Source organism: Mus caroli, unplaced genomic scaffold (genome assembly GCF_978045245.1).
Source record: "Mus caroli unplaced genomic scaffold, Mus_caroli_1 scaffold_9, whole genome shotgun sequence".
NCBI classification, from domain to species: domain Eukaryota; kingdom Metazoa; phylum Chordata; class Mammalia; order Rodentia; family Muridae; genus Mus; species Mus caroli.
This window is the reverse complement of record NW_028227264.1, coordinates 110,744,788-111,018,059: the sequence shown is the minus strand read 5'-3', so window position 1 is coordinate 111,018,059 and position 273,272 is coordinate 110,744,788. Positions and strand designations below refer to the sequence as shown.

The 273,272-nt window shown below is 42.4% G+C and overlaps 2 protein-coding genes, 1 non-coding gene and 2 pseudogenes across 9 annotated transcripts; 1 reads left to right on the top strand and 4 right to left on the bottom strand.

Moving 5' to 3' along the window:
• Nucleotides 1–76,310: 76,310 nt before the first annotated feature.
• Bbs10 (Bardet-Biedl syndrome 10) lies at nucleotides 76,311–80,203 on the bottom strand. Its single transcript, XM_021174690.3, has 2 exons — nucleotides 79,106–80,203; nucleotides 76,311–78,800 (listed from the first exon to the last, which is right to left on the bottom strand). Exons 1-2 carry the CDS (start codon nucleotides 79,288–79,290, stop codon nucleotides 76,877–76,879), a joined length of 2,109 nt encoding a protein of 702 aa, XP_021030349.1. The 5' UTR covers nucleotides 79,291–80,203; the 3' UTR covers nucleotides 76,311–76,876.
• Nucleotides 80,204–80,975: 772 nt separating this feature from the next.
• Nucleotides 80,976–217,843, bottom strand: Osbpl8 (oxysterol binding protein like 8). 7 transcript variants are annotated; one of them, XM_021173759.3, is made up of 24 exons: nucleotides 217,449–217,843; nucleotides 181,056–181,161; nucleotides 162,422–162,458; nucleotides 154,903–155,040; nucleotides 123,937–124,007; nucleotides 116,653–116,730; nucleotides 114,416–114,517; nucleotides 111,861–112,064; nucleotides 110,205–110,289; nucleotides 108,989–109,160; nucleotides 107,347–107,584; nucleotides 106,470–106,654; nucleotides 103,852–103,933; nucleotides 102,360–102,458; nucleotides 101,583–101,679; nucleotides 98,767–98,865; nucleotides 96,560–96,657; nucleotides 94,213–94,302; nucleotides 92,442–92,578; nucleotides 90,341–90,526; nucleotides 89,562–89,649; nucleotides 88,439–88,544; nucleotides 86,735–86,837; nucleotides 80,976–85,204 (listed from the first exon to the last, which is right to left on the bottom strand). In XM_021173759.3, the coding sequence occupies exons 2-24, from the start codon at nucleotides 181,095–181,097 to the stop codon at nucleotides 85,072–85,074; spliced, it is 2,670 nt and encodes an 889-aa protein (XP_021029418.1). In that variant the 5' UTR covers nucleotides 181,098–181,161; nucleotides 217,449–217,843; the 3' UTR covers nucleotides 80,976–85,071. The 7 variants fall into 7 exon arrangements, with proteins under 7 accessions (XP_021029418.1, XP_029338403.1, XP_029338407.1 ...); XM_029482543.2 differs by having other exon boundaries at nucleotides 154,903–155,031; XM_029482547.2 differs by lacking the exon at nucleotides 217,449–217,843 and adding an exon at nucleotides 158,946–159,120 and having other exon boundaries at nucleotides 181,056–181,109.
• On the bottom strand, nucleotides 203,575–217,435 carry LOC147002758 (G1/S-specific cyclin-D3 pseudogene; annotated as a pseudogene).
• Nucleotides 217,844–225,033: 7,190 nt separating the features above from the next.
• On the bottom strand, nucleotides 225,034–226,253 carry LOC110304057 (protein Spindly pseudogene; annotated as a pseudogene).
• A 26,213-nt stretch (nucleotides 226,254–252,466) lies between these two features.
• On the top strand, nucleotides 252,467–252,570 carry LOC115032187 (U6 spliceosomal RNA). The gene has a single exon (XR_003837846.1). It is a non-coding gene; the product is annotated as a U6 spliceosomal RNA (small nuclear RNA).
• Nucleotides 252,571–273,272: the final 20,702 nt, after the last annotated feature.

The following is a 273,272-nucleotide window of genomic DNA, read 5'->3' as shown; positions in this document are numbered from 1 at the left end:
CACTGTTGCTCACGATATGGAGCAACTTGGATGAGGCCACTGCCAGATCCACACAGTTACTTTCTTCCTAAACATGATTATCCATGAAGTTAGTAGCTTTAAACAAAACCACTGTGCCAAGAACAATGTCGTGTGTTTAGTATAATCCCAGCATCCAGCAGCTGAGGCAGGAGGATGGATCATCATTCCTAGGACAGCCTGGGATGCACAGCAAGACCCTGTCTAAACAACAACAAAAGCCCTAGTTCCCATTACTTAAGCTCACAGTCCATTGTTTCACAATTGAGTGGGGCTCAGCCTCAGTTCTTGGAGGGTTTCTTGGGCTCACTACAAAGTGTCCTTGGCTCCCATCCTGGCTAAGTGGTGGCTCATGAGGGAGTAGACTTGTATGAATACATTACCCTGGGAGATGCCATGATGTGTCACTTTGTCACATTATCTTAACAGCTTACCTACTTGCTCTGGTCCCCTCTACTAGATCTTAGTTATTTCTCTCACTCACCCCAAGGCGTCCACAGTACCTCCAGCCATAGCTCTCCCTCTCCATTGACCTTTATAGTGAATTTCTTATAATTTTATAAATGTCTTCCTCCCTCCCTCCCTCCCTCCCTCCCTCCCTCCCTCCCTCCCTCCCTCCCTTCCTCCCTCCCTCTCTCCTTCTCTCCCTCCCTGCTTCCTTCCTTCACCCTTTCTAAGATCTGCTATCCACACTGTTAGCCCCCAGAACATACCCAAACTGTCCTGGTCAAGATTACCAATTGCTTTTGTATTGCTAAATCCACAAATCAATTTCTAGTCCTCACCTTCCCTAACATCTGAACATGTGACACAGGTCACTGTCCCTTTCATAAAGCACCTCCCTTACCTGGCTTCTCCCTGTCCTCTAGGTATTTAAGGGCACCTTCTCTCTTAAGGTCAAAGTCTCCCAGAATTGACCTTTTCGTTGTTTTCTGTCTTCTCCCCTCCCCAGCTCTCTTCCCTTTTTATCGGCTTTTTTGGCATTGTCATCAGGCATTTAGTTTTAAGTTGTATCATATAGTAATAATTCACAAGTTTATACCTAGCCTGGACCTCTATCCCAAATCCAAACCCACTTCTTTGGCAGCCTACCAGAGATTTCATGTGACTCTTTGGTCTGTCTAATGCTGATGCAGCAAATTGTTGCAGAAAAAAAAAAAAAATTCCTTCCTTCCTACCTCCCTCCCTGCTGCTTTAAAAAATGGCTTAAAACAAGGCAAGTTTATGCCGGGCAGTGGTGGCACATGCCTTTAATCCCAGCACTTGGGAGGCAGAGGCAGGTGGATTTCTGAGTTCGAGGCCAGCCTGGTCTACAGAGTGAATTCCAGGACAGCCAGGGCTATACAGAGAACCCTGTCTCAAAAAACCAAACCAAAAAACAAAACAAAACAAAACAAAAACAAAAACAAAAACAAAAACAAGGCAAGTTTATTATCCTGTGGCTCTGGAGCTCAAAAATCCAAATGATATCACTGGGATGATCCAATTGAGGTGTGAGCAGGGCTGTATTCCTTTCTGAAAGTTCTCGGAGAACATTTTGTTTTGTTTTCTTGTTTTTCTTCATCTGGCTTGTGGAGGCAGTTTCTATTTGTTCAAATGTGATTCTCTCCATCCTCAAAGCCAGAACTGGCTGGCTGAGTCTTGCACCACCAGCTCCTCTCTATCTTTATCCTCCATGTAAAAGCTTGTGACTCCACAGGGAAATATCTAAATTTCAAGTTAAGCTAATTAGCCACCTTGTTTTCCCTTTGCCAGGTGACTAAATAGACATATAGGTTCCAAGGACTGAGCATTGGGAAAGTTCCTTCCAGGATCTAATGAAAGACCCACAACATGAAGACTCCTCCACTCCTCCACATTCCGACTCAGGAGAGGTGACACCTCAAATCACTCTCGAGAAACTGTCTTGATGCAAACCGCAAGAGGACTTTTATTCCAGGGCCCACACTCATACACCATGCAGGGGTAGAGGACCGTGGTGCCCCGAGTAGCTGGTTAAGGGGGTATTTAAAGGAAAAAACCCACAACTCAAGGGGATGGGGAGGGCATTGTTGGGAAATACCAAAAATACCAGTTAGAGTCACGAGGAAGTGCAAAGTCACAGGAGTCACAAGGAATACCTGGTAATTGTGCAGGTTATTTCTCAAGACAGTTTCTATGAGCCCCTAACAATAGCACATTTGCATAGCAGGTTCCAGGAGCAGTCAGGGTGACTTTCTTTGAATGAACACTCTCTGAACCCAGGAAGTGGGTGGGTGGAAGAATGTTGCTATCTCTTTTATGATTAGCATGCCTTGGAGCACTGAGTCACAAAGGTCACATTCTCCAGCCTGGGCCTAAAGGCCTAGTTTTTTACACTTTTTCACTAACAGATGTCCTGCTTATGTTAAACACAAAGTATTAGAACTAGATCTCAGAGCTAACTGAGCCCACCTGCACTCCTCCCTGAGTCTATGCTAACCTCAGTAATGCTGCCCTCACCCTTCTGTCTGCTTAGTCCACCACCCTTATTCCCCACTTCCTACCACACATCTAGTTGACCAGAAAGTCCCGTGGACCTTTCAGGGTGCCATTAGGCTCTGGTATATCCCATCTATTTGAGTGCAGCTGTCATGGTTCTAGCTTCCCTACTACCCTCTCAGGTTATTAGCAGCCACTTCCTAACCCCTCTCTGGTTTCTGCTATAGCCCAACAGGAATGAGAGGAATGAGTAGAGAGAGCCTGGCAGAATTGCAGGGAAGTAGACTGCCCCCTGCATGATACTCTAGTATCGGTTGTGTGTCTTGATTGTCAAGGTTCAGTGCTTTGGCAAGATTTTTATTTTTATTTTTTATTTTTATTTTATTTTTTCATTTTTTTATTTTTTTGAGACAAGGTTTCTCCTTGTAGCCCTGGCAGTTCTGGAGCTCACTCTGTAGACCAGACTGGCCTTGAACTCATAGAGATCCACCTGCCTCTGCCTCAGGAGTGCTGGGACTAAAGGTGAGTACCACCAACGGCCAGCATGATAAGCAGACAAATGGCTCTGAATGAGAATCTCCTGAACCTTGCTTTGTCTTTCCCTCATTCAGGGAGGAGCTCTCTCTCGAGTTCCCTTTCCTGACTAAAGAAACTTCTAGCAAAAGAGTTTCCTTAAAGCCCCCTTCTAGAAATACATCGAATAACTAAAAGAGATTAGCCATCAAAACCACCACCATATCCTGACAGACTTTATATCTGTTCATCAGAGGGTAGCTCAGAGAGATGACCCAGGCAGCATGAAACAAGCTTCGCATACAGCGACATTCATGGTGCCGTTCTCTGTCTTTGAGCTTACACGAGAAGCCATTTACTACTAATTTCTAAGGCTCCAATGTGCCCTAGAAGTCGCTGTGCAGCCCGGGGTGGTTTCAGAGCCATGGCAACCCTTTTGCCTTAACTTCTGGGATGCTGGGATTACAGATGTGAGTCAACAATATCACAACAGCCCCTTCTTCCTGAGACATCTCAGCTCCATAAAAGCCAGCTTTTGCCAAGTCCACCATCCCTACCAGTCCTCCCTCATCCTGGCTTCTTTTCCTGTATCACCTTCCACACTGGTCTTACTCCATCCACATGGCCTTCCTACTTTCTCTAGAGCATACCAGGAACCCCCTGAGCTGAGACTCTTGGCTGTGTACTTTCATTTGCCAGGCATTTGCTTGGCTTTGCGGCTTTCCCTGTCAATCATCCTTCTAGATTCACACACAAGCACTCCCTTGGAACCACCCACTCCCTGAGCTCCCTCCACTTCATCTTCGACAACTGTGTCATTTACATATTTTGATTGTTTATTTTTTTGTCTCTGGGAAATCAGAATACGCTAGCCCCAAAATATTCCACGTTGGCATATGGACGATTTTGAGAAACTGAAGACACAGGATTCTGAAAGCAGAGCAGAGCTTTTCATTTCGTATGAGAGATTTACATCTAGGAAGGAAACCTCCATTTAAGAAGTTGTCTCTGCAGCAAGAAGGAAAAAAAAAATGCCTGCTAGTCACGGGGGCTCCTTGTCAATGGGGAAATTGTATTAAGAGAAACCACAGCTGGGTTATTTATAAAGAGATGTAGCCTTCGTTCCCAGTTTTGGAGGCTGGGAAGTCTGTACGAACACAGGGTCTAACCAGGGTCTCCTAACACGTGGCAGAGGGCATCAGTTGAAGGGATGATTCCTCCAGCTTGAAGACATTCCATCCTGGAGAAGGTTCCCAACACTCAGAAAGTCTGCAACCCTTAGAAGACTGTGGAAGTTCACAGAAGAGACAAGGTCTATGGAGCTCTCTCCCTGGGATTATATAAACAGTCAATAATTGCTGGAAAGAGGAAAGCTCGTCGGTAGAGCTCCATGCAAGATGCAAGGGAACACCAGTGACAGCTTTTGTTGAGTCCTCAGCCATGCTGGGGGCTGGGGGGCCGGGAGTGTTTTCAACGATGCTACCTACTGCCAGAGTCTCTCGTGCTTCTGTAAGTAGCTCTGCTTAGCCATATTCCTGTAACTGCGATAAGCCCATTGGTTCATGTCTTAGTCAGGGTCTTTATAAAAACCCTATGATAAATCACTATGACCAAAAGCCAAGATGGGGAGGAAAGGGTTTATTTAGCTTATACTTCCAGGTCATAATCCATCATTGGAGGACGTCAGGACAGAAGGTCAAACATGGATGGAACCTGCTAGAGGCAGGAGCTGATGCAGAGGCCATGGAGGGGTGCTGCTTGCTCCCCATGGCTTGGTCATCATGACTTGCTCAGCCAGCTTTCTTGTGGAACCCAGGACTACCGCCCAGGTATGGTATAACCCACAACGTTCTGGACCCTTCCCCACTGATCACTAGATGAGAAAATGCCTTACAGCTGGATCTCATGGAGGCATTTCCTCACCTGAGGCTCTTTCCTCTCTGATGACTCTAGCTTGTGTCAAGTTGGCACAAAAGCAGCCAGTGCAGTTCACTAAGCTAGATGTGTGGGATTGTGTCTTTGGTGTGTTGTCAATGACCCATTTGGGGGTGAAAGGACATTTGTTCATGACTCCCTAGGAAAAGTCACACAACAACATCACAGGATAAAACACCAAGCTTGCTAGCTCTAGCATCTGTTCCTCTTTTTATACCGCCACTGATGTCACCACAGGGGCTCCATCCTCATGACCCATCTGTGCAGGGTCTCTAACTTCACTCTTCTTAACTCTTCCACCAAAAGACTTACAAGCTCGGGTGATGCTAGTTGTATGGACAAAGAAGGTGCGGTCGAGTTGTTAAGAGCTAAGTTGTGTCCCCTCGAAACTCATGTGTTTAAATCGTCATCACCCACAGCTCAGAATGGGATCATATTTAAAGAAAGGATCTTTAACCCCTGCAAAGCACTAACTGCATTTTTAATAGTCGTCTCTCAAAGCACACTGCCTGCTCTTCCTGTAAGGTCAATGAGACGAGAGAAGGAAAGACAGACAAGAGAATGAGCATCATAAGAGCACAGGCTCTATTTGGTGTCCTGACTGGTTTAATATCAACTCGACATAAGCTACAGTCATCAGAGAGGAAGGAGCATCAATTGAGAAAATGCCTCCATAAGACCCAGGCTGTGAGCAAGTCTGTCGGGCATCTTCTTAATTTGTTGTTGATGGGGAGGGCCTAGCCCTTTGTGGGTGGTACCACCCCTGGGCTGGTGGTTCTGGGTTCTATAAGAAAGCAGTCTGAGCAAGCCATGGGGAGCAAACCAGTAAACAGCACCCCTCCATGGCCTCTGCATCAGCTCCTGCCTCTGGGTTTCTAACCCTGTTGAGCTTCTGTCCTGACTTCTTTGAGGATAAACTTTTTCTCCCCACGTTGCTTTTGATCGCAGTGATTCATACAACAGTAGTAACCCTGAGACATTTCGGAAAGACCTGTGAAGGGGACAGTTCCAGTGTAAGACCCGAGCTCAGAGGTCTCTTACAGGAAGACTCCGGGTGTTCCTCCTGGGGATGTATTAGTCGTCTGCTGTCACTCCTTAAAGCTTATAGAAAACAGAATCTCAGAAATTCCAGGAGATATAGGTCCATTTGTACCATCGATGACAAAAGAGAATGAGAATTAACCTCAGTCGAAGCAGACGTCTGACGTACACAGTAGAAATGGCAGCGTCTTCTCCAAAGACAGGAGAAATGCATCTCTCTGTGGCTGTGTGGTCAGCCTTGCTTCCTCTCTAAGGTATGGAAAGCATCCAGGAAGTTTTGTAATGAACAGGGTCAAAGGGGAGTGCTGGCTACTGATTAAAAAAATCCAGTCACTTCAGAAAGAATTCTAGCACACCAGACTCTTCCCAGTCATAGGGGGAAGGGAGCAGGAGAGTAGGAGCTGAATAGTTCTTTTTATTCTGGCCTACAGTAGGCTATGGCTAGGGGTAGCTATGGAAATGACCTGACTGGTGGATTAAAGGAAGTCAGATGATCGCAGGATTGATAGATGGAGTGAGAATCTACAAATCACAATTGCTTTACTTCCAGGAACTGTTTAACCCCACTGGAGGGGTTGCACAGGGAGTGCCCACGGCTAACATCTCCTGGCTAACACACTGGGAACAGTGTGTTAGGAAACCCAAAATACAAGTAACGAATGAGATTGAGAAATACAAAGCTAGATAAAATGTTACGCATTGAGGATATACTGGTCTAGCAATGAAAACATGCAGATCTTTGCATCTTTATACCTGCATTAAAAATCATACACTGTTTACCACTGGGCTCCCAGAATATGCGGAAGTCCAGAATACTAGAATGTGTTTCCCTTCGTTATGCTTGTATGCACTGATTTTTTTTCCTCTGCTTTTCTTTCTATGGGGCTGAAGATTGAACCCTGGGTCTCACGCAAGCACTCTACCTCTGAGTAATGTTCTTACCCCCACCCCCACCCCCACCCCCTGCCCCCAAGCCCCCGGATGCACAGATCTTATCCTTGAGGCAGCAACCCAGCAGGCTCTTGTCTGCTCGGAACTAGCACAAAGGGCAGAAGAGATTAGCTAAATCCTCCTGGCTGCCTTGTTTCCACACAGCTTTGTCAATTAGTCCTGGGATTGGAGCAGGGACTGCTGAGTCCAGAGATGCTCTATTCTTTACCAGTTCAAATACTGGCACAAGCAGACCTGACTGATCCTGTTTCAAAATGTCAAGTTCCAATGTTCGGAGCGTTTGAAGCTGTACAAACACTCTGCCCAAGCAGAGGAAAACTCCGGGTGTTCCTCCTGGGGGGTGTATTAGTCGTCTGCTGTCACCCCTTAAAGCTTATAGCAAACAGAATCCCAGAAATTGCATAGGTCCATTTTCACCAGCCAGGACAAGAGAGAATAAGAATTGTTATCTGGAAGCTTAGTCTTAGTGGGGGCACTCTATTGAGCGAAGCCTTCTTGCTTATCCTCTCAGAATTTGCTATCTTGTGGCTGCTGTGACTTAAAAGAAATAGGAAGGGAGAGCGAGCAGTTGACAGTACAGTGACAGAGCAGGAGGGCAGCCACTCTTAATCCGTGGGGACAGAAACCCTGGCTCTGCAGAGAACTTCAAGCTATTCTCCCCCGCAAAGGCCAGTCTTCCAATTAGAGACAGGGTCAGACTGCGAGCGAGCTGTTCAGCAGGATTGAGAAAGAATGTCTATCAGCTAGCTGGTGTGTGGACAGCTTTGGTTTGTACGTGCATTTGATTTTCAAACCGCAGCAAGTTTTTAAAAAAGTGGTCTCTGTGTGTTCAGTCGCCCTGTGGGGGCAGGGTGTGCAACAAAATGAGAATAAAATGAGGGGGAGGACTCATGTTTACCTCAAACACGTCACAGCCTTCTCCATCTGTGCATGCGCAGACACACACACACTTAGCATTGCTCTTAGCGACATTAGTGGATGTCACCTGCAGAGGGCTTCTTGAGTTTGGAAGGAAGAATTGAGCAGAGATAACCATCTGAGACCACTGATTAAGACAAGGTGTAGTTCCCAGTGAGAGTGGGCCGCTAAAGGAGAGGGAAGCTTGGCGTCCAATGTGCGCAGCTTTTATGCTATGCGCCTGCCTGCCCGCAGGTTCTCTGGGACATTTCCGTAGGTAGGCTTTTCTGCGCATGCTCTATCTGTCACATGGTTTCATGCATTGGCAGACATTAGCACCTCACTATTCTCTTGAGTCTTCACAATGTGGTTTTTAGTATTACCTACATTTTGGGGATTCCTCTGGGCCTGGACCAGTGGCCAGGTTCAGTTGTCCTAGGGATGAGGTGGGAGCCAGCCTTCATCTGTGACAACTTGTTCTTTTCAAACGATGTTTTTCAGATTTTACACAATCTCTGCCACAGCCTCTTGCCTGATTAATAATAGTGATCATATTAGTGTGCTTGATACTGATTGCTAAATAATATACTTATTATACAGTTGATTGTCGCCTCCAAACAGAGAGTCATATAGGTACTATGGAAATCCTGGAACAAGGATTTTCTGCAGTAATATAAATATTATATTTCTAGACCAATAAGGTAAAACCTAGCACATTGAAACCAAGCTACTGTAACCTAGAAGCTAAATTTTGTTTTGTTTTGTTTTTGTTTTTGTTTTGTTTTTCGAGACAGGGTTTCTCTGTATAGCCCTGGCTGTCTTGGAACTCACTCTGTAGACCAGGCTGGCCTGGAACTCAGAAATCCGCCTGCCTCTGCCTCCCAAGTGCTGGGATTAAAAGCGTGCGCCACCACGCCCGGCTTGAAGCTAATTTTTAAAGTGTTACTTAATACTAATTTATTTCTATTCAGTGTTAACTAACATGCCAACATTTATATCTAAATAGCTGATAGCTACTTGATCTGCTCTTACATACAGTTCTCGAAGCTCCTCTTCTTTTACAAGAATACAAACTCCAGAGACGGTATCATACAAAGGCGCCCCATCGCACACTAGGAGAGCAATCACAAACTGGCATACAGCTTAAGCCACACCAAGTACACCCACATGTTGCCCTCTGTCATCTAGTAGACAACCTGAATGATAAGTTATCACTGAAAGGAACATGTCATAATTGGAGCTGGCTGACAGTTCAGAGCGGTTTAGTTCTTCATCATCATCATTGTGGGAAGTGTGGTGGTGTGCAGGCAGATGTGATGCTGGCCAGGTAGCTGAGTTCTACACCTGGATCAGCAGCCAGGAGCAAGAGAGAGTGATTCTGGGCCTGGCTCGAGCATCTGAAAACCTCAAAGTCCACCCCAAGTGACACACTTTCCGCTAATAAGGCCACGCCCACTCCAACGAGGCCATGCCTATTCTAGCAAGGCCCCACCTCCTAATAGCGCTACTCTCTATGGATGGATGGGGGCTATTTTCATTCGAAGCGCCACAGAAGGGTGGTGGAGAAAATGGAGTTTCAGGATGGTTGCTGGAGGAGGGAGAAGCTGAGAGACGAAGAAGGAAAGGACTGAGGGGCTCAAAGATACAGATCAATGGGAGCAGTTGGTCAGAGAGGCAGCTGGCTTGTGCTCCACCTGGTGAAAGGCTGGGATGCAAGGGAAGCAAATATGGATTCTTAGCCCTGATTGGTAACATGAGATGTCACTCATGAATAATGTGGCCACTGGGAGGGATGGTGAGCTAAACAGAAGAAAATAGACCAAAGGAGAAGGATTCTGCAAAAATGTCAAGTGCCGGGACCAGGCCCGAATGAGGGCCTTTTGTAACTTTGTTCATTTCCTTAAACATGCTTCTACATAATTGGAGATCAGCCGGCTAGCTTGTTGTTTTGTGGGCCTGTTCGCATCATTGGTAAAAGGTTAGGGCAATAGTTAAAATACACACTGCCATTTAATATTGAAAGTAGCCCTGTCACCACTGATACTTTATTTGCTGCTGTGATTTTCTGCTTCCTCCCTCTTTATCTCACACACACACACACACACACACACACACACACACACACACACCCCATTTCTGTCAAACTCCATTTTTAGGACACTGCTTCTGAAATTACCGGAGGTAAAGCACTTTCTTCTTCTAATCTGTCATGAACACATGTTTCATAAAATTCAACAAAAGTGTGATTCTAGAAAAATGAAAAGAAATGAAAGATTTGGGCCAGGTTCTCTATTCTTAGATTCACTACAAAGCAACGTGGTCATGCTGCTTTAAAGCCTTCTGCATCTTAGGCTCCAGTTTTGTTTCCATGTATACTGGTGTCTGTCTGTCTGTCTGTCTCTCTTTCTGTATATGTGTGTGTGTGCTTCACTCTCTATCTCTCTGTGTATGTCTCTCTATGTGTATTTTCCTCTCTTTGTCTCTCCTCCTCTCCCCTCCCCCTCCATCCCTTGCCTCCTTCCCTCCCATCCCCTCCCTTTCTGTCCTCTCCTGAGGGTTGACTCCTAGGCCTCAGCAGGCATGCTGGGTAAGTGTACCACCACTGAGCACCACACAGCATTATTTGTTGGGCGTTGAGTAGCATTGCTTAGATGCTGACGTGTCTGTCAACTGGTGTATTCCATGTGTGTAGAAATATATGTTTTGGGGGCTGGAGAGGTGGCTCAGCGGTTAAAAGCACTGACAGCTCTTCCGAAGGTCCTGAGTTCAATTCTCAGCAACCACATGGTGGCTCACAACCATCTGTAATGGCATCGTATGCCTTCCTCTGGTGAACATGAAGATAGTATACTCATACACGTAAAATAAATAAATATTTTAAAAAAAGAAATATATGTCTTATTTGATCTTTTTCTGTCTACTCACATATAGCTTTAAAATAAACCTAGTCACTTTGCATTAATGATCTCTAAGGAAATGAGATTTTGTTTGGAAAGGCATTCGATGTTTTCTTATAAATACTCATGTGTAAAGGAGACCCCCCCCCAACACCATGAAAATGTAACAGCATTAATCGCTCATACCTAATACGTACACTTAAGGGGTCCCAGCCAGAGAAGGGCACCCTCAGGAGAACAGTCACACACTGTGGCATACAGCTTAAATTGCACCACACATCTACATGCTCCCATCACCCAGTAAGCCATCTGAATAGTAAGATGTCGCTGTAAGGAAGGCTTGCTGAGAAAACAGAGTTTCAGGATGGTTACCAGAGGCAGGAGCAGAGCGACATGAAGGGGGAGCAGACTATTGATGGGTTTCCTATTAAGAACATTCTGTTTGCTCTTGAAATGAAATCCTCTAAGACAGGTGCAAGCCCGGCTTACAGTACAGCTTGTTGTCATGCCAAATGCCGAGCTGTTAATAAGTGACCAATCTCCTTCACAAACACTCATGTTCACTGATACATGAAGACACTGAAAATCACACTTGGCCAAGAGAGAGGTGAGAAGATCAGTCTTTAACACTGGGCGGATCTATAACCGTGTAAAAGTTTAGACTGTCCCCATTAAAAGCTCACAAAGGCGATCTCCTTAAAGCTTTACTTACTTCAAACTTTTCCTTACTTGAAATTCCCCTTCTTGCGGTAAAATTTAGGAGAGAGGTAAAATCGTAGCAGATGCTTACAGGGGGAAAGGCAGATGCGTGCCATTTCGGAGCAGCTTAGGGAATGCTGGGAACCAAAGCTGGGAGGCTGGTGGCATTCACTCTCTCCTCATCTCCCTAGGACTCAGAGGAAATTGCATTTGATTGGGTGGAATGCCTTCCTGGTTTAACATTTCCATCTCATACCACAAAAAAAATCAGAGTTGATCTTCAAAATATTTGAGACAATGGCTTTTTTTTTTCTTTTCTTTTTTTTAAAATATTTTTTATTACGTATTTTCCTCAATTACATTTCCAATGCTATCCCAAAAGTCCCCCATACCCTCCCCCTTTTCTTTTTTTTCTTTCTAACTTTTTATTAGTTCTTTGTGAGTTTTTCTTTTTTTAAAAGATTTATTTATTTATTTATTATATGTAAGTATATTGTACCTGTCACTCCAGAAGAAGAGGGAGTCAGATCTCAGTACAGATGGTCGTGAGCTGCCATGTGGTAGCTGGAATTGAACTCAGGACCTCTGGAAAAGCAGCCAGTGCTCTTAACTGCTGAGCCTTCTCACCAGCCCGTGAATTTTGTATCATGAACCCCAATCCCACTCATCTCCCCCTCCTCTTGTACCCACCCCTCACCCTTGCAACCTCAGGGTGCACATCATGGAAGCTGTAGTGTGTCACAGTGTGTCCCACAGTATACCCTTTTGTCCACACTTCTTTCCTCACAGATAGTCATTGCAGTGACTCTGGTCTGACCTCTGTCTTCTGTTACACCATCAATACTGGATCCTCACTGGGACTCCTCACAGATATCCTGTTGTTGCCCTGTGTCTTGGAGATCCTTTAGTTTTGGATCTGCAGGACTAGCCCCTTTATGCACTTCAGCAGTTCATTGATGGGGTAGATGTTGGGTAGACAAATTCAAAGCCCTGGATTTAGCCTTGAGAGGTGTCTGAGCTGCTCAGCACCCCTGGCTCTCCTGCTCTCACATCTGTCACAGATGTCAAGGTGCTACATCCACTCCAGTAGTGACAAGTTCGACAGGCCCTGAAAACCTGGGCGCCGTCCCGAGACGAAAAGTTCATGGAAACTTAGTCTCCTGGAACCGTGGCATCCTGTATAAAGAATGCTCCAATGTCCTTGCTTTGGTTGGTAAATGGATCTGTGTGCTTTCCCCTAATATTGCTTTATTACAAGTGCTCCTAAGGATTGATATTTTGACATATAGCTAAGTTAGATTCTAGGCAGTCCTTGATCCGACCTTGGGCATGGATAGCTAAATCACTGCCCTACACAGAAATTTACCATTATCTAGGAAGAAGGAAGTTTGTGACCTAAAGAGGAACCAGAGTAGATACTTAGAACTATAGATAGCTGAGTTACACCCATATACAAATATTTACAATGGCCTAGGGAGAAGGTGGACTGTACAATAGACTAGAGTAGGAACTATGGCGCCAGGGCACGAAGCCCTTGCCCCTGGCTTCTAAGATTAAGTGGACCTTAGGTGGAGCTGTTTTTGATCCCAGTTGTTAACATTGAATTTTATCCCCATTGGTTCCTGTCAGTTCTTTCGTGTTTGCATTCATCTGTTTTGTGTAAGAATCCAGTAACCTCTTTGTACCTTGATGGTGTGTCACCCAACTTCCCTATTTTCTTCTGTATAAAGAGTTTGATGCTGGATTTGACAAATTACATTCAGATCCACACTCCCTTGTGTCGAGTCTGTCCGTCAATTCCCACCCACTCCTTGCTCACCTGCACTAGAGACTCGTTCCACGCAGACAAGGGTCCAAGAGGGTCTGCAGCATCAAGGGATAGGGGAGGAGAGGAGGACGTCTCTCCCTTGTCTGTACCAGGACAAAAAGGGACAACAGGCAAATAAAAGCCAGGACCTGCACTCCCACCAGCAACCCCCAGGTCTGGCATTTCTTTTTTTTTTTTTTTTTTTTTTTAAAGATTTATTTATTTATTATATGTAAGTACACTGTAGCTGTCTTCAGACACTCCAGAAGAGGGCGCCAGATCTCGTTACGGATGGTTGTGAGCCACCATGTGGTTGCTGGGATTTGAACTCTGGACCTTTGGAAGGGCAGTCGGGTGCTCTTACCTACTGAGCCATCTCTCCAGCCCAAGGTTTGGCATTTCTAAGGCAATGGGGAAACTTTGAACATGACTTGTATGTTAGATTACTTTATTTTGTCACATGAAACTTCTTTGGGGGTGAAAATGGTTTTATAACAGGATGTCCTTGTTTTTAGGAAATGATTCATATGATACTTGTCAGGGGCAGTCACACGGGTCTGCCACATATTTTTAAATGGCTCAGCCTTTAAAAGGTGCACATTGACAGAAAGTCACTGTGAAAACTGTTGACAATTGGTGTACCTAAAAACCGGTTACTTTTAACCTGAGCGGGGGGCCTGGGACAAAAGTGCAGGCGGAGGTACATATACTATAATCTAATATTTTAAGTTACAAGTTGTACTGGCTGGTTTTGTGTGTCAACTTGACACAAGCTGGAGTTATCACAGAGAAAGGAGCCTCTCTTGAGGAAATGCCTCCATGAGATCCAGCTGTGGGGCATTTTCTCAATTAGTGATCAAGAAGGGAGGGCCCATTGTGGGTGGTGCCATCCCTGGGCTGGTAGTCCTGGGTTCTATAAGAAAGCAAGCTGAACAAGGCAGGGGAAGCAAGCCAGTAAGAAACATCCCTCCATGGCCTCTGCATCAGCTCCTGCTTCCTTCCTGCTTGATTTCCAGTCCTGACTTCCTTGGTGATGAACAGCAGTGTGGAAGTGTAAGCTGAATAAACCCTTTCCTCCCCAACTTGTTTCTTGGGCATGATGTTTGTGCAGGAATAGAAACCCTAAGACTCAACTCAACCTTGAAAATAGCAGGATAACCTTACACCTTTTGTTTTAACGATATATCTTTGTAACAATCTACAGGCTGAATTCACATTTATCATTTACACAATCCTGCGAGTCTTGCACTAAATAGGGCAATGCAGGACAGCCGGCCCCCTCATCTGGCCAGCTCTCAGCTCCTTCCACTTTCCACCCCTGTATCTATTGCAATATATGAGAGCACCCAGCATCCAACATCACTCATACATCTCCCATTCTCACATCTGACCCTTGGCTACACCGGGATCTGGGTGGTCTACCCTCAGGAACAGACTCCAGAATATGAAAGCAGCAGTCATTTAATCATGAGATTCCTGAAACTTGTAATACAAATAAAGGACTAAGAATGGAAGATGGGAACCAGCAAAATATAGCTCAGTGGATGAAAGTGCTCGCCACCAAGCCTGGAGACCTCAGTTAGATGCCCAGAATTCACATAGACAAAGGACAGAATCAATTTTTTGTGAGTTGTCCTTTCACATTCATACATGCCTTATCACAGGTACATGCCCATACATAATATCATGCATACACACACACATGTACATACATGGACATGTGCACACATATATAAATAAATATAAAAGAATACACATAAATAATAAATTAAAATATTTTTAAAGAGTAGAAGGTACATCCAAGATGGGCATATGTCTTGGCTCATAATTCTCTTCATTCTTTTGTGGGAGGCAAGGTAGAGAAGAGATCGAAGGAAGAAAGGCCAGTGGGGGAGGGGTATGGACAGTATATACAGGAATAGAAATCTTCTAATGAAACCATTATTTTTATATGCTAACAACAACAAAAAAAGTAAGACTAGGGCTGGTGAGATGGCTCAGTGGGTAAGAGCACCCGACTGCTCTTCCGAAGGTCCAGAGTTCAAATCCCAGCAACCACATGGTGGCTCACAACCATCCGTAACAAGATCTGGCACCCTCTTCTGGAGTGTCTGAAGACAGCTACAGTGTACTTACATATAATAAATAAATAAATCTTTAAAAAAAAAAAAAGTAAGACTAGAGGAAAGCAACCAGACTTCCTTAAAGTATGACGTAGGCAAAGAGATCAGTTATTTTCATTGCGCTTAACTCTTTCAAAAAGCAAACTATATTTTGAAAATTCCTTAGCCAGGTCTGGTGATACAATCTTGTCGTCCCAGTACTCAAGAGTGAGGGAAGGGACTGACATAAGTCTCTGTTCACCCAGGCAACATAGCAAAATCACTGTAACCAAACAAGAAAATGGGCTTACAGAGATGACCCAGCAGGCAGGTGTGCTGGCAAGCACAAGGTCCTGAGTTCAAATCCCTAGCAACTACATAAAAAATCTGTGTGTGGCCAGACACGCCTATAACTCCAATGTTGTGGGAGGCAGAGCCAGCACATTTACTGGGGCTGCTGGATGGCAGCCGGGCTCCAGGTTCAGTGAGAGACCCTGCTTCAAAGGGGTAAGACAGAGAGGAATAGAACATGGCCCTAACTAACATCCTCTTCTGACCTCCACAAGTCTGCAAAGGCACACACCCCTATCACACATACATGCACAGACACCACCCGTATACACCTTCCCCCCCCACACACACACACAGAGGGAGAATAAAAATACGAAATTTTACATTACACCAAAACTCATGCTGCACTTAGGCCATTTTACACATATTAGCACTCATTGCTTACCACGTGATTAAAAACTATCTACAGATATTATTTTTAATATTTACAGTCCCTAATCTAATCATTGTCTCGACACACTGTTTCCAAATTCTGTCAAGGTGTTGCTTTTAATTTTTGCATCAATTATTAATATCATAATGTCTGTATTTGCATTATTACTTCAAGGGGTTCCGTCTTTAAAATGGAAACATGGCTCATGCCATAGATGACAAAGTACTTTATAGCAATTTGTGTGTGTATGTGTGTGTTTGTGTGTATGTGTATGGCTTGTCTGTTCAAATACGAAACAGTATTGTTTGCTTAGCCTTTTCAAACACACAGTAGGATATTGGCTGTCATCTTTCCTCCCCCTCAATAAAGCTTGCTTGCTTGTTCTCTCTCTCTTTCTTTTTTCTTTCTTCCTCTTTCTTTCTTTCTCCCCTCCCCTCCCCTCCCCTCCCCTCCCCTCCCCTCCCCTCCCCTCCCCTCCCCTCCCCTCCCCTCCCCTCCCCTCCCCTCCCCTCCCCTCCCCTCCCCTCCTCCTTCCTTCCTTCCTTTCTTTTTGGTAGTTCTGGGAGTATCCATGGTTGGTATACATACTTTTACCACAGTTGATATCAGGCTACTAAAGGCACACTGAGCATTGCCTGGGGATTGGAGCCTAACCCTTGGCTTCTGACCTCTACATGTGCTCTGTGGCTCTTGCATGAGAGCACGCATTCGTACGTGTGCGCACACACACACACACACACAAACACACACACACATGTGAGTACACACATGCATGCACAAAAGCACACACACATAAATAAGTAAATAAATAAGTAAATAAACATATAAATAATGAAAGTAGTTCTGGAAGGATATGGAGAAAGGAATCCTTCCTGGTAGAAATGTAATTCAGTATACCCATATGGAAAACAGTACAGAGGGCCCTCAAAAATTTTAAGGTAGATTTGCCATATGATCTAGCAATTCTACTATTGCTATACACTATATATGTGTATATATATTTATACTACTGCTATATACTACATATATTCATACTATTGCTATATATTATATATATGTATACACACACAAACACACACTAACACACACATACTCATTGGAACATCTCATAGTGCCCTGTTGATATTGATAATGTCCATTTTTAAAAAGACTTCTTTTATTTATATGAGTACACTATAGCTGTCTTCAGACACACCAGAAGAGGGTATCAGATCCCATTACAAATGGTGGTAAGCCACCATGTGGTTGCTGGGAATTGAACTCAGGACCTCTGGAAGAGCAGTCAGCACTCTTATCTGCTGAGTCATCTCTCCAACCCTGTCCATTTTTATATATCAGTTAAAAACAGAGTTTTAAAAGGTGGCACTGAAGCCCAAATTGAGAGTACCCTAGAGCGGTAGATACTTTCTACAAAGCTCCTCATCTATCTCAAAGTCTCTCCATCATGAAGCCTGTCTTTGGATATCAACAGAGAACACTGGAAAGATTAAGATTAACTCCAGCACCAAGGAAAACTGGGTTGGGGGCCATTGCTCCCCTCCATTCTTTTCCTGTATAATGAGAGAACATAAACTTCTAAGTCTCCCAGCCCATTGATCCCTCACTTACCTTCTTGTGATGTTTTCCCTGCTGATATAGATTTGTTTTTCTCCTGCTAATCTGTCTGCTTGTCCGATTCTTTCATTAGGTTAGGTCACCAGACCTTCAGACCTTTTACCCCGTACCAGACGATAGAAAGCAGTTTCCAGCAATCTAAATGAAGAGGGGAAGATGATATCCTATAGACAGTCCATAGCTTTCTACTCTTGGTTATTCACTTGCCTTTCAGCCAAGGCCTTCAGGGGAAATGGAGTTGCTCCAATTTTACTGAGAGAACATCTGAAGAGGCCACTGAAAATGAGCCTGGTAAGATAGCCGTCTTGGGCACTTACCATCTCAGACAGGGATTTAGTCCACTGTGGTCCCAAGTACTTGCTGGGAGCTGATTGTTATACTCAGTCATGCTATGGTTATCCGGCAACTCTGGTTCCTGAAGCTACAAGAAATACTCAGCCTAGCCTCAGCTGCCAGACCATGACAGGAAGAAGAAGAAGAAGAAGAAGAAGAAGAAGAAGAAGAAGAAGAAGAAGAAGAAGAAGAAGAGGAAGAGGAAGAGGAAGAGGAAGAGGAAGAGGAAGAGGAAGAGGAAGAGGAAGAGGAAGAGGAAGAAGAGGAGGAGGAGGAGGAGGAGGAGGAGGAGGAAGAGGAGGAAGAGGAGGAAGAGGAGGAAGAGGAGGAAGAGGAGGAAGAGGAGGAAGAGGAGGAAGAGGAGGAAGAGGAGGAAGAGGAGGAAGAGGAGGAAGAGGAGGAAGAGGAGGAAGAGGAAGGAGAGTAGGAGTAGGAGTCGGCACAGACTGACTTCCTGTTCAAGAATTAGAGTTATCAAGGTGGTAAGCCCAGGGCATTGTGGGTCATGGTCAGGACTCAGACTTTATTTGTTGGGCTATATCCGTGATACAAGGTAATGGGGCAGAATCCTTGGAATTTGAAGTTACCTTAAATGTTGCAGGAATGACAGACAGACTTTGGGCCAAGTGTACTGCATGATACAGATGTGTGGCCTAAAGGGTTTTTTTCTTTTTAATTTTTGTAGTTTTAAGTGTGATTTGGAGCACACACCATTAATTCCAATACTCAGGGGAGGCAGAAGCAGGTGTATCTCTGAGTTCAAGGCCATCATAAGGTCTACAGAGTGGGTTCCAGGCCAGTCCCGTGGTGCTTTGGATGAGAACGTCCGTCCTGGGTTCATGCATTTGTATACTTGGTCCCCAGTTGGTGGTGATTACTTGGGGAGGTTTAGTAGGTGTGGCTTTACTGGAGACAATGTGTCACTTGGAGATTTAAAGACTGGCGCCATTTCCAACGCGCTCTCTGCTTTGTGGCTTCAGCTCAGAATGTGAGCTCTCAGCTTCCAGGTCCAGCCACCATGTCTTGCTCCCAGCCACCATGACACTTATCCCTCTGAATTGCTAAACCCCAAAAAACCCCTTCCTTCTATACGTTGTCTTGGTCATGTATTTCATCACAGCAACAGTGGATTTGGAATAAGAGGATTTTGTTTTTGTTTTTGTTTTTCGAGACAGGGTTTCTCTGTATAGCCCTGGCTGGCCTCGAACTCAAAAATCCGCCTGCCTCTGCCTCCTGTGTGCTGGGATCAAAGGCGTGCACCACCACGCCTGACAAGGATTTTTTGATATTTACATAACTCTCAGCTCCACTTTAAGGAAGGAGAGGAGGGAAGCCTCTTTCACTTGCCTGCTAGTCCATACCAAATACCCTAGTAAAGACATGAAAACTCCAAGCTCTGTCACGCTGCAGAGCAAAGCCAGGCAAATGAACTTCTTGGAGCCACAGGAGACACCAAAGCAGGCCAGGAACCACAGCTACAAACCATGTTCAAGGCTGTTGGCCACAGTATCTGCCTGCACAGCCCCAGTCTGGGGACTCCTGCGCTGCTGTGCTCAGTGCATGGCTAGAGCAACATCTCACAGGAGCATAGCCCGACACAGAGGCAGGGTGGATCGCGATCTATGTCACTCTTCCTTGTTCCATATTTCCACCCTGGATAGCTCATGAAAAGTAAATTTCAGCCGGGCGTGGTGGCGCACGCCTTTAATCCCAGCACTTGGGAGGCAGAGGCAGGCGGATTTCTGAGTTCGAGGCCTGCCTGGTCTACAAAGTGAGTGCCAGGACAGCCAGGGCTACACAGAGAAACCCTGTCTCGAAAAACCAAAAAAAAAAAAAAAAAAAAAAGAAAAGTAAATTTCATAAAATTTAAAATTCAAGGTCACAGATGAATCTAGTCCTGGTTAGTTCATTCTGACTATCTTGTATGGGTAAACTAACTAAGCTTCTTATATAAAGTGAGAAGTTTTCCCAGCCCAGAACTTTTTTGTCATATTTATGATTTCAGGCATTGAGACTGAATTATGAGTAATATACATAAAGTGAAATCAACCCTTAACCACCTTGAAACAAACATATAGAACTATAACAGGAAACACCTGCAGTGAAGTGTGACTGTGTCCCCCTCAAATTGCCTCCAGGATCCTATGTCCAGCTTAGTGCTGTGCCTGATGGGGAATTTTTTTCTTTTTCTTTTTTTTGAGACAGGGTTTCTCTGTGTATCCCTGGCTGTCCTGGAGCTCAGAAATCCTCCTGCCTCTGCCTCCCAAGTGGTGGGTTTAAAGGTGTGCGCCACCACGCCCAGCTCTGATGGGAAATTTTAAATTACTGTTTTCTTCATTCTGTCCTTTTTCTTTTTTTTCTTTTTTTTTTTTTTTTTTTTTTTGGTTTTTCGAGACAGGGTTTCTCTGTGTAGCCCCGGCTGTCCTGGAACTCACTTTGTAGACCAGGCTGGCCTCGAACTCAGAAATCCACCTGCCTCTGCCTCCCGAGTGCTGGGATTAAAGGCGTGCGCCACCACACCCGGCTAGTCCTTTTTCAAATAGAATTTAATTTAACAGAATAGTACACACTCCCATACTATACAGTGTGAAAGGAACAGAACATGGCTGGTCTTTACCTGACTGGCTGACCTTGTTACAGAGAAGCAGCAGCATTTATAAATGGACTTACAGAGATATCTTTTCAAGGCATTACTTTTAGTAAGCTTTTTATTATGTCTGTGTGTTTCCACAATCAATAGAGAGTCTTCATTTTGTATTTCTTATGTTTTATGTAACAGATACCTCCAACCTAAGTATTCTTTTTCCTCTTCAAATCTAGTCTATTAATTTAATGCTGGTCTTCTATATGTGACAGCGTTGTGGATTATTGATTGATCCTCATATTAGAAAGCATGATCTCCCCTTGAAAATAACTGGAGATTTACTAAGGCCTGTCTGCACACGGAGACGTGATAGGATAGGGAATGAGGTGTGCCTAGCAGAATGTGTGTAACTGTTAGGAGGAGTGGGGGAGGGGCACTCACTCAGGAAGATGCATGAGATAATGTACTAAGCATATCAAAGAACCTTGATTTTGTTTAGATATGGATACTTACATGCATGTACTAGCTATGCACAGGAGACACCAGACACAAAGCAAACACAGCCGGTAAACCCAACAGAAGCCAATAAACTAAACGCTGGTTGGCATGGCAGCAGGACTGGATAGGATCGGAAAGCTGCAGATTTTTAGTTTTATGTCTCTGTGGGATTTGATTGAGAATTGCTGTTCTAACATAAAATAGCAATAATTACAAAACACTAAACTGAGAAAAACAAGATGACACTCTTTTTTGCTTCAGACTTGCCTTTCTTGATGCTAAGTGATAAAATAACACCTTCCAAACACCCCCTCTCTCTCCTCTCCCTCAATGTGCCCTGGAGCCTCAAGTGCCAAGCTAATTCCTCACTCCTGTGCCAAATGATGAGCCAATTCACACTGCCATGTGAATAGCTGCTGTCATCTTAGCCTTGATTCTTCCCAGAGAGGTTAGAGCATCTCGAAGGGCTGTGGGCTAGATGCTAGCACTAGGTGCCTCTGCTTCCTTTCTGGTTAGACACGCAGATGGCCCAGGAGCAGCCCTGGGGATAGAAGGGTCTCTGGCGGCCATCACTTCCAGAAGCTTGGCCTTAGTGTCCCATACAAGCACATATGTACAAGACAGAGGCAGGGAAACTAGCCTCAACCCATTCACCCACCTGCCCACTCACTCCCACCCCAAGCCCTTCCAAAGTCACGTGGGTCCTTTCACTCTCCATCAACTACAAGAGGGGATGGGAAAGGGTGTCCTGGAGTTCAGAGGTCACGTAGCTCACATCTGCCCACAACTCCAGCTGCAAGGAAGCTGCCTCCCACCTCTGGCTTCCTCAGGTACCTAAGCATTCATACACATCCCACATACGCCCAGTACACATTACACACTTGAAAATAAAATCAAACTAATAGTATTTTGTTTCTGCATTCTCCCTGCCTGCTATACAAACTTCCTGGCTCTGCCTAGAAATCTGTGGTTACTAACAAATCTTTCCCCGTGTGAGCTGACTGCCAGGATCTATTCTGCAGAGATAGAAGGATCTAGACTAGTCTGCCCTGTTAATAAACTCAAGGCTGTTTATTAACTTGCTTATTAATGTTTTCAATACTGCTTGGCTGATAACTTGTCATGTCACTTCCCTCGAAGCCTCTGAACTCCTGGTCCCTGCTTCTGACACCAACAACAATCACCAGCCTGTGGTAGCGCATCCACATTCCCAACAACCCCAGAAACTCCGCATCCCTCATTACCATCATCATTGGAGTCCTATCTTGGGGAATTTTAGATGCGAACAAAGTGTGAAAAGATTCCATCGGCATTTTTTGAAGAAAAATACCTAAAACATTTCCTTTTCCTGAGATGTTCCAAGATGTTCTACATGTGTGAACTTAGAATCTACAGGCTGCCTGAGGAAAGGTCCTCATATAAAGAGCAATCTAGGTTCCCAGGAAATGTCATTGGCACACCCTCTGAAAATTAACTCTGCAGTAATCAATAGCACATATCAGTTTTGTTGTGTTTTCGAGACAGGGTTTCTCTGTGTAGCCTTGACTATCCTGGAACTCACTCTATAGACCAGGCTGGCCTCGAACTCAGAGATCAGCCTCCCTTTGCCTCCAGAGCACTGGGATTAAAGATGTGTGTCAATACCTGGTTCATTTCAATTTATTTTATTTTATTTTTCCTTTTGCTTTTTATTTGTTTCTTTTTACCTGACAAGGTCTTACCCTGTGTTCCTGACTGGCCTTGAACTCATGAGTTCAAACCTAAGCCTTTTGATGCCTGAACAAACCACACCTCACAGACATCTAGATACGTTCATCTGCTCCCTGTGCATAGGAGGACAAAGAGAATCTCCACATCTTTACTTAATACCCCGGCTGTTCTTTGGTGGCAACACAATGTGTGGAGAGCTTGAGAGAAAGTTCCAGAGGCATTTTCCAGGGAAACGAACCTGTGCTGCAGCTCTGCTTCTGAGAAGAGACTCAGCTCCTCAGAATGCTGCCATGACTGTCTGTGGCCCTACCAGCTGTGACCCTGGCCAGCTCCAGCCTCCTCAGAGTTGGGTGTCCTGGGCAAACTGTTCTTTGTTTTCGGCGAATGCAGAGAATGTTCCCACAATTCATTTCTCGCTGCCCTTTTCTGGACCTCATTGGGTTGAGATTCCCAGCTCCTGCTGATGTGGACAGCTGACTGTGCAGCATGAATCACTGACTTGGGGCAGGAGACATGGCTAGGCATTTAGGAGGGCTTGCTACTCTTCAGGAAACCCTGGGTTTGAATCCCAGCACACATATCAGGTGATGAGCCAACATCTGTGCTTCCAGCTCCGGGAATCTGATGACCACAAGGGCCTCAGGGAGTTCTCCATTGCTCCTCTGACAGCATCTGTAACACAGAATGGAAGGCAGTTGTAGCTGCCTGTCGCTTGAACTGTTGCTGTACACATCTGTGCAGTAAGAAGCAATAAAAGGGACGCCCAGTGTTCTAGGTGTATAATAGATGACAATTCTTTATCCCCACCCCAAGAAAAGCTGCTCTCAAGGTATTTATCCTTAGCCCTCATCGAAACACAACAAAGACTGCCCTGGAACTAGCCATGGTAGTGCAAGTCTATGATCCAAGCCTCAGAAGCTGAGGCAGGAAGGTCTCTAGTTCAAGTCCAGTGGGCGACATGGCTCAGAAGTAGAATGCTTGTCTGACTCACCCACCCAGGAACACAAGAAACTAAACATGAAGAGCAAGGGCTGCACTGAGAGCCCACCTTGCAGTCAGAATGGTTATCATCAAGTAAGCAAAGACCAAAATGCAGATGCGGACATTTGGAAAGAGGAAGCCTAATTTCCCAGTGGTCACCACCAGGTAAACAAAGGGCCACAAATACTGATAAGGACTTGTGGAAAGAGGGACCTTAGTTTACTGCTGGGGTGGGGAATTTTATCCCAGGGCAGCTACTGTGGAAATCAGTGCGAAAGTTCAGGAAAAACAAACAAATAAAAAAACCAAACCTAGCTAAAAATAACTCCCTCACGGTCTAGCTCCACCTCTCCTGGGTATGTGCCTAGAGTAGAGGAATCTGAGTCAGGGGCTACCCACATCCATGATCATCATTGTTATTCACAGTAGCCAAGATATGGAACCAACCCCGAATATTTATCAACAGATGGAAAGGTGAAGATAACATGACACCTATATGATTTATTATAAATGTATGCATTTTAAATAGAATCTTACTCAGTCACAAGAAGAGTGAATTATATTGTTTACAGGAAAAAGGGTAGAATCAACTAAAGTTAAAGAAGTCAAACCCAGAAGTACAAAGAGCACATTTTATCTTCTGTGAGGGGTTTAGAGTGAAGTGTTCATACATTGATGCATACAAGACATGAAAACAGAAGGCAGATGTGAATTGGGGAGGAAAGATGGAAAGGATGGAAGGGTGGGGAACCAGAGAAGGTATTGGGCAATAAAGTCAAAATATCACACATTTTCTCTCGCATGCAAAATGCACACACACACACACACACACACACACACACTTCATGTGACATACAGGCAGAAGGAAGGGATCCAGTGGGGTGGAGAGGCAATATGAGAAAGTAAAGTGGGGCTGAAAATGACCATGGTTACAGTGATGCACATGTGTAAAAGCTGTATGGTGAAGCCCATCATCTTGTAGGCTGTCTCAGCCAATCAGTAGAAAAGCAAGGACACCCTGGGAGGAGGAAGGGGAGAGGAGGTGACACTGCAATTTCCTGGACCTCGTGAAGGTACCATTTCTGGAGAGCTCACAGCAGATAACCACAAATTAGGTGTATTAGCAGCATTCAAGAAACTCACGCCTTTAATCCCAGCATGCTTGAGGACAGAGGCTGGCAGATCTCTGGGTTCGAGACTAGCCTGGTCTAACAAATGGAGTTCCAGGACAGTCAGGGCTACATAGAGAAATGCCTTCTCAAAAAAACAGACAAAGAAAGAAAGAAAGAAAGAAAGAGAGAGAGAGAGAGAGAGAGAGAGAGAGAGAGGAAGAGAGAGAGGAAGAAGGAGGAGGAGGAGGAAGAGGAGGAGGAGGAGGAGGAGAAGGAGAAGAAGAAGGAGAAGAAGAAGAAGAAGAAGAAGAAGAAGAAGAAGAAGAAGAAGAAGAAGAAGAAGAAGAAGAAGAAGAAGAAGAAGAAGAAGAAGAAGAAGAAGAAGAAGAAGAAGAAGAAGGAAGGAAGAGGAAGAAGGAGAAGGAGAAAGAGAAGAGAAGAGAAGAGAAGAGAAGAGAAGAGAAGAGAAGAGAAGAGAAGAGAAGAGAAGAGAAGAGAAGAGAAGAGAAGAGAAGAGAGGAATGTGTGGTACCAGAGAGAAGAGCACATTTTTTCTCTCTCAAGCAGAGGTGGCATAGTCGCAATCACACGATCACGGGACTCTGGGGCTTATGTAGTTCATTTAGATTCAGAAAAATAATGAAAGGGCATGGGAAAGGGTTGGGTGGCTAGGCACATGTGTTGGGGTAGATGGTGGAGACTAATGTCATAATGAGCGGGGTGGCTGCAGTTGGTGACTAAGTTGTGTAGCATCCCATCCACAAAGACCAGTGCTCCATTGGCCACTGTAGGAATGTTGGCTTTTGTGAGTTGCTTGAGCCAGAACAAGGACATTAGACTGTAAAACAAGTAACGGACAGCATTGGGTTGCTCCAGGTTACCTCCTTGTACAAACAGAAGCAAAAGGCACTTTCTTCTGCTGTCTTAGACTGATGGGGTCTCTCTTAGGGTCTCTTGGGGTCTCTGCTAGGTGTCTTCTGTTTGTGAGAAAACTGGATGTGAGGATTAATTTTGATGGTTAGTAGGGCAGAATTTGGAGTCATTGAGGAGATAAATCTCTGGGTGTATAGTAAGGGATGTAGGAAGATTCATCCTAAATGTAGTGGTACTGTACCAAGGGATCCCAGGCAGCATAAAAGGAGAAAGGAGACTGAACACCAGCAGCCATCTGACTGTTGATGTAATGTGACCAGCAGCTAGCTCATGTCCCTGTAATGTCCCACCATGATATACTGTACCTTCAGAGTTTTTAGATCAAGCAAATCCTTCCTTCCTTAAATTGCTGTTCAATTTTGGGGTTTGTTGCTGTGAGAAATGCCAGCCAAAAGCAGCTTGGGGAGAGAATGGTTTCTTTGGCTTATACCACTATGTCCCTGTCCATCACAGAGGGAAGTGGGCAGGAGCTCTGGCATGGTCTGAAGCAGGGATTGGCACTACTTCCTTGTCTCCATCCCTGTCTCTCTCTTGTCTGTGAAGATACAAAGAGAAAGCAGCCATCTATAAGCCTGGAGGAATCTTCTCCAGAAACAGTTGGTGGCCACGCTGATCTGGTACGTCAGAGCCACGAGGAACACATGCTTGTCATTTTCACCACCTGGTCTGTGGCATTTTGCTACGGCATCCCGAGCCAACAAACTCACGAGTCAAACGTGTTAATACTTTTGCAGTGAGATAATGTTTAAACTAAGTGCACTAAAGACAATAAACACTATTCTTATTTATAATAGGTCGCTAAGAGAAGTAGTTAAATACCCTAGTGTGTTTTATTCTAGTCTACATGCTAAGATTGAAACCAAGTTAAAGGATCTCCTCAGCTGTTATACATGCAGATAAACTGTACCAATTTCCTTGTAGAGTAGGATTTGTCTGTTATGTCAATTATCCATCACAGATGGACAGCCAGTGATGCACCAGGGGAAGAGACACTTAGGTCCCTGACAGTTTCTTATCCTCAAAGCCAGTAACAGAGAATCCACCTAACACGTCACATCTCCTTTCCTAGACAGATAGCCTCCTTCTCATGTGCTCATATGACAACATCAGGTGACCAGAAATGATTTCTTTTTCTTAGAGAGATGTGCACCACAGGCTGCATGCGTAATTCCAGGAGTGCGTGGCTCATTACGTACCCAGTTCGTGCCTCAGTGAGGGCATGTACAGAGATCAACACCAGGAATGTGACGTGTTGACAAGATAAATAGTCCCACCACTAATGTTTACCTAAGACAATGCCTAATGAACGTAGCAGAATCCGAGTGGCTTCACCATTAGCAGGAACGATTACACAATATACTTCGTGATGACTGTAAATTCAGTGGGTAGCTGTGATAGGTTAAATGTTATATGATTTGTTATGTAGTGGCTACTTGCTTGGTCAAACTCTCCCCGGCGTTGTGACATTATCTTGTAAATGTGATTGGCACTCTACAAGCATCTGACTTTAAGTAAAGGAGATTAGCTTGTCAATGTGCTATGCAATGATTATCTATATACACATCAAAAATATCCTATTGATTTTTGTTTTTATGAGAAAAATCCAACCTAGCATGTTGTGCTGGCTGGTCTTCTGTCTGCTTGACACACAAACTTGAGTCATCGAAGAGGAGGGAATCTCAATTGAGAAGATGCTTCCGTGAGATCCAGCTATAAGGCATTTCCCCAATTAGTGATCAATGGGAGAGGCACCCAGACCTTGGTGGGTGGCGCCATCTCTGAGCTGGTGATGCTGGATTCTACAAGAAAGCAGGTTGAGCAAGCCAGGGATAGCAAGCCAGTAAATAGCACTCCTCCATGGCCTCTGCACCAGCTCCTGTCTCCAGGTCCCTGTCCTGACTTCCTTCAATGTTGAACAGCAAGGTGGAAGGGTAAGCCAACTAAATCCTTTCTTCCACAGCTTGCTCTTTGATCATGGTGAGTCATTACAACAATAGAACCCTTAACTAAGACACACACTAATTTTCTGAATGTTCAAACTGCTCTTACTTTTTGGATTTAATTTATTTTATAAGTTGCTTCTGACCAGTGATTGGTGGCATTTTTCACTTCAAGACTGCTTTTACCATGACAGCTCTGTCCTCGCCATAACAAAAGGCTCCTGCTTTTGGAGCCTTGGGGATTTTGTAATTGCTGGGAATGGATTGCGGACCTATACGTGCCTCCTGATGAAGTGTCACATGTTTTGAGATGTGCTTGTCCTTGTTTGAATAAGTACTAAGACAGAGTGTTCTCTGCAGGGAGAGTTCTTCCTGCCCCCCACTTTGTTGCATGTGGGGACATTAATAAGATGACAATGATCTCATCCCCCTGGCTTGACTTCCTTGGCTGAGGCTCCACAGAAGTGGCAGCTAGAGACTCCAGATGCATTAGGCAGAGCTGGCCGGTGAGCTTGCCCAGGCCCTCAGACCTACACGTTCAGAAGGAATCTGTCACACTCTACAAGAGCTTTCTTCTCTCTCTGCCCTCCAGGTTTGGGCTCTCACTTCTTTCTTTCCTCCTCCTCCTCCTCCTCCTCCTCCTCCTCCTCCTCCTCCTCCTCCTCCTCCTCCTCCTCCTCCTCCTTCCTTCCTTTCTTTCTTCTTCTTCTTCTTCTTCTTCTTCTTCTTCTTCTTCTTCTTCTTCTTCTTCTTCTTCTTCTTCTTCTTCTTCTTCTTCTTCTTCTTCTTCTTCTTCTTCCCCTTCCCCTTCTTCCTCTTCTTTCCCCTCCTCCTCCTCCTCCTCCTCCTCCTCCTCCTCCTCCTCCTCCTCCTCCTTCTCTTCTTGCTCCAGCCCCACTCATTCTGGCCAAAAGATTTGTTTGTTTGTTTGTTTGCTTGTTTATTATATGTAAGTGCACTGTAGCTGTCTTCAGATGCACCAGAAGAGGGCATAAGATCTCATTACGGGTGGTTGTGAGCCACCATGTAGTTGCTGGAATTTGAGCTCAGGACCTCCGGAAGAGCAGCCAGTGCTCTTAACCGCTGAGCCATCTCTTCAGCCCCAGCCCCCAGCTCTTGCTTCTGTTAATTACCTTTCTCGTTCTTGTGAGCAAAGACTCAACGTAAATACATGAAGTTGGAAAGGCTTATTTGGTCTCAGGGTTCCAGAGTTCTAGTCCTCCGTGGTCTACTGATGCTGAGCCTGTTGTGAAGGGGACTAAAAGGCAGTAGGTGTGATCAGCAGAGGAGGATGCTCACCGCATGGCTGGCAGGAAGCAGACAGCAGCAGAAAGGGTCTGGGGTAAGATACAAATCCAGGATTCATCTTTAGTGACTTATTTCTTCCATCCAGGTCCTACCTCCTAAAGTAGCTTTTACTAGCTTGGAGCAAGCATTCAGCTATGGGAAGGCAATAACCCTGGTGAATATGCTTTCTTAATCTTCTGAATATTTCATCTGTCAAAAAGACTGGACAGACTGACGGCCAAGAGACTCCAAATACCTAAGTCCTGTTCTGAAACAAAACATGCACAAAAAACCACTCCCAAGTCCCCAAAGAAGCAAGTCCCCTTTAGATGGGTTTTGATAGAACCATCAGTAGGTCACATAGACTTGCATGTATTTTGTCCAGATTAGACTCGGCTCATAGGTTGTCTTAGTGATGGTTTTACTGCTGTGAAGAGACACCATGACCAAGGCAACTCTTATAAAGGATAACATTTAATTGGGGCTGGCTTACAGGGTCAGAGGTTCAGTCTAGTATCAAGGCAGGAACATGGCAGCATCCAGCCAGGATTGGTGCAGGAAGAGCTGAGAGTTCTACTTCTTCATCTGAAGTCTGCTAGCAGAATACTGGCTTCCAGGCAGCTAAGATGAGGGTTTTAAGCCCATGCCCATGTGGCACACCTCCTCCAACAAGGCCACACCTCCTCCAACAAGGCCACGCCTCCTCCAACAAGGCCACACCTCCTCCAACAAGGCCACGCCTCCTCCAACAAGGCCACACCTCCTAATAGTGCTAAGGCCAAGCAAACACAAACCATCACATAGGTCTTCATCCCTAGCTCTGGCTCCACACCCGGAAGCCTATAGCTCAGCCATAGGAGATGTGGAAGGAAGAAGCTGGGGCTGTCTCCTTGCCGATAGCATCTCTTGAGTTTTCTCCTACTTACTATCCAGCCCTATTATGCAATGGGTTTCACATCCATCCCCATCTAATCTGACTTTGAGGGGGATAAAAAGTACCCGAAGACTCAGCCTCGGCAGAGTCTCCCCACCAGCTATTAATCATGGAGAGCCGTCCACAGGAGCAGGCTCTCCAGAAACCTGCCTGAGGGAGAAAGGCAAATCATGCAGGAGGGTGGAACTCTGAGCCGCTCGTGGCTGACCCAGTGGATGCCGTATGAAGTACTGTATGAAGACAGAGTACAGGAAAACAACCCACTTCTAACCAGGGGCATCCCCTCTCAGAGAATATAGTATAAAGAAAAGTGCTCAAGGGACCGGGGACAGAGCTTCCTGGTAGAACTCCTGCTTAGCATGGGCAAAACTCTGGCTATGATCCCTAGCATTGTTAAAAACCATACCCAAGCAGGATCGACTGCAAACATAGTTGCATACATAGTCTTTTACCTTCTGCCTCAGAGGAGGTAAATATTTTCAGCTTGGGAAGCAAATTAAAGACAGTGGTGGCATGGCGACAACATAGGAATCCGCAGACCTCAGCAGGCCCTCTGTAGTAGAGGTCACTCCCAACACCGAAGCACAGCCCGCAACGAGCTTTCCTCATCCTGTCTTCTTAATTAGAATCTTGGCCTGATGCTCTCGTCTGTTTGTGTTTCTTCCAGGAGTGTCTAGACCTTAGATCTAACTGCCCTGCGTGTTAGAATACCCGCACTAATGGCATTCCACCAGGCCCTGTCATCTCTGACAAGCAGCATCCTTTGGCCCAGATCTGTCACCATCATTTCACTTGTGCCTGGATCTGTCTGGGAGAAAGGTCGTTTTGCTATCTGGTGAGATCTGGGCTTACTCTCAAGTCTCACCGGAAACTTACTGCTAGCATAAAAAAAAAAGTCATTTGTTAATTAACTGGACTTCTATCTCTGATGAGCTAGTGGCACTCTCTTATTAATTATCATATGCTAAGTAGTCTGAAACACCACCCCCAGTGTAGTTAATACAGGAGCCACTTTGGGTACTAATGTAAGTAAAGGCTTAATAAACTTGTCCCATAAATGACAAGTTCAAGAAGGAACAATTTAATTTAGCCTCTATCTAGAAGCCAAGAAACTGCTAAGACCATGTTCAAGCCTGGTTTGATGTCATTAATTTGAGGAGACCAAGGCATGAAGAGATGCATGCGATACAATGCTCCGGATTACGTAATTAATAAAGCTAGCTTTTGAACTTCAGAGAAGTTGCTGAGAGACACTGTATACAGCTGTGCCTCAACAGAGCTCCACTTTACCGAGGCCATGAGGACTTCTGGGACTAAGCTGCTCATACCTTAGAGGGGTCATTCTTGGTCAGGATTACTCTACTCTAGCCAAACAAGTCTCCCTTGCTAATCCTTCAAGGATCTCAGCATACCATACTTTCTTTAGGGCACCTGAAACCCTTGTCCCCACAAACCTCTGACTCTAAATAGCCTCAAAGTTTCCCCCTAATACTTCTTTTGGAATCTAGTCAAATATCACCTCAGCTCAACATAGTAGCCTTTTCCTTTCTCTACGTATCATGGCCCTCCTCGCCGTCAGTCTTTTCGTCTGAATCATATCTCCTCATGGCACATACTAAATATTCCATTGTCACCAATATATTTGTGTTTCATACAGATGAAGTGGACTGCCATGTTCACCACTTTAACCAGCTCCTAGAACAGGCCCAGCCCATGGTAAACACTCAACAAATTTACAGAAAGCAAGGAAGCAAGGCAAGAGGTTGATGGAGTCAATGAGATTGTGATGTTGGCTGTCTGATCAGTAAGCCACCATCTTGTGTGATTTTCACAATATTCTTACCTGTAACTTCCAAGATTTGCTGTGTCATTTCTGGAATTGGCTAAGAATCCTACCTCTAGCATTCTCGGTGCCTGACAATTGCTTATGTATCTATTACGGCACTTATTAAGCCTAGTATGTATAAATCGCTTAACAGGGCCAGCTTGAGAGTGGTGTGGATCAGATCTGTACTGCCAGCACACAGGAGACTTACACACACACACACAGGGGAGAGAGAGAGAGAGAGAGAGAGAGAGAGAGAGAGAGAGAGAGAGAGAGAGAGAGAGAGAGAGAGAGAGAGGACAACAACAAAAAAACCAAAACAAGTCAATAGCCAGGCTATGAGCTACCTGCTTCCTGTGGTTTATCTCATTAGAGCGCTACAATGTTCTTTAAGAGAAAGTGTGTACAGTGTTTATGTGTTGTGAGCCTTGGGGGTTAGCCAGCCACAATTAAACGTCTTCCTTCATAAGAATTGTCATGTTCATGGTGTCTCTTTGCAGCAATAGAGCACTGGCTAAGATACCCCTTAGACTTGGAAACATGTTCTGCCTGGGGCCCCCAGTGGCCACACCTGGCAGAGACTCAGAAGTATTACCAGGAAGCCACAGCCACCACACACTCCTACGATCTACAGAGGACAACAGAAACTGAGGGACAGAATTCCATCCAACAAAGACAAAGCCAGGTAACAACACCTAGAATCACAATCATCCCAAATCCAGATGCCTAGACACCAGCGCAAAAACATAATCACTAACCCTGAAGAAAATATACCTCCACTAGGCCGGGCGTGGGGGCCCATGCCTTTAATCCCAGCACTCGGGAGGAAGAAGCAGGTGGATTTCTGAGTTCGAGGCCAGCCTGGTCTGCAAAGTGAGTTCCAGGACAGCCAGGGTTATACAGAGAAACCCTGTCTCAAAAAACAAAAGCAAAAACAAAAAATAACCCAACAATAATATTCTGCTGTACTCACAGGTCCCTTTGACACTTCCTGACCAGTCGTCATTGGACAAAGCTTACTACTGCAGGAGATGGGAATAGATTCAGAAATCCTCAACTGGACAGTGAGCAGAAGATCAGTCCTTGGAACACTCAGCCCTAGAAGGACGTCTTCAGCAAATCTCTTCCCTCAGGGCTCGCATAACTGTAGAAGAAGAGGCAGAAAGATTGTAAGAACTACTGTGTGTGTGTGTGTGTGTGTGTGTGTGTGTGTGTGTATGTGTGTGTGTGTGTGTATGTGTGTGTGTGTGTATGTGTGTGTGTGTGTGTATGTGTGTGTGTGTGTATGTGTGTGTGTGTGTGTGTATGTGTGTGTGTGTGTGTGTGTATGTGTGTGTGTGTGTGTGTGTGTATGTGTGTGTGTGTGTGTGTGTGTGTATGTGTGTGTGTGTGTGTGTATGTGTGTGTGTGTGTGTGTGTGTATGTGTGTGTGTGTGTGTGTGTGTGTGTGTGTGTATGTGTGTGTGTGTGTGTGTGTGTGTGTGTGTATGTGTGTGTGTGTGTGTATGTGTGTGTGTGTGTGTGTGTGCGCGCGCGCGCATGCATCAAATGTGTTCCTGTGCTTTTTCTTTGGCTTTTTTGTTTGTTTGTTTTTTGAGACTTTTTTTTTCTGTTTGTTTTCTCCAACTCCATTTGTTGTCCTTGCTGTTGCTGAGAAAGAAGAGGGGTGTGGATTTAGGTGAGCAGGGAAGTTGGGGGCGGGGGAGACCCAGAAGAAGTTGGGAGAGGGGAAACAGTGATCAGAATACACTATACCAAAAAACAGCTACTTTCAATGAGAATCAAAATTGTTAAAACAACAACAAAAACCCAAAAAGTCAACAAAAGACACAGACATGAATTTCACTAGAGGTCATCAAAATGGCCAATGAAATTTGCATATATTTAAATCCGGAAAATGTGAAGAGCTCTCAATTAACACCTCAAGGTTAGGAAGTCCAGAAGAGTCACGCCATCACGATAAAGCATATGCTAGACAGAAGTCATCTATCCAAGAACCGTCCTGCTGAAATACCTGACTTAGTCAAGCTCCTGCTCACTAACGTGGGGCTAAGGTCTGAAGCACGCAGCGCTCACATAGCTTGAGTCTTCATAAAAGGAACAAGAAAGCTTGGAAGAGGTTGGGGCTGAACTGTGTCCTGGGGGGTGAGCACGCGTGGCCAGAGGCAGCTTCTCCTTAGCAGCTGGGCTGCTGGCTTTCTTGATGGTAGGCAGGACAGAGATCAATAGGGGGAACTCTCAGCAAGTCTCCCAAAGTGACTCCTTCTTAATGACAGGTAAGACACTGGCAGTAAAAAAAAGCTCAAGGTTGTACTTCAAAGAAAATCGATCAAAAGGAAACGCCTCTGTGGGTCATCGCCCCACCCCCCCACACACACCCGCGTGGAACAGCCCCACTCCTGCCCCGGGCTTGTGCAATGAGAATCATTCCAACTTCCAGGCAGGCCTTTTCTTTCCGGCCACTGAAATCGAGTCTTCTCTCCAGCCTGTACAGCTCCCAATGCATTCTCTGCAGGGCTGGGGCGGAGTTCGCGCCACTACAACTCTTTGCGTTTCCTTTGGTCGTCTGTGAACTCACTCCTAGGAGTCTCTGATCTGTAGAAACTTCTGGATACACTTTTTTTTCCTCATTTGTGTGAGACCCAGAGCTGCTCTTTGAAACAGCTTCAGCGCTGGGTTTCACAGGAAGAACGAAGGCTCCGTCTGAGGACGAGATGGCTGACTTCCAGCGCTCCCCTTCAACTCCTCAGCGAGGGCACCCAGGGTCAGAGTCCTTTGATGTCAGTCATTCTAATACAGTGGCTCTCAACCTTCCTACTGCTGCGACTCTTGATACAGTTCCTTGTGTCGTGATGATTCCCAACCATAAAATTATTTTCGCTGCTACCTCATAAGTTTATTTTGTCAATGTTATGAATTTTTGGAAACAGAGGGTTTCAAGGGTCGCGACCCACAGGTTGAGAACTTCTATTTAGTACTAAGCACAAAAGCATCGATCACTTTTGTCTTCAAAACTGTGAGCCTCTTGGTGTTGTTTAGTAAAGAGATTTAAAAAGCAAAACAGCAACACTCCCCACTACAAAGAGCGCTTTCCAGAGAAAATAATTTCCAAGTGATTTTCTGTTGTAGAGAGGGTCTCACTATGCAGCTCAAGAAAGCCTCAAACTCCCAGAGACCTGTCTGCCTCTGCTGCTTCCAAAGTGCTGGGGTTAAAGGCATGTATCCTTATTCCCGGTTCCAAGTGAATTTTTTTAAGGTGTTTTAAAATTGATACATATCCATTGTACAGTGATAAGTTTTGTAAAGACATTTTTGTGTCTCTATGGTCATGTGTTTTTAATCATACCATCATGACTTCTATTGCTCCAGATAATCTCTGATGTCATAGATGTACATATATATATATATATATATATATATATATGTATATGTATATGTATATACATACAATGTTATATGTACAATCTAGAATTAATAATGAGAAAAATGTGATATTTGTTTCTCTCTCTGTGTCTTTCTCTGTCTCTCTCTGTCTCTGTCTCTCTCTCTTTCTGTCAAATCACAGTAGTATATTAGTCAGAGTTCTTCAGTATGGCAGAACCATAGACTGAATATAAATGTGTGTTTGTGTGTATGTATATGTATTTATATATGTATATGATGTGTATGTATATGATATATGTGTGTGTATGGTATGTATGTATATTATGTATATGATATATATGTGTGTATATGGTATATATATATGGTGTATATGTATATGATATATATGTATGAAACAAAGGGATTATTAGATTGGCTTACGCAATAAGGGTGAGTTAGTTCTACAATCATTGTCCGTATACTGAAGAGGCAGAGACTCTAGCAGCTATTCACTCCACAGGCTAGGTATCTTGGCAGTTCAATCTGGTGCTTAAAACCTGAAGGAATATTAGAAAGTTGCTGGTGTTCATTCCACACTGGAAGAGCAACTACACAACTCCCGTGTCAGTGAATGAGGAGAACAGCAGCAGCAGCAGAGTGGATGCATGTACCAGCTAGGAGTTAAGAGGGGCAGGCAATAGCAGCATGGCTTCTCCCTTAGGCCTCTTTATATGTGAGATTCTTGGGGACAAGGTGCTGCCTACCCTGGGGCAGGGTCTTCCCCACCTCAGTTAAGTCTTCCAGGAAACACCCTCTCAGACCTGCCCAGGGGCATGCCTCTTGAACTCACTTCCAACCAAGCTGAGATAAGCAATCTGGCATGGCAGCTTCCTTCCTTAACATTCTGCTAAGGCAAGGCAGTGGTTCTCAACCTTACAAATGCTGTGACTCCTTTAATACAGTGCCTCATCTTGTGGTGATTCCCCCAACCATAAAATAATTTTCTTTGCTACTTCCTAACTGTAATTTTGCTACTGTCATGAGTCATCTGTAAATATCTGTCATGCAGATGATCATAGGTGACCCTGTTAAAGGACTGTTTGACACCTCTTCCCCAAAGGTGTCTTCGATGATTTGCATATGTTTGGCCCAGGGAGTGGCACTATTAGGAGGTGTGGCCTTGTTGGAGTAGGTGTGTCACTGTGGGTGTGTGCTTTAAAACCCCCACCTTAGCTGCTTGGAAGTCAGTATTCTGCTAGCAGCCTTCAGATGAAGATGTAGAACTCTCAGTTCCTTCTGCACCATGCCTACCTGGATGTTGCCCGCCCTGCTCCCACCTTGATGATATTGGACTGGACCTCTGAACCTGTAGGTCAGCCCCAATTAAATGTTGTCCTTTATAAGACTTACATTGGTCATGGTGTCTGTTCACAGCAGTGAAACTCTAAGACAGTGTCATAACCTACTTGTTGAGAACTGCTGTCTTAGGATCTTGTGGAGGATTGTGGGAAGTCAGGAGGAAACTAACAAAGATTCTTGAATTAAAAAAGAAGTTCTTAACAGTTGGATAGGGTTTTCAACAAACTTTCAAGACAGGCCCACTGATAAATGTCTTCTGCTGACCTTCATATGATGATGGTATAAATACTCTCCCTGTGGCTCTTCGGCCATTGAGATGAGGAATGGACACTTCCTGAATGAACAGCAACATTTTCCATCAAAGCCCACAGACTCTCTCCTTTCCACCCTGGAGGTGGTAGCCGACTATAAAAGCACTGACATTCTAGGAGTGCAGCAATTATGGCCCAAAGAGTGTAAGAAATGGCATAGTTGAAGCACGTATTATTTCACATCAGGAACTGGCATGGCTAGAACACGTGTTATTTTTACATTTGTGGCATAAGAATATGGATCATAAATTTCATATGAGGCTAAATTACGACTCCCATTTCCCTAAGTGCACTGGGTCAGACTTGTATTCCTGTTCAACATTAATAAAGTATGATGGTGGTCTCCAAGAGCATCTCTGGCTGATGGTAGTCCCAGGTCACGAGCAAGGATGAAGGAAGTCCCATGAAGGAGCTAGAAGCAGAAACCCCTCTCTTATTCCCATTCCGGTAATTTGTAAAGCATCCTAACAGTGTGAGCACTAACCCTTTCTTCTTGGAGTAAGACATAGGAATTATCCAGAAGCAACATTTAACAGCCGAGAACATGACGGCATACCTCACAGACCTGAAACTCAGTAACTCTACCTGCTTTCTGAGTCTTTACCAAGCAACCATCTTTCATAGGGCCATAAATATTTTTCATTCATTCATTCACTCACTCATTCATTCATTTAGTTGGCTAGCTGACCAGTTTTTGTTTGTTTTGACAGTTTCATTATGTAGCCAGAATGGCCTCAAATTCATGACCCTACCTGGCAAGTGCTGGGATCGGAGGCCTTGTACTGGCCCATGCATTCTATAATAGATTTTAAATCAAGTTGTTTGTATATGTGGCCTCTCCCAGTTTGCCCCCATGGGCTGAGACACCCCAGAAGCAGCTAAGACTTCTGTAACAATATCCTAATCAGTCTCGGCTTTTTCCTCTCTTCATTTTTTTTAGTACATCACCCAAGTTGTCAAGTGTAGGGCATGTGGGACCTGTGCTACCAGACAGGCATGAGAACTGGTAAGGCTGAGTGAGGCCAGACCCTGGGAATCTCAGAGATTTGAGAACGGCAGGGGTTGAGCCACTTTCTACCATGGGCACTCAGTCACGTATGTAACTCAGCACCTGGAGTCCTTCCCCATGCCAATAGAGCACCAATAACATCTCAAACATCAGCCAATGGAAAACATCTACCCCCTAAATCCTATCCCACTCCCCAAGATTTACAAAGCCCCATCTGAGTGGAATAAAGCACACAGTGACTTCACCAAGGACTATCTGACAGTGGCTGTCTTTACCGAGCTGTAACACGTGGGGAAGAATTCTCCCCCTCACCCAAAGCATTCACCCCTGGATCTTGGACCCACCTGGCTGACTAGGCTCATGCCACCACCTCTGCCTCTGGCGTTGGCACTGCCACTGTAGCTGACCGGAACCCAGCTGCCTGTCCCTCACAGGCTGTCTAAGCCTCTTTGCTTCTCTCCTAAGATCTGTAACACTCCTGGCATTCCTAGCCTGACTGGAGCCCCATGGCACCTGCTTCTCAGTCTTCTCTCTGGCATACAGAGGCTTCTAATTCCTCAGAGGGGAGAGGGCAGACAAAGCAGAAGACAGTCAAGGTGTAAATCTGATTAAGATTGTCCTTCTTAAAGATCCTCCAGTACGTAGGAAAGCAAATACCAGTTCCTTGGCTTGGTATATCATTTGTGATCTGGCTACGTCTTGCTTATTTTAACCTCCCCCTTTAGAACACCCAACTCTGTGTTGAAACCACACTATTAGAAATTTCAAAATCCTCAGTGCTCCCAGTACTCCTCCCACTCTTGCTGTGTCAGATGGCTTTCTATGACTTTAAAAAATAACTTAGAAATAGAACTCACCCTGTGCCCTCCCCTTCCCACCTTGCTAGTCTCTTGCATTGTTCCAGGTCTCTTGAATGTCATGTATGATACATGTGGTCTTATGTATGTATGTATAATCTATGATCCCATAAATGAGGACAACACATGATACCTGTCTCTTTCTCTTTAAAGCTAGTATAAATCACAATGTATTCATCACAGTTCAAAATTGGTGGAGGTTTCAGTCCAGGACAAGTTGGCTTTACTGTTCTGGGCAACATTCAGGCTGTAATGTATGGTGCGATAAAACCGGTCCTCTCATGGCCTAGGTGGTTAGAGGAAAGATTGAGAGGGTGGGGGAGGCAGACAGACACAGCCTGGGTCCACTCTCCCCATCAAGTCCACAGTCTCAATAATCTGTAAGCTCCCAACTTGGCCCACCTCCCAAAGGATTTACCACCTCCCAGTAGTCACCTGGGGAGCAAGTATTCACCATACTGTCCTTTGGGGGTTACTGCAATTCCTATAGCATCAGTTGGCTCTGTCAATGACTGTAATCCTGACACTTCTAATCTTATATAGTCTCTTTCCAACGCTAACCTAACACTCGGCCTCTTTGTTCCCTGAGATAACGAGTCTGAGACTGAATTATGAATAATTAGGCCATAAACTAGGCTTGTTGTCTGACTGGCTCCTAACTCAGTAAACCAGTTTATTCTATTCTATGAGTGCCATCGTCTCAGTTTTTATGGGACCATCTTCCTCAGAGTTCCAGGACCCATCTCCTACACCAACTTTCTCCCAGAATCCCCCCACTCTCTCTAGGAACGTCTATCTCCCTATTTCCTGCCTAAGCTCATAGGTCAACAGCCTTTTATTGACAGGTGAAACTTCCACACGCTGCACAGGAGATTCTATCTACAAGTGACCCTGGATGTCTAGCAAGGCTTACTCAATTCCCCACCATGGCATCCAAATTCGCTCCACTCTCCCAGACAGAGGCAAAGGAAGAAGGCTCAGTATAGCTTGAAAGCAGGGGGGTAGGTAATAGTTGAGGTCAGGCGATATCGGGTACCTAGAAGACCTCAGGGTGTTTTGTTCCAAAAGCATTAGGAAGTCATTGGATGAAACCTCCATCAATTATGGTCCCCAAGTCCCCGAGCTGTCTGTCTCTATGACAGTGTTCTAGCTATGTGTCACAGGAGGTACAGCAGCTTCTGCTTCTGCTCTCTGAACATTCCCAAGTAATGTGTAGGACATTCAGCTACCCAGTGAAAGAGGCCATGGGAGGGGGGGCAGTTCCAGAGAGAGACTCCACAAGACCATATGGTCATAGGAAGAGATCAGGTCAACATCTGTCCTTGGCATGGGGCCAGGCATGTGGAGGAACTATTTTGGTAGTTCCCACCCCATCCATAGCTGCATGGGCGTTGTATCAGAATTCTACCCAACAGATTGGAGACGTGACTCCGTGAAGTGCATACTGCTCTTACAGAGACCCTGTAAGTTCTCAGCATCACATCAGATGGCTCACAGCCATCTGTAATTCCAGCTCCAGGAGGATCTGACACCTCTGCCATCTGAGGGCACCTATACTTATGTACATATAACCAGACACAGACACATAACTTAAAAAATAATAAATAAAGGAGAGAAAGAATCTACCTGAGCCCAGTGAACCCATGGAATCATGAGAAAGGATGTTTTTGCCAAGCTAGTAAGTGAACTGGTAAGCAAACCCAAAGCCCACAGATGATAATGAGCCTTAGACTCAGGCTTCTATGAGAGTGTGTCAGGTAGTTGATATGCAGCAACTATTAATGAGATTCACGTCTGGTGTCATAAAGCAGGATTCAGAGAAGACAGGTGGGCAGAGGGTGAAATTTCACATCCAGCAAGGTGTCACATGCACACTTTTTGACCTAGACAAACCTTGTTCCCTCTCATCCAATCGAGAGCCGTAACAATGCACAACTTCAGTGTGACCTCTATCCAAAGCTGGGACAGGCGGGAAGGGAAGGCAGCCATCCAGCTGGCAAGAACGGAGGATGACAGGAAGCCAATATCTGATGAGATGCTGCAGCAGAAACGGGTGGAGCTGATTACCAGCTAGCCCTCTGAACTTCTGGTCAAGGGCACAGATTCATCCCAGCTCATTTGGCCTTATTCCACAGCCACGGACCAAACCTTTAACCCTAGCCAGCTGTCCAAATTGGATGTCCTCCGCTAGCCTTGAAAAAGCTAGAACAAGACACAATGTCCAATTCACAGCTTCCCTGCATACCCCCCCCCCCGCCCCAGGAAAATGCTCCATTGAGTGAGCCCATCTGTAGCAGCATCAGCATCTGAACAATAGCATCCACCTGTCTCCTTGCTCTCTCTTTTATAGCATCCTGAATTTGGTCCTCTACTTCAACTCCCTAGTTTTGTTAATAAGACCAGTTGTTTCTCCCCATTCCCTGGGTTTCATCTTTTCAACTATGTTTCTTAGATCCATCTTAAAACCTTCTTCAAGCCTTGATTTTTATCTAGTATGTTTGAGACAGAATCCCACTATATAAGCCAGGCTGCTCTCAGACCCACAATCCTCCTGTGTCAGCCTCCTTAGGGTCAGGAGTATGGGTGTGTTTCACCAGATGCATCTTCAGCTTCTCTTTTAAACTGCTATTCATGTTTTGAATCAGCATATAGAATATTCACTTGCATCATGAGGACTTCAGACATATGTATCACTGTCCCTTGATTCTATCCACCCCTAATCTTCACTAATGGAACTCGTTTCTTGGTGTGTCCCCAGATTCCTGTTTCTATAGCTCTAGCTTGGGAATGCATAGCTCCTGTAGAGTTCCAGTGCTTCTTAATGGTTAGTGCAGCTTTCACGTTGTTTGTTTATTTTGCTCTCCTACAGTCTGAGCTTCATCTCCCTGCAAGAATAATTTTTGGGGGAACAAAAAATATGTCCTGATAATGTTCATTTCCAGCTCACAATCTGCGCGAATTTCTCTTATACCTGCAAGAGGCCTGCAGTCTCAAGACTGTAATGTGGGAAAACTGGGGATCTCGTGGCTCCCCTGGTGAACTGAGAGCTTGAATCCTGCTTAGGGCATTTACTACTGTCCTAACCACATCATAAACTCCACAAAGCTAGAGCCAGTCTTCAGTTCCAAAGCATTCTAAGCTTTCCCTGACAATGTCCAAGAGCTTCCAGTGTCACTGTGTAGCAAGCATGATGTGTGCGCTGGTGCCTAGACTCTCCTACCCCTAGTCAAGGACGCAGCATCATGATTCACAGCTGTTTTTTCCTGTTGGGCTCAGTACACCCTCAGGACCATCCTCATCTCAGCCCTCCAGAGAGCAACTATAGACTGTGTAAGTTTAACATATTCACAAACACCAGTTTGTCCCCATGTGCAGGCTTATAACATGAGGAAGGCCAGCACTGTACTGGCTTGCCCTACAGACCAAAGTCTTCTGAATAAACTCCCAGATCACGTCCTCCTCTGGTACTCAATCAGCCGACCCACCAGCTCCAGGGTCAGTCGTGTCTTTCTCTATACCACGGATTCTCATCCTGGTAGGTTGCTCAAGAGATGCCTGGATGAGAGTCCATCTCAGCTAAAGCACAATCCACGGACAATCTCCATGGTGGTTTGCCTGAGCACTCTCTTCGGTACGTCACGGATTTTAACCCTTGTTTCCCGGTCCGAGGTGCTGTTTGGGTAGGGTTTGTTTAGGTCTTGTTGGAGGAAGCACATTGCCGCTGTAGGCTTTGCGATTGTACAGCCTTGCTCTACCTCCAGGCCATCCTCTCTGCTCTGCGTTTTCATTTGCATAATCTCTTGGCTTCCCACTCCATCCACCATGCCTGATAGTGATAGGGATAAAAGACTATCCATAATAGAACCATAAGCTAGAGCAAACTCTTGCTTCCATAAGTCACTTTGGGTCGTGGTGCCTTGCACATGCTATTTATAGCAATAGAAAGTAATAGTACAATCCCCTCTCCCCACACCCCAAGAACGGGTCGGTCTGGAGTGTAGGGCCAAATGCTGGCTCCTGATCCCAGTGCCCCTCCCCCTACTCCTGAGGCTTTAGGTTACCTCATGTGCAGTCTCCCTAGTCCCCAGCATCCTGGATGTTGTGGGTCACTTGCCAGTATCTATTAACTAGGTCAGCTCCCCAGAATCACCCAATTGGCTCAGCAGTATGAGAAGTGTGTGGGAGATGTAGCTATGCTACCATGGCGGCAACAGACACAGTGGGTGGTAAGATTTCTCCCGTGAGGACTCATTCCACTTTGCAGACAATGACTTGGGATTCGCTTCACTTTTTCTCACTGAGTCCAAAGACATCAGTTTTCCTCGTTGTTTGGCAAAAATCAACTGGCTTTATTTATTTTTTATCCTATAGGAGATGATAAGACAGATGTTAACTGTATTTCAGGCACTAACTCAGAACCTTGAGGGTAAAGATGAAGAAAGAGTCACATATTTTATGAGTTATTTAGTGATGTCAGCTTGTCATCATTTTTGATCCCCTGAGGGGTCTTCAGCCTGGTGCCTTCAGCAGTGGCCATCACACCTGCTGATGTGGACATGATATCCTAATGGAGGCTTGACTGTGACAAAGTAGGGCTGCCTGGTACATTATTCTAAGTGCTGCCCTGGTTTTATATCCAGGTTAGCATGCTTCATGCAAACCTGTAGAGTGATGGGGTTACTAGGCAACCATAGCTAGAGATGCAACAGGTATGAGAGACCACAGCATGATGTTCTGCATGGATGTGATAGAGCTGGGAGCCCAGAACTCACAGATACCCTAGGCTTCAACCACCGAGCATCATTTGTGAGGTAATAATTCCTAGTATTGGGGGCCAGTGAGGAGGACTAGAGGCACTTGCTGCCTAAGTCGATGCCCTGAGGTTTGATCCATGGGACCTCACGGCAGAGGAGGACCAGCTGCTGAAAGTTTTCCTCTGACCTCATGTGTGCCCACGTGACTCCCAATAATGATGATAATAAATAAATTAAAAGGAATCCCTCTTATTTGTTTTGTTATATGTATTTGTCTTTGTTCAGGGGTAAATTCTGCTAAAGACTACATATATGTGTCCCTGTCATGATTTGTTATATCAGGCAAATGAGAGCAAGCTCCCAAAGAATTAGCTACACATTAGGACATGGATTGAGATGAGATCCATGCCCAGGACCATTTCCAAAGGCTATAGTCTCTTCTCTTTTCTCTTCTCTTCTCTTCTCTTCTCTTCTCTTCTCTTTTCTCTTCTCTTCTCTCTTCTCTTCTCTTCTCTTCTCTTCTCTTCTCTTCTCTTCTCTTCTCTTCTCTTCTCTTCTCTTCTCTTCTCTTCTCTTCTCTTCTCTTCTCTTCTCTTCTCTTCTCTTCTCTTCTCTTCTCTTCTCTTTCTCCTCTCCTCTCCTCTCCTCTCCTCTCCTCTCCTCTCCTCTCCTCTCCTCTCCTCTCCTCTCCTCTCCTCTCCTCTCCTCTCCTCCTCTCCTCCCCTCCCCTCCCCTCCCCTCCCCTCTCCTCTCCTCCCCTCCCCTCCCCTCCCCTCCCCTCCCCTCCCCTCCCCTCCCCTCCCCTCCCCTCCCCTCCCTTTCTTTTCTTTTCTTTTCTTTTCATGTGTGTGTGTGGTCTAGTTTTTTTTTCTTACATTCCAAATATTATCTCCTTTCCCAGTTTCCCATCCAGAAACACCCTCTCCCATTCCCCTCCTCCTGCTTCTATGAGGATACCCTCCCTTCCACCCATGCCCTCCCACCTCACCACCCTAGCATTTGCCTACACTGGGGAATCGAGTCCAAAGGTTCTTGTCTAGAGAAAGTGGTTGCTGTCATCTACACAGAAGGCCAAACTCATACAATTACCTCCCAACAAAAAAAGAATGTGTTTGTGTCTGCTTCTGTCTTTACTAATGACAGAGATACTGATATGAATGCTGGCAAATGGGGGTGGAGGGGCTTTGTGCAAAAGGCAGAACCTGGTGGAAAAGAACCCCTAGAACCACCTATAATTCAACTGTGCGTGTTCATTATCGACAATTCTCAACTGTGACTGTAGCATTGCCCTGCCCTTGGCTCCAGGCCTGTATGCACCCTCCCCACCTCCTGATATCTTAGATTGGATGTCTAAGAGATATTCAACAAATCTGCCTAGAGATAACCTTCTAAACCTCAAGGATGACCAAACACATGGAGCTGTCTTTGATGAAAAGATCCCCTTTCGAGAAGAAGACTACTTCATGCCAGCACCCACCGCGACGCCACCATTAAGTCTTTGTTTCATTAACCAGAGGGTAACCCTGTTCCTGAGAATCCACGTTGCTGGGCCACACCTGAGAGTAGCCTTCCAGCTGAGAGACCTGTAGGCTACAGAAGAAAGCAGTGTCTGGATAAGAGTGACAGAGTCATGGGATTCTGAAGGTCTGCAAATGATGACCTACAGCAGTGGTTCTCAACCTGTGGGCCATGACTCCCCGCCATGGAAACCCCAGATACTTACATTATGATACACACACACCAGAAACGCTCATACACATAAAGCAAGTCTTTTAAATCAGTGGTTTTCAAACTGTGAATCACGATCCCTTTGCGGGTTGAGGGACCTTTCACAGGGAGCGCCTATCATATATCCTGTAGATGAAGTATTTATATTATGATTCCTAACAGTAGCACAATTACAGTTATAAAGTAGCAATGAAAATAATCTTGTGGTCGGGAGTCACTACAATGGGAGAAACTGTATTGAAGGGTCACAGCATTAGGAAAGTTGAGAACCACTGCTCTAGAGAATGTGTTGGAAAACTGACAAAATTATCTCTCTCCCAATGGTTGTAGGGATGTTAGCTTCTGTGTTGTTAAGGTGTCAGGAAGATGGGGATGATCTCAGAGGAGTTGTGGGGAGAGGAAATAATAGGATCAAAATATGTTGTATAAAAAAAGATCACAAAAAAACCAACCAACCCCCACAAAGAATAGATCTTATTAAGAAATACAATAACCAGTAAAAGCTTTTTTTTAATCACAAAATGTCATAAAGAAATCATTAGAAAAAAAATTCCAGAAAGTGGTCACCTTTGCCATTAAGGTGTTTATTGCAAGACATCAGTAGTCAATCTCTACACAATCATTGGGTTTCTTCGCAAGGCATTAGTAGTCGATCTCTTGCTACCTCTTGGGTGCTCTTGGGTGGGTGAGTTCACTGGCCCCAAGGACCAAGGCCAGGGAAGTCACCATGGGGAAGACAGGATGGGGGAGGGAGGAAGAGGGAGAGAGGGAGAGAGAAAGGGGCACTTGTGCAGAGAAAAGAGGAGAAGCACCTCTAATTTTCTTAAAGTCACCCTTTCTGTTACTCATCACTTAGTTTATTTCTCAGCAGACACTTAGGGGTTTTTTTCCTGGTGTATATGAAGTTATAATAAATCTTCCATGACCCATCTTTGTCCTCTCTCTGCTAAAGATTGCTGTAAATGGCATGCCAGGCTACAGGCTATGTGACACTCTCTGAGTTATTTTGAATTTGGGGCTGTAAATAAATCATAAATGTTCCACATGGTTCATGAATTATTCATTTTGCTTGTGCTTTGTATAGAACACCGTGAATCAAAATCAGATCCACTCCACCATTACCCTGGAGGGGTGGATGGGTTCAGATCACTCCAATAACTGGCTATTGAGCCCTAGAAAGGGAATTTTTGTTTTTTGGTTTTTCCCCCCATGTCTACATAAAGGTTAGTACCTGGAAGAAGTAGCTGACTTTCCTATACCAACCAATGGCTCAGAGAATACCAGGATCTAATGATACATGTCGCAATGCCGTTGGGGTGTTCCAACAGAAACAGAGAACAATGCTTTTCCATCACGTGTTTACCCCGTCTTCAGCACACTGTATCCCAATTCCTCACTGTCTCATAGGGTTTAGTGTCTTCCATAAACAAAGTCAAGGCTGTATCCAACTTACTAGATGCCTCAAGTCGCCAAAGTTTCATTCAGAACTTGGTTGTTTGGAACAGATCTGAGGGAATAGGTAAGTAATTCCATTCCCATTCACAGACTTCTAACTCACAAAGTACCCTAAATAGGGCCAAATGACAATCTGGGACATGGCCAGATAGTGACACACATTTCCCAGGAACTCTCAGGTGGGGTTCAGTGTGGAGCAGGACGAGCGCCACACTGGGTTTCCCTCTGTGCTCGGTCTTCCTCCCTTACTACCCAGCTTCTCGCCAACTGTTCCAGAGGAGTGGGAACCAAGGAGAGGGCCAGGGTAGGATGTGTGCCCATGTGGGGAGGTTGGTCATTTATTCCAGAGGTCTGTGGATTCATACTCCTGTTTTATGTGTGCTTTCTGTACACTTGCTTTGAAGCAAGGCAGTCTATTCAATTCTTTAAAATGCTGGTTCTCAACCTTCCTAATGCTGTGACCCCTCGCCTCCCTTCACACAGGTCCTTGTATTGTGGTGGTCCCCAGGCATAAACTTATTTTCATTGCTACTTCATGACTGTAATTTTGCTACTGTTATGGATGAATAGTAATGTAAACATCCGATAAGCAGAATATCTGACATGTGAGCCCTGTAAAAGGGCACCCAACTCTCAAGGGACCCTGATTTACAGGTTGAAAACCACTGATTTAAAAAGTCTTAGACTTATATGAGTGTTTCCTGCGTGCGTGCATGTGTGCCATACACATACCTGGTGTCTCTGGAGGCTGGAGAGGGTGTTGGATTCCCTGAAACTGGTGTTACAGAGAATTTTAAACCACCATTGGGTGCTGGGAATCGAACCAGGTCCTTTGGAGAAGCAGTAAAATTTCTTAAACACAGGCCACCTCTCCAGTCCTCCATTAGATTCCTTTAGGGCCTCAGACACCCAGACCGGAATCCCCACACCATCATTTTGCCCTCCTGGGAAGTCCCCTGAGACATTTGGAACGGATGAAGGTTCCACAGTTAAGGGCTCTGGCAAGATCAGGTTTTTAAATCAAAGTTCATCTCCTTTGTTGCCCTGGAAATAGAAGACCTGCTCTAGAGGCAGTTTCTAATACTTCTTCTGCCTGAGAAGAAAGGAACGCTGGCTCAGGATTACAGATCTCTCCCTTTCTCTCTCTCTGCTATGGAGACAATTTCTTTTCTCACGGATATGGTAAGAGGACAATGCGGAAAATGCCTCCCAGTCAATCCCAGTCAAGTGATAGGTATGGAAAGGAGACTGTAGGGCAAGAATACTGAGAACCACTTGAGGTTGTGTGAGAGCAGAGAGAGAAAGAACTGTACCTACCCAGGTCAGATACCACGGCGTGACAGAAACTGCCAGATTCACACAGGAAAGGAAAGGGACAGAACTGCTAGAATAGCTGCCATTAGTATACACACACACAAGCGCACACTTGCGCACATACACACACAGGTATACGATTAAGGACTTTGAGATGCACGCCCTTGTCTCTTTTGAAAACATGATGAGAACACACACCTAGCCTCCTGGATACTGACCTCGGGATGCTCCAAGGTTTGCTGTGTCTTCCTTGAACATATCTGTGTCCCTCTGGTGACCGACCAGCAAGGAGTGACACTTGGAAAAGTCCAGCAGGAAAGGAATTATTGAGGCAAAGGGACCACATGTAATAGAGAATATCATAGAACTTCTTCAGTGGGGAGCAAAAGGAGTTCTTGAGTTTTGTAGTGAAAATACCTGAGTTTAGAGAGTACAAAAGTCCCATGTATCCGGAGTTTCTCTTTCCAGTTTCAGTTTCCCATGGTCAACCATAATCCAAAAATATTAAATGCAAAGTTTAGAAACACAAATGTGTGAGTTTAAAATTGTATATATTCTGAGTAGTGAAAGCAAAATCTCACACTGCCCTGCTCTGTCCATCCAGACATGAATCATTTCTTTGTCTGCAAATCCAAGTGACATAAGCTATGTTGTCCTCCTCCCTTTCCCCCACCCCCCAGACTTTGGTAGCCATCTTGCTTGTCAATCTCATGATGCCTGTGTTCAAGAAACCCTGATTTTATATAGCAATAGCCTCAAAGTGCAATCATATTGACACTGGCAATTTAGACACAAGGGGCTGGAGGTGCTTCCTTTAAGCAAAATAAAGAAAAGGTATTAAAAAAGAAAAAAGATCTTTCATGGGATAGTTCTAAACTTCACTGTAAAAACAAATCTGTGTTTGAAATTGTGGGAAAAAAAAATCTGTGATTGTTTTTCTGTGTGTACTTCAAACTACAAAAGCGACCGTCGCAATATGTGAAAACTGTTAGAATGGAAGAGAAATGAAATTTGTGTGCACATTGTGTTAGCTTGCTGTGCTGACATAACTAAAGACAGGAAAGACTTATTTTGCTCTAGATTCGAACATTTCAGTCCTTCATGGTGAAGAGAGTACCACAGAGTCACCATTAGGCAGACAGGAAGTACAGTGGTACAGTAACAGGAAGTGCTGGTGCAGGAACAGGAAGCTGTGGTACAAAAGCAGGAAGGGCAGTGGAGGAAGTACTGGCACAGGGACAGGAAGTACTGGTGAAGGGACAGGAAGTACTGGTGCAGGAACAGAAAACAGCCAGTAAGGCAGGATAGACAGAGAGAGAAGGTTAGTGGGACATCACGTTATTTATTCTAGCATGTATAATGATATTTGCTATAATGGTTGCAGATATAGAGATAATATTCCTTTTATACCCAGATGTCGGAATAAGAACATTAACACAACAGTGAATCATGTTTAATGCCTAAGTATGGTGGTCTTTCTACTTTCTCACCTGTAAACCTACAGTTTTCCTAGGAATCTCACCAGAACCCCTGTTTACAGTAAAGGTCGTGTCTTACCTGCCTTGTATAACATGTGACTCAAGAGTGTCATCTTCTCAGTTTATCGTCCTGAGGATCCTTATTAGCCACTTTCTACTCTCAAGAGGAAACAAGGGGGAAATGGTTCCTAGCAACCCACTGAGATGTAACCAGACAGCCAAGACCATACCTAGGCCTATCAGTGAGCTACTTACAGGCAGTTGTCCTTGGAGAAGCCCACTTTTTCTTTGAGAGCATCTCTTGTTACTGAAACTGCACTTAAATCTATGCTAAAAACTTCCTTTTAAGAAACCCAGCTCTACTTCATACTAGCTTGTTCTGAAATTCTCTTCTGTAGCACAATTAAGGACAGTTGCTGGTGGCATTTCTGGGCAACGTTTTGCTATACCACTAACACCATGACAAAATATTCTCTAAGGATGTGGATCTTGTGGCTTCCTCCAGTCAGGCCTCACTTTTCACAGTTTTATACCTCTTCAGTTTTTTTAAAAAAACTAAGTCCATCAATGGGTCAAACCATTTATCATGTCAGAGTCCTTATGACCCAATTCCATCTAGAAACTTCCTTACAGAAACATTCAGAATGTGCTTTGATAACTTTCTAGGCATTCTTGATCCAATCAAGATTAACCTGGTGTGTGTGTGTGTGTAGAATCCCTATACACATAGCTCAGAGGTCTCCACAGTTGGAGTTCTCAGCATGCATTGCTTGTGAATCAGGAGAATTAATTCTGGCCAGAGAATGACTGATCTGGAGATAGACTCGAGAGATGAATTGCAAGGATCTCCTGAAAGTGAAAATTTAAGTTTTTTTGGTTGACTGAGCAAAGCCATGGTCTCAATAAATAGAAAGTGGAAATACTCTACCTATGCATGACTTATGTCATAGAACACAGTGAAGGGGTCTGCAAGGGGACAGGAACATGTCCTCCAGATAGTCCACAAACATTCCTCATGAGAAAAATTGGGCCAGTTTTTGGTCTTTTTCCCATGAGAGAAGATGTTCCACACCCAAGAGAGATGTCGAAACAGAACTGGCCGAATAACATTCTCTTCAAGTCCTACCACCCCTTTCCCTCTACCCTTTGCTCCAAATGTGCAGGAATCAGTGGAATTCTGGGAGGCAGAAACAGAGAAGGCGGGAGAGCAGGCTGGCCCCCACTTCCCAAACATAGGTTCTGAGCAGAGAAGAGAAGACATTTTTAATTAAGGGACTGAAAGTTTGATCTTAAATCTGTCTGGATTTCCCAATAACTATAAATAAAATTGTTTTGTTATCTGAAGTGATGGGTGAAGCAGGGGATCTGGCGGAGCTGCAATTGGAAGATAAGAGGGAAGAGAAGCAAGAGAGGTTGAAACAGTGGAGGAAGAAAACCAAAGGATCCTCTTCAGGGCCGCCATCTTTAAGGCAGTGAGTGACCTTGGCAGTCTGCACACACTGCAAGGGGTGGGGACACCAGTAAGGGCTGTCCTGAGATAACTGAGACAAGACTGGGGCTCAGAGAAAGGCACCCTCATGCTGTACGTTAGACGTCTGCATCTCCACCCTACTACATTTACATCGTGCTCACTGGCTCCTGTCGCACCATTTCCCCAAGCTTGCTCTCCTCCATTTCTAGGTAGTTTTAAAAATTTATTTTTGCTTTCTTAGATTCTGCAGGTAACTAAGTGGAAGGCATTACCGGGTGTGGGCTTCTCCTCAACCCTCTTCTTCTCCAGAGAAACAAATCAGCCAAGAGGCACAAGTAAAGCTGAAATTAATTTAACCAAAGTGACAGGACATTACAGAGACAAGTAGGAGTGGGCTGACCTGAAATGGGGCAGGTGGAGTAGAGTCTCTTTGGGCTCTGAATGGTTTCTTATTAAAGTTTATTAATATTTATGAAATACATGGCATATTTGTGGAGGTAAGGTGGTCTTTCCTCCTCCTGCTGCTCCAGATCATGATGGAGCCAATCTCCCTTTTAAGATACTTCCTCCCGTGATCCTTTTCAAAACACGGAAAGGTAGGTACAGAGGTGGGGTGGGGTGGGTGGGTCAAAAATCACAGTGGAGATGACATTGTAACAGCTCCAGGAACTCTTGGGGGTACAGACCCTTTGCTAGTGCGAATGTGATAGCTGAGAAAAACTCTGAGGTCTGGGATTCACACATAGCAGTAAAATCCTAAAGGCAGATTCAACAGTGTTTAACCGCAAGGGGAATTCTTAGCATCAGGAGACAGAGCTACCGGGACACAGCTGCGGTTTCCATGGTTACCTGTTATGTAACGGCTTACTTAACAGGCCCCAAGGTGGTGCAGTATCTCTCTTAGCAAAATGCCTTCCACTTTGAACTTAGTTGTCAAAAATAGCAAGATTGTTTTCTCGTTAATGACTGAATGGTATTCAGTTGTGTATACACAGAACAATTTCTCGGTCGACTTACCTGTCAACTGCACGCAGATGCCGTGAATAGCACCAAGCGTGGATACACTTAGGTGTTATTTCATTTCCTTCAGTCACATACCCAGAGCAGGAGTGCTGGGCCCCCTGCTGATATACTTTTAGTTTTGTGGGAACCACCCACGCTATTTTTTTTGTCCAGAATGGGTGCATTAATTTCCTAATTTCTAAGTGTACAGATGCAGGGAGGCTCCTTTCTGTTTAATTCTGGCAGTCCAGTCTTGCCATGAAAGCCAGGCTTACTTCATCTTAAAACCCTTTCACCCTTAGCCTCTTTCGTGTCCCAGGCGTTTGGGGAACTTGACCACAGGCTCCCTTTCCTCCTCGTCTTCACCAGTCCTTCCTGAACTTATGAAACACTATGACCAGAAGCAAACTGGGGAGGAAGGGACTGATCTGGCTTACATTTCCACAGCACTGTTCATTGTTGAAGGAATTCAGGACCGACCGGAACTCATACAGGGCAGGAACTTGGAGGCAGGAGCTGATGCAGAAGCCATGGAGGGATGCTGCTTACTGGCTTGCTCCCCATGGCTTGCTCAGTCTGCTTTCTTATAGAATCCAGGGACACCAGCCTAGGGATGGCACCACCCATAATGGGCTGGGCCCTCCCATATCAATCACTAATTAAAGAAATTCCCTACAGGCTTACCTACAGCCCAATCTTATGGAGGTGTTTCCTTAATTGGGGTTTCCTCCTCTCAGATGATTTTAGCTTGTGTCAACTTGATATAAAAATGAGCCAGCACGTGTGTCCCTTATTGTCATGTTCATGGCCACTCTGCCAGGTGACAACTGTGGTTCTGATTTGCAATTTCTAGATGTTATGACCAAGGAAAGTTCTACTTTTTCCTTCATGTCTTCTATCTATCTTCTGAAAATTAGAATTTTAACCAATCGTCTGTTAAGAAATAAAATTCATCATCTATAACCACGGGTGTTCCTAACTTGCACTGATAGAGTCTAAGGCAGTTTGCATACATTTAATATAAGGCAATATGCTATATATAGTATACATTTATAATATGCTATATATTTAAGGGTATTCAATTAAGGAAAATACTGTGTGGGTTCTATTATCAAAATAACCCCCACGGACTCTTAAAGTCTAGATTGGGTCCACCGAGAAGCTGGTCTACAAGATCCTTGCTGACACAGTGGGTCCATAAGTAGTCTAGAGTTTCTATTATGTACCTTTTAAGGATTTGATCATTTGTTCTGAAGTTTAATGTAGTGGGGAAGATAAATCTAAGAAGGAGGTAGTTAGAGACCTATTAAGCACTGGTCCATATCCCCACAGCTGTGTGAAATCAGAAGAGGTTTGTGCCGGGTGTGGTGGCACACGCCTTTAATCCCAGCACTCCGGAGGCAGAGGCAGGCAGATTTCTGAGTTCGAGGCCAGCCTGGTCTACAAAGTGAGTTCCAGGACAGCTAGGACTACACAGAGAAACCCTCTCTTGAAAAACCAAAAAAAAAAGAAGGGGAAGGGGAAGGGGAAGGGGAAGGGGAAGGGGAAGGGGAAGGGGAAGGGGAAGGGGAAGGGGAAGGGGAAGGGGAAGGGGAAGGGGAAGGGGAAGGGGAAGGGGAAGGGGAAGGGGAAGGGGAAGGGGAAGGGGAAGGGGAAGAGGAAGAAGAAGAAGAAGAAGAAGAAGAAGAAGAAGAAGAAGAAGAAGAAGAAGAAGAAGAAGAAGAAGAAGAAGAAGAAGAAGAAGAAGAAGAAGAAGAAAAAGAAGAAGAGGAAGAAGAGGAAGAAGAGGAAGAAGAGGAAGAAGAGGAAGAAGAGGAAGAAGAGGAAGAAGAGGAAGAAGAGGAAGAAGAGGAAGAAGAGGAAGAAGAGGAAGAAGAGGAAGAAGAGGAAGAAGAGGAAGAGGCTTGTGCTACAGGTACAGTCAGGCTTGACTGACGTTTACAGGGGTGGAGTTTTCTGTGGATCTTAGCAACCCAAAGGAAGAGCGTAGGCCTTCAAGGTTAAATAAAAATGAATGCATCCAAAATAGGAGGAAAGGAGGCAACAAGGAGAGCAGACCCTTGCTTGCATTGCCCCAGTTCCTTTTCTGTAAAAAATACAAGTATCTACATCTGAGCCTTTAATTATAGACTTAGAGGATAAAATCCAAAATGTCGTGTGATTTAAGCATTTTTTTTCTTCTCCAGCTTCGTTTCTAGCCACCCCCAAACTCTACACTGTATATTACCAGGGCTACCAAGGGAAGAACGTTTCTCAGATGTTGCTCCATCCACCAAGTTTCTTGAGACCAAACCCTAAAAATTATCTTGGTTCCACCCTGGTTTGTCTTTCAAAGAGACCCAGACACTCCAAGTCTAGAATTTCCACATTATCTTTATAAATGCAAATCAGATTGTCATTCCTCTGCTTAAATTGTAGGCAGATATATATATATCTCCTCCCTTTTCGTTTTGCAAGAAATCCCTATCATTTCCTTCTTTGGGTCTCAGTATAGAATGAAAACCAACCGCTCTCTAGCAATCCTCTGAACTCCAGAACTAGATTGGAACTTCTTAGACACCAGTTTTGTGACTTAACAACAATAGGATTCTTACCCTTCCTGTTGGAAGACAGGCATTGTTGATTATCCAGTCCATAGCCTATAAGCCAAGCTAATAAACCCATATGTGTGTGCTCTATCAGTTCTGTTCTTTTAAAGAACCTTACTAATACTTGAGTTTGATTCCTAGCCTCACACATACATGAAAAATCAGTTCTAATTCCTTTCTGAACACTGGATCAATGATTATGTGAATTCAGGGTATCAGATATCAAGATGTGTCTTTAAGGCAGGGGACTCTGAAATACCTGAGACACTTTTTGAAAACAAACCCGTCTCTGAGGGGTCATTTACTGTTTGCCTCTAAGTCTGTAACACAGAATTTATGTTACATTCTGGGAGCACAGGGCTTGAGCAATATGTAAGAACATTCTTGGAATTCCAGCCACAGGAGAGAATTCAGATGGGTTTCATAACCAACTCTGGCAAGCACATGGCAAATTTCAGTGAAAAAGGAAGATGATGTAACAGCAGGAGAGAAGAGAAACTCACCCCTATTCCCGGGGCTGGAAAGTAGGAGAAGCAGATTGCTAATGAGTCCACCAGCCAAGCATATAAGGGAGCTCTCTCTGTACACAGTGGCCATCTAGCATCTCACAATAGCATGGAAAACGGTGTCCATGATAGTGGCTGATAGAGATCTAAGCCGAAGGCCACTCATCTACCAGTGTGTTCGAGATGGGTGTCCAGAGATGGCATCGTGTGGCTTTAGCAGTATGGGCTCCCTCTGGAGAAATGGTGACTTTATTTCCCACACATGCATTCTTCCCCTCTGATGTCCAGCAGTGTGGTCCGTTCTACAGCTCACAGGTTTTCAGAAGTTCTGAGAAAGGAGATCAAGTCACTTGCAGCCATGGTCCAGGGATTGAAGGCTGGGAGTCCATGAAAGCAGTGCCCAGGAACAAGAGCCACATCTCAGTGTCTCTCCTCTCAGATTCCATCCTCCAGGGGTCCCCCAGAGTCTTGCTCCACAGGGCTCAGCATCCCTGCTTTGGCTCTTCTGGGAGTCACTTTGTTAAGTGATCCAGGCATGCCAGGCTCAAGGCCGTCTCTGAATTCTCCACTCGGACCCCTCCACCAATGTTCTTTTCTGCCCTGCATCCACAGCTCCCAATAGCATGGTGCAGTAGCGTGGCATAGTGGAGAATGCCCACATCCACATTTTAATTCATCTATTCTCTAACTCACTCATTTAACAAACACTGCTACATTGTGGGGGTTAGAGATAAATGTGACATCACTTCTGTCACTATGGAGCTCACTAGGACAGAATGCCACAGCAGCAGGGCAGATGACCTTGCCAGAAGGCAAGCAGGCAAAGAGCAAAGGCTTCCTTCTTCCACCTTCTTTCATGTGGGCTGCTACCAGGAGGCGTGGCCCAGATTTAGGGTTGGTCTTCTCACCTCAAAGGCTTTAATCAAGAGAATCCCTTTTCAGGCTTTTGCCCAGTTGCTTGGGTTTTAAGAGATTCCAGATGTAAAGTCGACAACCAAGATCAACCATTATGCTAGGCAACTGCTGGTCCTCTTGAACATTTTTGAGAAGGACTTGCAAAACTGATGTGTGCTTGATATACAGGTAGTGGCTAAATTTTACCATAATTCCCCAGAGATTGGTCCTTCAAGGGAGTGGATTATAAAGAGAGTGCTCCCTGAGCACAACTCTAGGTCCCCTCACACTTCCTGAGGTACCTCTTGACCTCCAACATGCTGCCAACTAAAGGCTAGGTCCCACTTTTAGGAGACACTTCAGAACTTAGTGACAGCTTCTCTGTGTTGAATCTGTCAAGTTCCTGTCACACCCAGCGGCAGGTTTTTGAAGGATGCCCTTGTAGCTGAGGTGTTTCGGGGTAAAGGTTCTGGCAGCAGTGTAATAAGGGGTTGGAACAGATAGACCCTCGAGTCAAGGAGTTCAGCAAGGCTGATGGATGCCCTTAGCCAGAAGGTCATGCTCTAAGTTAGCTTTCCATCCTATAACAAAACATCTGACAACATCCTACGTGTATGAAGAGAAAACTGGCTTGACGCTCAGCCTTGGAGATTGTAGTCTAGGACTGGATGTAGATCTATAATGAGGCAGCCAATCATGGCAGAAGTATACATAGGAGTGGAACTGCTTACCACATTCCTGGGAAGAAAAGGCAGGAAAGAGGTCATGGTCAGGTCACTTGCTAGAGGATCTCCTGTGTATGCCTCCTGGTTAACGATTTCCCCACCTCTCAAAAATGCCTCTGATACGCAGGTCATGGAAAATGTTTAAGACCTAAGCTATAGCACTAGACACTGTGTTGGAGGAGAGAGAGCTGATCTGAGTGGCCTCTCAACCCAAGCGGAACAAAGGCCCTTTCGAAGTATGTATGTTAAAGGCCAGGTCTCAGGGAGCAAGGTCAAAACTCAGTCCTTTTCCCAGGTTAGCAAGGTCAGAACTGGACCACCAGCCACACCAGTCTATTATATCTATGACTGTATCCGAGAAAGATTTAGACTAGGAAACGTGGCAAGTCCCTTGTTCCATCCAGTGTGCCTCAACAGAGCTAGAGAGATGTCTGAGCAATGCTCAACACCTCAGAGTTAAGGATGCAGAAACAAGGTGCTGGGCTGAGGAAGTGCGCGGTTACCAGACAAACCAGCGAAGCATGTAATCAATACAGGTGAAGATGGAGAACACACCCAACCTCTGCGACTTCAAGCGACATCATGTGAGGTTAAGATGGGAGTGAAGAAGAAAACGGAAGGAAAATGCAGCATGAACTACTGAATCTCCGATTACCAGACCTCACCATGAAGAAGTGCAGAAGTATCAGAAGCCTACAGTGGTTATGTGATCCATAAATGAAACTCAGGGAGAATGCACACTAAGTTGTTTTTTGTTTTTTTCGTTTTTTTTGGGGGGGGGGGAGGGGGGTTGGTTTTTTTTGGTTTTTTGAGACAGGGTTTCTCTGTATAGCCCTGGCTGTCCTAGAATTCACTTTGTAGACCAGGCTGGCCTCGAACTCAGAAATCTGCCTGCCTCTGCCTCCCGAGTGCTGGGATTAAAGGTGTGCACCACCACGCCCGGCTTAAGTTGTTGTTTTATAAAAACAAAAATCCCAATCATACCATGAAGACTCCAGAGCTGGGGTGAAAACCTACCTCAGAGAGGCAGAGAAACCACCCAGTTGACCTTCCTACTCCACCAATGTCCCAGAAGGAAAAAGCCTATTGTTCTTCATGATGTCTTAGATACCCTTCAACTTACTGACCCTCCTTATGCTCATTCCCTGTTGCTGGTTGCTTGCTCTGCCTCTTGACTTAAGGTTGACTTTATTTAGTTCTTGGATGAAAGGTGTGTGCTAGGGCTAAGTCATGCTACAAGGTTTTTGCCCGTTTATAGTCTTGGGATTCACAAAGCAATCAAATATCCTGCCACACTAAGTGGCTTGGTGCTTATGTCCTTCTTGATCATCTTTTTGAGTTGAATACTGACAGCTGGAAGGAGGGGAGAACGTTCTTGTTTTTGTTTCAGATAACATTACATATGGAGCAGGAGAAGTACTTCGGCTGGACAGAAAGCAGCAGTAAGGCTGAATTCAGCATGTGTGCTAGACTCTTATGGAATAAGAGGGCACATGGAAAATCTTGGACCATTAAGCAGATGTGCGGTCATGCTAGGTGTGAGCGGCAGGAGTTAGCCACGGGGTCACAATCCCACGTCCTCTCAGAGGAGCCATGAATGTGCGAAGTGATTATATGAGACCTTATTACATTCCTAAAAATTTTAGGTACATGCTTTCTAACTCTATCTTCATGACTCCTGGCTTTTAGATTTCATCCATGCCTTCACTTCCAATGACCGTGGCTTCCATTCCCTCACAAGTGTAAGTTTTACTAGGAGGACCTGTGCAATCCTGGTCACATTGGTGGAGAGGAGGGAGGAAGACCTTAAGGGAGGAGGGGCCGTAGAACATGGGTGATAGGAACAGGGGAAAAGGAAGAATAGGCGAGAAGACATGGCAGGGTAGAGCAGAGGATAGCAGAGACGGGGATAGCTTACACTGAGGACTAAAGCCATATAGAAGTCTACTAATACATGTTTGTATGTGTGTGTATATATATAATGTTTATAATATATAATCACATAAGAGCAAAAGAGAGAGGGGACTTAATTGGCATTACCCTACACAGGTGATAATGCTCCTCCATTATCAAGAAGCCATTGATTGCCAACTTAAAGCCCAGTGCCAGGTGTGAGATACCTCCTTATGATTTGTTGGTCAGGGATATCACAGAGACCCCGCCCCCCCCGAACCAACACAGGATATTGTCGTTGCTCTTGCTTGTCTAGCAGAGCTTTATGATAAGGCCCTATTGCTGAAACACCACATATTTTGGTCACAGGACTTGGAGAGATCCAGTTGTCACCAAACAGGAAGCTTTCCCCCCCCCAGGCTAGCTTTCATAATGCTGGAAGATGCTCTGTGACAAAGTCATCATCAGTGCTCCTCACCTGTGACCCTGTGACCTACAGTGATGACCACTGTAGTAACGTGTGCCCATGTTGGACCATAACTGCCTCAGAGGTAACCAAACTCTTTCTATTGGGTTTAAGATCCACTAGGCAAGAGGAACAATATGCCTGATACTATAAATCTTGCTGAGGACCCAGGGAAGACCCGTATAAAGATCAAGCCAGCCAGTATCCTGTCATGGAGGAGGCGGGGCCTACAAGTCCCACCCCTTACTGAAAACATATTGACAGTTGAAGAGGGAGAGAGTCGCCTTTCTTTACAGGCGACTGGTAAGCTAACCCATGCACAAGTAGATGAGTATATTTGGTCAGCATAAATGTAACTCAGTGAGTTATTACAAAAGAAAGTTGGGAGAGGCTGGGGAGGTGGGGTTGGATCTGGGAGACATTAGGGTGAAGAGCTGTGGGTAACTGTGATGGAATGATTTGTGTAAGACATAAATGGTCACACTATTCTTCTGCCTCGACCCTACAGTGATCGGTCACCTTCCTGAGAATCAGATTCAAGCACTTGGCCATGGCGGCGCGGACACATTTCTGATTCTTTCTGGCACCCCTCGCCTTCGACTTCCCAGTTCTCTGACTCCTGTCACTGTCGGGGCGGGGTTGACCATTGCTGGTCCTGCACCTCAGACATTCTTCCTCAGAATTCTCTTCAAGTCTCTGCTAGAACCTTATTTCTCAGAAATGTTTTCTCTCTTCCCAGTAGTCAACACGGTGGCCTTGTCCCAGGGAGGAAGGCCACGGGCCCTGCAGAAGGAGATAGACAGTAGTAGCGTGGTACCCAAGCCATTCTCATTTAGGAACTTCATCTGGCTGGGCCTTTCAATACCTAGCTAGCAGCTGTGTTTCCTGGTCAAGTGTGACCAAGTGACCATAGCAGTGTAAGCCCGTGACTTAGGGACTGAGCTTCCTTTTTTTTTTTTTTTTTTTTTTTTTTTTTTTTGGTTTTTCGAGACAGGGTTTCTCTGTGTAGCCCTGGCTGTCCTGGAACTCACTCTGTAGACCAGGCTGGCCTCGAACTCAGAAATCCGCCTGCCTCTGCCTCCCAAGTGCTGGGATTAAAGGCGTGCGCCACCACCGCCCGGCTCTGAGCTTCCTTTTGGAGGAGGTTGGAAGGAGATTTCTCTCTGTCTACCGTGCCATTTTGGGCTTTGAATTATTTGAATATGGCTGACCCAGAAACAAAATAAAACTTTAAAGCACAGACCCTGTCACACACAGAGAGAAAGCTCTTGAAATAGTAATAAGGGCCTTGATTTAAGAAATGCAAACGGCGTGTCGGAGTGGCAAATCAGCAGGATGGGGACGGTACAAAGGGATGAGGCTACGAAAGAGAATTCTCTATTAGTTCTACCTTCCTGGAAAGTTTTTTTTCCCTCCATCTGTGGAAATGTAAGCAGCTTTGCGGGGCAGGCTACAGAGAAAAGAGAGCGAGGGGAGGGGCAGTGTCTGTTTCCTTGGGAAATTTCACAGCCTTGTGCCTGGCTCCTCCTGGGCAGACTACTCTCTAACACATTTTGCCATCCTACTGGATGACCCTCAAGGGAGCTACTGGAACCAAGCTGTGGATGTGGCCAATTTATCACAAAAACTGTCCCAGGAACTAGACTGTTCCAAACCTAGATGGCCAGCTTTTCCTTTACTGGTGAGATGTAGGGGAGGATCCTCGCTTATGAGGATCTGTATGGAGAGTCAGTATGCTTTGTCGGGAAGCATGGGAACAGACCAGGAGGAATCAATGCACTCCACTTCTTTCCGGGCTGTTCACGCTCCAGTTACCCAAGAACAGACCACCTCCTATCTGACCATACCTAGTCCTAGGAGGTCTTGTTTTGCTCCGTAGTTTAGACATCATGGGTTCCAAGTTTTACAATTTTAGCTCAGACTTATTTTCTGAATGTACAACATATGCATCTAGATCTACCGAGTGCACAGAGGGTGCTCCTGGAACCCTGACCAAAAAAAAAAAAAAAAAAAAAAAAAGGTCCAAATGACGTGTGGTGGAAGAGCAGACTGCAGTCCCCTGGGAAATAAGTCCTTTCTTCCCCAACTTGCTTTTGCCTGGATATCTTCTTATAGCAATAGAAAAGTAACTAAGACACCCACAGAAAGCTGCAAAGGTACAGTGAACTGAGATGTTGCCTTAGCATTAACCCATTTTATTTACATATGTACAGGCAAACACAAACACATATATTGGTGAACCACCTCCAAGCAAGCTGTAGACACATTTTCCCCCCTAACTGCAATGAGTGTGTCTCATAAGGATCCTCCCCTACATCGCTAGGTGCTTCTCAGGAAATGCAAATCAAATTATGTAATTCCTTAGCTAAAAATTCTCCAAAGGTTTCCCTCCACACAGAATTAAGGAAGAGAGGGATTAAACAGGTGTTAGGTTTGTGGGAGTGCCTGCAAAGGAGAAGGTACTGAAGAAGTCACGTGGCAGGAGCAGCCCCCCCCCCCCCCCCCCGCAGGGCGCAAACGCAAGAACACAGGCGGTGCTACCCCTCTATTTCCAGCAAAGCATGCTGGGTTCACTCACAGGAAAGCAGCAGCTGGCAGGACAGAGAGAAAGGCCATGAAGGAAGTTTGGGGAGTCATGATTTTTTTGTTTGTTTGTTTCTTGATTATGGTGGTTATAAAACGGGATGTACTTGTTTAAACTTAGAGCACTATATAACAAAGGAGTTGTGCTTCGTTATTATGTAAATTATTTGTAAAGTATGTTTCAGTAAGTTGGACATTTAAAAATATCTTTGCCAGCTTGTCTTGGTTTTCTTTCTGTTTCTGTGATTAAAAAAAAAAATACCCTGACAAGGAGCAATATAATGGAAGAAAGGGGTTGTTTGGCTTACAGTTCTAGGTTACTGCCCATCGTTTTGGGGAAATTGAGGCAGGAACTCAACAGCTGGTCACATCATATTCACACTCTAGATCAGAGAGAAATGAATACCCTCACATTACCTGCTTCCCGATCATCGAGTTTTCCACTGTCCCACATAATTCGGGACCTTCAGCCTAGGGAATGGTGCTGCCCACAATGGGCTGTTCTTCCTACATTAGTGAACAATAAAAATAGCCACCTACAGACAGCCCCACAAACCTACCTGATAATAAAAATGTACTCTATGGAGACTCTCTTCCCACATGATTCTGAGTTAACATTTAAAGCCATCACATCAGCTTTCTGTTAGTGTACCAGAATACCTGAGATAATCAGCTTTAAAAGCAGGGAATGTTCATTTTGCTCATAGTGTTGGAGGTTTTGTCTGAGGTCAGGAGGCCTCATTACTCCTGAGTCTGTGGCATGTTGACCCATCACATACAGAATATGAAGCAGAGGAAGCTGAATGCCTTGTGTAGCTGGGAAGCTAACAGAAGAGAACAAAGGCTCTAGAGTTTGCTCTCACTCTGCCTTTTGAGGAGATGACCCCAATGACATAAGAACTCCCACCTAGACCCCACTTAAAAGTTCCACAAACTCCCCATAGCATCAGGTTGGGGACTAATTGTAATTTGAACATTAGCATTTTTCATACAGAATTTTTAGTGCCAATGCACTGTAATACTACTGAATTTTTCTTTTCTTTTTCAGTCCAAACAGTATTGATTCCTAATGTATCAAAAAGAGTACAGTAATGATATTTAACTCATATAGTGATTTATCTATAGTTAGGCCTTAAGTCAGTGATGCTGTACTGGTGAAGATACCATCTGCAGTCAAGAGCTAGTCCATCAAGCTTTTACTATTTCAAGAATAATGTTAGTAAAGAATAGAGTTTCTCTGCATAGCCCTGGCCGTCCTGAAACTCCCTCTGTAGATTAGACTGGCCTCAAACTCAGAGATTCACCTGCCTCTGGCTCCTTAGGGCTAGATTTAAAGATGTGTGCCACCACTGCCTGGCAGCACTGGACTTAATTTTCAACAGTTAATCTCTTCAGAATGTCAAGATCAGATGCTTACATAATGAAAGATGGAGGGAGCCTATCGAGGTAGCTTAGTGAGTAAAGGCACCCTGCATCGAAACCTGAGGACCTGAGTTCGATTCCCCAGTACCCTCATGGTAAATTGCCCTTTGACGGCCACCAGTGCTGAGATACATGAGTACACGCAGGTGTGCACTCACACACAATAAATAAATAAATGAGATGCAACAAGGACTTACAAAGAAGATGAATTTGACAGAACCACTGAGTAGTCATTCCACAGTCCATCGATTCCTTACAAAGCAATGGGGATGAACAGCAGACAACAGCAGATGCACACAACACGTGGAATGACTCTCACAAACAGAAAGTTCCAGATGCAGAAGAGCGCGATTTCACCTATCAGGTGTGTAAAACCTGGAAAAACGACTTCATGTTACAAGGGTGTCCGTTTCAGAGGACCTGGGAGCTGGCAGCTGAAGGGAGCCATGACAGGATTCCCTGATGTGGGTGGTGTGTTTTGATGCAGACAGTGGTTGCACAAATGCAGCCTGTGTTAACTTGTTGAGTGAGGAGAGTTGGCACCGGTATGTTTTAGCTGGTCTACAGAAGAAACTCAAGCATACAGCCCCTCCCTTTGCCATGCCCTCTTGACTAAGGTGCAGCCTTTAAATTTAGCATCAAGGTGTCCGGGGCTGAGAGTGGCTTAAAAGATCTTGGAACTGCAACCGAGAAATATGCCACAGAATGACATCTTCCAACATCACCAGTTTTCTTTTTAGATTTCTATCTGGGCCCTTGTGTGTACGGGTGTGTTTCTGTGTGTGGGTGTACATATGTGGGTATGTATGTGGAGACCAGAGAGTGAAGTCAGATGATGTTCCTCAGGGGCCACCTGTCTTATTTTTTAGACAGGATCTCTTCTCAGTGGGATCCGGGGCTCACTGATTAGCTGTGGCTGCGTGGCCAGCAAGCCCCAGGATCTGGCTGTCCCTGCCTCCCCAGTGCTGGGGTCACAAGCACTCCCAGCTATGCCCAGCTTTTACATGGGCTCTGGGGATTAAACTTGTGTCTTCTTGCCTGTGTGACAAACTCTTTACCAACTGAGTCGTTTCCCCTTTGGGTTCCTTCAGGTTTCTTTGGTTGTTAAAACCACAATGTTGGGGCTCGTCTAAACTGTAAAAACAGCAGGTTTTCAGCTCAGGACATTCAAAATGGCTGACAGGGTGTATATCCTCCCAAGATCCCTTCAAATGCTGGAAATAACTTAATTACTCAGAACCACTGGGGGCCCAATAGAGATTAGAAAAAAGCTTCAAGAAGTTGAAGATGTTGAAGAACTGGTAAAGAGGAGGGTTGGGTTAGCTGAGAGAGCCCAGAAGCATAAGGCCTGAGTTTTTAATTGGCTCCACTGTTTCTTGTTGAGCTTCATATTCCTTGTATATTTTTGGTAGAAGTCTTTTATGAAACATCTTCTTTGTATATATTTTGTCTAAGTCTGTTACTTACCTTTGATTCTGCAGTGTTTAAGTCAATCTTAAGTCTAATGTATCAGTTGTTTTACATGGATTTTGCCATGGTTTCTCTGAGAAGTTTTATAGCATTATATAGTATTGCATGTCATATTTATGTCTATGATTGAGTTCAAATAATCCTTGGGATATCTACTAATATTTTTTTCAAAGACTTTAAAGCCTTTTACATTCTGTGTTTGGGTGTGTCTGTGTATGAGTTATATGCACATGAATCCTGGTGTCTGTGAAGGCCAGAGGCCTCGGATCTATGTGGAACTGGAGTGGCAGGTGATTGGTGAGCCACCCAGCATCAATGTTGAGAACTGAACTCAGACCCTCTCTGCAAGAGCAGCACATGCGCTAACTCCTGAGCTACTCTCTGTATGTAAGGAAGAGAGAGCAGGTGGAGAGGCAGTGAGTTTCTGCCCTCCAGGCCTAGTGTGAGCAGCTGGACATAAATCCTCAGGAATTATAATGCGCTATATATTTCATAAGCTCTCTCCTAAGTTAATTATCCAATTAATCTCTAAGGACAATGATCCAAATGACTTCTTTTGAAAACTATCATTATTTATTAACATTAGAAAGCTGATGGAGAGATCCTGCCTGGGTCTCTGTAGGGAAATTAGAGTTCTTTGGAAACCAAATTCCAGGTCCCTCAAGATCTCCTTACTGAAAAGCTAAGAACCCAAACTCACCGCAGCAGGTGGAACCCACAGAGGCGACAGACACACTCTCAGTCACACTCAGATACACCCACAGAGTTTGTGTGTCTCCCTGTGTGAGGAACAACAGCCTTGTGAAATTCTTCTGTGAACCACAACACTAGAGTTCTGCCTCTGCTGGCTCGCTTATTTACGTGTATACTCATGTACCACGGTACACATGTGGAGGTCAGAGGGCTTGCCTTCCACCACATAGGTTCTGGGGATTGGACTTAGGCCATCAACCATTGTGGCAAGGACCTTTGTCCACAGAGCCATCTCACTGGCCCTGATATACAATCACTACTTCCTTGTTAAGCTGACAAAATACTGAGGTCTTGATTGGGATGAAAATGACCTGTTGAAATATTGATTAAATTGCATAGTAAGTTAATTTGGAACTAATTGTGATTAAGCAATGACACCTCTAAATTATGGAGCCCTAACGTGCTATCTATTACATCCCTGGCTGTATTAGTAGTAGGCTTGGGGGCAGGACATATGTCAGACTGCAGATTGCTTGGCACAATGAGGCTTTGGAAAGATTACCCATGCCCCCAGTCTCCTTCTCATAAGGTGGGCATCATGAGCGTCAAGGTGGGGTAACTCTTTTGTTTTTAAGATTTTATTTTAAAAATGTATGTGAAAAGAGAGATGTTCTCTCTCTCTCTCTCTCTCTCTCTCTCTCTCTCTCTCTCTCTCTCTCTCTGTGTATGTGTGTGTGTGTATGTGTGTGTGTGTGAGAGAGAGAAAGAGAGAGAGAGAGAGAGAGTACATATCTGAGTGTGAGTGCCCTCAGAGGCCAGGAGCTCCAGGACATGGAGGTACAGGCTGTTTTGAGCCACTGAAGGTAGGTGCTGGGAACTGTGTTCTGCTCCTTTATAAGAACTGCAAGTGCTTTTAACCACCGTGCCATCTCTCCAGCCCAAGGTCAGGAGATTCTGAAGGTTGAATGAGTTAACACATTGAAAAGGACTTAACCTGGTCCTGAGCCCATGATAAATGCCCAGTGTCTTAGTCAGGGTTCTATCACTGTGAAGAGACGCCGTGACTGAAGCAACTCTTCTAAAGGACAACATTTAATTGGGGCTGGCTTACAGTTTCAGAGCTCAGTCCATTACCATTATGGCAGGAGGTAGAGAGGACATGCAGGCAGACGTGGTGCTCGAGAAGAAGCTGAAAGTTCTACATCTGGATCCACAGGCAGCAGGAAGTGAATGCCACACTAGGCCTGGCTTAAGCATCTGAAACCTCACAGCTCGCCCCCACACTGACACACTTCCTCCAACAAGGCCACACCTCCTAATGGTGCCATTTTATAGACCAAGAATTCAGGCACATGAGTCTATGGGGGGCCATGCCTATTGAAACCACCACACCCAGTAAGTTACACATATGATCCATAAAGGACTTAGGTATTTTATTAGGATGAAAAAAAGAACATGATCTCCAATTACTGTTCTTGTTTCCTTCTTTTTGCTATTCTCTGTCTCAATGTCTTTGTTACCCTCCTTCCCTTCCTCTCTCTCTCTCCCTTCCTTCCTATCTCTTCCACACTTTTATTGCCAACTCCTTGGTTCTTTCCTCATCGTGTACAACAGTGACAGAGCCCATGATTGGCTTGCTTGTCTTATGGAGCAGATGAAGACCATTGCAGAGAACCACAACTGCTCAAAATGGTGAGAACCCCTAACCATGAGGTGCCTGGCCTCAATCGAGACAGTCAACAACACAGATACTCCTAAGGCTCAGGAAGCAGCACAGGGGGCAGAAAGGCTGTAAGAGCCAGGGACAGGACATATCGTATGGGATGCTTTCTTCTGAGAGAGAGAGAGAGAGAGAGAGAGAGAGAAAAGAGGGAGGAGGGAAGGTGGAGAAAGAGGGAGAGGTTGTAGGTCAGAGACAAGGGGGAGGATTTGAGAAGAGCTGTGAGGATGAGTCGGGGGAGTGTGATCAAGACCGAATGAAATTCTCAAAGAATTAATAAAAAATATTGTATATTCACACATATGTGTGTGTGTGTGTATGAGGAGAGGCAGAGAGAAAGATTACCACCTGTGAGGTAATGAGTCACTTTTTATTCCCAAATTTCATTTAAAAAAATGAGGAGGGTCTATAAAAAGCTACATACTCTATGTATTTTTACATCATTTTATGTTTATTAGTCACTTTCATAATTACTACCTCAAACAAAATCAACCCCTGGAACTTGGGTTTTAGTACAAGCCTGACACTTCAGATGCACAATCTCTAAAGTTTGAGATGTGTGTCTGTCATTTTCCAAACGAGACCCAGGCTATTGAGGTTAAGTGCCTGCCCAAGCTCAGACAACGTGTGGCAGGCCAAGATTCAAAATTCCCGAACTGTGATTCTGTAGTCCACGATTGTAACCTATTGCTCTTTTGGTAAAATAGGATGCTTTCTTTCCCTAAATCTTCATTTTCTTTCTTTCTTTCTTTCTTTCTTTCTTTCTTTCTTTTCTTTCCTTTCTTTCTTTCTTTCTTTCTTTCTTTCTTTCTTTCTTTCTTTCTTTCTTTCTTTTTCTTTTTTTCTTTTTCTTTCTTTCTCTCTTTCTCTCTTTCTTTCTTTCTTTCTTTCTTTCTTTCTTTCTTTCTTTCTTTCTTTCTTTCTTTCTTTCTTCTCTCTCTCTCTCTCTCTCTCTCTCTCTCTCTCTCTCTCTCTCTCTCTCTCTTTCTTTTGGCAGGGGCCGGTGTTGGTGGTAAAGGGAATTGTAGGCTTTAGATAGAAGTGAGTTTGCTGTCCAAAATGCACAAGGAGAAAGATGAAGGAAAAGGCTTGAAGCACTGCCCAAATTCGGAGTAGACCAAATTTCTTTTGGTCTTTTGACCGGTTCTGAAGACCACAAAACAGTAGCTGCTAGGGGGAGCGCCCTGCTGTCACCCTGCTTGGGTCCTTGGGAGTCCTCGGGCTGGTGCTTTCCTGCGTGGCTGTAGCCACCCACTGCAGGAACGTGTGGATACCCTCTATCATGCTCGCACAGACCAGGCTGGCTCCTTCCTCCATCACAGGCCCCTGCTCGCCTCCACTGCTTCCCTCCTCAGGCACCGGCTCCTTCTGTGTCCACACTACCTCCTTGGCTCCTGGGAGAGGTCAGCAGCATGTGTTCCACCTTTACACGCACCACAGCAAATCCCTCTGGCCTGATGCTGACAGCACAGGACAAAAGATCTGAGGTTTTCCTTGCTGCCCTTCTCATCCTCCTCACTGCGGCACCCTCATTACGCCCCCCACATCCCTTGGTTAGAACCCCAGTTGTCCAATGACAGCAGTAAATTTCCCCCTTTTCTGTGAACCGTCTTTGACCAGATATTCTTGAAACTGGCTGAGCTTCTGAGCCCCCACCTCCTGAAGCCCTATAACCCACCATTCCTCCATCTCCCCGACGTCACGCAAACGCTCCTCCCTCACAGCGCTGAAGCCAGCTTCTTTTAAAGCTGGGCTAATTGTGCTTTTTGGTTTTTTGTTTATTCCTTTCAGAAATACGAATAAAAAGATGCGGCAACCCTAGCAGCAGGCCCACAGGCTGTGCAGAAGCCGCCAGCTCAGGAGACCAGGGTGCGAGAGGGAGGCAGCCGATGGTATCTGATTTTTCCACCCTGATTCGCTAAGGCCAGCCAGCGAAACATCTGTTTCCCTGGTTTTCCCCGCTGTGGTTATGTAAGTGAACTAGTTAAAAATGAAGGCAAAAAAAGGAGAAAAACCCAAACAAATCAAAACAACCCCAAAGAGCAGTCCCCACCCTCGACTGTGCAAATGCATAAGAACTCTGATCTAGAACTTCTAATGCACCCCATCTGGAACCTCGAATGCATCCAATCTAGAACCTCTTTTGTTTTTTTCGAGACAGGGTTTCTCTGTGTAGCCCTGGCTGTCCTGGAACTCACTCTGTAGACCAGGCTGGCCTCGAACTCAGAAATCCGCCTGCTTCTGCCTCCCGAGTGCTGGGATTAAAGGCGTGCGCAAGCCCGGCTCAATCGAGAATCTCGAATGCATCTCATCTAGAGCCTCTAATGTACCCAGCAAGGGTGGCAAACGTCATGATCTTGCATTTTGAAACAACTCTTAACTCAGTTTCTCCTGAATAAGTGACCACTTCAAAACTCTGGGTTCCCCCTTCACTCATCCACCGTTTCTTTTGGAATTGGACTAAGCTGACAGAGAATGAGGCTATTAAAGGGCAATCTAAAAAACAAACAAACACACAACAACAAAACCTACACAACTCTAAAAGGAAGTGTGTGGAGGTTGTTGCTTCCTCCCTGTGCAGATCCAGAGAGACTTCAAAGGAAAGTCATCCTTCAGGAAGGCTAATCTGACCTCTGCCATTAGGGCTTGAGTGGGAAATGTCGCTCCCAAAGCCCATGAGTTGGTTTCGCCTTCCATGATGCTGCAGTGTTAACAGGCAGGGCATTTGTGAAAGGACTGGGGCTTGAGGCCTTTGAACTACAAGGAAGTGGTAGGAACTTCAGGACTTGGCATAGTTGGGGCAGTCCCTGGAAGGGCATATTTTGTCTCCATTATTTTGATTCTCCATCCCTCCCTTCCTCCCCGCTCCCTCCTCTCTCCCTCTAAATCCCTTCCTACCTCCATGATGTGAGCAGCTTTGCCCCATGATGCTCTCCCCTCCCCCCAGCCTGTGATGTGCCACACCACAGGCCCGGAATTGATGGTGCCAGTTACCGTGGAAACATAAACCAAAATAAACCTTTCCTGGTTTTAGGACAATTTTACCTGGTATTTTATTACCGTCCCAGGAAGTAAGCACACAGGCAATGCAGAGCTAGCTTCTTTCAAGAGTGGGAGTGTCCTACCTTCACGGGACAGCATTCATCTGTATTTAAAAACGAGAATCAATATCAGCTCTCTACAAGATAACTTTGCTTCCTACAAGTCTTAAGTCAAGGATCATGAAAGACAACGATGTCTATAGAAGCCGTTAACACTAGAAGAATACTTCCTCCAGAGTCTTTGCCACGTATCCATTTTGTAATGCTTAATCTCCTTCGTAGGAACCAAAGACTGGCCTCAGTGGGTGGGAGAGTTGAATGACTGAATTTGAGAACCTGTCTTCCAAATATGAAATTATAAGTTGAGTGTCATTGTGCTTTGACTCAAAGCGCCTCCCCCACAAATCTCATGTGCTGAACACTAGGTTCACAGTTGATGTTAGAAGGGAGTGGAAACTTTAGGAGGTGGGGCTGAATTGGAAGATTTTTGTGCTGAACACTTAAAAAGGGTGTACTGGGACTCTGGCCCTTCAGTGGCTGCTATGAGACAAGCAGGTTTGCTCCCACCATGATGTTGAGTCTTGCCACTGGCAAAAACCAAACCAAGCAACCAAATACCTATCAGATGACTATAGACTAACTGCAAAGCATTGCAGGATAAGTCTTTTCCCATTTTAAGTTAATTATATTAGGTATTTGGTCACTGTGGTGCAAAGCTGACTGGACTACCACAGCTTTACAACTACAAATATTCTTCCATAAAGCCTTCTGGTCTAATCCACGAGCATTCTGACAGCACAATAACCATGCATATTTCTAGCTATCTTCCTAAGATTAGCTGTCAGGTCAACCAGGCATTGTGGGGGGACCCCGTCACAAGCCTGTGGAACTCCCTTAAGACACGTGTGGGGATGCAGAGCTATCTCAGGATCACTGTCTCTGTGGGAGGGGACAAGGTTTACAACCAGGCGCTGTGGAGTATCTGGATAAAGTCTTGGAGCCAAAATAGGTCATGACAATCAATATGCATGCACAGCACTTCAGGTCTCTGGCAGTGCTGGCCTCTCGGACAGTCCATGCTTTTACTTACACACTCCCTGGTGACTTTCTGCATCAAGAAGCTCGATGCACACTGGTTCCTAGGGAAGGGTTCGAGAAATAAAGACATGGCCCACGGTGGATTTCCTCCTTCAAAGGAAAACAAACGGAAGGTGTCAGGAGCACATGGAGGACGGCATCCCCATTTGGGGTTGAATAGGAGAGAGAAGCTGAGGGCAAGGCAGTGGTCTGAATTAGGGCTGAATGGGCAAATTATACATCAAAGGGATATGGAGCACGGGTCACAGCTGTGCTCGTTTAGTTTTGCTTAGTCTGAGACAGTCCATTGGTTTATTATTAAGTTGGTAGAGTGTTCAGTGTGATAGCGCTGAGTTTATGCTTTCATCTCTCCTTTCATGTAAAACCAAAATGCACTGGGTGGTGTTTTGATCCCAGTGACTCAAGGCCTTTGTTGTTTTGTTATTTTGAGACAATGTCTATGGAGCTCAGGGCCTATAATCTCATGTTGCTATTTTTATATTTAAATTTGAAAAAAATGACTTGAATTCCATGGCATGTACTATGTAGCATTCCTCTCAATCAGATGTCCCATCACCCTCTCAGTCTATTCTTTTCTTCCTTCTTTTCTCTCCATCTATTGGCAATTCCCGTGCCTATTATCCCCCAGGGTACTGTCCTTGACTGTAGTCAAACCTCAGCTACAGACAAGCCCACATTCCCATTCACAGGTAAGATGGAGTGGAAACCCTATTTTTTCCCTATGTCAGCTAACGGAAGTGCACGTGTCCCTTTTTGGAGAGAATGAGCAGTTCCGGATCGGGCTTACATTGCATTCATCCATCCCGTTGTTTTCGGCTTGAAACGTGAATCCTGCGACATTTCTTTCCTGTATAGCATGAGTAAATATAGATAGTTCTTTGGACAGAAGATGTTAAAATGGGGAAAATGGCATCATTTTCCTCAGACAATTCCCTACCAATTCATGAAATTCAGCTCAAAACATTTGAAATAACTAATGCCACACACCCCAGAAGATAGTTTAAAATAATGCGTCCTTCTTCTTAAGAAAGTCCTGGGGAAGTTCAGGCTGGATGCTCAGTGGATGCTGCCTCTAAAGAGAACAATTACTGCTCTCACAACTATTTAGAGGTCCATGGTGCATGGGTAGGCAGCATACAGTAACAATAGCTGTGGAGACCCACTGGTGCAGTTACCAAACCAAGAATTTCAGATAAAGCATTTTAGTCCGTACGGGTCAGTTAGGAGGTACAGGCAACTGGGAAAGTGAAAGACTGTTTCTAGTGAGAGCTGCTTCCTCACCAATGGACAACCTTCCTAAGCCACACTCTGATCACAATCAAAAGCCCCCGAAGATCTCCATGTTGGAAAAAGGGTACAAGGAAGATGCTTGGATTAGAAAAAAAACCACATATCTCTCAGTACCATAGGCATGTCTGTCCCTTCAGGGACTAGAAAACTCAAAAGTGGTTAAACACTAAGAAGCCAGCCAGTCCAGGGGTTAAAGGGATTAAAGCAGTAAATGGCACTTGCACAGGATCTGAGTTCAAATTCAGTTTCCAGATTCATGTTAATCACTGTCACTGTGTGATGACAGTCATCCATCGCCTACAACCCACCTCTATCCCCAGGGGAATCTGATTGATGCCTTTGGTTTCCACAGGAATGAAAACACACACACACACACACACACACACACACACACACAGAGAGAGAGAGAGAGAGAGAGAGAGAGAGAGAGAGAGAGAGAGAGAGAGAGAGAGACAACCCCATCTCTATCCCCAGGGAATCTGACTGATGCCTTTGGTTTCCATGGGAACCAACACACACACAAACACACACACACTACACATATAGCTAATTAAAAATAAAAAATAATAATTTTAAATATAACCAACCATGAGACTTTCAGTAGAGGAGAATATGTTGCTGGTGCAGGCAAGCCATTTGTACTTGAATTGTTTTCATTAAATATATTTCACAGCCCCACCCCCAAGTGCCCCAAAGCAAAAGCATCTTGGAAAAAAATAAGTATTGAAAAAAGTTGATCAAGTCTAAAGCTAGATGGCTAATGGTTTTGCTACTTCAAAAATGTAGTTTTTCATACAGACACAGCAGAGATCTTTTGCTGGAATAAAGGCAGACCCGCCATAACAAAGTGGCCCCAGAAGGCAGAGGTATGACAGTCCATTTCCCCCTCCCACAGGTCTTGAGTGTATATAGTCCAGGGGGTTGGAATGACCCTGCTTGATCATCTAAGCTCCACCCCGCATTCCTGTGCCTATTATCCCCCAGGGTACTGTCCTTGACTGTAGTCAAACCTCAGCTACAGACAAGCCCACATTCCCATTCACAGGTAAGATGGAGTGGAAACCCTATTTTTTCCCTATGTCAGCTAACAGAAGAGCACGTGTCCCTTTTGGAGAGAATGAACAGTTCCAGATCGTGCTTACATTGCATTCATCCATCCCGTTGTTTTCGGCTTGAAACGTGAATCCCGAGACATTTCTTTCCTGTATAGCATGAGTAAATATAAATAGCTCTTTGGGCGGAAGATGTTCAATTATTTAGTGCCTAGTGGTTTGAAGATAAAAATGGCTCACGCAGGCTCAAGAAGACATAAGGTTGATAAAGGTTCCTGGAGGAGGTGTGCTTGTGGGAGGTAGGTTTACATGAGAGGTCACAAAGGGTCAGTGGAGGTGGCACATTAGCCTCCTTTTTCTTCCTGTGGCACAACACACTGTATTTCCAAGCAGCTAGCTGCCTCCAGGTATCCAGTCCACAGACACTAACAATGTGACACCGACACTCTCGCCATTGAGCAGTGAGGCTGCTGAGTTCTCTTCCCTCGCACTTCAGCTCACCCTGTGACCCTGCACAGAGAAGTCCAAGTAAGCTCCACCAGCCAGAGACCCAAGAGGAGTAAGACACTTTACTAAGTACCCAGATTATTTCTCATGCAGCACTAGAAAACAAGAAAACGATCTTGACTTTAAATTTGCCTCAACATCCCCGTAGAAAGTAGACAAGTGTAGAAAGTGCACAAGAGCATATCAGACTCACTGTGCAGCCTAGTATTTGCAGTTAAGAATTTATTTATTGAATGAATAAACTAGGAGCATGTACTTAGGGACATGGGTTGAGATAACACTGTTACTTAACAAGCACATTTAAACACTGGTGTAAACAAAACATTATTTTGGGTGTTACAATTACTAAAAGGAGAAGACCCTGTCCTTATTTATGTCCCACATTCTTTATTTCAGACCCATCCTGTAACTTAGTTCTTACTACAGATCCCCTCAAATCCCTTGTGAAATTTAATTTAATTACAGCTAAAAAATTATGCTGGGAAGTGATAGCGTTTGACTTTAATCCCAGCACTCGGGAGGCAGAGGCAGGCAGATCTCTGTGAACTCAAGGCCAGCCTGGTCTACAGAGTGAGTTCCAGGACAGCAGTCACACAAAGAAACCCTATGTTGAAAATCTCCAGGGAAAAAAAGAACCTATTTAAGCCAAGGATGTAAACACCCCAGTTTAACTCTGTAACGATCACTGATTTAACAATATCAATGAGGGATAAAACTTTAATTTTAGTATTATTTTAGAGAGCAGTTCTACATCTTTCTGTTTTCTATCCCCCCCTCCACATGCGGGATTTCCTTCTCAGTTGGTCTCACTTTGCCCAGACTGGCCTTGAACTACTGACCCTTTAGCCTCCACACTTCCAGTGCTAGGGTTACAGGCACATGCCGTCACACGTAAGTGCTTTGTTCTACACTTTCTGTCCTACCGAGATTTTTTGTCCTTGGAAATTTTTAAGAAAATTATTACCCCATGAAGTTCGGTACGAGCACCATGTGGCTAATTTATTCACCAAATATGCCCTGAGCATACTCTTACGGTAAAGTCACTATGCAAACTGGAACACCAGGTGCCAAACTTTCAAAGACAACTCAGTTTACCGAAGTCTGACTACTGCAAGACTGAAGAATATTCGAAGCAATAAAATAGAAAATGAAGCAAAAATAACCTGACAGCCAATTAAAAATTAACAGAGAAGTCGTACTGTGATTTAATGTAGATTCATTCATCTATGAATTGAGATCATCTTCCCTATTTCAACAAAATTGAAATAATGCATCATATGGCATAAACTTTTAAGGCACTGCTATATGTAACATAAGATCTGGGTTCTGTATGAAGATACTGTGGGGCATGACACACGTTTGTACACATGTGTGAGTGTGGTATTCAACTGCAAATGCACATATGGAGGGGGGAGGGAGCTGACTTTGGATGTATTTCCTCTATTGCTCTCCAGTTACTTTGAAAGAGTGGGGTCTCACTGAACCTGGAGCAATCAGTTGGCTAGCCTGGCTGGCAGGCACGCTCCAGGGATCTGCCTGTCACCACCCTGACCGCCATGCCCAGCGGCAGGGTCAGAGGCATGCTCCTAAGCCTGGCTTCTGGGTAGATACTGGAGACCCAGACCCAGGGTCCTCAAGCCTCTGCAGCAGACCCCTTTCTCAGAGCTACCCCTGGCCACTACAATCTACAAACAGTATTAGTGGAAGGCTTTCAAATATAAAGATGTTTTTGTTTTACTTTTCCTAAATCCGGTCAGAAGCCAAAGTCATCAACCTACCTAGTAACTTTGTAGAAAGTGCACAAGAGCATATCAGACTCACTGTGCAGCCTAGTATTTGCAGTTAAGAATTTATTTATTGAATGAATAAACTAGGAGCATGTACTTAGGGACATGGGCTGAGATAACACTGTTACTTAACAAGCACATTTAAACACTGGTGTAAACAAAACATTATTTTGGGTGTTACAATTACTAAAAGGAGAAGACCCTGTCCTTATTTATGACTACATACACAATAAAGTGACAGGGAAGCACTTGTGATCTACACTAGAGATAACTGTCAAATTATTTGTTGCTACTTAAAATGGCAAGCACTGAAACAAAGAACTAGCAACTGCATGGAATCCTTACAAGACTTAGGAGCCAGGAGGAAACGAAAGGAACGAATTCCCCATCTTTTCTGGCACTAACTTCTCATTATAAAAGGTGAATTCACAATGAATAGTCCTATTTTTGAACAGGTATTCAAAGGTACAGATTTTGGAGTTATTTTCTGGGGTGTGTGTGTGCAGTGCCACAGTGTATGTGTGGAGCTTTGTGGAACTGGTTCTTTCTTTCCAATTCAGGTTGCCTGGCTTGGGTGGCAAATGGTCCTACTTGCTGAACCATCTCCCCAGCCCCCAACCAATTGTTTTCAATAACTAGAAATAAACCAAATGACAACCACAAGGAAAATTAATTTATATGCTTCTTACAAAGAAAATTTGACTTTTATTTACTGCTTTACAGAAGAGATAACATTTTTATTCATGTTCACAAACAATGTAAGATGGCCTGTGAAGACCTTGTTCAAGTTGGGAGATTACATGACTCTATGACATACAGAAAGTTCAAGGAAATGAAGTGGAAAAAGGTACAGAAGAGGGAGATATAGAGGCAAGCTCCCTTAGACACAGACTAGCGCAGACCAGAGACACGGAGACAGATTTAGCCACTTTTTGTTCCATAGAGCTGATACCTGTTGTCTGAATGTCCACCAGACTCAATGGACTTAAGGACTGGATTGACTTCAGAAGCCTGTTTTAATATTTAGCTTGAGCTGAATACATTTTTTTCCTAACGTTTAGTGTTTGTCTGCGAACGTGTATGTAGAACAGAGGACATGTCTCAGGACTTCACCCTCTCCTTCCACCCTGGGTGTTGACCACAGGCAGTCAGGTTTGCCATTAGGGTTAGGGTTAGGGTTAGGGTTGCCCACTGAGCCATTTCCCTGGCCCCAGACTGAAAGTTCGAGCAACAGAAAACTGAGTGTTAAAATTCGTCTTCTGATTCTTGGTCAGCAGCTTTCTGAGGTTGCCTCTTGATGTTGATTATTAAATCAATGGTTAATATTTTCATCAAACACTGAAGAACTGAAGTTAGTAATTGGTACTTACCAGCTACTGACTCGAACCCTGATTGACCACTTACCATGGGTTGACTGGCTTGCAGTGCATGAAGAGACCGCATGTATATGTGTGGGAAACTGTCCTTTCCCTTCTTAGGCTTATAAAGGATTTTAGGGATGCCTAGAAGAGCATCAGCTATTAACATACTGATGACAGTTTCATCTGACTGTTGGCATTGTTTGGCATAGCTGAGAAGGTAGTAACTCATCAAAATCTCAAAACTTCCACCTACTGGCAGCACACAGCCTGCCGGCACAGCGGATGAACAATAACCCTGACAAGTACAGGTATCTAGTGACTTGCGCATCACTGGCGACGTGTAACCCTTTCCGGCATTATCTGAGACCTGTAAATATTCGAAAGAAATTTCTGTTCTCGTGTCTTCTGCTGTAGGACTTCCAGTGGAATGATTCTCAATTGACAGGTCACAGTTATCAATTATCCCGCTTCTTTCTGGAGGCAAGCACTTCAGCATTTCATCTGTTTGGGATGGAGCTATTGGTGTCTTCTTGTGTGCTGACCACGGCTTACCTGCTATCAATTCTGTATCTGAAGCCCCCAAACCTGAACATACTTCTAAATGTGTTTGAGCTTCCAATTTATCAGTTTCTGGTGAGTGATTACGCTCTCTGCTATTGTCATAAGCAAGAGGACTTGGGTTACATTGCTGTTTGGTTTGTATGATGTAATTTAGATCAAGGTCAGTAAATAGCTGCCGAAGCATCTTAAATGCTCCGTGAAAAGCTCTCTCATGCTGTTCAACAAGACCCAGAACCGGTCCACAAAGGACCATGCAGTGAGGTATAAATGCACATGTGCTAATCAAGCCAATATGAACATACCTCTTGGATCTAAGGAGGAGGGGCTTGCAAAACTTCACCAAAGTACTATCAGAAATTTCACACTGTGAAGTGACCTCTGGTAGGACACAAGGAGAAAGACCAGTGATTCTCTGGACAAGGGAAACTTCTTCAGCTGATAAACACTCCACCACTGATATGCTATTAAGTCTCGCACAGTAAATAACCAGGTCTGGTTGCTTCACACTGGTCAGGAGCAGTTTTACATTCTGACTACGCAAGTAGTTCATTACTGTTTTTGTCCTGTCCATGATCCAGCACTGAGATGCCTGAAACTGTGTTTCTGAGTTGAGAACAAACTCCGAGCCAGCCGATGAAAACAGAGGCTGGAGGATTTCTGTTACTATCACCATCCTAATGTCACCATCTGCTGGGCAGTACACAGAAAAGTCTCTGGGAAGCACAAGGCCACCTATGATTCTAGAATCTGAAACAGGAAGGCCTGTCACGCCAACATTCAACTCTGCAAAACAGTGGTCCAACAACTCAAATACTTCAAGCCCACTTTCACAAGCCATACACTTGAAAACGTAGTCACACATCAACTGTGAAATGAATCTGTGATTGTTTCTTCCCACTCTTCCACAAAAGTATGCTTCCAGGAGCAACTCTAGCGAGTGCCTGCACAGTTTTCTTCCCTCAGCGGATGAAGAAAAGACAGACAGGTAGTGCCTGCTTAAACTCTGGTCTACAATACAACCTAGGGTTTGTGTCTGAAACGTTTGCAGAGCCTGGGAAATAGATTTCCACTGACCACAGTTTTTCCAATGCCTTTCATGGCTCTGAATATTTTCAGAAGTGAATGAATCTTTTCCTTTTTCCCCGACTGCATGAAGTCCTCTGAGTAAATGGCAAAGAAAAATAATAAATGTCTTAGCACCATCTCCTGTTTTTTTAAGGTGACTGGAAACACACGCCACTATCATCCTGTATAGAAAGGGAAAAAAATAACTCAGATTTTCTGTGTTAAATCCACATTTGTATAGCTACAAGGCACACAGATTGTCCTTTTGACCTATAGCCTTCGCTTTACCTTTCCTTTAACTACTTCATTCAGGGATGGGAAAAGAGTAAGATGTGTTCTGTGCAGGTGATGAGGTTTGGGGCTCGGGACTAGTAGTTTGGGCAGCTCTCTGAGGTCTACACTGGTTTTATCCAGGTCCAAGGCCTCAGGACAGGATGGGAGGTTGAGGGAGATGCGCGCCTAGCGGAGGGCAGGAGAAGTGAGGTACCTGGCTAAGGGATGTTCTAAGTGCAGCGCCTCCAGGAGGCAGCCTCCATCCCTGCTAAGCAGCACTTCGCCGGTGGGCTTCGTACACAACACTTGGCCGCCCTCGGGCCCCACGCAGCGGTTCGCGATGCTCTCCAGCACCTCGGCCACCCGCAAAGCCGCCGTCACCGACCCCTGGGACGCCATGGGTAAGGAACCGCGGGTAACGCTTCCGTTAGGTCAGGCCCGCAGAAGGGCGGAAACGGAAGAGGCGGGGAAAATGGCGGAAGAGCCCAGTGCCCCTCGGTGGGGTGGAGCCCGCCAGTGGTGGGCGGAGACTCGAGTGGTCCTGGGACGGTCCTTAATTTCCTGGTTCATAGCCCGCCGGCCTCTCTGGCCACTGCACCGGTAGGTCTCTGTAGGGAAGGGCTCCGGTGAGGGGGCGTGATTACCGCCCCACCTCGAGCTTACTTCTGTAGTGCCCCTGTCGTGTCATTTGCTCTCCTTGCCTTCAAGCAAACGGTTTTAGGATGCAGGACAGACGGAGAGAGCTTGGGTATAGCCATTTCTAGGCTCATGGCTTCCGCTGGGGTGTGCTACCTTGTCTGTGTTCAGGTATGGACGAAACCCCATCTAGTTAAACCACTTGAACAGAAGTAGATGTTTGCCTTTTATTCACATCGATGATCAATCGTACTACTGTAAGATTCAACACACTAACCTCGTGTACTGTATACCATCCCAAAGCAGAAATGTTTCACCCAGTAAAACACAGAGGCTTCAGGGAGCGCACGAGCGCTGGATTCATAGCTAAAGGGCTCCTTTCAACCATCCCTTGCATCCAGAGACCATCTGTGGTCCCTGCTTTCCTCATTTAAAACAAGTTGGAGTAACATACACTAAAACAAAACAAAACAAACAAAAAATCTTTTAAAGTTCCGAGGTGGATAAGTTAGTTTTTTTGTACCGTTTCTAACCCGAAGTACAGCCAAGTATTTGTCATTTACTCACAAAATTCTCATGGTGGATCATTACTTGGGCTGTTATACCCACAAGAAATGAATGCAGAACAAAGCTGTCAATGTTAGCAGGAAAGTGATCTTGTAGATATTCAATGACGTTTTTTTTTTTTTAAAGATTTATTTATTTATTTATTTTATGTATATGATTACACTGTAGCTGTCTTCAGACACACCAGAAAAGGGCATCAGATCCCATTACAGATGGTTGTGAGCCACCATGTGGTTGCTGGGAATTGAACTCAGGATCTCTGGAAGAGCAGCCAGTGTTCTTAACCACTGAGCCATCTCTCCAGGCCCTCAATGACGTTTAACACCGACAGCAGTGTCCTTACCCCACATGGGCAAGAGGATTCTGAGGGACAAGTTAGAATGAGCCGAAAGGAAGACAAATTCAAGAGTAAAGCCTTCCTGAGGTTTACTCAATAACTCAGTAATAAATGACTGGGAGGAGAACAGCATTTCAGTGTCTAATGATACTGCTTCAGTGTTTTTTCTTGGTTGCATTCATCACTGGGCATTATCTTTAGACTGAAATAGTGGGATATTTCAAACATTTAAATAGTACAATCAAGTGCACTGTGTAGTCGTGATTCAGGAGGCTTTTACCTGAGAAAGACAGACGGCCTTTATTCTTACTGTGTAGTTTTTGGGGTCATTTAGATATGCTGAACCTCATCTTTAATGTATGAAATATGTATAATCTTCACTTACTTTAATATAAAGTATCAAGTAAAACATATATTAGAGATTGTCAAAATTCCTGTCAAGCCTGTACCCATCTTTTTCACACACACACAATAAAAAAATTAAGAGGATTAATTTAGTACATTATGCATTAATACATTATATCAAGAGTCACTGGATCACAGATTGCTCTTTTAAAAAAGTTTATTTAGAATACCTACTTGTAGAAGTTAACATAATTTTACAGATCATTAGAAAAATTCTTTTCTCTCTGCAAACATGACAGGTTAGGAATAATAGATTAGAAATGTATACATTACAAAACCGCCTGTGACTATCTATACATTTACTATGCACCTTAAGAGAATTCTACAGTGTGCTGTATTTACACTGCAGGTGAAAACACACTTATATCCTATCATACAAAACTGACCAGTGCTAGTGCTTGACTTTATAAACCCATTAAGTGAAGTATTTAAAATTAAATGTGTATTTAACCCAAAGCCAAAAGTGGGAATAAATCCAACTGAGGGGCTGTGGCTCATCATTCAAATGGCTCATGACAGTTTTTCAGATAAAGAATATCAATATTAGCCGGGCGTGGTGGCGCACACCTTTAATCTCAGCACTCGGGAGGCAGAGGCAGGCGGATTTCTGAGTTCAAGGCCAGCCTGGTCTACAGAGTGAATTCCAGAATAGCCAGGGCTATACAGAGAAACCCTGTCTCGAAAAAAACCAAAAAAAAAAAAAAAAAAAAAAAAAAAACCCCAAAAAAAAGAACATCAATATTATGATATTAAAATAATTTTATGATAAATAAAGAGGCTGATTTTTCTAAATACCATAAAGTATAGTCACATTCATTTTTGTCAAGGTTTTCCTGTGGCTCTCACTAAATATGTTAATTTTATTAATAAGACACTGGTCCTGTACAATGTTAACAGTCCATCTTCAATTAAAAACTGTAACAAAATAGTCCTTTAATTGTAACAAAAATTGGATATACTAAACCCACACAATACATAACAAAATGAAACCAAATTATGCAGTGGTGGCAGGTTATACATTTTAAAGAATCTCTTTTTATATGTAGTCAAATATGAAAGACATTGAAATGTAAACTTATTGAATTGTGAAAAGTCTCTCCCACTGGATCAAATCAGAAAATCTGTATAAACATGAACATGTTCTTTATTTATATTTAATGTAATAGGCTACAGTCTCGGGTAGGGCTCATCGCGTATGTATGCCATCATACCTGAAATAAGACAAAAACAAAAGCAAAACCAGACTATTTACTGCTGACTAGAAATGCTAAACACTGAAAAAAGATGAAGTTTTATACATTTGTTTTTTAAAATTTTGATGATGATATTCTTCAAAAAGTTAAAACTGCCTTCCACAAAATTCTGTGAATATGGCACAAGTTGACACCCGAAAACAGTGTGAATTCCATCAAAAAGGCACTGTCTACAATACTCAGAGCAATCTGACAAGTTTACTTCATTGATGTCTGAGTATGAATATATTTGAAATAGCTACACAAACCCTTATAAAAGTACGGCATTACTGTTTACATATTCTTCAGCTAGATAAAAGGAAACACAGTGACCCAGACAAATGACCCTTTTATGACAAATAAGCTACAAACACTTTGAACACATTATGGTTCTGTAACAAAAAAATAACAAAAATATTTCCTTAAAGGCACAAAAGCATGAAATATTAAATGAGGATTGTATTTCACAAGGCCAACTTTTTAAGGGAATGCAGCTGTCAACTGAGCTGTGAAAAAGATGACCACTGCCGCTTTCCAAGTCATACTAGAGACAGAAGTGGTAGGAATTACAAGTTAAATCGATTGCTGCAGCACACTAACATCACACATGCCTGTTATCGTCTTGTCTTAGCCAGCAATATCTCACTAAATGGCAGAAAACTAAAGACATTTAACAACTGTGTCAATAATTGAGGTTATCTAAATTTTTATGTGAGAAAATGAAGTTTTGGATAGATGAAAAAAAACTGGTCATAGTCAGAAACCCTAGAAAGCACAATGAGTTTTCACCAAGTTTGGAACAGTTTGTCACATATACATTATGAATCCATTTATGAAGAAAGTTAACCCTTAGATCAGATTGTTCGAGGTCAGTCACACACTGGCTAAACGCAAGTTCAATTATATGTTGTTTAAAGGACTTACATTATGAATCCTCCAATTCCTGAGTTTTGTGTTCGGTTCACAGAAGGAAACTCATACAACTAAAAGCATCAGAAAAGCGTTTGACTGAACATAAGCTTTCAGTGTATAAGAAACAGTCACCCTGCTCATTAGCTTCTGACTCCTTGATTGAACATAAGTTTTCAGTGTATAAGAAACAGTCACCCTGCTCATTAGCTTCTGACTCCTTGGGTAAGGATCCATTAACACAAGCTCTAAAGTGAAATTAAAAAAACCCAACAATTACCTTTCCAGTTGTGGATATCAACACAAATAAAGCACTGTTCAGGTCACAAACAACACAAAGGATTAAGAAAGAGCTCTAAGGCATGTCACCAACAATTTTACATTTCAGGGTTTAACAATGAAAAGACTTTTCGTGATCAACCAATCAAGTTATATATAATATAAATTAATAGTAATTTAAAATCATATAAAGATCAAATTGTACAATATTTACAAAATATCACATCAATGAATAGGCAGTTGAGCATAATATTGGTAGTAGAATATGAATACAAACAATATATTGACAAATATGAAATATAACCCAAAACTCCATAATGAAATACTGGATACAGGTACATCTTGCTTATGCTGTTAAAAGTTTAAAATATTTTCATATGAAATACAGCATTGTTTTGCTAACACCACATTGTAAAAGGCTGTTCATAGGAACATAAGGATACCTATATTCATCAGAAAGAGGCTTTCAGGGTGAGCACTGTAGCTGTCCTCTCACAGCAGAGTTAGCTTTTCTTGTATCTCAATCCCTTCTCAGCTGAAGGCCGATGTAGCCAGACAGCAGCTCTTTCTTAGTTGTCACTCAACAAACCCTTCTAAAACCTGTAGTTTGAACAATCTACATTTTATGATGTTTCAAAACTTAACTACCTTTTAAAGAAGTGTTTTTGATAATAATAAATATTTATGTAAAAACACAATTATTAAACTAAATAAATAGGCAAAACCTCTTAGGAACAAAATTTGCCTGAGCCAGAACAGAAAGACTTGTACAGAACTGTGGCTTGCCACAGGACGATGGAAGGAGATGATAAACTTCGTAACTTGATATTCTCCAATGCTCAACTTATTGTACATTTAAGCAAAATTATTTTAATGTCTTAAAGGCCACTGCAGTCTGTTCTTACCACCTTTTTTGACTTTTGAAGTAAGATATTACATTTTCTCTTCTATTTACTCCTTGAGCACTCTTGTGTCTAAATGAAAGCTAAAAAGTTTTTCATGAAGAAAACACCAAATCATCAGGATTTCACATAACCTACTTAAACACCTCTGACCGTTCCTTTTCAGCAAGTGCTTAAGTTGGGATTGTAACATATAGATCCATGTAGCTGCTTACCAGTCTTTAATATGATATATATGTATATATATATATATACATAACTATGTATTCACCTATATCTGTAACATTAAATGCTAGGGGTTAGAAAATCTTGTGTAAACTCTTAAAAAATTTCTACTTGTCCCTTACAATATATTAATTCTGATCACCCACATATTTTTTCTTGGTGTATCTAAGACGACTAACTGAACTAGGTAACTTGGAGATGGTTTTAACAGTATAATGTATTGAATTACTCATAATATGTCTATTATCTATCATTTTCCCACTGTAATTCCCTAATGAAACTTATATGCCGGTCTTCTGAAGACAATAGTTGACCCTAGATGTATTTATAGGAGTGACGGCATCTTTGTTATGAACACTGGTATCAGAATTCTTCACAGCACACTGTAGAACACAGGAACTGCTGTCAGGGAAGAGCTCTTTATACACACGTGGGTCCACTATACTCACGTGTAGGCACAGTCTCATACAAGTGTTCTGGCACTTAACACACAGCCGAATTGTAGTAACCAAACACAGTAGCTCTTGTTTTGGGTTAAGGATAAAAGATGTGAAAAGTAGGTAGACATTTCTACGTTTATCTCCTAATTTTGTTTGTTGTGATGCTTTAATAAAGAGCAAGCCAATTTGAACAATGGTCCCAGATCACATCTAATCTTTCTAGTTCATGGATTCAATGTTGAGAACTTCTACTTAAATATAAAGTTTATTACGACTTGAAGCAAAATCAGAAGGAAAATGACGAAGTAGTCTTTCTGTTGCAGAAAATAATCCGTAGCAGGTGTACTAGAAAGTAAATGATTTCGAAGAGCCATAATATTTCTGCAAAATAAGCAACAATACATTTTATAATATTTTTAGAAACATTACCATAAAACATCACTATTATAATGTTATTTTACTGTCACAAGGTATCTAATTATATTACCTAAAGTAACCAGCTCAATCAACTACAGCCCCGAGACTGAGAGTCCAGGCTTCAGGCCAGGATGCTGTAAGTACACTAACTCAAGCTTATTACTTTATGATACCATATCAAACATAGTCATCAGAGTTTAATGACCCAGAAATATTTCTTCTATTTTTAATATAGTGTATAAATATAATTTTATATAACAGAAATTATATAAATATAAATAATATATAATAAAATATAATACACATTTATCTTTTCTATTACAAGAGTGGTTTTAAGAAGAGCATTTGCTCTTTAGTTGGTTAAGTTTCTTTTATCTTTAATTGTGAGATAAGAGCGGAGTAAAAATTCCAAATTCTTAAAGAAAAAGTAATGGAACAGTTTTTTTTTTTTAACACTGTCAAACTGAAGAATATTCAAGAGCCTTTTTTATGCTACAAATTGTGAATTTAGTAATAAAATATACTTATAGAGTCATCAAAAGGAGCTGACGAGTGAATTAACATGACTTTTTTTTTTTTTGGAAATGTGCTATGAAGAAAAGAGGGCAAAAGCAACCAAGTAGGTTTATACAGATACTTAAACTGTATAATGTGAACACTGTTTCAAGGCCTGGCACTACTCAGGGTGCACAGGCCATCCTGCCAGCTCTGAAGAAGTGAGCAGTCCGGCGGGACCAAGAGCACATACAGGAGCAACTCAGGGGGCTAGGAAGGAAGGTCGATGAAGTTAGGCAAGCTCACGTGCAGGGCAGGCTAAATCATCAGAGTGTTACAGAAAAGGTGACAGTGGAAAGTAATCTAATGGATAGGCCGGGTGTTTTGAGACAGTGCCCCACCCCCATCCCCCACAACCCCCTGAAATGCTCTACACAGACCAGGCAGACATCTGCCTGCCTGTCCTCCTGAGCACTGTGAGGGGAGGCCTGCAGGCCTAAGATTACACATGTAAACGCTCACACAGCTAGTCTCCATAATGGACAGGAATGGGCAGGAACTTCTTTCCTCTGGGCCCACGGTTAAGTGTTAGTAACTGTTAGGTGCTAGATTATGGAATGGCTGGGTCTCAGGGCAGTGACTGTTCTGCTATGCATGTATTTCAGTGAAGAAATGGCATAGTACAATCGCATATTAGCCATACACAGAGGGGATGGCAGGAGCAAGTTAGTCTGTCGGCTTTCTCAGAAACAACTCTTCCTGCACATCTACCCCAGCCACGTCCCCAGCATGCCATTAGCAGTAGAGCACTCTACCCTCAGGGAGAGAAAACCCTCATGACTCCATCCTTTGGTATGGAAGTAGTTCAGTATGGGAGGAATCTTCAAGTTTGAGAATTCAGGCAACAGAGGTGGAGTTATGAAACAGAGTGCATGATTTCCTGTAACAAGGTCTGACTCCTCTGGACTCTTATGACTAGCCGCTGTCAGAAGACCTTACCTTTTAATCTCTTCCTGTGTTTGCTTTATAGACTCAATGGAACTCTGAATGTCTCCCAGGTCTATCCCCTTCTTCCTTCGTGTACTTGGTTTTACAGATTGAGCTAAAAGACATTTAGAATCAAGTTGTAGGCACAATCTATAGTTAAATTTAATGACTTGCGTAATAACAATCTTTCTAGGCATTGGTTTGTTTGGATGGCCCACAGACTAATAAAATAAATATAAATTTCTGCAGTTTTAAGTATTAAACATACCATATATCAAAACTAGAACACCGAACAGAGTAGTTAGGAAATTAATTTGTGTAATCAGTTTTATTTTTTTAATTTACTAAAACAAGCAAAAAATAATCCACTTAACATCTGTATTAACAGGGCTGGGGAGGTGGCTCAGTGGCTAAAGCACTGGCTGCTGTTCATTTCCCAGCACCTACATGGCAGCTCGCAGCTGTCTGTAACTTCATTTCCAGGGGCTCAAAAAGCCTCACACAGACATACATGCAAGCAAAACACCAATGCATAGGAAAAAAAAAATAAACACATCTGAATTCCTTTGGGAAGATACTGCTGTCTTCCCTGGCCCGCTGGGCCGGATCTGGAGAGGGCGCAGCTCTGAGCTCCCTTCCCCTCTAGCACTCTTGTTCCTTTCAGTTCCTTCCCACCTCTGTGTGCATCTGATTCTCAAGGTTTCCTGTTCTAAACTAAGGATCATGGGATTGCCCCCATCCACTGCTGTAAGGCATCAAGTGGGCAATAGATATTAGCAGGCACATTACAGGTAATACAGTGGTAGGCACCGAGAAGAGAGGCAGTTAGAGTTAGAAATATCTCTACATTCCAGAGGTGCACATCCCACACACCTGACCTCCAGGCTCCCTGACCTTACAGGGCTAACTCATTCCGAGGGCAAGCTGGCCTCAGTCTCCTGTGTTGTACAGTGACACTCAGTCTCTTTCTGCCATCACCCACCCCATGCCCCAAGCCTAGGGTCACAGGCCACAGAGAGTTAGAAACTCATCCATCCCTCTCCCCCGGACTCATCTCCCTTTCTGGTAACGCCCTCTTCACGGATCATCTAATGGCCTCACTTACTACTTAGCCCTCTAGTGTCACCACTGCACGTAAATCAGGCTCCCAGCTTCCTGTAAACTCAAGACACTGTGTTGAAAGTAGATTGAAGACATTTTTTTTCTTTTCAGTTTCCTACAATGTCAAAGGTGTTACCTTAATCCCTTCTTAACTGTATCCAATATAGTTGAAGTCAGTTCATACTATATCTGACTGGGTCAAGACACTATTTAATCTAGTTGTCCATGACTTTTCCATATTTATATTCTCATTTGTCAGTGACTTCCAAATACTACTAGCTTACTTAGGAATGAGAAACTCTTTTGAAACATGAAGTGACTCAACACTTAGAATCTATGTCTTGAACTCAGTCATCAACACCTGACCGCCATACAGAGGGGCTGCTCCTGCAGTGTACGGCTGTCTCATGTGCAGCTTCCATTCTCCACCTCCCGTGTCTTTTCTTCAGTGACTATAAGCTGATTGATTGCCCATCCATAATCCAATCAGTATTCATGCCTACTTCCTGTTTCCACAGAAACTCGTACATCCTCGAGTTACATATACCCAACACCAGAGTAAAAGATTTACTTAAAAATGCCTCCCAGTGACCAGTCTTTGATTCATATCTTTACCTTCACTTCCAGATGAATCCTGGATGTCAGGTTCTGGGGAAGAATAGCCTTTTACCACTTTCTTCTGTTGCCTTGTTGGTTTATGTTTCATTTTTGGAACACTAACCTGGAAAAAACGTATTTATTATGTGAATTTTCACTACAACCTGGAATTATACCATGTGCACTTGCACATACAGCTGGCAAACCATCGATGGGGGCAATGCTTGGGAATGAAAGTGCAGACAGTCTCGTGACATTTAACAAGATACGCTGCATTCAGCAAGCAAACCTCCTAGCTGAGTTTACAAGAGTACTAAGACTAAAAATGGAGAAATCTATGAAGTAACTTCCCTCCCATTCCTGACCTATATACGCAGAATTTCTCCTTCCTTCACTGCTGCATGTGGCCAGTGTGTATGCTCTTCACCTTTATGTCTATACAGACACAAATACATCCACACAACTTGTGTTCTGTCCCAGAGCATCGCCAGTGTTTTATACAGCAGTGTTTAAAACACATTCTTATGTTGTTCTCTACGTTGAACATACCCACTGGATGATGTTAGGTTACTTGGGTAAAGCAAAAGGAGTTTATGGCAAACTGTCTTGTACCTACTTAAATCTATTGGTAGTTTCCTTTAGCAAGTTCCCCATTATAGTACTTTTCAGCTCTTCTATTCTGTTTGATTCCTTTGTATAACATCTTATTACTGACAGTCTCAGGAATGAGTGCTTCTATCTACATGTGCCTTCTAGGTAGCAAGTGTCCTGATGGGCATGTGTGTGTGCACACATGCTGTCTACTTTGCCCTTTCTGGACTCAGGGACTTATGCTGGAGCAGAGCCCTCACAGACTGTGGTTGTGCTCAGGCATAGGTGAGCAGGCACTCGACAGTGCTTTGAAGCCTTTTCTTGGTCCTTTATTCCCTTGGTTGCTCAAACGTTTCAATATTTGGAGAGTTCTGGTAGTTTTTGCTTTTTTTCTTTTTTTTTTTTTAAATGTCTCTTTGGGGTGTTAAGAGCTGCCTGTTATGCCATTTTACTTACCTAAAATTTTAAAATTGAAACCTAACTGCCAAGGATACTAAAGATTTAGCAAATTGATAAGCCTATAGGATCTAGCTACGTTTATGTTACATACCATCGGAGTGCGATGTTTCACTTTGGTCTGGATAACTCCATCTTTTTCGAATTGTATCATATCATTAAGTGGGTCCCATGGTCGAGTACTAAATTAAAAAAAAAAGAAATTAAATAGCTATAGAACTTAGTTTCTTATTAGATTCCATTAAGTAATTACAAATGCTGTTTTAATTTTAAGATTTTCTGTATCAAATCTTCTGATTCTTAGCTTATTTGGAAGAGTACTATCCTAGAGCGTAAATGAATACTAGAACATCAAGTTTAAAACCTCACACCACGAAGCAAGGTGTATGATACACCTCTTTAACCTCAGCACTGGGAAGACGTAGGTGGATCTCTGAGCTCAAGTCCAGCCTGGTCTATATATCAAGTTCCAGACAGCCAGAGTTATCTCAAAAAACAAAACAAAACAAAACCAAAACCAAGATGAATGAATAAACAAAAATAAAAATAAAATTTCACTTTATGGGCTGGAGAGGTAACTTAGCAGTTAAGGCAATTACTGCTCTGGCAGAGAACCCAAGTTCGGTTCCCAGCATCCAGATAGTGGCTCACAACCATCTTCAAGTCCAGCTCTGGGACTTACCACTCTTCTGACAGTCATGGTCTCCTGTACGTACCTGCTACACACCAACTCACAAGGTTCATACAATACACATGAAAATTTACATCTATAAAAATAACATTTCACACTAATTCATAGGTTGATAATAAATATACTAGAAATTTAAAGGCACTAAGTTATGTATTTTTTAAATAAATGTTTAACTTACTTACTCTGAAAACTTATAGTGCCATTCTCCAGTGAGCGGGTCAAGTTCAAATAACTTACAAACCCATTCTTCACTTTTTGTTTTTCGATCTCTGGCAGCTTGTCTTTGAGCTTCTTCCAAAACATACTTTTCTTGAGTAGCTTCTGTTTGGTCTTTGGCATTTATAGCTTTTGTCACTCGTTGCCAGAGTCTAATATACATGTAAAAATAATAGTTTTAAAAATCATCCAGAAAATGAAATATAGATTTTCATTTTTTGTTGCGAGTAAATACTGCTTGTGTGGCTTTTGACAATGTTTCTGCTCATACATAAGCTTAGAACAAAACCCAGTGCCTTAAAGCAGAAACACTACGAAGCTCTTCTTGCAAGAGAAACAATTACATGCATTCCCAAACACACAGTGAAAACTGTTGTCCGAGGCTGACAGGAATAGAGAGAAGGAACTCCCCAAAGTCCTTCACATTTTTAAGAAGCTCCATAGACGATTCTGACACACACTCTTTAGGAGTCCTAGACATTAGGATGATCCACCAAAAAAATCTTGGGTGAAGGAATTATCAGAGAACTTTTAAATTCAGTTTCTAGGACCAGGCCAAAGATAGACTTTTTAAATGCTTTCTAGATTACATACAGCAATGCTGTTGAGAACCACTAATTTAACCAAAAACTGTGTGAGAAAATGATTTCCCTTATTAAAGTTTACCTTCTTCCAGCAGTGACGTGGGAGCATAACCCCACCTTTGTCTCATCTGTTTGAGGGGCCATGTCACAACTGGAAGAGGCTTTGAAATTTGTTGCACATTCTACTTAGCTGGTAAAAAAGGTTTCCTTTCCTAAGTCTTACTACCTCATGCTTAAAACATGTAAGCTGGCCTGGGATCAAACATGTAAGCTGGCCTGGGGTCAAACATGTAAGCTGGCCCGGGATCAAACATGTAAGCTGGCCTGGGATCAAACATGTAAGCTGGCCTGGGATCAAACATGTAAGCTGGCCCGGGATCAAACATGTAAGCTGGCCCGGGATCAAACATGTAAGCTGGCCCGGGGTCAAACATGTAAGCTGGCCCGGGGTCAAACATGTAAGCTGGCCCGGGATCAAACATGTAAGCTGGCCTGGGATCAAACATGTAAGCTGGCCTGGGATCAAACATGTAAGCTGGCCCGGGATCGTCCCAGTACTGGGAAGTAGAGACAGGAAGATCAGTAATAAGAGTTCATGGTCAATCTCAGCTATATAGACAATTTAAGGCCACTTTGCTCTGGATAAAACTCTGTATTAAAAAATAAAAACTATTGAATGACACATGCATATCAGAATGGATGTGTGTGTTGATTACATGTCCTCGGGACAGAGAGCAGCATGTAACGTTTACAGCAGAAACAGAGTTTAGAAATGGATGCATACACATTCTCCAATGCTGACAACCTCGACTGTCTGTAGAAAGTAAAGCACATGCAGACCTGAGCATGGAAGCAGGACGGCAGAGTAAGGACTCACAGGGGTCACGGGTACTAACTGAGCATGGAAGCAGGACGGCAGAGTAAGGACTCACAGGGGTCACGTGTACTAACGCAGCACTGCCACAGAACTCTTAATGAGGAGTTACAAACTGCAACTTTATCCAAGGCTGAGAGTTCTAGAAAGAATTTCCTGACTTAATAACATAATCTATAGTGGTGCCAATTAATTTAAATCCTTTAGAAGCCAGGACATCACGTGGCATTACTTGTTTCAGAGGACAGAAAATGCAGGCTTTGTACTCGTCCCTTCCTTCACCTTTGCAGCCTAAGCCAGATTAGAAAGCACACGCCAGGCGGATGCTGAGAGCCACTGAGAGCTCCTGTCATTTTATCAAACAAAAATTAAAGCACTGGAGTAGAAGAGAAACAGGAGGACATTTTAGCTCTGTGCTACAGAGAACCAAGGTGATCTGTGAAGTTTCATGTGTCACATACACCAACCTAGAATGCTTCCAATCCCACAAATGACAAACTCTCTTGCAGAGTTAACAATACAGCAGACAGAACATAGTGTGACTACACTATTATGCAACTCAAAATACTCCTTAATTTCCATGGAGTTAGCTAAAGACGGTGTACTTACTTCTCTGATTCGAAATCATCCTGTTCTTCAAACTTTACAGTGTGCCTTATTAATCTCCACTGTTTAATGTCAGGAGTCGGATTCCAGAAAATCTCTGAGTTATCAGTCTTTTTGTCATTAATAAAAACTTCACTATCCTATATTTAAAGGAATTAAACATTAATAAAGTTTATTTTTATTTAGGAGAGGATCACACAGTATAGTAATACACTAACAAATTCTTCCTGCTGATGAATTCTATTAAAAAATATCCTAAAACAAATGTTAACTATTACATTTCTCAAAATCCCAAATTCTTTCCATTTGTATAAAAAATAGACTGGCAGCAAAGAAAGTTCATGAGATTTTTTAAAGTTTTACTTAACAAATTTCAAATATTACAGGCAAAGCTCAAGATGTCCACCTGAACTGTCAAAGAGCGCACAGCATTTGCAGTCCATGCGACGCGGTACACAATGGAGGACATCAAATTACTGAAAAGCATGGCAGGCTTTCTCAGCATTGAAAATTGAACACAGTCTTAGACACTTTATGTTTTTAGAACAACTATTTGTCGAGCTGTGGTGGCACATGCCTTTAATCCCAGTGCCCAGGAGGCAAGGCAGGCAGATCTCCTGAGTTTCATACCAGCCAGGGCTGCAGAGTGAGACCTTGTCAAAATAAAAATAAAGTGACAAGATGGCTTTACCAATATTCCAAATAATATTCAGATAGGAAGTCAATTAAAACATTTTGCAGGGACCAGAGAGATGGTTCTATGGGTAAAGGCATTTGCCACCAAGCCCGATGACTTATTCCTGACACCCATGTGGTAAAAGGAAAGAACTGACTATGCGGGCATGCGCGCGCGCGCGCACACACACACACACACACACACACACACACACACACACACACAGAGGCAGAATTTAAAAGGCCATTTTGCAGAAGCTATGTAGCCACTGGGTGAGTCCTTAAATCTAGCTCCATTTTTCACTTTTTCTTTTTCTTTTTTTTGCTTATTATAATACAGAATAGCATATACTAAGTGAAAATACATCTAAAAACATACCACAATCCATTTCAGTCACTTAAGCGCCTTGCAAGAAATTATATAAATGTGAATCTAGGTTGGCAGAGAAGTAAATCAAAGCTATTATTGTTAAACACTTTCCCATCCCCTACAAAAGAAAAACCTCTCAACCGGGGCAGTGCTGTCCAGCCAGAGCCCCAGGGCACAGGTCTCAGCTCCCTGATTTCTTTATGCTATGGATTCCATGCTCTGGGCTTTCCTTTCCTCCCTTTTCAAGTAGAGACATCTTAGATCTGCGTCAGAAAGGTGGTCAGCTGCTGAGGTACCTGCCACCAACCCTCATGGCCTGAGCCTGACCCCTGGAACCCTATTGTAGAATGAGAGTGCTGGCTTGTGTTGTTGTCCTCTGACTTCCACGTATGTGTCATGGCATATGTACAGATACATAGACACACACACTCTACATAGATGAAGAATATGAATGCGTATCTTTGTACCCACTTCATGAAGTATGGATAAACAAGAGTTACATTCCTAACAATGAACATAGTAAGCAAGTGTCATAACTGACAGCTACTTCTATCCATTTAAACGTTTTAGGAACAAAACATTATACAAAACAAAGTGCTACTGGCAACAGAACAATACCAAAACACCAGCTTGTAAGATAAAGTTTATTTAATTGCGTTACAATATGACTGCCCGTTTTCTCTATCAGATAAAATTATTTTTATAATGCTAACATATAACAATACTTACCCAATGGCCTTCCAAAGTAGCTAGGACTTCTTTTCCCAATTTAAGTTTCCCTGATATTTGATTAACATAGTCACTACTCCCTAGAAATGGCTTTAAAAAAAGAAAGTATTGAGCATTTTAGTTTATATTTACATACATTGTAGATAACCACATCTCAAAAAATTATAGTTACCATACTCTTGAAAGTAAAAACAGTGAATTCCTGACTCAAATTTCAGTTAGAGACTTTTAAGGAAGATAAATTTTAATTATGACTGTGTAAAATACAGCTAAAAACAGACTATGAAATCTAACTAAGTTAGAAAGATGGCGCAGGTATAAAGACCACAGCCTGGGTCTGGAGTACTATGTCCAGGACTGTGTCCTGTCCAGACGGCAACATATTGTTGAGAGAAACCCCTCAGAAAACTCAGGGAATTAAAAAATTAAAAAAAAAAAAATCTGGGCGGTGGCGCACGCCTTTAATCCCAGCACTTGGGAGGCAGAGGCAGGCGGATTTCTGAGTTCAAGGCCAGCCTGGTCTACAGAGTGAGTTCCAGGACAGCCAGGGCTACACAGAGAAACCCTGTCTCAAAAAACCAAACCCCCCCCCCCAAAAAAAAAAAAATCTTTCCAAAAAGTAAAATTAGAAGAAAAATACAATATTGCCTAAAGTGTTTCCTCAGAGAGAAAGTTTTGAAGCTTTGATGCTTCCTGACATTAGAATTGTCCAAGAGCACTTGTGATGTTCCAGCTAGTATCACCACATGTGTAAGAACAGGCAAGGCAAGGGAGACTGTATCACATAATCCTTGGGAGTTCCTTTTCAATAGAGAAGAGATTCCAGTCACTGAAATACCAACATGGAAGCAGTTAACAACTACCATTATAGCCCCTGGTTTATTTGAACACAGTGTACCAGGTAATAACTGACATTGTGAAAAGGATTCAACATTCCCTTTTGTTGACAGAAGTTTCTAAAGGTGGCTTCAACAGTGCCTACTCATTTCCTCCCCCGCCCCACACCCTTCTTCCGTGAGATCTTGCCACCTCCTGAGAAGTACAGTAAATATCCCCTCTTCCCCTAGGCTTGGGTGGGTGGGTAAGTCTTCAATAGACTCTAGCAGAAATTTGCAAATTTGGCTTCTAAGTCTAGTGATGGAAGGCAGCTGAGTTCTCACCTTGCTACCATGACACTCGTATTTGGAAACCTTTGCTGCTAAGGAAGACCTTCAGCTGCCATATAGCGGCCATGCTCTCAGGAAGCTACGTCCCATGGAAAGGCCACAGGAAAGGGTGCTCAGTGTGGCCTTTCAGGCGGCAGACTCATAAGGGGACCAAGTCTTTAGAAGGTTCTGGTCTCAACTAATCACTCATATTTTCCAAGACTTCCTGGTGCTCAACACTTTCTAAGAGACAAGCCATCTCTAATATGCCCCATACAAACTTTTGGCATATAAATATGATGAGCACACGGTTATCCATAAGCATGGAAGTTCAAAGTAATTTTTTACACAGAAATAATAACTAATCTAAAGTTGTCTTACTGTACACAACCCGAGTCTCATTCATTTCTACCTTCTGGGGTTTTGTGAAGCAGTGTTTTAATTCACAGAGATACTTCAGTCACTTAAGTACTATTTCCTCAATAGCACCAGGTTTTACCATTAAAGTTAACAAAAGCAATGGTGGCGTTAATGTTAATTTATCTCAGGTTGTGCCGTGATACTCACAGAGAATGCCCTCAGATGGACTTCTCTTTGACCTGACATAATTCATGCTTTTTACTTAGTTCTTATTTCACAACTAAACTTTTTCCCTTCAGTATTTACAGCACAGCTTCCCTTAGTTAGGAAATACCACTGACAGAAAGAGGACCAGCTGAGGGCTCCCAAGTTCTCAGCACAAAGGAGACTTGTTTTCCCCAGAGGGACAGAGGGCAGGGATAAGGGACAAAGATAGGAGACAGAGGAAGAGGGAGAAGGGGCAAGGGAACACGGAGAAGGGGTTGGGGTATCTGTTTGAAAATGGGACAAAGAACTGCCTCTGGACAGAGAGAAGACAGATGTGGCACACAGGAAAATGGCAGTTTGTGAAGATATAGTGGAAACCCCCTGTTAGGATGAGGTATTTAATGATAATTGGGCTTATTAATTAGATGACCCAAAGGGGGCCTTTTGATAGCTGGGACCTTGATAGGCAGCCTCAGGAGGAGGTACTGACCCAAATATGGGAACAGACCTTGGTGGCTGGCTTTAGGAATGCAATGTAGCGGTTTTTAACAAGACAGAGGAAATGGAGAGATGGGCAAGGCCTGCAGGGCCACATGTCCAGTGGGCTAGTGTTCCTTCAACCTCCTTTTACCAACCTTTAGTTTAAATTCAAGTATCGCACTGTATCCAGTCTTCTGACAGGTAATATTGACAGTCCCACCAAGCTCCAGGGTCATTGTGCCATAAAGAATTCCTAAAGAAAAAAAATGACAAAAGTGGAGGACAGAGACACTGATGTACAACAGGCAGCGTTAGGTAACTTTATCCTTCTAGCAGAAACCTGCCATCTAAGGGCACTATGTCTCACTCAGTAAAAAGCTGGGGCTGGAGAGATGGCTCAGAGGGTAAGAGCACTACTGACTGCTCTTCCAGAGGTCCTGATTTCAAACCCTAGCAACCACATGGTGGCTCACACCATCAGTAATGAGATCTGACGCCCTCTTCTGGTGTGTCTGAAGACAGCTACAGTGTACTTACATATAATAAATAAATAAATCTTTAAAAAAAATTTAAAAACTGCAACAGATATAAAGCCTGTTTTAGAACATTAGAAATAGAAAGTGTATTCATACTATGTTTAGCAATTTTACAGACTCTTTATTTAAAGTGCAGAGGTTGGCCCATGGGATGGCATGTAAAAGCACCTGCTGCCAAACCTTAGGCTCTGAGTTCTATCGCTGGACCCCCAAGGTAGAAGGAAGGATTGTATTCCTAAAGGTTACACTCCAACCTCCACATATACACAGGAAGTATACTAAACATTTCTAACAACACGGGCAATCCTCAAATCAGTACCCTCAGAGCTTTGTGGTAATTCATGGACATGCTTGGCAGTGAGCTGCCAACTGAGGTAGAACTGGGCCCACTGTGCTGTTTTGATGCCCATACTGTAAAAAAAAAAAGTCCTTCTGCAAAATATTTTCGTCATGTGTTTTACACTTTTGTGCTTTTTTTGTTGATGATTTTGCGTTGAAAACTGATTCAGTGCAATGCTGAGATACTGGGTATAGTGTTCTGGAGTACAAGGTCATGATGACCCTTACAGAGGAATATTTGCTAATGCTTCATTCAGTTGAGTTAAAGTGTTAGTCACGCACACATCAGTAATGGAAGGAACATTGAATAAAATGCCCCTAAATACAAGCACACATAATACAAGATTATGTGCTTGTTAGTAGATGGAAATACTGTGATAAGAGACTCCAAACAATGCAAACTTATTACTTTCTCTAGAAACAATGGTTCTGTATGTGTTGAGCCCATGTTTGCTGTTACTTATAGAATATAATTGCTGCAAATAACAAGAACCAATTTTAGATAAGTTAAGCAAACAAACACAACCATAAAATAAGTTTTGTATTCTAAACCATTCTAAGTTACAGAAAGTTAAACAGGTTTGTTCAAGTGCATGTTTTATAGAACTAGGTAGCTGAGGTGGCCTTTGATAGCAAATAGACAATATTAACTTCTGAGAGGAAACAGACAATGGAATGTTGTTTCTCATACTTATTTGGTCATGGAACTACCCTTCTTAAAAAAATTAACGAAACTTGGCAACACAGAAAATACAAATGTTATCTTCTTTTATGAATCATTCTATCCCCATGCTCTAATCTTATTTTTCTCTAAGCAAGACACTACTTTGGGAGAAAAAAAAAATCCTCATTGCTTGTTGGGCATTGATGTAATAAATGATATAAAATTTTAAAATTCTTATTCATTTGAAATTGTAGTTATTTTATTTCACTCCTATTTTAAGAACTGTAAGCAAAGCTCTGAGCATTATCTGGCCTCCTGCCAATGTAAACTAGGCATTGCAGCCCCCACTAGTGATCTCAACAAGAGCGAGTCTGACGCAGAAGGATCCTGACTTTAAGGGCAGCCTGAGCTACACAGTAAGGCTATGACTCAGAAACTGTCAAATAGAGTGAAGAAAATAAATTAAAGGACTTGCTACACTGAAAACTAGCAGATTAAACTTTATAAGGGTATTAGTGCAAGAGTGAATAAAATAACTTTTAAGGACTGTGAAATAGGTAGTTCCACTTAATTTCAAAACTTTCACAGGAGATAAATGCAAGGAAAGTCCATTATTATAAATCAGTTTCTTAAGGATTGCATCACAAAAAAGGTAAGTGTGTGAAATGACTTCACCATTGAAGTAGCCAGCAAACAGCAATATGCTCATATAACTATGAGCCAAAGTTTTCAAATAGGTATTTTTCAGTTCAAATGTAGCAAATTCCAGTCACAAAAATTTCCTTACAAAAATGCTGTAAGAAACACGTGCTATAGGAATTACCTTTACAGTGAGCATATGGCATTGTCATGACGTAATCTTCGCCTCTGTTCAAGAAAGTTAACCGGGCTTCTCCCTCCAATATGGCAGACAACGAGTTTCCTACAAAAAAAAAAAAAGTATTAAATCTCACAAAATGAGTGCAACCAATTCAAAACAAAGCATACTTGGGACATCTACATTCCTGCAGTAGAACTATTTAAAATATCTTAATCTCATTACATGTGTCAAAGCACATATTCAGTATCTTATCACTAAATCATTACTTGATTCATAGCCTCAATCTTATAAGATTTGGGTTTTTTTGTTGTTTTTTTGTTTGTTGTTTGTTTTTTTGAGACAGGGATTCTCTGTGTAACCCTGGTTGTCCTAGAACTGACTTTGTAGACAAGGCTGGCCTCAAACTCAGAGATCCACCTCTGCCTCCCAAGTGCAGGTATTAAAGCCATTTATGCATTTAGCCAGGATGTGCCCCCATCGCCTAGACAAAATGAGTATTTCCAAAAGGCATACTTAACTATTTGTCTAGTTAAATCAAATGAAAAAAAAATCCCATCATGACTAAGTCACAATATAGGTAACTCTAAAGTTGTAACTATTTATAATTGATTCAATAATTATTTAAATGCTTTAAAAATATGCAATATTCAAGTGATAAAATGCCATAGTGATTTCTTCTAGCTTGGGTCTCATGTTTCTTTCCTTAACATCTGAATCTTTAATGGGGCATAATTAATGTACAATGAACCGCCTATTTTAAGCATTAAGTATGATAGTATGTGGTACTGCATAGAGGAGTCTGGCTTGGTAGCACATACCTGTATCAACATTTGGGAGGTAGACACAGGAGGATTGGGGCTCTAGCATCAGCCTGAACCACAGAGAAAGGTCTTAAATGGCTATTTCAAATGACTAGGGGCTGGAAATGTCCTTATCTACCATGTTCAAGGCTAGGGTTTGATCCCCTGTTTACTTGTCTGTCGATTGGCGTGATTATGTATGCACTTCCCCACCTATCTACCTACACGCCTAACCTATTATCCTAAAACATCCCTATTATCTCTGGGCAAACACTGATCTGTTCCTACCATTCTATTATTACCAATTCTAGCAAGCATTATAAAATATATAATTTCTATTTGGCTTATTTTACCTAGCTCATTTTTCAGATGTCTATGCTACTGTCTCAAGCATTCATTTTTTAAAATAGAAACTCAGTATTCTACAGCTATGAAAGGTCTACAGGAGCTGGTGTTGGATGTATGTACAGTCATGACCTTCCCCTGGTTCCCAACCAGCCCAGCCCTAATAGCTATCATTTCTACTGTCTCTTGATCAACTTTTCTAGGGTCCAACATCTGAGCTGCCATGTGCTATTTGCATAATAGGCTACTGCATAAGTTATATATACACAGTCTCCTCAGATGTCTGCACTCAAAGGAAAAAAATGAGAATTAAAAAAAAAAAAAAAAAAAAAAAAGAGTCGGGCAGTGGTGGCACACGCCTTTAATGCCAGCACTTGGGAGGCAGAGGCAGTCGGATTTCTGAGTTCAAGGCCAGCCTGGTCTACAAAGTGAGTTCCAGGACAGCCAAGGCTACACAGTGAAACCCTGTCTCGGGAAAAAAAAACAAAAAACAAAAGTACCCTTGTGAAGTCTGGATTCTTTCAAATTATAAAGAGCCAGCCCTGGGACATGTAAGTTGTATTAACACATAAGAAAAAGAAAGCACAATGCAGAAACAATACCAGAATATAAACCATGCACCTGGTCCTCAGTAAGGGATGTTCACAGGGAGGAACAAGGACTCATTAAAGCCACTGACAGTGTAGCTGGGGTGGGTAAGGGGACTGAAGCTTGATAGGAGTAATCTCAATATAAAATATGTGGAACTTTGGGAGAAAAAAAACCCCAAAAAGCAAAATTGGTGTGTGTGTGGGGGGTGTTGAAGCTGTAATACTGTAGGGTTCCTGTCACAGACCCATTTCTGACTGTGACTACTCACATCATTAAAATTTAAATTTCTGTTTACATATTTTAGCTTTTCTATTTTGCACTTATGTTTGTTTTCTTAGGTTTAAAATCCTTAAATTTAATTCTCTGAGTTTTTAAGTATCTCTAAAATTAGAAAGCCAAATAATAGCATTTAAAGATAATATTCTACCACTATATAATTTTGTACCTCTGTCTTCTGTGAATTGTAAAGATATTGTATTAAGGCTTCCTACCATATTTTTCTATAATCCTCTCTCTACTTACAAACATTTTCAATAGTATGTCATTAGCCCAAGGTTAAACTCCATTGCTCAATGACCCAGGGTCAAAGTGGTTTCTCTCTAAATTCAAAGACTAGAAATGAAAGAGCAATTCCCTCAGGTACACTGAAACAAAACCAAACAAACTGGTGAGATAAAGGCAAAACAAACTCACAATGCATGAGCACTCACTGTATCCTTCCTTAAGCGATGCTTTATATGTGGTGCTGAAGTTTGATAAATGTGCCTTTATAAGAACTAAAACAGGCTCAGTTAAAGATGGTGCCTAAATGACATGAACTCCTTGCCAAAAATGACAAATAAAATCCACTTATTGCTGGGCATGCCAGCACTCGGGAGGCAGAGGCAGGTGGATTTCTGAGTTCAAGGCCAGCCTGGTCTACAAAGTGAGTTCCAGGACAGCCAGGGCTATACAGAGAAACCCTGTCTTGCAAAAACAAAACAAGCAAATAAACAAACAAAAATTCCACTTATTTACAAATGAAAACGTACCAGAAAACACTACATTTTGGAGAAGCACAGTTTAGGATAAGGGAACACTCACCATAAAACTTGGATTTAGCCAGGATGCTACCACTAAGGCAAAACCCATCTTTTCGGTTACTGACATAAAAGGCAGATATTGGTGGGTGATGGGACACCTAGTGAACACAGGAAAAGTCAAAGTCACGACATTTAACAAAACAAGCTTGCAACTGTGCTACTATCAAACGTTCAGAAGTCAGCCTGAGTAAGAGAGCAGCTGGTAAGCGACAGGATGAGTATTAATCACTACGGTAACCAGTTTCTGTCTTGAAGGAAATGGACGCCCTGGCAATCATACCACAAGACAAAAAAAAAAGTTCGATTTTGGGTGGAAATGATAATACACCATTTCTAACTTGAGATTATAATACAGCTTTCAGAGAGGAGGGTTTTAGGAGCCCCTCCAGCCCTGCCCCCAACCCCAACAGCAGGTGCACAAAGCTCTCAAAACGCAGTTTTTGGGCTGTTAACAATGTAGGGAAGCACTACCGGCCAAGGAACTAATGAATTCTTTCCTCAAAAGCCATGAGATGACCATGGAAAGCAATCATCTAGCCCGGCCAAATGCAAGGAGAATTATAAACTGGGGGCAGCCTGCCTGGAGCCACGCAAGAGCCAAGCAACGACAGCCATGCTCAGCAGCGTGGTATTCAGTAGTGTCCTGTTCTAGAATGTTCAATGCTTATCAAACCTTACCTAACAATAACCTAAGTAACAGTGATTTACCAAGTAAGAATTTCTCAGAAAATGTCCCAGCACCTACAGATTCTCTTGGTAACACACACTTTTCTCATACCTGTTCAGCAATATAGAAAGTTTTGCTGTTTGTTCTGGGATGAATCCATAAACATCGGAAAGTCTCACCAAGTATAGGATTATATGGTTTCTTTAGTCCCTGGTTTTAAACAAAACAAAACAAAAATCACTTTTAAAATTTACAAATACAGGTTTAAAGTTAAATTGTCTTGTCTAAAAGACCATCTTATAAAGTTTCACAGTAAATAAAATTTACATGAAATAAAAATATAACTTCAATCAGGACTCAGTCTAAAGACAAACTTTGCAATTTCATGGTAACTGCTGGTAAACAACCTTAACATTATACATAAAAACTTAAAAAGAGAGAGAAAACTCAAGAATATACAGAGATGAAAGAGGGCAATGGGCATAGAAAATGGCCAAACTGTAAAATTACACATGTGTGAAAATGTCAACCAATAATAAATAGGATGTAAAAGTAAGACAACAACTCTAAGAGGCAGGCATTCTTCTGAGATGCCTCAGGAGAGCAGTGGTGGCCTAACCCAGCTGCACACTGACTGATCCAGCATTTGCCCATCCACCTGCTGCAGGCCGAGGCTAGCCTATACTGTGGTTACTGCAGAGAGTGCTGCAGTGAACATGGAGGGCCAACTATCTTTTGAATATAAAACTGCCATTTTTAGTATTTACCCAGTATTGGAAATGCCAGATAATACAGTATTTGTATGTCAACATCTCCATCTTTTGAATCTTTTCAGATAGACCTAAAATTTGATTTGTCCAGGTTCACACATATAGTTCATAATATTCTTAGAAATAAAAATTTTTATTGGATATTTTCTTTATTTATTCTTAAAAACTGAATTTATGAATTCCTGTTTTGGTGTTCTTCCCATGAAACTCTACTGTGTTCAGTTCTCAGTGCTTGACCAGTGCAATGCAAATGTATACACTCTCCTAACTGAAGGAATGTGAACTCTACTTTATTAAAACCACACTTCTCTGTGGATACGGTGATGTCACATCATTGGGTTAGTGGTGGCACCTGTCCTCGGATGGCCGCTTCACCTTTCCAGTTAAAGCATTTTATTCGAGCCTCATAGTCTTTCCCACCACTGTACCTTCAAACATATTCCTTACTCTTGCTTTCTCATTGTAGTCCTTGGAATAGAAAAGACAGAGAAACTAGAACAGGAAGGTGGCTCTAGCTCTAGCTACCACAATGCCACTTATCAGTCTATCATAACGGTTAGGACAACGAATGATCACAAACATGAACTGCCCTCAGATGCTTTTGGGAGTCAGTTGTGCCTTCTGTGTGCTTTAGCAGCCCCACAGTGGGTCAGTGAGGCGCCTCAGCAGAGAGAGGCACTTGCCTCCAATTCTGCTGACTTTTTTTATCTGCAAGACTTACATGCTGTGAAAACACTGACCCCACGTGTACACCATGGTACCTGAATGCCCACACAATATATACATGGAAATTCTCTTAAAGGGAGGAAAAAGAAGCAAAATATAAACGTTACCTTTGGCTTCTTATAAAATCCTGACAAATACCATTTCACGACTTTCTTCAAACGGAAATACGGATTTTCTTCCAGAGCAGCTCTAAAAAACAAAAATGGTAAATATAGTCTTGGGGGCTGCAGGGAGGTTTTCAGTATCTGCAGAGGAGACGCTGAGCTCTGACTGCCCCTCAGCACAGGGAACTGTGTTTTGCAGAATGAGGGGATTTCATTATAGGACACTTATTTCTGTAACTTAGACTCTCCAAATTATATATAGCATTAATTTTAGGCATGTATTTCTTTTTTGAATTTAGTGACTCACTTTGACTACCAGTGTAGGCATTTTGTGTTACATATGTGTACTTTTGCAAACACATTGGAGAATTAATGTTTTCATTTCCAATTTTAGTTACAAATCCTGTTTGCATCTTTGAATGTCATTTTATGCAATCACAAATTCTTTCATACTTTCTATGACTATGTTCAAATAAACAGGAAAGCAACCATATAAATTTGCTTCTAGAATACTTCTCCTTGGTGCTACCGAGATAGCTCAGAGCTTAAACTGCTTACTCCTCTAGAAGGCTCAGGTCCATCCCTAGCATCCTTGTCCAATGGCTCCCAACTGCCCGTAACTTCAACTCCAAAACATCCAAGCCCTCTCCGGCCTCTGTAGGCACGCACGCACCTCCCCCTACCCCTCCTACCTGCTACAACAAATATACACGTAATTTAAAAAAAATAAATCTTAGCCGGGCGTGGTGGCGCACGCCTTTAATCCCAGCACTCGGGAGGCAGAGGCAGGCGGATTTCTGAGTTCAAGGCCAGCCTGGTCTACAAAGTGAGTTCCAGGACAGCCAGGGCTATACATACAGAGAAACCCTGTCTCGAAAAAAACCAAAAAATAAATAAATAAATAAATAAATAAATAAATCTTTTTAAAAATATCTGTGTACCTTATCCCAGTTTTTTCTGATTATGATGAACTACTCAGGGCACTACTAAAATATTTTTGGAAATTCCAAACCAAAGTTTCCAAAATGAGGTTCTGTAGAACCCAGGATTAACTAGGACTTCTGTAGTTAAGTGTGATTAAAAAATAAACACATTCTGCTTTTCCAATGGGCTGGAGATGTAATCTCTCAGCTCCCTGTTCAGGCCATCTACTGCCATGCCTCCACAAGATTAGGATTCTCTCAGGAACCATAAACCCAAAACAAAAACCATCCCACACAACCCTTTTTCTTTCATTGAAACAAACAAATACAGCCTTTTGAGATTTGTGCATCCTGTGGTGCTTGGAAGCCCAGTCAAAGGACTGATTAGGGAAGGCTCTTCCATCACTGCTCACTTGGTTGCATGCAGTCTGACTGTTGGTGTTTAAGAATTAACAGAGCAGAGGCTGGTGGGAGCCTCTCAGACCCAAGACTGTGATTCTGCTATAAAGCTCATGTTTCCATGTGACAAGAGTTAAGATCACTTCAATCACCAGTTTCCTCAATCATCATCCTGCAGGCTTCCTGTGTATGTCACCAGCCTGATTTTCCTCTTGAACAAACTACCCGTGTAACATCTACTCTATAGAGAGGAAGTCTGGAGGAACCATGATTCTGCTCCCCTCTCCAGTGACCAACTGACCATTGTAGCTCCTACAAAGGAGTGGGTGTGACTGTTCAAAGTGACGGTTACAGACAAGTTCTTTTCACTTTTGCTGCTAATGTACCCAATCATTAGGCCCTCATTTATGAAAACATACTCTCCTTCACAAGTGTATCCCACAGTAGAATCTGATTTTTGAAGATACACTACAAGATGACAGAGCCTAGATCTAGGTTTGCTGACAAACAAAATCATTGAGTATTTCTTTAGTAACAAAACACTGGTAGTTCTCCTGGTTTCAAAATTCTTATTAGGAAGTTTTATTTAAAACCTTACATTTACATAGTTCAAGAGCTAAAGCACTAAAGAGGCCTGTTTATTGGCAGCACAGGCAACTCAAGTCTCAAGTGCACACTGCATTATTCTGTTTGCTTTCTTCACAGTAAACCTACTTACTCTTGTGGATCCTTTTGTAGTGGTTTAAGTAAGCCAGGAATTCTTTTTATTGGGGATGGGGGATAAATCAGTCCTGCTATGCAACCCTGCCTGGCTTCAGGCTCACAGCAATTGACTCTTAAGAGCTAGATGTGTACCACAAATGTGTTCCACCATAACGGGTACTGAGAGCTCTTTTTATTTCAGGATAACTAATACTTTTAGGTATGATATACTACGCAAAGTTTTCCAGTAACAAACCAATAATCTCTTCTGATGATAAAGTTTATGATGTCTTTGATATTTACTAATGTAATGAATCCCTAAATACAACTGAAAACATACTGACAACACACACAGTCCACAGTGCCATGAGGCTATGAAGTCTGGATGGCTGAGCATGGAATGAGCTAAGGGGCCATTCTTCTCAGGTGCTCTCTCCCTGGGCTATTGAGGCAGAGTCTCTCACTGGCCTTGCTGAGCCCAGGAATCCACCTTTCCCACCTCCCCACTGCTGACAGTGCAACTGCAGGCCACTAGGCCTGGCTTTGCTTACTTTCTCGAGATACAGGGATTTTCTATTTCCAGAAGACTCTACTTACTCAGACAGGAAATCTGCATGGTAGTAGTAATCTGAAAGCTTATCCAGGAAAGAACGGGGCTCCAAAATAAACGTAGGAAGAACCACCCTGGATAGATCCATGCCGGGACGGACTTGCTTGAGCAGCGTCCAGATAAGACTTTTGTTTTCTTCAGACACAGTTTCCGTTTGAGAAGCCTCACCTGCCTGTAACAATCAACAGAGCACATTGAAATATTCTATTCCTTAGACACAGACAACACAGACAAGACAGTGAATGTCAGAAGCATGGCTCTCCAGGATCACTCCAGGCATTATGGAATGTGCAAAAGCCGTTAGGTAATAGAATATAGTCTATAAAAGTAAACGCAGGGATGCAAGAAATATCAAAGTAACAGTGGATATGAAAGAACTAAAGTATTATTGTATTTGTTCAGTTAAATCTATTTTTCTATTGAAACAAGGTCTTGCTGTGTAGCCCAGGCTGCCTTGAAACCTGCAGACTTCATCCTCAAGTGCTGAGATTACAGGACTGTGCTGTGCCACCATGCCCAGCTTTGTAGTTCACTGTTTTACATACAGTGAATTCTATGCACTGGTAATAACAAGCAAGTTTTAAATTTATGCTTGTTTGCAATTTACTTTATAGCTGGCAATGACATCAAGCAATATCCTATTTCAAAAACAAACTTGAAGATGTAAACCATAAGAGCACACTGGCATCTGGGTATTTTTTGTTGTTGTTGCTGATAAATGCAACTGAATTTCAAAATATACCTTTGAAAAGACATGTGACACAGAATATTCTTTGGGGAAAACAATAGGCCAAGCAAATAACATCTCTCGTTTTGTGTAGGAATTTTCTTGAGCTAGTGAGTCTGACACTACAGTGCACTCACCTCTCCCAGTTCTTCGTGGCTCTGCTCCATGTAGGTGGTCTCCTTTAAGGGCTCCACAGGCTCAGGGTCGATGTACGAGTCGTCTTGCCTTTCCGACGTATCTGTGTCGCTCTCTTCGCTCTTCCCCAGCACCTCGTTGTCAGACTCATCATGCTCCGGGTCATTCTCCTTGTCAGATTTATCAGAGTACAAGTCTTGGTCCTTAAAGTGCTGTCTTTCGATCTCACTGTCATTCAACCTTAGTGATAAGTACAAGGAAGAACAAAGGAGGCGAAGAAGACAAGTTCATAACTGGGAATAACGTGGCACTTACTGGAAACTGACTATGTGCTATGCACAGCTCTAATAGCTTTAGTTTATGTAACCTTTGGAATTCCCATGCTAGGGAACATCCTTCTACTTCCCTTACAGATCAGTGGACAGAGGCACAGAGACATGAGCAGAGCCTGTAATGGTGAGCAAGCGATGACTAACCAAGCTCTTCCCTCTCTCCTCTTGGGGCCAGAATATTCCCAGTGAAATGCAGACTACGCTTGCTACCCCTGCCCACCTCATGCCTCACAACCACAGTCCTGGAAGCAGGGCCACTGCCACGTTTGGTCTGAAGAAAAACACTAAGTCAGGACTATCAGGTTCTCAGTGAATTCTGGCTTTTCACTGTGAAGAGCTCCAAAGAAACCCAAACTAATTGCTAAGAGCAGGATGGAAACATGCTCTGAGCTATATTTAACATCTATCTGATAGGCTTCATCAGCAGGGGTAAACTTCCAGGGAACAAGGCAAATAACACTTTCTGCTTAAGGGAATAAATCTGTGGCCCCAAAAGGAAGCTTTAAATGATAAGAGGAGGGAAGGGATTGTTTTCTGTAAAGCAACAAAGAGAGGCCAGCACCTGAAAAAGATCTGTGTGCTGCACCACAGTTTTGCCAGAGAAATATTGTTAGTATTAGATACAGTGACTACTTCAAGAGGTAAAACCACAAGCCAGATAAAGTTACCACTCAAAATGCTTCCATAGGACCTAGAGAGGCTCAGTGGTTAAGAGAACTGGCCAATCTTCCAGAGGACCCAGGTTCAATTCCCAGCACCCAAATCATATGCAACTCCTGTTGCAGGGGCCCGTCACCCTCTGCTAGCCTCTGAAGGCACTGTGGGAATATGGCGCACAGACATGCATGCAAACAGGCAAACCACACCCATACACACTAAAAAAAAATATATAAAAATGCTTCACAAATGGCAGACAAAGCCCAGTGCCATTACAAAGCAGCTAAGAGCAGGATAGCAGAAGGGAAGAGCGAGCTCAGTATTTTGATGCAAGACGGCTTCACATGGGGTACAGGGTTCAAACTGATCTTGAAATGGGATTCTAACAGAAGCAGAAATCATTCTTAATGGAAGGCCCATCATGCACACAAACAAAGGAGACACTCAGCTCACTTGTACCTGGGAAAAAGAACAATGACACAGGCTAGAATAAACACAATAAAGCCCTGTGCCTGATTTATAGCAAATAAACTAATAATACGGCACGCAGATTTCAATACTAAACACATCACTAACGTAGTAGAAATGATAACCAACTTAATGAGCAGGATGGTTTCTAAAAATTATTATCAAATCAGCAGCAAGAACGACTTACTGGAAGTTGTCACCACTGTGGAGATTGTTAGCGCGCAGTAAGCCATACAGTGTCACGTGTGTGCTGTCCGAGGAGATGCTCAGGTCATGCTCCTTCCCCTCCCTCATCATGGTCCGCTTAAGGAGACTGGAACACTTCAAAGCCAGCTCCAAAGCATCCATCCAGCACCTTCCTAAAGACAGATGGGAAGCATGACCATGAAGGAGGCCAGCACTCATTCATTTAACCTCTCACCTTTAAACATACTGTTTCTTTGACAAGCAAGCACTGGAAACAATTTAAATGTAAGTCTGCCAGGATTTTAATGCAATCTTTTGATTTTTATGTGAATGCTTTTTGAATAACGAGCATTTTAAAATCACAATAAACAGGAGAGAACATGTATTATGTAAGCATATCCAATCTAAAATAAATTTTATCTCTGAAACCTTAGAACATTAACATGCAGTTTTAAAGTATCATACAAGGTACATAAAACAAGAGAACATGTTTCTACTGGCTGAAATACTGTCTCATTGTTGACTGCATGTCTGACCCCTCCCTCCATGTAGGAGATCGTGTTGTCAGCTTGCACTGCTCAGTCACAGGCCCTCTTGGGACAGCCATGGATGCTCTTATGCAGTCAGCCCACACTGGAACACTGGAGGATTCCTTACAACAAGCTAATCTAGGCCATACAGTGTGACAGTAAGGAACAGATCCACTATCAATTAGAAAGCTTTGCCCTTATGTTGCATATGTGTGTGGTGTGTTTTGTTCTTTCTGTATTATTTGCCAAATGAATTATGTATATAGCTAAAGGTGTGTGTGTGATGTGATGTGTAAGTTGTCTGTATTTTGCTTTCTTACATAAAATAAGATCATTGTTGTTTGTTCCACAAATGTTAACTTAAAAGTATGACAGCTTATAGGTTGCATATCTCTCTTAAAATGATAATGTATAATGAATTACTACAAAGAATTACTACTAAGTCCCCAAAGCATTAATATGTCAGTGGAGAGTGAAAGAAAACCTGCGCTGTTAACACTGCCCAGTCACATGTATCCTTCTATCCAAGTTCTTGCCTGCAAAGCTAGTAATGTGTTCAATGTTCTACATAGTTTATGATTACAGGATTTTGCTTCAACTGTCTATGAACACACGATTTCTTCCAAGGTTAACACAAAGTAATATGCAAAATAATCATTTAAAGGCAATCCATTAAAAAGTATTTACCATCTGACTCTGAAGTAGCTCTGATAATCAAGTGGCTGCTAGGTAGAGGCTGAGTTATGGAGCCTACGGCTTCACCTTTAGGACCCTTCAAAGACAACCAGTGAACAGGTAAGTACTGTGATAGACCAACGATAAAATAGCCAGTATTATTCTTGTCAGATATGGATTCATCAGGCACAAATAATAATTTAAAACAACCAAGTTTTAATTACATCCCTAAGAATGCTGTTTATTAAAGTCTTTCCCAACAAATATTCCTTCTTAATAGAAAATTGAACAAATAATAGCATTTATCACTTAAATATTATCTTTACATATTGCTCATATACTAAAGAACACCTAATATCTAACATACTGACACAATTTTAACAAAATGTCTATCTTACAGGTTTTATTACATGAGAAATACTGTATTCTTAAAAGTTTTTAAAAAGTCACTGTAAATATATCTAAAATTCACTAGATAAGAAGAAATCAATTATATATAATTTATAATTAATTACTATTTATTTTAAATACTGATCACAAAAACCTTGACTTTTTACAAGCCAAGACAGAAAATTGCTTCATAACTGTGGTTATTTGAAAACACACACACACACACAAACACACACACACACACACACACACACACACACAGAGAGAGAAAACACTGGTAAGTGATCAGTGCCGTACCAAGGCTAAATTCAAGTGTGGGCAGGCCCTGGATCTAAGGTACATTAGGACCTAGAATCAGACTGCCTAGATTAAATCTCATCACTTACTAGAAAAGCTACTAAAGTAACCACTTTAGGATTCAATCTTTTAAGTGTGTCAGGAGAACTCTGTATTCTTTGCACATGTATGTGGATGAGCAGACTCCACTCAAACCTCTCTGCTTCTTCCACATATGTTGCTCATCCAGTAAGAAAATCTAAAATTTACCATACTAATACAATTTTAATGTTAGCAAGAATTTTCATCCTATAGGTCTTACGAGGTAAGAAATACTATGCTTCTAGAAGTATAAATTAGGTGGCTGGACATTTAGTTATAACTCGCTAATAAAAGAAATTGAATTCTGTAATCCTAAATTTATTTCTCAATGAATCTAGACTACTGTGACTAAAAAGCCCACATCTTTTCCTAGACACATCAATATTGTCTGGTATATAGTTAGTCCTTTATTCAAGGTGAACGAATTAGCCATCCTAGCCTAAAGCAGTGATCCCGTCATGAAAGCTTAAGGCTTGGTGACCTGGTTAATGTAAACAGCACTGTCTGCGGTTTGGAGTTAGAATTCAAACTCAGAAACCCGCCTGCCTCTGCCTCTGCCTCCCAAGTGCTGGGATTAAAGGTGTGAGCTACCACTGCCCAGCAACATTACACAATGTTACAAAGAAGAATGAGGAACCACAATTAATAAAAATATAAATTTAATCTTCAATGACAAAAGAGAAAAATAACATGTAATATATTGAGGAAATTTTTCAGAAAAATTGTCTTAGGTCTTAAAGGCAAGAGAAAGGCTTTTTAGTACACATTCAATCATAGATAAAGACAAAAGGGAAAAATAAGGAAGACAGAAACAATGTTCTGAGTCCTGGCCGAGTCAGAAGGCCTTTGACTGACTGACGCTACTTCCCCTCACTGTCACATCAACAAGTGCTCACATACCTTCACTGCCCAAATAGACTGCTCCAAAGGATGGAAAAGCTTGAAACAAAAGCCATCCTTTTTTGATGGACGTTCAATGATCTCACAAGCATTCAGAAGGACTGTTCCAACCCACTGACCGTTTTTTTGTGTTTTATAGATCAGAAGCACCCCAGGTTTCAACACACACCACAGCTTGGTCCAGCTCTTCAGGGTACCACGGATCTGCAGAAAGATAAACTTATTTTAAGATCTGTTTCTCTTTCTAGACTACAGAATAGTCGACTGAATAAAGGCTACCAAGATGTTTTACTCTAAAGTTATATTGCATATATATTTACACTGAATATGCCAGGAACATTTTTGAGATAGGGGCCTCCTGGTACTACCCCAGAATGTTCCAATAGATCAAGTACATTGCCAAAATATAGGACACGACCCCTTGGTTATGTAAAGCCCCTTGGCAGAACACCTTGGTGACGTAAAACTTGTACTTTTCCCCTGGCTATTTCCTATAAAAGCCTGTGAAAAGTTTGGGCCAATTGGCGAATCTCCTCTGCACCTTGCTGGCTGCATGAGTTTCGACCCCAGATATCTGGTATATGTGCTTTTTATGTGCTTTCTTGTCATTGCTGTATTAAATCTTACTCTCTATACATCTTAAGTTCGGTCTCAGTGTCTTCTTGGGTGCGCGGCTGACCCGAGGCTTGAGTGAGTGTCTCCCTTTGGGAGTTTTGGAGTCTTTCAAATACATCTTGAGTCAAAGGCTACGTCATGGCAATGCACTGCAGATAAACGTTGAGTCCACATGGCTCCTGATTCTAAGAAACTCTGGGTTTTGTGGGACAGTAGGCCAAAGTTTCAAATACATTAAGTAGAATCCCTAACTTCCTCCATCATTCAAGGGTCACTAAAATAAACTTCCATAGTACTGGAATGATTCTGTGGTAGCAGTTACAGCTGTTAATTTTTGTGAATAAATGATTATTCTGTCTTTTTTAACTTTGCTTTTCTGAATGCTTTTAGCACTTCCAGGGCTTCTCCTAAACATTTGATAAACGGTAAGAGGAAGAAAGAACCCCTACCTAGTCCCCTAAATGTACCCTTCTTAGATAACTGTTCCCAGTCATTACCTAAGGTATGCTATATAAATGTCTAGGAGGAAGTCTTTAAGTGTAGGCACATCATTTATTTTTATGAAATATTCCTCACCTCAAGCTCCAATGCCACCAATCAACTTTTTCTATCACTTCATACATCTGTACTCATTAAAAGTTGTTGCTAGGCAATTCACTCGCTTAACAATGCTGAAGAGGTTGCCACTATTGTATTCAAATTACACTAGGAACTTCCTTCACATTTACTCATTGGATGTACATGAATATAGGGTGAATGAATGTACAACTCCTTAAGGAGTTAAGTGGGCAGAACCCTAGTAATCTAAGATACAGAGAGCAAGGGAGACTCTGAAGCCAGGAATAAAAAGACAAAAATCATCAAGAAAAGGTGTGTGTGTGTACATCTCTCTATATAAATGAGATGGTAAATCAAGAGAATCAAAAAAAAGATAGTTACTCTGATGTAATATTCTTGTTCTTGGAGATGTAACAATAAAAAAGAGGGTCAGCTGTCAGGAACGAAGGTATGGTTTAAAGGCAGCCATGGCGTCAGATTTGAGATGCTGAGGCTAGAGGCCATGTGTTCAAGGCTGGTCAGGGCTGCACAGCAATGCCTTGTTTCAAAAGAACAGAGTGGGCTGGGGAAAGGAGGCATGGTCCATCCATCCTGAGGCTGTCTGGGGACTTGTAGAGGATAAGTTTGACTCTGGAAATGAAGACAAGTAGGATCCCGGGCTAATTTGCTCTCAAGAAGAGAGAAAGCAAGCTGGAATTTATTTTCAGCACAAAACTGAAGAAGACCCTTGCAGTATTTGAACCGTGTGCAACCATGATGAACAGTCTCATTGTAAAGGGAGACTTGTTTGTAATGTCTCTTGGAACCATTCAGTAGCAGTTCTGCTAACTCATTTACTTTCAAAGTCGGGAGTAAAGATGTCTGCAGCTGTCTGTCAGGTGAGAATGGGAGAGAAGACTGAGTGACCAGGGTAAGAGGAGGAGGGCAGAGATCAGTGAGCACCTGCACTCACGGCACAGCGCTTTTCAAGCAAAACCTTATTTATTTATTTATTTATTTTTCAAGACAGGGTTTCTCATTCTGTAGACAGGGCTGGCTTTGAACTCAGAGATTCCCCTGCTTTTGCTGAGATTAAAGGCTTGCACCACCACTGCCTGGCTCAGGTACAACTTTTATGTCAACTTGTCCAAATTCCAATCTGCAATAATACCAAATGATAAATGGAGCAATAAAATATTTTTATAATGAGTTATATTAAACAACATGGCTTCACACTAGTCAAAATGCCTTAACAGAGCTGCTGTTCTGGGGCTACTGGAGTCCCCTCTTGAGAAGACTGGCACACAGGACACAAACGAAGCTCCGAGCATCTACTGTTTTGTCTCACACTTCCTCATCCCCACAAGTAAGCGCTCTGTGAGAGCTCAGACCCAAGCCCTGACCTTCAGCCAGTCGGCCATGACAATGACCGAGGGGTCTGTGATGGTGCTGAGTAACTCCTTTGTGGCTCTCTTCTTCTCTTCACGGTAGTTTTTCTTTTGTACCTAACATAAGCAGAAACAAAAGACTCAGCAGGAGAAACAATTTCTTATGGTTCTGGCATTTTCAGATAACAAATGAGACAGGAGTTTTTGACAAGCAGGTTAGAATCTGGTTTCCATGATCACTACATCCTAAGTCACTACTGTGCTTTCACATGCACATAATCTATAGAAACACACACACAAAGTATCCCTTTTGATTTTTTAAAAAAGAGTTCCTATGCCTATCATCTTCTTTTAACTGTGCCACAAGATTCCTGGCATAAATAATAGCAGACAGTGTTAGCATTGAGTGCATTGGTGAACTGATATTATTCTAAACTCATATCGATAACGTTCCTCCATTTAATCACTACAATAAGCCTTTCAGGTAGAATATTATCAGCTTTATTTTACGTGCAAGAACACTGAGGCTGAGACAGTAATGTGCCCCGAATCACACAGCTAGCAAAGTGTGAAACAGGATCCTGATGCAGACTGGTTTCCACAGCTGCTCGAATCGAATCACAAGGCTGTTGTTCCCAATGCATCTCTTCCTGGTAGAAATCTTCTTAGCTACTAGCTTTTGATTATTATGAGCAATGCTGCAATTTCTCCCAAATGGAAGTTGTGCCTCCTTTTTTTTTTTTTTTTTTCTTTTTAACTAAACTCCAAGATAGGATACTAAGAAACTATGAGATGAACTTGTTAATCTATTAAATGCTTTATTTTCTTAGGTAAATTACTTCTTTGAAATAACCCATGAAAGCAAAAGTGAACTAATAGTTCTATTGTTGTTTTTTTATTTGGATGGGGAAAGAGTAATAACCTATTAGTGTTTACATTTTTTCATAAATAAGACAAAATCTAATGAAGTTAAATTTAGTTGAAATTATATAACATAATAAAGTTTAACTATTAATTGCCTCTAATACCTGAAACTTATGGTCATTTTATTTTAGGAGGTTTTTATTTATTTTTATTTTGAGTGTGGGTGTTTTCCCACTAACACGTATGTCTGTGCATCCCATACACGCAGTGTCCATGGAAGCAGGAGAGGCCAGCAGATCTTCTGGAGCTGGCACTACAGAGGGTTGCTAGCTGCCATGTGGGTACTGGGCCTGCACTCAGGTCCTCTGGAGAGCAGCCAGTGCTACTGAGCAGCTTTACTATGAGATGGCTGATGCAGATGCACACAGGACCAGCCATGGAACACAGACGGATGTGATGGGTTCTGAGACCTAGTAGAGAGCATGTGTTCTTTAAGCTTCGAGATCTATGGCCACTCAGGAAGGCAGCCTCCATACTACACATTTCTTAAGAAACAAGTTAGGAATCTGGACTTTCATTGTCTCAAAATTTAAAACATGATACAGATCAAGCAAAATATATATTCCTATGGGCCTGGAAATTAGCAAACTAACTTAAGTGGATGCCAGGAATGTCCTCTGGAAGTCCCACATCAATGAGGTACCCTCTTCGTTCTCTAAAGCCTACTCCAGAGCCTGTGCTATGGCGAGCTGAGGTCTAAGCCTGCTCTGGAACAGGCATCAAAACATCTTATGAGCTGACCGCACGGCAGCGTAAAACTCAGACACTTTGCATGTGTGCTTGCCCTTCCATCTGTTCCCTTTAGGAGGACACATATCAATGTTTTGTGTTAGCCCATATTTAAAAGCACACGCAAATACAATGTGAGAAGATCATCAACTTTGCTGTAAGACTGGCTCCTAGGAATACCAGAAGCTATATCCACAAAGTCTCACCAACATGACCACCCAATGAGCTGAACAAGGACACCACCAATGGGCAGGCCAAAGGAAAATCCCCACGAGGCCTCAACCCCACACAAAGAACTATATGCAACTGAGGAAATCTGGGGTGAGGAGAAGTGGCCTTCCTCAGAGAAGAACACACCAACTGGCTATTCAGTGCCAATGGTCAGCCTTGAAAACATACAAACAAGTAACATTATACGGACGGAGTAGGTTATATTTAGGACTATACATACATGCATGCAGTAACAATTAACAAAAGAAGAGGCCATGAATTTTACGGAGAGCAGGGAGGGGGATTTGGGAGGGTTTATAGGGGAGAAAGAGAAGGGAGAAACGCAATTATAATATACAAAAACATTAAAAATAACCATAGAAACTAACCTTGAGAGACTCTTTCTTCGTGAGCTTACTTGAAGTTGAACTGTCCTTTTCTGAGCCATTATATAGTTTAGATTCAGACTGAGATGAAAATAAGAAGATAATTAAAACCTACTTTTTTTTTACATACCACATAAAACTTAACATTATCTTTCTTACACTCTTCCCACTTGCTATGATTTAAGCAAACGAGGATTTTAATACAAAGTTTTCCCCACATGGTATTTGTGTTTTCACATGCTTGTATGCATACTCAAAAACTAATCTGCAATGTGAATTTAATATTCCTAAATCTTATACTGCATTTCTCACGATACTTCTTTGAAAATATACAATTGTTTAGTTATTCTTAGTATAAAAATTGCTAAAGCAGTGTTAAAATATGCTATAAAACGAGACCATGTAAGTTTCATCAAATTGACACACAGACTACCCACTACCTCAATTCCTCCATCTTCAAAAATTCAGGCAAAGCCACTTCAATTGTGGAGTTCAACACAGTACTCCTAGGATCTGTTTCTTCCCACTTCTCCACTGTAGTAAAATTGTGATTAATGGCAAAACTTGTTTTTGTTTTTGAGTTTATAGTTAAGTGTCTTCATGGGGGGTGGGGGGGAGTCTTCATAAAACCTGAAAACTTGAACAACACATGTTTCTGTATTCACTTTACATGTCAAAAAGAGGCTCAGAGAGGCTGACTTCTCAGACACAATCGTTAATATAGGAGTGACTGAAACCCAGCTCTCCTGATGCATTGCCCGCAGTCTCGCATTAGGGTACAAAAGCATACATTTGAGAGCTATCTCTGTAAAGCTTAGAACACTGTCAGCCTACTCCCTCAATGTCCTACACATCTTCATTTCTACCACTGTCAGACACAGGGCAGCACACTAGCATTCTTAGTAATCTTCTGGGTATATGTCGAACTTGATCCAAACGGTAGCTCCAAATGTTGAACAGCTACACCTACGTATCAGTAGCTTTAACCAAGGATCCTTCACTCAAGTTCATGACCCACGGTGGCAGCACCATGGTTATTCCCTGGTGAGAAGACAGCCAGTGCACCAGCTGAAGAAAAGGAATGAACCAAACATTTTTGATCAACCAACGAAATGAAAATGTCATTGAAGCTCATTTATCTTGTTTATGTTAAAAATACCTCTGGTGGTTGGCATGAAATACCTTTACAGAAACGGGGCATAGATGAGGAGAAAAGGAATGAGCCAAACATTTTTGATCAACCAATGAAATGAAAATGTCACTGAAGCTTGCTTATCTTGTTTATGCTAAAAATACCCCTGGTGGTTGGCATGAAATACCTTTACATAAACGGGCATACATGGGGTTATGATGATGGTAGTTAATTGACAGGAAACGAGCTGTATTATTTTCAATGCAGAAAATAGAGCTCAACCCCCTTAAACTTTTAAGTCACTGGCCTAAGCAGTTTGAAATACCACACTGCTTGTTCTCATGATGACGGCATAAACTGTGATACCAAAACAATTTTTCATAATTACTCCTGCTACACAGTTATCTGTTTCCCCCAAACAGACAGCGCTGAGGACTTAGCCCCAAAAGATGACCCAGCTGCTGTCAGAGGAACGCAGTGCATTACAACCGTCACAGAACTCTGCTTCCTACAATAGGAAGAGCACACATTAGCTCCTGCTGTCTAACGAGGAAGAGCACTCATGTTGATGACATTCGTGGGTGCACACTACTTACAAAGGACTCTGTTAAGCATTGCATATGTACCACCTCACTTAATGCTTAAAGCAATGCTGAGATAGCAGCAGCGCCCCCTTTACTCGTAGACCCAATCGTTAACATAGAAGTGAGTGAAACAGAGTAGACGGCGTCCCTAAATCATACAGACAGCAAACAGATAAACAGAATGTTGTACCTTGGCCTAATACTGAGCTTAGTAGTTTTGGTGGTCTCACTTTACTGGTTTATTGCTTTTGAAAGTTCTTCATATGGTGTAGCAACCAGCATCAAATGTAAAATGTTTTCTCTATAAATAAGAAACTGATTCCCCAACAAAGTCAAGTGACAATATCTGGTTTGGCTACTCCAGGATTCCATTGTCCTATGAATAATTATCAGGCAAGAAGCATGTCATGTGAAACTGGTGTATCAGAACACAGATGCCTTTAGCAGTCTGACAATCCTGTGCAGTCTAGTGTGACAAAACAGCCAAGTGAGTAACCAAGTTTTATGACCCAAACAGCACTGCCTCAGCTTTCTGAGCCAGCACATTCTTTTCCTTAAACTTTGGTAATGGGTTGAACATATGGCCTCTTGCATGTCAAAAAACACTCTCACTGTAACAATGCTCTACCACTTAGCTATCCCTAAAGCCCTCTTTTTTCCTTTTTACATTTTAAGAAAGGTGCCCAAGTTGTCTTTGAACTTACAATCCTCCTGCCTCAGTCTCCTAAGTAGCTAAAATTCCAGGCATGACCCAGAAGGCCTGACTCTGAATTAACATTTTATTTTTTTCCTTTTCGAGACAGGCTTTCTCTGTGTAGCCCTGGCTGTCCTGGAACTCACTCTGTAGACCAGGCTGGCCTCAAACTCAGAAATCCGCCTGCCTCTGTGCCCGGCTGAATTAACATATTTTTAACAGAACAAAACACATGAACCATCTTTGTTTCTTTGTTGACAATATTTCATTACAGTAAGCTTTTTTTTTTTCCTTCATAAACATGACTGGTTACCATCTTAATACTGTCAAGGCTTTTAATATAAAGGGCGTCTTGAAGCCACTGTTAAGTGGCTTTAGAATGCTTAGCCCCCACCCCGGTCCCAGATACACACTTAACTATTATGACCTTTCAGGCAACATGACTTTAAAGTTATTTCTCTCTTAAAATATCCTAATTTTCTACTAACTCCCAGGGTTGTTTTGGGGGTTAATTGAGGTAACACACATAAAGTATTTAACATTATACTTGGTATATGCTGTGATTCAGGTTTCTAATTATATTCTTGATTGCAAATGTAGTCAAAATCCGCCTTTCAGAATAAGGCATTATGCATCAAATCTCTTCTGATTTCCTTTAGAAACTATAAAACACTACATTTACTTAAAAAAAAAAAACCCAGCAATTAAGTTACTGTGATTACAAAGATACTTTGGGCTGGAAAGGAACTTATTCAGGTAAGCATACTAGTTTTTAAAAACAAGAACTAATAACTTACAAACTTAGAGGTACATACACAGAAGTTGGAGAATTAAGTTACAGGATCTATGCTACACAAAGCCTTTATCCTAGCAATAGGATTTTATTTATCTTACTACAAATTACTCAGACTGGCCATTCTTGTCATGAAAAAAATTAAAACTTCATTTAAAAAATTTTTTTGGTGGATGGAGAAATGGATGGTGGATGGGCCTTTGTGAGCACTAAGTGTTCTTCCAAAGAACCGGAGCTCAATCCCAGCACCCACATGGCGGCTCACAACTGTCTGTAACTCTACTTCAATCCCAGCACCCACAGGGCGGCTCACAACTGTCTGTAACTCTACTTCCTGGGATCCAAAGCCCTCTCACTGCTCCTTCGGGTGCCATATCTGTGGTGTACAGGTATACCTGCAGGCAATACACCTATATACATATAAATAAAATGAATTTTAAATTTTAAATTTGTCCTCCTAAATTACTTAAATAAGAGTGAGCAAGTTATACATTAAAATATTTAGGAACAAACTAGTTACTATTTCTCTTGAAAAATGGCAGAATGAGTGTAATATTATTAATACCAAAAGGTTATCATGTTAAGAGTTATTAACTATATAGTTTTTGTTTGTTCGTTCAGGACACGGTCACAAGCAGTCCAGACTGCCCTCCATTTCACTACATTTGAGTTGTCTGACACAGGAGCCACCAGCCATATATAGTTACTTAGCAGCTGAGGTGTACCTAGTAGAATGAGTATCCTTTTAATTTTTAAAATCTACACACAAAATAAATCTTGTATATAAGAATCATAGTTGTAACAAGGCCCATTTCTGTATGAGTTATTAGTGTCCATCAAGTCTGCAGAGTTCAGCCTCCTTGCCATTTCCCTCTCTCTCAAGGTAGAGATGACAGTAGCTTTATGTTTATAGTCATAAAGGCTTCTGCATAGCAATATTTTTAAACCACATTTTCCACAATTCTGGTACTAAGTGCTTAGAAACAAGCCTTAAAAATAATTCTACTGTATTTCTAGCTATGGTTAAGATACATTTTTTTCTTTGATTTTTAAAAGTTACAGGTTCTATACAATAACCAACAGAGCTCAGCACACACTGCTCGAAAAATGCAGCATCTCAGCAAACTACTTATTTTAAGACGAAGGAAGCCAAGAGAAAAGTGCAGAAGGAAGAAGCCATTCTGACTGCACCTTATCTGTCTCCCTGGAACAGGCCACAAATGAATATGTAATTTTAGGCTGAAAGGGTCCAATGACACACAGACACCAAGAAGAATCTCAACAAATAGTCTTGACTTCTGCCCTTCCTTATCCTCAATCTGTGCTGCTTCGTTTTTATCAACTCATCACAAACTAGAGTCATCCGAGAAAGACTCTCAACTGAAGAATTACCTCCCTCAGATTGGCCTGTGGGCATTTTCTTGACTAATGATTGATGTGGGAGGGCCCAGCCTGCTGTTGGTAATGCTACACCTGGATTGGTGGTCCAGAGTGGTATAATAAAGCAAGCAGACTAAGCAAGCCGGTAAGCAGCATTTTTTGTTTTTCACGGTCTCTTCTTCAGTTCTTGCTTCTGGGTTCTTAATTAAGTTCCTGCCCTGACTTCCCTCAGTGATGGACTGTGACATGAAGTCTAAGCTCTACTCCCAGAGTTTGGTCACTATATTATCACAGCAATAGAAAGCAAACCAGAGCATCGTCTTAATGTTTTTTTTTTAATATTTATTTATTATATGTAAGTACACTGTAGCTGTCTTCAGACACACCAGAAGAGGGCATCAGATCCCATTACAGATGGTTGTGAGCCACCATGTGGTTGCTGGGACTTGAACTTAGGGCCTTCAGAAGAGCAGTCAGTGCTCTTAACTGCTGAGGCATCTCTCCAGCCCCCTCTTAATGTTTTTAAAGAGCTAAATCACTGGATGAAGAGCATATCGCTGGATGAGATCTCCAGCCCTTTGTTACCCTTTTTGCTCAGTCAAACTTATACTCTTCATCAAACTAAAACATAAAAATATACAAGTTTACCCATTTGCTTCTTGGGGGGCGGGGGGGCATGTATTCATTTCTAAAGGCTCCAACGTTATGTGACATTACATTAAATAAATGTGTATATCTTAGTCTTGTTGATATGTCTTTTATTATAGGGGAATCAGCTATGAACCTTGCAATGAATTAAAAAAAGAAAAGAAATATATTTTCCCACCTACATGACTAAACACTTCCGCATTATAGAAATACAATGTACTGGAGTTGGAAGATGACTCACTTGGGAAGCATGAGGTCCTGAGTTAGATTCCCAGAACCCACGCAAAAAGGGTGTGTGTGTGGCCATGTGTGATTGTAATTCTAATGCTGAAGAGTGGGGAAGTAAGAGGAGCTAGTCTCACCTGCTTGGTGAATTTCAGGCTAATGAGAGACCCAGTATGTTAGAGAAAAGATGGGTAGTGCCAAAGGAAAATCAATAAAGGTTGTCCTCTGTCCCCCACAAGCCTACATGCACACATGTACTTGCACACATATGCCCAATAAATAAATGTCCTGTGAAACTTTCATCCTAAACATACACCTTGACGTTACAAATATTCATAAAGTTAACTATATATAGTATGGACACAGCAGGAATTAAAACACGCTATGTAATCCTTTTCACTATTCCTAAGAGCAGGAGCAAAAATATACAGTAGGAAGAACAAGGCCTACTGCTATGGACAGCAGAGTTCACTGGGTTAAGAAATAGGTTTCTGGGATTGGAGAGATGACTCAGTGGTTAATAGCACTGACTGCTCTCACAGAGGTCCTGAGTTCAATTCCCAGCAACCACATGGTGGCTCACAATCATCTGTAATGGGATCTGATGGAGTGTCTGAAGACAGCTACAGTGAACTCATACACAAAATAAGTAAATAAATCTTTTTTAAAAAGCAAGAAAGAAATAGGATGTCTTTCAACCATTAAGTTGATTCAAAAAACTTTTAAGAAGCTCTCACCACTGCTACTAAATCTTATCAAAAAAAGTTGGAAGTCAAATCCCTGGACAAATTTTGAAAATTCATTTAACTTTTATCAATCTATAGAGTGCTACTACTTCACTATACTGGTGTTTTAAAAAATACTAACATAGAATAACCATGTCCTATTTTAATTATAGGAGAGTATTGCAAAGATCTTTGTTCTTTATCTGTTTAATGTATATGACGTGGAAGTTTTTGGTAGTTTCATGCAATGCAGACTCCTGTGGTGTTTTGCTGAGGCAAAACCCATGGGAGGACACACGATGTTTGGAGAGTATACATAGGACTTAATGGGCAGTGATGGGGCTCTTGCAAAGCTAGCTATACAACAGTTCATTGGTCTCTCATCTTTGCTATCTTTGCTTAGTTGAAAGAGGCACACAGGGAGCTCCTGGCATCCCAGCTTTTCTGGTTGCTCCCTCTGACCTATGCAGATTGGGTAGAGGCTGGCTGGTTTTGCTGGATCATGTCACCACTGCTGACTCATGGTTGGTATTCTGATACTACTGAACTGGACTGCTGGTATCTAACAAAGGGAGATTAGAACTGCCCCCAGAGAACGCCTTCTAAACAGGCCCACATCCCTTGTCCTGTTTACCATCTTTCCTCCCCTACCTTTGGATGGCGGGCTAGGAGTGAGGGTAGGGAGAGTCAAAATGTTTCAGAACCCTTATTAAAAGTAGGCTTTAAAAAAATCTAAGCCTACATGTATATATCTTGATGGTCATATAAATAAATTTAAAATAATTAAAAATGTCTTGTTAAAAACATTAAGCCTGAAACATTTCTGAGTGGAGCTATCAGATTTTGGGTTGAGAAGTTCTGCTGCAGCCCACGTACCACAGTCAGTATTGCTCTGATGAGAGCAATGGTTGCCAGTCAGTACATCCCAAGGACTCCACAGCACCTCAGTCAGTCCAAGTAGAGACCTTTATACTTTTCATATATACACGTGGTTTAAAAATACCAACAAAAATTTTCTATCAACACTTAGAGAATTTCAGTTCAGTGCCTTCATTTTAAATGTCAAAAAATGCCCTATCACATACTGAGAACAACAATACGCCTACCTTGCTCTTTGACATTGAAAGTGAAGAGTCATCTTTATTTTGAGAAATGTCTTCTTTTCCTCTTTCAAAACCTTTGGGGGAAATGGCAATATTCAATTATTACAACTTTGAATATACAGTCATCAATGTTAACGAGCAAACACGAGCCACTCAATTTAGATATGCTTGCTATTTATTTGTACTCAGAGTTCAAACTACTATGGCTTACGTTCATCTCACTGCATTTCATTCAAATTAAGGTGGAGCCTTAGAACGCTCAGCCCAAGCATCACTGTCTCCTGAGAGGCTTCATCCAACAGCTGATGCAAGCAGATGCAGACACCCACAGTCAAACACAAGGCAGAGTTCCAGGAGTCTGTGGGTGAGTGGGGGGATGAATTGAGGGAGCCAGAGGGATCAAGGACACCACAAGAAGACCTACAGAGTCAACAACCCTGGGCCCATTGGGACTCTCAGAGACTAAACCACTAACCAAAGAGCATTCAGGGGCTGGACCTAGGCCCCTTACACATATGTAGCATATGTGCAGTGTGGTCTCCATGTGGGTCCCTTAACAATTGGAGCAGGGGCTGACTCTGACTCTGTTGCCTGCCTTTGGATCCCTTTCCCCTAGCTGGGCTGCCCTGTCTAGGCCTCAGTGGGAGAAGATGGGCCTTAGTCCTGTTGTGACTTGATATGCCAGGGTGGGTTGGTAACCATGAGAGGTTTCCCCTTCTCTGAGGAGAATTGGAATAGTTTATGCAGAAAGAGGGGCTAAAATCAGGATATAAAGTGAATAAATTAATGAAAAAAACTAAGGTGGAGCCAAACTAGATTCTGTAGGTTTTTGTTTTTACTTGGAGGGATGGCTCAAGGGTTACGAACACTTGCCATTCTTCCCAAGGGCCTAAGAACTCTCATCAGGCAATTCAGGGACCTGTCACCTCCCTTCTGGCCTCACACTTAACATATACACGGTATTCATCAACACAATCAATCACACGTATATATTAAGAAAAAGAAAATTTAAAAGGACAAAGTTATGAAGGGGGTAGGTGGAGGAAGAAGGGGGTGGATCTGGGCAACGTTACGGGGAGGATGGAGGGTGGGCATGCTCATATGACAGAACTAGGTTGTATGCATTGAGACATTCTTAAGTAACAAAGAGAATGGCAATGAAGAGTTCCCAAGTCCACCAGTGCCAACCTGAATATTACTTTCTGTGCTACTGGAACAATTCACATGATATCATCCTCTTAGACCTTTTAGCCTAGCAAGCTTTTTTTTTTTTTTTTTTTTTTTTTTTTTTTTTTTTTTTTTTTTAGATAGGCCCTGGTGTAGCCAAGGCTAGCCTTGAAATCAATATAGAGCCAAGAAATACCTTGAACTTCTGATTCCCACTGCCTCCACTTTCGGAGTGATGGGCTTACATTACACAGGCTTGCACCGATCCACCCAGTGTACACAGTTATGGGGAACACAATCACTGCCATGCACAAGTTAGAAATGTCTTCTGCAAATCAAGATAAATCCCCAGAATGCTAGTGAGCTGATTTCTGAACTGAAAAAAACCATCCAAGTAAGCTTTTCACTCTTACTGTCAACTAGAAAGATATTTCATATGGTGATAAAGAAGGGTGGGAAAATAAATCTTCAATAAGAATACATCAAAGGGAGGGGAGATGGTACAGGAGAGGACATGGCAGGGGAGGAGGGAAAAGAGAGAAGGAAAGGTGAAGAGAAAGAAGAAAAGGGAGAGAAGAAAAGGAAGGGAAAGAAGAGGCAAGAGAATACAATCAACCAACCAGCCTGGGTGTAGGGCACGTGCCTGCAGTACGAGGTATCTGGGAGGCAGGGGCAGGAAGAATAGTTGAATCTAGCAGCTTGAAACCAGGTTAGGTAATACAGTGAGATGCCATCTTAAAAGGGAAAGTAAATATCTAATAATGTATTTATTATAAGAATTAGATGAACATGTATATAATGTTGGCTCTTACTTCTAAACAGTCTGTGAATCTAGAATTCACAAACAGGGCTGGAAAGACTGTGGTTATGAGCATTGTTCTTGTAAAAGCCTGGGTTCAGTTCCTGGTACCCACATAGTGGGGTTCCTAATCATCTGTAATTTCAGTTCCAGGAGATTCAACTCCTTCTTCAATCTCTAGGGACATCAGGCACACACAAAGAGCATATATATATACGTATATATATATATATGTATCTATATATATATACGTATATATATATGTGTGTGTGTGTGTATGTATATGTATATATGTATGTATGTATGTGTATATATGTGTATATATATGTATATGTATAGGTATATATGTATATGTATGTATGTATACACACACACACACAACAACAACAAAAGACAGACATAAAAATAAGTAAGTCTAAAAATACTGATGCTCCTTTTACTTGTAGGGCAGAGAGTGTTAGCTCTTCCCATACATCACAAAGATGAATCAACAACAGAACCAATGCCCAAAGCATTTCAAAATGATTTCTAATTTATTGTTTGGGGTTTATAATTTTTCATTCTATTCCATCTTATTAATTCTAATATTTTTACTAAATTAAATCTCTAGCATGAAAATATTTCTCTCGCTAGAAAAAGTAAAGATTACTCAGTTTGAATATGGGGGTGGGGAGATTTTCATAACTGCAACATGGATTTTCAGATGAAAACTTACAGGAATTTGAAACTTAAATATAAAGCGAACTAGAAGTTACAAAATTGAGCTTGAAATTTAAAAAAAAAGTACTCAAAGCAATAAATACACCCATAAAGAATTCTCAATACTAATGACTGACACAACGTCAAGACTGCCTAAATATATACATGGAAGAACACATTTTATAAGACTTCAGATTTCCCAGTGTTGTTTTAGCCTCGGCTCAATCTGTATCAACCCGCTTACTAGGTTAAAAAAAAAAAAAATGTCCAGCTCACTGTGTCTACATCCAAGTATTATTTCTAAAATAGAACAATAATGAAAAGAAAGCTATAAATTAAACTTTGTGTGTATGTATACTCTTTCTTGTGCTTGTGTGTATGTGTGACTAAGATTCCTGTCTGTGTGTCCCATGATTGGGGTCAGTGTCTTTTCAATTACTTTACACTTTATTTTCTGAGATGAGGTCTTGCTCTGAACCTTGTCCATCTGGCTAGTTAGCCAGAAACCCCCAGCAAGTCTCCTGTCTTCACCTTCCCGGCACTGGACCACAAGTATGCTCTGCTATACCTAAACTGTGCGTTGGTGCTGGGGATCTGAGTGCAGGCCCTCAGGTTTTCACAGAGCACCTTGCCAGCTGAGCCGTGCCCAGCACTACAGCAAACAACCAACAATGTCCAAACTGTTAGAAAACTGTATTCATCAATTTGCTAGACGCACTTTGCCCCTTCTTAAAATTGGGAACAAAACACCCATGGAAGGAGTTACAGAGACAGAGTTTGGAGCTGTGACGAAAGGATGGACCATCTAGAGACTGCCATATCTGGGGATCCATCCCATAATCAGCTTCCAAACACTGACACCATTGCACACACTAGCAAGATTTTGCTGAAAGGACCCAGATATAGCTCTCTCTTGTGAGACTATGCTGGGGCCTAGCAAACACAGAAGTGGATGCTCACAGTCAGCTATTGGATAGATCACAGGGCCCCCAATGGAGGAGCTAGAGAAAGTACCCAAGGAGCTAAAGGGGTCTGCAACCCTATAGGTGGAACAACAATATGAACTAACCAGTACCCTGGAGCTCTTGACTCTAGCTGCATATGTATCAAAAGATGGCCTAGTCGGCCATCACTGCAAAGAGAGGCCCATTGGACTTGCAAACTTTATATGCCCCAGTACAGGGGAATGCCAGGGCCAAAAAATGGGAGTGGGTGGGTAGGGGAGTGGGGAGGAGGTTATGGGGGACTTTTGGGATAGCATTGTAAATGTAAATGAAGAAAATACCTAATAAAAATATTAAAAAAAAGAAAGAAAACGGTATTCATGAACCTACATTATATATGACTTCTCAAACTAAATAAATGAATTCCATTTTAACAGTGTCATATTTTGAACTTGCAAATCATATAATTTGCTTCATAGTGTATGATTAACTTCAAATTATTTTTAATTTTATCTATAAATGAGTGAAGTTAAATGCTTTTTATAATATGCAAATCTGGCCAAATTCCTTAAATGTTAACTAAAATTTTTAAAAAGCAGATGGTCAACATAAAATATACAGAACATATAAAAAAACCACCCCTCTAAAATAAAAAATTTCCAAACTGCATACTGGGTTTCCATGGGAAATTCAACACAGTAATGTAAAAAAATTGTTGCTAGTGTTGATGCTAGATCTTTTCATGAGACTGGATAGATCTGAATTCCTAAAAAGGTACAAAATGATCTATCCTTTAAAACATTCCTGCCATAAAAGTTGAATAGTCAGGACCTTTGCTTTAAGTCTTACGCCATGAAGTGTATTTATTAGAGCGCTCAGCAGCAGGCAAGTTTGCTGGTGCTCACCCTTCTTCCCAGCACTCGGGGAACACAAGCTGGTGGATCTCTGAGTTGAGGACAGCCTGGTCTACAGAGCAAGCTGTAGGCCAGCCACTGCAGGCCAGCCTAGTGAGAGCCTGTCCAGGCCACTACTTCCTACCATGTGATAGAAAAGGCTGCTGTCTAGAGGGGAGGCAAGGACTCCAACAGAGACGGGTGACAGTCCCACTGCTGTCACAAAGAAGGCACGTAACAGCTGAGAACACACAGTTCTTGTCCGGGATCCGAACTGTAGAGCTTGGACAAGCAATTGAAGCCAGGGCTGCCACAGGGGAGGACGCTGGAAGGGAGTGCCACAGTACTCTCTAAAACCAGAATAACTGAGGCCTCTCCAAAGCAGTCTCATCAAAGCTACGACAGGAGAATTCCCTAATGACAGAATCAGTAACAGGTAACTTGGACACCTACAGTAGCCTTTGTTCTAATGTTTCCATATTTGGAATAGGCTCACAATAAATCTACTGAAGAGAACGCTCTGTCAGGTAATTTTAAGTCCATGTCAAGTTTTGTTTACTTCTAGTGACTTCAGTTTCTTGACTAGATAAATTTTTAAATTAGATAATTTTTTAGCACACAGAGTTTACTTCTACTAAAACAGGACACTGGTTCTGAGTAAATGAGCTTTCTAAAGAATACAAATGCTCTTCCGGCCGGACCAGCACCGGGGTAGCTAGAGCGCAGGGTCGGCTAACACCCGCCAGCTACCCACGACCCCCTCCACAGGATTTTGAGACTGCTGGTGAGTGGAACACAGCTTCTGCTCCAGTCCAATCACGCAGGACCTGAGACTGCATTAGTTAGGGAAGCAGAAAACCGGCCTGAGTAGGACCACAGGCCTCCTCCGGCCGGACCAGCACCGGGGTAGCTAGAGCACAGGGTCGGCTGACACCCGCCAGCTACCCACGACCCCAGCCACAGGATTTTGAGATTGCTGGTGAGTGGAACACAGCTTCTGCTCCAATCTTTAAACAGTGACAACGACAACAACTAACCCCAGAGATTACCAGATGGCGAAAGGTAAACGTAATAATCTTACTAACAGAAACCAAGACCACTCACCATCATCAGAACCCAGCACTCCCACTTCGCCCAGTCCAGGGCACCCCAACACACCAGAAAAAATAGACATGGATCTAAAACCATATCTCATGATGATGGTAGAGGACTTCAAGAAGGACTTTAATAACACACTTAAAGAAATACAAAGGAACACTGGTAAACAGGTAGAAGACAGTAAAGAGGAAGCACAAAAATCCCTTAAAGAATTGCAGGAGAACACTGCTAAAGAGTTACAAATCCTTAAAGAAAAACAGGATAACATAATCAAACAGGTAGAAGTCCTTAATGAAAAACAGGAAAACACATCCAAACAGATGATGGAAATGAACAAAACCATACTAGACCTAAAAAGGGAAGTAGACACAATAAAGAAAACCAAAAATGAGGCAACACTGGAGATAGAAACCCTAGGAAAGAAATCTGGAACCATAGATACCAGCATCAGCAACAGAATACAAGAGATGGAAGAGAGAATCTCAGGTGCAGAAGATACTATAGAGAACATCGGCACAACAATCAAGGAAAATGTAAAATGCAAAAAGATCCTAACTCAAAACATCCAAGAAATACAGGACACAATGAGAAGACCAAACCTACGGATAATAGGAGTGGATGAGAATGAAGATTTTCAACTCAAAGGACCAGCAAACATCTTCAACAAAATTATAGAAGAAAACTTCCTAAATCTAAAGAAAGAGATGCCCATGAACATACAAGAAGCCTACAGAACTCCAAATAGACTGGACCAGAAAAGAAATACCTCCCAACACATAATAATCAGAACAACAAATGCTCTAAATAAAGATAGAATACTAAAAGCAGTAAGAGAAAAAGGCCAAGTAACATATAAAGGCAAGCCTATCAGAATTACACCAGATTTCTCACCAGAGACTATGAAAGCCAGAAGATCCTGGACGGATGTTATACAGACACTAAAAGAACACAAACTCCAGCCCAGGCTACTATACCCAGCCAAACTCTCAATTAACATAGATGGAGAAACCAAAGTATTCCACGACAAAACCAAATTCACACATTATCTCTCCACGATTCCAGCCCTTCAAAGGATAATAACAGAAAAAAACCAATACAAGGACAGGAACCACGCCCTAGAAACAACAAGAAGGTAATCCCTCAACAAACCTAAAAGAAGACAGCCACAAGAACAGAATGCCAACTTTAACAACAAAAATAACAGGAAACAACAATTACTTTTCCTTAATATCTCTTAATATCAATGGACTCAACTCCCCGATAAAAAGACATAGACTAACCAACTGGCTACACAAACAAGACCCAACATTTTGCTGCTTACAGGAAACTCATCTCAGAGAAAAAGATAGACACTACCTCAGAATGAAAGGCTGGAAAACAATTTTCCAAGCAAATGGTATGAAGAAACAAGCTGGAGTAGCCATTCTAATATCTGATAAGATTGACTTCCAACCCAAAGTCATTAAAAAAGACAGGGAGGGACACTTCATACTCATCAAAGGTAAAATCCTCCAAGAGGAACTATCAATCCTGAATATCTATGCTCCAAATACAAAGGCAGCCACATTCATTAAAGAAACTTTAGTAAATCTCAAAGCACACATTGCACCTCATACAATAATAGCGGGAGACTTCAACACACCACTTTCACCAATGGACAGATCATGGAAACAGAAACTAAACAGGGACACAGTGAAACTAACAGAAATTATGAATCAAATGGATCTGGCAGATATCTACAGAACATTCTATCCTAAAACAAAAGGATATACCTTCTTTTCAGCACCTCATGGTACCTTCTCCAAAATTGACCACATAATTCGTCACAAAACAGGCCTCAACAGATACAAAAATATTGAAATTGTTCCATGCATCCTATCAGATCACAATGGACTAAGGCTGATCTTCAATAACAAAATAAAAAATAGAAAGCCAACCTTCACGTGGAAACTGAACAACACTCTTCTCAATGATACCTTGGTCAAGGAAGGAATAAAGAAAGAAATTAAGGACTTTTTAGAGTTCAATGAAAATGAAGCCACAACATACCCAAACTTATGGGACGCAATGAAAGCATTTCTAAGAGGAAAGCTCATAGCTCTGAGTGCCTCCAAAAGGAAACTAGAGAGAGCACACATTAGCAGCTTGACAAACATACCTAAAAGCACTAGAACAAAAGGAAGCAAATTCACCCAAGAGGAGTAGACAGCAGGAAATAATCAAACTCAGGGGCGAAATCAACCAGGTGGAAACAAGAAGAACTATTCAAAGAATCAACCAATCAAGGAGCTGGTTCTTTGAGAAAATCAACAAGATAGATAAACCCTTAGCCAGACTCACTAGAGGGCACAGGGAAAGCATCCTAATTAACAAAATCAGAAATGAAAAAGGAGACATAACAACAGATCCTTAAGACATCCAAAACACCATCAGATCCTTCTACCGAAGGCTATACTCAACAAAACTGGAAAACCTGGATGAAATGGAGAAGTTCCTAGACAGATACCAGGTACCAAAGTTGAATCAAGATCAGGTTAATGATCTAAACAGCCCTATATCCCCCAAAGAAATAGAAGCAGTCATTAATAGTCTCCCAACTAAAAAAAGCCCAGGACCAGATGGGTTTAGTGCAGAGTTCTATCAGACCTTCAAAGAAGATCTAATCCCAGTTCTTCACAAACTATTCCACAAAATAGAAACAGAAGGTACTCTACCCAACTCATTCTATGAAGCCACAATTACTCTGATACCTAAACCACAAAAAGACCCAACAAAGATAGAAAACTTCAGACCAATATCCCTTATGAATATTGATGCAAAAATCCTCAATAAAGTTCTTGCTAACCGAATCCGAATCCAAGAACACATCAAAACAATCATCCATCCTGACCAAGTAGGTTTCATCCCAGGGATGCAGGGATGGTTCAATATACGGAAATCCATCAACGTAATCCAGTATATAAACAAACTCAAAGACAAAAACCACATGGTCATCTCGTTAGATGCGGAAAAAGCATTTGACAAGATCCAACACCCATTCATGATAAAAGTCTTGGAAAGATCAGGAATTCAAGGCCCATACCTAAACATGATAAAAGCAATCTACAGCAAACCAGTAGCCAACATCAAAGTAAATGGAAAGAAGCTTGAAGCAATCCCTCTAAAATCAAGGACTAGACAAGGCTGTCCACTTTCTCCATACCTATTCAACATTGTACTTGAAGTCCTAGCCAGAGCAATTCGACAACAAAAGGAGATCAAAGGGATACAAATTGGAAAAGATGAAGTCAAAATATCACTCTTTGCAGATGATATGATAGTATATATAAGTGACCCTAAAAATTCCACCAGAGAACTCCTAAGCCTGATAAACAGCTTCGGTGAAGTAGCTGGATATAAAATTAACTCAAACAAATCAATGGCCTTTCTCTACACAAAGAATAAACAGGCTGAGAAAGAAATTAGGGAAACAACACCCTTCTCAATAGTCACAAATAATATAAAATATCTTGGCGTGACTCTAACTAAGGAAGTGAAAGATCTGTATAATAAAAACTTCAAGTCTCTGAAGAAAGAAATTATAGAAGATCTCAGAAGATGGAAAGATCTCCCATGCTCATGGATTGGCAGGATCAACATTGTAAAAATGGCTATTTTCCCAAAAGCAATCTACAGATTCAATGCAATCCCCATCAAAATTCCAAATCAATTCTTCAACGAATTAGAAAGTGCAATCTGCAAATTCATCTGGAATAACAAAAAAACCTAGGATAGCAAAAACTCTTCTCAAGGATAAAAGAACCTCTGGTGGAATCACCATGCCAGACCTAAAGCTTTACTACAGAGCAATTGTGATAAAAACTGCGTGGTACTGGTATAGTGACAGACAAATAGACCAATGGAATAGAATTGAAGACCCAGAAATGAAACCACACACCTACGGTCACTTGATCTTCAACAAGGGAGCTAAAAACATCCAGTGGAAGAAAGACAGCATTTTCAACAAATGGTGCTGGCACAACTGGTTGTTAACATGTAGAAGAATGCGAATCGATCCATTCCTATCTCCTTGTACTAAGGTCAAGTCTAAGTGGATCAAGGAACTTCACATAAAACCAGAGACACTGAAACTTATAGAGGAGAAAGTGGGGAAAAGCCTTGAAGATATGGGCACAGGGGAAAAATTCCTGAATAGAACAGTAATGGCTTGTGCTGTAAGATCGAGAATTGACAAGTGGGACCTCATGAAACTGCAAAGCTTCTGCAAGGCTAAAGACACCATCAATAAGACAAAAAAAAACCACCAACAGATTGGGAAAGGATCTTCACCTATCCTAAATCAGATAAGGGACTAATATCCAATATATATAAGGAACTCAAGAAGGTGGACTCCAGAAAGTCAAATAACCCCATTAAAAAATGGGGCTCAGAACTGAACAAAGAATTCTCACCTGAGGAATACCGAATGGCAGAGAAGCACCTGAAAAAATGTTCAACATCCTTAATCATCAGGGAAATGCAAATCAAAACAACCCTGAGATTCCACCTCACACCAGTCAGAATGGCTAAGATCAAAAATTCAGGTGACAGCAGATGCTGGCGAGGATGTGGAGAAAGAGGAACACTCCTCCATTGTTGGTGGGATTGCAAGCTTGTACAACCACTCTGGAAATCAGTCTGGCGGTTCCTCAGAAAATTGGACATAGTACTACCGGAGGATCCAGCAATACCTCTCCTGGGCATATATCCAGAAGATGTCCCAACCGGTAAAAAGGACACATGCTCCACTATGTTCATAGCAGCCCTATTTATAATAGCCAGAAGCTGGAAAGAACCCAGATGTCCCTCAACAGAGGAATGGATACAGAAATTATGGTACATTTACACAATGGAGTACTACTCAGCTATTAAAAAGAATGAATTTATGAAATTCCTAGCCAAATGGATGGACCTGGAGGGCATCATCTTGAGTGAAGTAACACAATCACAAAAGAACTCACACAATATGTATTCACTGATAAGTGGATATTAGCCCAAAACTTAGGATACCCAAGATATAAGATACAATTTGCTAAACGCATGAAACTCAAGAAGAATGAAGACCAAAGTGTGGACACTGTGCCCCTTCTTAGAATTGGGAACAAAACTCCCAGGGAAGGAGTTACAAAGTTCGTAGCTGTGATGAAAGGATGGACCATTTAGAGACTGCCGTATCCAGGGATCCATCCCATAAGCAGCTTCTAAACGCTGACACCATTGCATACACTAGCAAGATTTTGCTGAAAGGACCCAAATATAGCTGTCTCTTGTGAGACGATGCCGGGGCCTAGCAAACACAGGAGTGGATGTTCACAGTCAGCTATTGGATGTATCACAGGGCTCCCAATGGAGAAGCTAGAGAAAGTACCCAAGGAGCTAAAGGGATCTGCAACCCTATTGTTGGAACAACATGATGTACTAACCAGAACCCCGGAGCTCTTGTCTCTAGCTGCATATGTATCGAAAGATGGCCTAGTCGGCCATCACTGGAAAGAGAGGCCCATTGGACTTGCAAACTTTATATGCCCCAATATAGGGGAATGCCAGGGCCAAAAGAATGGGAATGGGTGGGTAGGGAAGTGGGGGGCGCTATGGGGGACTTTTGTGATAGCATTGGAAATGTAACTGAGGAAAATATGTAATAAAAATATTAAAAAATTAAAAAAAAAAGAATACAAATGCTAGCATCATTGACAAGCTGCGTCACAGGAGCAAACTCGGCTTGCTAATCATTGCTGTTTAGATATAACAGGAAACAGTTTATGCTGCTTTGGTCTTTTTAAAAAAAACTGCTTATACTTCTACCAAAGCAGGTTTAACTAACAGCCATATGCTGAAGACCCAAGAACTATAAAACGTATGGAAACAAAGGCTGAGGGTCCGGAAGGTGGGTGAGCAGGTACCAGAGCTTGCCAGCCACTCACCATGACAACCTGGGTACAATCTTCAGGACCCACATAGTGGAAAGAACCAAATCCTGCAAGGTGCTCTCTGACCTCAACATGAGCCCACAGCATGCTCACACACACACACACACACACACACACACACACACACACACACACACACACACTAAATAACTGTAACATTAAAGATGTTTACTATTTATCTGTGGATATTTTGCTTGAATTTATGTATGTGTAGCACATGCAAACCTGGTACTCATCGAGTCCAGAAGAAGGTGTCCGAACATCTGAAACTGGAGTTATAGGCGCTGTTAGCCACCAGGTGGGTACTGGTTATGGAACCTGTGTTCTTTGAAGGAGCACCCAGTGCTCTTAACCACTGAACCATCTCTCTGGGCCTGAATAATTGTAATTTTTTAAAATTTAAGAAAATTTAAAATTTAAGAAGTAAAACACTATTTTTAAAAGCCTGAAGTAAAGTCTTTTATAGGTGATTTCTTTGCTAAGGATTTCCCACAATTCTTAGGTAGTGTTCTAGAAACAAGCACAAAAGCTGTAAATAAGATCTGAGATTTAGAGTTATAATTAGATCCTAACTAAGCAAAGCATACTGCATCACAATGGTATAATGAGCACACAGGCAAGGGCGGAGCTCTAGAATACAGCTCATTATCAACAAAATAATGCAGTTATTGGTAGAAGGGTGTGGGAGAGAAAGATATAGAAGCAGAAACAGATAAAATTTCCTATAAAAATGAAAATTGAAAAAAATAACTGATGTATAAGATAAAGTTATCTTCAAATATCACTGTGGTAGAATTAATTCTCCTTTAATGCTACTATATGAAAGCAAATGCATCTAAAATAATCTTTCAGAACAATAAAATATCTCAAAAGGCATCAGATGTCTATTTCTTTTTACCTTTAACTTCAACAAAAAGCCCTTTCTCTGGGGTACCTCACTCTACTGCATGACTGATAGAGCTGATACTCCAAAGAGCTTTCTCACAGAACACACAAGAATCCCTACAGGACCTCTCTGCTGGAAGAACTGAGAGACACAGCACATCATTTACTCCTCTGACAAAATAAACTCACAACACTGGCTTCAATTTTCTTACTTTGAAATTTTATACCTAACTTTCACACAGTCAGGTTCCTATTGCTTACCAAGGTCACTGATTATTCCTTAATACTAAGCAGATCTTGGTGTGAAGGTCAACAAATAGCATGCGCTACTATACCTAGCAACGGCGCAAAAACAGTCAGGAAGATAAACACAAGACAGGAACGAGTCTCATGCAAAACACAGGCTGCACATACAGTATTACAAGCTACCCTGTATTTTAAAGTCACTTCTGAATAAGGACACACTAAAGTTTACACTGCTTAAGGACATAAACGACCATGATCGGAACCACACTATGTTAAGGAGACAATACAGATTAAATACTATTCAAAGCTTATGCTACTTAGCTATAGCTTAGAACCATGGGCTTTTATTTTATTTTATTTTTTTGAAAACATTGTTAGAAAAGAATCTGAAATTAGTGAATTTATAATTTATTTAATGTTTAGGTATCTCAAAACAATGCTTTATTGTCATTATGGTTATTCACAAAGACCCAAAAAGGTTAGGGGTAAAACAAAAACTCTACTTCAAATTCAAAAAATGTAAATGTCAATATATATATTTATTTATTTTAGTTAATATTAAAATGAATAACCAAATATTTGTCACAATAGTTTTCAAATAAAAGCTCAAGTTGTGTACATCTTATTGACCATTTAATGCCTAAATAATAGCTTTAAAGTATCTAATTTCATTTAATAAATATTATACTGTATATAACATATAATTTTCTTAGCAAAAATTAACTCCACATGAATAAGTCTAGCAAAAATATATATACCTAGAAAACTTTACTATCATCAAGAATTAAAAGGTTGTAAGAAAAGCACATATGATAAACATTAATTATAATGGCCCCTTTACAGAAATGGCTAATCATGTTAAATGTCTGGCTTTCATCTGCTAATACCTCTGTCAATACCATTTCTTTACAGGAATATATATGTATTATATATCAAATTCGGAAATGTTTTAACTGTCATCAAGGGTCATATATTTACTGCTACATTAAATCAAAATGCACATGATAAAAAAACATCAAGATTCATATTTTACTGACTCGTAGCTCTCAAGTTTCAGCTGAAGAGACTATTACAAGAAAATGAGGGAAAGCCCAGCTACAGTTAGGCAGCTACTGAAAGCTAAGCTTTCACAACACACTTGTTTAAATGAAACATAATGTTAAGATTTTAAAAATCCCCGTGTTATTTTCATTAAGAAAATGTAAGAAATTAAGGCAAGAACACAAGATGAAACAAACCAACCTTGTAAGGAAGGAGAAAGTTCATTGTATCCTCCAAACGAAGCATTCCGGACAAGCTTTCGGCCATCAATTCGTGGAGGGAATAAAACAGACGAAACCCCAGTACATGAAGAAAATCTACGATGCTGTGAACTCTCTTCTTTCATGGTTCAGAAGGTCTATTTAATATATATGCTCACCCAGAAGGCTAATTAGCCCAATATGGCAAAGACAGGCTTTTCTCTCACATCCAAATGTAGCAAACCAGCACAAACAAAGGACACACACACTTAACAGCAAAGGAGGACCAGAGACTGTCAAATCAGCAATAAACAGATAGAGAGACTGACGGCAAAGGCACTGAGCCAGACAACTGGTTCTTCTTTAAAAAACAAGTTGATTAAAGGGCTATTCCACTAATGCTTTACGATTGTATCAAAGAAACGATGCCCTGCACTGAGCCGCTCAGTGCTCTAGAAAAACAAAGCAAGATCAATACTTAGACATTCTCGATGAATAGGGTTCTTTCTTCTCTCAAGACGACAAGCCTGTCATTACATCTATTACATTTCTGTAGTATCTGGCCACATCTCCCTCTTCTCCCGACTCTTCTCTTTCCAGCTTTTGGTTACTTCAAAAACAGATCCCAACATTATACTGTTTATCTTTACTGAGGCTTCTGGATTTATATCTAATCTGCTGCTTGTCTTGGCCATGATTAAAACTTCACAAGGAAAGATATTTTTTCAAGTACAATTTTGGTGGATCACACTGCTACAGCAGAGAATTAACGTGTAAGTTTTACTTCTAAGAGGAATACAGGAGTCTTAAGGCACCGTGAATGTGAGCCAATCAACACAGAAGATTAAACGACACCATAAAGATGCCGCACACTCTTGAAGCATTCTTAATGCCCTTGAAGCATTAGCTGCTTCAGTTCCTCTCCCCTGTGTTTAAAATACATAATCTACCAATGACTTCTGTCCATATAAAACCAAATAATTTGCTATTTCAAAAGTAATAACCTATACCATCTCTTTATGCCTAACTTTTAAAATTCCCAAGAACTCTTCTCATTTTATTAAATTACTTTTGCCTTACCCTATCTTACTCCATTCAAGCTAAACTTGGTGGTTTATTCTTACAAGAACTTTGCCCTAAGATTCAGTTTCTTTCTTACCATGCACACACTTTAAATCTGAGTTTGGTTCATATAAAATATCATTCCATATAACCTTAAGAGTATTTCTTCTTAAGGAAAAAAAAAAAAAAGCATTTAAAAACTCAGTTTCCAATAGTGTGGGTGGTACATGCCTTTAACCCCAGCACTCAAGGGGCAAAAGCAGGGGGTCTACATAGTGCGTCCCAGGGCTGCAGATAAAACAATCAAGCTTCCTATACAATGCTATTCCTGCCCGCTGTGGGCAAAGGCATTTCAAAAATCATTGCTAAGTTTATGGAGCTGTGGTGTTGTCATCCGAGGGCCTCTGTTTTTGCCTTGTTTCATTCTTCTACATACCATAAAGTGGAAATTAATAATCATAGACAATCAGAAAATTATAATTAATTCATACAGTTAGTGCTTGCCTTTAAAGGAATAAAGAAGGTATCACAAAAGGCATTATCCTCTTACAGTTAAGTAGGGTTTAAATTTAATAGGGTCTCCATTTCCTTATCTATAAAATACTAAGAGTAGCATCTATATTATAAGATTATTGTGTAAAGTCTACAAAGGTTCCGGGTAAAAACATTAGAATAATGAGTTCTCTCTTAAAGTTCAAGGAACATCAGAGGAAAGAAGTTGTTTTTGTTTTTAATGACCATAAACAAGGATGGGAATACAACTGCAACACAAATTTGACAGTGAACCTAAGATGCACAAATATAGGCTCAAAGAGGCACAAAAGCCATGTCACATGTCAGTCTTTATATCAAAAAGTCCTTTTGTATACAATTCACAGCAGCAAATTACACTGGATTGCATGTCAAATGGATGAATTAATAATTTAAAATATTCAAGTGAGACACACAAGCAATGTCTTCAATATCTCAAAGAGAATGATGTCCCATTTAGAATTTTTTGTTTGTTTGTTTGCTTGTTTGTTTGTTTTTCGAGACAGGGTTTTTCTGTGTAGCCCTGGCTGTCCTGGAACTCACTTTGTAGACCAGGCTGGCCTCGAACTCAAAAATCCGCCTGCCTCTGCCTCCCAAGTGCTGGGATTAAAGGTGTGTGCTGCTGCCACCACCACCACCCAGCCCCATTTAGAAATCTTAACCCTGCCAAACTCTCAATTATGCACATTAGAATATATTAACAATATTTAAGATACTATAGGTTTCAAAATCCTACTTTTCATTCATGTTTTATTTACTTTTGCATGCTTTTAAAGAATCATCAAGCGCACCTCTTGTCACTTCTGGTTCTAAAACAGAGTCAAATTTGATGCACAAAGGATGCAGTGTTCAGAGGAGTTCTCTCTCCCCAAGCCTCTGTATCATCTCCAACCAGATGCTATGTGACTCTCTCCCCAAGCCGCTCTTCTCTGTCTGGTAGAACTGAGAAAATTCTCATGTAAATAATTTCCTCTAGAGCTTACTTCTAGCCAGTACACTTAGAAAAGACTGTACCAGCATATATACTGTACAGCATATATACTGTACCAAAAAGGGGGGGGGACAGTAAATCAGCACTATTTAGGATATAAAAGATCACCAAGTCAAATAGCTACTTTCACCAAAAAGTCCCCTACCAGGGTACCATCTTTCTTGGGTGACCTTCACCCAGGTTCTTCTCTGGCCTGTAGCGTTTCCTAGTGTCTATTAGAATTGTCTCTTTCCCTAGACTCACAGTTGAGTTAACTGACAATACCTCTAGTACAAGAAGGTGTCCTACTTTTCATCTGATAGGCCACACAGTACAGACTACTTCTGCCGTCTTCCTGCTGTAGCAACAGCCCAGAACCACACCACAGGCAATGCTGAGCACCCACAATGACTACAACTAGTCCTTTCACATGGAGCATTGTGTGACTGTTGCAAAATAACTGACAGACAACATTTCAAAGGAAAAAAAGAAGGGTTTAGGCCCATGGTCCCGGATGTTTTAGTCCATGTTTGCTTTGGCTTGCCCTACTGTTAGGCATGCAGTGAGACAGAACATCTTAGCAACAGCAGCATGTGACAAAACCTGCTTACTTTACAGCAGCCAGGAGGCCAAGGAGACACCAGGACCAAGATTTACCTTCTACTAGACTATTCAGAAGCTAGGCTTTATTAAAGGCTTCTTCCACTCATGAAGTTAGAGCCCCAAAGAACAGCCCCAACACCAGGGGACCAAGCCCAAAACGCATGAGCCTTTGGGTTCATTGATATCCAAACCATAACATGATTCTTAGTAGATTCTCAAAGAAATCAAGGCCATGCTACAACCCAGAGTTTTTTGGCTTATCCTTCTCCAGCAATACTGCCCTTTACACAAGGACTTGCTGAATAGGCTGAAGATATTTGGACAGAGGCTCTCTCTGTAATTTGAATTCCTATAGAATGAACTACAAAACAACTTGCTTATAAATGAATGTGAACTTAACTTGGTCTAATTTTGGAACAGAAAGTCAGATGTCTGCCAAGACCATAAAGCCACTGAGCTTCAGCCAATTACTGGCCACGCTCAAACGAGGCCAGAAGCTCATCTTGCACTCCACTTGTGAGTTCTGTCTGTCAATATTCACCGCCCCATACTGCAGAGCAGAACTCTTGGAACCTCTGTCCGGTACAAAATGCTGCCCAATACATGAATTACTCTTGTTCAAATAAACTATCAAGTTTATCTAGTTTTTCTTTGAACACTTACTTAGTCCTTCCAAAGAAACATTTTAGATATGCACATATGATAGTACCATTACTATAAATACAAGGCAAGAGAAAGCCACAGGTGACACGGGGCCAGCAGGCGTGACACTACAAGCTGATTAGGAGCTGCCTCTGAGGACTTCTGAGCACTAGCAATGATCCCTTCTCATTATGCATTTTCATGGAATAGTCTATTGTACACTTACAGATAGTCCTTTCCTTTTAACAAAAGCTGTTCAATTGTTGCCTAATGCACAGAAAACACAAATAGAAGCCACTGTGATGAACAGAATTTATAAGTATCAATTTATACTCATTTGTTTGTTTGTTTGTTTGTTTGTGTGGGCATGCAGAGGAGGAGCATCAGCCCATGGCGCACTTAGAGGTCAGAGGGTAATTTGCAGGGGCTGGTTTTTTTCTTCCAAACCATTTGGGTCTCGGAGATCAGACACAACTCTGACTGTCTGGCATATTATAACAGTAATTTTGTTATAATTTTTAAAAATACACTGGAAATCTGGCTCTACATTCCTCAAAGAACTGAAAATGACAGCAGCCAATGGAACTGAAGCCCTGTTATTACTTTGTAAAGAGGACAGTAGACTCTCCCAGTTTCCAAACAAAGGAGATTAAATCCCAACAGCAAGAACTAACTAGTAGAGGTAATATCTGATCACCCTTAAAGAATCTTAAGTTAAAAATATACTAAAAACATTTCTTTTCCAAGAAAAAAATGTCCCTTGTTACTCTTATATTCCTCTTTCTACTCTGATTAGAACAAACAAAAAAAGCAACTCAAAAGGCCTGGCAATGCTAAGCCAGACCTCCCTGTAATCTCTGCAAAGATGCTTAAAACAAAGCTGGATTAGTCATTCTTAATTTTCAATAAACGCTTTCAAGTTATTTTAGTTTCTTTTGGAGACATAGTGTTAAATATAGATATTATAACATTGGCAAGAGGAATTTTAAAATATTCTATTCTTATCTTCTTAATTTGCAAAATGTTGATTTTCATTATGTTATAAAGCAACTTCCTAAACACAAGGGATTTCAAACCAGAAAATAACCATATTAAAAGAAGTCTTTGTAACTTCAGAATGGAAGCATTAAGACCTCTAAACCTCAGAAGGTGACACAGCCTGTAATTTAGACTATTTCAAACAAAACTATGGCTGGAAGGCAGCAACAGGACTCAGAGGGTGGAGTTAAAGATGAGGGAACGGGAAAATCAAAGTGCTCTTCCGACAACACCGTTCTCATGAGATATAAACACACATTCAAGAACATATCTATGTGTTTATGACCAATACAGGTTCAGAGCATGTTCAAATGTCTTACCGAGGAAGGAAGAATTGCTTCGGTTCATGGAAGAGCGTGACTTCTAGGTGCCTGTACCTGTGAACCCCTCTACTAAAGGTTCTCTTGTGTCTGTCTTCTGAGATTATAGCAGCAGCGCCTACCATAGCCCTGGGGAATATGATACAACCCTCTACAGTAGAAAGCTGCTGCGCAGAATCTCTCTTTTACACACACATTTTCTATTGGCTCTAGATACAGACTCCTAGTATTTTTAATTCTGCCAGAACAAAGAGGGAACTGACTTTGGGTCTAAGAGTACTTACTAAAGGATAACAAAAATGCACTACTCAGATGGTCTAAGTTAACTCAGGTAAAACCATAATCACACAAAGGCTTTTTGTTTTTTGTTTTGTTTTTTTAATATAGCTTTAAATTTTTTTATTTTAGTTTTTTTTAATTGGGTATTTATTTCATTTACATTTCCAATGCTATCCCAAAAGTCCCCCACACGCTCACCCACTCACTCCCTACCCACCCACTCCTAGTTCTTGGCCCTGGTGTTCCCCTGTACTGGGGCATATAAAGTTTGCACGACCAATGGGCCTCTTATTTAAGAATTTGTTTGAGCCATGTATAATTGTACATGCCTATAATCCCAGCACTCGGGAAGGTAAGGCAGGAGGATTATAAATTCAAGCAAGCCTGAGATGTAAAGGGAACCTGAATCTCAACAAACAAAAATATGAAATGGGCTGAAGTTTCAGCAAGGAACATGGGCTGTTCTCCCAAAAAGCCAAGTATTTGAAAACTAGCTTAAAAATAAAAATGTCGAAAATAGCTTTTTACATCAAAGAAGGTTAGCTACCAATCGCAGTGTACCACGAAGCCTGAACATGAAGCCTGAGGGAACAAGGATCTCTCCTGAGATGAGCTATGATTTAGTCCCATGCTCCTTCCACACTCCTGTTCTTTAAAAACAGCCAGAGGCAGGGAGAAAACAGGCTTAATTAGTCAAAATGTCTGCCTTTCCTGAGCAACAACTGAAAGACGCACTAAGCCCAAACAGTAAGAATGAAACACATCTTACCCTTACTGAGACTGTAATAGTATTTAGCTCAAACTACTAGGGAGTAAACTGGTTTTTAAAAAAGCATGGAGTGAGTGGGTGAGGGGCTGAAGAGATGGCTCTGTGGTTCGAAGCACTGGCTATTCTTCCAGAGGACCGAGTTCGATCACTACCATCTATCTGGTGGCTCTCCCTTGTCTGTGCCTCCAGTTCCAGGTGATCTGATGCCCACCAGGCAGGAACATGGTGCATAGACACACATGCAGGAAAATACCCACACACATAAAGTCTACAGAAATTGTAATGGTAAGATAAGCTGATGAGAAAAAAAATGTGGAAAATGTACAGTTTGGGGAAGAAACTGAGTCATTGTTCTAATACAACGTGTAAGAACTAAAGATTATCCTGACAGCTGTGGGTTGAGAAAGTCAGTCTCTGCAGATATTCCAATGAAAACCAGGAAAATCCCAAGAAAATGGGAAGAAATTCTACTTCAGAAAACAATTGTGTTTTTAAGTAATTATGTCCTCTCTTAAGTTGTTATGAGTCAATTTACATGAAAAAGACACAGCTAGAAAACAGAACAATGAAACTAAATGAATTTACCAAATAGTTAATAATGGCTTATTAAGCTTGTAATTTAAGGTATCTGAATAGAAATTCTACTATAATAACCATATAAAGGAGCAAGTTATAAAATTTCAAAAGTACTGATATGGGAATTTAAAACTGAAAATAGCAGTATTATTTAATAAGGTCCTGTAGAAGAGTAACTGTTTAAGCTGCATTTTCAAGCCAGGAAGGGAAGTGCACACGAGTAACTTCAGCACTTGAGAGGTTCCTAGGTAGGAAGGAGTTCAAGATGCTGCTAAGTTTGAGGCCATCCCAGCCTACTCAAGATGCCATCTCAGTGAACGAATAAAGAAGCAAGCCGGAGCTTTAGAAATGGTTCACAAGGACAAGGGAGAACACTGTATCTTAATTATTTTATCTTATTTTTTAGTTACTCACTTTACATCCCCACTCACTGCCCTCTCCCAGTCACCGCCTCCCACAATCCTTCCCCCTTCTCCCTTCCCCCTTCCTCCTGAGAAGGTAGCCCCCCCAGCCCCCCAGTATCCCTCACCCTGGCACATCAAGTCTGTGAGGCTAGGTGCTTCCTCTCCCACTGAGGGCAGACAAAGCAGCCCAGCTAGACGAACATACCCCACGTATAGAAAACAGCTTTTATTGTTCAGGATTCACATGTGGAACAACAGCTCCAGTGTTCGGGACCCATGTGAAGACCAAGCTGCACATCTGCTACATATGTGCAGGGAGGCCTAGGTTCAAATAAGCTAAACAATGAAGTCACAAGAAAATACCCTTGAATCTCACTTAGAAGGGGGAATCAAATAGTCCTAAGAGGTAGACAGAGGAAGGGAACTGGGTAGGAGGGGTTGGGAAGAGGAATGGGAAGGTTCAGGATCAGGTATGGGGAGGAACAGTAAGGATGGCCAGAAGGCCATGAGAATGAATGGAAATCTGCAACTGATGGGGGTGGGGAGGTGAAGGGAATCTCTAGGACAAGGCAGAGACCTGGGATAAGGGAGGCATCCAAGAATCAATGGAGGTGACCTTAGCAGTGACTCACAGCATTGGGGACATGGAAGGTGAAGAGACCCTGTAGCCAGGCAAGAACTCCAGTGGAGTGATAGAGACACCAACCCACCCACGAAACTTTCGACCTATAATTTGTCCTGTCTATACAAAACGCAGGGATAGGGAACACAGCAGAGACTGAGGGAATGACCCACCAATAACCAGCCCAACTTGAGATCCAGTCCCTGACACTATTAATGATATTCTGTTCTTCTTGTACACAGGAGTCTAGCATAGCTGTCCTCTCAGGGGCTCCGCCCAGCAGTTGGCTCAGTCAGATACAGACATCCACAGCCAAACAGTGGATGGAGCTTGGGGACTCTTATGGAAGAATAGGAGGAAGGACTGCGAGCCCTGAAGGGGATAGGAACTCCATAGGAAGCCCAACAGAGTCAACTAATACAAGAGCCTGGACTACCAGATACACACTTACAACACACTTACATCACATGGTTACTGCTTTCCATTTGCTGGGTCAAATGGTGCTGCATGAGATACCCTTGAAGATGCTTATGAATGAGGTAACTAGCTAAGCACAGCTCCCAGGTGGTTCTCAGACATGGCCCAGTCTGTCACACAACCCTAAGTAACTGTACCCACTGTCTTTTCACTAGCAGGAGTGACACAAATGCAAGTGAGTCATCTAACCAGCTTTTCAATGACAGGCTGGAATAATTACAAAGTGTTATTTTGATTTATAATTTTCTATTTTCATTCATGTTATTTCCTTGGAGATCTACTGTATAGGTTTCATATATTTGTTGGCCATATGCACACATCTGGAGGGGCCTCTATTTCACCATAACCTCACTTAATAGTAATAATTTTTTTGTTTAGTTGCTTTGTAAGGAAAAATGGATGTGTTGCATTAGAAGGCAAGGGCTTAACAGAAGAAGAGACTACAGCAATAGCCACACAGTTATATAACAACAAAGACCTGACCCAAGATGGTGATATTAAATTATCAAGGGAGACATGAAGCCAGCTATGGTGGCACACCTCCTAGCACCTGGGAAGGCAGAAAGATCAGAGTTCAAGGTTGAGGCTAGCCTGAATCATATGAGACTCTTTCTCAAAAAATCATGAAGGGGATGAGAAGAAGGGAGGGAGGAATGGAAGAAAGGGAGGGAGAAAGGGGGGGAGAGAAGAGTGAGAGTGAGAGCATATCCTGACACTAAAAGTTGACAATGATATGCATGGAATATACTCACTTGTAAGTGGACATTAGCCATAAAGTACACTATAACCATACTACCATCCACAGAGCTAAGTAACAAGGAGGGGCCAGGGGAGAATGCTTTAATCTCACTCAAAGGGGAGATAAAATAGACATTGAAGTGGATATAGAGAAGGAACTGGGTGGGAAACAGGGATGGGAATCAGGTGTGGGGAGAAGGGGGAGATGAGAGGACTGAGAGAGAAGAGAAATTGGTAGGTGGGCATTTCAGGGAAGCTTCTGGGAGGATATGGGAGTGACTCTAGCTGAGATGCCTAGCAGCAGGAGATATGAAGCCAGGAGTGGCCATCTCCTGTAGCCAACCAGGACCTCCACTGGAGGAGAGAAAACACCAACTCACCAACAAAACCCCTACAAGATGTACAGAGATAAAGATGCAGCAGAAACTGGGAAAATGGCCAACCAATGACTGGTCCAACTTGAGATCTACCAATGGGAGAGAGACAGCCCCTGAGTAATGATTCTCTGATATGCTTGCAGACAGGAGCCTAGCACATCTGTCATTTGAGAGGCTTCACCCAACAGCTGATGGCAGATGCAGACACCCAGAGCCAAACATTAGGCAGAGCTCAGAGAGTCATGTTGAAGAATCAGGGAAGAATTGCTGGTACCGGAGTGGTCAAGGACACCAAAAGGCCTACAGAGTCAACTAATCTAGGCCCACGGGGGCTCACAGACACTGAACCACCAACCAAAGAGGATTCAGGGGCTGGACCTAGGTCCCCTGCACATATGTAGCAAATGTACAGCTTGGTCTCCATGTGGGTCCCCCAACAATTGGAATGGTGGTTGTCTCTGACTCTGTTGCCTACCTCTGTATCCCTTCCCCTAGCTGTGTTGTCTTGTCTGGCCTCAGTGGGAGAGGATGTGTTTAGTCCTGCAGTGACTCTGTGATGGAATAGGCTGGTGGCAGAGAGGGGGAAGTGCCTCTCTCTTCTTTAGAGGAGGGGAGGGAGTATGGAGGTGGGAAGAGAGGAGAGAGGGGGCTGTGATCAGGAAGTAAAATGAAGAAACAGCTTGGAGAAAATTAAAAAGCTATCTACATTAAAATTAAAAACATCTGCTCTGTCAAGGAAATCATTAAGACACTGATAATGCATGCCAAGACTGTAAGAAAATAAAGTACAAAGCCATTAAAAGATGGCACAAATATATTTAATAACTCTTAAAACAATAATAATGTAAAAATCCAATTTTGCTTTTTTTCCCCCCTAGGCAGGGTTTCTCTGTGTAGCCCTAGCTATTGTAGGACACACTCTATAGACCAGGCTGGTCTCCAATTCAGAGATCCATCTGCCTCTGCCTCCTCAGTACTGGGATTAAAGGCTTGGACCACCACTGCCCAGCCTGGAAAGCCAAATTGGTAGATGGACCAAATAAGAACTGGTATTTCCCAAAAGCTACATAATAGGCATGAGAATGTTCAACATGAACATTCAACAATAGGAAATGCAAAGCCAAACAAACAAATGAACCCCCATAATATGGTCACCACAGGACCAGTAGAATAACCAAAACCGAGAAGGCCTAAGCACAGAGTGACAGTTCAGCTCACAGACTGCTAGCAGGAAGGGGTGAGGACCCACCCTCAGGACAGTGTGCAGCTGGAATGTCAGCTCTCTGCAGGCAGATCAGTCCCTGGACTCTATGGGGGAGACCCTGCTCCCAACCTTCCCACCTCCCTGCAAACAAATGTGGCAGTCTAGACCTTGTAAAAATGTGAGAGGTTAAGAACTGTATTTTTGTTTTTAACTATTCAAACAACATGGATATACAATAGTGCTTAATTTCCCCATTATAATAATTATAAACGAGCTTAAAAATCTAAACCAGATTATCACCACTATAAATAGACTACATATCATTAGCCAGCAAAAGAAATCTAACAACTATCTCTCTACAGTGGTATTCATGTAAAAAGATTATTAAAATTTAAAATCGAGATTAAAATTCTTTTCCAGATGAGAGTTCCTTTGTATACTGTGAAAAGTTGGTCAGAAAAAAAATCACTCTTCCCAGCTGTTCAAGCTCATTTGTAAGAGGGGGAAATGGCTTATGCGGCATATTTGCTCCTATAGGAATCCTATGATCTAACACATGGGAAAGCACTAGAAGACATTCAACTTAAGCATTAGTCACTATACTTTTATAACTAACTCTTCCCATGCAGAAGCTGAAACGCGGCCGTGAGTATTTGACATACTGTGGACTCTCAAGGTTTTCTAGCTGCCTTTATCAGCTCTCACAGCAGATCACTTCATCAGAGACCTAGCAGACCTTATTTGTTTTTATGAGGGGGTTGTTTATTTTCTGCTGTGCTTGTTCCTGACAGGGTCTCCCACAGCCCAAGGCCTCATCCTCCTCCCTCTAGCTCCCAAGTGCTAGGATTACAGGCATACACCATCATGGCATAATTTAGTTGTTTTAATTTTTTTTTTTAATTTAGTATTAGGCATGGGCTTATTGACACTAAAAGAAATTCTTTTATTTGTTTATTATTATTGTGTGCATGCATGATATATTTGGGGGAGGGAATGCATGCATAGGTAAGAGAATAAACTGATGGAAAGTCAGGCTGCCAAATTTGCTCATCAAGTACATTACCCACTGAGGCACTGGGCAAGCCAGCCGCATACTAAAATTCTAAATGAGCCTACTACCTTCAACCCAAGTGATCATTTTTGTCAAAATAGTTATGACAACTAGTGCAATAATCATATCAACTATGGGGAGTTATCTACCACATTCTTCTGTAAGTTTGTTATGAATATGATCTGATTTTAAAACTCAGTAAAATATGGTGTGCTACAAAACTATAATCTTGTGTGGGAAGGGATATTTGTGCATGGGTGCAGTACACAAGGAAGCCAGAAGCCAGCTGGACATAGATACTAAGATTTGAACTCAGGTCCTACAGAAGAGCCAACTGCACTTCTAACCAGAGCTCTCTCTCATGCGCCTACTATCTCACTTGTTAAAATGAAAACATAACGAATACCTAAGAACACTAATCTATCCATAGTAATAATTTTACATTGAAAACAGCCAGAAAGATAAAGATCTCTTCTTTTTAGAAAAAAAAAAAAAACATTGATAAATGTTAATATCAAAAGTAGAAAGGAAAAAAAAAAGTAGAAAGGCAACATTGTTCAACTGGTTCAGCTTTATGTCAACTTACTACAAGCTAGAGTCAACGGAGAAGGGAGTCTCAGTTAAGAAACTCCCACCTTAAGATCTGCCTGCAAAGCATTTTCTTATTTAGTGAGCAACGGGGGTGAGGGTGGGGCGGGTAGCCCACTGTGAGTGATGCCATCTCTGGGCTGGTAGTCTATAGGCTGGGTTCTATAGGAAAGCAGTCTGAGCAAGCCACGAGGAGCAAAGCATCCCTCCATGGCCCTGCATCACCTCCTGCCTCCAGGCTCAGTCAGCTGTTCTACAGGTGCCTAGAAGATAATGTTGAGAGCCGTGCAGATGAAAGAGGCCTGGCTTGTGAAGTTTCAGAGGGAAGCAGAGATTCTACTGGGCCATCTGTATGAGGGATCTGTGGTGTCTGGTTAGCTGGGGCTGAAGAACCAGCTGTGATTAACAAGATAGCAGAACCACTAAAGTGAAACTTTTGCTTTGCTGGGATACTGACTGCTAGTTAGCTGAAGCTGAGAAATTAGTGATGCTTAAGAAGAAACCAGCCCCGCTGAGGTGAAATCTTCTGGAAAGCACTTCCTGAGAGTCAGCACACAAGATGTGTTCCAGACATGGCCACAGTCGTACCTTGTGCTGGCAGCTGAACCTGGCAGTTGTGAAGGTGTGAAGGGCATGGAGAGCAGCTGAGGCTTTGCACTGTGTGGCAGGGCTGGAGGCCCTGAAGAGGGAGGGCCTAGGAGAGGCTATGGTGAAGTGGCCCAGATCAGCAAGGAATCCCAGCAGTTTTGAGATGCCAGTACTACAGGATGACTCCAGAAGAGCAGTGGAGAAGAGCAGTGGAGCAGAGCCAGCCATAAGTACAAGTCACTGTGTGTGCTGCAGCAGAGGGCACCGCGGAGGAGTGCAGAAAACCACGAGTGAAGCCCAGACAACTGGACATTGAGTTATGTGCACCGTTGGAGTTTGCCTTTGCTCTGTTCAGATTGTGACTGTGCTCTGCTTCGTCCCTCTTGAAGAAGACATCCATGTAATTTTGATTTACACAGGAACCCACAGTTGAAAGACTTTGATTTTTCTAAAAAAGATATTCTGGATTTTAAAAGACACTGTATATTTAAAGGGGCTGAACTGAATTATTTATGTCATATATTGTGATATTACTATTAACCCATGCTACTGTGGGGATAAATGAAAAAGGGAAAGTTCTAACTGAAAAGCAATGTGTTCATGTGTCAAGTTAACAATGGGTCAGTTGTACTGGCTAGGTTTATGTCAATTTGAAAGATTTTTGCTAGATTTTCAAAGAGGAGGGAGCTTCAGTTGAGAAAAATGCTTCCATAAGATCCAGCTGTAGAGGATGGCCTTATCTGGCATCAATGGGAAGAGCCCTTGGTCCTATGAAGGCTAGATGCCCCAGTGTAGAGGAATTCGAGGGCGGGGAGGTGGGGGGGGGCACCCTCATAGAAGCAAGGGAGGGGGGTGGAATAGGGGATTTCAGGGGGGGGCAGGGGACAGGGAAAGGGGATATTACACTTGAAATGTAAATAAAGAAAATATACAATAAATTCTTTTTTAAAAAAATAAAGAAAATTTTAATTAACAGACTTTAAACAATAACAACAAAAAGATCCAGCTGTAAGGCATTTTTTAAATTAGTAGTCAATGGAGGAGGGCCCAGTCCATTTTTGGTGGTGCCGTCCCTGGGCTGGGAGTCTTGGGTTCTACAAGAAAGCAGGCTGAGCACACCATGGGAAGCCAGCCAGTAAAAGCAGCACCCTCCATGGCCTCTGCATCAGTTCCTGCCTCCAGGTTTCTGCCCTACCTGGGCTCTTACCCTCACTGCTTTTGATGATTAACTGTTATTTGGAACGGTGACTGAAATAAACTCTTCACTCTCCAATATGCTTTTGGTCAGGGTGTTTCATCTCAGCAATAGTATCCCCGACTGAGAAAACTGTCTTTTGGCAAAAAAAAAAAAAGATTTACAAGGGAGCTGGAGCGATGGCTCAGTGGTTAAGAGCACTTGCACAGTTTCACAGAGCCTGAGTTTAGTCACCAGCACCTATACCAGGTAGCTCATAATTGACTACAACTCCCATTCCAGAGGATGCAGACACCCACTTCTGGCTTCTGCAGGCACCCACACTCACATGTACATACCCACATACAGCCACACACACAAATCAATAAGATCATTCATTAAAAAAAATATTTTCAGATGTGTGTAAAAGGCTGATGGAGAACAGGGTGTTTGCAGGATGCCAAACAGCATTTCCTTTTTACTTAGTCGATTAGAGAAGAAAAGCTGCAACTTTCAATAAAGAAAATGGAACTAGTGCAACTTCATTCTATAACTCATCTGCATGTCCCCACTAGTAGGACAACCAGAAACCAGGTGACTCCTCACATGCGATGGGACATGTTATAGAACACCTTCCCTATAAAAACTATTGTTCAAAAATGATGAAAATTAATATAATCAAACCTTGACGTTCTCCCATTTATAAGAAATACCAGAAGGTACAGAAACAAATTAAGGGCTGGAGCGATGGCTCAGCGGTTAAGAATACGGGTTTCTCTTCCAGAGGTCCTGATTTTCAATTCCCAGCAACCACATGATGGCTCACAATCATCTGTAATGGGATCCAATGCCCTCTTCTGGTGTGTCTGAAGACAGTGACAGTGTACTCATATACATAGAATAAATAAATCTTTAAAAGAAAGAAAGAAAGAAATTAAGTAATAGTTGCAGGAATCAAAGTGCCAGCATTATTTAGGACACTGGACCAGTTTACTGAAAAGTCAAAGGTACATTTGACAAAAACAAACAAGGACATTCTTCAGGATTGATGATATAATAGCCTAACAACGCATTTGTTTTAATTTCAACAATCATACTTAATAAAGACTTGGGACTGGGATGTAGCCAGGTGGTAGAGGTCTTCCTGGCATGCTGAAGGTTCTGGGTTCAATCCCCAATAGCACATCCACTGGGCATGGTGCTGGCCACATGGAATCCTGGCACTCAGGGGCGAAAGCAGAAGGAGCGTGAGTTCAAGGCGTCACCCTTGGCAAGGTTTAAAGGCAGCCTCCATTATCTGGGACGCTGCCTCCAAAACAAGAAGGCTGGGGAGAAGAGGGGCGAACAAGCTTCACCTCGGAAGATAAATCATAACGTTAACCACTAAAACCTGACACGGCCAGCCTAGTTAGGAGAGTCAGAGGTCTCACTGTAAGTTTCTAAAGTGTGAGCTTACTAACGGTCCCTTCCCTTTCCCATGGGTAGTGCACTCCAAGACCTCAGGGGATCCCTGCAGCCACTAACAATGCGAAGCCTTACACAGACCTTACTGTGTCATGTTTAGCTTATAAGTGGGCACCATAAAAGAGTAACGACAACTAAGACAATAATCACAACAGCACACTGTAATACAACCCTCCAAACCACAGGGTGGGAGCTGCATCCAACAGAACGCCCTCCACGAAGGGACGGTCCACATTCCTGCAAGGACAGACCAGGATCCTGACAGATTTCATCACAATACTCAGAACTGAGTGCAACTTAAAACTGAGGAGCTGCCCTTTCTGGAATTTCCCATCTAACAATTTCAAACCATCATTTGGAAGATGACTGAAATCACCCAAAAAAAAAAAAAAAAAACCACAACAACAAATTCAAGTTCTTAAATCTTAAAAGCACAAGCTCTTTCACTGCAGCTCTGGAGTGTGGCTGGGGAACAGAGAGTATGCAATAAAACTCTAGCTGAGTACCAAAGTGCTCATAAATTAGAAAGTGCAACCCACAGACTTGTGGGAGTCTCCAACACCCTTTTACAGGGCCTGAAAGGCCAAAGGCAGTTTCATAACACTACAGATATTAGTCACCAAATTCTTTGCTGCCATGTACTCGTGGAAAAAGAATGAGTTTCATTTATAAACGTCATCAAAGCAGCAGTGGAAAAAACCTTAATCTTGAACCTTTATATACAGATTTAAATATTCTGTGCAATAAAATGAGAAGTGTATTAAACACTACTGTGTAGTACATTTTTAATACACAATTCAAGGCAGACTACATAGAAGGCCTGACTTGGTCTGTGTGTGTATGTGTATGTCCAGATCTTATTTATATTTTTCATACCATCACACCATAGCCCTCTGACTACATAGGAGTGGAAATAAAAATAGTCTGTTTTATTAAGATAGGCACTTAAGCCTTGTGAAAAAACCCAAACTACAGTAAGAGAAAAAACATCTTTTGTAATAAAAATGTTATTGATGACCCAGCAATTCCAAATACTCAAATACAGAAATCAGTAAGCAAGCAGTACTTGAAAACGAAGTCCTATCAGTTGTAGCAAGAACTTAAGATTCTATATTAGCTAAAGCAGGCAGGCACAGAAGCCAACCACCAGAGGTACGGGAGCTAAGAGAGTCAACAGCATAGAAAGTAAAAGCCCTGGTCTTACAGAAGTGGGTGTAAAATAGTGCTTACAAACTACTGGAGATGGAGAAGGAATGAGTGCGGGGGGAGGGGTAAGAGAAAGAATGGTTACGACCAGGGGCAAGTTTCCATATTTTTCATTGTATATGTAAGGAGACTAGAAGACCAAAAAGTGAATGACTCTCTGGCTTAGAAGAGTCAAACACTGGTGAGGCTAAGAAAAGGCAAGTAACCAGAAAGGAAAGTGTATTCATTCCAAGCCCACTGCAAATGACCCAAACCAAATAAACAGCAACAAAAATTGTATAAAGCCAGGCAGAAATGCAGTGTGGCACCACAAATGCCAGTCTTTGCCCCCTGGAGACCTCTTACCCTGGCTGTGAAGGCTGGCGGGGCTGAGAGAAGGCTGTGGCAGATCTCTAGTTGGGGTTGGGTAAGCTTCTCTGCCTTGGCGCTGACTCATCTTTCCTGGGGTCAAATGCTGAGGTTCGTCACTGTTCGCTACAACAGCTCAAAGAAAGAAAAGAAAAGAAATTACTATTGAATTAATAGGTTTTATAGCATAATTAATAACTTGAAATAAACCTAATGTGCCTTTTTGATGATATTAATCTTACCACTTTAATTACTTGCATAATCATTTTGTTTTTATGTTCACGTACTATAAATCCAAGAGGAATGGACAGGTAAGACTGAGTTAAGTGCACACATCACAGACACTATCCTTATCCAACTGCTAAGGCTCCCTAGGAATAACTGTCTTTCACAGATATAACCCTTCAATATCGGTGAATACAAGTCATTTCAGAGAAGAAATAAAATGATCAAAAAGTATAAGGAAAAATGTATAGCTTTATTAATGATCAGAAAATACAAATTAGTAGCAAGAGAAATAATACTTTATAGTCAACTGAATTTCTACTCTGGTTTCTAATTTTTGGATGGCAAGTAGTTAAGATTTTGGTTTCAAAGGGAGTGAAAGTGAGGTTCAGAGACCACCTTCTCCACAACTAACCAGCAAATAACACAGGCAACCTACTCAGAGTAGGTTTCTAAGTCTGTCTTCCAAAGGCTTCCTGGCAGGCTGGAGAGAGACCTCAGCAGTTAGGAGCACTTGTTGCTCTTTTGGGAACTCCTAGTTCCCAGTTCCCACATGGTGGCTCATAACCACCCATAATTCCAGTTCTAGGAGATACAGTGCTCTCTTTAGATCTCTGCAGGCACCAAGGCAGGCCTGTGCTGTACAGGCATACCAGCAGACAAACCACTGCTACAGAAAAGTCTTTTTTTTAAAAAAGCACCATGTTTGGGAAAAAAAAAAAAAAAGAAGACGAAAGGAAAGAGAAAGAGGAGAAAGAGAAAGAGAAAGAGAAACAGAAAGAGAAAAACAAACTTGCCATCCCAACTTTCAGTTTGTAGTGGACTTCACACTTCTCACCCACCTGGCCAGGCTACCCACGAACTAGATTCCAGGAGAAATGGAGACTTAAGCGGTGAGGGAACAGGGTGGGCATACCCGGCCCCAGGCCCACCACATACTTGCATGTTTCTGTACTTGTGGACAGTTTAGTTTCATCTTAAAAACCCATGACTTGGTCTTTACTTGTCATTTTAACTAGAACATCTCACTGATATTTTTATCATTTTATCTTTTTTTTTAAATATATGAATACACTGTAGCGGTCATCAGACCCATTACAGAGGGTTGTGAACCACCATGTGGTTGCTGGGAATTGAACTCAGGACCTCTGGAAGAATAGCCAGTGCTCTTAGTGGAAAGCATTCTTTCCAGCCCCATCATTTTATCTTTTAAAAAAACCAATTGTTTTACATATTTTCTACTGTCCTAAAGTTTTCAAAACTATATTTAGCTCCTTATACTTCAAAACCAAAATATAAAACACTCTCATTTATCCCCCAAGAAAAGGTATAATATGTACCCCAAAGTAAAACTATCAAACCAAAATAAAAACCAAAAGCCTATGAACAGGTAGCTCCCAAATTTACTTCTCCAGTTACAGTATCTCCCTGACTAAATCTCCTGTCTCAGCTGCCAGCCAGAGGCTCACTGTTCCAACAAAAAGGGAACACTTTTTGTGATACACATGACCATTACCACATTAAAATTATGAGTTTGGTCATCAGATGATCAATCACACAATGAACCTGAAAAAAACCACTCAACAGGAGAATATATCACAGCCATATATTCTAAAAAGTCTGTATCTGAAGTGTTTTAAACCTATAGCTCCTATACACCAATTAAAAAGACCGACAGCAACAGAAAACTCGAAGAACTGAGCAATACTGCAACAGAAAACGCAAATGTCCAATTAGTACATAGAAATATTCTTTCTACTTAAAAATCAGAGAGGTAGAAATCAGGTTCACAGTGGGATATTTTACAGTCATCAGAACTAAAAAAAATTAATAAGCTTGAAAATATCAAATAAGATGGGTCATCAAAATCTCTTTGGGCACTGCTGGAGTAGAAACTGATACTAGCACCCTGGAAAACAATTTGGGGCTAGCACATACTTGATGAATGTAACACAAACTTGCTCTCATCCCTAGAAAAACTCTTATAGGTGCATACTAAGAAAAAAGAATAAAAACTATTTTGTGAGCCGGGCGTGGTAGCGCACGCCTTTAATCCCAGCACTCGGGAGGCAGAGGCAGGTGGATTTCTGAGTTCGAGGCCAGCCTGGTCTACAAAGTGAGCTCCAGGACAGCCAGAGCTATAAAGAGAAACCCTGTCTCGAAAAACCAAAAAAAAAAAAAACCAAAAAAAAAAAACAAAACTATTTTGTGATGGTTTGTATATGCTAGGCCTAGGGAGTGGCACTATTAGAAGGTGTGACCCTGCTGGAGTAGGTGTGGCCTTGTTGGAGGAGGTGTGTCACTGTAGATGTAGGCTTTAAGACCCTCATCCTGTTTGTTTTGAAGGCATGAAGGTGTCATAAAGAACAAGTTGATGCTTGGCACTTTGAGAGGCCATGGAAGGCCATTGGTGAAGGTGCAGCCTCAGTTGCAGTTGACAGCCCAGGACTGAAGGGGTCATGCAAATGAGTTGAGACTTGGCACCATGAAGAGAGCCTATAAGAGGCTATTGGTCAAACCTCATTGCAGCAGAAGACCTCAATGTATTGGAGATGCTAATACCATGGGATGATCACCAAGAACAGCAGTGGCAGTGGAGTGGATCAACATGAGCTTAGAGTGCTACAGAGAACAGAGATGGAGAAGTGATGCCAGCCCTTTGGAGGAGCCTAAGATGTTTGAGATGCCAGAGTCATGGTCTATCTGCTTAGAAAAGCTGCTAACAGGGAGTGGTACCAGTCCAGGAGAAAGAAGTTTGTTGCAGTTAACAAGGATGAAAAAGGAGTTGGAGATGTAAAGACTGCTTTGACATCAGATACGGAGACGCAGAGTTTGGAGTTTTTAGCTGGTTTCCTGTCTTGCTTTGGACATTACAGTTAAATGATTGACTCTCAGAAGAGACTGAACTTTGGACTTTTAACATTGTTGAGACTGCTATAGACCATGGGGACTTTGGAAGTTGGACTAAATGTATTTTTGTATTATGCTATGGTTAGGTATGGTCATCATAGATTCATATGTTTGGACAAGCCTATAGGGGCCAAGGAGTGAAATGTGATGGTTTGTATATGCTCAGGCTATGGAGTAGTTCTATTAGAAGATGTGGCCCTATTGGAGTAGGTCCGTCACTGTGGGCATGGGCTTTAAGACACTCATCCTAGCTGCCTGGAAGCCAGTATTCTGCTAGCAGCCTTCAGATGAAGATGTAGAACTCTCAGCCCTTCCTGCACCATGTCTGCCTAGATGCTGCCATGTTCCCTGAACCTGTAAGCCAGTCCAATTAGATGTTGTTCTTTGTACTGGCTATTTTTGTGTCAACTTGACACAGCTGGAGTTATCACAGAGAAAGGAGCTTCAGTTGAGGAAATGCCTCCATGAGATCCAACTGTAAGGCATTTTCTCAATTAGTGATCAAGGGGGAAAGGCCCCTTGTGGGTGGGACCATCTCTGGGCTGGTAGTCTTGGGTTCTATAAGAGAGTAGGCTGAGCAAGCCAGGGGAGGCAAGCCAGTAAAGAACATCCCTCCATGGCGTCTGCATCAGCTCCTGCTCCCTGACCTGCTTGAGTTCCAGTCCTGACTTCCTTTGGTGATGAACAGCAGCGTGGAAGTGTAAGCCGAATAAACCCTTTCCTCCCCAACTTGCTTCTTGGTCATGATGTTTGTGCAGGAATAGAAACCCTGACTAAGACATTCTTGTAAGAGTTGCCTTGGTCATGGTGTCTATTCACAGCAGTAAAACCCTAACTAAGACAATGCTTTGCAGAAACCAAACAAAGTAAAACAAAAACAAAATTCAAAGAGCTTAAATACTCACCAATTAAAAAATAAAACAGAGGAGGTGAGAAGTACTAGAGAGATGGCTCAGTAGTTACGGGCACTAGCTCTCTTCAGAGGCCCCGGCTTTAGATTCCCATGCCCACATGGCAACTACAACCATCTACAACTCCAGCTCCAGGGGGTCCAGCACCCTCATCTGACTTCCGTTGGCACTAGGTACAGAGCATGCACACTCATAAACACAGCAACAATAATAATTCTAAAACGAAACAAACTAAATGTGTTATCCAAGGATGGTGTACATCATCAATCCCAGTACTCCAAGGGCAGAGGCAAGGGGATCTCTGTTAGTTCAGGAGCAGCCTACTCCTCACAGTAGGTTCTAGCCAAGCTAGTCCTACACAGTGACTCTGTTTCATAAAAATAAAATACTAAAGTGGGTTAATAAATTGTGACACAAGCATAAGCTACAATAGCATATGTCGTCTGCTTCTGGGTCAAACAGCATGCGTGAGTCACAGAAACAGAACATCAACCACAAAACGCCAGTTCCCAACATATTACATACACTCCGGTACAGGGCTTAAAAACCAGTGTTGACAGGGCGCATGCTTAGCATGACAGGGGGGTTCTGGATTTAAACTTTAGTATCAGAAAAAAAAAAATGTGTAAGAAATAAAAAGCAAGCCAAGCTCAGCAGTAAAGACACCTGCCACCCAGTGTGATGAGCCACATTCAGGACCCACATAGTGGGACAAGAGAACTGATATACACAAATCGTCCTCTGACCTCCAAAAGCATTCTGTGACCACATGGGCGCTAACACACACACACACACACACACACACACACACACACACACACCCTGAGATACATGTGTAATTTAAAAAAATTTAAATTTAAAAACAAATCCTTACCCCTTTTCAAGCAAAAAAAAAAATCAAAAAATAAAAGATTAAAAAACCCACAACATAGTCATCATGTCTGGGGAGAGCCACAAGCTAGAGAAAAGGAAGCGATTACAGCATGTTTGTGCATTTTGTTAGTACACACAGGCATGTGTTTAAGTAACTCCACTACATACACAGGAAAACAGTTCTGCCCACCTTTCCGACCCAGTGTCTATGTGCTTCTCCAAAGAAGAGCCCAAAGTGGAGAGACCTCATGTGCTCCTGCCGGTCTGGCATTACAGGCCTGTGTCTCCATGCCCAGCTCTCAAGCAACCTCTTTTTCAGACTGCTTTACAGTAAGACAGAGAGCCCATCTTCCTGTGTGTTTTGTCTCAACTAGTTCATCAACATTTCTCTTCATAACACAAATCATCAGTGCCCTACAGGAAGTCTATAACAGTGCAGTATCTGAACAGAAGCTTAAGAAGAACAATGACTTTGTTGTTGTGTGTTTCCACTGGCACAACTGATAACTATTTGCTAAATAAGTGAAAAGCTATTTGGCAAAGGAATCATTGTGGCAGCGCAGCTTCTTAACAAGTGACTCACCTGCCGATGGTGACATTACAGTGCCCCCTGCTGGCTCCACTTATAGTGCATGCAGCTGCTCGGTAGCTTCTCCAACTGCACAGCAAGCACACTGGCATAACTAGCAGTGACTAACAGTTACTGTGCCAGGTAACCGATCACCCTCCCTACATCCGCAGCGACTCATCAGACTTTAAAGGCAGGCGTTTGCAACTTCTGCCATTTCTCTTGTGCTGCATGGGAGCTAACATAAGATACCTAAGTAATCTGCAAATCAGCCTGACTGCCCTCAAGATCTCAGCCTTTCTTATATAAAATTAAGGTAGTAGTAAGATTTAGTAATATCTGGAAGGAGTTTTAGGATTTAAAAATATTCTTGGAATAATAAAAAAAATGTGTACAAAGAGATTTATGTTCTTCTATTTTTGTTTTCTACTACCTGGTAATATTGCATGTAATATGTATCATATTATAAGAACGAACTGCTGTGAGTTAAAAGAAATAGTGTATTACTTTAAATTAGCTTTCTATAAAAAATTAAATATTCTCTCTAATTTATTTCAGACCAAAGATATATATATATACACACACATACATACATATATATACATCATATATATATATATTAATTATAGAAATGATGGCTTTGTTATGTGACTATGTAACCACATTCATGTCACCATTTGCCCTCTCTTTAGAACAGCATCAGAAACCTCATTATGAAGAACTTTTGCCATTATCTTGCTCATTCCCTTTCTTTGAATCCCCTCAAAAATGAGGCCCAGAGCACAGAGATGGCTTGCAACAGTGAGATGACTACTAAATATAAATACAAACTTTGAAATTAGTTTCAAATGTGTCTGTCATTCAAAAAAATCAAAACCTCTGTTCAATTTATGATGGAATAAAATTTTAATTACTCTGTTAGACCAGAATTCGACCACCAATGCTTTGCTCTCAGTGTTTAGCATAGTAATAGTAGTCCTTAGTGGACTGTGCTTCTGCAGAGCTGAGCTTCAGGCTTACCCTGTAGGATCAGGGTTTAATGAACTGATCTCGGAAGTACTGTTCAGTTCAGTGTTGCTATGATTTCTAATGTCAGCTGCTCCCGTCACTGTCTAAATGGACTAAAACCATCTGAGGTGGCATGTTTTATTTGCTGTGCTTATTCAAAAGCCACCACAATGTCCATCCCTATCCAGAAAACAAAAACAAAACCAGCAAAATCTGTTACAGTAAATTGAATATAATTTATCTTAAAGGGTTTCTAGGCCTCTAAAATAAAACATGCTTTCATAAAAAGCTCCAAAATACAAACAAAAATGACAACCCAATTACTCTATTAAAATTCTATAAATGAAAACACGTTCTCAGTTTCAAAAGGCAGTAAGTAGGTCCCAGGTCCCTTTTGTAAGGAGGAGGTCTTACTAAATATTGAATTAGCTTCTAACTTAGTGGTTTCTCAACTTTCCTAATGCTTCCAAAATACAGTTTCTCATGTTGTGGTGACACTGGCCATAAAATTATTTTTCTTTTTAAACCTATTTTTTTTAAGATTTATTTATTTATTTATTTATTTATTTATTTATTTATATGAGTACATCGTACCTGTCTTCAGATACACCAGAAGAGGGCATCAGATGGTTGTGAGCCACCATGTGGTTGCTGGGAACTGAACTCAGGCCCTCTGGAAGAGCAGTCAGTGCTCTTAACCTCTGAGCCATCCCTCTAGCCCCCATAAAATTATTTTCATTGCTACTTCATAACTGTAATCTTGCTACTGTCCTGAGTCTTAATGTAAATCTTTTGCTTTCCAATGCATGAAAGGGTGGTTTGACCCTGCAGGTTGAAAGCCACTGCTCTGGATGACTGTGATTACGTACAGACTCTGTGGCTCTCAGAGATCATAGCAGCAGGTGAACACTGGTCACTGAGCATTTCACAAGCAAAACTGAAACACTATTTTTCATTTGTAAGTAACATCAACAATATTATTGTGTCCTTAAAACATGACATTCCAACGTTAGCTACTTACTTGAAGGCCCAAGGACATCTTTGCTATCACCAAGAAGCTTTTAAGGCAGAGGAATTGAGCAGCAAACACACACAATCCAAACCAGGGAGAAGCAAACACCGGACGGACGGAAGCAGCAGTAAGACAAAAGGACAAGAGGAACAGCGTTAGTCTGTGAGTAGGAGGCACGTGCACAGTAGTTTCAGTCATCATAATTTATAAGGCATTTCCTTCTATATACCCAAAACAAAACAACACCTAAACCTTGGCTTAGGTGATACCAGATATTTGCTTAAACTTGGGGAAGTGAAGCTACGAAGAGACAGCGGAGTCACCAGAGTCCGCTGCTTTACAATTACTCTAAGCAAGCGTCTCTCCTCATTACAGTTCAAGAGAGGGCTAAGCAGCAGGAAGGAGGACCATTCAGAAATCTAAGCTCACTCGTGGTTACTTACCCTTTTAAATTGAAAGCTTTAGAAGTACCTAACACTCAACCACTAGTAAGCATTAGTTATACCCACCATTAGAGCACTCTACAGAGACTTAGTGTTAGAATATTATAAGTCAAGCAAGATATAGGTTCTACAAAGACATCGATAAAATAGATCATTTTTAAACCAAATGGCAAAAATAAAAAGAGAAACAGTTGTCAGACAAATAACCCCAGGATAAGTTTCTTAGGACTGACTAAAGACAAGCATAATTTACAGCTACTAATCCTTTAGGAAGTCAAAAGACACATCCATGCTGCCCACCCCAACACGACCTCACTAAGTACCCTAGGCTGACTTCAAACCCACAGTCCTCCTCCTTCAATCTCCTATGTTCTACCACACCAAGTGAATGAAGAACTTAAGACTGACAACAGAGAAATAGCTGCAGACCTCTGTTTAGAAACTCTTTAGAAACTGACAGCATAACTAGGGCTCCCTTCGTAGCACAGAGCTCTCAGGCACCCAGCACCTCACAAAGCAAACCTAACCTGATTAGACGGTTGGTTTCCGAGCACAGAGGTAACTACAATGGGACAAAACCAGGCGAGGGAGCCCTCTGCTGCAGGCTCTGTCATCTCCTTGGAGAAACTTCCCTAGCCTGGTAGCTGTGGATATCATATTCTGGTCTCCGTTTATTTTTCTTCAGATGCTAAGCCATGCTTATTCTTCTATGAACAGAGTTGCGTTTCACAGACACAGCTCCGCTAACAATGAACTCATGTGCTCAAGTCCTCCTTACAGACAGCAGGCTTGACGGAGGAGATTAAAAGGGGTCAGAGATTAAAGTGTGTGTGAGTCAGGACTGGAGAGATGGCTCGGCTATAGAGAGCACGTGCTGCTCTTCCAGAGGACCCACACTGGGGCAGAGGAATACTCACAGCCACCTCTAACCCGGCTCCAGAGAACCCATTTATGCACTCACACACGCACACACCCACAAAAGGCATACAAATAAAGACATACTTTAAAATAAAAAATACACCTTAAAAGTTTAAAAGGCAAAAGTACTTGTGAAGACAATAATCTTAAAATAACAGCCAGTGCTCTTCATTTCCTAGTAAACAACCCTTTCTCCTCCGGAGTATACACAACCTCTGAATTTCCTTTTGTTAGTTTTGCTTTGGGTGCAGAAGGTATAGCCTTGATTTTAACATGATGTCAGGCTGTTCTGAAACCCTTGATCCTCCTGCCTCAGCTCCTGGACTGAAAGCATGCATGGCCATGCCTCGCTCACTACTAATGAAGAGAAAAATGGCAAAAGGATGGCAACCTCTTCTGAGACTGGGTCTTGTCTCAGTGCTCTCTCACAGGTAAATGTCTATGGCGGCCCTCCATAAGGCAGCCTTGCAGAGAGGCCTCGGTACACACTGAGGTGAGGATGGAGTAAGCTTAAAGAGGATCCCTCGTGTCCAAGCAGTCATCAGTGCAGACAGCGACAGAATCCCTCCCTATTCTTAGCTGCAACCTCCCAACAAGCTGCAGCCACATGATAAACTTCTCTTGGATTCCTGATTCATAAAATTTGAAATAAATGATCACTGTTTAATATGACTTAATTCTGTGATCATAATATAATATGAAATATTATATATAATAATATATAAATAAGTAATAAATAAGAAAACTGTACGAAGGCAGGAAGCTGACAGAGACAACTATAGTCAACTTTGTAAATGTTTCAAGAACATCTATTTTTTTTAAATTTCTTCTTGTGATGATAAATTTAGAGAAAACCTGTATGTACATTTGTCTTAAAACAACCCCTGCCAAAACCATGGTAAAACAAACAAAAGGAAATTCAGTGGTTCTGCACTCTCTGGAGGGAGGGGACTCTCCTCTTCCTCACTTTCCCTGAATAAGGGAATAAGGACCGTTGGAGACCATTTGGGATTGTCTTCACAAAATGTTTTTAAAATTTTTTTTAAGGTTTTTTTCATTATTAGTTTCCCCCTAGATTTACCAGTAACTTCATAAGGGAAAACTGTAGTTTTAATCACATACAAACACACAAGTGTAAACATGGTGTTCACACATATGCATATATAAAACCACGTTACAAACATATTTGAAGGTTTTAGAATTCATCTTCTATTTGGAGTAAATGGTTAATAAGCTCATTTTCATTGCACAGTTTTGTTTTATACTCTCCAATTCTATTGATTAGCAGTACTGTGCTGACTTTTGTGCAGTTTCTATTCCTTACCCATTCACTCTCCAAAACTGATTTCTAACATAGACAGTAACTTGAAGTATTGTTCCAGTAATTGCATTATAATATCAACATTACACCTTTCAGCATGTTTGTGCTATTTGCAGTTTATGCCATTGGATTAATCCTAACTGGTTCAGTTTGACACAGTGAGTAATGACCTGAAATATATACTATCCATACAGCCAATAAATATTTACTGAGTAACAACTATAGACACATATTTTAAACACCAAAAGATCCTAGCAGTAAATGAAACAGACAGAAATCCTGTCTTAGGCTGGAGTTTGTCCTTCAGTGGTAAATGTATGCCTAACTCCAGCCCTGGGTTTGACTCACACACCACCAAAACCAGAATTCTGTCAAAGTGGTACTTAAATTTTAGTGAGGGAAGTATAAAAGAACATGGTCATAAATAGTAATAATTCATAGTATATTACATAGCTTAAAAATAAAGCAAGCAGACAACAGGGGCATAGAGAGCATTAAGGAAAAGGAGCTCAAAGCTTCAGACAGGAAGCCCAACAGCACCTACCACAGTGTCCACACACAAGTAGGAGAAAACTGCCAGAGATGGCTCCTCAGGGCAGGAAAACTGTATACACAGGATTGCTATGCAAGCCACTGCCAAGGGTATGGAGGTCAGTGTGAGTGTCAGCAGAAGCTCGACACACCAGGAGAGTAAAGAATACGAACACTGCAGTCAGTGTAGCACAAGATCCTCCACTATAGAAGCCTTTTCCTAGGCTTGCTGTGGCTCTGGCTGTATTTTGAATGGGATCAGGGAAGCAATGAACAGTTCTGAGAAAAGGACTGACATGGTCTCTGATTATATTTTAACAGAATTGTTCCAACTTACTGTTCCGAAAACGCTCTAAGAACAGGAGTATGTATGGCGTTTACTGAGACAACCTGGGGATAACACAGCAGCAGCAGTGCAGGTGGTGAAAGGTTTCTCAGTTCTGAGTTTTTTGAAAGTACAACAGCTGACTTTCCAAGCAGACCAAGTAGGAGGCAAGAGACAGGGTATCGAGATGATGTCAAGTGGTCGGAATTGAGCGCCTGCATGACGGAAATGCCATTAGCTGAGCAGTTGCAGTTGTTACAAGGAGAACTCCAAGGGGCTCAGGAAGACATCCAAGCGGATGCCAAGAAGGCAGGCAGCTGGATGTGTAAAATCTGTACAGAGAAAAGGGTGAGGCTGGTCGAGAAAGCACAAGTGATGGTATCTGTGAGTTAGCTTATGACCTCAAGGCCTTGGTCACTGACGACTGACACATGCCATGACAGGGATGCTCTATAGTATAAAGGAACAATCACAAGAAAACCAAATTATAATGGACAACAGATCTAAGACTCAGGCAGAAGCACTCAAAAGCACAGCTGAAGCACAATGGGAACGCACACTGCATGGCTTCAGAGCCATTCCCAGAAGACATGGCTGAGAGGCGTTCCATGGCACGATGCTAATGGGAAATGAGTTACAATGAGTTAGCATCCTCTTGGCAAGTAACTTTCAGCACTAAGTGGACCACAGACTAGTTTGTTATCCTTATGTTTTCAGGATGCAGTACCATGTTGTGTAATATGTAAAGACTGTGAAATATCTAATGTGGAATAACTCTACATAAGCATCCTATACATTTTTTTAATATAAGCTAGGCACTCATTGGCGTTCACTAAAGTACTAAGATACTACTCACATCTCAAAGAATCTAGAAACTTCTCGGTATATTTAAAGAATGACCATTAAGATAGGATAAAACATTTTCTCTTTTAATTCAATAAATATTCAAACTCATCTCAGTAATTTGTTACAGAAATAAGTCTTCTAATTTGATTGAATGCAGTTTAAAAAGAAACAACTAATGTGGCTAGAAATTTTTTTTAGGAATTTGTGTGCTACAAAACACTTTGATTGGAATCACTAAATATTTACAAGATTATTTAAATCATTAGTCTATGAGCACCATAAAAAGTGTTATATGGGATCTAATTTTATTTTATATCTAAATGTATGCCACTCATCTATGAATACTCTACATAAATGACAAAGTAGAAGTTTAAGCCCTTCAAACTAATAACTACTCCATCGCAACAAACCAAGACAACAATCGCCCTGTGGTACAGAAATGACTCCATGACACTGGTATCTATCAAGAGCTTTACATACACTTTCTTCCCTGTATATGCAGTGCCTTGGCTTAGGCTATCTGGTGAGTGTAAGGCAAAGCACAGAGCTTATCTAGCAAGGCCGCAGCTGGTGGCTCGTCTTCCCCAATACAGCCAGCAGCTCAAAGTCTCTGAAGCACTCCTCCCATGGCAGGCAGCGCCCAGAACCCACTTGGGAAGGATTACACAACGCACCTCAGGTGTTCTGCTCACTCTCTTTCAGTGATGGATGGACATACAATGCAGCTGGGACTGACGTGTTCTTAGAACACGAGTCTCTCTATACTTAGCTTGAGTTTCTCATATTATTGTCATCTTCTGCAAAAATGTGCACAGTTTATACTTTAGTTTTACATGAAAGTTTTAAAGGACCCTTTTTTCTGGGAACTAGAGCTTATCACTATTGAGTAAATACTGTGCGTCGGCCCTCTAGGTACTCAGTCCATTTTACAACATTTAATGTAAGACAAATACAAAGACACCGAGGAAAGATGCACCAAAACGTGGTTATATTTAGAAGGCAAGAGTTTTACTTACTGTATTTTTTTGCATAGTATTCAATTATGGCACACTACTACGCATTACTTTTATAGAGAAATAAGAAATGGAAACAAAATGGATCTTCCTATAACTACACTGGATGTTTTGCATAATGACAATGTGTAAAGTGCAGTGGAAAATATCCACTTCAAACTTAAAACCATAGAAAAACCAGCACTGTTAGCGTCTTAAATGAAGGACCATACATTACTCACTGTCTCTTCAACTTCAGCAACTTCTGAATATTGCATGATCTTTAAAAAATTTTCAGGAGCAATTTTATCTCAAATTCCTGAGGTCAGAGATTAAAGAATCTCCAGAGTCTACAAGTGGTGAAACAATACTCTATAAAGTCACATGGAGAGGAAGGCCAGGGTGCTCGAGAACTAAACTAAATCCTTTCCTTCTCTTTTAAATCCTGGGACTTCAGGAAATTATATAAAATCATCTGTCAAGATATAAAGTTCTCTCTGGAATGTTCTGGAAGGAATATTCATCTGGTATGATTTACATTCTATCAACATTTTTCTATGAAGGGCTTTACTGGTATTTCCCAAATATCCTAACGTAGCCCTGCCTTGTGTGTCCTCTCAGTGAGTGAGAGATCAGAGCAGCCTCCAGCCCTGTTACCCAGATAACTTCCAAGTCTCTTCTGCAGACACAGCTTACCTCTCCAAACACTTCTACCCACGCATTGGGACATGCTCGGCAATTGACTGCTTGTTCTAAAATTCTGTTACAAAAGGAAGGCTTTTAGGTTTATTTAGAAAGCATTTTTTTCCTGAAAAACAAAACACTTATTAGCTCTCTCTCAGAACCCAGTTTTCTTCCCATTTATCCATCTTTTTTTCCCACCCACTCAGACAGACCACCCCATCTCCATTTCTAATCAAGTCATTAAGTTTTAATTATTCTTCTCCTCTGTAACAATGCTCTCTCGATCCAGGCCTTTCTTTAACGTGACACTAACAGCATGCCATGTTCAGTGCTTGCTCACCCTTCAAAAGCTGCATCCATAATGACTTCATACCACTCATTTACCACGCTAAATACTGAAACTCAAAAGGTGATAAAATGTGCTGCCTACTGCAAAGACCAACACAACACAAGTATGCATCGTATTCCCTTGTCACTAAAATGAGTTATATCTGGACTACTCGATTTTAATAGTTCTTCAAAACAGCCCATCAACTCTGGTGAAGTTTCTTCTCCTCCTCTGCAAATGCATTAGTTACTAAACTTTATCATTTTCTGGAGCCACTGTGAAATTTAATAACATTTTGTTTAAGTATACTATGTGTATTCTTTCAAAGCATGACAACACAAAGAACCAAGCTGGAGAGTATTCAACCTAAGATAATTTCCTAAACCATCAAGTTGACTGTGATATTCTTCCACTCAAAAACATTCGATACACTATTTTTTTTTTTAACAAAATATGCCTCAGACTCTGGTACTTAAAACCTACAATTCAGGTAAATTATTCATCCCACAGAAATGTTTTGATCTCCCATAAGAAAGCCTAAAAACTCCACTTAACTTTTTGACTGCCAGAACTGATTATGCAACATGATTTGTCATCTGTGTCACACATGCCCCCACTCTCCACCCCAAGCTTTCTCTTTGTTTAGCTGCCCAACACTTTGAAAATCCTCTGATCTTAGTGGCAGTATAACATATAATTCATTTATAACAGACTTACAAAATCAATTCTGTTAGCAAAGTTCAATCTGGGTTATCCTTCCCTTCTGACCCTCAGAGTGTTTTTCCTTACTGCCTCGTGTATGAGCATGCTATCCCACGTGCACGGCACTGCATAACTTCTGTTAGCATCAGGCAGGACTGTGGCAGAGCCCAGAGTCCCATCTACTCCTTGAAACACCAGCCCTGCACCTAGCATTTAGAGGCCAACTCAACAGACCCACAAGTTCTAAGAACACTGTCACTCTCTGGTCAGAAAACAACCCTTATAACCAAGCTTGGTTCTGCAAGTCTGTAATCACAGCTACTTAGGAGCCTGAGGCAGGAGGATTACAAATTCAAGGTCTGCCTAGGTTATAGAATGATCACAAGGCCAGCCGAAAGAACTCAAGCAGACCCAGATCTCACCTCAAAATGTACACACAGAGTGTACAGAAATGGGCAGAGCACTTCCTGACTTGTATAAGGGCCCATGCTCAATCTCCACCAGAGAAAGGGGTATGGGAAAAGGGAAGACGGGTAAGTCCTGAAGATTCTGCTCAAAAGCTGCTGCTTCAGAAGTCTCTTTATATGCCCCTCCTTCTCCAGGCTGCCACACTCTCCCTTCCTCCCCACACTGACTGTCTCTCACCATCCCGACCTTACTCCACTGCACTGAGAATGGGCCTGTGCACTGCTGTGTTCACTGATGCTGTTCTCATGTTCACCTACAGCCAGGTCTTGGGGAGGCATGCTCTCAAGTGAGGGTTCCTCCTCTCACATCATCTAAAACTAGCCAGCACATCTGACACACAAAGAATTAACAGACTATAAGTAAGAACTCTATTTTTACTGCTTTAAAGCAACAAAAAAATCTGACATATTATAGACATTCAATAAATAATGAATGGATAAGCACATGAGTGAAAAGGGACTTAATAATTATTATAATCTTAACACACAGTGAGGTTTAGTGTTATTTCTGGTAGGGGATATGGGAGGTGCTCGTGGCAGAGTGCAGGTGGGGTCTAGAGGACAACTCTGTGCAGTCAGTCCCCTCCTTTCACCTTTCCGTGGGTTCTGAGAGTCAAACACAGGCCGTCAGGTTCACGTGGCAAGCCCTTTCTCCAGTGAGCCTCCTTACCAGACCCATGTAAGAAATTTCTTATGTGTAGTTTTCTGCATTCCTATCTGCTAAACAGATTAGTTCAACTTTTCTAATACGAGTAAAACTTGCCTAGCCTCTTTTATTTCCAAAATGTTAATATATTGCACATCTAATGTCTTGAAAGGAAGCATAAGCCAAATAAACCCTGATCATTATTCATCATTGAAGGAGTCAAAACAGGAGCGAAAATGAGAACCTGGGAGCCAGGAGCTGATGCAGAGGTCATAAGGGACTGTTGCTTACTGGCTTGCTCTCTGTGGCTAGGCCATCCTGCTTTCTTATAGAACTCAAGATTACCAGCTCAAGGATGGCACCACCCACAATGGCCTGGGCCCTCCACATCAAACACTGTTCAAGAAAATGCCCTACATGCTTACCTACAGCGAGATCTTAGGGAGGTGTTTTCTCAATTGATGTTCCCTCCTCTCACATGACTATAGCTTGTGTCAAGCTGATCTAAAACTACCCAGCACATCTAATATGACACACAAAGAATTAATATAGAGTATAAGAACTCTATCTTTTTTTTTTTTTTTTTTTGTCTTAAGGCATGTAGACCAGGGTAGCCACAACACAGACACTGCCTCAGTCCTACAAACATCCTCAGCTGTCATCAACAACCCAGTTGGATTCTCTCCCACTATTCTAAACTCATTTGTAGTGATGGAACATAACTGGTAATTCTTGTCATAACTAAACCCACCCCCTTCATCAAAGTACTTACACAGAGAGAAGCTCAAAAGCTGATCAATATGATTTCTTACTCTAACTAATGTCTTTTAAATGGTGGGGCAACAGAAAGAAAATTGTGGTCATAAAGCAAAGAAATGTCCCAACTGCCCATGAAAGACTTAAACCTACAAACCCGGCCATTGACGTCATGAAATCTTTTCCTCTAAATCTGACTCAATCAACCAGTTATTTGGAAAGGTTATGGAAACAATACAACCAAAACCACCTGTCATACCACAATCACACCAGGTGAGATATGAGAACCGGTTATATTAGAAATGCAGGTTAGTAAACATTTCAGTAGATCTTACAATGTAAGCTTAATCTCAGGATGGGTTTGAACCATTTAAATTTTCAGTGTAAAAGAACTTAGCTTACCTGGAATTTCACCTGGAAAATGATAAGCATTGTTTACACAGATCCGTGAATTTTATGTTGGAGGGAGGGACGGAGGAAGGGAGAGAAGAAATGAGTCAGGACCAATGAAGATGTAATAACAAATTTCTTCTCAGTTTCTAAAAGTCTATTCTCTTTCTAAAAATTATAGCATAAAAATAATGGCAAAGTATGCCTTGCTGGATATTACAAAGCCATAGACAAGATTGCTAATGCTATGGGAATATTGATTTCTGTGACTCATAAATCTACAACAGACAAGAACGTAGTTACTTGTTCTCCAGGCCTCAGAAACCACGTAGTGCCCAGTATCAAATGAACACCAGACACAAAGACACAATTAGCTTTGAGAGAATCAAACTCTGGGAAGTGTCATGTCACACAAAATTTTCAAAATGTGCACTACATTAGCTACTGAATACAAAATACTTTAAAAGGATGGTTAAGAGAGTATGTGTAATACAGATGAGCTTATGACATAAAAATATGTCTTTGCATACAATGACAAAAACAGTTAGAATATCTGTACTTTTTATCTCAGCATTGCCCTTTGCCTGGCTAAGGGACCTTACTCAAATGGCCCTTTGAGGATCCCATTTTCTTCATTTCTACAGAGAATACCTACTTCAAGGTATTTATAGAGATTCCCATGAAAGTGTGTGAGATACACAGCTCAGGATAGAGCACATAATTAAGAATGCAAGAAAAAAATTTTTTTTTTTACCACACAAGTATAGTAATACAACAATAGTCTAAAAATCTAATGGGGGAGTTAAACAAAATTCAGAAAAAGCAGGGTGCAGAAAACTATTAAAAGATGTAGCAGCTCCTAGAGAACACATGATGGGGCACTTTATTAATCCTTCAGTTACTCTAATATTCTCTTGAGTTTTGCATCTAGGATGCCTTTTGACCACAGAGAACAGTAAAACAAAACAAAAAAGTCTTGCAGTGAAATAAGCAATGTTAAGGTTCTGCTAGGTCCAACTTGCCTACAAACAGAAATAGTGGCCAAGTTATTTAACTATTGCACTATGGCATCATAAAACTCCAAGGGTCTTAATGGTTCTTTCTAAAAATAGTGCTCGCATTAAGTACCAAATATACATCAGATACTAAATGGAACCTTTTCGAAGTACTACCATAACTCCACTATATCTACTAAGTAGAGCAACTGAAAAAGCCCTGATGTAAAAAAGGGTTAAGAACTAACAGTAACTGGAACAACAGAGAAACAAGTGATGGGTGACAATCATGGAAGAACCACCATGAAATAAAGAGCTAACGAGCTTATCTAATGCTAGCACTTGGGGGGTAAGACAGAAGGACCAGGAGTTCAAAATCATCTTCTTATACATAGTTCAAGGCCGGCCTGGGCTATATGAGACCTCATCTCAAAATAAGCAAACAAAACCCCAAGTCAAGAGAGAAGCATCCATCTCCAAAGCTCATCACTATGCACTGTTCTCATACCCACTGGTCCAACTAGACCTTTAAATGTGCTTGAGGTCCCTGGTGCACCATGTTAGATTGCTGCTCCTCTGCCCACAGTGGCATCCTCACCTTCACAAAGACAGTAAGGGAACTATGTTCCTTTCAACCCTAAAGCCAAGCATTCTCTCTAAAGTCATGTTCTAACAACACTTTCTCTCTTCCTCTAAAATAACTGACTCCTCTGGTCCTCTCTGCATCATACACTATAATCTGCCCATACATTTAACCCACCTCCTATGGTCCATGTATTAAAGCCCTAAAGCTCACAAACTCACAGATAGAAAATACTACCAGATATGGAAGCCTTGAGTCCACTTTATACCTGCTTAAAAAAATAAAAATAAAAAAGCAAAGCTATACTTTTCCCTAATATTAGTTTCTGTATCCTTAAAAGAAAGAAAGAAAGAAAGAAAGAAAGAAAGAAAGAAAGAAAGAAAGAAAGAAAGGAAGGAAGGAAGGAAGGAAGAGAGAGAGAGAGAGAGAGAGAGAGAGAGAGAGAGAGAGAGAGAGAGAAAGAAAGAAAGAAAGAAAGAAAGAAAGAAAGAAAGAAAGAAAGAAAGAAAGAAAGAAAGAAAGAAAGAAAGATAGATAGATAGATACTGTTGTCACTTACTCTTCAGGTCGTCTTCCTATGTATCTCTAATTTCTTTCACACATTTTCTATACCGACACTGCTACCCTACAGTTTAAACTGCTGTTTAGATAGCGTGTTCTCTACTGTGACCAGTAGCCTCTATTTCCATTGCCAATCCCGGTTGCAATTGCAATCACCTAGGGAACAAGTAGGAACTGATGCCTGCATCTCACCTTCTGGTGAAATGAACAAAGATGTAGCCATGCACTGGCATTTCATAAAGCACACTAGATAACCCCAGTGCTCAGAGTGAGCACGGTAACACAAACCTGAAATCATAGCAGAGGTAGGAGACTGGCCACAAGTTCAAGACCTGGACTACATTCCTAGTTTCACACTATCCTAGGGTACACAGTGAAAACCTATTTCAAAACAAAACAAGAAAGAAAAACTCCAATGCTCGGCCGATTGTCAGTTCAATATTCCACAGTTTTCTCAAGACGATTTCCCCTAAATCACATCACTTGAATTAGTTTCACGTTCATTTAAACAGGGTCTCTCTATGTAGCCCAGGCTGTCCTGAAACTCTCAAGGGAAATCAGGCTGTCCTCAAAGTCACAAAGATCTATCTCCCTGCCTCTGCTTCCCAAGTGCTAAGATAAAAAATACACACCACAATGCCTGGCATCTGGTTCAGAAAATGTAATGGTCCAATACTATCTTAAAAACAAAATCCCAAAGAGTAAAAACTAACATTCAAGCCCCTGTATGATCTCATTCTAGGATAGGTGAGATACAGGAAAAAATGTTTGATCTACAGAGCCAAAATGTACCCAGTTCTGCTACTTAGTAATTATATGCCTTAACAAACCAATTTATGGTCTGGCAATGGTAGCACACACCTTTAATCCCAGCCTTGGGAGTTAGAGGTAAGTAGATTTCTGAGTTTGAGGCCAGCCTGGTCTACAGCCTGAGTTCCAGGACAGCCAGGGCTGCATAGAGAAACCCTGTCTCAACCCCCGCCCCCCAAAAAAGAAAGAAACTAATTTACTTTTGTCCGTATCCATTAAGCAGGAGTGACAGTTCTCTCATGAAGTTGAGAGAGTTAAATGAGCTTATTGGAAACCACTTCAAATCGTATCTGAGGCAGGGCAGACATTTACTACATCTTAGTTGGTACTCATATCTCTTAGCATACTTCGGAAAATTCCTCTATTGCAGCACACAGCACTGCCTGCGAGCCCCAAACCTACTGCCAATGGTGCAGGTATGACTGCAAGACACTGTGCTCATGGAATGTGCTCAATGAAGCACATTAAGTTATCCAACATCATAGGTGAATGTTTAAGCAAAGTAGTTTTTCTGCATCTTGTATGCCGTTCATCTTGCCTCCTGCCCCACAGCACACAGGAAGTCATCCTCAAGCTTGCTCTCCCTCCATGGTGCTCCTTCACCACACTCAACATGATATATGCTGAACAGCTATAAGCAAATGAAAACCTACTGAGTCTAGAGGAGAACATTTTGACTGCTCCATTCTTGTTAGATAAAATGGTAGACTTTATTAGACTTCCACTCCAATTTTATCTTCATGTATGTCTAACAGGTAAGATTTCTTTCTATTCCTGTTTCTTTAATTAGCCAGCATGCAAAATAACGGTATTGAGAAATTTCCCACGTGTGTATCACTGCACCACCCTCATTTCCTGCTCCTACCCCTCTCGCCTTCCCTGTGGCTCTTCCAGCAGAGACAAGCCTTGAGGAAAGCTTACTTGGTCACTGTCTTAGGGTTTTACTGATGTGAACAGACACCATGACCAAGGCAAGTCATATAAAAAAACAACATTCAATTGGGGTTAGCTTACAGATTCAGAGCTTCAGTCCATTATCATCAAGGTGGGAGCATGGCAGCCTCCAGGCAGGCATGGCACAGGCAGAGCTGAGAGTTCTACATCTTCATCCAAAGGCTGCTAGTGGAAGACTGACTTCCAGGCAACTGGGGTGAGAGTTTTAAGCCCACACCCACAGTGACACACCTATTCCAACCAGGTCACACCTATTCCATCAAGGCCATACCTCCAGATGGTGCCACTCCCTGGTCCAAGAATATACAAACCATCACAGTCACTCAGCCTAATGAATCAGAGAGCTCCAAAAGAGCTCTTGATGAGAGATCCCATTGCAAACAATATGAAAAACCATTTTAAAAAATCATTCCTGTCTGGCCCATACATACACATATTCTTGTGTGTGCACAGCCACATACATATGCCAACAGGTACACATGCAGATATCACACATACATAGATAATTTTATATACCTATATGCATACATATATGTCCATGTGTATGTGTGTCTATAAAAATCAGTATAGATTCATTATGTCAAATGTACCATACTAAATATAAAATAATAGGGAATAGTAGATACAGAAGATATAGAAACCATCTTTGTAACTAACTTCTCTGCAAGTCTAAAAGGAAATCACTTTAATAGTAAACCCTGCTGATGGAGAGTGGCTCTCTCTCAGTTAAGAGCACAGGTTCTTGTTCCTGCTGAGGATGCAGGCTGCAAGCCCAGCTCCCACATGATGGCTCACACCATCCATAACACCAGTTCCAAGGGATCCAATACTCTCTTCTGATCTCTGTGGCACCAGTATGCAGACATACATTTGAACAGAACACCCACTCACATAAACTGAAACAAATACATCCTATTTTTAAAAGGCCAAAATAGCCTGTGGAAAAAATTAAACTAAAAAAATGAAATCACAAGATTTCACAAACATACATTGGAGTAACTACCAGATCAGTCTACAGGTTCAAGAAAGTAAGAAAAAGCAAAAAGTGATCAAATACCATGGTAATTACAAAGGTAATTGTGACCTCACATTTTGTGAAAGCCTTTTGGGAATCCAAAAATCCTAGGACCTTACTTTAAGGTTCCCAAGCAGGCTTGGGGATGTCGTTACAGCAGTAAAGCATTTACCTGGATGTTCAAAGCCCTGGGTTCTATCACCACCAATAGGGAAAAAAAAATCTCCAACCAAAAATGCAAATCGAAACACACAATCTGCTGCTAGACTGTGTAGAGAACTGGCTATTTTTCTTATAACTAAGTCTTCTTTTTACTGGCCTCCCCAAAAGTATTGAACCGTCTCACTGTGTATTGGAATGTGTTGTTTTATTTTTTCCAAGTAGGTAGACCTACTTTGAATATCAACATGAAATTATGTAATTCTAACAAGACATTGACTTTTATTTTAACTGTATTTTACTTTTTAAAGAGTCAGATTTTTCCTTCCAGAATGTGTGTTCTGGAGATCAAATTCAGGCTGTCAGGCATGGTGGCAAGTGCCCTTACCCAGTGAGCCATCTCACCAACCACATACCTGGCAAATTTTATTACTGTACTATTCAAACCTTGAACAATGTTAATCTCTAACAACAAAAATGTGTTTAGAAAGATGGAATATTTAGTACCTGTCCAATAGGAAATAGGAAATATTATTTTCCCACTTGGGAACTCAATGACAAATAATTGTTATTAACATAACTTTTGTAATTTAGAAAAGATATACACAGAATATAAAGACTGTCTTTCAAATTATCCATGCCTTTAAAAATGTTTCTCTGTAGCAGTCTCAGTGTGCTGGCTGGTCTTGTGTCAACTTGACACACAAACTGGAGTTATCTGGGAATCTCAATTTGAGAAAATGCCTCCATAAGATCCAGCTGTAAGGCTTTTCTTAATTAGTGACTAATGGGAGAGGGCCCAGCCCATTGTGGGCAGTGCAGATGATAGTCCTGGGTCCTATGAAAGCCAGCCATGAGGAGCAAGCCAGTAATCAGCACTCCACCATGGCCTCCACATCATCTCTTGCCTCTAGGTCCTGCCCTGTTTGAGCTCCTGTTCTGCCTTCTTTTGATGATGAACAGTGATACAGAAGTGTAAGCCAAATACACCCTTTCCTCCCTGACCTGCAGTAAAGTTTTTAAATAGCAGAAAAACTAATAGTCTAGAAGACAAATACATCACAAAATGTGATCAGTTAATTGCCTAGCTTAAAGATCATTATAGTCAACCTCTCAAGCCCTCACTTTCCTAAGCTAGCTGAGTTAACAGATGTGGGCAATGATTGTCAGTGACTCCCATTTCCACAAGAAAAACACCATGGTCTCCTGGTGGTGATACACAAAGCCATCTATAAAGTGTTTTGTGGAAAGAAAACAGAAATCTACATCTAAGCAATCCTCTACTAATTCTGATTCAAGAAATGGACTGGGAAGCAAATTTTAAAATAGCCATGTTTTTCTTTCTTTTTCAATGGCTCAATGGGAAAAGCGCTTGTTATGTAGGCATAAGGGCCAGAGTTCAATCCCTCAGCACCCATGTAAAAACTAAGCACAGCAGCACACACCCATAACTCCAGTGCCTACGAGACAGGGATTCTGTAGACTTGCTAGCTGCCAGTCTAGTCAAAATGGTAAGCCCGGGTTCAGTGAAAGACCCTGCCTCAGGAAATCCGGTGGAGAGCAAGGCAGAAGATGCCTGACAGCAGCTCAGGGCCCCACGTGCTTCAGCGTCCTCAGTCTCCAAAACATTTCAGACCCTGCTCCCAAACTCATTCCAGCTACTCAATGAAAATACTAAAGGATTACCATTATCTGCATATCAAGTCCAAAACCCTTGCTTTGGCACTGTATGTAAACCTGGTCTTTATCTGCTGTGGCAATCATTTTCCACATAAACACTACTCATTTCATTTCCAACCTAGCATATTCAACTTTTACTTTCAACTTTAACACCTGATTCCCTGGTGGTCCTCGCCTCCTATTAAATCCTGAAATGTTCTCCTGCTCATTTTCAATCAAGTAAGCCCTTGCTACTCCAACTTCTGCTGGGCCCAATTCATATTCTCTTAAAGCTTTTCCAGGTTAGAAAGATGGCTCAGTGGACAGAGAACTAGCTGCTCTTTCAGAAGACCTGGGCTAACTTTCTACCCCCACCTGATGGCTTATCAACTGTCGTTAGCTCCAGTCCCAGGAGATCTGCTGCACTCCTCTGGCCTCCACATCACCAGGTACGAATATAGGCAAAACACCCATACACATAAATAAAAATCAAAAACATAAAGCCTTTACAACTATCCAATGTATATAAACAGATTTCACAGACTTCTCCTCATATTGAGCTTTAGAGAGAGTTCTTTTAAGATAGATGTTACAATTATCATTATATAATTCATAAGGAAACTGTAACCCTGGAGATTTATTTTTATTCATTTCCCACATCACACCAAGGCGGAGCTTTCTCCTTTTTCTTATGGCAGGGTCTCACTAGTTAAACCTGCCTTCAAATCCATGATTCTCCTGCATCAGCCTCCTGAGCACCGAGATGATAGGATTATACCAACATAGCCAACTCAGCTCAGATGTCCAGCCAAAAATCTTGAGATCCTAAGTTCTCATCCACTAGCTGGCTCAGGGCATGAGGTCCAAAGGTGCTATTTTGTAAGTAAATAACTCAAAAGTGAACCATAAGTGAAGTTGAAGTTCATATTTCTGTAGTTTATATTGAAACTATCAGTATTATCCTTTCTACAATAAACTGTAATATATCACAGAATAAATAATTAACAGGAACAAAACAGTTTCCCCCTACTTTTTCCAACATCTCTGTTCTAACTTCTCAAGGAACAGAATTTAGAATTAAAAAAAAGAAAATAAAAAAACCACTGAGGTTTCATTAATACAGACTCTGCTACAGAATGTAATGCTATTGATTAGCGCTTTCTTTACTAAACATTCCTTTCTGTTGCTGTGATAAAAGACCTTGAACAAGGACAATTTAAGAAGGAAAGGATTTATCTGGCTTACACCTTTACTGCCCATTCCCAAGAGAAGTCAAGGAAAGAACTCATTCACAGACAGGGAGCTCAGCAGAAACCCTGGAGGAGAGCTGCTTGCTGGCTCCCTCCTGCTGATGCTTAGGTAGCTTTCTTTGATAGCTCAGGACCTCCTGCTCAGAACAGTAATACAGTGGTTTGGGGCCCTTCTATATAGCAAGCCCCATTATTGACATTTTTTTTTAATCATCACTAGGGCATCAAGCACATTTCAGCCACAAGAACAGTGAAGTAGTTTTCCTAAACATGATGTTATGGTCACGTAAATATAATACCCTAAATACAAGGTTTATTGTCAAATCTTTCTGAAATGATAAAGATAAAATAACCTCCCATCAGTTGTCCATTTCTAGCCAGCTACCGTGTCCTGTAAGCCAATCCATTGCAGTCTCTGTTAACAAGTGATCACTTTTAGGTTTACCTTTTTTCTTTTAATGTTTAAGGAACCAGAACAAATCTGAACCAGAAGTTCAAAACAGGTCTCAATCAAGTTACTCCAAGTCATCAAAACTGCATGTTGCTATGAATTATTACACTGTTCTTACACTGGAGCCTAAGCAAAGACCATCCACCCAATTAAAGTTTACAAATACCTTGAAAAACTAGTAACTCATTTCCTTAGTAAATTAAAGACAAAAGCTGGCTCCTGCCTTGCTTTAATTTACTTTGATTTCAGAATCTAATTCAGGAAGGATAGCTTATTAAACCTTCAAATTTCCATATACTATATAGTGCACTTGCTTTAACTCTTAAATGTTTCATCCACTCTCCTTGCTCCTTGCACATTTGAGACTCAGAGGTATTTAATGTCTTCTTGGGTTTTCCTAAGAGCCAAAAGAGGTTTGGAAGAACAATACAAACTATTACATGAGAATGTCTAAGACAATATGGCTGGGAAGAGATAGAGAAGGATATGAAGTAGAACTACCAGAAATACGACAGGGCTCTGCTCCACAAGCCGCAGACAGCCTGTAATTCTCATGACAGCATGGAAGTTTAAGTAAATGGCTTTTGCAAGGCCTATGGCACCTGCCTCAATTCCAGCACTTGGGAGGCAGAGGACTCAGAGCTCTAGGAACTCAAGTCCAGCTTGGTCTATCACAGTGAATTCATAGCCTGCTGGGGCTACACTGTGAGACCCTGTCTCCAAAAAACCTGCAAAACCAAGCAACTAAAGCAACAAGCTTTTGCTTTCAATGAATGCTTTAGAATAAAGCCTGGCTTGTATCAGCACTCTCCAGCTGTAGATGACATATCCTTATTTAGTGTTGTTAAACTACTCACCGAAGATCTGTCAGGTTCTCCGTCTGCTAAGCCTGCCTCCATAATGGATGATAGACTTATGCTTTCCCTTCCATTAATGGTTAGCCATCCTATAAGTCTGGAAACCCTAAAAAAAGAAAAATTGTGTGTATTAGGTAAGTAGAAAATAAGTCATTAATTACAGTAGAAGGGGGAAATCATTTTATGCTAAGGTTACTGGAAAATTCAACAACAAAAATGGATTTTGACAAAAGTTTCTTTTTGTTTGTTTGTTTTTAGAATTAATCTGTAGAGATGGCTCAGTGGTTAAGAGCACTTGCTGTTCTTTCAGAGGATCTGAGTTCCATTCCAATACCCACACGGCAGCCAACATCTATGACTCTGGTTACAGGGGATACAACACCACACACCTAACAAAATAACAACCGTTATTTTTTTTAAAAGAAAAGAAAAGAAAAGTGTTCCAAGCAAAAAGAAATCCCCAGAAGCAGGTTTAAGCTAACGCAGCCATCCTGCATCAGAGCCAAAGGACTGACGAGGCTGTGTGAGACTCTGCCTCAAGAGAACACAAAAAGCAGCTCCCATGCTGAATCGTAATACAGTTCTGTCTGTGCCAACGGAATAAAGAAAACCTAGCTTATTTCATGAATCCCACACAGATTAGAACTGAATGATTTAGGCATCCCTTCAAAAGAATAGTATATATACAAATATAAAAAAATCTACTATACAAATATAAAACGAGTAGACTAATGTCAAATCAGACAATAACATGTGATTTAAAAATTCAAGACAAGCAAAGGGAAGTGGATAGGCTGGAGCTGGAGTTGAAGCTGGCAATCTAGGAAATAGTAAGATAGGATATGATGTGTATACAGGCATAAAATAGTTGGTAAGACAGGATGTGATCTGTATGCAGACATGTAAATAAGTAAGATTTCAGAGTAGCTGATGAAAATCAAGAAGTATAGATGGCCAACATTTGCCTAATAATGAATCTATCATGATCCAGGTGTGGTTACCTGTGACCTCAGCACACACGAGACTGAAACAGGAGGATTAAACTAAGAGTTTAAAGGCCACAAGATGCTGACACCATAAAGAAAAAACAAAACAGAAACCCAACTCCAACAATTAAAACTCAGTATAAAGGAGAAAGCAATTAACAAAGGAAGCTCCTGGACATATTCCCAGAAGATGCCCCACCACGCCCCGAGGACACTCGGTCCACTATGTTCGTAATAGCTTTATTCGTAATAGCCAGAAACTGGAAACAACTCAGATGCCCCTCAACCAAAGGATGGATACAGAAACTGTGGTTCATTTACACAATGGAATACTTTTTCATTAAAAACTAGGACATCATGATTTTTGCAATATATGGATGGAACTAGAAAATATCATCCTGAGTGAGATAACCCAGGCCCAAAAGGACATGCAGGGTATGTGCTCACTGATAAGTGGTTATTAGCCATAAAGTACAAAATTACTATGATATACCCCATAGTTAAAGGCTATTATTATTAAATTAATAGTAGTAATGACTGACATTCTCTAAAAAGAAGCAATTCTGCTTCCTGACTGCCTGTCATTCAAGACTCTATTACCAACTCTCTAGGTTTCCCATGTGCCTTGCATATTTCATAAGTACACACCTCACCATCACAATGAAACAATTCCTCAAAATTGGTAGGGTAAGTGGGCTTCAACCAGCTGGAGCTTTGAAGAGAAACTAACTAAGGTTCTCTAAATAACAAGAAAGTCTGCATTGTAAATTTTAGAGGTTTTTTTTATTGTTTAGGGGTGTGTGTGTGTGTGTGTGTGTGTGTGCACGTGCACGCGTGCATGTTGTTAGCATAGGATGATCTTGAACTTTGCTTCTTTGGTCTTCACTTCCCACAGGTGGAGATTATAAGCATGCACTCTCAGACTCCGTTTAATGCAGTGCTGGGACTCAAAGCCTAGGCAAGCATTCTACTAACTGAGCTATACCCAGATTTTATTTCTGAGCCTCTATAATCACATTAACCAATTCTCAAAATCAATCATGTGATATCCTACCAACTCACTTTTACACACACCACATATATACACACACCCACACACATACTCACACAATTGGTTATGTTTTTCTGTAGAACTCTAAGTCCAAAAATATGTAGGCATATGTGGTGGTTTAACTGGGATGTGCCCCATATTCTCAGGCACCTGCATTCTTGGTATCCAGTTTGGTGAGATTGTTTGGGTAGGTCTTGGAGGTATGGTCTTGCCAAAGGAAGTATGTTTTGAGGTTTCAAAAGCCAGCACCATTTCCAGTGTGTTCTTTCTATTCCTGTATGCAAGATATGAGCTCTCAGCTCTTCCTGCTACCACGTGTGTTGCTTACTGCCATACTTCCCCACTGTCATACTTATGTCATACCATAGTAATGGACTCTTATCCTTCTGGAACTAAGTCCAAAATAAATCTTCCTATAAGTTGCTTTGGTTATGGTGTTTTATCAAGGCAACAGAAAAATTACTAATGTGGCATACATATGTCCATATTTTATCCATATGTTATCCATATGCATGGGCACGAGTATGAGTTCATCAGTGCCTTCTGCTTTCTTCTGCATCACAGAAGCTAAAGGCAGACACTTAGTAAACATCTCTGTCTCTGAAGTTCCGAATGATTTGCATTCAGAATTACATTTGGAAGGTTCGAAGGAGACAGAAACCAATCCGTTTTTCATCTGGCCACAGTAAACATGGACTTTAATAACCATGAGGTTTTGGAGTGATTACCAAATGCTTCCCTGTCAGCTACCCATTTGGCACTGCCAGAGAACTGCAGTCATCACTGGTGATAAAATCAAAGGGCAGAAACTCATCTGCTTTCACATCTCTAGCTTTCCCAATAAACTTCTCAGCATCTAATTCCTCATATTCATTTCCTTTTGCCTTAATTATCTGTAGTAATTGTTTTTCTCAAAAGCCATCTAACCTGATCATTTTTAAATAGCACTCAGTGCTAAAGAGAAAACTCGGGCAGGGAAGAGCATAGGTCCGGCGGGGAGAATCACATAAGATGGAAGACCTCAGAGATGATTCAGAGTCAGGATCCCAGTAGCAGGAGGGAACGAGCCACTCAACAGTGGGGACAGAAAAGTCAGCGAGTCCAAAGCCTCTGGGGAAGGAACACCAGGCATGTTCACAGAGCAGCAGGGATTCCTGTGATGAGGTTAGTAAGGAAGAGGATGGCAAGCAGTGAGAAGAGAAGGGCCCCTAGCTCCTGAATCGGTCAGTCTGACAAGACAAACAGGACTGAAGGTTACTGCTGAAAACAACGTACCAGAGAAGATTCAACTTGTGTGGGATTGCTCTAGCTGCTAGCTCTGAACAGTGACAAGTAAGTCCTTGCTGCTATAATCTACATAAGAGACAATGGTGGCATGCTGCAGAAAGGCAGAGGACATGGTGGGTGGTGCCTGACCATATAGTCAAATTATCATTGATGAGCCATATATAAACTACAGAGTAGGTTGGGAAATCTGGCAAGCATTTTTGCCCTAAGCAGCTAAAAATACAAAATACAGTCACCACTAGCAGGTACTCAGTATATTGTAGGAACACTTGGGAAGAACATAAATGGATATGAGCTTGTCTCCAGGTGGACACTCAGGAGGCAAAACTTAGAGCTCTGAATGGAGCTATCAGGGACACCGCTGAAGACTGGAGAGATGGCTCTGCTGTAAGAGCAGCCGTTGCTCTTGAAAGGACCCAGATTCGATTTCCACCACCTACATAGTGGATCACAACCATCTGAAAGTTCAGTTCTAAAGGATTCAACCCCTCCTCTGACCTCCGGCTCCAGGCATGTATGTGGTACATATGCATACATCAAGGAAAACATTCATACAATACAATAAATCTTCAAATTAAAAAAAAAAAGGCAAACGAAGCAAATGAACATGAAGACATGCCTCTGAGGCAAGTTAGTCTAGAAACCTAAAGTGACAGTCTGCACACGTAACAGATGAAACTTAAAGAAGACCTGATCTTCTTGGGAAATGAGTTGCAAGCTCAGTTCAGGGCCATGTGTTACTTATGTTTTAAAAGATCAATATTTATCTTTTTTAAAAATCTTTTTAGCATTCAGTTTGAAGAATTTTCTATCATTACTCTTTACAAAGATAAACTCACTCTACAGAAAAAGGACATATACACACATAATAAAAATCATAGCTAGCATGTGTAATTAATAAAGGGAGCAGAAAAAGGGAAAGCCTAATAAATTCATCAACTTTGAAAACAAAGTTAAACACTGCTAATAGCAAAACTCCTGAAGGGAGAAGGTGGCTGAGCCTCCCTGGTTATGGGTGTCATCATCCATCATGCATGAAGCTGGACCCCGGGTAGGATCAAAGCAATGGAAGCTGAGCACCCGTTTCCATCTGTCTCTGCATCCTAACTATTTCTGCAGCTTGACCAGGTGCCTCAAGCCCCCTACCAGAGTGAACTGAACTCGGGAGTCATGAGCCAAAAAAATACCCACCCCCCCCCCTTGCACCTGTTGGCTACTTTGTTGCAGCACCTGGAAAAGTAACACACAGAGAGCCTTCAAGTGTCAGTGCATTCATCTCCTAAGCTCTAGGAAGGATAACGCTAGGTCTGAAGAAATGCAAGGGTTTTTTTTTAATTGAAAACAAACTTAATGGTCCTAGGTTCCAAAACACAGGCTTGAGGACAGGAAAGCGTCTCCTCTGTTACTCAGCAGCTCTTCAGAGCGCCTTGATTCTGTAGACAAACAAGACTTAATGACTTTAAAAGGGCTCTGTATCAGAGCACTCAAGTCTCACTTCTCAAAGGCTACATGTTAACTTCAACATAGTCCCTAGCTGAACTCAAAGTGTAAAAAGGACCATGCTCTTCCTTTTGAGATCAGTACTCTAAAAACACTGCCTCCATCTCTATACTTAGCCTATCAAAGTACAGAAACTAAATTTTATAAAATTTATTTTGTATTTTGGGCTTATTTTGGTCACAGAGCAAAGGGAGGAAGAAGCATATACCGAGCTAGGCTCATGCCATTTGTAGCCACCCAGTATTACAGGACACCCCAGAAAGATGGATGGAAGGACATGCCCATAACAGCTCTGACAAAAATCAATGGCTCAATCTTTTGGTGGATCAAATTTCTTAAGTTAGAGCACTCGTGAATACTGAACTGTGAAGGATGGGACCTAGGGAGGAAGCAGGTCAGGACGTCTTTGAAGGGCTTCTCCTGGCCAAGGCCACTTCCTGTCACTGCTGTCTGCTTGATGGCTGCTGTGAACTGACACTCCAGTTTCCTCATGTGCTCTTTCCATCAAATGTTTGAGGCCCAAAGCAATCCAGAGCGCTGACTATGGACCGAAACCATAAGCCAAGCAAGTCTTCCCTTTTAAGTTGTCCTCTGAGGACTTTGTAACTGAGATCAAGGTTAACACAGAACAGTTAGCAAAATTTATAAAGAAAATGGACTCTGTCCCTACATATCAGCAACTTTGAGAAAATGACTCATACATACAAAGCTGCAAAATGTCACAAAAGAAATAAAGAAAATCTAAACCAATAAGATTTATACCATGTTCCTGGCCTTGATACTTTTAAAGTGTTAATTCTCAGGTTAGAGCTTGCTTGGCAGTAAAGGGCGTGCACTGCTGTTACAGATGCTCCAGCCCATGTGGGTAGGGGTTCTCAACAACCTGCTTCTCTGGTTCCAAGGGAATCTGACACCACTGGTCTCCTCGGGCACCTACACTCATCAGCATACATCCATATACCGACACACACAGAGACATACACATGATTAAATCAAATTAAATGTATTAAAAGTTGTTACTTCTTTCAAATTAATTTATATACTCAAAACTGCAACCAAGCAGCCGGCAGGCTCCTTTTATTCTTAACCTAAACATACTGACTTTAGAAATGGTATGTAAGTTCAAATGGGGACAGAAGAGCAGAGTTTACTCTGCACACCTTTTCTTTCTCTTTTAAAGAAAGTGAGTAACAAACAGGAGGGATGCGGCCATGGCAGTGCACACCTGCAATCTCAGCACCAAGGAGCCAGAGGCTGCAGTTCTCTTTGCGTTCCAGGCGAGCTAGAACTACACAGAGAAACCCTAGCTCAAAAAAGCAAGCAAAAAACAAAGAATCATTCGGTCATCTGTAGCTCAGCGGCAGGTACTTGCCTGTCATTTTCAAGAATCTATATTTAATCCCTAAGAATTAAAAAAAATAAGTAAGTGAACAGAATTTTAAAGTCCTTTTATAAGATTCAAATTCTAAATTTCTAATAAAATCACTTTTACAAAAAAGTGGCCCATTGACCCTAATACATCATGAGTGTCCTGGATAGTCTTATGTCACTTTGACACACACTACAGTATCATCAGAGAGGAGGAAGCCTCAGTTGAGAAAAATCTTCTCTAAGATCCAGCTGTAAAGCATTTTCTTCATTAGTGATTGATGGGACAGGACCCAGACCATTGTGGGTGCTGCCATCCCTGGGCTGGTGGTACTGAGTTCTTTAAGAAAGCAGGCTGAGCAAGCCATGGGGGAGCAAGCCAGTTAGCAGCACTCCTCCATGGCCTCTGCATCAGCTCCTGCCTCCAGGTTCCTGCCCTAAGTTTCTGCTCTCATTACTTTTGATTATCAACTGTTTTATGTAACTGTGAGCGAAATAAACTGTTTTCTCTCCTATTTGCTTTGGTCATGTATCTCATCACAGCAATAGAAACCCTAACTAGGACAATGACATATGGGAGCTTAGCAGCATTCTTTTAAAAACAAAAACAAACAAACAAAAAACCCTTTGTATTGATTCACTGTAAGCTTCACAACATGAGCTCCAATACCACTTATGTCCCTGTCCCTCTGTGTCCATCCTCCTCTACCCTTGCAACCTCCCCGCTAGAAGAAAATAAAATTAGAATTAAAAACCAAAACTTGCTATGGAAGCTGTGGTGTCACAGTGTTTCACCCCGTATACCCTCTCCATACATCTGTTCATGGCAGTGAGTCACTGGTGTGGTCCGTGGCCTCCTGCTGCACCATCAATATTGGGTCCTCACTAGGACTCCTCTCAGATATGCTGGTGTCATGGAGATCCTGCAGCTTGGATCTCTAGGGCTGGCCCCTTCACTTGCTCCAGCAGATCGTAAATCCAGTAGATGTTGCGGTGGGCCATTCAAAGCCCCAGATCTGGGTCTGGGAGGTAGGCAAGTTGGTCAGCCTGCCAGTTCTCCTGCACGGGTATCACTAGGGCAAGCTCTCCAGCACTGTCCTGCTAGCTCACCCAATACAGTAGCCAATAAGGGGCAGGGGCAGCTCCTCTGTTCTCGTGTCCTCAGGGCAGGCTCCTCTGCCTTCACCACCAGGGCCAGCTCCACTGTTGGTGCAGAGCCCCACACTCTAAGAGCTGCAGCCAGTTAGGGGTAGAGCCAGCTTTCCTGTTCTCATGACTGCAGGGTCAGCTCATCCACATGCTACAGGCAGGAGGGGAGAGGGAGCACCTCTTGCCCACCCCACCCTACAGTAGATGAAGGATGGAGCCAGTTCACCAGTGCTTCCACTTCATCAGGGTCAGCTCTATTGTGCTGCCCAGGCAAGAGATAGGGACAGCTCTTCTGAGTGTGGTGGCCAGCAAGAGGCAGGGCTAGCACAGTGCTTCAGGCAGCAATCCAGACCAGGGGCATCTGCATGGCTTTTGGTGGTAATAAGAGCCTGGGACATTAACGAAGACCCAGAGTGCAAAGGACCACAGACCCAGGGATGCCCCTGCCCCATCAGCAGCCAAGGCAGCACAGCCTCATATATCCACAAGGTCTCCAATGGCAACCCAGACCAGACATCCATCCACTTGGCCTTTACTCACTGTGGTGGTTTGAATATGCTTGGCCAGGGAAATGGCCCTGTTGGAGTGGGTGTTGGAGGAAATGCATCACATTGAGACCGTTCTCCAAGCTACCTGGAAGACAATCTTCTCCTGGTTGCCTTGGGAACATGACATAGAATTCTCATCTCCTCCAGCACTATGCCTGCCTGGGAGCTGCCATACTCCCTTCTTGATGATAATAAACTAAACCTCGGAACTAAACCTCGTAAGCCAGCCCCAATTAAATGTTATCCTTATGAAGAGTTGCTTTGGTCTATGGTGTCTCTTCACAGCAATGGAAACCCTAACTAAAACAGTAGTTAACTCTGGCCACAGACATGGACACAGACTCCAGCTATAACAGGGCCATGGACCCAGACTTGGCTCTTGGTGACAGCCTGGGCCAGAACCTCACAATGGCCTCCTCCTATTTGCTTGCTCCTCACCACCATCAAGTCTCAAGTTCCACCTTTCTCCACATCATATGAACCTCTCAGCCTTGCTTTCTCTTCCATCTCTCCACCACATACTCATCTTTCCCATCTCTCCATCACACATCCATCTACTGTAGTGGTACCTGAGGCAGCTGGGTGTGTGTCTATCTGCTGGATGCCCCAGGCTAGCCCTAGCAGCTTTCTCATATCAGTTGTGAATTCATCCCTAAGAGCCACTTTTGAAAAGTATCATTACTTTAGATTTACTTTTATTTTTTTAATGTTCTCTCTCATGTGTGAAGTGTATGCATCTGTGTGAGTGCGAGTGTGAGTGTGTGTGTACTTTAAGTGCAGGTACCTGGAAGGACCAGAAAGGGACATTTGATCCCCTAGAACTAGAATTACACAAGGTTATGAGTGACCCAACAGGACTGCTGGGAACAAAACTCCGCTCCTCTAGAAAAGCAGCAAATGCTCTTAACTGATAAACCATCTCTCAGCCCCAAGTATGATCACTTTAAACTACAACTAACTTGTTAGCTAGAAGATCTCATGGTCTTCAAAGACTTGTTTGACTTCACTCTCACTGACATTGGTGCTGACAACGGAATCCATACTCTGCAAGAATAATATGCACCTCTTAACTGCTGAGCCATTTTTCCAGTCCCCAAAAGACTACAACTGAAAATAGCAAAATAAAAAAAGTTGAATCGTTATGCAGGAAACAAGAGTAGATGAGACTCCTGAATATACATGCAGGGGCTTGGAACTGAAAGTGAGTCTTTTGCAAGATCAACAAGTACTCTAAACTGCTCAGCCATCTCTTTAGCTCCTCCAATGAATGTTTTAAAAGTTGAGTTTTTTTCTTTTTAAACCATGAAATTAACAGAGACAGACCTTCATTATCATCTCAAAGCCTAGTGGAATTCTGAATTCACAGTGTTAAATAAACACAGTGTTAAACATCCTTCCTGTTCCCCAGCTGTAATAAAATGGTCTTGTAGGTTATTCTTATTTCTCTAGTGTGCACTGCACAGCGCTAATGAAGCTTCCCTGTGTCTCCTCCTCTCGCCTTCTGTCACTCTGTAGACATCCCTGGCTTCAGCTGCCGTCACAGGCTGACTATTCCCAGTCCCATCACTAGCCCCCTCAACTGCCTCCTCAGTAACTCTCTCCTGAAGGGCTCGCCTCAACCCACCATGCGGCTCTCCCACAATAGAGTTCTCCATTTCTCATCTGCACTCTCCGTGGCCTACCCTGCGATCCTTCTACTTCTACCTGTACTCTTTAAAGAGGAAGGGCCTCTGGTGTCTTCAGTTTTGTGCCATCTATTATTTTTCATAACTATAAATCCTGTCTTGTTCTTTGTTTCTCAAAATTATGTAAAGGTCTCCCTCACAGGTCTTCCCACTACATCTCTTCATGATCTAGCCTTGGGCTTGTTCTCCAGGACCTGCTACTGTGAGCCACTTCCAGAGCTCAGCTCCTGCACCTTTGCAGATTCTGTAACAACCTGCTCTACTCTTCACGTTCCTAATGCCCGCCTGTTGTTCAAACTGCCCAAGCAAAGTTTCTCTTCTGAGAAACGGTCAGTAATAGAAAGGTTTCCACCATTGAGCTATACCCCAAATCCCAGATTTTACATTTAAATGCTGTATTCTGATACACAACTTGAGTTACTTCAGCCCCAAACCCCAGATCTTCTTTAAAATTAGCAAGCTAGTGAGATGGGATGACATATGCCTTTAAGTCAGCACATGAGAGGCAGAAACAGGTGGATCCCTTATAGTACAGAGCCAGCCTAGTCTTCACAGCAAGTTCAGGGCCACATAGTGTGACTATCTCAAAATAGGGTAAACAAAAAAAAAAAAAAAAAAAAAAAAAAACGACAACACTGGCTGTTACTCTCCAGGACCTGGATTTGATTTCCAGCACACACACACACACACACACACACACACACACACACACAGTGGCTCCCAACTATCTGTAACTCCAGTTCCAGGGAATCTGATGCCCTCTACTGACCTGTTTGGTCACTATAGTAATTTACAAGCATTTTAGGCAAAGCACTTGTACATATAATAGTTAAAAATCACACAGCAAGCCACACCTTTGTAAGTCATAGTTAGTTCTGAAACCACTGACAGCACAGCTTAAGAAGACCCCTACGGACCAGCTCAAAGTTCTCTCTGACTCTTCCTTAACATAAGCAGCACTTATACCCCAGAACCAGCTAGCTTAAGTCTCTGCTGGAGAACTGGTAAAAACAAAAACAAAAACAAAACTTCTCAGGAGATCAAAAATATAAACGACGAGGGGGGAGTACCTGCACTTCATGTGCCAGACATCATAAAAATTAAACTCTTGCTCAAAATCATAGTTTTAGGAACAGAGATGGCAGAGTGCTTGCAAGCATGCATAGTGTGCACAAAGCCCCATCACCAGGCGTGACACCTGGAATCCCACCACTTAGGAGGGAAAGGAAGGAAACCAGAAGTTCAAAATCATCCACAGTTTCCGAGGAGTCTGACATCAGACTGCTCTACATGAAACATGGCTCAGAAAAATAACAGTTACATATAAATTCCTAGGTCAGTGGGAGAGGGAGGCACTGGAGAAATGAAGTTAGGAGCACTGTCTGCTCTTTCAGAGGTCCTAGGTCCGGTTCCTGGCAACCACATGGTGGCTCACAACTATCTGTAACTCCAGTTCTAAAGAATAACACCCTCTGCCGGCCTCCCTGCTCTAGAGTACTAGATGCATGTGCTACACAGACATACATGCAGACAAAAACATCTATGTTACAGGTCTTTGGCTGCCTACATTTCCATCTCTCTTGGGCCTACAATGGATGTTTTCATCCATATACATAAAATCTCAAGAAATAATTTTTAAGTCAATAGAAAATTGGTTTAAAAAAAAAACAAGATGAGAAGAAGCACTAATTTGAAAGCAGATTAAAGATTCTAGAGCCAGACTTATAGATCACATCTATAATTCCCCCACTCAGAAGGTTAAGGCAGGACTGCTGTGAGTGCAAAACCATCAAAGGCTACAATATAAGACACTGCCTTTAAAAAGAAATAAGGAAGGAAAAAAAGATACATACGACCAGTTTAAGCAAGGTGGTCAGTTCCAGTAGCCATCAAAGAGATGTGAAGAAAAGCCACATAACACACTACTGAAGAATGACAAGGAGAGCTAAAATACTTTTAAATGAAAATGTAAGTATTGATGATAATGAACAAGAAGTAAATAAAACACTCCTCCATTGTAGGCCCAAGAGAGATGGAAATGTAGCCAGCCAAAGACCTGTAACATAGATTTCATTTCTGTAACAGCTTCACTTATAACAGGCAGAAACATGAAACAAGCCAAACGCCTGTTAACAAGTGAGCAAATAACTGAACTGTACCATAGTCACATACACGCAACAGCATCCAGCCATAAAAGGGAACACTCTAAAACGTACGCCAAGCAAAGAAGTCAGGCCAGCGTATATACTCTAACTGTATGAATGGATCAGCTGTTATCTGGGGGAAAGTGGGCAAGAAGAGAGATGAAGGGAAAAGGCATGCATGAATTTTAAAGGGCTACTGGGAAAACTGTTTACACTGTGGTGCAAATTTCATGGGTGTCTACGACTACAAAACTACAAACTGTTCTTTTAAATGGGTACTTTTTTTTTTTTTTAATTCCATGCACACCATACCTGAGTAAAGTAGTCTGGGGAGTTTAAAGTTGTGTTTTAACATATGAGAACAATGAGAGAGAGGGAGGGGAGGGGAGGGGCTATACTATTCCAAGCAAAGCTCTGGGTGTCCTGTACATACCTCTAAGTCCAGCACTTGGAAGGCTGAGGCAGAAGGATCATCATGACTTTGAGGCCTGCCTACAGCCTGTGTTACACAGTGAACTAAGGCCAGCCTGGGCAACACACTGAGATCCTATCTCAATACATACACACTAACTTTTAAAATGTTCAAATTTTAGCACAGCTAAACCTAAGAGTTTGCCTTAAGAAATGCATGTGGTAAATGAGAAGTCCATTTGCTCTGTTGCCCTGTCTGTGAAATGGAAGTCACAGAGCAGCTGTGACAATTAGACGGGGCAGTTAATCTTAGCCCCACATGGGTGCTGGCAACTAAGAGCAACACAGCTCACAGCATTAGATCTCCTGTCTGTATTTAGGTAAAACAAAGATGGAGGCAATGATGAGGGCTTTCTAGAGGAAAGAATTTTGCATGCAAGTTTTGAAAGGAAAATAAAGAAGGGAGTGTACAGCAAGTGGAGGGTCAGACAGGTGGAGGGACAGGCAGGTGGAGGGACTGGCACTGACAGAAGCACGGAGGCGTAAAGGAGCAGTGGTGAGGAGATGGAAGAATTAGTGTGCCTATGGCATCAAGTCCATATGTGGGAGAAAAAAATCAGAGTGTCTTTCCATCTGATTCAGATACCCATTTAAATTTCACAGTAACATCCAGAATTGTAGCTTCTTCATCTAGGAGATGCAATGTTATGTGTGAGACACAGAGGCAGCTGAAGATCTAGAGCTCTTCCTGTTGAAAACAATGTGAATATCCATGTTCACCAGTTTCACTCTCTTGGAACTCAGCCATAGCCCTTCTCTAAAGCAAGAATAATGATTGAACTATAATAATAGACCCACAGCATATGGGCCTGCTGTGCATCTGTCACCGTGTGCTAAAGAAACTCTGAAAGCTTTTACAGTTTTTCAGAATCTCAATTCAGTTCAGTTGGAAATCAAGATGTAAAAACTCTCCCCAGAAAACTATTCACCATGCCTGTAATCCCAGCACTGAGGCAAAGGATCAGGAAATTAAGGCCACAGATTCCTTTTCTTACTGAGAAAACTCAAGGACAATCTAGACTACAGGATTTATAAATAAGTAAAGATTAAAACTAAATAAAGCAATGATCTCATGACATTACAATATATTTCAAGAAACCTAATATGAAACAATGTGATAATTCTCTGTGTGTGTGTGTGTACACTTCTGAGACAGTACTGACACGCATCCTACACTGGCTTTAATCTCATGTTGCTCAAGCTGGCCTGGATTTCAAGATCCACCTGCCTTGGCAACCCAGAGCTGGGATTACAGGTGCTGAGTAAAATAAAGTAAAAATAAATGCTTTCATTTTGAAAAATATTTTATATTATTTCACTTTAATAATCACTTCTCAGTCGTGGCCATGTTCAAATGTAAAATAATGAAGGAACACAGAATTGCTCTTTTTATAATACTCAAACTAACAGATTTTCACTGGGATTCTGTATGTACAACAGTGATTATCTTCTACATTTTATTTAGAAAGTATCCTTATTTCTTAGAAAGGACAGCTGAAATACCAAGTTAAAATTCTGAGCCATTTCATTCTCAGCCTAAGAATAATGTGCGATGAGAAAACGAGACACAGTGAGTGAAAAATGAAACTTGAAAGATCAGCACTGTTGACCTTGAAACAAAACAGGGGAGCTATTGCAGGAAGTAAGGCTACAAGATTAAGTCTCTGCCTGGCTGGTTTTATGTCAACTTGATACAAGCTACAGTCAGTCATCTGAGAGGAGGAACCTCAACTGAGAAAATGCCTTCAGAAGATGAGAATGTTCACACACCGGCAGGGCACTTTCTTCATTAATGATTGATGGGGCAGGGCCCAGCCCACTGTGGGTGGTGCCATCCCTGGGCTGGTCGTTCCTATTAGGAAGCAGGCTGAGCAAACCATGAGGAGCAGCAAGGCAGTGAGCAGCATCCCTCTATGGTCTCTACATCAGCTCCTGTCTCAAGGTTCCTGGCCTGCTTGAGTTCCTGTACTCACTACTTTTGCTGATAAACTGTTAATGCGAACTGTGAGAGAAATAAAGCCTTCATTGCCAACTTGCTTTTGGCCGCAGTGTTTCATCACAGCAATAGTAACCATTTTGGTAAACGGGTGTAGAAAACAAAGGTTTTATCAGATCCATAACAGTCACACCCAAGCTAGGCAGTGGTGGCGCACGCCTTTAATCCCAGCACTCGGGAGGCAGAGGCAGGCGGATTTCTGAGTTTGAGGCCAGCCTGGTCTACAAAGTGAGTTCCAGGACAGCCAGAGCTACACAGAGAAACCCTGTCTCAAAAAACAAACAAACAAAACAAAACAAAAACAGTCACATCCAGTTAAGGGTCTTGGCGAGTATAGAGCAGAGGGGAAGCCTTAAAGAATGTTGCTTTCTCCCTCCTGAACACACATATACACACTCACCTGAACTACATATTTACACACACACATTGTGTGTGTGATATTGTACAGAATCATACATGATTTCTCCTTTATGTTTTTCATGATAGAATTCTAAGGTATAGAACATTTTTAAAGCATTTATCACTCGCTTTTGGATGGTGGGAGGGAAGCAGACAAGACGTAGGCCAGAGGCTGTTAGTTCAGGTGGTTAATCCACCAGGACCTGTCACTGGAAGATTTCTAACATGGAATAGCTGGGGAAATTAGAATGCTAGATTCCGAGCCCAGTGACTGTTATACTAAGATTGTCTGTGGTTTTCCATTTCGCAGCCATTGAACTGAGCTCTAGGGGAAGGTAACCCTGGCAGAGCATGGGTTTGCAAGAGTGCATCCCCAGCTAGCAGTGGAAATTTGGGATTGCTTATAGGTTTGACAGCAGCCAGCTGCAGGGGTTAAATGACTGGGACTGTGAGAAATTGGGCGGATGTCTCATGGGGTAAGCTTTGGAGGCAGCGAGACTGCCAGGGCCGGAGAGTAGCCCGCAATAGCATGGACTGATTTTTAATATTACATGCAACAATTAATATTGTCAAAATATTATATTTCTAAATGTAGCCCATCGATTCAATGGACTCCTCATCAATATTCCAATTGTATATTTCACATAGATAGGACACAACAACAAAGCAATCCTAAAAGTCATATGGAAGCAATTATGAGAATAATGCTAGAGGCATTATAACACCTGATTTAAAATTATGCTGCAGAGCCATAGTAAATACTAGTATGAACACACACACATAGACACGTGAGGTTTGACAGAGGACACACAGATAAACCCGCACTGCTACAGTTACCTTATTCTCAGCAAAGATGTCAAACAACCCAAATGCTGGAGGAATGACAGCCTTTTATCATATGGTGCTGGGGAAACAAAATATCCATATGCAAAGACTAAAACTAGATTGTATGTTTAATTCTGTACAAAAGTTAATTCAAAGTGAATAAAAAACTATAATGGAAAATGTGGAACTTTGAAATAACTAGAAGAAAACATAAGGAAAACACCTCAAGATACACGCAGAGGCAAGGATTTTCTGTGTAGGATTTTAAAAGTTAAGGAAATAGTAACAAGAATTGACAAATGGGATTGCATCAAAATAGACAGCTTTTGTACAGCCAAGGAGAATCTACTACCACCACTTTGCTAGACCTGCATCATTTCTAAAGACATGTTAAGTTTTATCCTTATACTAACACAGAAGTGTAGTGCTTATGCCTCATTAAAGAATCCTCTCTATAGAGAAAATTGAAACCATTACAGAAAACCACAACTGTACACAATGCAAAGACCAAAGGATTATGGGGATCCGACTATATAAGCAGCACAGCTCCAGCATCTATGGCTCAGGAAAGATCATGGAAGAAGGGTGGAAAGACTCTTAAGTGCCAAAATACCAGGAAGTCTGTGAGACCATTTACCTGATCTACCCTAGAGATGGCTGCATAAACAAAACTTGAACAATGACAATATCGACATGCTAATGCAGGAGGAAAACCAGATGGGGTCCTACTCCTAGTCAAAGAGAGGCAAGCAATGACTGATCAGAGGGAGAGAATTAACCCGAGGGTTGAATGCCCCCATTGGTTACTCAATACAAAGTGGTCAACCCTGAAACAATATACACACAAGCAACAGAAAGAGACTTAGCAGACTATTTGTATATTTGTGCATATATATGTAACAATAATAAAGAAAAAGAGGCTATCAATTTGAGGGGGTATGAAAGGACTTGGGGGAAGGGAGCTGGGAGGGGCTGGAGAAAGGAAAGGGAAAAGGAGAGATAATATAATTATATTTTGATTAAAGTGCATTAAAATATTGATACTTAAAATTAAAAAAAAGAATTTATCACTCTTAAGAAACATAAGTTACGTCTTTAAGTTTAGCAAGTTATACTATGTAAGCATAATCCCAGTCTTTGGGGCTATCTGCTGCTGAGACAGCTCAGCAAATAAAGGTACCTCCTACCTGCTGCTTGGTTTAATCCCTGGTGCCCACACAGTAGAATCAAAGAACGAATACTCAAACTGTCCTCTGAGACAATTGTCCTATGCATGCCCCACACACATACACACATATACACAAAATAAATAAATAATGTGAAGTTTAAAGTTTAAACACAGGTTAACACTGCTATAGACAAAATTTTTAAATGAGGCTTAGGATATTTTAAACCAATGCCTTCAAGAATGCTTACCATAGGATAGAGGACCTGCCCTGCCTCTTTAAGGCTCCATTATGGGAGGTTAGAGTGAGAGTATGGAACGCTGTATGGAACATCTATTTACACACCTCTAACTTGAAGAATGAGTTTAACAACTTAAAAGGGAATTAAGAAAAATTCTTACAAGAAATGCCAAAAGCAGCTATAAATGAGTAGAAGAGAAAAATACTGAGAATTTCTTGTTTAAGGTAGGAAATATACTTTGTATTCATCTTAGAAACATGTTACTCAGGGGCAGAGAGATGGCTCAGAAGTTAGAGAACTTGCTGCTCTTCCAGTGAGCCTAAATTCAATTCCCAACCATCTATGATGAAATCTGGTGCCCTCTTCTGGTGTGCAGGCATATGTGCATGCAGAACACTACACTAAAAATCTTTTTTTTTTTTTTTTTTTTTAAAGGAAGAAACATGCTACTCAGCAGCCAGGAGTATTCAAAGAAGGAATATGTGCAGATATAAATTTTTAAAAGAAAATCTTTTTAACCTATTAACTCAATGAGAATCCCACACAATGTTCCTCTTCACCTTTCACCCTTCTCCAGCTACTCCCAGATCGCTTCCTACCTCCCAAGCCTGAGTGGCCCACCCTGTCCAGTTTGTGTTCCCTGTATACTAATAGGTGTGGGACTATTGGCTGAAGTATAATGTACTTACCAGGGTCCCACCCTTAAAGAAAACTGACTTCCCCTCTCCTAAAGCCTATCAAGTGTCCACAGCTCCTTGGTTAAAGACACAAACAAGCTCAGGAACCCCTCCCCCTTCCATGCTGGAAGGCTGACTGGCTTGTAGAAAAGAAGTTTAAATTAAAGCTCTGCTTACATAAGCCCCTCCTATAGGCAGTTTCCTCAGTTATCATTATCCATACAGAAAACTGTAAGGGGGAAGGGGGTGGATTCAAATATGAATAAAGTATACAAAGGCTGAAGGTGTGAAGTTCTGCAGGTGGAATGCTTGCCTAGCCCCCACGGGCCCTGTGTTCTATCTCTAGCACCAAAACAAACAAAAAAGCAGAGAGAACAATGAATGATATACATCATGGTAGAGGACAAAGAGCATATATATGGACAAGGAAGAAAAAAGCAAAACCAACTGGACCTGTGAGATGGCTCAGTGGATAAAGGCATTTGCTGTCAACCCTAGCCCAGGACCCACATGGTAGAAGAAAACCAACTCCTGCAAGGTATCCTCTGATCTCCACATGTGCATTTATGTGTGTGCACACGCACGCACACGCATATAAATGTACAGGGGACACTGAAAACAGAGATAAAAACTTAAAAGCAGACAAAAATGAAAAACTACAAGGAAATAAAGAGTCAACAATTTAGAACATGACAGGCAAAAATCCAAACCCTACCCTTTTGTTTGCTTCAGTTTTTGAGACAGTCTCATATAGTCCAGGCTGACTTCAACTTCCTATACAGCCAAACATGAACTTAAACTCCTGCCCCTCCTGCTGACACAATGCTCCCCACCCTCAGCCCCAAAGTTATTTTAAGAAGCATGTAATTAATAATAATATTAATGGTAATTCAAAAAACAACACCTTCATCCAACTTAAAGCTAAGACTGCCTTTCCTGAGCAAGCTTGCCAAATAATGTTAAGGCGGAAGCCAAAGAGTGGAAAAGCATACCTGGCTTTCTCTCAGTGGCTCTAATGCCTCAGCCCCCACCCAGCTTTTCCAAGGCACTCACTGTAAGATGATGACATAAGTCTCAAAACAAATCAAAACATTCCCAACACCCCCAAAACGTGATTTAAATTTTCAATCAAAAATATATTCAGGCCTGGCCTAGAGTGAATGGCTATAATCTCAACATCTAGGAGATAGAGACTGGACGGAGGATTAAGATTTCAAGACCAGCCTGAACAAAATAGAGAATTCAAAGCCAGCTTGGGCTAAATGAGACACTATCTAAATAACTTCCCCTGCCCCAAGTGACACACACACAAATACAACCACCATAAGCTTCCAGGAAGTTATTTTTTCCAGTTTTAGGTCATTGTTATCTTTAAAGTAGCAGACCCACCTACTGGTTACCCTAGGAAATAAGAAATGTTGGGTTTGAATCTGGTTTCTGACACCCACTCTGCCCCCTACCCCTTTTTCTGACATCATTTTCAATTTGCCAAGAGTTCATCCCGTTACGTGTTCACAGCTGGACTGAGATAATCACTTTCTATATATAATGCAACGAACTGCTTGCCTTTAAAACCCTAGAGCTCCTCAATAACATTTTAGAGCTGTTAGGGAACTTCAGCTCAGCTCTCAACACCATACATGTTACAGATGAAGGATCCAAGCACAGAGTGCCCAAGCCAGTGGGCAGGAGGCCAGGTCCTAAGACTCTTTAGTACCCAGCTAATGCTTTAAAACAACACTCCATGTGAGGACTTACTAACAAAACTGAGTAGTGGGGAAACTGGAAACCTAACACTATATCACAGCTCTAGTTCTGCTTCTAAAATATCCCACAATACAAACATGTGCATGCATTTGCTGTGTTCACAGAAAACCAGGGAAAGAGAGGACGAGCACTTGGCGCTCTCAACACCATGTCACACAGTCTGGCGGCCTAAGAGCCAGTCTCCACAGCTTCTGGGTTTTACCCTTAGTGCATGCTGGTACATGACAATCTTGTTCCTTGAAAAAAATTAGTAAAACTCGGTGGTCATGTTACTGTACACCTCTGATCCCAGCACTCAGGAGGCATAGGTAGGCGGATCCTGTAGCCTGGTACCCTGTTCCAAAAAAATAAATTAAATTTTAAATAAGTGTATTATGCATGTGCACACATGTATTGTAAAACTAAAAAAATTGAGTTAAAATCAGAAAATATCTAAAGTTCTTATTCTTTTCACCCCTCTTCATCCTTCCTTTCCTCTCCCCCACCTCTCCCTCCTCTTTATCAGAAACACAAATTCACCTTCTCATGGCTTCAAGGATCCTACCTTATAACCAGCACTGACACTCAGCTGGCCTTAATTGGTCTTCATGTTAAATATGGTAACATTAGGCAGGCTAATTGCTTTAGTTCAAAGTTAGCCTGAGAATCAGAGTGAGACCATCTCAAAAACAAAATAAAACAAGTAATCTTTAAAAGTGGCTTTCCCTTATGACTACTACAACCTCAGTAAAATGTGATCCATACCTGTAATCCACTCTGACATGCAGGAGTCTGAACAGGAGATCAGGCGTTCATAGCCTGGGAGACGAGAGACCCTGTTTTGTTTCCTTTTTCCCTTTGGTGATAGTTTTAAAAGATAGTATAACCTTTATTAGAATTATTCTAACACATTAGAATAATTAAAGAAGGGTTTGACTTGTAAGATATATTTAAATATGTTTTGTAGTCTAATATATGATATATATATATATTATATATACATTATATATGTAATATATAATGTACATACATATATACACCCACATACTAGTTATTCAAATGTTTTCTTTTGTTTTGAGACAGGGTCTCATGTAGCTGATAGTGATCTTTAATTCCTGATCTTCCTGCTTCCATCATCCTAGTGTTGGGGATTACAGGGTTCAATCACTGTAGCATGTTTGTTAAACTGGCTTTACTCATGTTAAAGGAGCATTTTTGGCAGGCCACATATCCCTACCTGAACTGCCTCTGTACCTTTAAATATTGTTATACCATATCTGGAAGGCTGGTGAAGACAATGATGAACAAGTTCATCAGATGATCCAGAAGACCTGGTGGCCAAAAAACCAATCTCCATAGCTTCTGAATTTTACCTTTAGTGCATGTTGGTATATGACAATTTTGTTGCATGCAAGTTAATGTGGGAAGTCCAAGATATATCACCAGTGGTAGTACAGGGCACGTAAGCATGCGCAGAGAGAAGTGGGGAGGGTAGCTTTGTAACCAGCCACTGAGGAGAATAAATCTGCTTCCCTAAGAAAGGTATTAATCACTTCTAACAGTCTCCTTAAATGTCATACATCAGGGGCTGGAGAGATAGCTCAGTGGTTAAGAGCACTTTAGGATCTCTTCCAGAGGTCCTGATTCAATTCCCAGCAACCATATGGTGCCTTACAACCATTTATAATGCATTCTGATACCCTCTTCTGGCATGCAGACACACATGCAGATAGAACACTTATATACATACAATAAGTAGTAATTTAAAAAATACATCAAAGCCAGGCATGGTGGTGCACACCTTTAATTCCAGCACTTGGGAGACAGAGGCAGGAGGGAATTTATGAGTTTGATGTCAGCCTGGTCTACTGATCGAGTTGCAAGATAGCTAGAGATACACAGAAAAACTGTCTTGGGGGAAAGGAATGAAGCGGGGAGGAGAAGGGGAGAGGAAGGGAGAGAGGGAGGGGGAAGGGAAGAAGGGAAGAAAAGAGAAAAAGAGAGAAAAAGCCAAACATCAAAAGGCCTACAGCAAGAAATCAAAATCTTTCTTTAAAAGACTTACTTTTTTTTTAAAAAATTATTGTATTTATTTACATTTCAAATGTCATTCCCTTTCCCGGTTTCCCCTCTGCAAATCCCCTATCACATCCCTCCTTACCCTGCTTCTATGAGGGTGCTCCCCCACCCACCTACCCACTCCCAACTCACCACCCTGGCATTCCCCTACACTGGGGCATCAAGCCTTCACAGAACCAAGGGCCTCCCCTCCCATTGATGCCGGATAAAGCCCCTTCAGCTCCTTCAGTCCTCCCCCTAACTCCTCCATTGGGGTCCCTATGCTCAGTCCGATGGTTGGCTGCAAGCATCCGTATCTGTATTGGTCAGAATCTGGCACAGCCTCTCAGGAATCAGGCTCCTGTCAGCAAGCACCTCTTGGCATCAGCAATAGTGTCTGGGTTTGGTGTCTGAATGTGGGATGGATTCCCAGGTGGGGACAGTCAGTCTCTGCTCTACTCTTTGTCTCTGAATTTCTTTTAGACAGGAGCAATTCTGGGTTAAAATTTTGAGTGGTTCCATCCCTCAGCTGGGGGCCATGCCTAACCTCTGGATATGGTCTTGACAGACTCTCCCTCCCCTTTGTGGGGTATTTCAGCTAATGTCATTCCCATGGGGTCCTGAGATTACTTTTGTTTTTAATTGTTTGTGTGTGTAGGTGCTCAAAAGCCACAAAGGGTTTTGGATCAAGAGGAACTGAAGTTACAGGCCGTAATAAACTGCCCGACTTGGGTGCTGGAAAGCATACCCAGTTCGTAGGCAAGTACAGAGGACTTTAAGCTTCTGCGACCCAGGTTTAAAATCTTTAAGATGAATCCGAATCACTTTCACCGTTTATGAATCTACAAATGCCTATCAAGAGATCTGAGGATACTGATCTAAATTTGGTAGCCTTAGAAAGGATCTCTGGAAGGCACTGGAATGTTCTGGCTATTGAGAAGATGAGTATTCCAAACAGAGAGGAATTGGTTTGTTGGACCAATCTGACCTAGCCTAAGCTAGAGACAGAAGAGCCAAGCTGACCAGTTGAGGGTGAAGAGTATTTGACTGGCCATAAAGATTCCCACGTGGCTAACCAGGTCCTCAGGATAAGCAGGACCTCTTAGGGCTTACAAGGGAGAGATAAGCCCCATCCAGGCTTCAAATGAGGTATAGATTCTTCCTAGAGGCAGGGAGCAGGTGGCAGTGAGCCCTCCTGGATTTGGTGGCCACTAGAGGGACCCTATCCAGGACTACTGTTGGATGGTTGTAATGTGTGTGGGAATGCTGCTGTGGCTGAACCCTAGCTCCTGGAGCTGTGAGGGGCTTTGAGCACTGGACTGGGAATAATCTGGGCAGCTTTCCTCAGACTCTCCAGAGGCAGTCCACTTCACTGTCTATGATCCCTGCTGACAGCTCTATGAACTTGTTCCCAGATGTGCAGCAAGCATCCAGGCCTTGCACTGCAGCCTACTGCAATCATGGATGGCCAATACATGGCAAAGGTGTAATCAGTAGCACAGAGGGCCAAAAAAGGTCTGAGCGTGCTTTCTGACCATGGTCTGTCGGTCACTAGGCGGAGTCTTGTAGAGACAGGTCCAGGAAATTAGATGCGACTGCAGCAGCCAGGCCCTATTTGAGCTGCCTTCCTCAAGCCCCGTAACTCCCACTTCCACAACTGACAGGGAGATTCTGCTTGATATGTGTGTGGTCTTATGTGGCTTGGAGGACACCAACCAGCGAATTCTACCAATGAGCTGTACCTGACCTTTCTGTGGTAGGGATGCAGGGCAGTCAGGGAGCAATCCAGATAGTTCATGGACGGGGGAAGGCTTCCCCCTTATAGCACTGTTCCCCATACACCTCCAATATCAGTGTGCCAGCACCTTCCACACCACATGTGCATCTCGATCTCTGGATGTTCACTCCAGAGTATGAAGTGCAGGGCATGCAAGTGCTCCTCCAGGCACAGCAAGCTACAAGATATACTTGTCCCTGAGCAGATGCTCACCTGTAAAGAGCCAAGAGTCTAACCAGCCTAGAGGGCCATGAAGGGTACCCTAGCAACACAGCAGCTCCATACCAAGGCAGTTCACAGGTAGAACATAAATATGGGCTTGTGAACCCAAGAAATCCTAAAACAGTAATGACAACTCTTAAGCTGGCTTGGCAATACACATCTATAATACCAGACAAGCCGGAGGCAAGAGTTCAAGGAAGCCAGGGATAACGCAGCACTTTGGAGGCAGAGGGAGCTTCCTGGGCAAGCTGGTCTACAGACCAAGTTCTAGACCAGCTAGGGCTACACAGTAACACCCTGTCACCCTCCCTCTCATCCTTCAAAAACAGTCAAAGTCATCCTTGACTGCATGCAAAGTCTGAGAGCAGCCTGGTCTACAGGCTACATGGTATCTCGCTTTGGTGCCTAGGAGTTAGGGGTCAGAGGCAGACAGAATCTTATTAAATTCGTAAATGGTCTCATGCCTCTGATGATCCAATCCTTTTCCCCAGTATCTCTCTGCTACCCACTCTTTTCACACATTTCCCCCAGGTACAGTGAATTCTTTCAGTTCCTAGCAAAGACCCTACCAGAAATATTTTTTATTCCTTCAGTTCATGCCAGCTTCTTTGGATCACTTCATCCCCTAGGTCAGCAAATCCTTATAGCATCCTATACTCCTTCCTATTAGGAATCTCCACAATGGAGATTACAAAGTCAAGAGGCTGAGAAAAGACTGCAGTAGTTTAGTGCTTGCCTGTGCCACAGAGTGTGCCACAATAGTTCCTGGCCATCCTGACAAATCCCTGTCTCAAAAAGTAACAAATAAATTGATAAAACAAAAATAGAAGGGCACTATAGACATTTTTATTATCTTTTAATCCTTAGAAATGAGGATACGTCATTAAACTCAACCATTTGAAAGTTTTAAAAGGAAAATGGCAACATCAGAAGATAGAATGACATCACAGACTCCTGTGTAATCACGTCTGTTTATTATTATTACCTGAACTGAGTGACTACTGACATTCAAATGCCATGCAGTTAGGGATAATGTAACCTATAAATCTAAGGAGGTTGTTGTCTGGGTTTTGTTAGCTTTTGAAACAGGGTTCTAGCCAGCTAAAGATAACCTGCAACCTGCTGTACTGCCACAGATGACTTGGAGCTTCTCATCGTCTTCCCTCTACCTCCTTATGCAGGCACGCATATGCCGCAGGCCTGGCTTATGCAGTGCTGAGGACTGAACAAGGATTCTGGCAATGCCAGGCAAGCACGCCACCCAACACATCTGCAACCCCCACTTCCATTACATCTAAAGTTCTCAAGATTAAATTTAGACGTAAGGCTGCATTAGGGAGTGCACTCAGATGGGGTAGCTGCTTGGATTTATACCGAGCCAGACAATCAAAACTTATGTAACACTAGTTATATTTAACCAATAATTATCATGCAAACTTCTGCAAACTGTTCTGCAAAATCTGACAATCTTTAAAGCGGAAAGAATTCATTCACTAACTTCTTTCTCCAAAGTACAGTGCCAGATCAGCACAGCACCAACCTAAACAGGAAACAGAACCAACAATGCAATCTCAGGTTAGAATTCTAACTAATGTGGCAGAATTTATATTACCCATAGAGAGGTTCTCGAGCCAGGCATGGGAACACAGGCCTGTAACTGGTCATCTCAGCACCTGGGAAGTGGAGACAGGAAAACCAGGAGTTCAAGGCTATAGAACGAGCTTGAGACCAGCCAGGCGTACATGGGACCCTGCTCACAAGACTAGACAAAAACACCAAGTCCTGTCCTTGCAGAGTAGCGAAGTTTTTGTTGTTTTGTTTTCTGAGACAGGGTTTTCTGTAACCAGGCTGGCCACAGTGACTCCTGACACTCCTCTCTCTACTCCTGAATGCTCTACTACAGGCAGGAACCACCACGCCCAGCCAGACTTTTAGTTCTAGAGACTACTCAAGCTGGCAATGCACAAGGGGATTACTAGGATCCCTGGGCTTACCACAGGGGACTCAGAGTAACCCCAGCCTTCTTAAGGATTGTGCTCACAGTTATGTTGCTATAAACTCATATTAACAATTTATAAACTAAATGATATATAGATTAAATGATATATAGATTACAGTTAAAATCCACCTGATTCTACATATTTATTATGTTTTCTTGAATGTTTTTTCTAAGAACTATTAACCTTGTTTTGACTTGAACTAGAAAAGATAAATATGCTCCTCATTCACTAAGTATGGCATACAGTTATAATAAACTTAATGAGCTACCAAGTTTCCCACAAGTACAAATTCACATCCAGGCTTAAGCTGAAAAATCTATTAATAATCAAAGTTTAAAATGCAAGCTCTAATCTTATTTCAAAACAGTCTTACATAGCTTTATCACTGATATTCTATTCCTTCATATTTAAGGAAGGTTCAGAATGACTTTTTAACCTGGCCATCTGGCCTTGATTTTTCTAGGTTTTAGTTCTAGGTGTAAATTACTACAACTAAAGTACTCATTATTTTTAATTTATGATGTAAGTAAACAAGATACTTAATTACACTTCCATATGCCAATTCAAAAAAGGTCTCTGAAAAACCAACGCAACTTTTACTATTTAAATTAAGAATAGTTACCAAAAATAAGCAATGACGAAGATGACTTATACTGAACGTCTATTCCTAAAAGAAATTCTGACCAATCGCAAAGTTAGAAAAAGTTTAGTGACTTTGCTTCATTGTATTACTATTTTATATGGGACTTGAGGGGCAGGGTGGCACATGTCACAATACATGACAGAGGACAACTTTCAGGAGTCATTCATCTCCACTGTTGTGTCCTAGGGATCAAACCCAAGCAGTCAGACTTGCACAGTGGACTCTTTTATTCACTGGGCCATTTCATCTGCCCTTGTGAATATTTTGGCAAGAATGTATCTTCTACATATAATTAAAATCACAAAATGATTAATTTCAGTTGAAAAGTTTGAAGCAACTACTCTGTGAGTTACCACATTCTATAAAATAGCCAATAAGTAATACCTTACCTTATTAGTTAACATACTGCATAAATCAAGCAACCAAGCTCTTAAATCTGTAGGTTCAAAGCAGTTTTTCCTCAGAAATGACAAGTCTATCTGGTTTTAGTGGTCCTGGGATTAAACCCAGAACTTGTGCTTTGGAACCATTCAACCCACTGTGCCTAAGTTTTTTTGTTTGTTCTGTTTTTATTGTTTGGTTGGTTGGTTGGTTTGATTTTTGGGTTTGTTTGTTTTTTGTTTTTTGGGGGGTTTTTTTTGCTTTGCTTTGCTTTCAAATTCTGGTATTTTTCCCCCAAAGAGAAAATGAAAGTTAGGCAGGGATACAGACACCAAATAAAACTGTCTGTTATTTAAAAGGCCTACAGTCCCAGTAGCTAGTTACCTTTCATTTAACCTAAAACAAAGGCAGCTAAAGGACAGTCTACTGCTCTGATATCCAATGCACCATCATCTAGAACTCAAAGGAAAACCTAACACAGGGGGAAGGACACTCAGCCCTGGCACACTCTAGGTCAACCAACAATCATCATGCATCTAATGGAAAACTAAGTATGGATAAGAATGATTACAAAAACAAAAATTGACCAAGGGGGATAGTTGGGGATGCTAATACAACGTAAGTAGAAAACAAAATGTGTTGATTAACCTCAGGGTGAAATGCTAGGCATGGAGGCAAAAGGGAGCCTCTAAATGTCTAAAGACAGAACAAGAACCACAAGGATAAAAGTAAAAGATAAGCAGAACCATCCTAAGAAAACCCTACAAGTAAGCAGAGAAATGAAAACAGAACATCACCAAGGACGCAGTAGACAGGCATTTCAGAAAGTTAGAAAATGCCTATAATTCAGGCTGTAATGGCAACTGAGTATAATACTGCTCCTTTTTGAGGATAGAGTAGTTTCAAAACACAAGTCTATAGCCAAGCTCTCCGATTCCCAGGCAAGAGGCAAGGAAGAGAGCTGGATATAGGATGTGTGTGTCACCACCAAAAAACAACAGCCCTTTGAGGTAAACTCATTTCCCCAGGTAAAAGATCTTGGCACCTGGGAGTCCGGTAGCTAGAGACGCCTAGACAATGTCTCAATAGGGTGGAGACACCTAGACAATGTCTCAATAGGGTGCCTGTTGCTATCTGTGAAAGGGGAAAGGCTGTGAATTGTGCCCATGGCCAGAGCAGCAGCTAGATTCTAACATTATAGTCTTACAAAAAGTTTACAGTAATCCTCAACGGTAAAGTGAATTCAAGGAAAGTGTGGGCTACATGATTCCCTGTTTCAGAAAGAACAAAAGTGAGCTGAGGACATAGCTCAATGGGAAAGAACACTTGCTGAGCCAGCAATAAGAACCTAAATTTGGATCTCCCGCACCCTAAGAAGCCAGATGGTATGGCTGGTAATCTCAGGGTTGAAGGGCCCTAAAATCGGAAGACTGAGACAGGAAGATCACTGGGGATTGCTAGCTAGCCAACCTAACATGAAAACCAGCAAGACATTCAAGACTGAAACCCTGTCTCAAGGGTATATGTTAGAGAGCAATAAGTCAGGACTCCCAACACTCATCTTCTAGACACAGACGGACAGATGGACAGAAGGACGGATGGGTAGGTGGACACACATACACACACACACACACCTGAGAATGTATACTTCCACAAGACAATAGGGGCAAAAAAATTAAAGAGTTCTAAAATGAGGGCTGGACGTGCTGGCCCATTCCTAGCACTGAAGAACCTAGGATGGAAGGAGCGGATAGCTGTCAACTTGGGGTCAGTTGGGCTAAGCCTGGGCTACAGTGAAGAGACCCTGTTTGAAAACAAGCAAACAAAGCAGAAGAAAGTTATAGGAAGAGACCTAAAAGGCAAGCTGTCTAATCTAGAGGCCGACCACTCAGATTGAAAGCACAGTAGAATAGATGGGAGTAAGGAGGCAGTATAGGGAAGGCTAGGGTAGAGACATATACTGTTAAAAGAGGGGACAAGGAAAAAATTAGGGAAACAGGAAGTCCTACCCAAACTTTTAAAAAATTCAATAGTCAGAACCTTGGTATTATCAACTGTTTTTTTTTAATAACTCAAGGGCTACATAATAAAATCTACAGAAAAGGAATCACAATCTATGCATACTACCTGACCAGCCATAAATAATAGTTACATAGTCATAGTATCAACATTACTTGCTTTTATCAATTATAAACAATCTCAGGACATAATGCAGAGATAGGGTTACATAGCAGAAACTGTGTTTAAATAGGAAATACAAAGTACCCATAAAAATATAGAAAAAAATGAAAAATTTCAGTAATGTCTTCATTTGGGCTCAGCTGTTTGAAGGAGACTAAATATGAAACTGATAGAACTAAGAATGGGTCAAGATTCAACAGAAGTCAGACACGGTTGTACACAAAAGGATCACATGGAATCTGGGCCCTGCCTAGACGACACAGGCCAGCCATAGCTCAACAATGAGATCTTGTCTCAAAAGGAAAAAATAAATAAAAATCCAACAGAAACTATAACCTTTACAAAAACCATGCACATTTCCTTCACTCCACATCCATAAACAACCTCCCATGAGCCCTCATCTATTCCCTAACAGAAGGAAAAGCTCTTTAACTAAAGAGAGGGATTTTCTACAGCTTAAAATGTCTTTTCTACAGGTTCACTCTGTCTTTAAGGTAGTGTCTCTACTATCCCAGGGGACATTTAGCAATGTCTCGAAACATTTTCTAGATGTTACAATTACGAGAGTATTCCTGGAATTTAGTGGGTTCAGGGATGGGGTAAGCCATTCTCTAACACGCAGGAACGCATAACCAAATCATTACCAGCTGAAATACTGCGTGCCAGGGCAGGAAATTCTGCTTTAAGAGAACTCTTCTAATCCTAGTTCTTATGGTAATGTCTGCATACAAGACAAAACTTTCATGGGCATGGATACTATCAGCATTCATCGAAATACAGACTCAAGGACAACAAGCATCCTCACAGGCATCTCAGGCTTGGCCAATGGCCCTCGCTGAATCCACGGCATATACTCTGGGCATGCTGTATCAGCAGCATCTCAGCATCACCCACCTCAGCTACCATTCTTACAGATATTCTTAGGATCTCAAACACTTCATCTACTCAATGGCTTGCAGCTGTGACACCATTAGCTGCTTAACCCCAAATTTTCAGTAGCTTCAGACAAAATTACAGTCCACTGTGGCGTGTTCCTGTTTAGTGCACTTTTCTTCCACCTGGAACCTGTTTGTTTACTTAGAGAACAGGTGTGTGTCCATGTGGTGCCAAGTTATAAGTGTGTGTGCAGGCGCCCATGGATGCACTTCTGTGTGGAGGCCAGAGACTAACCTTGAGTGTTAGTCCTCATGCACTGTCACCTAGGTTTTCTGAGACGGTTTCCTAAGCCGTGGGGCTTCCTGATTAGGTGAGGTTAGCCGACCAGTGAGCCCAGGCATTCACCTGTAACCTACCTCAGGACCTCATGCTTGCACAAGCATGAACCAGCTACCTAAGCAGCAGGACCTTGCAAGCATTTTACCAACTGAGCTATCTCCCGAACAATCTACCCCTAATCTAGGGACTCTAGATCCTTTGAACCTATGTCTACTTCCCCATAAGACCTCCAGCCTTCAGACTTGACTCTACAACTGGAAGAAAAGGTAAAGAAAGGACACCCACTCCTCCGTCATTTCAATCCAGCCGTGACAGCACAGCACATCCACCACACCCACCTGATGACAGAGAGGAAGGAAGACTGTGGTAAGCAATGAACTGCACCTGCCCTTCCTATCCCTCTTCAGTATGGTCTCACCCCTCCTAACAGCAGCCTCGGCACAAACTAGCTAGCTTCTACTGCTAATTTCTGTTTATTTCAGTTTCTAGTAACGTCTCTTCTCTACTAAGTGAGAACTGAGAAGCCCACAGGTTCTGTGCCGGGCCTCTACACACTTTCCCTTTCAGCCTGTCAATTCAGCCTACAGCTGCATTTTCTTCCCTGTGGCCACCCCTGTCGGCCAGAAACAATAAGTAGTTCTGAACTTACAGTCTGGCACCAAGTCAATGCTACTCTGTTTCTTTACATGTCTAAAATGATGGTGATAAGAGAATCCATTGCTGCCAATATTTGTATCCACACAGTATTATTACAAAAGCCACACTACAATGCACAGTGCTGTTTTTCTTAGCTTCTGAACTGCTCATCTTCAATAATAGAATAGCCACAAGACACAAAAGTATACACTTCGCACACCTGGTTTCTTTCAGTCCCCACCTTCTCACTTGAACAATGTATCCATGCCCTCTTGTCACCAGCTTCCAACCTCATTCAAAATACTGCTTACATCAGCTCCTCTCTCCCAGAGGGGTGGCACTCCCACTAGACATTCCGTAATTTATAAAGGCCTTGGATTCTTTGCAAGAAACTGTGACATCTGATAACTACTGCTCATGCGCATGCATTTGGTACATGAGTTCACTCTCCTGGCCATGTGTAAAAAGCCAGACAGAGGCCTACATGTACAGTCCCAGGACTGGGAAAGGAGAATTAGGGTCATACCTGAAACTCACTGGCCAGCTAGCCAGTTTAGCCTACTCAGCAAGCACAACACTGGCATGTACACCCAAGTACATACAAATACGCCTGTACACACAAGCACATGTGGAGAGAAATGTTGGAGAGGCCTATCAGTCAACTCCAAAACTTCTGAATTCTAAAATAAGACAGAAAGTAACCATCCTCATGGTTTACACCCATCTATATCTCTACAAGTAGAGAATGCTATTTGAAAACTCCTTGGCTTTTTGTCTGTTTCAAAAACAATGGACAGAAAAGTATGATGATAAAGGTAACTTCTTTTAAAGTAAATTTTAGGGGTTGGAGGGATGGCTCAGCAGTTATAGCACTTGCTGCTCTTCCGGGGCCCAAGTTTGGCTCACAACACCCATGTGAGGTGACTTAGCCCAGCCTTCCAGATCGAGGGCACTGATGTCCCCTTTCTGGTCTCCATGGGCACCTATACTCATGTGCACTTAATGAAACAATTCTTTTTAATTTTACAAGAAAGACAAGCCAAAAGAATCAGACTTTCTGCCACTCCTGGTTAAAACAGATTTGTGGTAAGCAGCCTCTATCATTTCAAAACTCACAGTCTACCTCAAGCATCTTATATGCACCAGAATGCTGCTCAGATCCAGAGAGAGAGGAATGAAGCTCTGAGCGTCACAGAGAACCAATGGGTACTGGAGCTTCACGATTCTGAGGAACCCAGCATTCCTTGTAATCTGTGACAAGGGTCACTAATACAATTAAGATTCACTTCTATCAGAAAACACTAAGGGTTTTGTTGTTGTTGTTTCGTCTTTTGTTTGGTTTTGTTTTGTTTTTTGATACAGGGTTTCTCTGTGTAGCCCTGGCTGTCCTGGAACTCACTCTGTAGACCAGGCTGGCCTCAAACTCAGAAACCCATCTGCCTCTGCTTCCCAAGTGCTGGGATTAAAGGTGTGCGCCACCACTGCCCGGCAGAAAACACTACAACAGTACGTTTTACACAAACAAAAACTACCTTTGGGGAATGAATGGGCATTCCTGTAGCAACAAGACCAAACTGGAGGATAAGGAATTCAGTGTCAAACCTGACTACATGAGAATTTAGGAGGAGACAGACACAGACAGAAAACTATGAATCTAAAAGCATATTACCATGAGTCAATTAGGTAAAGAAAGTAAAATATGAGAACTTGGGAAAAATGGCCTAAGTAGTCCACTAATAGTGACAGAGCACTTACCTAATATATGCAAGGCCCTAAATTCAAATTAATGACAACTGAACCAAAACAGTATTTAAAGATCTAGATGCAAAGAAAAAATTTCACATAATTTTATAATTGTTGAAATTTCTCCACATGCTAAATCTTGAGGTAGGCAGATGAAAACACATGTAATTGCATTCTCCAAACCACCACATAAGGTAAGGATAGCATCCCACTCTACAAATGAGAAAGCAAGGCCAGTAACTTGCTGCAGGGCCCATTACTTGTTTGAGATATACTCAAACTTCCCTCTGTAACTGTAATATTGCCATTCCGAAAAACTGAAGTACTCTGTATTTTCACTTTGTGTTTTGCTTGTTTTTTCAAGACAGAGTTTCTCTATGTAGCCCTGGCTATCCAGGAACTCTGTAGCGGAGGATGGCCTTGAACTCAGGCTTGCCTCTGCCTTGCCTCTGCCTTGCCTCTGCCTTGCCTCTGCCTTGGATTAAAAGCATGTGCCTCCAAGCCTGACTGTATTCTCACTTTTGTGGGGTTTTTTTTGTTGTTGTTGTTGTTTGGTTGGTTTTTTGGGGTTTTTTTGTTTGTTTGTTTGTTTGTTTGAACAAAAAGTGTAGAATTTTTATCTTGGGGGAGGTAAGCACTGGGATGGGAGAAGAAAAGTTCTTGCTAATGTAACAAAAGATAAAAACGTCTGTGCTTATTTGTGACACTGTTTAACGTTTGTTTTGTTGACTGAAACATGGTTGTTTTGTTTAAGCTACATCCATTCCCAACACGATTTTTAGCTTCCTTTTTTCTTGTCTTTTCATTTTTGCCATGAACTCAAGAGATTCACCTGCCTCTGCCTCCAAGTGCTGGGTGGGGTTAACTTACAGCTCTCCACTGGAAGTTACTCTGGCAGCCCTCTCTCTTAGTTTGCATTTATTCATTAATTTATAGGGGATGGGTCACAGAGACTGTGTATGGTGATCAGAGGACAACTTAAAGGAGCTGCTAGTCTCCTCCCACCACGGATCAAACTCAAAACACCAGGTCATGAGGCTGGCAAAGCCATCCTGTCAGCAAGTTCAGGCTGATCTTGAAGTCACTCACTCTACAATCAGGTTGGCTTTGACCTTGTGATCACCTTATCTCAGACTCCCAAACAGCTGAGTTACTGGCCTGTATCACCAGGTCCAACTTTGGCTCACTCTGTCTTCCACGCTCTGAATATACCAGTCCATGACCTCCACCATAGCCTACCATAAAGAACCCTTTCTCCAAGGAGGCGCCAGACTAAAGGGCTGCTTCCCTTCATCATCCCACTGCTTGTATCTACTCTGCGTGGCACTGCCACATACTCCTCTTGTTCTCCCGTCACATGGGTGGAACTACAGGTTTGTTTTTTGGGGTTTTGTTGTTGTTGTCTTCATACAGTAACTGATGAACAATATGGATGGTTGCTATACTGGAAGAGTTTTCACTGACTGGTAAACAAAACGCATTATTGGTTTTGTGGCAAGTACACATCACCTAGTACTACACAGGTAAACTTAGAAGGATGGAGTTCCAGGTTAAGGACTTCTTCCCTGTAATTGTGTCTTCTAGAGTCTATCTGATTGCATGCTTTTGTGAGAGTGTGCAGTAGAGGTAGAAGGTAGAAGCCTAAAACCTGTTAGCACATCCCTCCAGGAAACCTTCCAGTAGCTCACTTATTTTCTTAAGGTCCCACACCCAGGGAACCTACTTCAACCACAATGCTACAGTTAAGAACTTCTCACTATCTCCTTTCCATCAGCCACCTACATTCAAGGGTTCTCCGAAGTTTCCGGATTCCCCCGCTCCCCCGCCCCCCTTTGGTTGTTTGTTGGTTGGTTGGTTGGGTTTGGAGGGGGGGGTGTTTGTTTGTTTTGGTTTTGTTCTTTGTTTTTGTGACAGGATCTCAAGGTTAGCTATAAACTCACGGTAACCCTCCTTTCCCTATCTCCCAAGAGCAGGATCACCAGCAAAAACCACACCCAGCATCTCAGAAGCTCTAGGCTGTACTTATGGCTCATTTACAGATCATATTTATAAGAATAAGGTATGACCTTATCTTATTCTTTTGATTGCCTGGCATCCCAAGATTATTGTTATTCATTGTTTTTTTGACTGTCTGGCATGCAAAGATTACTGTTATTCATGTTTACAACTTTGGATATAAGAATATCAAAACATGACACTTATTGCCATAAGGTAAAAGTTTTCAAGAATAATATTACAAAACATCTAAATATCAATTCCTTGTCTAGGTTATCGATCGTTGGTGGATTAGTAATTACCCAAACCAGGTTGAAATATACTAAGACCACTCAATGTTTAGCTAAAATCTTGCAATTTGTCCTTTAAAAACAAACATCTTTGTGTAATGGCACATTATGTAAGTCATAATTGTACCACTATTTCCAAAGTAAGCTGAAAGAAAACGTCTATTCAAAGGATTGCATGGGTATCTCCAAAGTATATTTTTAACTCTCAATTCCAAAAGTGAATTCAGAAGCAAAAACCATTTTACCAAATATCTAAATCCTATGAATGTGTTAAGAAACATTTCTTAGCTCCAAAAATGTAACAAAAGCTAGGCACAGTGGAATACATGTGGAAGGATTTTGCCAAGTTCCAAGGCCAGCCAGAGCTACATAATGAATACCATGGCCAGCTAGGCAACACAGCAAAACCCTATCTCAGAAAACAAAAGCAACACATAAAAATGACGATTCTAAATGAGCAGACCATTTGCACAGGTCACACACTGAGTAATGAGCACAACTCAATGCAAGGAGCAGACCATGTCCAGGTTTAATTAAACAGCATTTCTAGGCACCTCTGTGATCTCTGGGGCTCAAACTGTTCACATGGAATCTGACCGCGACAACGTAATCTCCATAATTAAAGAGCTTTCGGAAGGCCTTAAATTTCATCTATCCCCTTTGCTAACACTTTGAACAAGCACACTGCAGTCAGTCTTGCTACCAAAAGACAGAGGACATACTTGCTACCCAAAAGAAAGAGGAACACGCTAGAAATTAGTTGGACTTTTAATAAGAGTGCATTTTAAATTGCATGGCCTTTCCCTTCCTTCTCCAACCTGTTTTTATAAAACCAGCATTTTAATAATCTCACTGCAAAACAGGTTCTAGCAAGCACAGCAACTGATCCCAGTCTCTCGGCATGATCAAATTTAGATGAAACCCCAGGGGAAGAGAGAGCATAACAAGCAATTTACCTATACCTCAATTGTTCTCTGGAATTCTTCAAGAGGCAAAAACTATTTTAAATGGTTCTCTTGAAAGACCTTTAATCGCACTAATTTGAGGTTGTTTACAGTGAAATTACTTTTAAGAAAGCCCTGCTACCCAAGGTATTCTAACACTACTGTTACTTAAGTCTTCCAGCAGCAAAAAGGCACAAACTTCATTAAGTTATTGAAAGCAGATATGCTATCGTCAGATAAGTAAGTGTTCCCATCTGTTTAGAGACGAACCCAAGTTAACTTATTTCAGACGGCATTTAGTTAAAATGAAATTAGGTTATGTTTCACGACGCAGATGTCGCTCACAAAGAAGTGTTAAATGACTTTAGTGAATGGAAAATCTGCATCTACTGTTGCTTCGCATCAGCCGGTCTTGAGTGGGTTGCTCAATGAAGCAAAAGCATGCTCCATATGAAACTCCCTGGAACCTGATTACACTCTCCACAGCTTAGCAGCAAACAAAACGTAAAAAAAAAAAAAGTGCAACGAAGACACCGCCTTTTTTTCCAGTGTGGCAAGAAGGCCAACGGAGCTGAGGTTTAAGGAACACCGCGACAGTCTCTGCAAAGGCGGGTGCGGTCCGCCTGCGAGCCGCACAACCTCTTCAGGGGCTGTCACAGGAAAACCCCAAGCCTTGCCTTAACCGCCCGGGGCGACAAAGCGCCAGGTTTTCACCCCCTGCGCGGGGGGCTTCCGGCGAGCCCCGGCGTCGCCCTGTCAAACTTCGGGAGGGGCAGACACACTCGGGACCCGGAACGCCGCCGAGCCGCCCCCGCCCCCATCCCAGGTCCCCACTGGGCTCTGTACCGCTGCAGACGCACCTACCGCGGGCCCCAAAAAACACGCCACCCCCGCCAGCCCTGCCAATCTCCCTCTCAGAAGGGACAAAGGAGAGGCAGGAGGGGAACTCGCGGCTCGGGGTACCCAGGAGTGCCCACAGCCCGAGCTCAGAACGTAGGACTGAGGGACTACAGTCTCCCCAAAAGGCACGACTCCGCTGCTCCCCAACGCCGGGCTGAGCGCCACTCACCGATGCGGAGCCCCAGAGGAGGCGGCCCGCAGGGAGCAGGCTTCCGCGGGATCACAGGGACGCCGGAGTCCGGGGCCCTAGTGTCCGGTGGGAGCCCCCCTCCTCAACTTCTCTCAGCTGCGGTCGCCCGCGGGAACTGCGAGCCAGCCGGGGCGGAGAGCACAGGCGAGCCGCGGCGGGGGCTCGGCCCGGAGCGGCGAGCGAACTCGGGCTCCTCCGCCCGCGGGCCAGGGCGGAACCTCTTCCTTCTCTACCGCTACGGCTCTCGGCGGTGGCTGAGTCGAACGCCGCTGCCGCCCCGGCTGCCGCTGCCGCTACCACCGCCGCCCAGCTGGGAGCGCGTCGCAGCAGAATGCTGTCATCCGCCCTGACACCGCCTTTCTGGGCGCCGCGCGCGAGCCGCCGCCAGCCTTCACATCCCAAGGCCCGCCCCTCTCGCAGCCCCGCCCCCAGCCCGGGCCCGGGCACGCCCCCTTCCCGTCACGTGACGCCGCAAGGAGGCGGTCCCCGGGTAGCTTCTGCTGGGCGGGCGCGCAGAGGCAGCTGCTGGCAGCTCGTGGTGATGGCGAGCCGTCCTGTCACCTCCCCTCCCCTCCCCTCCCTGCCCTCGAGGTTCCTTCTCAGGAAGCCTTGGGGTGGAGGGCCAGCCGGCTACCCGCAGGTCTCTGAAGCGCTCGCTGGGCAGGACCCGCCTCCCGACCTCCGGCCGGGGTCCACAGAGGAGGCTGCCAGGAGAAATTGGGGCTGGAGAAGCAGTCAGGAGCCCCTGCTGCCTAAGTTCCAATGACACGTTCACTGTGGTGTCTCATTAGCTGTTGGCCTCACAGGAGGTTTGAGATGTAGACTTCAGTCACGCTGGGATGAAAATAGCCTAGCAGGCTTTCTTGTTATTGTTCCTAGTCGTGTTCAGAATCCTGGGTGCCAGATTTTACAGTCATGAAGTTTTACAGTGAGGTTGGTGACGGTTTTAGGGACGTGGCAAGTTGATAGTACCTCTCAATTTGAACAGAAAGCCTGATTTAACTCTTCGGATTTTGTTGTTGTTTTGTACCTCAACTCTTGGCTTTTTTGATTTTTGTTATTTTAACCATGACCCCAGGAATCCCTCCCCATCCTGTGGAGAGGAAAGGGGCAGAACTCATCACTGGAAGAAAGCCAGTTACAATACAGAAGAAGAGAAAAGCTACCTAACAGTGCAGAAAGAGGACTGAGCTGCCTCTAACAAGGCCGTTCTCTGCGATAAAAATTCAATTCCTTATTCCTTTATCCTTCTACTCTGGAACCAAGAATTTTTTTTTTTTTAACTTTACACAATTTCCATTACATTTCTTGACAGGAAATCAGATGACATTCTGATCGTTTGGATACTTAAGTAGGCCATAGGATTCTGCCTGTTACTGATGTATTTCATAGCAGCTCTAAAAAATTTGCAGACGTGGCCATTTTGTCGCCCAAAGAAAGAGCAATTTACTGCTCAGTTAAATAATGCCAGGCCGCTGATCTTTAAGACACATCTTGACGCAGCTATGTTAACGTTTGAAAAACAATTAGATTTTGTCATGAAGGACTGTTCCAATGAGGGAAAGATTCTGCCACATTCTTCTGTTAAGAAACCTAAGAAATTATATTTGTATTTTACATAAACATAAGGGAAGTTTATTGTTTTCTTGGTTTGTTTGGTTTTCTTGCTTGATTGTTTTTTGTTTTTGTTTTTTATTTCAAAGAGACAGGGTTTCTCTGTGTAACCCTAGATGTCCTGGAACTCCTTCTGTAGACCATGCTGGTCTCAAACTCACAGAGAGCTGCCTGGCTCTCTCCTTTCTGAGTGCTGAGGCAGTGCACGGCAGGGAACATTGCTATGTGATGGTGGTGACATTCCAGTTTATTAGCAGATTGAAATGTCACTTATCTGAAGCAATGTTGTTTTTTTTTTCCAGACTAACAAAAGCCAATGTCATTTTTAGTGAATTGGGTTTTAATGGGATATAATCTAAAAGATAAGAATGCATAACATCTAAACCAAGCAATAATCAGTTCGTGGGAGGCTGGAGAGATGAGGCAGAAAGGTCAAGAGTACTTGTTCTTGCAGGTCCTGGTTTCTATTCCCAGCACCCATGTGCTGGCTGGTGGGTCCAGGAAATCCCACCTCTTCTGACCCCCTCAGGCACAGGGCATGCACATGCAAGCAAAACACCCATACACATAAAATAAATCTTTTAAAAAACTTACCTGGTGACTAGCTGGCCATAACAGCCCATCTCTTTAGAGTTTAAGACTAGATTGTTCTTTCTACATAGCAAGTTCAGGACTATATAGACTCCTAGAGAGACCCTGTATTTAAAAACAAATAATCAGGGTAAAAATATGTCCCTTGTTGTTATTTAAATTGTATTTCTTACTGTGACCTGCAGTTAAATATATTTAAACAATTTTCCTAGAATATTAGATAACAAGAAAAATATACCTTCTTGGCTGTTTGGCTGTTTCCTTTGCTTTCACCCTGAGAATTGAAATTGAAGATTGCAACAAAGGAGGCAAATTGCTTTGCCTAATTCCCTTCTGCCTCAGCCCCAATTTCTCCAATTGGCCTTTGAAAATCTGGCCATTTCTGCAGTGTAAAAGAGGGTATGAGCAATAAAGAGACCTACATTAGAGACGTAGCTAATTAGATATGTATCTAGATAAATTACTGCACTGCCAGTTCTGATAAGAGTCAGGCTTTTGACTACAAACTCATTAAGGAGTGGTAGCTTCCCCACCCCCATCAGTATACTAAGGATTACACGGATTCCTGATAGACTAGTTGTAGCTTTTTAGTTTCACTTAAAAAAAGAAAAAAGAAAAGAAAGGTCGGGAGGTGAACTAGGAGAGTCTCAAGAGTTTAGTCACACAGTGACTAGGCTAAAGACCTGAGTTTGATCACTGGGACCTACTAGGGGAGAGTCTACTCCCATAAGTTCTCTTACACCAACACACACACATGCATATACACATAAAATAAATGTGGGTTTTTAATTTTTTTAAGGCTAGAGATGTGAATTAATGGTTAAGAGCATCTACTGCTCTTCCAGAGAACCAGAACTCAGCACCCATACTGGGTAGCTCACAACCGCCTGCAACTCTAACCCCAGGAGATCCTATACCCACGACTGGACTCCATGGGTACCTGTACTCACAAACACATAAGTGAAAATAAAATCTTTTTTTTTTCAAATTGAGTGCAAGTAATTGAAAGTAAAGAAGCTGTTGGAAAACAAATGTAAGTACCTCTTTCAAACACTTCCATATCTCAATGCTAATATTTGTCATGAATAATTAGTGATTCTGACGTATATCACAGCTGACTAGAATAAATATCATAACCATAATCAAAGCAATGCACAGACTTGTAATCTTAGCTACTGAGAAGGCTGAGGCAGGTGGATTGGAAGTTCAAATCCAGCCCCATCTAGGGTATCATAGTTTTTGTCAGCCTGACACAAATCTAGACATGCCTAAGAGAGTCTCGATTAAGGAATTGCTCCGGGCAAATTGGCCAATGGACTATGGGGCATTTTCAAGATTGCTAACTGACACAGGAGGGCCCAGCCCATTGTAGGAGGTGCTATACAGATGGTCCTGGGTTGTGTAAGAAAGTAGCCGAATGTGAGCCTGAAGGAGAAGCTAGTGTGCAGAGAAGCTATGGGCTCTGCTTCAGTTCCTGCCTTGACTTCCTGCCTTAGTCCATGTGACGGACAGTGCACAGTAAGCCAAATGAATTCTTCACACACACACACCCCAAGTTGGTTTTTTGGTTTGGTTATGATTTTGGTCAGAGTTTTATCACAGCAACAGAGAGCAAATAAGAACAGAAATTGGTACCAGGAATGTGACATATTGCTGTAATTAACCTGACCATGTTGTTTTTAGGAAGATTGTATAAGGATTTTGGGACTTTGGGCTAAAAATCACTGGTGAGCACTCAGAGCTTAATAACACTGTGGGAGCCTGGACGGTAAACATATTGAGAGAGGCCCAGCACAGAGGAGGCCTGGCTTGGGAAGTTGCAGAATCAACTATTAGGGCCAGTCATGTCATATTTTTTTGGTTTGGTGTGGCGGTTTTGTTGTTGTTATTTGGTTGGTTGTTTTTTGTTGTTTGTTGATTGATTTTTTTGTTGTTGTTGGTTTTGGAGGGGGTTGTTATTTGTTGTTGTTGTTTTTGTTTTGTTTTTTGAGACAGGGTTTCTGTGTACCCTTGGCTGTCCTGGAACTCACTCTGTAGACCAGGTTGGCCTCCAACTCAGAGATCCTCTGCCTTCCTCCCAAGTTTTGGATTAAAGGTTATGTGCCACCACTGCTCAGCTCTTGTCATATTTTGAATTAAGAATCTATGGATATAAAACCCTGACCATGATAACTGATGCTGTAGCATTAACTGAGGCTGAAAAAAAAAAATCACTGTGACCAATGTTAGGGAACCTCGGAGCTGGCTCAAGATACCCAAGATTATGTTCTCAGCTTACAGGAGGTTGATTTGTCCCAGAGAGACAGAGAGCAGGGGTAAGGGACAAAGACAAGACACAGGGGAAGAGGGAGAAGGGAATGGGGACAAAGGAGAGGGGAGAAAAGGGCCAAGAGAGAGGGGGAAAAGTTATTTGTCCCAGAGTGGGACAAAGGACTGCTTCTGGATAGAGAGAAGACAGGAATAGCCCATAAGCAAACAGCAGTTTATAAAGGTAAAGGGGGAAACCCCATATTATGATGAGATGTTTAATTTTAGTTGGGCATGTTAATTAGATGATGCAACAGGGACTTTTGATTGCTGGACTTAAATACTTTGAACCTTGAGCTGAACCATGGTAGTCAGCCTCAGGAGGAGGGATTGACCAAATAAGGGAATAGACCTTGGGGGCTAGCTTTAGGAATGCAAGCTAACCCTTTTTAGCAAGGCAGAGGGAACTGGGGAGAAAGGCCAGGCCTGCTAGATTCATGTCTGCCATGCCAGAAGTGGCTAGAGTCCCTTCAACCAATGTCACTCAGATGAAATCTTCAGGGAAGTATTTCCTTCAGGACTAGCACACAGAAGCTGTGCTCCGCAGGGGACAACGGATGCAACTCAAGCTCGCAGCTAAATTTGACAGTGTGTTTCCGGGTTGCTACTAGCGTGAAAGTTACAGGACTGAAGGGTCATGGAGAGCAGCTGAGGGCTGGAACTGTGAGAGGCTGAGAAAGGCCATTGGTGGAAGTGAAACCCCAGTTACAGGGAAAGCCCTAGGTTTGAAGGAGTCCTGGAGAGAACTGAAACCATGTGCCATGTGGTACACAGACATACCCACATACACAAAAGTAAAAATAAATCTTATTTTAAAAAACCATTTTAATCCTGCAACAGTGCTTTGTAGCCCACGTTTGTTTTAATTAAAATTTGTAGATTTATTTTATGTGTATGAGTATTTTATGTGCGAATGTGTGTGTGAATATGTACCATGTACATGCCTGATGCCTATGAGAGTCAGAAGAGGGCATCGGATCCCCTGGAACTGGAGATAAAGATGGTTATAAGACACCATGTGGGTGCTGAGAATCAAACCTAGGTCCCCTGAAAGAGCAACTGTTGTAATTGTGGCATGGTTCCAGAAAGACCACATCAGGCCAAACACTTCCACATGAGGTTTATTGAGAGAGAAAAGGGTGAAACTGGGCATGGTGGCGCACACCTTTAGACCCAGCACTTGGGAGGCAGAGGCAGGCCGATTTCTGAGTTCGAGGCCAGCCTGCCTGGTCTACAGAGTGAGTTCCAGGACAGCCAGGGCTATACAGAGAAACCCTGTCTCGAAAAACCAAAAAAAAAAAAAAAAAAGATCACTGAGAGAGAAAAGAGCAAGATGGAAAAAGAAGGAGAAAGAGAGAGGGAGATCAGATCCTTTTTATATATGGATAGTGTTGTAGCCACAGGTAAAGGTGGGAGGTGAGCCAAGTGGATTCTGGGAATATGGTGGCTGTTGCTTTGGCACTGTCGCCTAGATGTGATGTTAGAGGTCCTGATACCAACAGCAACTATTGCTCTTAATAACTGAGCCATTTTCCCAGACACCTACATTTGTTTTTTGAAGTTGTTTCTTTAATCTCATCTGAAACAGGCAAAAAAGAAATGTACTGTTTATCATTGGAACTTGACATTTTAATCACTTCCTGGGGAAAATTAAACAATATCCAACATACTTTACACCAAGATGCCAAAGGCTGGGGAAAGCTGCTAACAGGGAGTGGAACCAGCCCAAGACAAAGAATTGTGTTGCAGCCAACAAAGCTGAAAGGAGTTGGTCATCAGACATGGAGATGCAGATTTGAAGTTTGCCCAGCTGGATTTTAGTCTTGCTTCAGTCCAGTATTTCCACACTATGACATTTTGGAATGGTAATGTATATCCTGTGATGTTGGAAGTATATCATCTATTTTTTAAAAAATTTTGATATTAAAGGGGATTATAGTTGAGAGATTGCATGAATCTCAGAAGAATCTTTAAACTTTGGACTTTTCAACATTGTTGAGACAGTGATAGACTGTGGAGACTTGTGAAGTTGGACTAAATGCATTTTGCATTATGTTATGGCTACAAGCCTCTGGGGGCCAGGGAGTGGAATATGATGGTTTAAATCCATTTTACCTACCCCTATGAACTCATGTGTTTGCATGTTTAGCCCACAGGTTAGGAGGTTATACTGTTAGGAGGTATGGCCTGATGGAGTGAGTATGGCCTTGTTGGAGAAAGTGTGCCACTGTGGGGGTGGTCTTTGTGGGCTGCTAGTTCCCAAGCTCTACCAGTGTAGGAACCCTCCTCCTGGCAGCGTTCAAAACAAGATGTAGAGCTGTCAGCTCCTCTAGCACCATGTCTGCCTGCAGGCTGCCATGTTTCCTGCCATGACGATAATGGACTAAACCTCTGAAACTGTAAGCCAGCCCCACATTATAAATGTTTTCCTTTATAAGAGTTGCCTTGGTCACAGTGTCTCTTCACAGCGGTAAAACCCTAAGACATCCTCAGAATTAATGCACCTGACATTTTGAGCTCTGAGACTTTTTGCCTTTTAATTTCTTTGCAAATGACTGAATTCACAGCAATTAGAGTACCAGGTATTCTGATATCAGAGACCTCTAGCTTTCGCTTGTCCTATGGTATTGGCATGATGCTCGTGAGAGCCAATATCAGTTGTGCCTCTTATCCACTCATCCATTGGGGCTGCTTGTGCCTTTAACAGTCTAATAACTCTCGAACACCAAAGTCTCTGTCAACACCTGATTCTGGTTTGTTTCCAGCTGAAACCAGTCTCAGAAATCTCTGAGGTCTTCTCCAGAGCCTTATATTAACTTAGTAAATGAAGTGGATCTTTTCCCAGGCTCCTCAACTTTATCACAAGCTCTTAAGGCCACCAAATGGCATCATTCTACAAGACAGGACTCCTTCTCCTCTCACTGAAGTTGTTGTTGGTGGTGGGGGTCTAGAAACTTTTTTCTCCAATGGCAATGGCAGCAGCTATTTCTTCTGGGGTGCTTATATTCAATGGCAGCACCCCCCCACACACACACACCTCTTTGGAGTACAGCTATTCAATGGTCTCTTTGGGTTCCTACTTCAGCTTTGATTCATCTAGCTTAGCGCTCAGTTTCACAGTTTCACTTTCTGAAAGTTGCAGGTCTTTCATTTTGCAAACAGTTTCCGCTCAATATCCGGGGCCAGCTGGCTCTCAGATAATGTCTTCAGTCTCCATATGGACAGTTTGCCTCTTGTGCCTTCTTCATTTTCTTTGTTTAGTTTATCAAGCTTTAGCTGAAGTATGTCTGCATAATAGGTGATGTCTTCTAGGGTATAAGGGTTGCCTGGTGTGGAAGGCTTAGATTCCATACTTTCATATAAATTCTTAAATTTCCCCAGATTACTAACTTCACGTAAGAGGCGTTTTATTTCACCATTCTTCTGTTCCAATGTGTCTGTGAGCAGCAGACAACCGTTCCTGCTGCTCACATTCCGTCTAAGATCCCCTCGTCCGCAGCAATGAGGAGATTTGTAACTTCCTGCAGCTCATCCGCTCTCTGGTGAAGGGAATGCATTTTGCTTCTTGGGTGACTGATATTTGACTTTCATCAAGCTGAGCGGGCGTTCCACCGCCATCCTTCCATCCCCCCCACCTCTGCGTACAGAGTTTGCTGTTGGGTTCCAAGGCCTCCTGAAGTTCACGACCCAGCTGAACCTATCAAGCTTTCTCCCGGGCATTATAACAGGATACCGCTTCCTTCTCTCACTCAGTTTTCCCCTCTAAACTGGTCTGTCTGGTGCAGAGGGAATACTGAAGCACTCTAGTTGCTCTAGTTTGTACTGCAGCTCCTTCACTTCTTCACACCTTCTGCTTCAGTTGGCTCAGTCTGAAGAGCCAGTCTCTCAGAGGACGCGCTATAGAGCCCACGATGCTCGGACATTAGCTGGAGTTCTTCCGACTCATGAGAGAGAAGTTCCTCTTGGTGATCCGGCTTCTGCTTCACTAAGCTCATCTAATTCCACTTTGAGATTTTTTTCTGACTGGCTGCATTATCCATTGATGTTACCCAGCTTCGCATTCACACCTTGGACCGTCCGACGCCCGACTCTTGAGCTCCACTTCTCTCGGTTACAGTTTTCAGCTGCCATAATCTCTTCATGATCTTTATCCGATTGCTTCTCCCCTCCGGGTTGCCTCTGCACTGGCTGTAAGGTGAACCGCACGGCTTTCAGTCGACATTTTTCACACTCTTTGAGCTTGTTTCGGAGATCCGTGATACCTGCCTCCATGTTTGCTCTGAGGTAGCCTCTTATCCCACACTTGGGATCAAAACAAGACCATAGCCACATAACATAGATGGGCTTAAAGAAAGTCAAACTCTCACCACAGACTCCTGTCAGCACCTTCATTAACTGCTATTCAATAACCCTGCTTGAGCCTAGATTCTCTCTCTCTCTCTCTCTCTCTCTCTCTCTCCTCTCTGGTGTGCGTGCGTGCGTGTGTGTGTGTGTGTGTGTGTGTGTGTCTGCCTGTCTCATATTTCGTGGGTTGGTTGGTTTGTTTTCCTTTCATTGAAAATAGATTCTTTTATCAAATAATATATCCTGATTTTGGTCTCCCCTCCCCTCCCCACAGCTCCTCCCCTCCTACCTCCAACCAGAACCACTCCCCACTCTTTTTTTTTTTTTTTTTTTTTTGGTTTTTCGAGACAGGGTTTCTCTGTGTAGCCCTGGCTGTCCTGGAACTCACTCTGTAGACCAGGCTGGCCTCGAACTCAGAAATCCTCCTGCCTCTGCCTCCCAAGTGCTGGGATTAAAGGCGTGTGCCACCATGCCCGGCCCACTCCCACTCTTATCTCTCCTTAGAAAACAAACAGGTTTCTAAGGAATAATAATCATAAAATACAAGAAGATAAAATTAAAAAGAACACGTTGGAATTAGACAAAACAAACAGAAGGAAAGGGGCCCAAGAGAAGGCATGAGGAAAAGACCCACTCATTTACACAGTCAGGGACTTCATAAAACCACTAAACTGGAAGCCATAATATATACACAAAGGACCTATAGCGTTAAAAAGGCAGCAGAAAAAAATATATGGAGATTTTAAATAATTTAAAATAAGATAAAATGGGGGAGGGGCAGGGAGAGTTCAAACACATCATCATGAGACAAAGAACTTCCCAGGATGCTGTTTGAGCTCAATTCTGTTGTCCATCTCCTACCGGGCATGCAGTCAACACTTAAGAGTAGGTTGTTTCCCCAGTGGACTCCTTGGAGGAAACTAAATTTACATTTTCAAGTGGTTATCCATCAGCGATTGCTTCTGTGCTTGGTTATGAAGGCAGGTGTCCACTTCTCTCAGCTGGAAGACCACATCTGGTCCAGACCTGGGGAAGCCCCGTGCGTGCTGCCTCGGTCTCTGTGAGTTCATATTTGAATCGTCCATGTTGGTTTGTCATTTCATCCTTGGTGTCCTCCATCCCTCTGGCTCTTACGCTCTTCCTCTCTCCTCTTCTGAGGCATTCCCTGAGCGCGGAGGAGAGAGGTTTCACGCCTATTTAGGTTTAAGGGTTCTACGGTCTCTTGCTCTCTGCATATTGTCTGGCTGTGGGTCTCCCCATTTGTTCCCATCCCTGCAGGAGGCAGTTTCTCTTATGATAGCAGAACAAGATACTGATCTGTATGTGTTGCAGAATGCCACTAGGAGTTATTTTATCACTATGTTTTGTTGTTGTTGTTGCTGCTGCTGCTGCTGTTTCAGAGCATTGGTAGTATTTGATTTTACTCTAGGTCCCTGAGCTGTCTAGTCTCAGGATTGTGGCCTCCCAAACAGTGTCAGGTGTGGCTTCCATCTCATGGGATGCATCTTAAGTCAAATCAGAGACTGGCTGGTTACTCACACAGCCTTTGCACCTCCATTGTAATAGCATATCCTGCAGGCAGGACATCTTTGTGGATCAACAGGGTTGTGGCTGGGTTGGTGTTCACATTTCTCCTTTGGTAACATGCAGAGTAGCTTTCTAGACCAAAGATACTAGAACATAGAGGTAAAGGCTCTTTATAGGCCCCAGCTCAGCTTCTCCATGTTCCCTGAGTTGTTTAGGTGTTATCATCATCAATAGTTCTTAACCATCAGTTTGCGGAAGGCAGACAGCATGGCAATGGCATGGGTTGTTGGGGGATTCTCATGGGACCCCCTTTGGCCAACAACTCAATTAGATATAATCTAACCCCAGCAGCAGACACTTTATTTGATGACAAGAGATGTTCATTTGTGGCTCTCTGTCTTCCCCATTATTTAGCAATTTCACTTACATGACCTACTTAAATGAATGTATTTTAGGAAGCTTCTACTGAATTGGGTTTGCACGCTACCCCTCAAACAGCCCTAAATCTCGCCCATCTATCCCAGAATTCCCTCCTCCCATCTCACTCCTTCCTTTTCTTCTCCACTTGGTCCTCCTGTTCTAGTCTCCACCTCGCCCCAATCCATCCATAAGTAATCTATTTCTGTTTCCTAGGAAGCTCTCTCTCCCCTTCATCCCTTACTCTGGGACTGATCTCTGTGGTTCTGTGGATTGCAGCTTGCTTACAGTTTGTGAGTCAGTTGTATAGAAGGACTACTGATTTTTTTTTTAAGTTAATTTTGTATCCAGCTACTTTATTGAAAGTGTCCATCAGCTGTGAGAGTTTCACAGCTAATATCCGTATAAAAGCAAATACATACCATATTTCTCTTGCTGCATCTGGGTTAACTCGGGATGATTTTTTTTCTCTAGTCCCATCCATTTTCCTGCAAATCTCATGGTTTCATATATTTTAACAGCTGAGTAGTACTCCATTGTGTAAATGTGCATTTTCTTTGTCCATTCTTCTGTTGAGGAACATCTAGGTTGTTTCCAGTTTCCGAATGTTCTGAATAGAGCAATAATGAGTATGGTTGAGCAAGTGTCTCTGAGGTAGGATGAGGCATCCTTTCTGTATGTGCCCAGTGATAGTATACCTGATCCTGAAGCAAACTGATCCCCATCTTCCCGAGGAGCCGCCACAATGATACCCAGAAGAACATTTGCCAGTCTGCAGTCCCACCAGCAATGGGCGAGTGCTCCCCTCAATGGGTGAGTGCTCCCCTTGCTCCACATCCTCGCCTGTGTGAGCTGTCACTTGTTTTACTGATCTTAGCCATTCTGACTGGTGTAAGATGAAATCTCAAAGTACTTTTGATTTGCAGTTCCCTGATGACTAAGGATGCTGAACATTTAAAGCATTTCTCAGCCATTGGAGTTTCCTCTTTTGAGAATTCCCTGTTCAGTTCTGTACCCCAGTTTTAACTGGGTTATTTGTTTTCTTGATACCTACTTTTTTTTTGAGGTCTTTATATATTTGGATATTATCCCTTTATCGGATGTACAGTTGGTAAAAGTCCTTTTCCGTTCTATAGGCTGCTGCTTTGTCCAAATGATGGTGCTCCTTTGCCTTACAGAAGCTTTGCAGTTTCATGAGGCTCACTTTATTAATGGTTGAGCTCAGTGTCTGTGCTAATGATGTTCTGTTCAGGAAGTCTTCTCCCGTGCCAATGAGTCCAGGGCTGTTCCCCACATTCTCATCTATCAAGTTCAATGTCTCTGGTTTTACACTCATTTAGAGTTGAGTTTTGTGTAAGTTGATAAGTACGGATCTATTTAGATTCTTCTACACGCAGCCAACCAGTTTGACCAGCATCATTTGTGGAAGATGTTACCTTTCTTTAAAGTCTATTTCTAGCTTCCTTGTCAAATCTCAGGTGTCCATAGGTAGATTTGTGTGTGGGTCTTCAATTCAACTCCACTGATCAACATATCAATCTCGTACCAATACCATACTGTTTTTATTACTGTGGCTCTGTAGTACTTGAATTGGGGTGGTGATACAGCAGTTCTTTTATTATTCAGGCTGTTTTGTCTATCCTAGGTTTTCTTCTGTTTCCACGGGAAGCTGAAGATTGTCCTTCCAAGATCTGTGAAGAATTGTTTTGGAATGTTGACAGCAATTGCATTTAATCTATAGATTGCTTTTGGTAGCATGGCCAATTTCACTATATTCATCCTACTGATCAATGAGCATGGAAGGTCTTGCCATCTTCTGATAGCTTCTTCAATTTCTTTCTTCAGTGGCTGAAAGTTTTTATCATACAAGTCATTCACTTGCTTGGTTGAGTTACCCGGAGGCATTTTTATTATCTAAGGCTATTGTAAAAGATGTTTGTTGCCCCAATTTCTTTCTCAGTTAGTCGTTTGTATGTAGAAGGACTACTGATTTTTTTTTTAAAGTTAATTTTGTATCCAGCTACTTTATCAACTGTGGGAGTTTCCCAGTGAAATGTTTAGGCTCACTTCTGTAGACTATGACATCATCTGCAAATGATACTTTGACTTTTTCCTTCCCAATGTGTTTCCCCTTGATCTCTTTCAGTTGTCTTATTGCTCTGGTCTTAACAAGACTTCCAGTACTATATTGAATAGATATGGAGAGAGTTAACAGCATTATCTTGCTCCTGGTTTTGAGTTTCTCTCCACTTAAGTTGATGTTGGCTAATGGCTTGCTATAAATTGCATTTATTATGTATGTCCCTTGTATCCCTAATCTCTTCAGGAATTTTATCATGAAAGGGGTGTTAGGTTTTGTCAAGGCCCTTTTCTGCATCTAATGAGATGGTCATGTGGGTTTTTTTTTTTCCTTTCAGACTGTTAATATGGTGGATTGCATTTATCAATTTATGTATATTGAATGACCCCTGCATCTCTGGGATGAAGCCTACTAGATCATGGTAGATCATTTTTGATATGTTCTTCAATTCAATTTGCAAGTATTTTATTATTTTTGCATCTGTATTCATAAGGAAAATTGGTCTATAATTCTTTTTTGCTATGTCTATATGTCATTTAGGTATCAGGGTAACGGGTCTCATAAAATGAATTGGGCAATGTTCCCTCTGTTTCTACTTTGTGACATAATTTGCAAAGTATTAGCATTAACTGTTCTTTGAAAGTCTGGTAGAATTCTGGAATAGAACCATCTGTCTCTTTACTTTTTTTTTTTTTTTTTTGGTTGGGAGACATTTAATAACTGCTTCTGTTCACAAGTGGTTTGTTTAAATTGTTTATCTGACATTGATTTAATTTAGCAAGTGGTATCTATTGAGAAAATTATTCATTTTTTTTTTTAGATTTTTCCAGTTTGGTGAAGTATAGTTTTTAAAAGTATGTCCTTATGATTATCTGTATTTCCTTGGTGTCTGTTGTCATATCCCTCTTTCTTGTTTTTAGTTTTGTTAACATGGATATTTTCTCTGTGTCTAGTTTGAATTAGTTTCAATAAGGATTTGTTCATCTTATTGGTTTTCTCAAAGAAACAACTCTTTCATTAATATTTTGCAATTTATTTTGTTTATATTTTACTGATTTCAGCCTTGAGTTTGATTATTTCTGCCACAGGAGGGAAGATATCAAGGTGTCCCACTAGGATCTGCTTAGACCCTGGGGAAATAGGGCAGCAAATGAGGAGAGGCCACAAAAGGTAGTCTGCTACACAGATGGGGAGGAGACTGGGGGATTGGATTTGGGGAAGAGGGGGGAGAGTGAAGATCTGAAGCTACTGATGTGAAGCAAGAGTAAAAAAACAACAGTGTTTGTTGCAAATCACAGCGATTTTAAGACATAGCAAACTGTCTAAAGTGAGTCCACAAATTAGTGACTTCAAGGATAAGTGCACTGTAGAATAATAATATAACAGAATCTACAGACTCCTCAGCCAGATTATAAACACCCATCTAAAACTGTCTCTCCAGGTATGGTATCATATGCCTGTAATACTAGCCTGACTCAGGGGGGTCAGGAGTTCAAATCCTGCCTCATCTACACAAACAGCTCAAGGTTAGTGTGGGCTACTAGGACCTTGTCTCAAGAAAACGGAAACAAATGAGAAAGGATAGGCTTGTGTGCCCATGGTAGGGTGAGCTTCTCCAGCAAGAAACAACAGTAGCTCTAAAGCCAGGCATGGCGATGCCTCCCTGTAGTCACAACCCTTGAAAAAATTGAGGCAGGAGAATTTAAAGCTCTTGACCAGCCTCTGCTACATAGTGCATCTTAGGATAGCTTGAGCTATATAAAGCATCCCTGTCTTAGGAAGCAAAACAAACCCAATATATGATTGTGGTGACCTTTCAATTTACATCGTATAAAAGATTGAAAAGACTGACGATTTTGGTGCCCTCATTTTATCTGATCAGCTTTTTAGTAAGGAAGATTTTAAGAGGGTCTCTGAGGGTCACTATACAGGTTCCTAAGCTGTAAAATACAAACACAGGTCAAGAAAAGTTCAAAGGAATACTCACCATTCACTCCTGGGTCATTTGAAAGTGAGGACAATTTTTTGCTTATAAGCATGGTTCAGAATCTTTGTGAGATTTTTCTCAGAAAAGTGATTATAGCCCTTTGCAAGCAGTTGGGAAATTCTTGGCAAGATACTCAAACAGATTGCTGGCTAAGCAGTTCTTTCCCTTTCTGTGACCCCTTAATTTCCCCTGTACTTCAATCCGACCTAAAAGTGAGCTTTGCTTAACACATGGCCTTATGGGAGATAAACGCCAGAGCTGCAGTACCACGGATTAGTCGTCGTGAAGATATGTCACAAATAAGCCTGTCTTTGCCAATGCTCTTCTCCTCTGGAGTCTACAAGTAAGAAAATCAGCAAATTACCTCAAACCTCTGCTCCTGGTGGACAGCGGGGGGGGGGGGGGCAGAGTCATAGCTGAGAATTTAGAGGCGCAGTCCAGTTTTCACCCAAGGGCCAGGATAATCCCGGAGAAGCTTAATCTAATAATTATTGATTTCGACTGATCGAGTGCTCAGGCTCCTGCAAAGCAAACAGCAGTCCTCTGAAGCCTTTTTAAAAGATAATATCGAGAAAAAAAAAAAACTTACCTGCTCACATTTTAAACGTAGTAAGTATAAAATAAAGTAGGAAGCTATGCTAGTTAGCTTAATGTCAGCTCGACAGAAACTACCACAGAGGAGGGAGACGCGACTGAGGAGAAAATGCCTCAGTGAGACCAGGCCTGGAAGGCATTTTCTTAAATACATTGATGGGGGAGGGCCCAGGCCACGGTGGGTGGGGCCAGCCTGTGCTGATGGTTCTTAGTTCTATAAGAAAGCAGGCTAACTGACCAATACAGATGTGGCAGCCAACCATTGGGCTGAGCACAGGGTCCTCAATGGAGAAAGGACTGAAGGAGCTGAAGGGGTTTGCAACCCCATAGGAAGAACAACAATATCAACCAGACCCCCGAGAGCTCCCAGGGACTAAACCACCAACTAAAGAGTACACATGGACAGACCCATGGCTCCAGCCGCATATATATGTAGCAGAGGATGGATAACCTTGTCTGGCATCAATGGGAGGAGAGGTCCTTGGTCCTGTGAAGGCTCTATGCCCCAGTGTAGGGGGATGCTAGTGCGGTGAGGCAGGAGTGGGTGAGTGATTAGGGGAGCACCCCCATAGAAGCGGGGGAGGGAGGTGGAATAGGGGGTTTGTGGAAGAAGAAAACAGGAAGGGGGATAACATTTAAAATGTAAATAAATAAAATAACCAATAAGAAGAAAGAAAAAAGCAGGCTGAACAAATCATGATGAGCAAGCCAGTAAGCAGCACCCCTGCATGGCTTCTGCATCAGCTCATGCCCCCAGGTTCCTGCCCTGTTTGAGTTCCTGCCCTGATTTCCTTTGATAATGGCCTGTGATATAGATGAGTAAGTTGAATAAACTCTACATGTGTGGATACATACTAATGTATGCACATATGTGTGTTTTGAGATAGTATCTTTCCATGGCCTGAGGCTCAAGAATTTGTCTAAACTGTCTGGCCATTGAGTCCCAGAGGTCTGTTTGTCTCTGACTCTCCAGCATTGGGATTATAATCGAGCATTTTATATGTGGGTCCTGGAGATTGAATTCAAGTCCTCATGCTTAGTGTGACAAGCACTTCATCAACTGAGCGAGCGCCAAAGTCTGCTAAGTAGAGCTTAAGGAAGTAAGAGATAAATCGTATTTTAAAAATCAATGGAGAGGTGTAATAATCTATTTGACACAGCTGAAATACAAGCTGGAGGACGGAAGACAAAAATTTCATAGTATAAGGATTGTTCTTGCAAAGGACCTGAATTCAGTTCCCACCACTCACACTGGGTGAATACCAATGACCAATCACCAATCACCTGTGACTTCAGCCCTAGGGGATCCATCGCCTCTGGCTTCTGAGGGCACCTGCAGTCATATGCATACATCTATGTACACACACACACACATCATACACAGATGGGTGAAGAAAACGGTATTTTATTTTAAATTAAAAACAAAAAAAGACTTCTTTGTAACTATGTAGATGAAATTTGTATGACAGAGAATCTAAGTGACAATTGAAGACATTGTAAGATTTAAAATAAATCTAATTATGGTTTTGGAAGAAAAGCAAAAAGACAATAAGCAGAAGCAATTTTTGACAAGATAATGGCTGAGAACTTTTCAGAACTGATGATAGACTCCAACCCACAGACTTAGGGAGCTTTCCAAATCCTAAGCAATTTGAAGAACAATAAATCCGCACTTAGATCCACCACAGAGAAGCTGCAGAATTCCAAAAGCCAAAGTGAAAGCCTTTAAAGTGAAAAAGAAAAGCATACGTTCTGTACCGGCTAGTTTTGTGTCAACTTGACATAGCTGGAGTTATCACAGAGAAAGGAGCTTCAGTTGAGGAAATGCCTCCATGAGATCCAGCTGTAAGGCATTTTCTCAATTAGTGATCAAGGGGGAAAGGCCCCTTGTGGGTGGGACCATCTCTGGGCTGGTAGTCTTGGTTCTGTAAGAGAGCAGGCTGAGCAAGCCAGTAGAGAACATCCCTCCATGGCTTCTGCATCAGCTCCTGCTTTCTGACCTGCTTGAGTTCCAGTCCTGACTTCCTTTGGTGATGAACAGCAACATGGAAGTGTGAGCTGAATAAACCCTTTCCTCCCCAACTTGCTTCTTGGTCATGATGTTTGTGCAGGAATAGAAACCCTGACTAAGACATGTTCCATCAGCAGCAACAAAACCCAGAAGACAGTGGGATGTGCTCAATTGGCCAAAAGAAAATGACTGGATGGGTGTTGTGAAGCTTGCCTGCTATCCAGGATTTGGTGACAGAGGCACAGAGGCAAGAGGATTTGCAAGGTGGAGGCCAGCCTGGGTTACATAGTGAGTTTGGGGCCTGCTCGTGTCACTTCTCACAAAACAAAAACAAAACAAAAACTTGTCAGCGGAATTCTAAGGCCCACGTTGAAAAGCTCTGTCAAGAATGAGGCTAGCTGGGTGTGATGGCAAAGGTCTATAATCCCAGTGATTGAGAGACTGAGGCAGGATTATAAAGTCAAGTCCCTCCGGGCTACACAGTGAGTTCAAAGTCAGCCTGGGCAACTTAGTTAAAGCCTGTTTCAAAATAGGGAAGGGGAGAAGGAAGAGGAGGAGGAGGAGGAAGAGGAAGAGGAGGAGGAGAAGAAGAAGAAGAAGTAAATAAAGAGCTGTGGGTGTGGCTCAGTAGTAGGGCACTTGATTAAAAGTAGAGTAGCCAAGCCCTAGCTTCCACTGAAAACAAGACAAGACAAAAAGCCTAATATTGCAAAGATTTTTTTAAAAGAAAATTTCAAAAAAGCAAAGGCAGAATTTGCAGCAAAGTTGCAAATGTGGGCATTAGACCTGAAGACCTGAAAAAATTCTTTTTTTTTTTTTTTGAGTTAGAAAAAAAAATTCCCATGAAAGAATGACAGGCCAGAGAATTGAGAATAAAGAGCATTATAAGCGGCAAGTATTATAAGAAGTTGGGGGCTGGAGAAATGTGCAGTGGGTAAGAGCAGCAGCTGCTCTTCCAAAGGACTCCCTTTTCACCCGTAGCACGTAAGTGATGGTTCACAGCTGTCTGTAATCCAGCCCCAGGAGATTTACACCCTTTCCTGTCCTCTTACACCCTTCCACGTTTGTGGAACCCACATTTACATGCAGGCAGAACATTCATATAAATAAAAATAAATCTTTTTAAAGACTTACAGAAGTCTTTTTTTTTTTTTTTTTTTTTTAAGTATTTTGAGATAGGGCCTTATTGTGCAGCCGTGGCTGGCCTGGAACGCTCTATTTAGACTGGACTGTCTTTGAACTCCTAGAGATCCACCTACCTCTGTGTGTGCTACCATACCAGACACCCCGCTTTATAGATTTACATATAGATGATATACATATAGGTAAAGATATAGATATGTTAGTGGCTATTTATAAATGTTTGTTGCAGTTTTCCTATTAGCCCAGCTAGCTCACAAATAATTGAGAATGGATTATTGTATTTACTTAAAAAGCTTTAAGGGCACAACAACTGAGCAGTATTACGATACTTTAATCCTCTAATCTGCCTACCTCCTAGCCAAGATTCCAATAATTCTTGCATTTTAGTACTGATCTGGCTTTCTAGGCTCCAGGTGTTTTCTTGAGGTGTCTCCTGGACTCACTCCCTATGGCAAATCCCCACTTCCTCTCTCTGCTTCTTACCCTCCCCTGACTGTTAGGAAGTCCAGCCCTATTCTCTCCCTTGCTCAGTCATTGGCTAATCAGCTTCTTTATTGACCAATCAGAGAATAATTGGGGAACAATGTTTTACAACCATAGATGGGGCACAGAAGTCAGCATTTGAATAATACAAGGATAATCTTTACACAATGATTGATAACATTATGCCTACAGAGGTAGGTAGGTAGGTAGGTAGGTAGATAGATAGATAGGTAGATAGATAGATAGATAGATAGATAGATAGATAGATAGACAGGAAGATGGTCAGCCAATCTTAGGTATTCAGAAACTGAATGCATAATTATGTAATTTGTTATGATGGATTTTCATTTTTAGACTTCTTTGGTAGAAATCATTAATACTTAAACTCGCCATGCAGTCGAGAGAGACCTTAAACTTCTGATCCTCTATTCTCCAGAGAGAGCTGCTATTATAGGAAATTATTGGATGCTGAGGACCAATCGAACCCAAACCTTCATACTCACTAAGCAAGCAACGTATCAGTAAATCTGATTCATGCCCGCAATATCTGTAAAACTCTAAAAAGCATTTGCTATAAAAAAATACCCATAATATATTTTTTTAAAAACTTAGTTTAACAACAAATTCAAAAGAGTAAAATAACATTAAAGGGATGTCCACACAGCCACTCGGTTTCTTCCTCACCCAGGTGGGGCAACATTACATTAATATTCTCTAGGTGTCCTCTTCTGAAGTAACTGTGCTACTCCAACATTTTAAGTGTTCTCCTTCATAATGACATCCTTATTTTAAATGTGCACAGGGTACCAATGGAGACGATTTCTTATACAGTCAGTAATTAGTATATATTTAGGAGCTGATGATATAAAGCTATACAAATCCGAATTACACGAGTTCCACATAAGCATTAATGATTCCTACCATAGAAGTCTAAAAATGAAAACCCATCATAACAAATTACATAATTATGCATTCACAGTTTCAGAACAATTAAGTCCTATTGAAAAGCCATGCCTACTCTTTCCACCCACGTTGCCTATTCAAAATTAGGTGCTATGCGTTTTAACAGCTTACCTAAAAATAGCTCGGAATCAAGGCTCTAGATGCAAGGATTGACTGCAGATTTTTAATTCAACTCCTATAATACCCTAAACTCAAATTCTAAAATGAGTAAGAAGCCAAGGGTGGTTGCTCCTGTCTCTCACCCCAGCTCTCTGGATGCAGATTCAGGAGGGGTCACCCAAAGTTCAAGGTCAACCTAACCCACAGAACAAGTGCCAGGCCAGTCATGGCCGCAAAGTCAGACTCCATCTCAAGTGAACAAAACAAATAAGAGTCCGTTTCCCTCAGATTATTACCTAGATGACATAGACATTCCCAGTTGCATATGTGGTTTCTTTCAGTTCTCAGGTGGTATATGAAAAAGCAATTTATTGCAAATATGATTAAAATTGGAATATCTCAAAAAGCAAACATACAAATATCGTAGCTCCTATATTTCCAAAGCTGTGATGAACTCTAGCACAGGAATTATACTTTGCATTTTTTTGAGGGCCTCACTATGAGACCCTGACTGTCTGCAACTCACTTTGTAGACCAGTCTGGCCTCAAATCTACAGAGATCTATCTTCCAGCCTCTGCCACCCAAGTGCTAAGATTAAAGTTATACACACACCACCACACCAGGCACCCTGAAGGTTTTTTTAGATTTTATTTTTATTGTATGTGCACAGATGTTCTGCTGTATGCGTGTCTGAGCACCACATGTGTGCAGTGCCTTTGGAAGCCAGGAGAGAGGATTGGATTATCTGGAACTAGAGTTACAGAGGGCTGTGTGCTATCATATAGATGCTAGGATTCAAACCCAGGCCCTCTGGAGAGCAGCCTGTGTTCTTAACTGCCAAGCCATCTCTCCAGCCCCACTGTCCTTTTTTTTTTTTTTAATCAAAGCCCTACTTCTTTTTTTCTGTATTTCACATAGAATTTTCCAAACTTTGCCTACCTCTCAATACATCGTTGATAAAACCAGATCTGTAATTTCTCTGCAGAAGATCCAGCCAACTTTTATTTTTCCCTTGTTGTTTGACTCGGTTTGGTCTGGATCTTTTGAGGCTGGCATCTCAGGCAGCCCAGAAAGGCCTCATATTCAGTTTACAGGCAAGGATGACCTTGAACTTCTAATCCTCATGCCTACATATTTTTTTTCAGAGAGCTACGACTATTGACATATATCACCAAATACTGTTGGTTTATTCAGGGCTGGCAATCATGCTCAAGGCATTGTGTATATGAAGCAAGCATCCTACTAACTGAGCCATGCTCCTAGCCTCTCTATCCTTAATACAAATTAAAATGCTCATAGTACTTATAGTCTAGTCTGTGACTAAATATACTATTTCAGTCAGTTTTGTCTACTCTGTATTTGTACAAACATAGTAGCTTCCTGAGCAGTCTCAATTTTATAAGCCATTTCAAATATAATCCTTTCAACTTCATAAGCTGTAAGTTTTACAGGTGCTAGCCTCACCCTAGTCACGCACAATTACCAAACATCTGTAAGTTATTCTACCTTTGTTCTGAAATAAAAGCAAGGCTAGCAAGGGGCCTGGACTCTGTAAACTACAAGAGCTTCAAAGCTTATTTCATGTATGCTGTTGTCAGAGAGGAAAGGTGCCGTGCATGCTTGCAAAATTACCAGGGAGCAGCCATCTGTCTACGTTTTCTAGTGACAAGCCCTGCCTAGATGTCTTCCACCAGGTTTCTAACCTATTCCCCAGGGGTGGCAAGGTAGAGAAGGACAGCTTTTATTAGATTTTGTTTATTTGGGGGTAGAGGGTGATACTGCGCATGTGTGGAGATCCAGGGACAACTTGGGGGAGTAAGTCTCTCCTTCCGACATGCGGGTCCTGGGGATTGATCCATTGCAGCATCTCACTGGCCTGAGAAAGAGAACTTTACTTTCCAATAAAGGCCCTTGTCTTCACAGTTCATCCTTCTGCTCTGAGTTCTGCGGATCGATCGCCTTCCCTCTCCGCTTTCAGTCGATCTCTACGGGAGACCTACTTTTGCCTGTAACTCTCACGTGCACGGCTTTAATTAGATTCCCAGCTCCAGTCCCACAGAATCCTCTCTCCGGAAATAGACAGTGGTTAATAACTCCATCCTTCCTTTGTTCTCTTCTGGGTTTTGTTTTGTTTTCATGTAGCCATGTGTGTGCCTGCTTGAGTTTGTGTCCGTCGTGAACCTGCAGGTGCCTGTGGAGGTCAGAGAGTTGGCTATCTCCTGGAACTAGAGTCTTAGGTAGTTTGTGGGTCACTTGGTTTGATGCTGGGAACTGAACCTCTTTCAAGAGCGTTAACCACTCAACTAACGAGCCATCTCTCCAGGTCCTGTTTTGTGGTTTGGTTTGTTTTGCTTTGCTTTGCTTTGCTTTGCTTTGCTTTGCTTTGCTTTGCTTTGCTTTGCTTTGCTTTGCTTTGCTTTGCTGTGCTTTGCTTTGCTGTGCTGTGCTTTGTTTTGTTTAGTTTTTGAGACTGGTCTCAGGCTGGCTGTAAACTCACTGTGTGGCTGAGGAAAACCTTGAGCTCTTAATAGTCTTGCCTCCAGCACCCCAAGTGCTGAAATTGCAGGTGTGGGTCACCATACCCAGGTCAAAACTTAACTTTTGAATGTCAGCTCCCTTCTAGAGATCACGAACTCCATGGACGCTGTCTTAGTTAGGGTTTTCCTGCCTTGAGCAGACACCATGACCAAGGCAAGTCTTATATAGGACAACATTTAATTGGGGCTGGCTTACAGGTTCAGAGGTTCAGTCCATTATATGGCAGCCTTCAGGCAGGCATGGTGCAGGAGGAGCTGAGAGTTCTACATCTTCACCTGAAGGCTACTGGCAGAATACTGGCTTCCAGGCAGCCAGGTTGAGGGTCTTAAGGCCACGCCCACAGTGACACACCTACTCTGAGGTCACACCTTCTCCAACAGGGCCATAACTTCTAATAGTGCCACTCCCTGGGCCAAGCATATACAAACCATCACAGACACTTAGTGGTCTTACAGTATTAAACTAATTTCACTTTCACAATTAGCCAAATCTTTGTAGACATTATTTGCATCTAAACTGCTATCTTTACTTTCTCAGTCACTTTGCGTTACTTTCTTAAATTGCTAAAGCATATCATTTGAAAATATCTAAACTAAGGGCAGGGAAAATTCTAGAGCAAAATGACCTTTTTAATTACAAGTAAGGCAGGTATTTATAAATCTGAATCGCCAACTCGTGGGAGATAAAAACCAGAAAGATGACATCAGTGTGGTGGTGACACATAGTTGCAAGTTTGTTTGTTGAGACAGGGTCTCATGCAGCCCAGGGTAGCCTCATACTCACTAAATGGCAGATGATAACCTGGTCTACAATAGCAAATTCCAGGCCGGCTTTTGCTACCTGAAACCCTACCTGGAAAAAAAAAAAAGAAAAGACAGAAAATACTATAGGGCTGAAAACGTATCTGTTAGTAAAGTACTTGTATACATGCAAGTATTTAATCCCCAATACCCCTAAACCAGGGGAGTGGTGCACACCTGTAACCCCAGCACTTGAGGCAGGGAAAAAAGTATATTGCTGTGATTAGAGTGGATTCATCAGACCTGTCAACTAAACGCAATGTATGGAGTTTTATTAGATTTGAATTCAACCAAACTGCTTAGTCCTAGCACTTAGAAGATTGAAGCAGGAGGATCACCTGGAGTTTGAGGCCATTGTGAGCTACACAGTGAGTTGTAAACTGGCTTGGACTACAGATTTAGGAATCTAAAACTGTTTAGGAATCAGATGATATCAAGAAATTACTGAGCCTTCATTACGGTGATGATACATGGTTACCTGTTTGTTAGGACAGGGTCTCCTGTAGCCCAGGGTAGCCTCAAATTTTCCAAGTGGCTTAGGATGAACTTCTGGTCCTTTTTCCTCTGCTATTTCAGAAATAAATAAGTAAATAAATTAAAAATATATATATATATATACACACACACACACACACTGATGGACAATCGTGACTGTGCTCTCCTGTAACTCCAGCACTCAAACAGTGGAGTCAAGATGATCAAGAGTTGGAGGTCATCCTCTGTCACTCAGTGAGTTTAAGAGGCTGGGATACATGAGACACTGTCTCAGTACCACAGCAACAAAGGGAGGGTGGAGAAAGACACTGGAAATAACCAGGAAAATTTTAACACTGTTTAGGAATCGGATGATATAAAGAAATTACTGAGCCTTCATTACGGTGATGATACATGGTCGCCTGTTTGTTAGGACAGGGTCTCCTGTAGCCCAGGGTAGCCTCAAAATTTCCAAGTGGTTTAGGATGAACTTCTGATCCTTTTTCCTCTGTTTCCCAACTGCTGCCTTTCAAAGCATGTGCTACCACATCTGAACCAAGCAGTGCTATGGACAGAACCCAGGGCCTCACGTACGTTAGCCAACTGAGGTACATCCCCAGCCTGTATGTGTGTGTGTGTGTGTGTGTGTGTGTGGTTTTTTGGTTATTGTTGTTATTATTGTTTCTTGGACCCTTACTGGGAGGGGGGTATGCCAATGTATGTCAATTTTTTTTTCTGTACATGGAGGTCAGTTCCATGGGAATAAACTATAATTAATGCATATTATTTGTTTAACCTTAACCAAATATAAAACTATAAAAAACATTGCCTCATTCTCATATCTAATTTTAGAAAAAGTGCAAGCGTTGCAAAACAACTATGGCAATTGAACGGACTCGTGTTCTAGTTTATATAAGGCAGTCTACAAACACAGAGTCCGCTAGAGAGGTGAAGACATATGTACAGGGCCTTTTGTTCACATGGTTTGGCTGCAGATAGAATTTGAACCAATTCCAAATGCACAGCTGTCAAATTGATAAAAGTAGCAAAATAGCATCAAGCGGAAGCTTAGACTTCTCCTTGGACAGTTACTGTTGTTTGAAGGGAAAAAATATTCAGTTAATGTTTTATTTTTCCAGTGCTAATATTTGACAGAAACTCTGCACTTTGATTTTATGCATAGAAGTCTCTGTTGGGTTCAGTGATTAAAGTTCTAACTCTGCAGTTGTTAGAAGTTAGTATTACTGCATCCAAAGAAAACCTTTAAAGAATTTTTTTCAATCACTCTCATGAGCTCATCGATATACTTTTTTGAGATAGTGCTCACTCTGTAGCCCATGCTGGCAGTCCATACTTTCCATACTCCTGCCTCAGTCTTCCAGATGAGGTCTGTGGCTATAGCCATGTGCCAGCACATTTAGATAACACGTGATTGATTGACCGGCATGCGCAATTGTAAAGGAGTAAAGATCCCAGACAGATGTTAAACATATCTTAGTTCTAATCCTGCTCCTTCCACTTGCTCACTATGTCACCTCACCCAGACTTCTCTCTCAAATGTAAAAACCAAAGTTGGCTTTCCTTAGATACCTGCTTCATATTGCTTAAGACACCATACACCTTGGGGGTAAGACATTTAAAAAAAGCAAGCTAGCACTGAGCTAGAAGTTTCCTCCCGGCTGAGGAGCGTTCATAGTGCATAGAATGTGCCGTGTACGCTGCTGAGAATTGTCATCAGGGTCTCACTCGGCCATGGGTACCGTGTGGCACACTTCTGACCAGCCAAAGAAAACATGCCCATTGGAACAATAGTGGCACAGTTGTTTGGGGGTGTAACAAATCGCTTTTTGGTTAGATTAGAGGCCAGCTCTGCAGGAGGGGATTAATGGCTGCCACTGCAATCCTGGTCAAAAATTCCCAGGCTGGGGAGATCATAAACCCTTTCTTGATAGAAGGTGCAAGAGAAGGCACTGCTATTGTCTTGCTAAGTGAATATAACGCACCTGTCAGATTGCCATATATATGTATATATACATATAAGTGTCTACATGCATACACATATGTATACACATAGTACACACACATATATATACACATACATACACACACATGTGCACACACATACACAAACACACACACATACACACACATACACACACACAGAGACATACACAAACACACACATACACAAACACATACACACACACACATACACACACACCAGAGATCAATGCTGCTCTCAGCTTTGGTTTGGGAAGCTTCTTTGGTAGTGGGCAGCAGTTCCCAAAGAGAAAGTAAGTAGTCAGAGCTGACAACTGGCTAGTCAGTGCTCAGCGGCAAACAGGACGTGTGGATTGCCCCTCCAAGGCTTAGGAAACCCTGAAGAAAAGAGTGTGGAGAGAATTCCAGAGCCAAGGTGGAATACTGTGGAATGTCTTTTGGGCGTGACATGGCTGCTGCTTCCTTGAACTCTCAGCAGCTGCATTTACCTGCAAAAGACAGGCACAAGGTTGGGCCTATTATCTGTCTGCCGTGGAAAGGGGCAGGCCTTATGAGGCCCTGCCCCTCCTTGAGGATTCATAGACAGCAGTTGCAGGAAGAGGTAGAGATGTGTTTTTCTTCAGTGGTATGGCCACTGTTAAGTTGTCGTGCTCATCTTAACTAAACTCACTCCCCATAAAATCAAAAGACATGGAAGCAGGAAGGGGCTGTCTGGGAAAGAGGCAAGGGATCAGTTGGTAGGAGGGAGCCAAGAGAGGGTGTTTGTGGTAATCAAAGTTTGCATATATGTGTGAAATATCATGATGAAATCAATTATTATGTATAGTTATATGCTGATTAAAATAACACGACTGTGTAGTGTAAAATAAAGACTCTCAAACTGTGTATGCTGACACGTGTCATCCCAGAACTCAAGAGGGTGGAGGAAGAGATACAAAAGTCCTCAACAAAATCCCACAACCTGACACCAACCGTGCAGGAAAAGAAAAATGATTATTATAAGCAAGTCCTGGGTTTACATGCGAATTTCAGCATGTGAAAATCAGACACTGAGGTAACCCACATCAGCAGACCACGGGACCAAAAGCTCAGGAGTGTTCCAATGAGCAGCTAAAAAGCCTGCCTGACAAACTCCAAAATAAAAATCTCCCAATCCAGGAGAAGGAAATGACCTCCATATGCTAGAGGTTACAGATGAAAATCCCACAGTGAACTAGGGCCAACAAGCAAGGTCAAGATCATCCTGGACTATGCAGCAACCTCCTCCTCCACACACACGCTCAAGCTCAATGAATGGCTAGACGGCTCAGTGGGCAAAGATGCTTGCCATGGAAGCCTGACAATATCAACCTCTGCCTTGGAACCCATGTAAAACAAGAACTAACCCCAACTCCACCAAGTTGGTGTCTGACTGCAGTGCATAAAGTTATAATGAATGAGTGAGTGAATGAATGAATGAACAAAATGGAGGGTGAGGAGAAGGAAGGATAAAAAGAGAATGAATGAATGAACTAACAAATGAAACAAGGCACTAGCAAATGGGCACAAATTCCACTTTGATGGGTTAGAAGAGTTAATATTGGTAAAATATCTACCCCACATAAACTGATCTTCCATATCAAAGACAAAGAGAGACCTGTCAAGGAGAAAGGGTGGGAAGGAGGGAGGGGGGAACCAAGAGGGAAGAGGAGGAGAGGAAGGGGAGGTGGAAAGTTCAGGCACAGTGTTAGAAGAGTAAAGATCAGGCCAACACGGAGTTTTTATTTCTTCTTTCCTCCCTGGCTCCCTCCCTACCCGATTTCCCTTCGTCTGGTGCTGGGACTCAAACTTAGAACTTGACTATCTACCACTGAATTTACCCCCAGCCCTCATTGTTGGAGTTTTTGTTTGACCTTATAAACATCCCATACGTTATCCCAATGCATATGTAATCCCAGCACATTATCCCAAGGCATAAGAAGCATTTAGAACACCAAATAGATCGGAAAAAAACAAAAACAAAAACAAAACCACAATGCTTAACACACCAGATTGAAATGTAGCATTTGACATCTCTGTCTTCTATTCTACCACATCGTCAGGCCTGGGTTTTAAATTTTCTTAATTTTCTTTTCTTTTTCTTTTTCTTTTTTTTTTTTTTTTTTTTTTTTTTTTTTTTTTTGAGACAGGGTTTCTCTATGTAGCCCTGGCTGTCCTGGAACTCACTCTGTAGACCAGGCTGGCCTCGAACTCAGAAATCCGCCTGCCTCTGCCTCCCTGAGTGCTGGGACTAAAGGCGTGCGCCAGCCACCATGCCAGGCTTTTAAAATTTCTATATCCCATTTTTTTGAAACAGTATTTTGTAAATAATGTGTACTCAGTATCTGTTAATGATTTTTTTGTTGAATGCATCTTGGAGATCGAGGTCTTTTGAGTAAAAATTAGGGCTGAAAAGTTCGAAAAGATTGTCGCCAGAGAATGGTAGGTAGCACGTAATTTTTCTAGATATTTACATCTTTTCATAATATTTAGGTAATCATCCGTGTATGTGTCACTAGGCAAGCATTTCACTTATAAACCCAGTAGTATTTAAATTCTGAAGTAGGAGTTGGAGAAATGGCTCAGCAGGTAAGAGTCACTACTGGGCTTTAAGCCCAAGATGGAGACAGGCAGGTTCATCACTAACTCATTCTTTCTGCTCTTGACACCAGCTGTAAAACAAGCAGACCCTGCACAAATCCCTGTGACATCTGTTGGAGCTGATGAGACTCTCCCCATTTGTTCTTTCTTTCTTTTGTTTTTCTTTTATTCTTCCTCTTTCCCCTCCTCCTCTTCTTCTTTTTTTGCCTGGAATTTGCTTTTGCCATGTAGCCTAGGCTAGAACTCACAGCAATCCTCCGGTGTCTGCTCCCTGAATGGCGTGCACTGTCACACCGGAGTCCCATTCGCTCTTCAGGAGAGTTTTTTGGGTTTTTGTTGTTGTTGTTGTTGTTGTTTTATGGTTGTAGTTGTGCACTGAGTTCATGTTGTTCAAAAAGCTTTATCAGTTAAAGCAGTAAGGTCTTCTGGTTTGTTTTTTGTTGTTGTTGTTGTTTTGTTTTTATGGTTTTGTTGTTGTGTTGTTGTTGATGTTGTTGTTGTTGTTATGGATTAAATACCCTGGCCTCTCACATGCTAGGTTACCCTTTACCACTGAGCTATATAGCTCCAGCCCAGTATGTTTCCTTTCCTCCTCCTCCTCCTCCTCCTCTTCTTCCTCCTGTTCCTCCTCCTCCTTTTTCTCCTCCTCCTCTTCCATCTCCTTGCCCTTTCTCTGTACCTTCCTATTTGAACTCAGATTACAGTTAAGACACATGACAACAGTTATTATTGCTGTTGCTCTGTGCATGTGTGTGTGTGCTCGCACACGAGGGCATGCACATGTGATTTATATGTTAATACACATGTGCCATGGTGCTTGAGTGGAGGTCAGAGGACAACACAGTGGACTTGATTCTATCTTTCCACCTTTACTTGGGTTCTGGGAATTTAACTTAGGTTTTCAGGCCTGTGTAGCAAGTGCTTTACCTGCTAAGCCACCTGGTGGGTCTGCTTCTCAATTTTTGAAATAGGATTATCCACTGGGCCACTCCCCAGCCTCCTGAGCCCCGCTGAAAACATGTTTTCCTGAACCAAGAATTAAACCCAAGGCCTTCTTCATGATAAGTCGGCACTCTACCACTTAGCTAACATCCCAAGACCTTCCTCATTTTTTTTTTCATTTACTTTATTTTGAAACAGGATCTTGCTAAGTTGCCCAGGCAGGCCTTGAGTGTGGCAACCCTCTTACCTCAGCCTCTCAAGTAGATCCTGCCTCAGTCTTCCAAGTAGATGATATTACAAGTTTTCCTAGAGCTCTGTATATAAACCAGGCTGGCTTGTAAGCCACGCAGATCCACCTACATTTGTCTTCCATATGCTGGGATTCAAAGAATGAGCCACTGCGCATGCCCAGCTAGAGCCACGCTCTTCACGTGAATCATTTGCCAAGGTAGGGAAAGACAGGAAAAACAACTTTGGAAACTCATAACGGTCTTTTACTATCTCGTCTGCAAAGTGCCATATGTCATCTTGTTTGGGTTTATTTTTTTGGGGGGGGGGGGGAGGGGGAGAGTGGAGGGCCGTGTGTTTTTGTTTGTTTGTTTTTGATTTTTGACGTAGCATCTCATGTGGTACATGACCTGGAACACCCATGAAGCTGAGAAGAGCCATCATGAACTCCTGATCCTCCTGCCTCTGACCTCCTAGGTGCTGGGCTCCCTGGGAGAGACGCCACCCCTGCTGATACATGTCAGTTCACAACATTTCACCAGGAAGCTAAGTCACATAGCTTCATCAGGTTGTAGGAACACTGAAAAAGGCCAGCCCGCTGTGGGTCCACGGGGTGAAGAGCAGAGAGTGCTGCTTAACAAAGCAAAACGTACCGCAAGTAGCTATTATTGTCCTCTATGTACACGGGGAGGAAGTGGAGAGTTACATCGAAGCCAAAGAACTCATCCAAGACTGCATACAGGGGTAGCTGGGGAGCCAGCGGGTGAAGCTGCAGGATCTAACCAGAGCGTATCATTAATGCTTATCCCCAAGCACCACGTCGGAAGCCTGGCTGAACCCAGAAACCCCCAGGGATATTTAATTCAATAATATACCGTGTGGGGGGAGGGGAGGATGCGGGAGAGGGAGATGGGTTGGGAGAATGAGAAAGAATGTGCGCATGAATCCCACCGGCGCACATGTGGAAGTCAGAAGGCAACTTGCGGGACCTTAGTTCTCACCTTCCGCCCATGTCAATCTCAGGGACTGAATTCAAGCTATAAGGCTTGGCAGCAAGCACTAGACCCGATGAGCCATCTTGCCAGCCTCAAATTCAGTTTAAAAGCCAGTGAACAGTGGCTGCACATTCTTTGTTCTAGTATTGGGCTTGGCGGTTCTACCCACGGAAAATCGTTTTCAGTTTTGCAACTGTGATATGAACTGAGATGATTAATTTTGTATACCAAATTGGCCAGGTCGTGTTGCCCAGATCTGTGGTTAAACATTATTCAGGATGTTTCAGTGATAGTGTTTTTAGAAGAGATTAACATTTAAACGAGTGGACTTTGGGTAAAGCAGGTTACTCTTCATAATGTGATGGAACTCATCCAATTGGCCAAAAAACTTATGACATCAAAGACTGACCTCCACAGCGCAAGAAGAAATTCTTTTAGGACCCCTTGACTCAAACTGAAACTCCTTCACAGGTCACCACAGTCACGTGTGCCAATTTTATAAACCAAACATTAATCTCTAAACATCTACATTTTTACATTTGATTAGTTCGGTCTCTATAAAAAGATTGAAAACTTAGCCTCTTGTGCTTAGGTGGCGGCACCACATGCCTTTCATACCAGCACTAGGGGAAACAGAAACAGGTAGGACCTCTGAGTTCGAGGCCAGCCTGGTCTACAATAGTGAGTGCCAGGACAGCCAGGGCTACATAGAGAATCCCTGTCTCCAAAACAAGCAAGCAAGCAAGCAAGCAAACAAACAAACAAACAAAAAACCCACCACTACCAATAGCAAAAATGTCGTCTCTGCATTATAAAAGTCAAAGTAGTAAGTAGAGCGGTGGAACATGTTCTTCTAGGCAATGGCGTGGTTGTAGAACTTTTTCTTTCTTTTTTTATTTTTATTTTTATTTCTTTCCTTTGTTTTGCTTTGCTTCGGAACTCACTGGAACTTACTCTGTAGACTAGCACTGGAGACCCGCCTGCCTCTGCTCCTGAGTGCTGGGATCAAAGGCATGCGTCACCACCACCACCTGGTTGTAGCACTCTAAACTCATAGTAACCATGATTATCTACGTAAGACCTGCACGTGACTGGCCCATCAGAGAAGAGAAGCTTGCAAGTTCCCATCTGCCCCGTCCCCACGCCAGTGGTCAGTAGGTAGGTGATGGTTGCTAAGATAGAAATATTCTCTTCCATGGTGTCCCCACTGGAAAGGTGCCCACACTCTTGTAAACACGCCCTCGCTGGTGTGCCTGTGAGCAACCCTTAAAGTAACTCACTGGGCAAAGGGGGGAAAAGGGCTTGAAATTGCCTATCCTTCTGGTCATTCTTACTTGGCAGTGTATGGAGAGTTTTTGTTATCTTCCCCTATAATTGCTGTGCAACACCAGCCAGTACTGTGCTACATATCACTGGTTCAGCAAAAGACCAAAATTCAAAACTTGAGGGACAGGGTTGTTTTTTTTTCTTTGGTGCTGTGGATTAAAGCCAGAGCTTCCTACATGCTAGAACTGTATGGTTCTCTTTCATACCAGTAAGAAGTATGAAGTCAACACTACTTGCAGCAATAGCATCTTCATTTTCTTGTTGTTTCTTCTTCTTCTTCTTCTTCTTCTTCTTCTTCTTCTTCTTCTTCTTCTTCTTCTTCTTCTTCTTCTTCTTCCTCTTCTTCTTCTTCCTCCTCCTCCTCCTCCTCCTTCTTCTTCCCCTCCCCCTCCCCTCCTTCTTCTTCTTCCCCTCCCCTTCCCCTCCCCCCTCTCCTCCTCCTCCTCCTCCATCTTTTTGTTTGCTTATTTTGTTTTTTGAAACAGGGTTTCTCTATATATCCCTGCCTGTCCTGGAACTCATTCTGTAGACCAGGCTAGCTTCGACCTCACAGAGATCTGCCAGCCCCTGCCTCCCAAGTGCTAGGGTTAAAGGTGTGCACCACCACTGCCAGGCTAGCCCCATTTTCTTTAGCCTTAGACTATGTAGTGAAAAAGCAAAACAGTCCTAGAGCACCCTACAGAAACAAGTCGATCTTTACTATTTTTACAATATAGGAACTTGAAGAAAACTAATCAATTATAAATACACACAATAAGAAAGCCCAACCCCAGCACTCTAGTACTGTCAGGCCTTAGAATGTGATTTTGTAGTCTGTCTTCTTAGAAGAGAGCTTCACTTACTTTCACGAATTAAACTTGTGAAAGTGTGACTATGGCAGCTCCCCAGGTGCTGAGAGCTCAGCTATCTCTGTAAGTTCAGGAGGCTCAGCTCCCTGATGGCAGAGGACTTGGCTCCCTCAGTGGGAGGGTCACTTGGAGAATTTGGTCACTGCAGAATGGAAGTACCTTGACCCCTTTTTTCTGAAAAGGATTAACCTGACTTTAGCATGTTAACTGAGGCCAAACAGAGAAAGGCATAACCCAGATGACACGGGAGAGCGCACTTCTGGGTTTCTGAAGGGCTAAGAAGGGCCAAGCCAGAGGTCACATTTCAATTACGGATGAATGGTCACATGACATACAGTTGTTATGTTGGTCAAGCAACAAAAATTTTAACTTAACTCTCCTCTCTTTTTGTTACAGAAAGTGTCCTCTTTAGTGGCCTTTGAAGGATAAGTGGCATTTTATAATAATCAGTATAATGTTGTAATTTGTTTTCTGGCCTGTTTTATACTCAAATAAGTGGCTAGGTAAAAACAAATGGGCTGTAAAAAAAAAAAAGGAGGAAGGGGAGGAAGAGGAAGAAGAAGGAGAAGAGGAGGAAGAAGAAGAACTAACCAAGTTTCTCACTGCTATATCTGGAAATGGGCTAATGAAGTCTTTCCACTGTATAGTGACTGGGTACAATAGTAGGACAAGTCCTTGGTAGAAGTGCACTGGAATCCATTATCTTCCCATCTCTAGATGTCCTGACTGAACCGCATATAACTATGAGGAAAAGAGCTCTGTCAGGCTCCCATTCGGGCTGCTGAGAGCCAGCCAGTCTGCCTAAGCATGAGTATACATGTACACACGTGGACCATGTGTACGGATGTGTGCATACAGACTTCCGTCTCTATGATATGTCTCACATCAGATGATGCTCCACTCTCAGAATTTTTGTATTTGTATATAGAAGTGGGTTTAATAAATCATCATCGTGATTCTGCTTTGTCTTGTAGTCATCGTTTCTTGAGGTTCTTGTCTGTGGTTTTATAATAAAAATAAAATAAAGTAAAAGCAAGATACACACACATGAATAAAACACAGCCCAAGCAGTCTAGCACAGACAGGCCTTTATAATCTGTCTGTTTAAGTGCTCAATTATTTTCACAAATTCAAAGTGTGAATGCGTGAGTAGGTGCTAATTACATTCCAAAGGCAGTTGGCTGTCTCACACCGTGCAATACCGTCAGGCAATCCCAATTTTATTTTTTTCTTAGACCGGATGCTTTTTCAAAGTATTTAGTTGCCCCCTGCTGGCTATATAATTACAGAATTTCTTTTTTAAATTCCCTAATAGAGTGATTATATGTAATTAAGCCAAACTTCCGAAGAGACATTCTTGCCTTTTAAAAATTGTTATGTTGAGGGGATGGAAAGATGGCTGCTCTTCCTCAAGACTTGGGTTTGATTCCCAGAACCCACATGGTAATTCACAACTCTCTCTACCTCCAGATCTAGGGGATCCAATGCCCTCTTTTGGCCTCTATGGGCATTGTTTTTTTTGTTTTTTTGTTTTTGTTTTTGTTTTTTTTTTAATAAAAATAAAAGAGAGAGAGAATATGTTTGGTGAATGTATAGTCAGGTATGGGGGAAAAGGGTGCCTCCGTGGGCCCATGCTGAGGCATCCCTTCCCCCTGATGGACCAGCCACAGGACAGTATAGTATGAAATAGAGTCTATTCAGGACATGGGGAGGGAGTTGAGAGGACAGTAGAGGCAGAGAAAAGCAGAGAGAAGAGAAGTTAGAGGAGTAGAGGCTGGTCATGAGCACGTGGAGAGAGAGGGGAAGAGGAATGGGGAGATGGGGAAAGGGGTAAGAGGACAGAGAGGGAGCAAGAAGGCAATAGAGAGCAGAGAGGGCAAGCAGCCCCTTTTATAGTGAGTCAGGCACACCTGGCTATTGCCAGGTAACTGTGGGGCAGAGACTAGACAAAATGCTAACAGGTATCAGGCAAGAACATGGTACACAGACATACATGGAGGCCAAAGAGAGTACATGAAATAAAAATACATATTAACAAAAACAAACCAAACAAAAACTATGTTGGGTGCTTACGATGACAGCACATATGTTAAAAATTAGAACAATAGAAGATTAACTCTGCCCTTGTACAAAGAATACATGCACATTTGGGAAGTGTTCCTTATTTTCATAATACAAATCACTTTATTGTAATGAGTAAAAATATCCCAGATAAAAAGATCACACAGCTAGATCAAGGCAGCTACTCAACCCAACATTTGTGCAGTTTATCTTAGTGAACTTCTATACAGCTTGGATGGCCATTGGGAAGCAGGGGCTCTTCACTTAGGTTTTACACGTTCCTGATCAGTTTAGTTACATCTTACATACTCACCCACCACAGAAAAAGGAAAGACCGATGTGAGAGCTGAAACTAGAAACACAGTAGCTTCCTGTCCTCTCATGTGCCTTGTCCTTTCTGCTCACCTAATATCCTCCTTTCTTGGTCTCCTTTCCAAATGTATCCGTGGTTCTCAAGCTGGGAGTCACATGAGTCCTTCCCAGGGGTCACCTAAGACCATCAGAAAACACAGATCTTTACATTACGACTCATAACAGTAGCAAAAGTACAGTTATGAAGTAGCAATGAAATGTTATGGTTGGGGCTCACCACATGAAGAACTGTATCAAAGGGTCACAGCATCAGGAAGGTTGAAAACTACTGTACTGTATCCAAACGAACAGCCAACACACACACACACACACACACACATACACACACACACACACACCAGATTTTCATTATCCATTCATCAGTTGATGGGCATCTAGATACATGTAGCTTGCTTCCATTTTCTTCTGTTATAAGTAGAGCAGCAACAAAGATGGATATACAAGCATGTTTACGGCAAGATACACAATTCTCTGTGAGATACACCAGAGTTAGAGCAGCTCTGCCATATGGCAATTATGGTTTTGTGTTGACGAAACCTCCAAACTGATTCCTTTCTTCCTTTCTCTCTTTCTTTCTGCCTTTTTTTTTCCGAGACAGGATTTCTCTGTGTAGTACTGGCTATCCTAGAACTCACTCTATAGACCAGACTGGCCTCGAACTCAAAATCCACCTGCCTCTGCCTCTGCCTCCCAAGCGCTAGGATTAAAGGTGTGCGCCACCACCGCCTGGCCAAACTGATTTCTATAATGGCTGAATAACTTGAGCTCTCACCATCAGTGAATCAGGGTTCCTCTTTCTCTATGTTTAAAATGTGTGTGTTGTTGTTATTGTTATGGTTGTTGCTGCTGTTGCTTTTTCTTAGAGAAAGGGCCCCGTGTTCATCACATTGACCCCCCAAACTGACTGTGTAGCAGAGAGAGGATGGCATTGAACTTCTGACCCTCCTTCCAGCCCTAATCCAGCCGGGACTACCGAGTAATTGAATATAAACATTCATTTACATGCTTTCAACACACACACATATATTATATGTAATATATGTGTACATAGCAGCAATCAGGCTTTCCTCGCTTGACCCTGGCCTCCACCAAGGCCATGGTGTAAAGCTGTGGTTAAAAGCTTGGGCTTCTGAGTCATTGGTCATAAGCCTGAATCTTTAGCTCTGTCATTTACTAGCTGCGTGACTTGGGGCAAGTTACTCAGCATCCTAACTGGGCTGATAGTTGCAGGCCTGGGCTTCGGGAAACTAATAATAGTATCTGATCTCACGAGGGTGTTGTGAAATGATGTGCCAACGGCTTAGTTGAGACTGGACCCATCCAGTGGTCACCACCTGTCTTTAGCCATTTTGGAGAGCACTGTGTCAATTCTAAGGGAAGAAAATGTGAGATCGTGAAGCCAGTGCTGAGCTCAAGGTAGCATTTATGAAACATTAGTACCACCCATCTGTCTGACATGGTGTCCAGCTGACTCTGACGTAGGTCCTTGTCTTAAGAACTCCACAGGATTCCTTTCTCATAACCTTTTCCCCAAGCGTCGAGGTCTCTCTTCCTTTGTAATCCCAACCTCTAAATATAGGGCCTTAGCATCAATGCATTTTACCCTTGTGGTCTGATAAATAACTCGGCCAGAGAAAGCCACAGTTATTAAAACACTTGAGGGGGGAAGCTTCTTGGAAACACAGATGTCTTAGTTAAGGCGTCTGTTGCTGCAGTGAAACACAATGACCGAAAGCAACTTGGGGAGGAGAGGGCTTATTTTGCTCACAGTGAGGGAGGTCGTTCGGGGCAGGAACCCGGAGGCAGGAGCTGACCCAGAGGCCATGAGGGATGCTGCTTACTGGCTCACTCTCCATGGCTTGCTCAGCCTGCTTTCTTACAGAACCCAGGACCACCAGCCCAGGGACAGCACCACCCACAGTGGGCTGGGCCCTGTTCCATCAATCACTAGTTAAGAAAATGCTCTACCGGTGTGCGACCATCCTCATCTTCTGAAGGCATCTTCCCAATTGAGGTCCCTCCCCTCAGATGACTGTAGCTTTTGTCAAATTGACATAAAACCAGCCCGCACAGCAGATAACTGAGGAAAAATTTTAATGGTAGTATTCTTTTTTTGTTATTGTTGTTACTTATTTGAGACACAGTCTCGTATAGCTCACACTGGCCCTGAACTCATGTAGTTTAAGAATGTCCCCCTGCTTCCACTCCCCATGTGCTGGGGTTATAAGCGTTTGTGGTTTGTGATAAACACTCTTTACTAGTTTTTTATACTCACTACTATTGCTACTCATTTTCTGAACCGTCAAGAGCTGCCTAACCGGTGCCAAACTTGGTAAAGTTCTCTCCCTACAGTGTAAATGATTTGAGTTCTGCCTGCCAACCTAGCTCAATCAAGTATTTATCGATATGAGCTGAATAGAACAGAGGATTAGATGGTTTCTGTGCATGCATGGGGGCCTCAGTTCTGATCCTCAGAATCCAAGTTAAAGGACAGGAATTGTGATGTGTGTGTGTATGTGTGTGTGTGATCCCAATGCCGAGAGACAAAGACAGGAGGATCCCAAAGCCTGCTGACCAGTTTAGCCAATCAGTGGGCCCCAGGTTCAGTGACTTAACCCTGTCTAAGCAAGATGAAGAGTGGTAGAGGAAGACTCCTGATGTCAACTTTTAGCCTCCACAGTTGTGCACACAGGTGTGTACACCTGCACACCTACATACATACAAACATATGTATACAACATATACATACACAGACATACACACAGAGAGACTGCTCTAGCCTCAGTAGGCTAAATGAATAAATACATAAAGAATATCATAGAGCTCACCAAGAATTGTCTTCGTGAATAGATAAGAGAGGACCGTTTATTCACTTCCTCTATCAGTACATGTGACAGGCAGCCTCTAAGATAACTCTCAGTGGTCCCTTGTTTGGGGGGACTAAGGTCTTTCTTTAAGTCTCTGTACTGTCTGGTTTTGTGTGTCAACTTGACACAGGATGGAGTTATCACAGAGAAAGGAGCTTCAGTTGAGGAAGTACCTTCATGAGGTCCAGCTGTTAGGCATTTTCTCAATTAGTGATCAAGGGGGAAGGGTCCATTGTAGGTGGTGCCATCCCTGGGCTGGTAGTCTTGAGTTCTATAAGAAAGCAAACTGAGGTAACCAGGAGGAACAAGCCAGTAAGTAATATCCCTCCATGGCCTCTGCATCAGCTCCTGCTTCCTGACCTGCTTGAGTTCCAGTCCTGACTTCCTTTGGTGATGAACATCAATGTGGAAGTCTAAGCTGAATAAACCCATTCCTCCCCAACTTGCTTCTTGGTCATGATGTTTGTGCAGGAATATAAACCCTGACTAAGACAGTCCCACTCCCTGAGTCTGGGTGGCTTCTCAGTTGACTGACTAGGACCCAGGTGGTAAGACTTCAGTTCTGCAGTTACATCACGGCACCTGACAGTCACACGACATAAGAATCCATCTCACCAGCAGACTCCCACTTTCACATTGGCCTTGAAGAAGCAAGCTGCTAGGCTGTAGCCTGCCTGTGGCGATGGCCGCTGGCAAGGAATTCAATTCCTAGAAGCTCAGGCCACCCCAGAAATCTCGAAACTGTTATTGACCTGACTGTTTTCTTACAGAAATAGAGCTGAGTCTATTTTTATGTCCCGTGTTGAGTTTTGTTTTGTTTTTTTATTTTGAGATAGAATCTTAGTCTGTAAGCCAGGCTAGTTGTGCTAGAATCACAGGCATAAACCACCATGTTGAACTCCCCTCTCTCTGCTCCTCATTATTCTGAGATCTGAGAGTTGAAGAAACCCGGCTGCACATCCCTGTTACCATGCCTCCATCTGCCTCCCAGCCTTCCCGACCCAGACGCACTCTAGCCCCTCAAAATCAAAATACATTTTTTTCTTCCCTTAAAAAAAAATGTATATATAAAGCCAAGCATGGTGGAGCTAACTTTGATCTCAGCACTTAGGAGGCAGAGACAGGCAAATCTCTCGTTAGGTCTACACATGAGTCCCAGGCCAGCCAGGGCTACAAAGAGCTTAACCATCTTTCCTTTATGTACAAATAGTGGTTTCTCTCACCATTTGATCACAGTATGGTTCACTGAGAAAAACTTGGGTATGTATCAGGAAAACATTATACATTTTATCCCAAAGAATTTTTTAAAAAGATATACTCAAAGTTTAAGACTTAATAAAAGTCTATTTCGTTAAAAAAAAAAAACAAAAAACATTTTAAGAGAATCTTACTATGAATTGGTGATCTTCCTTCCAAGTATTGAGATTATATGCATGTGCCACCATGGTTGGCTACAAAAGTTTCTCTCTCTCTCTCTCTCTCTCTCTCTCTCTCATTATAGAATAAACGTCAATGCAGTGAGATGCATTATATCCTATCGTTATTATAAAATGTGTTTTGGCCTTGTAAGGACTTAAAGCGCCTTTGGAGATTGCTGGTGTGGTGGTTTGAATTCCACATCCCTCGTAGTCTGGGGCATTTGAATACTCGGTCGCAAGTGGAGGCACTGATTGGTTAGGATTAGGATCTGTGGCTTTGCTGGAGGAGGCGTGTCAGTCCGGTGGGCTTTGAAGTTTCAGAGCCTCTCACCATTCACAGCCCAGTTTGCTCTCTCTGCTTCCTGCTGCTCGAGTTGCCACGCCCACCTGCTGCCACGCCCACCTGCTGCTACACTTCCTGACATAATGATGCTGGACACATACCTTTGGAACTGAAGGTCCAAAACAAACCCTCCCTCCTTGCTTCAGGCATGATATTTTATCTCTGTAGAAAAGTATTAAATAATACACTTGGATTCTTCAGACTTTTTTTTTTTTTTTTTTGACAAGGTCTCATGTATCCCTGGCTGTCTTTGAGTGTAACTCAGGTTGCCCAATAACTATTGACCTTCTGGCCTCTAACTCCCAGGTGCAATGTCTAGCTTGTAGATCACTTTTTAGAAATTAATAGTTTTGATTGTGAGCCTAGCCTTTAACGACTGAGCCATCTCTCATCCCATATGCAGACACCAAACCCAGGCAATACTGATACCAAGAAGTGCTTGCTGTCTCCTGAGAGGCTCTGCCAGATCCTGACCAATACAGACGCGATGCTTGCAGCCAACCATCGGACTGAGCATGGGGACCCCAATGTAGGAGTTAGGGGAAGAACTGAAGGAGCTGAAGGGGTTTGTAACCCCATAGGAAGAAAAATATCAACCAAGCAGAACTCCCCCACCCCCAAAGCTCCCAGGAACTAAGCCATGAGCCAAAGAGTAGACATGGAGGGACCCATGGCTCTAGCTGCTTATGTAGCAGAGGATTGCCTTATCTGGCATCAATGGGAGGGGAGACCCTTCATTTTGTGGAGGCTGGATGCCCCAGAGTAGGGGAATACTAGGGAGGGAGTGGGTGGGTGGGTGGGTTGAGGAGCACACTCATAGAAGCAGAGGGGTGGGGGAGGAGATAGCAGGTTTGTGGAGGGGAAACTGGGAAAGGGATAACATTTGAAATGTAAATAAATAAATAACCAGTAAAAATAATATTTGTATTAGCTGTTTGAGAATTTCATACATTCATACAATGCAATCTGTAGCTGACTTTCTGGTAATTTTCGTAGAACCTTTTTTCTCTCAGAACCTCTGATCAGGGAAAGTCTTTAGGCAATCGTAGTACATTTTTCCACAAAATGACCCTCTGGAAAAAAGGTCTGCAGTTTTATAAATAATTCCAGTTTGGGCCAGCATATCGGTATATCAGGGAAATGCTGAATATGCAAGCTTGAAGAGCTTAGTTTGATGCCTGGAAACAACATGTTAGAGAGAATCGACTCCAGGAAGTTGTACTCTGACCACTACATGTGAACATGTGAGTCTTGGCATACACACACGCACACATACACACATCTGTTCTCTCTCTCTCTCTCTCTCTCACACACACACACACCCACACACCATAATAATTAAGTTGAAAATTTAAAAAGAAACCCTGGTTTACTTATGGTCTTGTTGGCAGTTTCTGTTTGGTGATGTCATGATCTGCCATACTCTGCTCTTTCTTCTAGCCCAGTTTCCTATCTTCAAATAGCCACTCTGTCTTGCCAAAGTAGAAATTACTTATCTCTCATTTTATCCAATTGACTAGATCTCCATTCATTTATTTAAAAAGTTTGGTTCATTTATTCACTTCTCTGTTTGTTTGTGAGATCCGTGTACACACACACACACACACCATCATCTGTGTGGAATGCTGGAGTTTGTTCTCTTCTACCACTTGGGAGGATCAAACCCAGGCGTTCGGGGGTTGTCAGCCCCTTCCCCGTGCTGAGTCATCTCACGCGTTCGGGGGTTGTCAGCCCCTTCCCCGTGCTGAGACATCTCACGAGTTCGGGGGTTGTCAGCCCCTTCCCCGTGCTGAGTCATCTCACTTTACCCTTACTATAAAGCTCATTCACTTGATTTTAATCTTGTTATTCTAGTCATTCATGTGAGAAAGGTACCAACAGGCATGCTCCCGAAGCCTACTAAGAGTATAATGAGTCCTTTATTAGCTGGTGACTGAGTCTCATTGCCTCAAGGTCTCTTTTTGTTTGGTTGGTTTGGTTTGGTTTTTGGTTTTTCGAGACAGGGTTTCTCTGTATAACCCTGGCTGTCCTGGAATTCACTTTGTAGACTAGGCTGGCCTCGAACTCAGAAATCCACCTGCCTTTGCCTCCCGAGCCTCAAGGTCTCTTGGTGCGGAAGCTCAAAGGTACAGTGTTTCTAAAGGCAAAAATCATAAAGACCAACAACCAAAGTTAGGTGAGGTCACTTAAAGTGCTTACTCTTGCCTGAGCATAAAAATTATTTCAGAGCCGGGCGTGGTGGCACACGCCTTTAATCCCAGCACTCGGGAGGCAGAGGCAGGCGGATTTCTGAGTTCGAGGCCAGCCTGGTCTACAAAGTGAGTGCCAGGACAGCCAGGGCTACACAGAGAAACCCTGTCTCGAAAAACCAAAAAAAAAAAAAAAAAATTATTTCAGATATAGCATGACAATTATTTTTAACTTACACCTTCTTCAGTTATTTTAGCTTACACTGATTATGTTGGCTAATACATCGGGAGCATGGTCAAAGTCACAGAAATATCAAATGTGTGCTGGAGGCAGACATGATCGTTGTGGGGTAGTGGGCCTTGTACTAAGCAAACTCAAGTAGATCCAGGATACGATATCGTTACCTCAGTCACTTCAGCTACATCTTACCCTTCATAGTAGCAGATTTATAGAAGTTAAAAAAAAAAAAAAGGATATTATGAGGCTCAAGTTCAAGAGCAGCCTGGGCTATAAAATGATACCAGTTTCAGAAAGCCATGAGGTATGGGGTCAAGGCCCTCTCACAGAAAAAGTATTAGCCAGACAGAATGTTGTTTTGTAAAACCCCAGTTTGGTAGAATTGTGCCAATTCCAGTAACTACAGTGGTTTAATTTCTGGAAATAAATTAACTCATTTCTCCAGATGCTGGGCTGCCCAGTGAACCCCAAGTCCTTGCCAGCCCGGGAAGATGTTTGTGTATTCCTTGACATTCTTTAACTGACTTCTCACCTGCTACTGTTAGAAAACACCAAACTCCAGCCAAAATAGGAAAATCTTAACCTTTCCTGCAACCTACCCCTCCCCAGCTGCTGCCCTATAACTCCCCAGCTAAGTGGGCAACAGACTGCAATTCTTATAAAAAGCCCTCCGAGTTGCTGCTTCCTGTAAAAGGCTGTACTGTCTTAAGTGGCTGGTTCGTTTGTCTGTCTTCCTTTCCAGCTGACATTTCAAGGAGACGTTGAATAGTCTTTTATTTGACAAGCGGTAGGAGCTACTGGAGACAGCTGAGCAGATGCAGAGATGATGTGGTGAAACAGGCTTAAATTCAGTTTGATAGGAGGAAAAGAGAAAGTTGAAGCAAAAAAGCCAAGGTGGTGTCCTGAGCTGGAGTGGTGGCCAGAGACAGGGAGAAGGGCGGGAGTAAGCTTTGAGAGCAATGATGAAGGTCAGATAAGACGGAAGTGGTAGGTCAAAAATAATTAGTGTTTCAATCATGAGTTACAGGAGGTGGTTATACCACTAACAGAAATCAGGAAGCCAGAAGAGGAAGTCTGTGTGAATTCAGTCCTCTGCCTACTGGACATTTAAGTGGTTATATTAAAGGAAAAACTGTGTACAGTTTTAATAATATTTATAAGAACTATATCCTCACAGACAATAGAAGATTGAATTTACAAGGCTGGGGACAGAGATCGTAGTAGTCATGTATATAGTCAGTGGTCAGAGACTCTGCCTAACATGCATGCAGCCCCCCTCTGGCTGGATTGGATCTAGTACCACATAAACTAAGCATGCAGATAGAGGCTTGTATGTCCCAGCAATGGGAAGGTAGATACAGGAAGATCAGAGTTCAGAGTCATCTTGTCAGTCTAGGCAGGACACACTATCAAAGAAAAAAAAAAAAGACTTTATTTGCAATACAAATTTCAAGGACGTAAAAAGAGAAAACAATATTTTAATTCTCTAATTTCTCCCTAATTCAAATTTAGCAGTGATCTTTAGTTATTAAAGATGGCTCTTATGTGGTAAATATTTATTGTATGACTCTCGTTTTTACTAAAATTCATATGTTTTGTGTTAATTAATCGTCTTAGCGTTAAGTTTTAAACTCAGGACAAGTGGCTGAGGTATCTACTTAACAAACATATCAAAGCGGACCTGGCCTCCAGGTTCTCCCAGCATCCCTCAGTCCCTACCTGTTCCAGGGCAAGGATGGCACTCCACCCTCTGCCCAGAGGCTCTTCCCTAAATAATTCAGATATTTTGGCTACCTACTCTTTGCCCCCTTTTCCTCCTTTTGCCCCTTTGGCCTCCTGGCTGCTGTACTTGAGTCCTCTCTCTCCCTTCCTCTCCCCCTCTCCCCATGTGGTTCAGAGTCATGACTGCTTGGGTTCCCCCACGTGTGTCTGTCTCTCGCTCTCCTCTCCCACGTATCTGTAATAAACTTCCTCCTTCACAGCATCTAGGAGCAATCAGCTCCATTTCTTGCCTTTTTTTTTTTAATCGCTTAGCATCTCAGATATTATCTCGATTCTCACGAGAAGAAACGCGTGAAGGAAAGCCGGTTAACACGAGACTAGAAAAAGCAGTCTCTAATCCCCACTGGGAATTCCCCCTAGCGTGGAGTCCTGAAGTTCTAACCAGGGGATGTTATAGGTGACCCCTACCCTCTGCGCAAATGCAAATGGCTCAACCAACTCTTCCTCTTCTAGTCTAAATGGTGAATTCACCCACCATCTATATAAACTGACAGCATGACCTCTCCATTGTGTGGGTATGGAGAAGGCTTTAACTGTAGATATGAAAGAGAGAGAGAGAGACAGACAGACAGAGAGACAGAGACAGAAAGAGAAAGCCACCAGAGGCATCTAGAATTGCCCAGAGCAGAATGAAAGTTGACTGACCATGACCAGGGCTTCTGTGAGAGAAGAGAGAATAGCAGGGGAGAAAAAAGAGAGTAAGAAGGGTGAGTAGCTGGAGAGAGGGAAGGGCCAGGAGACTGTCAAATGAGCTTTGAAATATATGACAAGTATTCCTGAGTAGGGACTGAGGGAGCCTTGGGACTGGCATGGACCTTGGGATGCCGATAGGCGTCATAGGTATATGATAATTGGAGAGCCTTTTTGCCAGGGGTAAGAGAAATGATTCCTTTGGGTAAACAGGATTCACAAGTTCCTAAGAATGCTGGCTTTAATTTAACCAGCAGAAATCCTCCCACAGCCCCGGTTGAGCTCATTTATAGGCATTAGGACTGCCTTTTGGAATTTGAGGCATTGGAGTTCCCTTTGAACCTAAGACCACTATCCAATCTCTTTCTCACTATCACAGTGGCAAGTCACCATTAAAAAACTCGGGTCACTAAAAGAACAGGTTTTAAGGACAAAGAGGGGAGCAGCCCAGGCTAGCGAGCAGGCAGCTGCCACCGCTGGGAGCTTGGCTAGGAGGATTCCCCGCTGAAGAGAAGTACTTTCATAGCTGGGGTGGCTGTCTTCCTGGCATGCAAAGCACGGCCCAGAAGTTCTGGTGTACAGTTCTGGGAGGTGAGCTTGAGTTACTGTGCACATACATAGTTTCCACTGGGCAGTCTTTATCATGCAAATTAGGGGCCATGCAAATCAGAGCCATCCAAACAAGGGCAGTCCTGCTCAATCAAAGCTGGGTCCTGGTCAAACGGTCAGAGCACGAGGTGCTTCTGCTTCAGCTTTTTGATGTCCACGTCTATCACTCCTTCAAAAACAGTTTGAGATTCCTGGGCCACATTTGTAAAAATCCCTATTGGGGTTTGGCTCCATCTTCTGACCTCTTATTACCCACTTTCCTCCACTGAATGGGGGTGTAGTGGAAATTTTGGAATTTTTTTTGTGTGTGTGTTTTTGAAAAACAGAGAAAGACGATAAGATTATGTTTTCATTTTAATCCAAGGTGTGGGATATGGGACTGCTTCATACTGTAGACAACAGATGATGACGATTTGCCTTGTGCTCTCGAAGGGGCGTGATTTTGCCAGCCGTAGATAGTTTCTGTGATTGTTTGACATTTGGAATTCTAGGGACTTTTCAGAGGGTGTATATAGGTGCTAGGGCCCTAAGAGGCGGGATGGGCTGTTGGTTGGTTGCTGTTGGTCAAGGTTTGTTAAGTAGTCACACACAAACAAGAAGAAGACAAAGAAATTAGATATCCTGATAAAGAAGATCAAACTTGCCCCAAGGAACTCAACACCCCTAATCAACAGGAAGTTCTCTAATGAAAATGTCACCCCATTCCTGACTTTATTCAGGGGTCCCTTTCCTCTTTTTCTTTTTTCCTCTCTCACCAAGTGTTATGGGATTGAAAGGGTGGATAAAGGGTGGATAAGGGTAGAAGAAATAAGAACCCACAAAGTAGTAAAAAGACAGCTATAGTAGTTTTATGTCAACCTGACACAAGTTGAGTCATCTCAGAGGAGAGAACCTCAAATGAGAAATTGCATCCATAAGATAGAGCCACAAGCAAACCTGCAGGGCATTTTCTTAATTACTGGTTGGTGTGGGAGGACCCACATCTTAGTGGGTGGTCCCTCCCCAGAGCTGGAAATCTTGGTTGCTGTAAGAGAGCAGGCTGAGCAAGCCATGAGGACCAGGCCAGGAAGCAGCACTCCTCCATGGCCTCTGCATCAGCTCCTGCCCTCAGGTTCCTGCCTTGGCCTCTATCATTGGCCTGTGATTCAGGATATGTAAGCCAAATAAATTCTTTCCTCCCCCGAGTTGCTTTTGGTCATGGTGTTTTGTCACAGCTATAGTCACCCTGACCAAGACGGGCCATGAAGAGGTCATCCAGCTTCCCCGGGTCAACCAGGGAGTGATGACGGAATGAGATTTGAACCAGGTTTTCCCTGCGTGGTTTTAAAGTCCCAATTCTCTCTCTTTGTCGATTAATTTATTTACCCTCCTACCTATCTTTTCCACAGAATGAAAATGAAAGAATGTCTGTTGATAGAATACTTAATCTTAACTACATGCCTGTGCCCAGGGACTCCTCTGCTACCCGATTAAAAGAATCAGATCAGGTTTGTCCTCGGGGGCTTTCCCTGGGGAAACTACTTTCCCCGTGACTGATAATTCATATACCTCAAGACCAAGACAGTTATTAACTAAAAAATAAAATAGAAATAAAAATGCCGGTGAAAATTTACCCTTTAAAAAGAGCAGGCATAGCCATGCTGCACGCCTTTAATCCCAGCACTCAGGAGGCAGACAGAGACAGTTGGATCTCTAGAGGTGAATATGAGCACAGTCTCGTTTACAGAGTAAGTTCTAGGCCAGCCAGAGATGCACAGTGAGACTCAGGCTCAAAAAGGGGAAGGAAAAAAAAATTGATAAAATACTGGGATGGGGCAACATGACTCAACTGGTATAGTACTTGTCTGCTGTGCACAAAGCCCTGGACAACGCACAAAATGGTCAGTGTGGCACGCCCCTGCAGTCTCAGCGTTGGGAAGCAGAGGCAGTAAGATCAGGAACCTGAGGGTCATCTTTGGCTTCAAGGCCATCTTGATCTATAGACCGCTTTTCAAAATAATGTCAAAACCAATATAGAAGTCAATAATAATGAATAAATAAAAAGCGAGTCAAAGCCGGGCGGTGGTGGCGCACGCCTTTAATCCCAGCACTTGGGAGGCAGAGGCAGGCGGATTTCTGAGTTCAAGGCCAGCCTGGTCTACAGAGTGAGTTCCAGGACAGCCAGGGCTACACAGAGAAACCCTGTCTCGAAAAAACCAAAAATAAATAAATAAATAAATAAATAAATAAAGCGAGCGAGTCAAAGTCTCTTGAAGATACCATAAGTTTAGAGAAATGCGGGCTAGGGATGTTCCCCAGTGGTTACGGAGCATGTGCCAGGCCATGGGTTTGATCCCCGGCACAGAAAAAGAAACGAGATGAACAGCAGCAATTAGCTTCACATTGAGCCTGGCCAGGAAGGTCCGATCACTCTCTCAGAAAGGAAAACAGGATGGAGAATCCTCGAGATGAATAGTATAGGTAGAAACTCCAGCACAGAGCGAGGACCGTGAGCCCGATTCAGGACACACTCAAGCCACGCGGACCACCTGACACCGGCAGAAGGAGCTCCTGTCCCCTCTTCCTCTTCCGTTCAAGTCTTCCTTTCAGAACTGACTAGTCTTCAACCGCGAGCTAGGATAATGAGAGGACTAATAAGTGCAATGGCTTTGTGTTCTTCTGCTAATTATGTTACCCAAAAACCTCTTTGCAGTGTCCTGCGAGTAGGGCTAAAGGAAGTCCGTCCATGGTTGGTTTTGGACTGGTCAATAAAGTTACCGGCGGCGGCCAATGGCTGGGCAGGGAGATGGAGGCAGGACTTTTAGTATTCCGGGGAAGGGAATGAGGAGGGAGGAAGAGGGAATTCTGTCATCACGTAGAAGATTGACCACACTGGAAAGGTGGAGGAGAGAGACAGCCGATATGTAGGTGCAGGGAGAAGCGGCCCCAGGAGAGCTGCCTAGCAGGGTCTGGGACATCAAAGGTAAAATATAGATTTAGTAAGTGTAACTCAGGAATATGGGAGGGGAGTGTGTTAGCCCCGAGGAGTTAGGGAGTGGCCCAACCATTGACTGTGTAAGGTATTAAACTATAAGGCTGTGTCTTTCTTTCCTGAATCCAGAACATTGGGAAGTATAGAGCAAATTAACATAAGACCTCTACAATTAAGAACAGCGTTCCTGCACTCATGACACTTTCTGGGTCACACAAGTAAACATTCCTTGTGCTAAGGACAGTAATGCTAATCCCTTAATGTTTAGATTTGCATGGGAGACACATTGTACCGCAAAGCTACTTGAGCTGTGTAATTTCACAGTTACCAAAGGACATGTCAGAGAGAGCCCCAGGCATGAACTTTAAGGACTGACAGGATTTGTGTAACTCAGAAAAGCTCTGCTGGCCTGTCAGATGCGAGGAAAGGAAAACTGAGGCTGGGAATAAGCTCGCCTGGAGAGCCTTTACCTAGAATGCACAAAGAGCAAGCCCCTCTCCCAGGCAAAATTGAAGATAGTGTAATCTCAGCACTTAGGAAGATGAGGCAGAAAGATCAGACTGTCACACCCAGCTTCATAGTGATTTGTGACAATCCGAGACTACATGGGACCTAGCATGTGTGTGTGTGTATAAATGTATGGACACACACACACACACACAATCACATCCCGACAGTCTTCCAACCATCTCAAATTATTTCCCCAAAGTCTCTTCCCCAAATACCATCAAATTGGAGATTACAAATTTACTATGTGAGTTTGTGGACAGAGAAATACCCAGTTTATGCATTGTTTATCAGAAGGTAATAAAGAGAATAAGCTTTTCTAACTACCTTCATACAATTTCCTATTTAAAAAAAAAATCTGCCAGGTGTGGTGGCACATGCCTTTAATCCCAGCACTCGGAAGGCATAGGCAGGCGGATTTCTGAGTTCGAGGCCAGCCTGGTCTACAGAGTGAGTTCCAGGACAGCCAGGGCTACACAGAGAAACCCTGTCTCGAAAAAAAAAAAAAAATCCACCAGAGAAGCCCAGTGCACACTCATAAGCCCAGCACACGGGAGTGTGTCAGGAAGATAAGAAGTTCAAGGCCAGCCTCAGTTACATGGCACGCTTGAGTCTAACCTGGCTGCATGAGATCCCATCTCCAAAAACAATCGAGTAAACAAAACCAAACAACAAGGACCCAAGATGGTATGTGGGTAACCCAGGATGCCTGGAATAAAATTTAAACGGACCTGTATTAGATATAATACCTATATATCATACTTAATATCTACACTGTAGCTGTTCATTCAACAAATGTTTATCAGGGTTCCCTAGAGTCACAGAATTTATGGAATGTATTTATATATTAAGAGAAATTATTGGAATGACTTACAGTCTGCAATCCAACTCACCCAACCATGGGCAGCTGTGAATGGGAAGTCCAAGAATCTAGTCACTAACTGCTCAGTCCCATGAGCAGTTTCAGCTGGTCTTCTGTATAAGTTGGAATCCTGAAGAAATAGGTTCCAGTAGATGTGCTGGCAAGTATGTGCAAGCAGGCAAACAAGAATAAAGACTTCCTTCGACAACCCACTCAATGTAGGCCTCCAGCAAAAGGTATGGCCCAGCTTAACGGTGTGTACCACCACACCTGGACACTACTTGGAACTTGCTCTGTCCCAGAACGGTCTTGAACTCAGAGATCTTTCTGCCTCTATCTCTGGGATTAAAGGCCAGTACCTCCTTTTCCTGGGCCTAAATTTTTTATGGCCACTATGTCTCAAGATCTGGATCGAAAGCCTGTGTCTTCTAGCCTGAAGATCTCAAACACGGGTGTGCCCTCCATTTCTGGATTGTAATTCATTCCAGATGTAGTTAAGTTGACAACCAGGAATAGCCATCACATTTGGTAACTTTTTTTTTTCCTTTTTCTTTTTTTCTTTTAGATAGAGTCTCGCGTAGTCCAAGCTAGCCTTGAGCTACCTACGTAAATGACAATGACCTCAAATTTGTTATTCTTTGTCTCCTCCTCCAGAATGCTGGGATTACAGGTGTGCCAGCCACCGTGCCTAGCAGCTTATACAGTGGCAGGGGTCACACCAGGGTTTCATGTATGTTAGGCAAGCACTGTATCAGCCGAACATCCATTTCCCAACAGCTCTTACTGGCCTGGAACTCACCGTGTAGACCAGCCTGGCCTCAAATCTGTAGCTCCCAAGTCTTGGGATTACAGGTGTGAGCCACCATCCTATGTCCAATATTGTCTGTCTCCTTTGCCTCCGAGTCCCATTTCTGACAGCACAACACTCTCCCTTCGCTCCATTTGCCCAATTATAGAACATTATCACCCTGGCCAGCGAAGGCAATAAAGGGACCTTTTAGAGTCAGCACTGAAACCGCTCTCTCTATCACACACCTCAGCAGACATGAAACAGACCCCGTCATTCCCGTTTTAGAAAGAGAACAGCTGCATTTTCTTTGGCCAGAGAGCTTATGGAACCCATGAGGTCTGAAAAGCCTGTTTCCGAAAATGGCCCACTGGAAGACAGAATACAAAGACCTAATTCAATAGCTGGCGGCTTGGCGCTTTTCCTTTTGTGTTAATAAAAGATCAGGATTTTTGAAACATGAATTATCTCCGGTATATAGCTTAGGTTCCTTTGAGGAGATAAAGCTAGACACCAGGATGAGCTGATCACACTGCCCTCAAGAGCATCAGAGAGGCTCTCTCTGAGTGGCCAGACACATACAGGGAGAATTTCCGCAGACTAGCTGTGTCTCAGGGTACACAGCTCTCCAAAATGTACATACAGAATTTTCAGAGTTTTGGACCTACTTTGGGCAATATAATATAACCAGAGGTATAATCACACTGCTGAGCAGATATTCACCATCACCAGAGATACAAACGCAGTATTGCTAACACACTTCTGCAACCTCACAAGTATGAGACATCGTGTTATTCGTGTGTGTGTGTGCACATGTCACAGTGCATGCGTGAAGGTCAGAAGTCATCTGAGTGTCAGTTCTCTCCTTCCATCAATGGATATTAGGGATCAAACTCAGGCTGTGAAGCTTGGTAGAAAGGTCCTCCCATTACTGATCCATCCCGCTAGCCTGAAATCTTGCTTTTATGAAATGGTTCTAGTGACGAATGAAGGTGATTCTTTTCCTCTGGGATCCTCCCACTAAAAAACAAAAATACAGACCCCCAATTTTTTTAAGAGGGTCCTTTATTCTCCAAATTTGGAAATATGCCCTTAGATAAAATGAATTGAGCTTTCTAAATGCTTTTTTAAAAGATTTATTGATTTATTTTTATGTATATGAGTATACTGTAGCTATACAGATGGTTGTGAGCTATCATGACGTTGCTGGGAATTGAACTCAGGACCTTTGCTTGCTCTGGCCCTGTTTGCTCTGGCCCCAAGATCTATTTATTATTAGATGTAAGTACACTGTTGCTGTCTTTAGACACACCAGAAGAGGGCGTCAGATCTCATTACGGATGGTTGTCAGTGACCATGTGGTTGCTGGCATTTGAACTCAGGACCTTTGGAAGAGCAGTCAGTGCTTTTTTTTTTTTTTTATTACGTATTTTCCTCAATTACATTTCCAATGCTATCCCAAAAGTCCCCCATACCCCCCCTCCCACTTCCCTACCCACCCATTCCCATTCTTTTGGCCCTGGCATTCCCCTGTATTGGGGCATATAAAGTTTGTGTGTCCAATGGGCCTCTCTTTCCAGTGATGGCCGACTAGGCCATCTTTTGATACATATGCAGCTAGAGACAAGAGCTCCAGGGGGTACTGGTTAGTTCATCATGTTGTTGCACCTACAGGGTTGCAGATCTCTATAGCTCCTTGGATACTTTCTCTAGCTCCTCCATTGGGAGCCCTGTGATCCATCCAATAGCTGACTGTGAGCATCCACTTCTGTGTTTGTTAGGCCCCGGCATAGTCTCATCTCTCTAGTCCAGAGCTTTCTAAATTGTTGTTGCCTTTTTTTTTTTTTTTTTTTTTTTCCTTCAACAGACAGATGCCAGAGAGAAAAGAATCTGGGCGTGGTGGCGCATGCCCTTAATCCTAGCACTTGGGAACCAGAGGCAGGTGGATCTCTGTGAGTTTGAAGGCAGTCTAGTCTATGTAGTAAGTTCTAGACCACTTGAGGCTACATAGTGAGATTCTGTCTTAAAACAATAACCAACTGAAGGAAGTAGAGGAGTGTAGAGGTAAAGGAAGAAGAAGAGAAGGAGGGGGAGGGGAAGGGTAGAGAGAGGAGAGACTCGGGGAAGGCTCCCACCTATCACCAGCTGGCCTCAAACTCATTATGTAAGCAAAGATGACCTTAAAAATCTGACCATGCTGCCTCTACCTCCCCAGTGGTGCGTTTACCGGTAGACACTGCCATGGACTCTGTTTTAGGGCTCCTGGGTATTGAGCCCAAGGCTTCAAGTATGCTCAGTGAGCATTCTATCAACTGACCTACACCTCCTACCCTGTGTTTATGTATTTATGTATTTAGTGTGTGCATGCATGTCTGAGAGTGTGGGCGCATGCGTGCCACGGTGCACACGGGGACTTGGTCAGAGGGCATGTTTGAGGAACTGTTTGTCGTCCCTTCTGTTTTGAGGCTGGTCTCTCCTGTTTCTGTTGCTGTGCTGTGTATTTCAGGATAGCCAGGGAGCTCGCGGGTGGTTCTTCGGACTCCACCTCCCGTCTTGTCCTAGAAGAGATGGGATTGCAGATGTATCGCATCCTGCCTTGCTCTTAAAGTGAGATCCAGGGGTCAGGTTTTTGGGCGTGTGAGCCAGCACCTTTTACCCACGGAGCCATCTCCCTGATCCTTAAAAGCTGAATACGGTGACAATATGCTAATAACAAAGATACTGCAAAGATTCGGACGGCGTAATTTGGTACCAATGTTTCCGGCCCTTCAACAAAACATACATTGTTTTCTCCACGACTGTCCACCAGGTGGCAGACCTTCCGCGGCAGCCTCGATAATTAGCAAAATTCCCTTTATTGGATGGCGCTGAACAGTTATCCTTGAAGATGCTTAAATAGACGCACGCAAAAAGAGGGGCGGGGGAGCACCATCCTCTTCCTTTTCTTCTTCGGCACTCATCTTTTTGTGGAGTCTCAAGGGCTCTGCCTTGCTGTTTCATTCATGGAGAGACTTTTGTTTTGGAAGGGGGTTGGGAGGTGGAGGTGGGGATAGCTTTTTAGCTTTTTGAGACAAGGGTTTTTGTTTGTTTGTTTTTGTTTTTGTTTTTATAGCCCCAGCTGTCCTAGAACTTGCTTTGTAGACCAGGTTAACCTCGAAAAACACACATCGGGTACATTTTATCCCCATTTAAAGACTTCAACTATCTCCCTTTCATCTAGAACAGTGGTTCTCAGCCTGTGGGTTGAAACCCTTTTGGGGGTCAAATGACCCTTTACAGGGGTCGTGTTTACATTATGATTCATAATGGTAGCAAAATTACAGTTATAAAGTAGCAACAAAAATAATTTCATGGTTGGAGGAACTGTATTAAAGAGTCATGGCATTAGGAAGGCTGAGAACCGCTGATGTAGCAGAAGATAGAGCATCTATAAAGTGGTCTTCCCATCTGGGTAACCTCACTTTCTCTGACGTCCCCCACCCTTACTGAGCTCCAGCTAGTCACGTGGGCGTCAGTCCCTGAGACTCAGGGTCTAGCCCAGTAACCGAAAGGTATTCAAACCCTTTCTATTGATCTCAAAACCAGTTTCTAAAACTGAGAAACTCAATTTAAGAAATTTCTGATGGCCCCAAGAGATGTTTTTATTTGACTCAAGTAACAGTTTTATTTATGGTTACTAGACTTTAGAATGAGCAGAACAAGGCAAGGCGGGATACCATCCCTCTGTCTCCAGCTGCTCACCAAGGGCTGAAGAAATTCTCAGCAGAAAATAAGTTGTGGGCTTAGCGAGCGTCCTCTGGTTCACAACTGGTGTGCCATTTACCACCACCCTCCCTTGACACAAAATCTACCTCCTCTCTCAGGGACTTCCAACGCGCTTGCTATTGTTTCACAAGACCCAACTTTGGTTTCTGGAACGCCTTATAGCAGCTCAGTTCCCAGAGATTGGATGCCCTCTTCTGGCCTCCTTGGGCACTGCATGAATGTGGCACATGAAATACACTAGGCATTCACACACACACACACACACACACACACACACACCCCAAAATAAATAAGTATTTTAAAAAGACATTTCAAAAGGTGTAAAGATCCCTCGAGAGAGCACATGCTGATACTCCGTGCACTCAGTATGCTAAAGCAGGGAAGTCATGAGTTCGAGGCTACCCTGGGCTGGTGTTCTCCCATCCCCACTAATGTTTTTGTTTGTCTGTTAAGAATTTTATACGGGGGGGGGGGCGCTGGTGAGATGGCTCAGTGGGTAAGAGCACCCGATTGCTCTTCGAAGGTCCAGAGTTCAAATCCCAGCAACCACATGGTGGCTCACAACCATCCGTAACGAGATCTGGCGCCCTCTTCTGGAGTGTCTGAAGATAGCTACAGTGAACTTACATATAATAAATAAATAAATCTTTAAAAAAAAAAAAGAATTTTATACAGTATATTTTGGTTATTTTTTTCCTCTTGTTAACCTCTTCCCAGATTCTCCTTCCCCTCCCTACTCACCCAGCATTCTCTCTTCAGTGCTCTCTGTCTCTGTCTCTCTGTCTCTGTCTCTGTATGTCTGTCTGTCTCTCTGTATCAGAGAGAGAGAGAAAAAAGAGAAAGGAGAGAAAGAGAAAATTTGATTCTCTGTGTAATCCTGGCTGTCCTAGAACTCACTCTCTAGACCAGCCTGACCTTGAACTCAGGGATCCACCTGCCCTGCCTCCTGAGTGCTGGGATTAAAGTCTTGCCAGCACCACCCAGCTCCATCTATTGGTTAATTCCAGGGTGTACCTTCCTGACCACCTCCGATATCAGACACACAGGAGGTGCACAGGGTAAACAAAACACTCAAAGATATCAAATAATTCATCTAAAATCACATTTTGTGTGTGTATGTGTGTGTGTGTGTGTGTATAGCAATAGGGATTCCTATGCACTCCTGGGACCACAACCTCTGTGTGTCATAATAAATAGTTCCTTGGAGTTTTAGTCACTAGTTTGGCTGACTTTGCCATCACAACATTGTTTGAGGGTTGGTGCTGCAGGGGCGGGGGTGTGGGGGGGCAGGGAGGAGAGAAATTCTCTACTTTCTCTGACCCATGAAAACCCTCTTTGGACCTTGGACTAAACTAGAGAAGCTCTGTTGGAGTCTATTCTGTTGGCATTCACTGCAGAGTTCCCGACTCA

Coding starts and splice junctions, on each gene's coding strand:
- Bbs10 (XM_021174690.3), bottom strand. CDS start 79,290: ATGGCGTCCCAGGGGTCGGTGACGGCGGCTTTGCGGGTGGCCGAGGTG. Junction 78,801..79,105: donor TTAGAACATCCCTTAGCCAG/GTACCTCACTTC, acceptor CTTTCTATACAG/GATGATAGTGGCGTGTGTTT.
- Osbpl8 (XM_021173759.3), bottom strand. CDS start 181,097: ATGGAGGCAGGCTTAGCAGACGGAGAACCTGACAGATCTTCG. Junction 98,866..101,582: donor GGCTAAATCCAAGTTTTATG/GTGAGTGTTCCC, acceptor TTTTTTTTGTAG/GAAACTCGTTGTCTGCCATA. Junction 88,545..89,561: donor TGAAACATCGCACTCCGATG/GTATGTAACATA, acceptor CGTTTTTTCCAG/GTTAGTGTTCCAAAAATGAA.